This window comes from Antechinus flavipes, chromosome 3 (assembly GCF_016432865.1).
Source record: "Antechinus flavipes isolate AdamAnt ecotype Samford, QLD, Australia chromosome 3, AdamAnt_v2, whole genome shotgun sequence".
NCBI classification, from domain to species: Eukaryota; Metazoa; Chordata; class Mammalia; order Dasyuromorphia; family Dasyuridae; genus Antechinus; species Antechinus flavipes.
This window is the reverse complement of record NC_067400.1, coordinates 175,478,650-175,767,007: the sequence shown is the minus strand read 5'-3', so window position 1 is coordinate 175,767,007 and position 288,358 is coordinate 175,478,650. Positions and strand designations below refer to the sequence as shown.

The 288,358-nt window shown below is 33.9% G+C and overlaps 7 protein-coding genes across 10 annotated transcripts in view; 5 read left to right on the top strand and 2 right to left on the bottom strand.

Annotated features, from left to right (window-relative positions):
- Nucleotides 1–5,770, top strand: part of LOC127557092 (sulfotransferase 1C1-like) — a 12,297-nt gene extending 6,527 nt beyond the window's left edge. The window contains exons 5-8 of the mRNA XM_051990550.1: nucleotides 403–529; nucleotides 2,941–3,035; nucleotides 5,042–5,222; nucleotides 5,594–5,770. Coding sequence (XP_051846510.1) covers nucleotides 403–529; nucleotides 2,941–3,035; nucleotides 5,042–5,222; nucleotides 5,594–5,706 — 516 coding nt within the window. The 3' untranslated portion in view covers nucleotides 5,707–5,770. The remainder of the gene's footprint in view (nucleotides 1–402; nucleotides 530–2,940; nucleotides 3,036–5,041; nucleotides 5,223–5,593) is intronic.
- A 22,265-nt stretch (nucleotides 5,771–28,035) lies between these two features.
- LOC127553520 (sulfotransferase 1C2-like) lies at nucleotides 28,036–59,561 on the top strand. Of its 3 annotated transcripts, none has more exons than XM_051984291.1 (8): nucleotides 28,036–28,172; nucleotides 31,784–31,971; nucleotides 38,676–38,801; nucleotides 43,483–43,580; nucleotides 48,690–48,816; nucleotides 57,882–57,976; nucleotides 58,328–58,508; nucleotides 58,772–59,561. In XM_051984291.1, the coding sequence occupies exons 2-8, from the start codon at nucleotides 31,791–31,793 to the stop codon at nucleotides 58,882–58,884; spliced, it is 921 nt and encodes a 306-aa protein (XP_051840251.1). In that variant the 5' UTR covers nucleotides 28,036–28,172; nucleotides 31,784–31,790; the 3' UTR covers nucleotides 58,885–59,561. The 3 variants fall into 3 exon arrangements, with proteins under 3 accessions (XP_051840251.1, XP_051840252.1, XP_051840253.1); XM_051984292.1 differs by lacking the exon at nucleotides 28,036–28,172 and adding an exon at nucleotides 31,029–31,137; XM_051984293.1 differs by lacking the exon at nucleotides 28,036–28,172 and adding an exon at nucleotides 31,204–31,311.
- On the bottom strand, nucleotides 44,998–45,244 carry LOC127553521 (DNA-directed RNA polymerases I, II, and III subunit RPABC4). Its single transcript, XM_051984294.1, has one exon. The coding sequence runs from the start codon at nucleotides 45,196–45,198 to the stop codon at nucleotides 45,022–45,024; it is 177 nt and encodes a 58-aa protein (XP_051840254.1). The 5' UTR covers nucleotides 45,199–45,244; the 3' UTR covers nucleotides 44,998–45,021.
- Nucleotides 59,562–85,193: 25,632 nt separating the features above from the next.
- Nucleotides 85,194–123,838, top strand: LOC127553519 (sulfotransferase 1C4-like). 2 transcript variants are annotated; one of them, XM_051984290.1, is made up of 9 exons: nucleotides 85,194–85,294; nucleotides 85,792–85,853; nucleotides 88,010–88,189; nucleotides 105,140–105,262; nucleotides 108,977–109,074; nucleotides 114,270–114,396; nucleotides 118,585–118,679; nucleotides 120,890–121,064; nucleotides 123,450–123,838. In XM_051984290.1, coding segments are annotated over exons 1-9 (975 nt in total). In that variant the 5' UTR covers nucleotides 85,194–85,292; the 3' UTR covers nucleotides 123,563–123,838. The 2 variants fall into 2 exon arrangements, with proteins under 2 accessions (XP_051840250.1, XP_051840249.1); XM_051984289.1 differs by having other exon boundaries at nucleotides 85,717–85,853.
- Nucleotides 123,839–140,171: 16,333 nt separating this feature from the next.
- On the top strand, nucleotides 140,172–162,322 carry SULT1C4 (sulfotransferase family 1C member 4). Its single transcript, XM_051984287.1, has 7 exons — nucleotides 140,172–140,458; nucleotides 149,150–149,275; nucleotides 155,850–155,947; nucleotides 156,718–156,844; nucleotides 157,031–157,125; nucleotides 159,970–160,150; nucleotides 161,040–162,322. The coding sequence occupies exons 1-7, from the start codon at nucleotides 140,290–140,292 to the stop codon at nucleotides 161,150–161,152; spliced, it is 909 nt and encodes a 302-aa protein (XP_051840247.1). The 5' UTR covers nucleotides 140,172–140,289; the 3' UTR covers nucleotides 161,153–162,322.
- Nucleotides 143,680–145,609, bottom strand: LOC127553517 (monocarboxylate transporter 7-like). Its single transcript, XM_051984286.1, is given in 3 exon segments — nucleotides 143,680–144,581; nucleotides 144,584–145,081; nucleotides 145,084–145,609. Coding segments are annotated over 3 exon segments (1,548 nt in total). The 5' UTR covers nucleotides 145,604–145,609; the 3' UTR covers nucleotides 143,680–144,051.
- Nucleotides 162,323–186,015: 23,693 nt separating the features above from the next.
- On the top strand, nucleotides 186,016–245,918 carry GCC2 (GRIP and coiled-coil domain containing 2). The gene is made up of 23 exons (XM_051984285.1): nucleotides 186,016–186,176; nucleotides 186,687–186,743; nucleotides 187,801–187,885; nucleotides 188,828–188,895; nucleotides 190,258–190,362; nucleotides 191,991–194,450; nucleotides 195,255–195,324; nucleotides 201,165–201,265; nucleotides 201,358–201,456; nucleotides 206,691–206,810; nucleotides 210,977–211,141; nucleotides 212,700–212,804; nucleotides 213,485–213,647; nucleotides 214,599–214,699; nucleotides 214,785–214,862; nucleotides 216,619–216,756; nucleotides 221,298–221,419; nucleotides 228,052–228,228; nucleotides 235,421–235,638; nucleotides 237,006–237,200; nucleotides 240,570–240,709; nucleotides 242,373–242,574; nucleotides 244,199–245,918. The coding sequence occupies exons 1-23, from the start codon at nucleotides 186,171–186,173 to the stop codon at nucleotides 244,267–244,269; spliced, it is 5,046 nt and encodes a 1,681-aa protein (XP_051840245.1). The 5' UTR covers nucleotides 186,016–186,170; the 3' UTR covers nucleotides 244,270–245,918.
- The last annotated feature ends 42,440 nt before the right edge of the window (nucleotides 245,919–288,358 follow it).

The following is a 288,358-nucleotide window of genomic DNA, read 5'->3' as shown; positions in this document are numbered from 1 at the left end:
AAAACAACCAAAAAATGGCAAAAAGTTAAAGTAGGCAAATAAACTAGACATATATATATATATGTTTTTGTTTTTTTTTTTTTTTTTCCTCTTCAGGTGAATTCATGATGGAGAACTGAAGCTGGATTTCTAAGTTCTAAGTACTTTATCCCTACTCTGTCTCATATTAGATAAATATTTCTACCTGGACGAAAAGAAGAGATTTACCTCAAATCACAGACTATATAGTCTGCCCTGACAGGCTCTCTACTCCTAGTGCCCTCAGTAATATTGGATAAAATGGGATAGTCAAAAGAGATAAAGCAGCTTTTTTGAAATTCCTCATACTGAACATAAACATTCCTTTTCACTCTTTTTTTTTTTCCTCAATGACATTGACACTTACATTGACATCCATTGCAGATCATCTATGTGGCAAGAAATGCAAAAGATACTGTGGTGTCTTACCACCACTTCTCAAAAATAGTTCCTCTCCTACCAAAATCAAATACCTTAGAGGAGTTCATTGAGAAATTCATGGATGGAAAAGGTGAGTGTAGACATAGTTCTGTGGTCACTTGATTCACTCTTCACCTGATGGCAACACTGAAGAAGAGAGGAGGTTTTCTATTTTCACTTGCCCATTTTTTTTGGTAATAAAATAAAATTCCTTAAAAATATAATTCTCCAAATGATTTAGAACAGTAAAAATTATTTATGCCATATTTTCCATAGCAAACTTCAGGTTAAGAACAAGGATGGAACGATGAAAGTAAACAAAACACTAAAGCATGTCATTGTATAATGAAAAAGAAAAAAATTTGAATTTTTGAAAAAAAATGAAAAAAAGTTGAAAAAAGAAAAATTTACCTCTTCTAGATTTATTCAATCTATCCTTAATTGTTCATGTCCAAATTGCTGAGAAACTACTCTATTTCTTTTTTTTTTTAGGCTCATTAGCATATAATTGTACACAAAAGGTTTCTATTATTCTTTTTATTTCTTCTGGGTTTTTTGTTTTGTTTTTAAACAAAATGAGTTTGGGGGTTTTATTTGTTTCTGGGTTTATTTATTTTTATTTCATTCAGCCGTTTTCTAGATTGGGTTTCCTATTCTCTCCTATTTTAATCAAATTGGCCAATAGTTTATCAATTTTTATAGTTTTTCCAAAGAAGGAGCTTACAGAATTATTTATGATTTATAAAAGCTTTTTTTTTTTAATTTTGAGTTTGTCTCTTTCCCTTCAGGATTTTATTATGTCCTCTTCAATGCTACTCTTAAGGTTTTTGATGGTTTTCTAGCTTTAAATGCATATTTAGTTCATTAATCCTTTCTCTATTTTCTTAATATATTTTAGTATGTTGTTTCATTATTATCATTCTATTTCATGTTTCATGTAATTATTCCATTATTTCTTTCTTGCCCACTAATTATTTATCCTTCTACTACTGTTTCTAAATTAGTGTGTCTATTTTTTATGGTCCCTAGACTAATGCTATTTTTATTATGGCATGGTCTAGAAAGGATATAGTTACAATTTTTACTTTTTTATATTTATTTGCAATATCTTGATACTGTAATGCATAATACTGTAATGTAATGTATACAAATATATACATTTATATTTGTATATGCATAGATGGAGAGAGAGAGAGAGAGAGAGAGAGAGAGAGAGAGAATTCAACAGTGCCACTTAGAAGATGCTCTAAGTTTGGGGGATTTTTTGCTCTGGGTGCTCCAATAATTTGTTCAGTTTTATATTTCCTTTCTTTTTATCTTTTTGTTAAACTTATCCAAAATATAGAAGTATGAAATCATCTGTAATTATTGTATTAAAGTCTGTTTTCTTATACTTTAGTTAATACTTATTCTCTGACTTTAAATGCTTAAGCATCAAAAGCACATATATTTAACATGAATTTTGGTTTGTTATCCATGGCTCTTTCCAGCACAATTTCATGTATTTGTTTGCCTCTTTTTTATGATTTCAATGAGTCTTTGTCACTTCTCTGATACCATGATTGCAACTCCTGTTTTTTTTAACTCTCTAGAAATAGAGGAAATTTTTCCTAGAACCTTTTTTTTTCCTGAATGAATGAAGTGGGAATGTATTGATGGATATTGGTACTGGATGGAACTAATGAAGAATCACTATAGAATAGATTGTTTTGATATACATAGTACCTAAAAGGATAGATTTCCTGTACCTCTTTTTTTTATTGTATTATGTATGTGTGTGTATATGTGCATGTGAATATGTATTCAAACTGTAATAATGATTTCAATATTATAGAGAATTCTCAGTGAGGAAATGTTAACAATCTAGATCAGGGGTCCTCAAACTTTTTAAAGCCAGTTCACTGTCCCTCAGACTGTTGGAGGGCCGGACTATAGTAAAAACAAAAACTTTGTTTTGTGGGCTTTTAAATAAAGAAACTTCATAGCCCTGGGTGAGGGAGATAAACGTCCTCAGCTGCCGCATCTGGCCTGCCGGCCGTAGTTTGAGGACCCCTGATTCTAGATCAATAACTTTGCTGTAACAATTTTATTTAGAGAGCTGCCTAAGGCAACTATGCATACACACACACACACACACACACACACACACACACACACACTCACACACACACACACACACTAGGATTAAACCATGTCTTTCTAAAAGAACTATCTCTATGCCATGTGATATCACTCCTCTAATTAAGCATAAATGAGCATATGCGTGAACAAACAAAAATCTGTATATGTATATATCCATACACTTTTGTATGGAACCTTATTTTTGCTATAAAAATGATCTCTATTGTGATCCATTGTCTACTTGAATTTGATAATCCAGTCTTCCTGTCTTCCTTTTATAAAGAAATTGGAAGTAAACAACAGTAACTAAGTTCCCCTTAGTCAAATGTAGAATTTGAATAATGGATGGTAATTTCTCTGCATCCTTCCATTCCCCTTTAGTGCTCTGGGATTCCTGGTATGATCATGTGAAAGGAAGGTGGAATCAAAAGGACAAACACTCCGTTCTTTACCTGTTCTATGAAGACATGAAAGAGGTGAGTAACAGAGTAAATGTTCATTCATCCAGCAATACTTGCTGCCAAATCACAGAATCATAGAATCAAAGAGAAAAAAAAGAGATCTCATAGGGCAGAGTCCAAAGATGCCATTACAATTGCCCCGACAAGTGTTCATCAAAATTTTTCTTGAAAATCTCTAATAAGGCAGAACACATGAATGTTTAACACAGCCCATTTCACCTTTCAACAGTTCCAATTGTTAGGAAAGTTTTGTTTACATCAAGCTTGTATCACTCTGTTCATAATTTCCACAAATTGGTCTTGGTTCTGAAGTCATATACTTTAAGTTTAATCCATCTTCCAAGTGATAGTCTACCCATCACATGATTTCATCCCTTCCTAAGTGGAAGTTAAATGTTTTTGACTGATTTTTATATGATGTTTTCTTGCTATAAAAGAAAGCTTCTTCCCTCAGGTTCTTATTAAGACTCTACAAGATATTACAATTCCTCAGCATATGCCTATGGGTTGAATATTTTCTTTCCATAATTTTTATCTCATTCTCTTCTCCATTGCTTTATCTCAAAGCAACTTTAAAAATGTATTGACCAACTTTTTCAACATCAAATCTTCTATTACATGATAAAATTTACCTTGGTCTAATACTCAGGTATTAAATCACTGTTAATGACTTCCAGCTATCTCTTGTTCTACTCTTTATATCATTTTCCCTTATGATCCTTGGTTCCTTAATGGCTCAGCTTACTGTATGATCTTCCAAGAAACTTTTCCTGAATAGTTGTTTCTGTGCTCTCATTTTTCTTCAAATTACAAATGGTTAAATGAATGAATAACTAGTAACTAAATATTACTATGTATCAGAAACTGTACAAAGTACTGTGGATACAAAAAAAAAATCAAAATTACCTTATTCTAAAGAACCTCACTCTAAGGTAAAAGATTTGAAGATTGGAGAGATAATTCCATTAAAAAAAACTATTATATGCAATACATAAAAACTGCTATAGAGCAAGTGGAAAGAGCCAGAAATACTGTGTACAGTAGAAGAAAAAATATTGCTCAAGGTTTCTGATTTTGCCTACAAGGCTACTAATGCCTTTCCTCTGGGATTAGTGTTTATTATAGCTAGATAGAGAGACAGACAGACAGATATGTACAGGAATCTGTATATGTGTGTTCATGTGGGGACATATATATATGTATGTATGTATATCAACCTATGTACATACATATGTATATTTATGTGTGTTAAGTGTATTACATTATATATGTTTTGTATATGTATATACATATGTGTATCATGGTTTTCCCTTTCCTTGTGTCTTTACCAAGGCAATAAACATTTAATTTCATGTACTTACTATTTGTTAGGAACTCTGCTAAGAGTAATACAAAATAGTAACACAAATAGAAGAAGCCAAACAAAAACAAAAACAAAACAAAACAAAAAAAAAAAAAAAACTCTGTCCCTTCCCTCAAGGAATTTATATTCCAATAAAACAAAACAAAATATAAAAGGAAAAGGGGAAAAGAAGGGAACATGTTATAAGAATTCTGGAAAGTCAGAAGTAAAAGTAAGAGAGGAAAGAAACTGTGGCTTTCCAAGTAATTCCTTAAGCTTCTGTTTTTTATTCTTTTCAATCAAAATAAGGGGCATCAGGGAGAAAGTGTATATACTATGTGAGATCCAGAGATAAGGATGAACTGTCAGATTAGGGGGGGCTTCTATGGCCTCAAAGAGAACTAGGAGTGGAGCCTAATGAAGATCACTAGGCTCATAATAAGAATTCAATAATTGCTTATTGGTTTAAATTTGATACCAGTATCCCTTGTGGATGTTACTGAGCCTCAATTTGCCTCAACTTACTTATTGTGAAAATAAAACAGTTGGATGAGATGACCCCAGTGACCTTTCTGGCCCCAGGTCTATGATCTTATAACTTTATTTATAGATAAAATGGGACAATTTGTCTATAAAACTCCCTAGCTGATATTTATTTTACTGGCTGCTCCCCAAATAGAACCCAAGACAGGAAATCCAGAAGATTTTAAAATTTCTGGAAAAGGACTTATCAGAGGAAATTTTCAACAAGATCATCTATCACACCTCTTTTGATATCATGCAGCAAAATCCCATGGCAAATTATGGCACCATTCCTAAAGAGATGATGGACCAGTCCATTTCCCCATTCATGAGAAAAGGTGAGTAGGTTCAAAATCTGAGGGACTTGTTTAAGAATTCTGTTAACCTGCATATTGTGAAGAGGTAGAATTACATTGCAGAAGGAACAATGGAATTAAATCAGAAGATCAGCTATACCCCTAATCAACCAAGTGACTGTAAGTGGGTCTCAGTTTATTACCTTTTTAAATGGGGATTTTACCTAACTTGCCTAAATCATAGTCTTAAAATGTAATGAGATGAATGAAAACCTATACGTGAACTAAAAAAAAACTATAAAATTTTTATACTGTTATTGAAATGCCTATATTCAGCTCTATGATCTTCCTCTGTAATTCTAGAAAAGTGAACTTTAGGCTCTGAGCCCTAATCCTGTTTTGATCTCTTTCAGGAATGTCAGGAGACTGGAAGAATCATTTTACTATTGCTCAGAATGAGAAATTCGATGAGGAACACAAGAAGAAGATGGCAGGAACCACTTTGACTTTTCACACTGAGATCTGAATTGCAATAGGATAAAATCTTACCTAAAATCTTCCTTGCACTTTTTCCCCCCATTAAATTTCATGACCACATATTCATCAAGCCATAAAAATCTTTTCCTCCCCTATTTCTATCTATATTTTAATCTTTCAGCAATCATTTAATAAATGTGTATTAAATACATACAATATGTCAAATAACTATTTGAGGCAGTGAGAATAAAAAACAAAAATGAAACAATTCCTGAGTCAAGGAGTTGACAATCCAATTGGTGAAGATAACTATATATTTATATGTTTACACACTTAAATATATATATATATATATACATATACATATATATGATTTACACATGTATATATGTATATGTAAATATACACACACACATCCTCAATCAATTGATTGGCACTGAGGTTAAAAGAGAAAAATAGATCAATGTGAGACTCAAGGAGTTTACAATCAAGTAAACTTGGAGGACATAATTATGTGTGTGTTTATATGGAAACACCCATATTATACATGCATGTTATATATATATATCCAAACATATACATATACACATATAATAAGATAATCAAGAGTCATTTATTGAGCATCTATGTTCCAAGCCTTGCACTAAATGCTAAATGTTAATGATAAAAATAAAGGGGAGAAAGCAGTCCATTCTCTGGAAGAGCTGAAGATTTCCCAAGGAAGACAGCACAAAACTGTGTGCAAACAAAATGTACTTAGGAAAAACTTGGAAGTAATTAGCAACAGGAAAGCACTAAACCTGAGGAGGTTTGGAAAAGGCTTCTTATAAGATCAGGACTTTTTCTGAAACTTGAAGGGAAAGATGAAAATCAAAAAGCAGAGATAAAGAGGAAGAGAGTAATGAAGAATCTCTAACATGAGAATATATAGAGTCAAGAGAGAGTTTTGTGTCTGAGAAAGAGTGGTGTTACTGCATCTCAGAGAAACAAAGGGAAAGGAGATGTAAGAAAATTACAAAGGCAGGAAAGGGTCAGGTTGTGAAGGCAGAATTGAGATTTGAGTCTGGAAATAACAGGGAGCCATTGTACATAGAGAGAATACTTGATTACAGTTAATAGAATTAAGCAAGTCTTCTGTGGAAAATGAGACTAGCTCTGAATCTTGAAGCAAACTAAACATATTAAGAGACTGGGGTGAGATTAGGGTGTGTCAGTCATGGAGGAAAACAAGTACAAAAATAGGGTCACGTATGAGAAATAGTGAAAAGAAAATTTCTGAAGACCATACTGGGCTATAAACCAAGAAGTTTAATGAGACTATAAAGGTAGTTTAGATCAAGGTTGTAAAAGGTTTGAAATAGAAAGACAAGGAATTTATATTTGATCCTAAGGGCTCTAACGACTTGTGTATTTTTATTGAGTAGAAAAGTGTACTCTAAGAAAACGACTTTGGCAGAGAAGTCAGTGACAGAATAGAGATGGAAGAGACTTGATAGTGTAAGGAAACCATTGTGGAGAAGTCCAGAACCAGGTTGTTGAGTAGAAAGATGACAGATGCAAGAATTGTGGGAGAGGTGAAAAAGACAAGATGACTGACACTAAGTTTTAAATGCTGAATAACTAGAATAATCCTAGACATAATCAACTGGTAGAAAAAAAGCTGAAAATTTATCTGCCTTCTAACAAGGTCACATTCTTTTATGGTACTATAAACTATATTAAAGAACAATCTGCTTACTCTTCAATTCTATCTATATCCAGCCCTTCAAAAATTTGAAAGCCACAAAAGAAACATTTTAAAAAATAGAATCCAAAGAAAAAAAGAATAGCAAAAAAGACTGAAAGAGCAAGAAAAGTAATACATACATATATATATATATATATGAATAATACACTGGAATTTGAATGAGAAATAGGGCTCCTTCTGTCCATAACAGTAATGGATTAAGAAGAAAGATCAGATATTCTAAGATAAAAGCATTTGTGACTCCAAAAGATAATTTGAAAAGTGGGCATGGGTATTCTAGATCAGTGAATAGGACCCCTAATCAGGAGTTTTCATGGAATCTCACAGCCAAAGGATACAATTAAGAAATGAAATAAATGATTGATGGATGTTAGAAGATAAAGAAAATATTCTGTATCTAGGTAGCAAAAGTAGGAAAGGTTAAGAAAAAGATTAATTTTAAATATTAGGAATATTACCCAGAGAGGGCAAAAAAATCTTAAGATTGGCAGAAAATTCATGAGAACATTTAATCTAGTTACTCAAGAAGAAATGGACCATCACATTTTTGAACAAAACTATACTTAGTTTTTGAAAACTAGAATCATTATCAAGAAAACTTCTCTAAAAAGAAAATTTGGCTTAGGTAACCCCAGTATCCCTTTCTACACAATTATGTCCTTTCTGTTCTGGCCCATTCCCATCATCATGGGTAACAATAATGTCAAGATGTTTCTCTCTTCTCCTCTTTTAAAAATTGCTCTTGGGAAGACATACTAAGTCCATTTGCCCAAAAGGCATAAACAAATGACAGGTTAATAATCACTGCGTAATACTTTAAAAGGAATGGAAGAAGAATCCCCAACATAAGAAGAAATATTTGTGTGATAAGAGGAGACTTTTTCAAATTCCTCAAATTATATTCCATAGACAATCTCCACTAATTTATTAGTATTTCTCTACTCATAGGTGTATATTTAATATTTAGTCTATATTTTTGAAGACTATTGATTTAATATATCAACCATATAACACTGAAGAATAATAACGATCCAAATATGTTAAGCTGTAGTGAATAAAAGGCTAATCACTCAACAATAATATTTTTTATCATCTTCCATCTAAACATATAAACCAAATATTTCTTGCTATTTACAGCTTCTTATAGTTATGTATAATCTGTACAAAGATAAACTGTGCTTCCATTTCTGAATTCTGTATTCCTGCTATATCAACATGAGTAAGAGTAATATAATAATACTTTCATACTAAACAATTAGATCATGCCTTTTCAGTTTTTAATATTAAAAATATTAAAAGAATAAATGACTGGATTATATAAAAGTTAAATAATTTGACTTATAAAAAATATCATGAAATAAAGCATAACAGTGGATAGAGAGAGGTTTTTAGAGCTAGAAATGCAAGCAGTGGCATTTTGGCTATGTGATTCTGGATACAACACTTAACATCTGAGCAATCCAACCATTTCTCCAAGATGATATGATAAATTGCAGAGTAGAAGTGAATCTTCTTTGGTAGAGGGAATGTCTTCATTAATCTTTCCTTAATGAAATCATGTTTTGTCAAAAAATAATGACAATTTATATCATCAATCAGTACACCCTCAGAATTTCACACTATTTATGATAGGAATATTCCTATTTCCACTTTTATTTTCATTTTATTTTCATATTCTTTCACTGCAACTGAAGTCAGCTCTTTTTGTCCTGACATATCTTGCCATTGGACTCACATGACCTTGGAAGAGAGAGTGAGGCTGGTGACTTTGCACAGCCTTGTTTCATTTAAAGCCAATTCACTTGAAAGTCAAAACATCACCCTCCTGACGTCATTAATTCTCTAACAACTAAGGACAAACAACAAGAGAAGAAATTCTTTATCAAAAACAAATGGCACTTAAAAATACAATCCACTTAGTTCTCATTGGGCCCAGCATTGAAATGTAATCTCTGGGAACATGATGTGTTCATTTTTATACAACCAGAAAAACCTCATTTACACAAGGGAAAAACTTTGAACTAAGAAGTCTTAGCCTCATGCTTTCCTTTAAAAAATCAATCTGATTGTGACATGCACATCTTCCATAATAATAATTTTTTAATTTAAATGAAAAATGACAATGGTTAAATAATTGTAGAAATCCATCAATTTGCCAAGAATATAAAAAATATTTGGAAAGCTTGGCTTTATGTTAAAGGTTTGAGATATAAAGAAAGCAAAAATAGTCCTTGTTCAAAAAAAAGTCACAGTTTAATATACAACTTTAATTTCTCTGTAGCACAAGCATTACATTTCCATGTTGGCATTGCTGTTAGAATTGCCCAGGGTGAAAGAGCAGGATTGGATTACAGATCTTACCAACAGTGAGGGCAGCATTCTATATATGACACCACTCTCACTAAATAGTTAAAATTTTCTGTCTTATAGTATTATTTACTTTTTATGTATTGAAGCTCTACCTTCTTAACTAAATTTTAAATTCATGGCAAAAAGATCTGGGATCTTTAATTTTGTTATGTCCCACTTAGTGCTTGCCATGGCATCTTATAACATTCAATAATGTTCATTACTGAATCAAATTCCTTTGGAGGGACAAGGAACACATTTTTAATTTTATCTGTCAACTATAATAGGCTTATTTCCTCCTTGTATCAAAGTCCTAGATACCTGAGTCAAATATCTGATCATTTAGCCAGTTTCTTCCACTCATTTCTCCATACTCTGACATAACTTGCTTCTCACATAGTACTTTGAAAGCAAAGGAAATTTGTATAAAAGTTTGAAAGGAGACTCAACAAACTATATATCTGAATACAATTGTTGCTGGAAACCTGAGGAATGGGTCTCCAGCCTCAACAATAGAACACAACAACATTCTTTAATAAACCTCCACACAGAAAACAGGGACACTGATGCATTGTTGGTGGAATTGTGAATACATCCAGCCATTCTGGAGAGCAATTTGGAATTATGCCCCAAAAGTTATCAAACTGTGCATACCCTTTGATCCAGCAGTGTTTCTACTGGGCTTATATCCCAAAGAGATCATAAAGAAGGGAAAGGGACCTGTATATTCCAAAATGTTTGTGGCAGCCCTGTTTGTAGAGGCCAGAAACTAGAAACTGAGTAGATGCCCATTAATTGGAGAATGGCTAAATAAATTGTGGTATATGAATATTATGGAATATTATTGTTCTGTAAGAAATGATCAGCAGAATGATTTCAGAAAGGCCTAGAGAGACTTATATGAACTGATGCTGAGTGAAATGAGCAGGACCAGGAGATCCTTATATACTTCAACAACAATACTATATGATGATCAATTCCGATGGACCTGGTCATCTTCAGCAATGAGATGAACCAAATCAGCTCCAATGGAGCAGTAATGAACTGAACCAGCTATGCCCAGCAAAAGAACTCTGGGAGATGACTATGAACCATTACATAGAATTCCCAATCCCTCTATTTTTGTCTGCCTACATTTTTGATTTTCTTCACAGGCTAATAGTACACTATTTCAAAGTCCTATTCTTTTTGTACAACAAAATAACTGTTTGGACATTTATTTTATTTATACTTTAATTTATTTACTTTATTTATTTTATTTATTTTATACTTCATACTTTATTTTATTTATACTTTATTATTTATACTTTATTTTATTTATACTTTAACGTATTTAACAAGTATTGGTCAACCTGCCATCTGGGGCAGGGGATGGAGGGAAGGAGGGGAAAATTTGGAACAAAAGGTTTGGCAATTGTCAGTGCTGTAAAATTACCCATGCATATAACTTGTAAGTAAAAAGCTATAATTAAAATAAAGAAATATATAATAAAAAAATAAAAAATAAACCTCCACACATTTTTTCCCAAATCTAATTTTGTTCCATTGCCCTTACAATCAACTACTGACTAAATGATATCATCATAATATGCCTGGGGCTGGAATTGAAAGTGGGGAGTTCACTTAGTAGTTATTCCCTTATATAACTGAAAACATCTTCTCAATACCATTTCTATGTTCATAAGTCATGCTGTGTCCATTCTCGCTCAATGTCCTTACTGGTTAATTTCATCAGTTGATAGACTTTTCATTTCTGTGTAGATTATTCCCAGATCAATATATCCAATCAGTAGTTCTCTTTACTCAACACTTTCTGTTATTTTTATTTATATGTGCAGGTCATCTCATCAAGGGAAGAAGAGTTTCATTTTTGTCTTTTACCAAACAGATTAAAAATAAGAAATATTTTATGTCTACTTAAATGATTGAATTACTCATTCCCCCAAAGAAATGAATGACTAACATAACAGCAGTAACTGCCTTCTCCAATTTCCTCAAGGAATTAGTTATTAATTATAAAAAAAGAGGTTACTTCAAACTTGGGAAATTGTGAGGACTGTTCAAAGAGATATTGAATGGTTTTAGGCTCACTCCAGCAGTGAGCCAAAACTAGTAACTGACTTTTTTTTCCCCATTGGATGATGCAAAATATAAATCCTAAATCAGGAAATTCATTGTTTTACTATTATGAATGTTATTGCATTCTGGATCCCTGCAAATGTCTTCACTTCAGAAATGTCTTGAGGAGAGAGATATCCAAAGCCATGAGAAAATTCTCTTACTTCGGACATTTCTCTCCCACAGAGAATAATGCTTAGAAGATACTGAAAAAATTAAGAAATGTCTGTGGGAAGCCTCTGCCTATAATGCAAAATAAAAGCATTAATATATTTTTTCAGTTACAGACATTAATATAGGATATTTCTACAAAGGAGATATAGGATATTACACACACACACACACACACACACACACACACACACACACGCACACACACACTGCTCTAGGAGGAGAAATAAATACTGATGTTATTCCTTGAGCTCCAAATTCCCTTGCACTTCTTTTGGTCTACAATTCACTGGGACCCTCTAGTGGTACTGTGGGAGATATATAAAGACTGCTTTGAAGTCCCAGCTCTGTCCCTCACCATATGTGTGAAACTTGAAGCAAATCACTTTATCTTTGTGGGCTCTCATTTTTCTCTTCTGTCAAATAAGGAAATTTTTCCGGATGACCTTTAGAGTCCCTTCCTATAATGGGGTTATAATTTAGTCTTGCCAATTTGCAAAGCATTTAATAGTGAACTTTTTATATATAATAAATAAAAATTTTTAAATGTGAAAATGAATATAACTTTGAATGTATGAAGGCATTGCAGGGAGGATTTCTTTTAGGTTCACAATAGTTATCAGACTTAAATAGCTTGCTTTCTTTATGTTTGAACCAGTAAAAATAGCAGCACAGCTATCAGTCACTGAAGTTGTGAATCAGCTATTAAAGTCCTAATGCATTGTACAGGTTTTACTATGCCTACAAACTCTTACTACTCAGATAATTGTCCCCTGATGTCTGCAATGAGCACATTTGGTCACATTTTTGTGCCAGAGCAAACAAATTTGCCAGGATGGCCAAATCAGCTCTAATTATCCTTTGGGATGGAGAGAGAAGGTGCTTCTATACTGTATAAGCAAAATGATTTTGGGATGAACACAAGTCCTCTCCCTACTCACAGCCCCTTTTAATATTCAAATTCATACTTTTGCTGAGGGAGGGGGGAGAAAGCAATATTTTTTGTTGGTCTGGCTCATCTTAATGGAAATTCTAATTACTCCCATCTTTGGGTGTTGGACAATGTTATGACTGTACCAGGAAAAAGAATAAATCAGATCTATACATTCTGTTTCTTCAAATATTTGTCAAGTGCCTACATGTTTTCCCAGTCCTGACTCTGATTTGTCAAGGTGACCATTTCAGCTTTGTATCAACTTTCTTAGCTTCTAAATCAGCATTGAAGTTACTTCCCTGGCTCTTAATGAAAAGTAAAAACAGTTCTAATTGTCATAAAGTGTCACTAAAAAAATTAAATTGTCACTATTGTGTGGTATTTCCATTTTTCTTCCTGGAATCCAATGATACACTGAATTTGGGACCTTTGGTAACCAATGCAGAATTAAATATTTTCTGAAAGTAATTAAGAGTAAGGCTTATTATTTCATCTCTTACACTTGAGAATAATTGTGGGTATTATCTCAAAGAACAGGAGTTCTTAAACTTTTTTTGTGCCAGGCACTTCTCGAGCAAATTGGTGACGCCTGTGGAACCCTTATCTGAATAATGTTTTAAATATAAATATAACACATAAATTAAGAATGAAATCAAATGAATTGCAATGCATTTGTCAGATAAGCTAACTATCTATAATTTTAGAGAGTTACTGAGAACATGAAGAGATTCAGTGACTTGTTCGTGGTTTAGTTAGTGTGTATTATAGGCAAAAGTTGTTCCCAAGCCTTTTCAATTCCAAAACCAACTCTTCATCTACTACAAAGTCACCTTTTCACACTAAGTACTATATCTTAAGTTCTTCTGATCCCCAACTAGGGTATAATGATCCAAAACAAGGAAAAGGCCCATAAGACCATAAATGGTATGATTATAATTTAAAGAGAATTGAAATGAATAAGAGACTATCCACTCTAATCTCTTCATTTTACAAATGAGGAAAGTGAGATTAAGAAAGATGAAGTGATTTACCCAAGATGAAAAAAAAAAGTAGCCAAGCAATAACTCAAACCTAGGTGTAATAAATACTTTTTCCATGTCACTACTTTTCATATGTCATGAATTCCTTTTTATAAGAGATGTTAATCAATTGCTCTGTGGTTCTAACACTCCTCCTTGCCACCTTTTTCAATTTGTGTTCTCTTTGCCTATTAGAATATAAGCACTTTGAGAAAAAAGACTATTTAGCTGCTTATACTTGCATTTCCAGGATATAGCACATATACGCTGGCACATAACAAAAACTTTTATTTTTTATCTATTCTTTTATTTTTATCAGATTCTTTAATGAAATTCATTCATTTTGCAGGTGGAAGAACCAAGGCCCTGAATGATTAAATAACATGTTAAAGATCATACTTAGCTAATAAGTAGTAGAGATAAGTACTGTACCCAAGTTCTTTAACTTGAAATCAAATGGGATTCAAATTGTCTTTCTACGACGCCACATTCTCCAGTCCCTGCCACTAACAGATTAGAAATCACTTACTACAAGTAAGTGTAAGTTCTTAAATGTCCTAATTAGTTTTCATTGTAATCCTATGTTTTATTTTATGAATTTAACAACACTTCTAAGAAGGGAACCATAGGTTTCTCCCATTGTCAAAGGTATTCTTGATACCTTTAAGAATCCCTGATGATAGCCCCTAGCCTATAAATACATGCATTATCTACTGTGTACTTTAATTTCCTCAATTGCTAAATGAATCTTTTAATATCCATTAGTAGATTTCTACCCCAAGGAAGCCATCAATAAGAAAAAAGTCCCTATATATCCCTAAATATTCACAACAGCATGTTTGTATTTGCTAAGAATTAGAAACAAATAGATGCATATCAATTAAACAATGACTAAAGAAATTGTTGGGATGAATGTAATAGAATATTACATGCAGTAAAAAATTATATTAATGATGAATACAAAATCAAAGAAAGATCTCTGTTAAATGATGCACAATGAAGTGACCGAGTTTAGAAAGCAATAATAACTACAAAGATATAAATGGAAAGAAAATCAAAAGTAAAAGTAGCAAAATTAAGATCAAAAAGCACTACATGAAAAATGAGAATATATAACTAATCTACATCCTGATGGAAGTGGAAGACAAACATGTTATACATTGCAAACCTTTTTGATCTTTTTCATCAGATCTGCTGGCTTAATTTTCTATAAAAAATACTGCTTGTCATATAAATAAACTTTCTGGAAATTGAAGAGGAAGGGATACTTTAGATAACTATAGTAAAATAGTGAAAAGAAAATATTAATAAAAAGCTATAAAAATAAAAACAACATCACAGAGAGATTAAAGCAATTTATCAGCAGGATGATAAAAATGAATGCAGGGGTGGTTCAATATCAGGAAAACTATCAGCATAACTAAACATATCAATAACCAAACTAACAGAAATCATGTGATTACCTCAATAGATGCAGAAAAAGCATGTGACAAAACACAACATCCAATCCTAATTAAAAAAAAAAATCTAAAGAGTTTAGGAATAAATGGTATTTTCCTTAAAAATAAAAACAAATAAAAAACAAGCTAACAGGAAGTTAATTAAATTTCCTGTAGTTCTACAATTCTAAATCATCCAAAACAAATCTCTACATTGTTCTTTTTTTTTAATTATAGCTTTTTATTTTGAAAACATATACATGGCTAATTTTTGACATTCACCCCCACAAAATCTTGTGTTCTAATTTTTCCCTCCCTTCCTCTACCGCCTCCCCCAGGCAGCAAGTGATCCAATATATGTTAGACATAAGCACTTCCTCTATACATATTTCCACAAATATCATGCTACACAAGAAACATCAGATCAAAAAGGAGGGAAAAAGGAGAAAGAAAACAAAATGCAAGCAAACAACAACAAAAAGAGTGAAAATACTATTCAATTCCCACTATCCTCTCTCTGATTGCAGATGGCTTTCTTCATCTCAGGACCATCGGAATTGATCTGAATCATCTCATTGTTGACAAGAGTCACGTCAAACAGAATTGATCATCATATAATCTTGCTATTACTGTGTATAATGACCTCCTGGTTCTGCTCATTTCACTTAGCATTAGTTCATGTAAGTCTCTCCAGACCTCTCTGAAATTCTCCTGCTGGTCATTTCTTATACAGCAATAATATCCCATTAGATTCATATACCATAACTTGTTCAGCCATTCTCCAATTGATGGGCATCCACACTCAGTTTCCAGTTTCTAGCCACTACAAAGGAGGCTGCCACAAACATTTTGGCACATACAGATCCCTTTCCCTCCTTTATGATCTCTTTAGGATACAAGCCCATAAGAAACACTGCTGGATCAACAGTTTGATAGCCTTTTGGGCATAGTTCCAAATTGCTCTCCTGAATGGTTGAAGTGGTGACAACTTCACCAACAATGTATTAGTGTTCCAGTTTTCCCACATCCTCTCCAACATTCCGCATTATCTTTTAGCCAATCTGAAAGGTATGTCATTACATAAACATATACATGGATATACCTCAGAGTTGTCTTAATTTGCATTTTTCTGATCAATAATGATTTAGAGCACCTTTTCATATGATTAGAAACAGTTTTATTTTCTTCATCTGAAAACTGCCTTTTCAAATCCTTTGACAATTTCTTAATTGGAGAATGGCTTGAATTCTTATAAATTTGAGTCAATTCTCTACATATTTTAGAAATGAGACCTTTATCAGAACCCATTAATGTAAAAAAAATTTTCCCCAGTTTATTGCTTCCCTTCTAATCTTGTCTGCATTAGTTTTGTTTTCTAATTTATTCTAAAACTTTATTGGAAGCAATTCTCTATAGTCTTAGTGCTTTGATTAGCAATTTTCAGTTATGACAGGAAGAACAGGAACTACATAAGATCCCATCTCCACTAGACTGTACTCACAAGGCTGCTGATCCCAGATATTTTCTATGTAATAAAAAATTCAAATCCCTATGTCCAGGGGTATAACATGGGGAATGATGGGTGTTAATTGAACCAAGAGCAAAAATAACATACAAAAGAAAGGGGAAGTGGCCTTGGAGGCAAAGCCTGTGCTACCCTTCCAAGTCACTAAAAACAATAGGCTTTAAGAAATTTAACCATGCTCTCTCAAATTAAACAGATTTAATCAGTCCACCATAAGAATTCTTAGGAAAAATGAAGAAATTACCATGTAAAGGGCCTCTTTTCCATTCTAACACCATCACAAATCCATTATTAGACCTACATGTAAGAATGATATTTGACTCGAAGATAACCATGGGATCAGAAACCTAAAAAATGAACTTGAAAAGAGTGTCCACAAGAAAAATTATAAAGGAATAATATCCAATGGGGCTGGAAAGATAATTTGAGGTCATAGTTTCAAAGGTTGTAAAAGCTAAAAAACAAAGAACAGAAAAAAATTTACATTTTGGCCTACAGACAATAAATTATTAGACCTAGTTTAGTACAGGATTCACTTGGTTAGATCTGGAATTATAAAAATAACTTCGCAATACTAAGGAGGATGGATTGTTATAAAGACCTTAGAAAGGAAGAATACATATTATGTTTTTACCGTAATCTAGCAGTAAGGTAATCAAGAACTAAACTATGAGAGTGCATAAAAGAGATGGGATAGAAGTCAGAGGGTGTTCCCATTTTTATTGTGCTTATTAAAGAGAAATGGATGCCTCCAATGTACCAAAATCCCCTCATCCACTCTCCTGTAATATGCTACTGAAGTTAGAGCTTCAGTCATAATTTGTTCATTGCTTCCTCTTATGATGACAGCTATAGAAGACAATAATATCAGAACCATTTCGGGGTGTAAAAGGTACAAAGTGGACAGAAAGCAGGACTTTAAAAAAAAAAGGTAGAAATGCATCTGAAACTTGCCTCAGACACATTGATTATGTTACCTTTCAGCAACTCAGTTAATCTCCTTTAGCATCCATTTCCTCCTCTATAAAATGTAGAGAATAATAGGTAACCAAATGTTATTACAACTGATAGCCTGCTATTTTGTGTATCATTACACAAAAAGGCACCTAAAAGCCATTCTGAAAGGGCCCAGATCTAGGAGAAGACAGATTTAAGAAATCATCAGAAAAACTCCATAGTTTTCATTCTAGGTCATAGGCACAAACAAATCACTAAGGAAAAAAGCAACTGTGAGACTGGCCATGACTTTATGTATTTAAGTAGGAAAGCCAGTACCCCAAAGATTATTTATCAAACTGACCCTTTTATGATATGCCTGCATTCTGGATGGCTGTTCCTAAGAAAAAGGTGATTCCACAACATTATGTTCCAGATGGCTATAGCAGACATGCAGGTAGAAGGGGAAAGGAAAGTGTGTGGTTGATTGGAGATAAATCATAAGCAATTATACTTTTTCTAGTAAAAATACATTCCACCTTTGGGAAGCTTTTAAAAGAAATAATAAAGTAGCTTTTTCTCAAAAATGAACATGTTTTAAGATGGCTATGGATTTGAACATAGAGTTAAATTATTCCTAGTACCATAGACCAGAAGACATCCTAGGAACAGATTGGGACATACTGGGACCTTAGGGACAAATCCTTCAGAACTAATCTAGAATGATTTCACCACCTCCCACCCTCATAATGGTTGTAGTCTCAAGGAAATCTTAACAGTTGATCAAGGGAAAAGCCACATTTGTAATTTACTTTGTACACAGAAGTTAAGAATAAGGTTATGTGTGAAACCAGATAATTAAGAAAAAACTTTACATGAACAGTGTCCCTTAGCTGTTTTTCTTATTTTTCCATTCCTTATAATTTCTTTAGAGTAAAATTATCTTTCTTTTGTCATTTACTAATTTTATTCAGGTTTTGCCAGTCTATATTTAAATAGCAGACTAAGCCAGAACTTTCCTAAATCAAAAATTCTCCTAACTTATTTGTAAAGTAATTTAACTTTTGTCTATGTCCTGTATGTGTATATTGAGATGAGAGGTATAGTTATAGAAAACTGAAGAAATGTGTTAGAAACTGTGGCCAAATCCTTATCATGTAGCAGGCCTTGTATGATGCACATGAGATTAAAACTTTTTTTAAAAAAATAGTTTTCCTAATTAGGATATAAGCTCACATAGACTAGCCCAAAGACTTTAATCAAGTGGCTCAACACTACCATTGGATAGCTAATGCCTATCAGATGCAAATGTGGATATATTAGTATTATAGGAAGGCTTGTATCTATTACCAATTATAATTAAAGCTAAATTTAAATGGCAGCATTAAATTCCTAACATCTAAATTCACATGAATTTTCGAGCATCTTTAAACTACAGAAAGACAGGATCTAAAAAAACTGATTCATCTCAAAGGTCATAGATCCAGAGTTCCTGAGATCTCTCACAACATCCTCCTACCTCTTCTCTCCTATTTCCTTCCCTCTATGGCCCAAGGTAAGACTGAAGAAACATAATCAATAGCTAAGCCACTGTCAGATACCCTGTAAATTGTCACAGAACTCACAAGTTCTCTGGATCTACAAACTACTTTCTGCCCTATGATTTTATACTTACATTAGAGAGCAAGGACTTATTTGCTGATCTATATCATATGCATCACTAGAGCAGATTCTGACATTACTGGAAAATCATGTTCAGATAAAAGAAATAATTTATATAAAGTGTTTTGTAAATCTTAATGTACTATATAAAGGTTACCTACTATTTTATTTTCGGAATGGAGGGCAGAGATAGCAAAAAGAAAAAAAAAAAGAAAAAAATTTTTATGTTCACTAAATTCAGAACATTTGATTTCAAATTTCCATGAGACAGTACTACAAAAGTTGCATAACTGAGGGAAGCAGTGAAAATTTGAATGACACTGCTTTATTTTCCAGGTCTGAAGTTAATTATAAAAATGCCTTCTCCAAGAACAATGAAGACACATCTCTGTTATTTTGTTGCCACCATCCTTCTGGAAAGATAATACAAAAGTAAGATCAACCAGTAGTCCAAATCTGCCTCACTCTATACCACTTTTTGTTCTTGAGTAAAACAGACAATTCTTTTTGAAAATAAACTTTTCAGGGATTTCAATGTTAGGCATCTGTGCTTTCATGATACAAAGGGCTACATTTAATTTTCATTTTTCTGGTTAATGAGAGGAGAGTTCTCCAGTCAAAATCTCATTTGCAAATTGCTAAACCAGTGAAATCATTGGGCCAGTCCATATCTCTTGAGTTTTGTGGATAGAACCTTTCTGAACATATTTTAAAAAATACTCCAAAATTAAGACATGATAAGTTCCCCACCTTATTTTGATTTTGAATTTTTTTAACTAATAAACATTTTTTTCTCTTCATCTGATTTTCAACCTCCATGAGAAAACAAAAACAAATGTTCTTTGACAAATAGGTATGATTAAGTAAAGCACATCCACACACTGGCAAGTATGTAGCATATTTAGTCCATCATGTATATGTAAAGAGTTGGATGGCATTTTTCATCATCAGTCCACTGGAAACATGGTAGATCATTTATACTGATCACTTTTCTTAAGTATTTTCAGTTTATTCATATTTATAATGTTCTTATATCTTAATTATCCTCCTTACAACAGCTTTTTTCATTCTGATTCAGTTTAAGGAAGGCTTTCCAAGTTATTTGAAAACTTTATTTCATCATTTCATAATGATGGAAATTAGTATCTTATTACTTCATATGTGTGGTTCCATTCAATCATTTTCCAGTTAATGGAACACCATTAGTTTCTAATTTTAAGACACTACAAAAAAGAACTGCTTTAAATATTTGTATAAACAAGGTTTTGCAAAGGTGAATGTTAAAAATTATCTTTGCATATATTTGGAAAAATAAAGTATTTAAAAATAATAAATAAATATTTGTGTATTTGTTGTTTTATTCCTTCCCTGAATATTTTGTATAATCACATGTACACTTATACAAGATGATGTAATAAAGAAAGAATTATAGTGAGTTTTTCTGAGAAAAAATTTTTACATTAAAGGGTTCTGATAAAGGCCTCATTTCTAAAAATATATAGAGAATTGACTCAAATTTTAAGACTATAAGCCATTCTCCAATTGATAAATGGTCAAAGGATATGAACAGACAATTTTCAGAAGAAGAAACTAAAGCCATTTTCTAGTCATATAAAAAAAATGCTCTAAATCACTGTTGATTAGAGAAATGCAAATAAAGACATCTGAGGTATTACTTCACACCTCTCAGATTGGCTAGGATGACAGGAAAAGATAATGATAAATGTTGGAGATGTGGGAAAACTAATTCGTTCTTGATAGAATTGTGAACTGAGTCAACCATTCTGAAGATCAATTTGGAACTATGCGCAAAGGGCTATCAAACTATGCATACTCTTTGATCCAACATTTTCTTCAGTGGGTCTATATCCCAAAGATATCATAAAAAGGGAAAAGGATCCACATGTGTAAAAATATTTGTAGCAGCTCTTTTTGTAGTGTGAGGAACTGGAAACTGAAGGGATGCCTATCAGTTGGGGAATGACTGAACAAGTTGTGGTATATGAATGTACTGGAATATTATTATTCTATAAGAAATTATTCTTAAGATAATTTCAGAAAGGCCTAGAGAGACTTACATGAATTGATGCTAAGTGAAATGAGTAAAATCAAAACAACACTATACACAATAACAAGATTTTGTGATGATCAACAGTGTTGGACTTGGTTCTTTTCAACAGTGAGGTAATTCAGGCTAAGTCCAACAGACTTGCAATGGAGAGAGCCATCTGCATCCAGAGAGAGGACTATGAGAACTAAAACAAAATAATATTTTCACCTTTTTGTTGTTGGTTTTTGCTTGCTTGTTTTTTTCTTACCATTTTCACCTGATTTTTCTGTGCATCATGATAAATGTGAAAATATGTTTAGAATACCTGCACATCTTTAACTTAGATTACTTACTGTCCAAGGGAAGGGGAAAGAGGGAGAAAATTTTGGAACACAGATTTTGCAAGGGTCAATATTGAAAACTGTCTTTGCATGTATTCTGAAAAATAAAAAGCTATTATTAAATTAAAAAAAAAAAAGAATTACAGTGAGGTTTTTTTTTTTTTTTACCCACCCAATTACAGTGAGGGTTTTTTTTTTTTTAACCTACCCAAACTCTACCAAGCAGTTCTAGAAAATAAATCAGAATGAATGCTAAGCCTAAGGGGAAAAAAGTGAGTTATTTTCCCAGCCTACCTCAGTATACAGAAACAAACAGAGAAGTCTTTCTGTACTAGAAAGAAGTATAGTCAGAAATTCATTGGTGTTCAGCCTCCTACCTCAAGAAGAGGCTGTGCACCAATGCAAAAAAAAAAAAAAAAAAAAAAAATGGTCACAAATGCAGCATAAAAGAAATTGACCTTGTGCATAATGTAGAAAATGATACTAATCTGAATTTGAGTTGCCCTGTTGTGGAGCACAGATCCAGGCTTGATACAAGAAGGCACCTGTGTCTAGAGGTGGCATTCCAGGCTGAAAAGCAATTACATGGGATATATATAACCCTGGGATATAAAACCACCAAGGAGTAAGTTATGGATAATTAATAGCCATGTGGCTCTGAACCCAGATACAGAACAGCTCCTCAGTTTCAGTTTCTATCTCATGTTGAATTCTGTAGAGGAATAACCAAGGCAAAGATCCTAAACCAAAAGCTCCTACAGCACTTTTACTATGAAGTAGCAGATATTTCCAGTTATAATATACGGATATAATAACGGCTGAGTCAAGCAACAATTTCCTGTTTCTCAGACCAAACCTAGGTAATTAATTTGCAAATCTCAAATCATAGAACCGGAAGCAACAATCAAGTCTTGCTCTGAATAAGAGCACAATGGGAGTACTGAAAGCTTCTGGAACCCCATTCTGCGTTATCCCTGTGACTCTAATGTAGAGCTAAACTATATTCACTGAGAAACCAGCAGCAAAATTGGTTCACATACTCCCTTTGAAAGTGTGCAGAGTCTGATCCTAATGTAAACCTGAAGTCAGAATGTAGGCAGAAAAAATGGGTGCCCCCCCCCAAAAAAATCCAAGCATAACAAATTATTCTGGTTGCTTAACATGGGAAGGTAGAAAAAAGGGGAATTACCTCACTGGAAAAACAAATAACCTAGGAAATGGATCCAGGAGAGATGTCAGAATCATTGGACTATTTGAAAGCCATAATCAAAAGAAAGAAAGACATGGATAGTATCTTTCAAAAAATTATCAAAGAAAACTACTCTATTATATCTGAAGCAGAGGGAGGAATAGGCATTGAAAGAATCTATTAAATACTGCAGGAAATAGATTCCAAAATAAAAACTCCAAGGAATATTATAGACAAATTTCAGAACTAGCAGGTCAAGGAAAAAATATGGCAAGTGACCAGAAAAAAAAAATTCAAATGTTGAGGTGCCATAATCAGAATTATACAGGACTAGAATTGTGCCACTAATCAAAGGATTGTATTTTCACTGTTTTGTTTGTATTTTTTTTTTGTTTAATTTTTCGTGATTTTTTTCCTTTTAGTCTGGTTTTTCTTACATAATGTGACTGATATGGAAATATGTTTAGAAGAATAGCATATTTTAACATGTTTAACATATATCTGATTTCTTGTTGTTTGGGGGAGAGGAAAAGGGAAGGAGAGAGAAAAATTTGGAACAGAGGGTTTTTCAGGAATAAATGTTGAAAGCTATCTTTACATGGGTTTGGACAAATAAAATATTACTGACATTTTTTAAGAGAAAATAAAAAACTATCACATGAACCTAAAAAAACTCAACAACTCTTTTAATGTGAGGCTATTGCAGAAAAAATTAACAATATCATCTCCCAAGATCTGTTTAATATCATCTGTAATAAAATAAGTTTATTTTTATTATGAAAAATTATATATTTAATGAAAAATTTCACTATTTATATTACTATTGTGATATCCCAATAGTTTAATGAAGCATTCTCTCTATTATTATATTTTTTAAAAAGAATTGCATCACTAATATTGTACCTAGAGGGAATATATATAAACAGAGGGTATAAGTACAAGGTGAGTTATGGGAATGGCATAAAAAAATTTAATTAAGGGATGATAAAGAGGTGTGAAAGAAAGAGGGAAATTGAATGGGATAAATAATTTCACATAAAGAGGTATGAAAGACCCTTTACAGTGAAGAAGACAGGCGAGTAGCCAGTGGACTATACTTGAACCTTATTTTCATCATATTGGTTCAAAGACATATAATTGGGGGAAAATAAAATACTATTATAAAAAGAAAGTGAAATATTCTATTTCTGAACAAAAGTAATATTTTATGACCATAAAAGGGACCATTCCCAGGAAAACTTCTGGAAAAAAAATTGTCTTCTTTTGCTGCCAACCTCTCTGTTTTATTCCATTATCCTTTTTCATAACACTCTCATATTTTCAAGGATATCAGTGCCATCATAATGCTCTTCTCATCCTCTTTTTTAAAAATTGTCCTTGGGGAAAAAATTAGAAATTGATTTTTGCTAAAAGCATTAACAATGAGCAAAATCTTAAAGTGTTATCTCTCCGTGTGTAACATCTTAAAAGGAATGAAAAAAGGTCTGTTGCAGAATTTTAAACAAGAGTTGAAAGGAGGGAAAGATGTTATATGAGTAAAACGTACCCTTTTAAAGCTCCTGAACTTAAGCTTCGTAACCTGTTTTGCAAACCTATATGGGATCTTATAACTGAATGTGGAGGTCATGAAATTATGATTTATTATCAGTAAATGTTTTATTTGCATACCTATATACCGGGGTCTCATAAAAATTTCTCAGACAAAAAGGGGTCACAAGTGGGAAAAGTTTAAGAAACCTGCCTTAAGCAATACCTGTATTTCACCAACTATTGTAAAAATCAATTAGGTTCACTAGTACAGCCTATTCATAAATACATATCTATTATTTTGTCTTACATTCCTTTTAAAGAGGTTACTATTGATCTACTAACAGGATCCATGTGGCAGTCATGGTGAACACTAAAGGCCCAACATATGTTAAGTTATCTTATGTAAAAAGCTAATGACTCAGCAAAGATATATTTATCATGTTACACCTACATATTCATACCAAATACCTTTTGCTCTACAAATACCTTTATCTGATCATTTATGACTTATACAAACAAGTCCTTAGATTCCCTTTCTGGGTTCAATACATCACACATATATCTCCTTAAGCAATAGGAATACAGATAATGCTTTTGTAGTTAATAATTGGACTATGGCTTTCCAGTCTTTTATATTTAAAAAATCTTAAAAGATCACAATGCATTATTTTATGGAGATGAAAATATGTTACCTACCATAAGAGAGGGAATATCGTATAATTGATAGAGTGGATCTTGGAGCCAAAAAGCCCTGGGACACATCTTGGCAATGGGATTTTGAGTACTTAAGAAAAGAAGGAAAAGAGGGAGGGAGGGAGAGAGGAAAGAAGGAAGTGAAGGAGGGAGAGAAGGAGGGAGGGAGGGAGGGAGCAATGAAGGAAGGAAGGAAGGGAAGAAGGAAGCGAGGAAGAGAGGGAGGAAGTTAAAAGCAAAAGTTGACTTGAAAAAACAGTTCAGGAAGAAAAAAATTTTAAATCACTGGATTGACTGTCTTGACCAGAAATAGGATCTAGACATTATATTTCAAGAAATCTTAAAGGAAAACTGATCAGATCTCTTAGAATTAAAAAGCAAAGCAAAAATAGAAAGAATCTACTGGTCACCTCCTAAAAGAAAACCTAAAATGAAAACTTCTAGGAATATTATAATCAAAATCCAGAACTTCTAAATCAAAGAGAAAAATATTGCTAGGATTCAGAAATAAAGTATTCAAATACTAAGATACCACTGTCAGAATCACACACATGATTTAGCAGTCACTATTATAAAGAAACAGAGTTTTGGAATATTATCCCAGAAGAAAAGAGTATAAGTTTATAGCCAAGAAAACCATAACTAGAATTGCATAATCCTTATTTTTAATGAATGAAAGGACTTCTAAGCATTTCTTATTCTCCTGACTTGTCAGGAAGAAAACACACAACAGAAGTACAGAAAAATATTTCAATCCACAATAAGAGGAAAAGGGAAGAAGAAAGAATTGGAAGGGAGCCGGATTAAGGGAGAGTTTAGTCCTAAGCAAACAAAATATGGTATTTTTGAGATAGCAAAAAAGGAGAATCTGAAAGGAAGATTGATAAATTCTGAAATGGATAAAGAAGTTGTAATAAAGAAAAATTATATTATACTATTGTTCTATAAAAATTATATAGCAGATGATTTTAGACAAGTCTCAGAAGATTTGTAGGAACTGATGCAAAGTAAATTGAACAAAAAATAGAACAATTTATATGAGAATTTACAATATGGTAAAGGTTAACAACTTTGAAAGAATCAGAAATTCTGATCAGCATAATAATCAACCATAATTCCAGAAGGCTAATGATGAAACCTGTTTTGGTGAAACCTGTTACCCATCTCCTGTTAGAGAGATCATGTACTCAGAATGTAGAGTACAAAATGAAATGTTTTTTGAACACAACCAGTGCAGAAATTTGTTTTACTTAACTATACCTGTTTATAAGATTTTTTTTCTTTCATTCTCATTAAGGGTGAAGGGAGATTGGAAAGAAGAGATAAGGCAGATTTTTTGCTTCTTGAAAAGATTTTGTATTTAATTAGATTGATACATATGTATATACAAACATGTATATACACATACATATATGTGTGTGAATATATTCATATATTTTCAAAGATGTATCTTATGAGGGAATAATTCCTTGGATTCTCAATTATTTTAAATAAAAAGGAAGCCTACAGTTTATGTTTGTTTTTAAATGTAGTGTCTCCAGTCTATATTGCCCCCAAGATTAATAATGAATTTCATGAGGTAAATGGAGCATGCTTCTTATATTACATTGAAGGTTTCTTCTATCTCTGACACTCTATGATTCTGCATAAATACAGAAATGCTGTGGGTTAAGTTATGATGAAAAAGGAGATAGATTAAAAATCATTATTAAATATGGATGATTTTTTAAATGAATAATGACCTAGACTCTATTTACAGATAGGGACACTCAATGTACATAATTTAGAAGTATGCAAGTGAAACAGTAATACAGATACCATTCTCCATGTCTACCACTATAATCTTCCTACATTCAAAGTCTGAAATGTTGTTGTCAATGCAAAGCTGGTTATTGTTGGCCAGTTCTGGCACTGAACATAATGTGTTAAGACTTTTAACATTATGGACCTTTTATAGTTGAGATTTCATTTGTCCCTTTCCTCATTTTCACAATCTCTGTGATAAGTAAGAAAATCTAATAGCTTCCTAAGTCTTGAATCTAGGGAGCTCTGTATTTATAGTATTCCACATAGAGCAAATATTACTGAGGGTTATTGACTTATTTTGTTTGGAATATGATTGGTCTCACATTTCAGCTTTAGAACTCTCATTCCCCACAAAAAATGAAAATCATTCTTCCTGATCACCAGAAGATATAAAATTGCTATTTGCCTCAAAAGCTCAGAAATTTCTTTCTCTATATCTCTGTCTGTCTGTGTGTACCTGTCTCCATCTTCATTAACTCTCTTTCTCTGTCTCTCTTTTTGTCTGTATGTGTCTCCCCTTTCACACACACACACACACACACACACACACACACACACACTCACACACAAAAGATTAGCCTCACAAACCCTAACCAATAGTAATTTCATTCCTGATGTAGCTCTTAGGTGTAGGCAGAACTATCAAGTATAAACACACTAATCAAAGTTCTAATAGGACAGATAAGGAGAACTGCCCTTAGTGTGGGAAATAATGTTAAAACACATTAAAAGACCATTGATCGTTATTTTTCCCAGAATGTCTGGAGATATAGGTGAACTCTGACCACAATTTCTCATTGGAGTATTCATATCATAATCACCTATATGGAGTTTAGTGTCCTAAATTGGTTGGTTTGGGCTGAAAACAGATATCATAAGTAACAATGATTGGACAGGCAAAATATCTTTGAGGGAAGATACTTAAATAAGCCCAACTAGTCAACTAAAACATACCCGGATCACATCTTGCTCACCTCCCTGTTTCACAAGGTGTCTTGAAATACTTGTAAGTAACCATGCAAAGCCTTCTTTTCAACTTTTATTTTGATTAGCTCTCAAAATTCAATTAATAATGATATTAAGGACATGTGGAATAAATGTGATTGCATAGTGCTGCTAAGGGAAAATTAGAGTTACAATTGATGATCAAAGTAAATATTTAAGCTATAAATTGTATTTAGATATTTAAAGAGGGTAAAATTTAGGGTTAGGATTAGAGTTAGGGTTAGAGTTGGGAGGCAGGAGGAAGGATTTAGGGTTAGAGTTAGAGTCGGGAGGCATTGAGGATAGGGAGGCGGGATTTGGGAGGGGGGATTTAGGGTTAGGGTGTGGGTTCGGGTTAGGTAGGGTTAGAGTCGGGAGTCGGGAGGCGCATTTAGAGTTAGGGTTAGATTTAGGGTTAGAGTCGGGAGCCGCGAATTTAGGGTTAGATTCGGTAGGCATTTAGGTTTAGGGTTAGGATTAGAGTTCGGGGGAGGGGAGGGGCAGTGCCGCGAATTTAGGGTTAGGGTTAGAGTTAGGGTTAGGGTTAGGTTTGGGTGAAGAAAATTAATATAAGGTACTTTTTGTGAGGAAAGGCATTAGAGAAGCTGGAGGGGATCCAGAAAGGCCTCGTGTAGAAGGATTTAATTTGAGTTTTGCAGAAAAGCAGGGATTATAAAACCTGAAGTAAAAGAGAAAGTACATTCAAGAGATGGGAATCAACTTGTACAATGAATGATACATAGATGAGTGATGACTTTTCTTATATGAGAAATAACAAACACAGTTTGGCTAGACACGTATAATTAGACTGGAAAAAATAAATTGGAACCAAGTTGTAAAGGTCTTGTGGTGATTTAGAGGTAATTAGATGGTGCAGTGGATAGAGTATCATCCCTGAAGTCAGGAGAACTTGAATTCAGATCTTGCAGCTGTGTGACCCTGGCCAAATCATTTGACCCCAATTATCTCACAAAAAATAGAAGTAGTTGGGAGGTTATTAAGTAGAAAACCTGTATTTTGAAGTATATATAGAACAAATGAAAAAGGACTAAGATGTCTACAAGTCACATAGCACCAAGTATAAAATAATGACTTTGATGATGGATTTTGAATTAGAGACCTAGGTATGAACACTGACTTTGCAACTTTATTCTTTGTGTGATCTCAGGAAGTCTCTTAAACTCTCTGGGCTTCAATTTAGTCATCTGTAAAAGGATAAGGCTGAACTAGGTTATTTCCAAAGGATATTATTTCCATAGCAAGCAATCCATTGGGAACATAATCTATATCTCTGAATGTTTCCTGTTTTTAAAGGACCAAAGCTCGTTCAATAACAAACCTCCATCTACATACTTTATAAAGGAGCACATTGACTCCCAAACATGTTAAGAAATTTATGTCACAGAACACAAATAGCCAGGATTCTACACCAGGTCCCCTCACTGCAAAGCCATTGCTCTTTAAAAAGCTTTTCATTTATCCAAATCTTCTTGTACAAAATTTTAATGTGGAATTGTTTTACATAATTGCACATGTATAATCTATATCTTATTGTTTAAAGTCTCAAGGAGAGGGAGAAAAAAGAGGGAAGGAAAGAATTTGGAATTCAAAAATTTAAATTAAAACATAAAAAGTAACATATACTTATGCTACATGTATACATGTCATAAGAATAAATGTAACTAGAACTCCTCCCCCAAAAATAAAAAGTCATTCACAATTTGGCTGCAATCTTTCTTTCCTGTTTGAGTTCACATCAATCTATCCCATGAACTCTGTGTTCCCCAAACATGTCATTCCATTTCCTGCCCTGAGCAGGTCACTCCCCTGTTCTAAGACCTTAGTTTCTCATTTGGTAAAATTTGTTGTTGGTGGTATTTAATCATTTTCAGTCATGTCTGGCTCTTCATGTCCCCATTTGGGATTTTCTTGGCAAAGATATTGGAATAGTTTGCCATTTCCTTCTCCAGACCATTTTACAGATGGGGAAACTAAGGCATTACCCAGGGTGACACAGCTTGTGTCTAGGGTCAGATTTGACTTCAGGAAAAGGAGTCTTCCTGATTCCAAGCCTAGCACTTTATCTACTCTTTCACCTTCCTGCCCATTTCTTATAATAGATATCATAATATTTTCATGTTGTTCACAAGAAAAGCACTTTATACATTTTTTAAAAATGTTACATAAGTATGAGCTGTTCATTACAAAGAATCTTCCTTATCTCTCACTCTTAGCTTTCCTAGCTTCCTTCAAGGCACAACTGAAAGTACTCAAAGTCTTTTTTGTTAGTGTTTCCCACCCACAACTGGCATTAATTACTTTTCACATATTTTCACATATTAATTTATCTGCAAACATAATAATTTTCCCCATTCTAATGTAAACTTCAGGAGGACAGGAACTGTTTCTCTCTTTGTCTTTGCTTCACCAACATAAACAAGACATCTGGCACCAAACAGGTGCTTAATAAACATTTTTTTTTTAAAAATAACAGCATGAATGAAAGAGTTAACAAAAACCCAACATCCACTTGGAGATGAAAGTTTAAACTGATTTGGCATCTTCTCAAAATCAGAGCTGAGGCAGAGGCTGGACAAGAAAAACAAGCCAAAAAAAAAAGGTGAAGAAAGAAAAAACAAAGGAACAGAACAATGTTATCTCTAAATCTTTTCCCTGCCTGGAGATACCAACTTTGCAAAACACAGAAAACTTCATTCCCTTCACTAGTAATCACTCATTCCACTATAGGGAAAAAGTCCAATACCACAGCCATTCAATGTCTTTGTTGCTTAGGGCCCATCCTTGTGTTAGAAATCTGACTGGAGAATGACCTGGGTAATAACTAAAGGCATCTTGAACTCAGATGTACTTTGGTCTCCCGGAATTGCTGTACCAGGAAATACCTCAGAACCTCTCCTTGGAATGTTTTCATTAAAATATAACTACTGCACAGTGACCTAAATTCTGTTTTCCCTTAGCATTAAAAGGTAAGACATACAAATTAAAACAAGCTATATGTATTTTGTATTAACTTGTACTATAATGCAATAGGAGCTAAGAAAATAATTACCAAATATGGGGTCAAATGTTTTGGGGCATTAGCCTGACCTACAATGGCAAAACTAGGACTTTGACATTTTCCAAAAGGCCTGGAGTCCATGGTAAGAGCTTTCTTTTTTCTCTGTCATTTTCCAAACTCATCTTCCATTCACATCCCTAAAATATACGTGCACATACCCTCATATCTGCTAAGGTCTTTAAGTTCTTCTCTCTTCCCTTGCAAGTGATTTTGCTTCCCCACTAGAACCTGTCCACCCACCCCCTGCCATACCGGCTAGAGATTTCTGAGGTTCTCTTGCTTCCCACAACTCCATCTCAGTTCTTTCTCTCTCTGTACTGATTCCCAATAGCAGCAATAGCCTTTCTTCTAGGGTCTTCCACGGTCTTACCAAACTTAACCATTCTCTATGCAGAGTGGAGGCTTGGGGATTATAGTTTAACAATAATAATAACAACTGGCATTTATATAGGGATTGTGAATCCCTGAACTTTGATCTTAAATAATTACAATCAACAAATACATTGTTATTCTCCTTTTATAGTTATAGTGTTTCCTCTACTTTATTATGATAGAAATCCTATGAAAGAGAGTATGACCCAGGAAGCAAAAAGACCACTGCTTTCAGAGGGAAAGAAACGTGCATCACTGGGGGAAGTAGAAAGGATCTTCCTGCCAAGTACAACAGTGAATAACTGGGATCAAATACAGAAATTCAGATTCAAGGATGATGATCTTCTCATCTGTACCTATCCTAAGTCAGGTGAATATGTTTGGAAATATTAAAGTTTCTTTTCATAACAACTGCTGATGCTTTATGTAATAATTATGTCTATATTGTAATTATTTATAATTAACAATTAAATTTATATAGTATTAAAATAAGATGTTACATTAATAATATAATAAAATTTAATTATTTTATTTAATAATTATTTATATGTTTTAAGATTTATAAAATGCTTTGTAAGTATTCATCATTTTATTTTATCCTTACAACTTTGTAAATAATATAGTTACCTGTGTAGGCCATTGGGGTTTCAATCTACTTCCTCCCCCTTTCTGTTTAGCCTTTAGAGTACAATGGACCTGATCCTGGATTATAGGGAATGCCTGTAACATGTTTAATGGCAAACGTGGCAAGGAAGGTGGCCATCTGCTTAGAGGTATAAGCTGGACTGTTGTTGGTTTTTATGGTATTAGGAACTCTGTAGGAGGAGAAGCAACTATACAAGTGTTTAATGACTGAAGGAATGTTCTCATGGGAGGCCACTGTGGCCCAAAGGAATTTAGCAAAGGTGTCAATACAAACGTGGATGGTCATACAGCCCACATGTGTCACATCCATTTGCCACAAGTCACTGGGGAATAAACCGCGGGACTAACTCCTTTACTAGGTGGAGGAGGGAGAAACAGAACACACTGAACACAGCTTCACTATCTGTTGGCCTTGTTCCCAGGTGAGGCCACAAAGATGAAGTAGAGAATTAGTGAGTGGAGACAATCATGGGCATGTTCAGGGGATGTGGAGACCATGAGAAGGGAGCATTGTAAAGGCCAGTACGCCACCTCATTGCCTCCAAATATGCCTCCTGCACAGCATTGGTGAGAGTATACATACAGGATGTAAATGGAATGTTTCCTAGTCTGTAAAATCAGCTGCAAGTCAGTAAGAAGGTCAGCAACTGAAGAATTCTGAGATTGTAAAGATAGCATCCTCAACACCTCTGAGCACTCAAACAACATATAAGCCCTCTGATATGATGTTTTTTTTTTTTTTTTAACAGATCTGGAGGATAATAGCTACAAGCTTATTTTTCTGGATAGTATCATAAGAGGTCTCTAATATGAGAATCTCTTTTGAGCACTCATGATAAATTGAGGCCTTCCGGTTCTTAGTGGCGTCAATAAAGACGTTTGCACCTTGCACAGGCTCATCAACAATTGTCTTACAAGGGGACTGTACCATGATATGGGACAGCAAGGGAAGGAGCAAGCGTGTAAATGGGGACTTAGAGCACAATATGCCCATGGCCAATACGTTTGCATCATGACTTCTCTAGCTCCCAGTTCAAAGGGTAAATACAGTAAGGCTCTTTTCCCTGTTAGATGAAAAGTTCTTTTTACTGCCTCAAGGCAAGTTCTCCTAAGTTTGGTAATATCTTCTGTGATCTTGTTATGTATACATATTTCAAAAATTTACTATCTTGATGTAATATCGCAAAAGGACTTTTTTGATCTACTAAAGAGTCCTCTACAGGACACATGGAGTCCCACCTCGCTATTTCAGATTTAGAAGTGAGAACAATGATCTTATAAATTGTGTCCCTTGCAGAGGAGGTCCATTTATGAGGGAGTTTAAATCAGACTCTCCTTTTAAGATGTCATATAAAGGCTGCATCAAAGAAATAGGAATAGGGGCACGAGCCCTTATCCATTGAATTTCTCCAACCAGTTTCTGAAGTAGGTTCAGAGTATTCCCCTTGTCTAATTGTAAGTTAGGTGTCTGATCAGTAACTGCAGAAGTCCCCATGTGGCGCCCCAAGTAAGTGATGGGAGAGTTACATTGGCTCTTCTCTGGGGCAGTCCATGTTGAGTGAGAATGCTTATGGTCTCTTTAAGCAGGGCAGAGAGAACTTTCCCACTGCTGGTTGATAACAATATATCATCCATATAATGCAGTATCATGGCATGAAGCCACACCTTCCTAATTGGTTCTAGCACTTGTGCTATGTACACGTGACACAAGGTAGGGCTACAGCACATCCCTTGGGGGAACTTTCCATTAGTAGCACAGATCAGGTACTGCATTGCTTATAGAGGAAATGGTGAAAAACAATTTTTTTCTTATCCTCTGGGGCCAGAGAGATGGAGAAGAAATAATCTTGTATGTCTATTACTATAAATGGCCAGCCAGTGGGAACTAGATTAGGAGATGACATGCCAGTCTATAGGGCTCCCTTAGGTTCAATAACAGCATTAACGGCCCTAAGGCCCACTAGCATTCTGAATCGTCCAAATCTTTATAATATATATAGGGCTATTCCATGGGCTAGATGTTGGTTCTATATGTCCAGCCTTCAACTGCTGTTGCACAATTTCACATAAGGTTTGGGCTTTGTCCACTGAGAAAAGCCATTGGGGTACCCAAACCGGGGTGTTAGATTTCCATGTTAATGTGTGGGTGTGATATGAAAGATGGTGCCCAAACACCCGATGACCCCAATCAAAAATCCTGTGAAAGTGGCATATAAACTGAGGCCCCACAAGCCTTCACTATGTCCCTGCCCCTAGATTGTACCTGAGGTCTATGACCATCAGGGTCGGGAATATCCCTCGTTTGTCTGCAAACTGCCAGGACAGGTCTTCTGCTGCAACCCCTTTAGATATAATAGCTACAAGCAATTGAAAGGCACTGGAGCCAACATTCTCACATCTCTTTATCATCTCTTCCAGGCCCCTCCCCAATTAGAGTAAGCATGGCCTTCTGGCAGTTAGTATTAGAATTCTTCATTGCAATTTCTGTATAAAGAGGCTGGAAGCTTCTCCTCTGCCCACTGACCTCTCAACAGCCTCCTGTAGGTGGGCCACAAAATCAGGAAAAGGTTCATCTGGGACCTGTTTACTTTTAATCACTGAGGGCTTCTGCTTTCCAGAAGCCCGAATTTTGCTAAAGGCTCATTGGGCACACTGGGACACAGCTGCATATACTGCTGCATCATATTGCATTTGACCCTCATTTCTTTCATACCTTCCAGCTTTCTATATTATTTGTCCTAAACTTGACTGGGAATCTCCAAAGTCTCCACAAGGTGGCACAGAGGGAGGAGGCCGGAGACATATTTCCTCAGGGAGGGCTGGGAATGGGGGAGACAGAGGTGACCTTTCCTCTGTTTGCTTTCTCCTTCCTCGTCTTATCACTGTCTTTTTTCTCAAGGTCATATGTTTACTTCCTCATTACTCATCTTATCCTTGCCTCTTCCTGTTCCATCATATCTTCCTCACTATCTCTTCCTTTTTCATTACATCCACCTCTTCATCTTCCTTTTTACTTCCTGATTCTTTCCCACAGCTAACTTCTACCAGCTCCATTTTATGAGAACGGCTAGTTCCAGTGAGAGCCAATTTACAACCTTTATTTGTTTTATGATTCTCCCTGTATACTTCATTATATAATTTTAATGGATTGCAGCTTGCACCTCTTAAAGTGCTTCTGATGACTTGATAAATGAGTTGATGCTGTTCTGGGATGGCTCCCAGCTTTTCTTATCATAGGAAGCCATCTGATTACCTACTATCTCCCACTTTTTAAAATCAATTTCCAATCCTGTTTGCTTTACTATTCTATAAACTTCTTTCCCTAGCACCTCCTGGTCTGGGACCTTCACTATAGTTTGTCTCATACCGAACATTCCACTCACTAGAATAGAGTTCTGTCTCTCTTCCCACTCTGTAGACCTGCTACAAGGTGAGGTCCTAGCCATATAGTATCTATTTGGATACCACTTCTAGCATCCCTTAAGACTACTCTATCTGCCCACCCAGTCAGCAGCACGGCTAGGCCAACTTACTAATCTTTGGGCACCAACATTGATCACACAGAGACAGACCCACCAGGAGGTGCAACTATTCTGACTTTATTCAGTCATCCTCTCAGTGGGGGGTAGCAGAAAACAGGAGCACAAGAAAGCAGAGGCACAAGAAAGAGAGTGAGCTCTGCTCAGGGCTGCCTATTTATGCTGCCTTTCCTTGGTGATTGCCCAAGCCCAGCCCCCTCAAAACTGCATAGATGGAGCCCTCAGAAGGGAGGCTTCTGGAGTTAGTGCTGCTTCCCAGGAGGAGATCTAGCAAGAGGACATGCCCCTTGCCATCTCAAGAAACCTATAACAGTTCCTTTAACTCCTGCCTGTCTCAGAGGCAAAGCCCTTTTTTACCTCCTGGGCCCACCCTACCAACTAACATGGCATACAGGCTCTGTGGCACATCTCAAAGAGAGAGCAGTGCTTCATTGCCCCTAACACCACTAAAAAAGAACACAGGCTTTCTATAATTTAATATCCTCAAGAGTTATTGTGCCCAGAAAAGTTCTTCACTCTGATGGGGTCCTTTAAATTTTAACTAGAGATGATGTCAGAGAACAAATATGTAAAGGCAATCCCTAAGCTATTATTCTTAGACTTTCTAATTTGTTGGGTCCTTTCAGAGTTGTGACTGAAGAATTCTGATACTTGGGGTAAAAAAAAAAGAAATCCAAAGAGAGGTCCATCAAGAGCACAGAGCAGGAAAGGATGATGCCTGAATAAACCAACTTAAAGTCAAGCTAAAGGGTCAGCGGCCCTATATTGTGGTCTGTATTGTGCTCTCCACTGCATATCCAGTGGCACTAAATTCACTCCCTCTCCAACCTTGGCACAATCACTCTAAAAAGAGAGTTGGTGAAGGAATTCTTCTTCTGTCTCCTTTGAATGTTAGATGTAGTGCAGATATGCAGAAGACATGAAAACTTAGTTACAACTGACACTAAGAGAGAGACCAGATAAATTACTGATAATAAAGTGATATGAAGAGACTTGAGGTTAGCAGCACCTGAGAATATATCTCTTGATTGTGCCCCAAATCTTCAGACTCTCATTTCTCTCTTAATGTACTTCAGACATTCCAGCTTGAGGCACTCTAGTTACCAGGCCAGTGTATTTACAAGAAGTCTAACCTACAAGGTGATGAGGCTATAGTTCTGAAGTAGAATCTAGAATGAGTTAACTCATAATATAGACATGAATGACTATGGAGCTTTCTGAAGCTTTGCCTCTAAAATGCTTAGCTGTGAGATTTAGGTATAAATTATAATATGTTTTAATGTGCTTTAGAACAGAGGAAGATAAAAACTAGTCTTAGTTGTATTCAGAGTGGAATTAAGGCCAGGGAGAAGGAAACTCTCTTATGTTAGAAAAATGATTGGGGAAACAAAAGGGGAATGCCACTAGTTGTTTTCACCTCTGATGATAGCTAAATAATCTATGATAACCCCATTCATTAAGAAGGTAAAGTTTAGCATCCAAGATATATTTCTCCTGCCCTGTTCTAGTTCTGACTACCCCAAGACATCAGAGGATGACTTTAGTGGAGGTGTTAATTTAAAATAAATCTGCTGGACCTGGAATTAGGAGTTCTCAAATGTAGAAGGAGGCACAGAAGTTAACCTGGGTAACAAAGCTAAAAGCTCTGGCCTTTTTGGAGAGGGGAGATTTTTATTACATCTCCTGAAAGTAGATATGGCTATAATATCCTATTAACAACTCAGTGGGATGATAGAGGGCATCTCCTTAGTGGGTCATGTGGAATACCCTGTCTATTGTTCATTTACACCACAAGGACTGTCAAATATGTTTGATTTAACTGACTCAAACCATCATAGAGATATACTTTTGTACTGTGCTTTATAAAAAGAGGACAAGAAATGAGGCCCTAGTCTGTCTAGAAGATTATGTTGAATTTGGGGATATACTCTCCTAGATAAACCTATATGCAATGAGTTCACAGAAAGAGAAAGAAATGAAGAGCAGAGCTAACTGGGACCCTGATAAGGAGATGGTCTCAATCAAAAGGAAGTGGTTATTTCATCTGTAAAATGAAGACAATAATAGCACCCACCTCAGAGAGTTATGAATATCAAACAAGATATTGTATGTAAAGCTCTTCACAAATCTTTATATAAATGCCAACTATTATTATTATATTATTGTGCCCACACATTCCAGAGATATAATCAAAGTCTCAAAGATCTCATATTCTAGCTTTGTTAGTTATTTCTGATCACTCCTCATTCACCAAAAGTCTCAGTGTCTGATCAGATAAATAAGAATACTAAGATTTACTCTTCCAACCTCATGGAATTGTTGTAAGAAAGCATTATCAAATCCAAAAGTGCTATATAAATATGAGTTGTCACAGCAGTCCTGTATGGTATAACTAGTTTTTTCCCTTCAGTAGAAAGGGATCTAGAGAATTCTGGGTTCAAATCCCTGCTCTTACTACCTATAGACCTTGGTTAAATGGTTTCAATTCTCATGACTCCATGGTCTTCATTTATAAAATGAGAAGTTTGAATTCAATATCTAAGGTCCCTTCCAAATCCAACTATATGGTCTACAGTGGTTTTCTATGTTTCAGGAAGTTCATAGTTCATAAGCCACTCTGTAACTAAAAAAAATTACACCTACTTTCCTACCCCAAGCTGAGAGTTTCCAGGAGATTTTTCACTTCTACCTCTAAAAGTGGTGGATCTATCACATCATTTCTAGTAGAATTTCAGTCATTTCCTTGCCAAAAAAAAGGAAGAATATCCATCTACCATGGATAATAAAGTTATGAACTGAGGATAATATAGCTAGTAGTATAGCAGGGCCAGAAGTTAATATGATGCTTCCATGTGCTCTCTGTTTCTAATTCTTTCTACCTGGGAATCAGGAACAACATGGATTCAGGAAATTGTGGACATGATTGAACAGAAAGGAGATGTGGAAAAGTGTCGACGATCAGTCATTCATCATCGGCATCCTTTCATTGAGTGGGCACGTTCACCTCAACCTACTGGTAGGCACTTTTCTCTCTCTCTTTTTATTTACTTGGTTATTTACTTGGTAACTCCCTCGTGGAGTAGGTAGGTTGCTAAGTAGATGAAATTCTTGTCCTAGAGACAGCAACATCTGAGCTCACATCCAGCTCAATGAAACTATGAGCTGTGCCATGCAGGATTACCCAAGATGGACAATTCATAGTAGAGAGCTCTAAAAAAACAATAACAACAAAGGAATTACTGAAGAAGGAAATGGCAAACCATTCCAGTATATTTGCCAAGAAAACACTATGGAAAAAATAGTCCATGGGATCATGAAGAATTAACATGATTGAAAGACTGAACAGCAAATCTCTCCCACTACAATGTAATCTCCTTGAGATCTATTTTTGCCTTACTTTTTAATCCCTGAACTTGGCTCAGTGCTTGGCATTTAATAATGACTCAATAAAACTTTTGATGATCAATTGCTTAACTGTTCTCCAGTCTCCCTTGGACTGTCCTCCCTTGTCTTTTATAGACAGCCTGGGTACCTGCCAAATCAGATTTTTGTCTACTTACTTTGTAATCAGTACTTATGTCTTCATCCTTCTTGTCTAACAACATAATTTCTAGCTTCTTTTTCTGATCCCCAGAATGCATATATGCCTGCCTTTGAATCCAAAGTCTGAGCTAGTAAATGACTTCAGACATCATTAGGTTTAACTCTCAACTGAATAGGTTAATCCTGGCAAAGGCTCATCCACCTTCACTTGAAAACTTCCAGTGACAGTAATTTACTCTCCATTGATGGCAACCAATTCCAGATGGCATAGCTCTAATTACTTAGGAAAGGTTTCCCTTTTTATCAATCAACAAATATTAATTAAGCATTTACCATGTGCTAGACACAATATTCTAAGAGCTGTGTACACAAAGAAACAAAAACCTCTTTCCCTCAAAAGCACATATAGTATTCCTTCCACATCACAATTTTCCCTATTGTGATTTCAATGTATCTCAGGTCAGCATAAGAAATTAAATGAGAATTTTTAGTAAGTTTTGCAGAAGCCACAGAAAACATATGAAGGCTAGCAGAAGACATAGAAAAGATTCAGAAACTTAGAAATGCATAAAATAAATATGGTATTGTATAATATTAACATATCTTTTAATGTCAAATCATTCAGTTTTCTTCTCTAGTAATGAAGGGAGAGCCAAAAACTTTACAGATTTTTTCCAGATTGCAGGAGCACTCCATTCTCAACCCCCTTGATTTAGAAGGGATAATTATACATATATGTCCCTGTGCGTGTTTGTGGGCAACTAGATAGCACAGTGGATACATTGCTGGAAGACCTATCTTCCAGAATTCAAACAGAGCCTCAGATACTTGCTAGCTGTGTGACCCTGGGCAAGTCACTCAACTCTGTTTCAACTTCTTCATCTATAAAATGAGCTGGGGAAGGAAATTGCAAACCACTTCAGTATCTTTGCCAAGAAAACCCCAAATGGGATCATGAAAAGTTGGACATGACTGAAATGAACAACTTATGTGCACATATATGTATATATACATGTATGTATGTTTATATGTATATGAAAATTTGGAGTTCAATAAGATCAATCTTTTAATTTTCTTGACTTTCTTGTTTTTAACTCATTGTTTCATCTTGACCTTCAATTCACATATGTACCTGGACTCCATTCTAATTGTTGGTCTACCTGTCTATCTTATTGAAATCTATCAGTCCAAATTTCTTGCCCTAACTTCATGTTTAATCAGGGTCACCACTGACAGCTGGAAGAAATCAGAAAAAACAAAGTAGCTGATATTTGGCAAGGTAGAATAGGAAATTCACAAACATGTAAGCAGAAGAAACAATGCTGCACGCAAGCCAGGGAACACTGTCTTGGAATGCTGGAATAATAGCAGCAGATGTCCCTAATTAAGGGCGCTATGGTCAAAGATGGATTAGTTCTTGTAAAACTCAAACCTAATATACTCCCAGAGGCAAAGAACCAAAAACAATGCTAGATTCTATAATAAACAGAACCTCAAACCATCAGTATCAGTCCATACCTCTGATGCTATCTAGAAATATTTTTACTGCATAAAGGCCTGATTCTTGGTTTTTATTAATCTCTTTCATTTTTTACATCAAAATCACATCTGAATATATCTTTTCCTCTTCCCTATCCAAAGGTCCCTCCCTCATAATAAAAACTTTATTATGTAAATAATATATAAAAATAGAAATAAATAATATATAAATATACAAATATAAATATTATATAAAAGAAAAAAATTTATTATATAAATAAAAGAAAGGGGAGAGGGAAGGGAAAAGGTTCAGCAAAATCAATCAATATTTTTATTATATCTAATAGTACATGCGATTTTCCACATTCATAGTCCCTCAACCCCTGTAAAGAAGAGAGGAATTTATTTTTCAACTCTTCTCCATGACCAAGCTTAGTCACTATAATTATACAGCATTTAGCTTCTTTTTTGTTGTTGTTTTTTTCCATTTGCATTATTGTAGTCATCATGTGTATTGTTTTTTTACTGTTTTTGCTTAAATCTTTCTGCATTCTTTGTGTATTTCTCTGAAGTCTTCATATTTATCATTTCATACAGCACAATAATATTCCACTACATTCTTTTGCCAGAATTGACTTAAGACATTCTTAATCAATGGGAATCTAGTTTGTATACAATTCTTCACTACCATCAGAAATTTGACAGTGAATATTTTGGTGTATATGGGACCTTTTCTACAGAGATATATATTTCAAATTAAAGGATGTTTCCCTAAACTTCTCTAAATTTATAAGAGTAAGTTAAGGAGAATGAATGGGTATCAATACTGGAGCCAGCAACTACCCCAGAAAAACCTAGAAGTAGATAGGGTAGAAGGCTGATTTGCCAAATGATATTTCAGTTTTCTGTTCATACTAATAGCATTAAATAATGCCCACTAGAGTAAAATAGCCTAATATTTTACACAGTAATTTTTTAAACTTTATTATGATTTTTTTACTCTGATAATACTCCAGCATTCTTCTATCTTCACCTGCTCTACTGCATTTTCTGCGGGACCAAGGATCAAACTTTTGTTTCTTCTAGCAGTCTACCTTTGATTTTTCTCCCTCTACACTATAACAAAAGGTCTCTGGTAGGAAGAAAACACAAGGAGAAAGATATATTTCAGCAGGAAGAGAACATAAGAGGAAAGATATGATTGAGCAGAAGTCCTAAGTCCTCAAAAGATTGGCGGGGTGAGGGAAGCAACTAAGAGATGCTGAGAAGCCTCAGCATCAGGAAGACAACAGAGGGCCAAGCCAGTGGATGCTTCAGGGAAGTCAGTAGGTACCTCCAAAGAAGAATCAGGAATGCTGACCCCTCCTTTCTCTGGCCTGTTTTTATCTATTCTTGCCTGACTACATCAACTGTCCAGTTATTATTGTTACTTACAAAGGGTTGTGGAAAAAAGTTCTATATTTTTTTAACTACCATTTAAAGTTAATTGTGATTTTAGAAATAAATATACTATGTCATTGTCCACATTAGGCACTAAACAAATACTTGTTTATTGATTGATTAATTGATTCTCTGCTCTTTCTTCTACAGCTGAGAATTAAATGAGTTAAAACACACAAAAAAGGCAAGGACAGTGGGCAAGGACAAAGTGAAAGACAAAAACATATTAGTGGGGAAGTTAGCCTCAGACTCTTTACACTTCCTAGCTGTGTGGCTCTGGGCAAAGTCACTCAACCCAAATTGCTTCTCAAAAAACAAACAAACAAACAAACAAGAATAAGAGTTCAACATAACCAGAAAAACAAAAGCTCAAAACTATATTAGCAAAACTGAAAAGATGAAAAGTTTTTAAAAAGTTAAAAAAGGTATGAAAAATTTTCTTATTCCTAGTATCAGAAATAGTGACTTCCTTCTTTGATTTTCTCAAAGACCTTTGTTTTTACAGCACTTGTATTTTCCTGGTATTATGATTATTTCTTTATAAATTATATCTCTTATTAGGCATAAATTCCTCAAGGGCTGGGCTCGTTTGATTCTTTTTGTATCCTCTACAACACTTATCATAGTGTCCTAAACAAAGGAAATATTCTATAAATATTATTGAAAGAATGAACAGAAACAGTGGAAATAAAAGCAGAATACAAAATAAATAAAGAAGAGAGACTTTTTTTTTTCCTTAGGGGGGAAGGGGAAAACAAAATTGTAATTTTATTTCTATATGTGTCAATGTATATACTTTGACTCTGTTACTTACAGTCTTAGATTTCTCCCATTTACTGAGAAATCATATAAATTGCCAGGGTCACATATTTGGTAAAGCTCAAAAAAGAACACTGCTCTGATGTCTCTTTTTATGATTATGACATCCTGATTTCCAGTAAGACGCTCATTACAACTATTGTCCTGATGCAATAGAATCTTATTTGGAAGCTGAGAAATATCCCTAAGACTATAATTTTTATTCTTCTAAAGAAAAAGGAGATTATACCCATTAGTTCTACTTTCCAATCCAAGGTAATTCTTCCATAGAGAAGGTCCCCCAAAAATATATGGGGAAAGTAGAGATTTTGGACAATGGGAGATGCTTAATAGAACTTTCTCTAAAGAGGTTTGATGGTTAAACTATATACTTAGTTTATCCCCATGCACCTTTTCTTATTCTAAATTATTTTCAGGTGTGGACCAAGCCAATGCAATGCCCTCTCCTCGAATACTAAAGACACACCTTCCTACCCAATTGTTGCCTCCATCTTTCTGGGAAAGCACTTGTAAGGTAAGCAGAAACTTATGCAGGGTAATCTGAAAGAGTAGTCATATTCACTTAGGTAATGAAAATTATTGAATAAATGCAATAAAGAACACTATTCCAGCTTCAATTCTTCACTACCTCCCTCATCTTAAATATACTGCTGTTTTGAAAGGTTTTGAAAGTTTTGAATTGCTAGTGTCCATGAGTTATACCTCCAACAATATATCCAAGAGGATAAGACTCACTGGAATAAAAACAGATCACCATAATTTATAAATTCAGAACTTACTGAGCAGTCCCATTCCCCTCATAGTAAGTAGACCACATATTAGCATCTTAGCTCACAGAAGAAAGCTTGCCATATAGGCAGTCATATAACCTAAAGCATCAGCCTCCTTCATAAGCAGAGTATTTACTCATTAGCTCTATTTTCTCCCTATCATTCAAATCCCTTCTCTGACAAGTCATTTAAACTTCTTGTTCCTCCTTTTCCTTATCTACAAAATGAAACCATTAGACTAAATAGCTTCTGAAGGTCTCTTCCAACTCTAGCTCCATGACCCCTTGCTTTAAAATAGCTTCAAAAGCTTTAGAATTTCAATATGTTCAAGAAACTCAACAATAAGTGGCTTCCCTTAAAAAAAAAAAAAAAAAAAAAAAAACTGAGAGCTTCAGTGTACTATAGGCTCAATATAAAGTATTCAATATGACAAGGTATTTAAAAACCTAATGGTAACCTTGTTATTGTTCAGTCATTTCAGTCATGTTTAATTCTTTATGATCCCATTTAGGGGTTTTCATGACAAGACACTAGAATGGTTTTGCCATTATCTTCTCAAACTCATTTTACATATGGAGAAACTTAGGAGAGCCACACAGCTTGTAAAGTCTGAGATAAAATTTGAACTCATATAGATGAGTCTTCCTGATTCCAGGCCCAATACTCTATACTGTACCACCCAGTTGCCCCTCACATACTCTAAAACAGTGAATTTTTCTGGAAAAGATCTTAATTAAACGTTCAAAGTTCAAGTTATTAAACACATATGCTTTCTATTTCAATCAAGAGAATCTGTTGACAACAGACCCAAATATGATTTACCCCTTCTCATCTCAAAATAATTTTCTCATTAATGATTTTCCCCTGCTTAGTTACCAAATTATGCTCTCCTGCTTCAAAATTCTTCTTTAAAATTCATTTTCTCCATTATTCCTTCCTGAAATAACCTTAGTTTTAGTTTCTTCCATATTCCCCTTGGCGTATTCTGTTGGAATCCTTACTAACTGCTAACTAATTAGAGTTGATCTAATCTTATAAGAAGATGTTTTGGCCAGAACCTGAAACAAGGTACTAAGTAGAACTAATTAAGGTGTGTTCACACCTTTACTCATTGGAGTCCACAAGTATGCTAGCTTCACAAAGTACACTTTCTAACTTCAAGGGAGTCCACACCTCCATTAAAGCTCATCGGGCATCAAAGACCACCAATCTTTTTGTTCTTTTCTTGTACATGATTCTATATCCGCATTCTCTACATCTGATTGGATCCCTGGATTTTATTTCATTTTCTGTGTGACATTCTCCACAGATATATATCATTGGCTGCTGTTTTGGCGGCTGCACATCCTTCTGGGTATCCATCGTCAATCCCTCACGTGCCGCAGCAAACTTTATCGCAGCCTCTAGGAAAACTTGTCAAATGTATGTTGCTGCTGCTCTTGCTCCAATAAGAAAAGCATTTCCAAAAGTTATGCTATTACATTATATGGATGATATATTGGGATGTGCACCTGAGGGATGAGCATTCAACAAATGCTAGAAGCATGTCTACAAAAAACCATAGAAACACTAAGATACTACAAACTTCATATCGCTACAGAAAAAATTCAAAGGCATGCTCCTTTTCAATATTTAGGACATGAAATATATCCTAAGGCACTTACACTACAAAAACTGTCTTTAAGAACAGAGAGGTTGAACACCTTAAATGATTTCCAAAAATTAATAGGAAATATCCAATGGATGCGTCCAGTATTAAGTTTAACTACCAATCAATTGCAACCCCTATATGATATTTTAAGGGGAGACACTGCTTTAAATTCACCACGCCGGCTTACAAAAGAAGCTCAAGAGACCTTGAGAGAAGTTGAACTGGCTTTATCCAATGTTGTTGAGAGAGTAACTCAAAAACCCTTGGAAATATCAGTTTTTGCTACGAAAGAAGCACCCACAGCAGTCCTTCATCAAGGAGACAGTGTGATAGAGTGGGTGAACCTCCCAGCACAACCAGAACAAAGCCTTACGCCTTACCCAGTGCTTGTGGCTAGAATTCTATTAAAGGCCATTAAGCGAGCAGTACAATTATCTGGGACAAGACCTGACAAGATATACACCTTCTATACAAATGCACAAATTAATGTATGCTGTGAAACCATCCCAGAATGGCAAATTTTATTGGCCATGGCTCCAAATTTTGCACATGGATCTCCATTAAAGATAACCAGACTACTGCATAATTGGCAATGGATTTTTGAGGAGAAGGTTTCTAAGGTTCCTCTTGAAGGACCAACTATTTTTACAGACGCAGCCAAACAAAATATTTGTGCTGTATACTCTCATGATTTAACCGTAAAAAGAGTAGTCAGAACTCCTTTTCAGTCCACTCAGCAGAACGAATTATATGCGATCATGCTAGCTCTCACTTATTACCCAGGCAATATAAATATAATATCTGATTCAGCCTATTCAGTAGGTGTGGTACAAAGAATTGCCACAGCCCAAATAAAATTTGCAGCTTCTAATATATATCAGCTCTTTAAGGAACTTCAAGAGCAAGTGAGAAAGCATCCAGGAAAGATTTATATCCTGCATGTCCACTCACATAGTGGACTTCCAGGTCCTATTTTTGATGGAAATTCAAAAGCAGATAGCCTTTTAACTATGTTGGCCAGTACGCCTTTATTTCAGGAGGCCCAGGAATCCCATTCTAAATACCATCAGGCTGCTCGAGCTTTGCACTTACAGTTTGGGATCACAAAAGAAGAAGCTAGGAGCATAGTGAAAAGCTGTACAGCTTGCCTTCCCTTCCACGCTCCTACACTGCCTCCAGGAAAGAACCCTCGTGGTTTGAGACCCAATGAAATCTGGCAAATGGATGTGACCCATTATAAATCTTTTGGTCGTCTGTCTTTTATCCACGTTGTGGTAGACACCTTTTCAGGATTCACTTTTGCCATACCAGCAGCAAAAGAGACAGCCCGAGTGGTCACTGAATTCCTCATTCAAGCATTCGCAATTATGGGTGTGCCACAAGAAATAAAAACAGATAATGGACCGGCATATACCTCCAAACATTTTGAACACTTTTGTGCACAGTATAAGATTTTACACACTACTGGCATACCCTTTAATCCTTAAGGTCAAGCAATAGTAGAAAGAAGAAACAGGGACATTAAGACACTCCTCCAAAAACAAAAGAAAGGGGGAGCCACGGGTAATCCTAGAGAACTTCTAAATTTAGTTCTCTATACCATTAATTTTTTAATCTTTGATAAAGATGCACTGGCTCCAGCAGACAGGTTTTATAACCCACCAGAAGAGCAGTGTCCAGTGCGAGCAGCTCCACTATCTTTAGATAATCGCCAGGTGATGTGGAGAGATCCAGAAAGTGGTGAATGGAAGGGACCAGATAGGCTAACTGCTTGGGGGAGAGGATTTGCTTGCATCTCTACATGTAGAGAAGGAATCAGATGGGTGCCGATGAGCTGCATTCGCCTTGTCCATCGCAGAAAGATGGAGCAGACCCTTGAAACAAAGGAGAAGACCCAAGAAATATCGGGTGGCTCTGTTGCTGACTGTGCTCACCATTGAAAGAGCATAGCTGATAAGGAGACTGTTAAAAAAACTTTTAAAATCTTCAGGAATCATTGGATTTCCTAACACAAGATGAAACTGTTTTAGTTCTTGAAAAACCAGCGAGAATCATTGGATTCCTTAAGATGAAAAATTGTTGATGAGACCTTTTGCAGTACTTCAGAGCTTACAAGAATTATTAGATTCCTGACACATGAACTAATGGACAATGGAATCCTATTGGACTGTTTCTAGGACTTATGGACATGTGTAAATTTTCAGGATGATTCATGTTATTTGTTACATTACTACTAGCCTGTGTTATATTGCTATGTGCTCATGTAAATTATGTATAATGCCTCCCATATTGATGGATTTATGTATACCATGTATATCTGTTACAAAGTTCTGGCCCATATTGATGGATTTATGTGTACCCCCTCAGAAACCCCCTATGTTTTAAAACAAAAGAAAGGGGGAGATGTTGGAATCCTTACTAACTGCTAACTAATTAGAGTTGATCTAATCTTACAAGAAGATGTTTTGGCCAGAACCTGAAACAAGGTACTAAGTAGAACTAATTAAGACAAGGCTTGTGTTCACACCTTTACTCATTGGAGTCCACAAGTATGCTAGCTTCACAAAATACACTTTCTAACTTCAAAGGAGTCCACACCTCCCTTAAAGGTATTCTATGTCCACAGTACCTTAGAAAATATTGAAATTGGGATCAGAAGGCGTAAGTTCAACTCCTGACTCTGACATTTAACTCCATGTATGACTTTGTTCTTCTTCTTCTTCTTTTTTTTTTTATTCTTTAAATAACTTTTTATTGACAGAACCCATGCCAGGGTAATTTTTTACAACATTATCCCTTGCACTCACTTCTGTTCTGATTTTTCCCCTCCCTCCCTTCACCCCCTCCCTCAGATGGCAAGCAGTCCTTTCATGTATGACTTTGGACAAGTCACTTGGATACCTCACTTAGCTTCAATTTCCTCATTTCTAAAATTAGAGAGTTGCATTATATAATGTCTGTGGTCCCTTCCAGTTCTTAATCTGTGGTCATATTACCCAAGCTATAATTGGTTATATTTATATGTCTGTCATTTGTATTTAAAAACAATGTCCTGTCTTATATTCTCCCACTAGGAACTGTGACTGTTATTTCCCTTATGACTATCATGGTGTCTACAACAATGGCACATAATTGTTGCTGATGAATATCACAACCTGTATAAAATTAACTCTTTTCTATGTATTGTACTTATTTTCCCAAGATCATTTATGTAGCTCGGAATCCCAAAGACTGCATGGTATCCTATTACCATTTCCAAAGGATGAGCCAAACACTCCCAGAACCAGGAACTTGGGAAGACTATTTTGAAAATTTCATGAATGGGAAAGGTAAGCAAATGCTTTAACGTCTATTTTTATTCCTAAACTGACTTGGGATTCATTTATATGATCACAATATTTTCAATCATTCTATGCTACTGTTAATCACCTTTTATCTCTGAGACAGAATCACACAGCTGGAAGACGCTGTCTCACCACTCTAGCTGCTGGCAGAATGAAAAAACATGCCATAACTAGCAGTGTCAGCCCATTTTTCTGGGTCTGAAGAACAGTTTACCCTTAGTCTTTCAAGTCCCCTTTCCAACTCTGTGCAAGGCATAGAATGTGGAGTCCTAAAGTTGGAAAGGACTTCATGAGCCTTTGTCCAACCTCTACCTAAAGATGAAAATCCTGGATTTGTGATATTTATACTACAGACAACATCAACGAACATTTATTAAACACATTTAATATGCTAAGTGCTAGGCATATGGAAAGAGACAATTGCTGCACTCAAAGAACTCGCAATCTGAAAGGGGAGACAATTGCTTTTAAACAAGCAAATATATACAAATAAGCCATATGCAGTATAAAACATACAATTAACAGAGGGGAGGCACTAGGATTAAGAGGGGTTGGAAATGATTTCCTATAGAATATGGGGATTTAGTTGGGATTTAAAGGATGCAAGATAAGCCAGGAAGTAGAAATGAAGAGGGAGAGCATTCTAGGCAAGGGTGACAACCAGAGTAAATCCCCAGAGGTAAGAAAATGGAGCATCTTGTTCATGGGACAGCAAAGAGAACAGTATAATTAGACTGAAGAATACATGATGGGAAGTAAGTTGTAAGAAAACTAGAAAGGTAAAAGGGGATTAAATTATAAAAAACTTTGAACATCAAACAGAGGATTTTGTATTTCATTTTTTTGGAGCTATTGAGGCGATTGGGGTGAAATGACTTGCTCAGGGCCACATAGATGGTAAGTGTTAAGTATCTGAGATCAGATTCAAACTCAGGTCCTCTTGACTCTAAACCAGTGCTCTAGCCACTGTATCATCTACCTGCCCCTTATATTTGATTCTTGAAGTAACAGAGAGTTATTGGAGTTTATTGACTAAAGGGGCAACTTTTATACAATCAGGAAGCTAGTCAGTCAACAAGCATCTAACTAACATGGTGCTAAGTGCTGAGAATACAAAGAAAGACAAAAAAAGGCTCAGCTTTTAAGTAGCTCACAGAACATCAAAAGCCAAAAAAAAAAAAAAAATGCACAAACAAGATACATACAGGATAAATTTTGAGTAGTCTCAGAGGGAGGGCACTAAGATTAAGGAGACTAGGAAAGATTTCTTGTAGATGAGACTTTGCTGAAATTTGCAGGAAGCTAGAGAAGCCAGGAGGTGCAGATAATGAGGAAGGAAATTTCAGACAGGATAGTGAGTAAAAATTTTCAACCTATAACACAAAGCAATAAATAAAAAAATAATAATAAATAAACATATATATCAAATATAAAACTGACTCTATAACTTTCACTCATTCCTCCTAATTCTCCCCACAGGGATAAGAATTCTATTCCTCTTCATGTGATAACCCTTCAAATATTCATCTCCTCCTCCCCTGAGACTACTCTTCTAACAAAATATTCCTAGTTCCTTCAATCAATATTTAAATAACATAATTTTGAAGCCCTTTGCTATCCTGGTTGACGTCTTCTGTACGTGATCTTTTACCCAAAATCTTTCTTCTTTCCTTGATCTTGCTCCTAAGCATTTCTTCCCAGCCTTAACTACACCCATAAATAAATAAATCCTGCTGAAATTAATCTCTGAAAGCAATAGAACAAAAATGTTGAAGGGTTTTTACAGGAACCAAAAGACAAGCTTATCAGCTCATCATTCTCTTATTTTAAAAAAATCAGTAAAATGTTTGCTTTTTGGAAATTCTTAACTCTCACATTCTCCACAGTCTTTCAAAGGTCATGGTTGCAGTTAAGTAACTGCAGGGAATGGTTCATTCAGTACTCAAGGATGATGTTCATTTTGTCCCTGTGACTATAATTCATCCACAGCAGTTATTCTTCCCTTTACAGTTATCGATGGTATCAACAACTCTTGAACCGTTCCTTTTAATTCATTTTCCTTGACAAAGAAAGGGCAAAATGATGCTATAAATCATTCTGCTATATTTGTCTTGCATCATCATCACCATCATCCATACACAAGCAGTGGTCTTATTCCTTCTTTAACCATCCTTTTTTGCCCAATAGAGCTTTAAAAACTATTCTTTGTGTTGTAGCACTACTGACACTGCTCTTTCAATACTTGTCTTTGCACCTATTTCTATACATGCCTTTTTAAAAATTTAAGTGGTTAGTGAGTCCCCTTTGCATCCACATTGTGTTCTCTCTCTGTGTGTCTCTCTGTCTCTATCTCTCTGTGTGTCTCTGTCTCTCTATCTGTGTATGTGTTTCTCTGATTCTCTGTTTTTCTCTCGGTCTCTCTGGGTTCCTCCCTCCCTCTCCTTCTCTCTTTCCCTCTCTCTTTCTTTCCCCCTTTTCTCTCCTTCCTTTCCCTATCCCTCTTTCTCCCTCTTACTCTCCCTCTCCTTTCTTCCCTCTCTCCTCCTCCTCCTCCTTTTCCTCCTCTTTTTTCTTCTTCTTCTTCTTCTTCTTCTTCTTCTTCTTCTTCTTCTTCTTCTTCTTCTTCTCTCATACACACCTTAGTCTTAAACACTTAGTCCAATATTTTATCTCCTATCCTATACTACTACTCTACCTCTCTAGTGAGTCACAATGGTCAGCTACAAGCTTCAAAAATATTTAGTCAACGTATGTATGTATATATCAATATCTCTTCAGCAGCGTAACACCATGGACTTAGGTGAAAACACTGTATAAATGTGTTTATTTCTCTAAAAAACATTTTGATCTAATTGAGCAGCCAAACAACAAAAACAAACCCATGTTTAAAGGAATTGTGTGTGTGTGGTGTGTGTGTGTGTGTGTGTGTGTGTGTGTGTGTGTGTGTGAAAATTACTTTTCCCAAACCAAAAAGCAGATTCTGAGTTATCAGTCCTCAATCATACCTTTGACAATAAGCAGACAGGAAACTAGGAAGTTGAAAAGTTATTCAATGTGCCATCTTTTATACACATAGATGCTTTTACTAGATAGCACAGTGAATAGAGTGCTGGAAATGGAGTCAGGAAGTCCTGAATTCCCAGACCTATCTCACATATTTGCTAGTTTTATGATCCCAGGCAGGTCACTTAACTTCTCCTAGTCTCAATATCCAAATCTGCAAAATGAAGATTATAATGCTGCTTACCTCACAGGATTGTTATGAAGATCAATTGAGGTAATATATATAAATTGCTAGCAATTTTTATTATCATTATCAATAGGGCATGTGCTTTGGGGTTTCATTCTTTTATTTCTACAATGGTGATGAATTGAACCAAATTATTATAGCAGATCACCCTTTCACCGCACATTGTTCTCTTCAGACAACTCTTTTTTCTCCATATCAGAAGTGTTCCTCGTTGTATCTTCAATTTAATTCTTAATTCAATTCAAATTAATTCTTAAGAGTTTTTGCTTATTCCTCAGTAGATTGTCCATCAGAACCTTAGCTATCCTTTCTCTGAACACTTTGAAATCTTCTCACTCAAAAATCAAATTTTTGTGTCAGGTTGTACCTTTTTTCTCTTATACAGATTATAAGCCAGGTCACTGTCCCATAATGCTTTCATAAATTTCATCTAAATATTATCCTCCTCCTTTTTGGTAGGAATCAAATTCAGAAGAAGATTTCTCTTTGTTGATTCCTACACCTTTTTAAAGATAAATTTATGATTAAGATAATAAATCATTAGCTAATCTGCTTTCAAATTCAACAGATCAAAGTCTTCCATTTTCACAGTGTCATACTTCTGAACCTGGCAAATGATCAGGTTGAATTCTTTATATATCAACTCTTTTTCTCCAGATACTCTATAGTATCTCCTGATCCACTTCTAATTCTGCTTCCACTGATCTTCACCAAAATGCTTTCCACTCCCCTTCTCCACTTTTGTTCCTGACTTATTTACATAATTATATTTTCTTACAATGTAATTCTACTGTCTTCCCCTCTTCATACCAATTCTTGTTAATAATGTGTGCCATTGCATAACTATCTATTCTAGTCAACTCTTAGTGATTTTTGTGTTCCAAGTCTGTCTGCATGCTGTAAACCGAGCATACTGCTTCACAATCAGTCCATTCACTATAGCTATGTTGACAACTATTCATCTATGTGTATGTCTACAATATTTGGCCTAAAACTAAAAGCAATGTGAAGCATTTTATAGAGCACTGTGCTTTAAGCCAGGAAGATCTAAGCTAAAATACTGCCTGCTCAAGCCCCTCCTCAGATTGGAGAGAAATAGACAGACAGAGACAGAGAAATAATAGGGTTGAAGTAGCATAGAAATAGTAATACTTCATATCCACTTGGTCCTTTTTAGTCCTTTACTATCTTTAAAACAATGTTGTCAGCCAGTCAATAAGCCTTTCTTAAGCACCTGCTATGTTCCAGGGACCACATCAAGCACTGGGGATAGTAAGAAAGGCAAAAGATAGTCCCTGCTCTGAAAAAGCTCCCAGACAACATGCAAGCAACTAGAATGCAAGTGTCGATTCTCCATTTATAGAAAAGGCAATAAACTGAGCACTAGAGAAACTGGATGACTTGCTCAAGGTTGCAAATCAGCCCATTCAGGCTCTTCAGACTCCAAGTTCTCCCTATTATAACACAGCTGCTTCTTAATAGTAAACTAAAACATGAAAACTTGGAAAATGGAGTAAGAATTGAGCAAAGCCTTGGAAATAATTCATGAAATAAACTTAGAGTGTTCAAGTAGTCACATTTAGCATAAAATTATTGATTCAATGCAGCACTGGGATATAACAAGACCTTGTAAAATGAAATTTCCAAATGAAAATTTAAGATGACATTAGGTTAAATTTTTTTCCAGATAGTATGAGCCTTCATAATGGTAAAGAATCTAGTTTGAGGTTGAAATTGTAGACCTTTGGGAAATTTAGAACTATATTAGAAAATGCCATAGAGGAAAAAAATCTTATTATAATACTATGATTTACCAAAGGCCTGACTTTCCAAAGTTTATAATTCACATTCTGGGTCATGTAAAGTACAAGATTGAGAAGAAATGTGTTATTGAATTTAAAGCACTTGGTTTCTCACATTCAAATTAAACAAATCTATCAAATATAAGTTTTTACATTTCAGTAATTGCTGTGTTATCTAAAATGACTTAGCTTTTAAATTAAATTTAGGAAAGAGTAACTATCTTAGATAATCCAATAACTTCCATTATTTCATGACTGCTTTGAAAAGTACTTTCTCTATATACAATATTTACTCTTCTGAAACAGAAGTAATTTCTTATGTTTTAATTTCTGTATTTTTTGCCATTGATCATAGTTGTTCTGGAAAAAGAACTCTATTCTTGTCAAAAAAGATTAAACAGAACCCAATTGCAGTTAGAAATAGTATCTGTAACAAGTCCATCTTTTATCTAAGGATCTTACTAAATAGAGCAATAGTTAATTGGATGGCTAGATAGATGGACGGATGGATGGATTTTTATTTTATTTGTAAAAGGTATGTTTGCTTATTTGCATGTACATTGAGATATGGCAAGACCATTTGTTTCACTTCCCAAAGTCTGTTGCCAAAGCTTGACAATCATTGGGCTAGATAAAAGTGAAAAGAGCCCAGGACATGGAGTCAGAATTCTAGGTTTAAATACTGACTCAGGCATTAATTCTCTGACCCTGAGCAAGTCACTTAGATTCTGTGTGTATCAATTATTTCATTTGTAAAAAGTGGGGATTCAATTGTTATCTCTATGATGATAATTTTCAAATCTACATAACCCTCATCTCTCTTCTGGTTTCTAGTCTCACATCTCTGTGATGTGACATACATATGGATTGATCCTTTGAGGAAAACAGCATGTACACATCTAAATAAATACAAAATATAGAGAATAAACCCAAAATAATGGGGAGAGGGGGTATCAGGAATATAGGAGTTGACATTTAAATGGAGTTTTAAAGGAAATGGGGGGATTCTTGTTCTCTTCTTGTGGAAGGTAAGAAGGGAGTATATTCTAGCTTTGGAGTACAAAGTCATACTAATAAAAGATGGTATGCTGTATATGAAGAACAGCAAATAGGTCACTTTGATGGGAAGGTATAGTATGTGAAGAGATGTAAGAAGCCTGGAGAGACAGACCAAAGCCAGATCATGAAGAGATTAAAAAGCTTAACAGCAGATTTTATATTTGAGCCAAAGAATGTTTAGAAGCAGATTTTATATTTGAGCCAAAGAATGCATAATCAGAAAAATGTCTTAAGAAGGTCACATCCTATGCAGAGAATAAAAAACTCCAGTGGCTCTGTAATCACCTCTTGGGCCAAATGCAAATTCTGTTTAGCATTAAAAATCTTTCATAACCTACTCACACATACACACACCTTCCCTGTGTTATATATCATACTCCACTACATAATCTTCGATCTGGTTATACTTGACTTCATTACTGTTCTACAAACAAGACACTCCATCTCTTGAGTCTAGACATTTTTGATGATTATCCCCCATGCTGAGAAGGCCCAACATCCTTATCTTTACTGCTGACATTCTTGGCTTCCTTCAAGTCTCATTTAAAATCTTACTTTCTACAGGAAGCCTTTCCCAATCCCTCATTTTAAATATACACACACACATATGTATGTATGTATGTATGTATGTATGTATATATATATATGTACATATATATATTAATTCTAATTATATATATATAATTCCACTACCCTTCCCTCTGTTCATTGTTTCCTATTTATCCCTCATTTAGTTCAGTTGTGCATATTATTGGCTTGCTGCCTCCCTTGTTAGATGAGGAACTCCTCAAGAACACAAAGTGCTTTTTGCCTTTTTTCATATTAAGCTCAGCCCAATATCTGGAACATAATGATGATTATTATCTTCATTCTTGAAGAGGGCCAAAATTACATCATTATGTTAGAGTCATTGTATGTGTCCAACTTTATCTAATCAGACCAATGTGAGTTCAGAATGTTCTACCACAAGTCAAGCATAAATAGTCCAAGTGAACATTTGGTTTTTTTTATTTGTTTGTTTTTTGTTTTTTTAATAACTTTTTATTGATAGAATGCATGCCAGGGTAATTTTTTACAGCATTATCCCTTGCACTCACTTCTGTTCCGATTTTTCCCCTCCCTCCCTCCACCCTCTCCCCCAGATGGCAAGCAGTCCTTTACATATTGAATAGGTTACAGTATATCCTGGATATAATATATGTGTGCAGAACCAAACAGTTTTCTTGTTTCAGAGGGAGAATTGAATTCAGAAGGTATAAATAACCCGGGAAGAAAAACAAAAATGCAAGCAGTTTATATTCATTTCCAGTGTTCTTTCTCTGGGTGTAGCTGCTTCTGTCCATCTTTGATCAATTGAAACTGAATTAGCTCTCTTTATCGAAGAGATCCCCTTCCATCAGAATACATCCTCAAACAGTATCATTGTTGAGGTATATAATGATCTCCTGGTTCTGCTCATTTCACTCAGCATCAGTTCATGTAAGTCTCACCAGTCCTCTCTGTATTCATCCCGCTGGTCATTCCTTACAGAACAATAATATTCCATAACATTCATATACCACAGTTTACCCAGCCATTCTCCAATTGATGGGCATCCATTCATTTTCCAGCTTCTAGCCACTACAAACAGGGCTGCCACAAACATTTTGGCACCATGTGAACATTTGAAGTGGATTCTCTAACTGCAGATATCTCACATTTCTTTTGAGCCACTTGATTTTTGCTTTGCTCATAAAACACAGCTCTCCAATGAGGCCATACCATGCTGGGCAGTCCTGAGCCAGGGCCTCCAATATCACAGAATTAACCAACTCAAGAGAAATTTTTTCTGACCACCACATGAGCCCGAGTTCTCCATTAAAACAGTCTTGTTGGCAAGTGTACATTTCATATTCCTCCAAGATAGCAAAAAAGGTCTCTAATCTGTTTACAATAAGTCTTTTGATAGTCATTTTGCCTTGGAGCCACAGCTTTTGGTGAATATGAATATTTAGTTTGTAGAGGACAAGTCTATAATTGGTCCAGCATTCTGAGCCATACTTTGCCTTCTTCATTCTACATTCTGTCAGTGATGTATGAAGTCTCTTCTTATAATTACATAGTCTTAGATCTTGGTTAGATATCAAAGATGTCAAGATCATCCACTGTATCAGTCATCTGGACTCTGTTCTACCATTGGACAGTGATGACTCTGGAAGAGAGATCGAGGCTAATGCGTTCATGAAACTCTGCCTAACAAATCCAAATTACATATAAATCAAAAGATATCACCATATCATTTTACCATTTCTACCTATATCAAAAGCACTATGTAAATACTAGCCATTATTAGAAAGTCTCCAGTGAAGAATACTAAGAACTAATACTTTGGGAATATCTCAAAAGATTAAAAGACTGGTCACCTTTATTAAGACAAATATATTAAAGGATAAATCTTACATTTAACTTCAAAAAAATTTACTATGTAATTGCAAGATCAATTAATCAGTATAGTACCCATTAGTGTTAGGCAAGTGATAAAACAGTAGATGTAGACACTGGGAGCTATCATCATGACCCCACACATAGGGGGCCCAAGCCATAGGGTCATTTTCTCATTGGAAATAGCTCATCCATGAAGTTTTATTGCATTTAGATAAGTGGAAGACAAATGGTCATGAGATGCACAAGTCTTCAATAATAAGTCACCATGGCTGTTGCGGTTTCCAGCTCCATTCCTTCCAAGGACTCTCTGCCATCTCTAGTAGTCTCAGCTTACTCTAGCATTAAAGTCACCCAAAATTATTATAAGCTTGTTCTCTTTTGACTTATAGATGATAAAGATCTACAGATTCCCCCAATGACATCATATCAGAGCACAAAATAAGTAAATATTGCTCATTTATAGGTTCATGTACATCCTGACTTAGGTTGTTGTGTTTCCTTTCTGCCTATTTCAGTGAGCTGTGGTTCCTGGTATGACCATGTTAAAGGATGGTGGAAGGCAAAAGACAAACGCCAAATTCTCTTCCTTTTTTATGAGGACATAAAAGAGGTGAGTGAGGAACTGAAAGGTATAGTTTCTTATTGAGAATTCTTATCTACAGGTTTTGAGAAGAAGAGCCTAATAATGTCTATACCCCTAACTAAGGAATCATAAAGGAATGAGTAAGTGTATTTATCAGAAATACATCAAGGTCACTCCTCAGGTCTAATCCTTTTGATCTAGTCTTCTCTTCTTCAGCTAATATTTATTAAGCACCTATTATGTGCATTGCAGTGTGCTATGATATGAAAGATAAATCAATAAATAAAAGCAAAACATACTCCCTTTACTCATAAACATTTTCAAATTATGGTTTTATTTTCCTCTTAGTCTCTCTAACCTTGTGTTGTCCCACAACAGAATCCAAGGCGTGAAATTCAGAAGGTGATGAAGTTCATGGGAAAGAACCTGGATGAAACAATACTGGATAAAATTGTGCAGGAAACATCATTTGAAAAAATGAAAGAAAATCCGATGACAAACCGTTCTACAGTGCCTAAAACTATTATGGACCAGTCCATTTCCCCCTTCATGAGAAAGGGTAAATATTTGACTTAATTTATCCCCTCTTAGCTCATCTCTTTAATTTACACTTTTTTTTCCTACAAAAGAATTTAGAGTTTTAGTGGTGATGAAGTCATATATTCCATCTACCTAGTATTTGTTTGTGATGACTTGGGATTGGTTCTAAAGAAAAAGTTATTCCTCCAAGGCATCCTACTAGTTTATATAGTAACTACTAAGTAGTTACTGTTATAGAGTTATGTAGTAACAACTAAGACTTTGGCTTTTCCTTTTTTATAGGAATTGTTGGAGATTGGAAAAACCACTTCACTGTGGCTCAGAATGAGAAATTTAACAATGACTACAAGAAGAAAATGGAAGAAACCTCTCTAACTTTCCGCATGGAAATATGACAACAGTGTGGATAATGATGATAATGACAATGATGATGTTGATAATAATGAAGATAGTGATGATGATAATAATAGTAACATTTATATAGCACTTTCAGGTTTGCAAAGTGCTTTGCAAATTTTTTCTCATCTTATCCTCACAAATACATTCTTAACAGCTACCAAACAATAGAACTTAAGATGCTCTACCCTATTGTCTCTGCTCTTGTGAATGAACTTTACTCTGCAATTATTATAATGATCATATAACACTTATTAAAAAGAACAATAATTAATAGTACCTCTTGTCTCTGCCCTTGTGAATGAACTTATTAGAATATGCAAAATCCTGAGACCTGGAAATCAGAAATTTTCTTCTCATTGTTGACTTAATATATTTTGTCAAGTAAACTAGCTTTTTAACCTACAAAATAATAATAGCATGAATATAATTAGATATATATTAGTACAGCTACTAAATAAGATTATATATGAAATGAAAAAAATTCCCATGTGCTATACTGGTCCAATTTTAATCACATCTGAAAACTCCAGAGACTAAAATGTTCCTGAACAATTTATTAATGTAACAGAGAGAATATTAGATTTTTACTCAAGATCAAAATTTTAATCCTAGCTCTAGTATCATTCAGCTACTTCTTTAGTTTCCTCATTTGTAAAATAAAGGGATAAGATTAGATGGTTTCTGTAGTCTCTTTTATTTTTTTTAAATAATTTTTTATTGATAGAACGCATGCCAGGGTAATTTTTTACAGCATTATCCCTTGCATTCATTTCTGTTCCGATTTTTCCCCTCCCTCCCTCCACCCCTTCCCCCAGATGGCAAGAGTCCTTTACATGTTGAATGGGTTGCAGTATATCCTAGATACAATATATGTGTGCAGAACCAAACAGTTTTCTTGTTGCACAGGGAGAATTGAATTCAGAAGGTATAAATAACCCGGGAGGAAAAACATAAATGCAAGCAGTTTATATTCATTTCCAGTGTTCTTTCTCTGGGTGTAGCTGCTTCTGTCCACCTTTGATCAATTAAGGCTCTCTTTATCAAAGAGGTCCACTTCCATCAGAATACATCCTCAAACAGTATCATTGTTGAGGTATATAATGATCTCCTGGTTCTGCTCATTTCACTCAGCATCAGTTCATGTAAGTCTCGCCAGTCCTCTCTGTATTCATCTTGCTGGTCGTTCCTTACAGAACAATAATATTCCATAACGTTCATATACCACAATTTACTCAACCATTCTCCAATTGATGGATATCCTTTCATTTTCCAGCTTCTAGCCACTACAAACAGGGCTGCCACAAACATTTTGGCACATACAGGTCCCTTTCCTTTCTTTAGTATCTCTTTGGGGTATAAGCCCAGTAGAAACACTGCTGGATCAAAGCTTGATAACTTTTTGAGCATAGTTCCAAATTGCTCTCCAGAATGGCTGGATATGTTCACAATTCCACCAACAATGTATCAGTGTCCCTGTTTTCCCACATCCCCTCCAACATTCCACATTATCTTTCCCTGTCATTCTAGCCAATCTGACAGGTGTGTAGTGGTATCTCAGAGTTGTCTTAATTTGCATTTCTCTGATTAATAATGATTTGGAGCATATTTTCATATGTCTATAAATAGTTTCAATTTCTTCATCTGAGAATTGTCTGTTCATATCCTTTGACCATTTATCAATTGGAGAATGGTTTGATTTCTTATAGATTAGGGTCAGTTCTCTATATATTTTGGAAATGAGGCCTTTATCAGAACCTTTGATTGTAAAAATGTTTTCCCAGTTTATTGTTTCCCTTCTAATCTTGTTTGCATTTGTTTTGTTTGTACAAAAACTTTTCAGTTTGATATAATCAAAATTTTCTATGTTGTGGTCAATAGTGATCTCTAGTTCTTCTTTGGTCATAAATTCCTCCCTCTTCCACAGGTCTGACAGGTAAACTATCCTATGCTCTTCCAATTTATTTATCATCTCATTCTTTATGCCTAGATCATGAACCCATTTTGACCTTATCTTGGTGTACGGTGTTAAGTGTGGGTCAATGCCTAGTTTCTGCCATACTGATTTCCAATTTTCCCAGCAATTTTTGTCAAATAATGCATTCTTATCCCAGAAACTGGTGTCTTTGGGTTTGTCAAACACTATATTATTAAAGTTATTGGCTGTTTTGTCCTTTAAACCTAACTTATTCCATTGATCAACTAGTCTATTTCTTAGCCAATACCAGATGGTTTTAGTAACTGCTGCTTTATAATATAATTTTAGATCTGGTACAGCTAGACCACCTTCATTTGATTTTTTTTTCATTAATTCCCTTGAAATTCTTGACCTTTTGTTTTTCCATATGAATTTTGTTGTTATTTTTTCTAATTCATCAAAGTAGTTTTTTGGGAGTCTGATTGGTATAGCGCTAAATAAGTAGATTAATTTAGGTAGTATTGTCATCTTTATTATATTTGCTCACCCAATCCAAGAGCATTTAATATTTTTCCAGTTGGTTAGATCAGACTTAATTTGTGTGGAAAGTGTTTTGTAGTTTTGCTCATAAAGTTTCTGATTTTCCCTTGGCAGATAGATTCCTAAATATTTTATACAATCAGTAGTTACTTTAAATGGAATTTCTTTTTGTATCTCTAACTGTTGGGTTTTGTTAATAATATATAAGAATGCTGATGACTTATGTGGGTTTATTTTATATCCTGCAATTTTGCTGAAGGTGTAGATTATTTCTAATAACTTTTTGGTAGAGTCTCTGGGGTTTTCTAAGTATACCATCATATCATCAGCAAAGAGTGATAATTTGGTTTCCTCATTGCCTATTCTTATTCCTTTAATCTCTTTCTCAACTCTTATTGCCAAAGCTAGCATTTCTAATACAATATTAAATAGTAACGGTGATAGTGGGCAACCTTGTTTTACTCCTGATCTTATTGGGAATGGTTGCAGTTTGTCCCCGTTACATATAATGCTTACTGCTGGTTTTAAATAGATGCTACTGATTATTTTAAGGAAAAGTCCATTTATTCCTATACTCTCAAGAGTTTTTAATAGGAATGGATGCTGGATTTTATCAAATGCTTTTTCTGCATCTATTGAGATGATCATATGATTTTTGTTAATTTGATTATTAATATGGCCAATTATATTGATAGTTTTCCTAATATTGAACCAGCCCTGCATTCCTGGTATAAATCCTACTTGATCATGATGTATTATCCTGGGGATGATTTTCTGTAGTCTTTTTGCTAATATCTTATTTAAGATTTTAGCATCAATATTCATTAGGGAGATTGGTCTATAATTGTAGTCTCTTTTAGATTAAAAATCCCTTGATCTTAAAGTCTTGATATAATCCTATCAATTCAAATAACACAAATATTTTGTTAATTAGGATTAAAGAATTGAGGCAGGAGTGAGGCCTAATACTAACCATATTAGTCATGACTCAAGGCAGTCAGGTCTGTAATGATGTCCAAATGACGGAGGACACAACACAAAGCAAAGTTTATCCAACCCATCCAGGAGTGCCCGAAGAGACTGGACCAAATTTGGACAAAATTCCAAATCAAAAAGAATAAATTTAATTAGATTACTATAAAATAGATTCCATTATGTTTCTATCATTAAAATTCTCAACTTGCTCCAGAACTTCACAATTCAGTACTGTAAGATTACATGACAGTAAACATTTTATAAATACATATAAGCCGTTTGTGTTCAGATTTATACTTTCACCTCCATGAAAGCCCATTTATCTGAACTTTGTAATCAGATCCACTACCTACACTCCAAAATGTTTTATCTTGTTTGCTTTGTATCCTCAGCATCTATCCCAATGCCTTGCATATGATAGATACTTAAAAAATGTTTGTTGAATTAAATTTTGGGGAATAAATCTAATTTCTTTATTTCCTTCAAAGAGTCCAATGTCACATAAATTCTCAATTTCTTTTGTATTTCTTGGAGAATTTTTCCTTATATTTGTAATTCTATAGTTTGCCACTTATGTATTTTGATTAATTATAAGTAAGATTTTACCATTCTTCTTAAAGTATTTGTGCACTCTGGAAATTTTTCTTTAATTATGTCCTAAAAGCAAATAAACTTTTTTTTCTTTTTCATTAGTTTCTGGAATTCTAGCATATCTAATATTATTCATCGTGTTTCAAAAATCAGAAACTCATTTTGTATGACCATTATTTTTTCAGTCTTGTTTTACATCATGACTGCTTTTCCTATTTTACTTTTATCTTCCTTTTTAAAATTTCACTTATTCCCACTGGTGTTTTTTTCCTTAGATATCATCTTACCATTTCTTTATTTGTTCCTTCATCTATCTCTTGTGTTTTTAATTGAATACCTTCAAATTTTCTTAATATTTTGATGATACAAAATAGTTCTCCTTTAGTATTTCTTTTATGACATTCATTAAGTTTCTACTTGTGTTCTTGAAGGAATTTTGTCAATAGGAATTATTAGGATATATCTATTGTCTTGCCATTTTCAATTGACTACACATTTTTCCCTCCTTATACTATATTCTAATAGGTGCAGACCCAGACTTCTAGATAGTACACCAGATGGGATGATCCAGTTGCTGTTTGAGTTGGGCAAATGAGTAACCTCTTTAACCCCCCCCTTAGCTGTGGGGAGTGAAGAAATCCTCTATTTTATCATTAGCTCCAATGAAATAGCAAACAGGGAACTCTGGGGCTAGTTGAGTTTAGAGGCAGCCTCCACCCAACCATAGGAACTTTTACTACTTTTAGACTGTGTAGAGAGTTGGGATTTGACTTTTGGAATGTTGAGAGAACTTCTGTGGATAAGGAATGCCAGGCCCAGCTGTGCTACTAAGAATCTTCCTTCAGGGACAAGGAACCAGAAAATGCCTGGTGTGTGAAGAATGGGACAGAGATAGGAGCCAACATCAAAGATTAATGTCAATAAGAATAATATGTAGAAATATAAGACCATTAGTAATTGGGTAGTTCAAAAGAAAAATTAGGGTAGAACTGAGTATGATGTGATCCTAAAAAAAAAAAGCAAAAATATACAGGAAAAGGTAATTATGTTATACAAATGAGATGCAAAAGCAAGGACCAACACAGAGGAATTAAGGGGGTGAAAGGCTAGTAGTTCTGAAATGCTACTTATACCACGAATGGATTAAAGAGGGCAATATATATCAAGAAGGTATAGCACCCTCCAAAATCTATAAAGAAAAAAGGGAGGGGGGGAATAGTAAAGGTAGAGTATAGACGGATGTATCAATTAATGGGAGTGAAATAAGGTATGTAGTTTAATGAGAAAGGAATAAAAAGAGAGGGTAGAGATGGGGGGGGAGAAGATAAGGAAAAGATCTTTGGAGGGGAAATTGAGTAATAGCAAGGCAAGTTAAGGGGTAGAAGTAGAAAAATTAGCAGGTATAAGGAGACAAGGTATAGGAGACAAGAGATAATGCATATATGTATGTATATGTGTGTATGTGAGTACATATATAATTATGTATATCTACATGTGTGTATTTATATGTTTATATGCATAGATGTATATGTATATAATATGTAAATATAAATATATCCATGCTTAACTGTAGCTTGCTTGGGGAAGGAGAAGAAAAGAATAAAGTACAAAGTGCACAAAAGAGAACAGAAGAAAAGGTACAAGGAAGCAAAAACAAGATGGACAGTTCTGAATATGATGGGTTATATATATATATATATATATATATATGCTTTCTTGAAATGGAAATCTATTGTTACATATTTTGAATCCTCTCATGTTCTGCTGTGCACATGATGATTTTTGTTCTATTTTTCTATTTTCTATGTAAACCTTAAATTTAAAAAATTAATAAGTAAATCAATAAATGCATCCCTTTCCTTCACTTCTTGAGAGGTTATGATATTGTGTGCAATATCACAATAAGATAATAAAAACCCTTATAATATTGGAAACTTCTAAACAATAACCAGCATCTATTCATTCATGCTTGTTTTGAGAATACTCTGTTTTTACTCTGTGGTAGATATGGACATTACGAAAATGTAGGACTTAGGCCAACAGAAAATCCAGTTTTCTTCTGGTACCTAACTTTGAGACACAATGACTCCATGTACCATAAGAGGTCCACTCAGATCCCCTATACCAACCATATAAGAACACACCAGAGTATAAACATACACACATCAAAAAACAGAGGATTCTTAAAAAAAATTGCATCCTGGAACCTTTTGGCAATTTGATATGACCTCTGGTCTCTTTTCAGAGTGATGTTTTTAAATGCATAAAATAAAAGACATAGGATTATAAAGGTACCCAAAAATGTTTTTGAACATGTCCATAGGCTCTAGCCTAAGAATCCCTAAGCATAAAAATTACCAACTCCATTTTCCAAAACAGCAGATTTTAGCCATCAACAACTTTACAATCAAACTGAGTAGAAGGCTATAATAATCTGTATTTTCATCAGGTAATCTTCCTAATCCTCTTCCAAAATTTTCCATTCTCCACCTATCATGGTTCTAAAAATTCCAGCAATAGTTAGACTCCAGAGATTTCTTTGGACTCTGTTCTCTGTTCTCATTTATAGGTGCCTGAGATGAACCTCCTTGGGAATTCAAGTCGTGATGACCTTAGAACCGGGATTGCAGGTCGGATGATATGCAATGAGCCAACCTCCCAAGAAAGTTTGGAAAAACCAGCAAGCCTGAGACTTGAGCCAGAGGAGGGGTTTGGACTTTGAACTCTCTAAGAACCAAACTAAGCTATGACTAATAACCTTCCTTCTCCAACAATCAAATGGTGCAAGGTGGGGAAAGAATTATGCCTCCCAAATGAGAGAGGAGTAAGTTTATATATTTGTTATTATACTTTTTAAAGTAAGAAAGAAAAGAAAAGAAAAGAAAATATTGGTATAATTTACAGCCATGAAGGAAAGCATGAAGGAATTCAATATCAATTTAAACAAGCCCTAGATTTTTGGATCCTATTTCTAGTATAGAATCAAGTTGAATAGAAGGCATTCCTTCCTATTAGTTCCATAAAGTTTGAAAAAGAGCAGGGCTAATACTGAGTCATATATAGCATAAGCTACAAGATCTAGTACCCTGAAATTAGAGAGAGAAAAATTAGGATTTCTTTTCAAAGAGAAAAAAACAAGGACTTCTCTTTTTGAAACCAAAATATGGGAAGGAGAGGAAAGAATAGAAATAAAAATAATAAATTCAATAATGTGTAAAGCACCTAAATATTATGCCTAAAGTTTTATTTTCTTTAAAATTATAGCATTTTCTTATTTGTTATCAAAATTTAAATGTTTTAATAAAAAATTGCATTTTTATTTAAAGAAATAGATAAATCATACTTATGGCAAAACTTCCAAAAAATATTATTTTTGTTTAAATGGATTGCCTTACTATGGAAAAGTATCCACCTGTCTGTCACTATAATCTTCTGAGAAGGAGTTGAGATCCATGGAAGGTGTTTTGTAACTTTTTAAAAAGAAAAATAGAAAATATCCTCTCTAATGAATGTTAAAAAAAAAAAATGATGTTGGCAACAGTTTTTACTCTCTTGGCATTACTATCATGTCAGCTGGCTTCTCACATTGGAAGTTTCCAGCTGTCTTCCATTCAGGAGATAGTGGAGGCTCATAGAAACTGCTTGTTACTGCTGTCTACCATGAAGATTAAATTGAATAGAACTAGTGTCACATGATTCAACTTTTGAACCTATTTGTGCAATCTGTCAGATTCCAATTGGAGAATGGCTTGAATTCTTACAAATTTAAGTCAATTCTCTATATGTTTTAGAAATGAGGCATTTATCAGAACCCTTGAATATAAAAATATTTTCCCAATTTGTCGCTTCCCTTCTAATCTTGTCTGCATTAGTTTCATTTGTACAAAAACTTTTTAACTTGATATAATAATAATTATTTATTTGGTGTTCAGTAATGAACTCCAGTTCTTCTTTGGTCACAAATCCCTTCCTTCTCCACAGATCTGAGAGGTAAACTATCCTATGTTCTTCCAATTTTTTTAAAATATCACTCTTTATGTCTAAATCAGGAACCCATTTCAATCTTATCTTGGTATGTGGTATTAGGTGTAGGTCAATATTTAGTTCCTGCCATACTAGTTTCCAATTTTCCCAACAATTTTTGTCAAATATGGAGTTTTTATCACAAAAGCTGGGGTCTTCAGGTTTTTCAAACACTAGATTACTATAGTCATTAACTATTTTGTCCAGTGAATTTAACCTATTCCACTTATCAACTATTCTATTTTTTAGCCAATATCAAAAGGTTTTTATGACTGCTGCTTCCTAATGTAGTTTTAGGTCTGGCACAGATAGACTACCTTCACTGGTATTTTTTGTTTCATTAATTCTCTTGAAATTCTTGACCATTTGTTCTTCCAGATGCACTTTGTTATTATTTTTTTTTAGATCTATAAAATATCTTCTTGGGAGTTTGATTGGCATGGCATTAAATAAGTAGATTAATTTAAGTAGTATTGTAATTTTTATTATATTTGCTTGGCCTAACCATGAGCACTTGATAATTAGATCGTACTTTGTTTGTGTGGAAAGTGTTTTGTAATTGTGTTCATACATTTTCTGACTTTCCTTTGGTAGATAGATTCCCAAATATTTTATATTATCAACAGTTATTTTAAATGGAATTTCTCTATCTGTTGCTGGACATTGTTGGTAATATATAAAAATGCTAATGATTTCTGTGGATTTTTTCTGTATCCTGCAACTTTGCTAAAGTTGTGAATTATTTCTAGTGTTTTTTAGTTGATTTTCTAGGGTTCACTAAGAATGCCACCATATCATCTGCAAAGAGTGATAATTTAGTTTCCTCATTTACCTACTCTAATTTCTTTAATCTCTTTTTCTTCTCTTATTGCCAAAGCTAACATTTCTAGAACAATATAGAATAGTAATGCTGATAGTGGGCAACTTTGCTTCACTCCAGATGTTACTGGGAAAGGTTTTAGTTTTTCCCCATTGCATATGATGCTTACTGACAGTTTTAAATATATGCTCCTGACTATTTTAAGGAAAAATCCATTTATTCCTATGCTCTCAACTGTTTTTATTAGGAATGGATTTTGGATTTTATCGAATGCTTTTTCTGCATCTATTGAGATGATCATATGATTTTTATTAATTTGATTATTGATATAGTCAATTATGCTAATAGTCTTCCTAATATTGAACCAGCCTTCCTGGTATTCCTATAGTGATTACTGAACTGAAATGAAGATTGCTCCCAGAGACCCCAAGAAAACCTCAACAGAGAACATTACATTTTGGCAAGAACATTACACTATATATGAAGAAATGGGGCCTTTATTTTTTTTTTAAATTAAAGCTTTTTATTTTCAAAACATATGCATGGGTAATTTTTCCAATACTGACCTTTACAAAACCTTTTGTTCCAAATTTTCTTCTCCTCTTCCCCACCTCCTCCCCTAGCTGGCAGGTAATCCAATACATGTTAAATATGTTAAAATACGTATTAAATCCAATAAATCCAATCCAATACAGTTATCTTGCTGCACAAGAAAAATCAGATCAAGAAGGAAGAAAAAGAAAAACTGAGAAAGAAAAAAAATTGCAAGCATATAACAACAGAGAGAGTGAGAATTCTATGTTGTGTTCCACATTCTGTTCCCACAATTCTCTCTCTGGGTGTAGATGGCTCTCTTCATTATTGAACAAGTAGAACTAGTTTGAATCCTCTCATTGTTGAAGAGAGCCATGTCCATCAGAACTGATTGTCACATAATCTTGTTGCCATATATAGTGACCTTCTGGTTCTGCTCATTTCACTTAACATCAGTTCATGTAAGTCTCTCCAGGCCTCTCTGAAATCATCCTGCTGATTGTTTCTTATAGAATAATAATATTCCATAACATTCATATACCACAATTTATTCAGCCATTCTCCAATTGATGGTCATCTGCTCAGTTTCCAGTTTCTTGCCACTACAAAAAGGGCTGCCACAAACATTTTTGCACATGTAGGTCCCTTCCCCTTCTTTAAGATCTCTTTGGGATATAATCCCAGTAGGAACACTGCTGGATCAAAGAGTATGCACAGTTTGATAACTTTTTGAGCATAGTTCCAAACTGCACTCCAGAAAAGCTGGATCCATTCACAGGTCTACCAACAATGTATCAATGTCCCAGTTTTCCCACATTCATCATTATTTTTTCCTGTCATCTTAGCCAATCTGATAGGTGTATAGTGGTATCTCAGAGTTGTCTTAATTTGCATTTCTCTTATCAATAGTGATTTGGAGTACCTTTTAATGTGACTACAAATAGTTTCAATTTCTTCATCTGAAAATCGTCTGTTCATATCCTTTGATCATTTATCAGTTGGAGAATGAATGGCTTGTTCTCATAAATTTGAGTTAATTCTCTATATGCTTTGGAAATGAGGCCTTTATCAGAACCTTTGGATGTAAAAATGTTTTCCCCGTTTATCGCTTCCTTTCTAATCTTATCTGCATTAGTTTTGTTTGTATAAAAACTTTTTAACTTAATATAATCAAAATTTTCTATTTTATGATGAATAATGCTCTCTAATTCTTCTTTGGTCACAAATTCCTTCCTCCTCCACAATTCTGAGATGTTCTTCTAATTTGTTTATAATATCATTCTTTATGTCTAGAGATGAACCCATTTCAACCTGATCTTGGACCTAACACACAGTGTTAGGTGTGGGTCTATGCCTACTTTCTGCCATACTAGTTTCCAATTTTCCCATCAGTTCTCGTCAATGAATTCTTATCCCCAAATCTGGGGTCTTTGGGTTTGTCAAGTAGATTGTTTTAGTCATTGACTATTTTGTTTTGTGAACCTAACCTATTCTACTAATTAACTTCTCTATTTCTTTCCCAGTACCAAATGGTTTTGATAACCACTGCTTTATAATATAGTTTTAGATCTGGTACATCTAGACCACCTTCATTTGATTTTCTCTTCATTAATTCCTTTGAAATTCTTGACATTTTGTTTTTCCCGATGGATTTTGTTGTTTTTTCTAAGTCAGTAAAATAGTTTCTTGGGAGTTTGATTGGTATAGCACTAAATAAAAAATTGATTTAGGTAGTATTGCCATTGTTATTATATTTGCTCGACCTATCCAAGAGCACTTGATATTTTTCCAGTTGCTTAGATCTATTTGTGTGAAAAGTGTTTTGTAGTTTTGTTTATATAGTTCCTGACTTTCCCTTGGCAGATAGACTCCCAAATATTTTGTACTATCAACAGTTATTTTAAATGGAATTTCTCTTTGTATTTCTTGCTATTGGATTTTATTAATTATGTATAAGAATGCTGATGATTTTTGTGGATTTATTCTGTATTCTGCAACTTTGCTAAAGTTGTGGATTATTTCTAACACCTTTTTAGTTGACTCTCTGGGGTTCTCTAAGGATACCATAATATCATCTGCAAAGAGTGATAAATCAAGTTCCTCATTACCTCCTCTAATTCCTTTAATCTCTTTTTCTTCTCTTATTGCCAAAGCAAGCATTTCTAATACAATATTGAATATTAATGGTGATAGTGGGCAACCTTGTTTCACTCCTGATCTTATTAGGAATGGTTCCAGTTTATCCTCATTACATATAATGCTTGCTGATGGTTTTAAATAGTCCGCTTATTTGTATACTCCCTAGTGTTTTTAATAGGAATGGGTGTTGGATTTCATCAAATGCTTTTTCTGCATCTATTGAGATAATCATATGGTTTTCGTTAATTTGGTTATTGATATAGTCAATAATGCTAATAGTTTTCCTAATATTGAACCAGCCTTGCATTCCTGGTAAAATCCTGCTTGGTCATGATGTATTATCTGGGGATGATTTTTTTGTAATCTCTTAGCTGATATTTTATTTAACATTTTTGCATCAATATTCATTAGGGAGATTGGTGTATAATTTTCTTTCTCTGTTTTTGTCCTACCTAGTTTAGGTGTTAGTACCATGTCTGTGTCATAAAAGGAATTTGGTAGGAGTCCTTCATTCTCTATTTTTTTCAAATAGTTTATATAGTATTGGAGGATTCCTTAAATATTTGGTAGAATTTACATGTAAATCCATCTGGTCATGAAGATTTTTTCTTAGGGAGTTGATTAATAGCTTGTTCTATTTCTTTTTTCTAAAATGGGACTATTAAAGTAATTTATTTCCTCTTCTGTTAATCTGGGTAATCTATATTTTTGTAGGTATTCCTCCATTTCACTTAGGTTGTCAAATTTATTGGCATAAAGTTGGTTAAAGTAACTCCTAATTATTGCTGTAATTTCCTCTTCATTGGTAGATAGTTCTCCCTTTTCATTTTTGAGGCTAACAATTTGATTTTTCTTTTCCCTTTTTCTAATCAAATTAACTAAAGGTTTATTTATCTTGTTGGGTTTTTCATAAAACCAACTTTTAGTTTTATTTATTAATTCAGTAGTTTCTTTACATTCAATTTTATTAATCTCCCCTTTTATTTTCAGAATTTCAAATTTGGTATTTGATTGGGGTTTTTTAATTTGTTCTTTTTCTAGTTTTTTTTTTTTTTGAGTTGCAAGCCTAACTCATTGATCTCTTTCTCTATTTCATGCAAGTAAACATCTAGAGATATAAAGTTTCCCCTTATTATTGTTTTATCTGTATCCCACAAATTTTGGGATTATTATTGTCTCATTTTTGTTTCATTATTGTCATTCTCTTGGATGAAATTATTGTGTCTATGATTTGCTGTTTCACTCATTCATTCTTTAGGATGAGATTATTTAGTTTCCAATTATTTTTGGTCTATTTCCCCCTGGCCTTTCATTGGATGTAATTTTTATTACATCATGATTTGAAAAAAATGCATTTACTATTTCTGCTTTCCTGCATTTGATTTTGAGGTCTTTATGTCCTAATATATGGTAAATTTTTTTATGGGTCCCATGAACTGCCAAGAAGAAAGTGTACTCTTTTCTGTCTTCATTCAATTTTCTCCAAAGATCTATTATATTTAGGTTTTCTAGTATTCTATTTACCTCTTCTCTTTAACTTCTTTCTTATTTATTTTTTGGTTTGATTTATCTAATTCTGAGAGAGCAAGGTTGAGATCTCCCGCTATTATAGTTTTGCTGTCTATTTCTTCTTATAACTCTCTTAACTTCTCCTTTAGAAATTTAGAACTATACCACTTGGTGCATATATGTTTAATATTGTTTCATTATCTACAGTACCCTTTAGCAAGATATAGTGCCCTTCCTTATCTCTTTTAATTAGATCAATTTTTGCTTTTGCTTGATCTGAAATTAGGATGGCTAACCCTGCTTTTTTTTTTTTTTAACTTCCTTGAAGTATAATAGATTCTGCTCTAGCCTTTTACCTTTATTCTGTATATATCACTCTGCTTTAAATGTGTTTCTTATAAATAACATAGTGTAGGGTTCTGGCTTTTAATCCAGTCTACTATCTGCTTCCACTTCATGGGAGAGTTCACTCCATTCACATTTATAGTTAAAACTACTAATTCTGTATGTCCTGCCATCTTACTAGCCCCAAATTAATCTTTTCTCTTTCCTTTTCCCCTTTCCCTGCTCCCCAGTATTTTACTTATGAGCACTACTTGCCTCAAGCAATCCCCCCCTTTTCTTTAGAGACCCTCCCCTTTTCTTATACCTTTCCCCTACTATTTCTGTTTTCCCTTCTATTTAGCCAACCCCTTCCCTTTTCCCCTTTCTCTTTTCTATAGGGTGAGAGAAGTTTCTTGGTGAAACTAAATATATCTGATATTTCTCTTTGAGCCGAATCTGATGAGAGTAAGATTCACAATGTTCATCACCCTTCCTTTTTCCCCTCAATTATAATAGATTTTCTTTGCCTCTTCCTGAGCTATAATTTTCCTCATTTTATCTCTATTTCCCCCCTTTTTTTTTCTATTACAATCCACCTCTAGTTTTTTTTTTATATTACAACAATAAAATCAGATTATACATGTACTCTCTATTTATACTCATAACAGAAATACAGTTCTCAAGAGATTTTTTGTCTGCTTCTTTTTACTTTTTTATGCTTCTCTGTAGTCCTATATTTGGAGGTTGAATTTTTTTGTTTAGCTCTGGTCTTCTCATCAAAAATAAATGGCATTCACTGGTTTCATTGAATGTACATCTTTTTCCCTGAAGAAAATGCTCAGTTTAGCAGGATAATTTATTCTTGACTGTGCTCCAAATTCCTTCACCTTTCAGAATATCAGATTCCAGGCCCTTCAATTCTTTAAGGTAGAAGCTGTTGGGTCCTGAGTAATCCTTATTGTGGCTCCTTGGTATTTGAATTGTTTCTTTGTAATTGCTTGTAATATTTTTTCCTTGGTCTGATAGGTCTGAAATTTAGCCATGATATTCCTTCAGGTTTTACTTTTAGGGTCTCTTTCAGGAGGTGTTGGTGAATTCTTTCAATGTTCATTTTACCTTATGATTCTATGATATCTAGGCAGTTCTCTTTGATGATTTTCTGAAAAATAGTGTCTAGGCTCTTATTTTCATCATGTATTTCAGGGAGTCAAATAATCCTTACATTGTCTCTCCTAGATATATTTTCCACATCAGCTGTTTTCCAAATTAGGTATTTACATTTTTTTCTTTTTTTTTTGGTTTTACTTGACTGATTCTTGTTGTCTCATTGAATCATTCATTTCCATTTGTTCAGTTCTGAATTTTAGTGAATTATTTTCTTCATTTACTTTTTTTACTTCTTTTTGTATTTGTCCCATTGAATTTTTAAATGAGTTGTTTTGTTCTTTGGAATTTTTTTTCCATTTCACAAATTCTGTTTTTTAAGGAGGTATTTTCTTTTTCTGTTTCACAAATTCTATTTTTAAGAAGTTATTTTCTTTTTCTATTTCACAAATTCTGTTTTTCTGGGAGTTCCTTTCTTTTTCCATTTTGTCAAATCTATCTTTTAATGAGTTATATGCCTTTTCCAAACCCTCTTACAAAATTTTCATTTCCTTTCCCCATTTTTCTTATTACTCTCTAATATCCTTTTGGTTTTTTCTTTCTTTTTTTCTTTGCTAGTTTGTCTTTGATTCTTCTCTGACAAAATGAGCAAAAAATTGAAAAGGACCTTAACCATTGATAGCTTCTATATGGATAGAGAGCAGACTCTAAACCCTGAGGAGACTAAAAACAGACTGTCTCCAGGTGAATCCCCAAAGGAGGAGATCATCTGTTCCTCAGAACAGATGAATCTCATAGAAGAAATTAAAAAGGCTCTCACAAGAGAGCTAGAAGAAAAATGGGAAAAGGAGAGGGAGGCTTGGCAAGAGAGTCTGGAAAAGTCATCCCACTCATTTAAAGACAGAGTGGATAAAGAAATCAAATCCTTGAAAAATAGGATTAGTGAACTAGAAACAGAAAATCGCTCTCTAAAAAATAAAATTGGCAAAAAAAAAAAAATCCATAGAACAAAACAACTCAATTGGACAATTAGAAAAAGATATTTAAAAAGTGAGTGAAGAAAATACTTCATAGAAAATCAGAATCGAACAAATGGAATTGAATGACTCGAGGAGACAACAAGAATCAGTCAAGCAAAACCAAAAAAATCAAACAATGGAAAAAATGTAAAATACCTTCTTGGGAAAACAACAGACCTGGAAAATAGATCTAGGAGAGACAATCTGAGAATTATTGGACTCCCAGAAAAATATGATGAAAAAAAGAGCCTGGACACTATTTTCCAGGAAATTATCAAAGAGAACTGCCCAGAAATCATAGAAACAGAGGGTAAAATAGGCATTGAAAGAATTCATCGATCACCTACTGAAAGGGATGCTAAAAATCAAAACACCAAGAAATATAGTGGCCAAATGCCAGAACCCTCAGACAAAGGAAAACATACTGCATGTGGCTAGAAAAATCCAATTCAAATATAGAGGAGCCACAATAAGGATTAACCAGGATCTAGCAGCATCCACATTAAAAGATTAAAGGGCCTGGAATATGATATTACGAAAGGCTAAGGAACTTGGTATGCAACCAAAAATAACTTACCCAGCCAGAATGAGCATCTTTTTCCAGGGAAGAAGATAGTCATTCAACAAAATAAGCGAATTTCACCTATTTTTGATGAAAAAAACAGAACTTAACAAAAAGTTTGATCTACAAATATAGAACTCAAAAGAAACCTAAAAAGGTAAAAAGAAATCTTGGGAACTATATTCCTACTATAAAGATGTACAAAGAATACATGTATACCTTGTTCTAGAAACTAGAGGTGGAAAGGACATTGTACCAGAAAAAGGGTAAAGTGGGGGTACTACATCTCACGAAGAGGCAAAGGAAACCTATTATATCTGAGAGAAAGAATGGAGGGGGAATGAATATAGTGGGTATCTTACTGCTTTCAGAATTGGCTTTAAGAGAAAAATTTTAGACATATTCAATTTATGGTGAAACCTCTCCCACCTCATTGAAAAGTGAAAAGGGAAAAGTGAAAAGGGAAGGAATAAGCTAAGTGGAAGGGAATACGGAAACTGTGAGGGAAAGTAGTAAGATAGGGGGAGGAACTCTAAGGCGGGGGGAGGTATACTAAAAAGGGAGGGCTGTGAGAAGCAAGTGGTGCTCACAAGTTTAATACTGGGAAGGGAGGTAAGGGGGAAAGAAGGGAGAAAAGCATAAGCAGGTGTTAACAAGATGGCAAGTGATACAGAATTGGTCATTTTAACCATAAATGTGAACGGGGTAAACTCCCCCATAAAGAGGAAGCGATTAGCAGAATGGATTAAAAGCCAGAATCCTACAATATGTTGTTTACAGGAAACACACCTGAAGCAGAGAAATACATGCAGAGTAAAGGTAAAAGGTTGAAGCAAAATCTATTATGCTTCAGGTGAAGTCAAAAAAGCAGGGGTAGCCATCCTGATCTCAGATCAAGCTAAAACAAAAATTGATCTAATTAAAAGAGATAAAGAAAGGCACTATATCTTGCTAAAGGGTAGCATAGATAATGAAGCAATATCAATATTAAACATATATGCACCAAGTAGTATAGCATCTAAGTTCTTAAAAGAAAAATTAAGAGAGCTGCAAGAAGAAATAGACAGCAAAACTATAATAGTGGGAGATCTCAATCTTGTACTCTCAGAATTAGACAAATCAAACCACAAAATAAATAAGAAAGAAGTCAAAGAGGTAAATAGAATACTGGAAAAGTTGGATATGATAGATCTCTGGAGAAAACTAAATGGAGAAAGAAAGGAGTACACTTTCTTTTCAGCAGTTCATGGAACCTATACAAAAATTGACCATATATTAGGACATAAAAACCTCAAACTCAAATGCAATAAGGCAGAAATAGTAAATGCATCCTTTTCAGACCACGATGCAATGAAAATTACATTCAACAAAAATCCAGGGGAAAGTAGAGGAAAAAATAATTGGAAACTAAATAATCTCACACTAAAGAATGATTGGGTGAAACAGCAAATCATAGACATAATTAATAACTTCACCCAAGAAAACGACAATAATGAGACATCATACCAAAATGTGTGGGACACAGCCAAAGTGATAATAAGGGAAATTTCATATTTCTAGAGGCCTACTTGCATAAAATAGAGAAAAGAAAGGTCAATAAATTGGGCTTGCAATTAAAAATGCTAGAAAAGGAACAAATTAAAACCCCCCAGTCAAACACTAAACCTGAAATTCTAAAAATAAAAGGAGAGATCAATAAAATTGAAAGTTAAAAAAAAAAACTATTGAATTAATTAATAAAACTAAGAGTTGGTTCTATGAAAAAACCAACAAAATAGACAAACCCTTAGTAAATCTGATTAAAAAAAGGAAAGAGGAAAATCAAATTGTTAGTCTTAAAAATGAAAAGGGAGAACTCACCACTAACAAAGAGGAAATTAGAGCAATAATTAGGAGTTACTTTGCCCAACTTTATGCCAATAAATTCGACAACTTAAATGAAATGGAAGAATACCTTCAAAAATATAGCTTGCCCAAATTAACAGAGGAAGAAGAAAATATCCTAAACAGTCCCATCTTAGAAAAAGAAATAGGACAAACTATCAATCAACTTCCTAAGAAAAAATCCCCAGGACCAGATGGATTTACATGTGAATTCTACCAAACATTTAAAGAACAATTAACTCCAATGCTAAATAAACTATTTGAAAAAATAGGGATTGAAGGAGTCCTACCAAACTCCTTTTATGACACAGATATGGTACTGATACCTAAACCAGGTAGGCTGAAAACAGAGAAAGAAAATTATAGACCAATCTCCCTAATGAATATTGATGCTAAAATCTTAAATAAAATATTAGCAAAAAGATTACAGAAAATCATCCCCAGGATAATACACTATGACCAAGTAGGATTTATACCAGGAATGCAGGGCTGGTTCAATATTAGGAAAACTATTAGCATAATCGACTATATCAATAACCATACTAACAAAAACCATATGATCATCTCAATAGATGGAGAAAAAGCATTTGATAAAATCCAACATCCATTCCTAATAAAAACACTTGAGAGCATAGGAATAAATGGACTTTTCCTTAAAATAGTCAGGAGCATATATTTAAAACTATCAGTAAACATCATATGCAATGGGGAAAAACTAAAACCTTTCCCAGTAAGATCTGGAGTGAAGAAAGGTTGCCCTCTATCACCATTATTATTCAATATTGTATTAGAAACACTAGCCTCGGCAATAAGAGTCGAGAAAGAGATTAAAGGAATTAGAATAGGCAATGAGGAAACCAAACTATCCCTCTTTGCAGATGATATGATGGTATACTTAGGGAACCTCAGAGATTCTACTAAAAAGCTATTAGAAATAATTCATAACTTTAGCAAAGTTGCAGGATACAAAATAAATCCCCATAAATCTTCAGTATTTTTATATATTACCAACAAAATCCAACAGCAAGAGATACAAAGAGAAATTCCATTCAAAATAACTGTCAACAGCATAAAATATTTGGGAATCTATCTACCAAAGGAAAGTCAGGAATTATATGAGCAAAATTACAAAAAACTTTCCACACAAATAAAGTCAAACTTAAATAATTGGAAAAATATTAAGGATTCTTGAATAGGCCGAGCGAATATAGTAAAGATCACAATATTCCCTAAACTAATCTATTTATTTAGTGCTATACCAATCAGACTTCCAGGAAAATATTTTAATGATCTAGAAAAAAATAACAAAAAAATTCATATGGAAGAATAAAAGGTCTAGAATCTCGAGGGAATTAATGAAAAAAAAAAAAAAATCAAATGAAGGTGGCCTAGCTGTACCTGATCTAAAACTATATTATAAAGCAGCAGTCACCAAAACTATTTGGTATTGGCTAAGAAATAGATTAATTGATCAGTGGAATAGGTTAAGTTCACAAGACAGAATAGTCAACTATAGCAATCTAGTGTTTGACAAACCCAAAGATCCTAACTTTTGGGATAAGGATTCATTATTTGACAAAAACTGCTGGGATAACTGGAAATTAGTATGGCAGAAATTAGGCATGGACCCACACTTAACACTGTATACCAAGATAAGAACAAAATGGGTCCATGATTTAAACATAAAGAACGAAATTATAAATAAATTAGAGGAACATAAAATAGTATAACTCTTAGACTTGTGGAGGCGGAAGAAATTTGTGACCAAAGATGAACTAGAGACCATTACTGATCACAAAATAAAAATTTTGATTACATCAAATTAAAAAGCCTTTGTACAAACAAAACTAATGCAAACAAGATTAGAAGGGAAGCAACAAACTGGGAAAACATCTTCACAGTTAAAGGTTCTGATAAAGGCCTCATTTCCAAAATATATAGAGAATTGATTCAAATTTATAAGAAATCAAGCCATTCTCCAATTGATAAACGGTCAAACGATACGAACAGAAAATTTTCAGAGGATGAAATTGAAACTATTTCCACTCATATGAAAGAGTGTTCCAAATCACTATTGATCAGAGAAATGCAAATTAAGACTACTCTGAGATACCACTACACACTTGTCAGATTGGCTAAGATGACAGGAAAAAATAATGATGAATGTTGGAGGGGATGCGGGAAAACTGGGACACTGATGTATTGTTGGTGGAGCTATGAACAAATCCAACCATTCTGGAGAGCAATCTGGAATTATGCCCCAAAGCTATCACACTGTGCATACCCTTTGATCCAGCAGTGCTACTACTGGGCTCATACCCCAAAGAGATACTAAAGAAGAGAAAGGGACCTGTATGTGCCAAAATGTTTGTGGCAGCCCTGTTTGTAGTGGCTAGAAACTGGAAATTGAATGGATGTCCACCAATTGGAGAATGGTTGAGTAAATTGTGGTATATAAATGTTATGGAATATTATTGTTCTGTAAGAAATAACCAGCAGGATGAATACAGAGAGGTTTGGAGAGACTTACATGAACTGATGCTGAGTGAAATGAGAAGAACCAGGAGATCATTATATGCCTCAACAACGATACTGTTTGAGGATGTATTCTGATGAAAGTGGATTTCTCTGACAAAGAGAAGATCTAACTCAGTTTCAAGTGATAAATGATGGACAGAAGCAGCTACACCCAAAGAAAGAACACTGGGAAATGAATGTAAACTGCATTTTTGTTTTTCTTCCCGGGTTATTTCTACCTTTTGAATCCAATTCTCCCTGTGCAACAAGAGAATTGTTCGGTTCTGCATACATATATTGTATCTAGGATATATTGCAACATATTTAACATATATAGGACTGCCTGCCATCTAGGGGAGGGGATGGAGGGAAGGAGGGAAAAATTGGAACAGAAGTAAGTGCAAGGGATAATGTTGTAAAAAAATTACCCTGGCATGGGTTCTGTCAATAAAAAGTTATTATAATAAAAAAAATTCATTTATTTAAAACTAAATGCATAATAAGAAAAAAGAAAATAGAAAAAGAAAGACAGAAAGGAAAAAACAAGAACAAAACACTTCCATGTGCACAGCAGATCAGGGAAAATTCAAAATATGCAACAATAAATTTCCATTTAAAAATATATATGTAAAGTAGAAGAGATTAGACACTGTGCTAAGCACTTTCTAAATATTATATCATTTAATACTTACAATAGCTCTGGGAGGTAAGTGGTATTATTATTACCATTTTACAGTTGAGGAAAGTGCAAGGTCACATAACCAGTATCTGAGGTCAGATTTGAACTCAGATCTTCTTAATTCTAAGTCCAGTGTTGTTACCACTGCATCTCATACTCTAATATTCATATTGTCTAATATTCTGATCTACATGATAATAATAATAACTTTTTAGGATTTGCAAATTGCTTTACATAAATTACCTAATTCTATTCTTGTAACTACTGCGGGAAGAAGTTACAACTATTATCCTCATTTTACAGATGAGGACACCGAGTCTCAGAAATGTTGACTTGCCCAAAGTCACACAGCTACAACTGTCTGGCTTTTTTGTTTTTAATTCCACAATTCTCTGCATCATTTTGTGCTACTTCTTTGCTACTCAGAGATAAGTGACTATACTTTGTCTCTGTATTAACCTAGGTCACTTTCTTGCACAGAACTTCTAGAAAGAATTAACTTCTATCTAACCTGATATTAACTGAAAGAAATAGCAATATGGTATTACTATGAATGACTTAAACTATACTCAACAATACAGTGATCCAAAACAATTCCAAAGATTAAAAAAAAAAAAAAACTGCCTACTTCCAGATAAATAGTTGATGGAACCTGAATGCAGATCAAACATACTGTCTTTCACTTTATTTTTTTTCATGTTTTTTTTTTTCTTTTGGCCTGTTTCTTCTTTTAAAAAATTACTAATATACAAACATGTTTTATATGATTGTATATATATAACTGATATCAAATTACTTACTGTCTTGCGGAGGGGGTAGATGATTATAAGAAGGAGAAAATTTGGAACACACAATGTTTTTTAAATTGAATGTTAAAATATTTCCTTACCTGTGGAATTAGATACTTACTTCTTACCAATATTTTCTGTATTTGTGTAGACACCTCTGAAAATATATTTTTATTGTGGTCTCCTTTACCACCTGTCAATTTCTGGGCCTCACAACTGATGTTCACTTTCCTTCATTATAAGTAATGCATTTAGTACTTTCTCTCCCTTCATTACTTTGCAATTTAAAGTTTTCTTTATTAAATTCATAATATTCCAAACACATACTTTATTATGTATAGTATTTTCCCCAATTACATGTCAAGATAATTTTTAGCATTCATTTTTATAAGAGTTTGAGTTACAAATTTTTCTCCCTTCTCTTTCCTCTCCCCTCTTCCTAAAATGGTAGACTATTTTATGTAGACTATATATGTGGAATATATATCTATATTAGTCATAGTTGTGAAAGAATAGATCAAAAGGAAAAAAAAAACATTGAAAAAGAATATAGTGAGTGAAAAAAGTATGCTTTGATCTGCAGAGTCCATCAGTTCTTTAGTTGTATGATTTTTGTACTTGTCTTGGACCACTGTGTTGTTTAGAAGAGCTAAGTCACTCAATAGTTAATTATCATACAAAGTTGCTGATGCTGTGGATAATATTCTGGTTCTTCTCATTTCACTTGGCATGAGTTTATACAAGTCTTTCCAAGTTTTTTCTGAAATTTACATGCTAATCATTTCTTATTGCACAATAATATTCCATTATTTTCATATTTCACAACTTGCACAGTCATTTCCCATTTAATAACCATCCCCTCAATTTCCAATAATGTGCCAACATTAAAAGGGCTGCTATAAATATTTTTTGCACATCCAGGTCCTTTTGCCTTTTTCATGATCTCTTTGGGGTATAAACCTAGAAGTGATATTAGTCTACAGTTTGGTTGCCCTTTGGACAGAGTTCCAAATTGCTCTCCAGAATGGTTGGATCAGTTCACATTTTCACCAACAATGTGTTAGTGTCCCAGTTTTCCATACCCTCTCCAACATTTATGATTTTTCTTTTTTTATCATATTAGATAATCTGATAAGTGTAAGGTGGTACCTCAGAATTGTTTTCATTTGTATTTCTCTAATCAAAAGTGATTGAGAGTACTTCTTCACTTGTCCATGGCGATGGCTTTGAGTTCTTCATATGAAAACTGCTATTTGTATCCTTTGACCATTTATCAATCAAGGAATAGCCTGTGTTATTAACATTCAGTTCTCCATATATTTGAGAAATAAGGCTTTTATCAGAGATATTTGCTATAAAGATTGTTTCCCAACTTTCTGCTTTCCTTCTAACCTTTATGCAAAAGCTTTTTTTTTTTTAATTGTAGTTTTTTGTTGACAGAACATATGCATGGGTAATTTTTTACAACATTGTCCCTTGCACTCACTTCTGCTCCAACTTTTCCCTTCCCTCCTTCCACCCCCTCCCCGAGATAGCAGGCAATCTCATACATGTTAAACATGTTAAAGTATATCCTAAATACAATATATGTGTGCAGATCCGTACAGTTCTCTTGTTGCACAAGAATTGGATTCAAAAGGTAAAAATAACCTGGGAAGAAAAACAAAAGTGCAAGTAGTCCACATTTATTTCCCAGTATTCCTTCTCTGGATGTAGCTGATTCTGTCCATCACTGATCAATTAGAACTCAATTAGATCTTCTCTTTGTTGAAGATATCCACTTCCATCAGAATACATCCTCATATAGTGTTGTTGTTGAAGTATATAAGGATCTCCTGGTCCTTCTCATTTCACTTAGCATCAGTTCATGTAAGTCTCTCTTACGTGATCCTGCTGGTCATTTCTTATAGAACAATAATATTCCATAACATTCATATGCCACAATTTACCCAACCATTCTCTTATTGATGGGCATCCATTCATTTTCCAGTTTCTAGCCACTACAAACAGGGCTGCCACAAACATTTTTGAACATACAGGTCCCTTTCCCTTCTTTAATATCTCTTTGGGATATAAAGCCCAGTAATAACACCGCTGGATCAAAGGGTATGCACAGTTTGATAATTTTTGGAGCATAATTCCACATTGTTCTCCAGAATAATTGGATTCGTTCACAACTCCACCAACAATGCATCAGTGTCCCAGTTTTCCTGCATCCCCTTCAACAGTCATCATTATCTTTTCCTGTCATCTTAGCCAAACTGACAGGTATCTCAGAGTTGTCTTAATTTATGCAAAAGCTTTTTAATTTAATATAATCAAAAAGGTGAAATGAGCACCACCCTGAAGTCAGGAAGACCTGAGTTCAAATCTGACCTCAGACACTTAACACTTCCTAGCTATGGGACCCTGGGCAAGTCTCTTAACCCCAATTGCCTCAGCAAAAAATATAATTAAAATGATCTATTTTACATTTCATAATGCTCTTTACCTCTTGTTTGGTCATGAACCTGTAACTCACTTAATTTCTCCTTTTAAATTTTGGATGCTATATCACTTGGTGCATATATATTTAGTGTTGATATTAATTCTTTGTCTATGATACTTTTTAGCAGGATGATTTTCCCTTTTATCTCTTTTATTAAGATCTATTTTTGTTTTTGCTTAGTCTAAAATCAGGCTTGCCATTCTACTTCAGTCTTTTACCTTTATTCTGTGTTGTAGCTGTCCTTCAAGTGTGTTTCTTGGAAACAACATATAGTAGAATTATGGCTTTTGATCCACTCTGCTTTCTCTTCCATTTTATGGGAGAGTTAATCCCATTCCCATTCACAATTATGATTACTGTGTATTTCCCTCTTATTTTCTTCCTATTTGTTCTCTCTCTCCTTTCATCCTTACTCTCCTCATCATTGTTTTGCTTCTGTCTACCAACTCCTTGATATGCCCTTCCTTCTGTCAGTTCCCCCATCTTTTATTTAAACTCTTCCCCTCCTATTTCCCTGTCTGGTAAAATAGATTTCTATATTCAACTAAATGTATATATTATCCTCTCTTTGAACCAATACTGATGAAAGTAAGGTTTAAGTAATGTTTGTCACCCCCCTTACCATCTTAATAAACCCATTGTAATAGGTCTTTTGTACTTATTCATATGAAATAATTTATACCATTCTACCTATCCCCTCCTTCTGCATCCAGCATAGTCCTCTTTCTCATCCTTTAATTATTTTATTATGTCATTTCTTCAAATTCACTTTAGCCCCATACCCTCTAAGTATATTCCTTCTAACTATACTATCAATGTTAAAAATTTTGAGAATTACAAGTATCATCTTCTCATGTAGGATTATAAACAATTCAGCTCCATTGACTCTCTAATGTTTTCTTTCCCCTCTTCTCCTTTTTAGGCTTTTTAGGCTTCTCTTTGGTCTTGATATTGGAGATCAAATTTGTTCTGGTCTTTTTATGAAATCCTTCTATTTCATTGAATGACTAATTTTCCCTTGATGTATTGTCGTTAATTTTCCAGGTAAGTGATTCTTGGTTATGGTCCTAGCTCCTCTGCCTTCTGAAATATCATGTTCCATGATCTCAAATCCTTTAATGCTGAAGCACGAAGCTGGCTACTTGATGGCAGCTTGTTACCTGAAACTACACTGAGGCACAGTGGTTCTCACAGCTGGACTCTGCCCATTATTCTAGCTATATGAAGATTCTGATGTTCGTGCTTGCCTGCTCCATTACACTAGGGCTCAAGATTTCCCAATGATTTCCCCATCTCCAATCACCTTAATCAATTAGATTTAATTGCTGTTTGATGGATCACCTACTGTTTTGAAGAGAATATAAACTGTGAGTCTAGGCCACCCTAATTGTCTTTGGTCTGAGAAACACAGCCAAATGGACATCCTTTTATTAATAACTCAAAAGAGATAAGGCAGAAAATATAGGCTTGATTCAGACAGTAAGGGATTTAATGCTAAGTTGAGGAGTATATACTTTATTAAATGGCCTACAAGAAGATATCATTTATCATTAATTTTATTTGGTAAAGGAACAATGTAAAATAATCTGGGAACAGTATATGTACATGTAGAATGATTTCTGTATTTGTTACCATTATTAAATATGTCAACTCAAACAAACAAAAAAGAAGTATAAATAACTAAGGGTTTACATTCCACCTTTTCTATTGGCTGTTTTTAATGAGATCTTTGCCAAATGTACCACTCACTTTCTGGTTCTGACCTGTAGCTTTACAATTGTAGATGTAAATATAGATGGTGTGGAATGTTGAGCTAAATGACTTCCTGATCTAAAGTTCTACAGCTTTATGACTTGCTTTGTCATTGTACTACTGGGTATGGTGAAATCTCCACTCAGATTGTTTACTTTTGCTGGTTAGCTTGCCCTTCAGGGGGACCTAAGGTGAAAGGGGAGATAAATATGAAGAGAATCAGACTGGATATCCCTCTGAAATGTAAATTCTGTGTAGTCCTGGATAAGTGCAATTTAAATAGTTTAATCAGACTTTGTGTGTGTGTATGTGTGTGTGTGCTTGGGGAGAGCAAATAGATCTAGGAGATCAGATGCTATCTGAAGGGGGACAAAGGAAACAAAAAGACTTGAAGATTCTCTTTTCTTCTGCTTTCTTCATTAAGGAAAAGAGAACATTTCTGGATAACTTATTTTGAAGGAAAATTGTGTAACCAAATTGATTGGGGATAGTTCTAGAAACAAAAAACATAAATCAGTGTAGTGTATGGAGGAGAAAAGGAAATGAGAAACAAAGATGAGTTCCTGACATGTTTATTAAAGAGCAATTATTAAGATATAGTTATATATTCTTCCTTCCTTATTTTACTCCTTTCTCTCCCAATGCCAACTTATTTCCCCATTAAGTTTAGAGCTAAGATTCTGGGGAAATGCAGGAGTAATGGAGAAGGAACCACTAAAGAAATACTATTTTGTTCCAAGGAAAGGAGGAAGGCCTGCATCTTTTACAAAAGTGTTTCTAATTGAAGAAACGAAATCAAAAGGTGAGTTGATAGAAATAAGAAAGTAGGGGGGAACATAAGTTGGTCTAATCCTGAAGCTTGAGAGTGAAAATCAAGTAGAAACTGGCTTTAAATGGCAATGCAAATAAAAAGGAACGAGAAGGAAGAATGTGGTATAAATCTATCTACCAAGCCGGATATAATTATGGTTGTTGCTATCGTCATTCAGTTGGTTTTTAGTCACATCCAACTCTAGATGACTTCAGTTGGGTTTTTCTTGGCACACATGCTAGAGTGTCAGAAATAGGATTTGAAAATCTCCATAAGAAACTAAGGTGATTTGCCATTTCCTTCTCCAGCTCATTATACAGATAAGGAAACTGAGGCAAACAAGATTTAAGTCCAGGGTCACATAGCTAGTATCTGAGACCAGTTTTTAACTCAGGAATCAGTCTTCCTAACTCTAGGGCCAGCACTCTATGCATCTATGGAGCCACCTACAATATATGAAGATAAAGAGCAGTAGAAATACTCAAGAAAAATCACAGGAAATCATTTCCAAGAAATAGTTGACATTAAGGTTCATTCCATTCCCAAGCTATTCCATTCCATTCTCTGCTAAATAGAAGTAACAACCAATATCATTACAGCAACAATAGTCTCCAAATGATTTTTTTTAATTATGATGATATCCTTACTACACCTTTGCTTTAGCTTAAGAAAATAAAAGTAATTTTCTACCTATTGTTTCCCTGACACTCACAAAAATCTATCAGCTACAAATTTCTGAAAACTTTACATTCTGAGAGGGCAATTAGGTGGCTCAGTGGATAGATTACCAAACTTGGAGTAAAGAAGCCTCATCTTCTGAGTTCAAATTCCACTTCAGATACTTACTGACTGTGTGATTTTGAGCAAGTCACTTTACCCTCTTTGCCTCAATTTCCTCATCTTTAAATGAGCTGGAGAAGGAAATGGCAAATCACTCCAGTGTCTTTTCCAAGAAAATACCAAATGAAGTCACAATCAGACACAACTGAAATGACTACAACTTTATGGAAACCTTCAAGTCCCATTCTGACTTACTGGTTGCACTTCATCACTTAGTGTGTTAGACAATTCTCTAATAGTATGAGTGACAGGGAAGGTGCCACACTGCATTGGTATACATAGTTTTCTCACCAAAGAGTTCCTTGTAGTAGTGAAATCACAAGTCTATCCCCTCTATGAAGACTTTACTCATTATACCCATAATTCCTTGAGCAATTTAAAAGGGAGGAAATACTTCCACAATCCACTTCACTGAGTTAAGGAAAACATTTGCTGTTGCCAAATGTCACGTCTTATTTTTTTTTTCCTGGTTTAATACTCTTTATGTAGGAGAGATACAGACAGAGACAAACAAACAGAAACAGAGAGAGACAAGTGAGAGAGAGACAGAGACAGAGAGATAGAGAGACAGAGAGAGAGATTGTCCTATCTGAAATGTTCTCTAGATCTTACCAGAGGACAGATAAGATGAGAATTATTAGAATTACTTCAGAGACTGAAATCCTTATTAATAAAAAAAAAAACACATTATTTTAGGTTTAGGCTAGAAGCAAACTTACAGACTATTTAATCCAATTAATTTTACAGAGGAGAGAAAACAAATTCAGAAATGTTAAATTAATTGCTCAGGGTCACATAGTAAGTGTCTGAGATAAGATTTGAACCCAATTCTTGACTTGTACACTTCTTTCTTAAATCATATAATGAAAAAATCATAAAAAATCACCTTTGTCAGAGTATTTTCCTCAGTCTCTGTAAGGATCATAAACTTATTAAGAAAGCAGAGAATTATTCATCATATTTGCTTGATTTTAGAGGAAGCTAACACCTTTGGTCTTGGTCATTTAAGAAGCAAGTTTTCCAATAGGTATTAGTCTGGTACTGACACTTGGCAAGTGAAGAACAATGCCAGGGTTTAAAATTTTTAGCCTTGAGTACATCTAGAAAACAAATGATCCTGCTTGTTTGTTTTTTGGCTTTCTTTCATCTTCATTCTCCTTCCAACTTCCCAATGACAAAACTACTTAGGTGGCAAAACAAGCAAAGATTTGCATGGTTCCATATTCTGAGAATTCATATAAATCTAGGTGAATCCTGAATTCATTTTGTACATTTTTCTTTCCTAATTCTCTGCCTTACTGTCCCAGGAGAAGGAAAAAAAACAAAACAAAAAAAAATGGAGTTAGACTGGAATCTGATTCATCGAGAGGAAGTTTCCCAAGTGAGAGGAGTTGTTCTGCTGAAGAGCACCTGTGACTATTGGAATAAAATCTGGGACTTCCAAGCCAAACCTGATGATCTATTAATTTCTTCCTATCCTAAAGCAGGTATGTCTCTGAGATTGGGAAAGTAAGAAATAGGAGACAGAAAATTTGTCAGTTTTTCTCAGGCTCATATTCTTTAGCCTGAAGGAGAAAAAAAAAGGAACTATTCTAAAATAAAACAGGACTTGAGAAGACCTAAGCTAGTGACACAACTTTGAAAGGAAGAGAAATCATAATTATTTACTTATATCAATTATTCATTCTTGATTAATTATAACTCTCTTTGTAGTGGTTGTTCCCGAGTTTCTAGGACTTCCCTTCTCAATGTCCCCAAACCAACTCCACCTTCTTGTGTGTCAGAATATGACTTCAGTTATTTTACCAGGAAAATTAGGCTATCCTTGTGAAATCCACTATCCCCTCTCTTCCACAGCTCAATATTCCTCTAAATTTTGCCCATTTTCTTTGTGATAATGTCTAAGAAGTGGCCTTTTCTTCTTGCTTAGATCAACTTGTGCCCTTGATCCCATTTTCTCTGATCTTTTTTTTGGAATCATGACTCATTCATTTCTTTTCTTCAATATTCCCTTATTTACAAGCTTCTTTCCTGCAGCCTAGCAACATACTTAGGTCTCCTACATCCTTAAAACTTCACTATCTCCTTCAAATACTATGCTTTATCTCTTTCCCCTTTTATTGCCCCCTCTAGGAAAAAATCATCTATACTTGCTGACTGTTTCCTTGTCATTTGTTTAAGTCCATTCAATTTGTTAATTGTTGTTTTACCACAATACTCTATTCTTCAGGGATATCAATTAACCCCTAAAATACCAAATCCAATGGTCATTTTTCAATCCATAATTTTCCTGATTTCTATGCAGCTTTTCATACTGTTGACCACCATACCCCCAATACTCTCTTTCCTTTGTTTCTATGACCTTGCTCGCTCTCCTCTGATTTCTCTCTTTGCTTTGATTACTGTTTCTTTTTTAAAAGCTTTTAAATTTATTTTAAATGTAAGTGCAAAACAAGAAGAAAAAATTACACATACACAGCAGATGAGGAGATTCAATATAAAGCAATAAAGGTTCATGTCAAGAAAACCTATACAAAAATACTACACATTGTTGGGGTTTTTAAGTTTAAAAAAACTTTGTTATTATTTTTTAATTCAGTGAGACTTTTAAAAATAATTTAATTGTGATGGCATTATATAAATAGATTGGTTAGGTAAAAGTGTCAAATTGGTTATATTGGCTTTACTACTCATAAAACAATAAATATTACTTCCAATATTTAGATCTAACTTATTTGTATAAAAAGTGTTTTATATTTATATTCACACAGTTACTGTGTCTGTTTTGGCAAGTATACTCAGATATTTTATTCTATTTTAAATGGTCTAAAACAATATTGAATAATGCTGATGCATACTACAGCTTTCCTATTTTTCTTTTTTGATTATCTATTTTAGCTTTAACTTTGTCCAAAATCCATGATTACTATCCCTTCTTTTATATATAATGAATTTTATTCTTGACCTTTATTTTATATTTATGTGTATATCTCATTTTTATAGAATTCCAAAATGAAATGAAAGCCACATATTGTTGAATTCAAATTTTTAATTTACTAGTTTACTCAGTTTCTTTTGCTAAAATCTTAGAAGCTCCCTAATTAGCCTTGCTTATTGAATTTAATTGAAAAAATAACACAAATTACCAATAACTTCATAAGAAGTTTATTTAGTGGCCTTGTTAATTAGAGAATATAAATTTTTAAAATTTCAAAATAGTAACTGACTTGTATCTAATGTCTTCTCATTTTCAAAGTGTGTTCTATTTGTTACCTCATTTGAACCAAAACAATTCTTTTTTTTAATAGTGAAATTGAGGTTTTTATTTTATTTTTTAAATAATAGGTTTGTATTTTCAAAATATATACAAAAATAGTTCTCAACATTCACCTTACAAAACATTATTTTCTAATTTTTTCTCCTTCTCTTGCCCCTAACGTTAGGTTAGGTTTAACATAACCTAATATATGTTAAACATGTGCAATTCTTCTATCCATATTTCTACATTTATCATGTTGCACTAGAAAAATCAGACCAAAAAGAAAAAAAAAGATAAGAAAACAAAAAGTAAGCAAATAAAAAACAAAAAAGGTGAAAATACTATGTTATGATCCACATTCAATCCCCACAGTCTTGTCTCTGGGTGCAAATGGCTCTCTCTATCGCAAGTTTATTGGAACTGGTTTGAATCACCTCATTGTTGAAAAAAGCCATGTCCACCAGAATTGATCATTGTATAATCTTGTTGTTGCTATGTACAATATTTTCTTGGTTCTACTCACTTCCTTTAGCATCAGTTCATGTAAGTCTCTTCAGCTTTTCTGAAATCATTCTGCAGGTCATTTCTTATAGAAAAATAATATTCCAGTACACTGCTTAAATTCATGAAGATTAGAAGCACTACAACTTACCAGCCGAAGTCAATCCGGAAGCTCGCCAGGAAAAGTTTGTCCTGAGGGGCCAGGAACAGACTAGCACAGACAGCGAGAGGCTAGCGTCCTGAGCAGACCAGGGGCAGGGGTGATCTCTGTGGCTAGAGAAATTATAGAGACGACTCTGCTATAGGCTAACTGCTCTGCCTTGATTACAAAGCAGTAAACTGGCAGAGAAATTAAAGCCTAAAACAGAGGGTCCTCTAAAAAATGCCAGAACCTAACGAGATCTGGCTGTAACCCCTCAAACCCGGAAGTGACCTCAGGCAGACTGTAAGGCAGCCCTGCAGCCACATCCCGCAGTTTGGGGCTTTTGCTAGGGTAGTTACTACCTGGACAGCCTCTAATCCGCAGAGTGGGGGACTCAACATGGGGCAATAGAACCTCCCCAGCTGACTGCTTTGGGTCCGGTCCCAGCAAATCCATTCACTGCTCAGCTGCTAATACCCCCAGTCCCAGGGCGGAATTTGGCTTGGGAAGTGAAACTCTCACTGCTCAGCGTCTAGCCTCAGGGCAGTCGTTATCCTACACAGCTGGGTTTTTTGCAGGGCACTTTCCTAGCCCGGCCCTGCAGGCCTGAGTTACTCCCGGGTGGGGAACTCTTTCCCAGAGCACTCCAATACCTCCCTGCTTTTTGTAGCCAGCTGGCAGGACAGCTACCCGTCCATATATCTTTCACTGCTCTGCAGAGGAAGCTGGTAACCTCCTGGCCCTGAAGGCAGACCTTACAGTCTTTAACAAAATGAGTAAAAAAATCAAAAGAACGATTGATAGTTTCTATATAGAAAAATAACAGCTTTTCAACCCCGAAGAGACTAATAGCAGACAGTCTCCAGACAACTGTTGGTCTCCAATACAAAAGGCTCTCCTAGAAGAGACTATTAAAAACCTTAAAAGAGAGCTAGAAGAGAAATGGGGAAAGGAAAGAGAAGCGATGCAAGAGAGCAACAACTTCCTAAAATGTTTGGAATTGGAATTGGAAAAGATAAAGAACTCCCAAGAAGTGCAGGGAAACAGAATTTGCGAATTGGAAAAAGAAAATAACTCACTAAAAAAAAAAAAAAAAATTAGTGAAATGGAAAAAAATTCCATAAGCAAAACAACTCAATTGGACATATACAAAAAGAAGTAAAAAAAGCTAATGAAGAAAATAATTCATTAAAAATCAGAAATGAACAAATAGAAATGACTGATTCATTGAGACATCAAGAATCAGTCCAGCAAAACCAAAAAAATGAAAGATTGGAAAAAAATGTCAAATATTTACTTGGAAAAACAACAGACCTGGAAAATAGATCTAGGAGAGATAACCTGAGGATCATCGGACTACCAGAAAATTATGATGAAAAAAAGAGCCTAGATACTATTTTACAGGAAATCATCAAAGAGAACTGCCCAGAAGTAATAGAACTGGAAGGGAAAATAGGCATTGAAAGAATTCATTGAACACCTTCTGAAAAAGACCCTAAAATAAAGACTCGGAGGAATATTGTGGCCAAACTTCAGAATTTTCAGACTAAAGAAAAAATTTTACAAGCAGCCAGGAAAAAACAGTTCAAATACCGAGATGCCACAATAAGGGTCACCCAAGATCTGGCTGCCTCATCATTAAAGGATTGAAGGGCCTGGAATCAGATATTCTGAAAGGCAAAAGAACTTGGAATGCAGCCAAGAATGAACTACCCAGCTAAGCTGAGTATTTTTTTCCACGGAAGAAGATGGACATTTAATGAAATAGAGGAATTCCATCTGTTTCTAAGGAAAAAACCCGACTTAAACAAAAAATTTGATCTCCAGCAACAGGAATCAAGAGAAGTAGAAAAAGGAGAAACTAGACAACATAGTAAAGTAAGAGAATATAGTTCAACCCAACTCCTCCTACAACTACTTCAACAAAGATGAGAAATTGAAGGACACACTGCAAGACTCAAGTGTTTCATTCAAGTCCTCTATCTTCAGAGTCAATGTTCTTTTCACTTGCCATTGTGCTTCCCATGGTCAGGCACACTGTAACATGCCCTTGACTCCTGTGCCTCCAAATCCTGTATTTGGAGTGACCAAATAAATGTCTCCTCCCCAACCCACTCACAGAAAAAAAAAAAAAAAGAGATGGAGCACAGGACCTGGAGTCAAGAAGAACTGAATTCAAATCTAGCCTCACATCCTGCCTAGCCCTGGACAAGTCATTTTACCTCCGACTATCTGACAAAATGGATCCACTGGATCCACTAAGGAAGATCTCTGCCAAGAAAAGGCCAAATGGGGACAACAAGGGCTGGACATGGCTGTCACAACTGAGCAACAACCAGAGAGAAGTTTTCCTGATGCCAGGCCCAGCCTTCTAGCCACTGTGCCACCCAAAATGCCCTTATTAATATGCCTATTAGCAACCTTTGTGTTATATATGTTTATTTTAATATGTGCCTGTTAACACTTTTGTGTTATATATTATGTGTTAATTTTAATGTGTGCCTATTAACAATTTTGTATAATCTTAATTTCTAACATATGCCTATTAAAAATTTTTGTTTTATTAAAAAAATTAAAAAAAAAAAAAAAAAAAAGAAAGGACCAGCAGGATGATTTCAGAAAGGCCTGGAGAGACTTCCATGAAATGATGCTGAGTGAAATGAGCAGGGCCAGGAGATCATTATATACTTCAATAACAATACTATATGATGATCAATTCTGATGGACGTGGCCATCTCCAGCAATGAGATGAACCAAATCAGTTCCAATAAAGCAGTAATGAACTGAACCAGCTATACCCAGTGAAAGAACTCTGGGAGATGACTATGAACCATTACATAGAATTCCCAATCCCTCTATTTTTGTCTGCCTGCATTTTTGATTTCCTTCACAGGCTAATAGTACACTATTTCAAAGTCCGATTCTTTTTGTACAGCAAAATAACTGTTAGGACATATATACATATATTGTATTTAATTTATACTTTAACATATAGCCATATCTCCTTCAACATTTGTCAGTATCTTTTCCTCCCATCTTAGCCAATCTGAGTGGTGTTTAGTGGTACCTTAAGAGTTGTCTTAATTTGCATTTCTCTGATCACTAATAATTTAGAGCATTTTTTTCATAAGACTAAAAATGATTTTAATTTCATCTGAAAATTGTGTTTATATGTTTTGCCTATTTATCAATTGAACAATAGCTTGTATTTTTATAAATTTCAATCACTTCTCTATATATTTTGGAAATGAGAAATTTATCAGAACCATTGGATGTAAAAAATTTTCCCAGTTTTCTATTTCCTTTCTAATCTTGTCTTCATTGGCTTTGTTTGTACAAAAGCTTTTTAACTTAATATAATTTTATAATGTACTCTAGTTCTTCTTTGGTGACAAATTCCTTCCTTTTCCTTCGATCTGAGAGGCAGACTATCCTTTGTTGTTCTAATTTGCTTATACTATCACTTGTTATGTCTATATCATGAACCCATTTCAACCTTATCTTGGTATAGGGTGTTAGATATTGATCAATGCCTAGTTTCTGCCATACCATTTTCTAATTTTCCCAGAAATTTTTGTCAAATTATGAGTTCTTATCCCAGAAGCTAGGGTGTTTGGGTTCATTAAACACTAGATTATTATAATCGTTGACTATTGTGTCTTGTGAATCTAACCTATTCCACTGATCAAACACTCCATTTCTTAGCCAATACCAAATAGTTTTGATGATCACTGCTTTATAAGATAATTTTATGTCCACTTTAGCTAGGCCACCTTCATTTTCATTTTTTCATTAATTCCCTAGAAATTCTTGACCTTTTGTCTTCCAGATGAGCTTTTTTGTTATTTTTTCAAGCTCGGTAAAGTATTTCTTGGCAGTTTGATTGGTATAGCACTGAATAAGTAGATTAATTTAGGTAGAATTGTTATTTTTATTATGTTAGCTCAGTCTACCCATGAGTATTTGATATTCTTCCAATTGTTTAGATCCAACTTTATTTGTGTGGAAAGTGTTATGTAATTGTGTTCATATAGATCTTGACTTTGTCTTGGCAGATAGACTCCCAAATATTTTATATTATCTAGAGTTATTTTAAATGGAATTTCTCTGTTGTTAGATTTTGTTGGTGACATATAAAAATGCTGATGATTTATGTGAATTTATTTTGTATCCTGAAACTTTGCTAAAGTTAATTGTTTCTAGTAATTTTTAGTTGATTCTAAATATACTATCATATCATCTGCAAAGAGTGATTTTTGTTTTCTCATTATCAACTCTAATTCCTTTTTTTAATTTTATTAAAGGTTTTTATTTATAAAACATGTGCATGGACAATTTTTCAACATTGACCCTTGCAAAACCTTCTGTTCCAAATATTCCCCTCCTTCCCCCACACCCACCTCTAGATAGCAGGTAGTCAAATACATATTAAATATGTTAAAATATATGTTAAATCCAATATATGTATACATATTTATACAGTTATCTTGCTGCACAAAAAAAATCAGATCACAAAAGAAAAAAAAAAAAAAACCTAAGAAAACAAAATGGAATCAAACAACAACAGAAAGAATGAAAATGTTATTTGTAGTCCATACTCATTTCTCACATTCCTCTTTCTGAGTCTAGATAGCTCTCTTCATCACTGAACAATTGGAACTGGTTTGAATCATCTCATTGTTGAAGAAAGCCATATCCATTAAAGTTGATCATCATATAGTCTTGTTGTTGCCATGTATAATGATCTCCTGGTTCTGCTCATTTCACTTAGCATCAGTTCATGTAAATCTCTCCAGGCCTGTCTAAAATCATCCTTTTGGTCGTTTCTTACAGAATAATAATATTCCATAACATTCAAATACCACAATTATTCAGCCATTCTCCAATTAATGGGCATCCATTCAGTATCCAGTTTCTTGCCACTAAAAATAGGGCTGCCACAAACATTTTTGCACATGTGGGTCCCTTTCTCTCCTTTAAGATCTTTTTGGGATATAAGCCCAGTAGAAACACTGTTGGGTCAAAGGATATGCACAGTTTGATAACTTTTTGAGCATAGTTTCAAATTGCTCTCCAGAATGGTTGGATCCATTCACTGTTCCACCAACAATGCATCAGTGTCCCAGTTTTCCCTGCATCCTTTCCAACATTTGTCATTATCTTTTCCTGTCATCTTAGCCAATCTGAGAGGTGTGTAGTACTATCTCAAAGTAGTCTTAATTTGCATTTCTCTGATCAATGGTTATTTGGAGCATCTTTTCATATGATTAGAAATAGTTTCAATTTCTTCATCTGAAAATTGTCTGTTCATATTCTTTGACCATTTATCAACTGAAGAATGCCTTGATTTCTTATAAATTTGAGTCAATTCTCTATATTTTTTAAAATGAGGCCTTTATCAAAACCTTTGAATATAAAAACATTTTATTATTTCCCTTCTAATCTTGTCTGTATTAGTTTTATTTGTCCAAAGACTTTTTAACTTAATATAATCAAAATTACTTATTTTGTGATCAGTATTGATATCTAGTTCTTTGGTCACGAATTCTTCACATTTGGTCACAAATCTTCTTCTTTGGTCACAAATTCCTTCCTCTTCCACAGGTTTGAGAGGTAAACTATCCTATATTCTTCTAATTTGTTTATAATATCATTCTTTGTGTCTAGACCATGAACCCATTTCAACCTTATCTTGGTATAGGGGGTTAGGTATGGATCAATGCCTAGTTTCTTCCATACTAGTTTCCAACTTTCCCAGGAATTTTTGTCAAATAGTGAATTCTTATCCCAAATATATATTATTTTTTTAAATGAACAAAGAGAAAAGAAAATGTACTTTTCTCCCTTAAAAAAAAAAAAGTGTATCCACCATACACTGTGAGTGATGGAATACTATGTACACCAGACATGTCAAATGTGTTGTGCATGGGCAACATAGCTGCCTCAATATTTTCGACTAGAGACTCAAACCAGATAAAAGTGGAATTGGAGGGGTAGCTAAATGGTATGGTGTGAATAGACCACCAGCCCTAGAATCAGAAGGAAAAACTAAGTTTAAATCTGGCTTCAGATATTTAACTAGCTAACTAGCTATATGATCTTTGGCAAGTCAATTCCAATAGCCTCACAAAAAAATTCAATTGGGAAAGAGTCAACAAAACAAATAAAAAATAATAAATCAATATGTGGCTACAGGGATTCTTATTGGTTTAGTCAAGTTGTTTCTGAGTTTGACACCATTGGTATACTGTCAAGGCTTAATTCATTACATTTTTTAGAACTGCTTTTCCTTCTCCCTTTCTTTTCTGTTCTTTCACAGGTTACTTCTGTGTACTCTACCCCCAGCAAGAAGTAGTAAACATCTCTATAATTCCTTTAAAACCACAGATTAAGTCCTGGTAAGGGCATCATGGAATTAAGGGGTTTAGGAAGTTTTGGGTTTCTTGCAGGTGTCAAAGGAACCTAATACCAGGTAGTTCCACTGGCAAAGGACCAATAAATGGGCTAAGTTTTTTGCTTGGGTCCTTTTCTCATAGAATATAGGATCTTTAATAATGCCAGAGAAATTCTTCCACATTCATTTGGAAAATGACTAAGAAGGAGAAATGAAAAATTAAGTGCTTCTTGGCATTCCCTTTCCAAAGATTAAGTAGAGCAAATACATTTTTTTCAGTTCTAGAATTTTTCATAGTGCTTTTCTCATATTAATTTTGTAAGGAAGGTAGTGCAAATATTGTTATTTCCATTTTAATGAAGAAAAAGAAAATACAAAGAAAAGTAATTGGCCCAAGGTCATACGTATAGTAAGCAGCAAAATAAAGATTTGAATACAGAGGTCCTGATTCAGAGTTAAGGATTCTTTCCATAATACCAAACTGCAAATGGGATAATATGTCTAAGAGCTGTGCAGATGTAAATTTCCACTTGAGATAAAGTTATTACTAAAAATTTTCCTTGAAATTCACAACATTCTACAACTAAGGATAACCTAAACCAGTGAGCTATGTTAATTTAAGTTCTACATATTATAGAACATTGGCAGAGTCATACCAGCTTGACATATTGGACTTCCAGAAATTAAAATAATAAATAAATAAATAAATAAATAAATAAATAAATAAATAAAAACAGACACTGTTTCAAAAGTCTCCCTTATACACATCTTTTTCAAGAAATAAAAAAAAAATTAGAATGGACATAAATGTACTATTTTTTTCTCTCTTTAGTATTTTGACTGATGATTTCATCAGCTCCCATAGTATTAATGATTGCTTTATGCTGATGATTCTCAGTTCTACTCATATTGTGCAAAACTCTCCTAACCTTTGTACTTACATGTTCAACTGCCTATTAAATATTTCAAACTGTATTTTTATAGGTATCTTAAACTCAGTATGTCAAAAACTGAATTCATTATCTTTCTTCCCAAATCTCCCCCCTTTCAAAGTTCCCTATTTCTGTCTAGAACAACAAACTTCCAGTTATCATTTATTATAGATTTTACTCAAGATGGTATAGTCCAAGATGGTGCCTAAAAATTGTGAGTTAAAGGTTCAAATCTCAGCTCAGCTACCTGTGTGACCTTGGGAAAGTTGCTTTACCTTAAGAAATCTCACTTTCTTTTAGTCTTTCAAATGGGGAATTCGCTCTCTAAGATCCCTTTTAGCTCTAAATTTATGATCCTATGACTTCCTTGTGGGGAAAAAAAAATCTGAGCAGTGTCGTCAAGGTATTTGCCTTAACCTGAGTATCTAAGTTGCAAGTAAAATTATTTGGCACCATAAAACATTGAAAACATTCTCTAAATGTCATTTGCAAATAAATTTGGAGATTAAGATCCAAGAAAGAAAGAAGATGTTTGCTTTGTAAAACAGTTTTGGCAATGAAAAGAGCTTTTCACAGATACTCAGAAAAACAGGATTTTCTTCAGAGTTCTTCCTTCAGTGTTAGATTACATCTCTGAAGTGTGATAAAATGCAATGATAATTCAAGGTTCTACATTTTGGACACCCACCACTGGACAACTTGAGAGATGACCCATAAGAAAAATAAGGTGATTTCACCATTTTCTACTAAAAATTCCCAAAGACTCAAATCCATATAATCATCTTATAAATTTCCTTAGCTTACTTCACTAAATACTAATACAAATTCAGGTAACTGCCCCTTTCCCCCATTTCTGAACCAGTGTCACTAACCCCTTCTGTGACTTCTTTTTCCTTTCCCATCCATCTTAAATATCCATTTTAACCAAATATTACCCATTTGAATATTCAATGAGAAAGGAAGGAATCCCAAAAAATGAGATTTGTCCCATGCTTATCAAAATATTCATTTAAGTATAATTCTCTTGCAGGGGAAGAAAGGAATAGCAAAGAGTGATCTTTGAAGGTGGTCTAAGCTTTGTGTTACCAGTCTTCTATAACTTTATGTAGTAATGTAATTTTTTTCCTGGAACTAATGAAAAAGTTCCTGTCAATCCATGAGCAAATTTTTTAAACTGAGGTAAAGTAATGTATTATGTAGGATAAAATAATAACAAACATTCTTTCTAATAATGTCTTGAGGGACACAGGAGAACAAAGAATCATCCTGAGTTGGAATCTGGTCTCATATCTACTAACTACATGACCCAAGGCAAATCTTGTTTACCTCAGTTCCTTATCTGTAAAATGAGCTGCAAAAGAAAATAGCAAATCACTCCAATATCCTTGCCAATGTCAGACATGACAAACAATTGAACAAAAAAATTACATAAATAGCTAAATGTAAAATTCTGTACTTGGAGAAGGGAAAAAAAAAAAAAAACCTTTATATAAACAGGAAGGAGAAGTTATGTCTTGACAAAAGTTCCTCTGGAAAAAAAAAAGATCTGAGAGTTTTAAAGCACAGCAAGTTCTATATATCAGTAGTATAGCTTGATAATCATAACATCCTCAGCTGCAGTACTAAAAAGTCCAGAAGAAAGGAGTGAAATATTTTATTTCCCCTTACCCTTCCCATTTGAGCCAACTCATTTTAGGACTCATTCTTTACCCTGTGTTTTTTTCCTCTTTTATTTATTCATCTGTGACATATCCATAATCAGCTTATTTCTCATCAGCTTATTCTTTGCTTTGAAGTCCAATTGTGACATTCAGTTTTTAACCAGAATGGTCATCTTTTTTTTTCTTCTTATAATGATTACATACAGAGTAATTAGTTAACCATTTTTTGGTCATCATTTCTTATTCTGATTTCTTAGCTTTAGTCAGATCATTCTTTCAGGAATTGGCAAATAATGGCTTAAGAGCCAAATCTAGCCTGCTGCCTTTTATTGTTAGCCCATAAGCAAAGATTAAAATGTAAGAAAACAAAAACCAAAAACATCCTCAGCTAACAAACTATACAAAAATAAAAAACAGACCAGATCTGGTCTTTGGGTCATATTCAGTTTGTCAATTCTCAACAACTGGACTAAGTAAAGCTAAACATACATACATACACAAGGTGTTTCATCATTTGGTATTTTTGCTTATTTCCTATCCTCCTCCAATTTGTCAATTCATTCATTTTCTTTCTTATTAGATTCTGAAGAAATTCTAGAGTTTTTTCAAGTTATTCTCTTAGCATCATTTGCCTATATTTTGTTTCTCTTAATTCCATAATATTTTCCATTGTGTTGACACTCTGCTTTTGTTTGTTCATTTTTCCTTCCCTCCCCCCCCAAAAAAAAATTAATCTTTTTGAGTAGTTTTGCTTCTTGGTGTTGTTAGTGATATTTTAGAGGAATATAATGAGGTAGCAGCATGGAATTAGTGAATAGAGAGACTACTTTGAAGTAAGGAAAACCTGGGTTCAGATCTTGCTTCTTACATCATAGTGATGTGGTTTGAATGCTCTCAATTCCTGATCATCAAGAGATTAGTGGCAATAAGAGAGCTATTACAATCAGCTCGCAGGTTTAAAAGTGAAATTCACTCATTCCTGAATTATTAGTTGCAAAATGAAAGTTTATTGTTGGATAGAAATCAGTTTGCTAAGGGGCTGACTTCTATACTTGCAAAAATCTTTTGGGAAATGAAGTTTTGGCACTGAGAATGCTTTCTCAGAAGGCAGAAGGGTGCTAGCAAAGTGCATGGACCATCTGCAAAGACTTTAGTTGAGAGAAGCTATTATATTGGGTATCTGGATGGGGAGTGGGAGGTGGGGGCAGGATAGTCTGAGCTGATCAGATCAGAATTCCTCAATTGAATGAGAATTTAGAATTTCTATGGGACTTGATTTGCCCCTGAATAGTATTGTTTCTCTTATCCTGAAAGGTTTAGGCTCTGTCTTAACTCCTTGGAGCCTCGGAGATCCTGATCTCTGATATCAGAAAAGGAGACAGAATCTCAATGATAATCTTAAAGGAAACAGTTCCCCTCCCCCTTCAATACTAGTTGTGTGACCATGCATGACTCACTTAATATTCATTTAGCTTTATCATATTTCAAGTGTGTGGTTCAAAAATGGTGAGGGGTCACCATTTAATTAAAAAAAAAAAAAAAAAGCTGGAGAGATCTCTAGAAGCGAAGCAAAGTTTATTATACATTCTCGAGAGAAGGACATACCACCACCAATCCAGCAGACAATCCAAGAGAGGAAGCACCGTCGGGGCAGGGTCAACACTTTTAATCCCTAACGGAAATACCCCCTCCCACCACTGACCATCATCCTTATAAGCTGAGGATCTTACATTTTAAACGGGGGAATTACCCAAGAAATTGAACTTGACCAATAAGTACATAGTTGCCCATATTTGACCGAAATAGTGAAACACTAATGTCATAGGAAGATAGCAGGAAGGGGACTTAAGTATACCCTTGACTCAATGCTTAAAGTCCTTCAGGCCTACTCAAACTCTGAAGTAGATGAAGCCTTACTTTCACAACTGTCTTGAAAGATCTCACCTCATCTAGTTCACAAGCAACTCTTGAAGACTATAAATTACAGAAAAGTTCCTATCTGTTTTGGTACTAGGTGTCACAGAGAATGGAATGCCAGAATGGAATCAGGAAGACTTATCCTCATGAATTCTAATTCAATCTCAGACACTTAACTAGCTGTGGGACCTTGGGAAAATTACTTAATCTAGCTTGCTTTGGTTCCCTATTTTTAACATGAGCTGGAGAAGGAAATGGCAAACCACTCTATTATCACTGCCAAAAAAACCAAACAGCAATAACCAAAAAAAGGATCACAAAGAGTTGGACATGACTGATATGACTGAAAAACAATACCTATCTGAATTAGCAAAGGGAATATTCATCTTGGAAGTTCCCTATACCAACGAAATTATTACTGTAGACAAAAGAAAAATAAGGAGCTATGTTCTCTTTTAGCTTTTAAGTCCTCCATTTTCTTTGATGGCCCTAAATTTGATTTCTCATAGAAAGGATACATTCAGCTTAGAGTGACTGATTGCTATGAGGAGATTTATGGTATATGGATGGTGTATTTATAGCTTCACAAAAAGAATGTTTCAAGAAAAGAACTAGGGATGATACAACTGTGGCTATGGGGCTATTAATGGGGCACAGATCACAATTAACTTGCTAGACTGCACTTCACATTCCAAAGGCAAAATACATCCCCTCTGCTAGAGGCCTCATAAGGTCATGAGGTGAATGAACCAAAAATATGGAATGGAATGGGATGTCCGTAAGAGATATATTAAAGAAAAAAATTATACCACAAACACAGTAATGTAAATGAAAGCATCACTAAAAGGCTCAATCAATAAAAAAGAGCTCTGGCCACTTCTGACAGCTTGCATTGGGCTTGATATACAGGACTTGAACTAGTCTGAATAGCAAAGAACTCCACTTTCTGATCCCGGGAGCCTGGATGGGGGTGAAGGGAATCATCATTAAGATTTTAAGCAAGTAGGGGCAGCCAGATGGAGCAGTGGATAAAGCACCAGTCCTGAAATCGAGAGGACCTGAGTTCAAATTTGACCTCAGACACTTAACACTTCCTAGCTATGTGACCCCAGGCAAGTCAATCCCAATTGCCTCAGGGGAAGAAAAAGACTTTAAGCCAGGAAGAACTTCCCATAAGCAGCAGACTTTTAAGGGGGTAGAAAGGACAATGAATATTTGTTAGTTCCTTCAAATGAATTGTGTGTGAAATCTTCATGAAACAGAAGTACCAAGGGTTCTTACATGGTATCGGGAGGAGCTCCCTACAATTCCACAAATTTCTAATACACTATACCTCCTAACTTATAGGTGCTGTGATCTAATGTGCTTTTACTATTGATACCATTACATGTTTAATTAGGATTACTTTGTGATTCTGACAATTCTGCTAACTTCTAATTGTTCTTATTATTATTGTTGAATCATTTCTTCATTGTGTCCCACTCTTTGTGACCCCATAGTGGAAAAGATAGTGGAGTGGTTTGCCATTTCCTTCTCCAACTCATTTTACAGATAAGGAAATTGAGGCAAACAAGATGAAGTGACTTGTCCAAATTTGAATTCAGGAAGCTGTGTCTTCCTGACTTTAGACCTAGTGTTCAATGCCACCTCACTGTCCCCACATTTTTGGTTATATATATGAATAAATAATACAATAAGTACAATAAGAATTGGTAAGCAGGCCGATTTCAGAAAAACCTGGAAAGCCTTGTATGAACTGACACAAAGTGAAATAAGCAGAACCAGTAAAACATTGTATACAATATCAATAACATTGTGTGGTGACAAATTATGAATGACTTAGCTTTTCTCAAAAACACAGTGATCTAAGACAAGTACAAAGAACTCATGATGGAAAATACTATCCACATCCAAATAAAGAACTGATGGACACTAAATGCAGATTGAAGCATACTTTTTTCATTTTATTTTTGTGGGTGAAGGGTTGTTCCTTTTGGACTGTTTCTTCTTTCACAAATATGACTAATATGGAAATGTTTTATTTAATTGTACATATGCAACTTATGTCAAATTGCCTACCATTTTAAGGAAGAGGCACAGAAAAGGAGGAAAGGAGAAAAATTTGGAACTCAAAATCTTGTAAAAATAAATGCTAAAAATTGTCTTGACATGTTTGGGGTGGGGTAAATAAAATACTATTTTTTAAAAAGACTTGTCACTTTCCTTTTAAGCTATTTATTCTTTTTTCAGTATATCTTTTGAGGTTTTATTTCATTTTTAAAATCTTGTTTAATTTCTTTTAAATATTCATGTAATCCTTGTAAAAAAAATTATTGTTTTCCTCTAATTTACAATTGTTATGAAGTTACTCTCTGCTTCTGCAGTGGATTTTTTTTTTTTTTTAGTATCTTTGGACCTTTTAAATTCCTTTTGTTTGTGTGTATATTCTTAGGCTTATTCATCTCTCCAGATGTAATTCCTAATTTAAAAGTTCATTACAATGCCAGTCTCTCTACCTCCTGCCATGTATTTACTAGATACCTAGATCATCAGGGTTCCTGCACTGACCTCTTGGATTTTTGAAGTTCCAACAGATGTTCAAGTTTCTATACTATGTCTTACCACTCACAGTCACTTTTGATTTCTGCACTGTAGCTTTACAATCACTGTGGAGTTTTCTCGGAGGAAACTGCTACTCTTACTGCCTCTGAATATTAAACATATTTCTGAATACTTTTGCATAAGTACAAGGGTAATGAGCTCCCTTTCCTATTTTCTATAGGTTCTAATTGACTTTTTGCATAATTCTGGAGTTCTGAGGTAGAAGAATTCACTGTAGTTACTCATTGGATTTGAACACTATGCAATTTAAGACTATTTTTAGTTGTTACTTTTTTTTTTTTTTTTTTTGCTGGAGTAGGGGTATGGGTATTGGGCAAGCTTACTGCCTTTGTCAGGCAGCCAGCTTGACCAGAAGTATCCAATTACTGAATTTTATCTCTATTCCTAGTCCCTCTTCTGAACACCACTCTGAATTCACCAACTGCTTAATGATATTATGATGTCACAAAATGTCACAAAACAACCCAATACAATACATTCAAAACAGAACTCATCCCAAAAATTCAATCTTCTTCCAAATATTCTCAAGATCATCTCCATTTTCTGGCATCTTGGGTTCATTTCAACTTTGGTATCATCCTTGATCCCTTCCTATCATTCACCCTACAAATCCTATAGTGTCTACTTCCTTATCTATCAAACAACCACAATCTTGAGTTCAGTCTGTCATCATCTCTCACTTGAGTTACTGCAATAACCTCATAATCGATTTCCCTGACTCAAGTCTTTCTCTGATCCAATTCAATCACATCACTGTCAAATGACTTTCCTTAAAACATAGGCCTGTCTTAATTATGATAATTCTATTTTTTCAATAAGTTCTAATAGTTCTCTCTTATCTCCATCATCAAATATGTCTCTTTGACATTTTCTGTCATCACCATTGCCTACAAACACAAATAGATTTCATTTTTTCCATGCTTCTAAATATTATAAAAAAGCAGTTCCTGAATCTTAATGCATTATTTATTTGATTTGTTTTGTTTTGTTTGTTCTGTTTTTCTTCCAGGAACAACATGGCTACAAGAGATTGTAGATATGATACAGAACAATGGAGATGTTGAAAAAACAAGAAGAGCTCCAATTAACATAAGAAATCCTTTCCTTGAAAGGGTAAACCTATCTTATGTTGGTAAGTCAAATACAAACAATTTAAGAATACAATCTACAAGTTACCCATAAACTCATTAACTATTATTACTTCACTTTAATCACATTCTACTAATATTCTCACAACTTAAATCCTATCATCTCAGAATTACACCACTTCCAAAATTTGGGAATTTAATATTCCACTGTCCATCCTAACTTCTTAAAAATCCTAATATCTAATTCTAATATCTTGCCTTCACTATGATCCGTAAATCATAGTGGGTCCATGACTCATCTCACTTCTCCCATCTTACTCTGGCTTTATTTGCCTCCACATCTAGCCTTAACGCCATGATTTTCCTCTTATATAATTCACTGGCTACTACACTAGAATCATGGATTCTAGTTCATGATTCAAGTTCCAAGAAACTTTAGACCAACCATCTGTTCCTAAGTCCAATCTTCTAGTTTTACAAATAAAGCCCAAATGGTTAAATACCGAAGGGCACATAGACTGCAAGTACTAAAGCCAAGATTTGAAACAGATTATCTGACTTCAAATGCTGTCCTAAATATTGTACCATGTCCTTGCACCCCCAAAATTTCTATGTTCCCAATCCCTAGGTACTCATACTTCAATCATCCCTACCCTCTGATTCTTTTGGTCTTACTCCAGATCTTCTGGAGAAATTCACAAAATGGAACTCATTTTACCCACTTCAAACATTTACTACATAAACTCAACAAGGCCTTTTCTGTAGTTCTATGATCTCCTCTAAAATATGTTTATGGACTCTTTATCTCATTTCTATCAGCAATTACAACAAATCTTTTCTTCTCTTCTCTTACTACTACCCCAACTATCAGCCCCACATTTACATTAAATGTAGCATTCCACTGAGAAGACAGATTTTGGGGGAAGTCCCAAACCTATGCTTCCCTACCCATTCTTCATAACTATTCTAATGCAGTGGTATCAAAATCAAATAGCTGTGCAGGTCACTAATCAATGTGAAAAGTACCCAGTTCTGCTTAATGATATTATGATGTCACAAAATGCCACAAAACAACCCAATACAACACATTCGATATGTTCTAAAATGCAATATTATAACTGTTTTGTTGTATATTTATTTTGTTGCAACAGTGGTAATGCTGCGGGAGCAGGGTGCTTGGTACCTCTGCTCTGCATGATCACTCGTTTTCTCTTCTCTCCTTCTGGTCATAGAAGAACTATCCCATTCTCCAAGTAAAACATCCCTCTAATTGTGTTCTTGATTCTATCTATTCTATCAGCTCTTTTTTTTTCTCCAGGTTCTCACTTCTGTTCTCCCTGTTCTTTCTCTCTGAAGAATCTTTAATTCTTGGCATCTTCTTCCAATGAGGACCTAGTAGCTTTAGTTTTGGGGGAAAAAATACCTTATGTTGACCTTTCTACTATATCCAACTATATTCCAGATTTCTCCTCCCCTTCCCTGATAAATTTTTTATAATAAATTTTCTTTTTAATTGTGAGTCTAACCTACATTAACAAATACAAACTTAAATATGCAAAGAAAAAAGGAAAGTTCATATAAGAAGCTGTGAATTTATTGTTTTTTCTTTAAAAAATACATATGTATTGGAGCAAAGCAGTAATAAAACTTTTATGTCCCCTTCTGCACTTTTTTGTTTTATTCTATTCATTTTAAATGCTTCATTCTTTTTGTATGTATGTATGTATGTATGTGTATATATTATATATATATATATATATATAGGTCAGTAATCTACTACCATGAATCTCCTCTGATGAATGTGTTTTCTATAATCAATGCCCTCATAAGCTTAAAACACATTCTTTATTCTTCTGCAATTAGGCTTCCACTTCCACTACTCTACAGAAACTTCCCTCTTTGAGGTAAAAAATAAACTTCTAAAAGCCAGATCCAGTGGTCTTTTTAAAATATCTTTTTTTTTTTTTTTGTAATTGCTACAGATTTTGATCCTGTTAGCAATATCTTCCCCCTAAATAGAGCAGCAAAGTGGCACAGAGTATAGAGTCAGATTCATCCTCCTGAGTTCAGAACTCAGACACTACCTATTTAGTAACCCTGGACAGGTCACTTAATTCTGTTTGCCCAGATTCCTCATTTATTAAATGAGTTATAAAAGGAAATGACAAACCATTCCAGTATTTCTTCCTAGAAAATGGATCACAATGAGTCAGACATGACTAAACAACAACAACAAAATTTAGGAGCTAGCATTTCTTCTACTTCTACAAGAGCTTTTCTGCTTTCTCCACTGGCTTAACATAATCCCTTAACATAACTGTTTCCCCAAGAGTCTATCTTGAATTTTCTTTACTACTATCTTTTCTCTCTCTTGGCATGTCATTCATAGCTTCAACTACCATGACTATATATGATTCTCAAATCTAGATCCTCAAATCTGAGCTGTCTTCTGAGCTCCAGAGCCCACACTTCCAGCACTGTATAAGACAACATGAATTAAATATCCCACCAGCACCTCAAATTCAACATATTCAAGACCTATCTTATTGGCTAAATGGACTCCTACTTCTCAATTCATTACTTCTATCTGCATCACAGTTTACTTGGTATTCAATGTTCTAACTTTGGGATATCTTCTCTATCACTTTCAAGTCCTTTAAAATCTCAGATTTCTTCTAAAAGAAACTTTCCCCTATTTCTCTTAAAGCTGGTGCCTTCATTTTTATTATCTCTAGTTTATTCGTTATATATCTTGTTAATACACATTTGTTTGCATGTTGCATGTTTGAATCTCTCCTCATTAGATTGATCTCCTTGAGAAGAGGAATTAGGGGATTTGTTTATTTGTTTTATTTTTTATACCTTAGCTTAGTACAATGCCCAGCATACTGTAGGCACTTAAGTTGGTTTGCTGACTTAACTTGTTGACTATCATTTTTTTATCATCATTACTATTAATTAACTTAAAATAATTCAATATTATTATCAATTACCAAATCCTGTAATTTCCATCTCTGTAAGATCCTTCATATCTATCTCCTTTCTAATTGCCACAGTTCTACAGTTTATTGTTGTTTGTTACTCATTTGTATCCAACTCTTCAGGACTTTAGGATTATATTGGCCATTGAGGTTTCTTGGCAAAAATACTTGCTATTTCCTTCTCCAGTGAATTAAGGAAGACAGAGGTTAAATGGCTTGCCCAGGATCACACACCTATTAAGTTGTCTGAGGCCAAATTTGAACTCAAGTCTTCCTGACTCCAGGCCCAGTGCTCTATCCACTGAACTAACCTACAATAGACTTTCATTATTGCCTACCTGAGTTATTGCTATAATCTTCTTACAGGTTTTTCCCCCTTTTACTCTCTACCACAAAAATTGATCAATAAACAATTACTATTCTGAGAAGACAGAAAAAGGGGTCAATAACACAGGAAAGGTTAAAAATCTCTATTTTAGAGAGTTATCTAGAGCAGTGAGAGGTTGTCACAAGCAAAAAAAAAAAAGATGATTACACATGAAACTGCAAAACAGCTATGTACAACTTGCTATTCCTTCCAAATCCATAAGAAAATTATTGTGTAAACTTTTTCCCTTCCCCCTCCCATATTATCATATCTTGAAAGTAAAGGAGTCTAAAGAATAGAACTGACTTTCTGTTTGCTTGTCTAAAACATATAAACAACTTTCTTTAGGTTTTCTATAAATAACCATCAACAGCAAAGTAATGAGGAAATGAAAATAAACTATCTTTCAGGGCCAGACAGGGCTAATGAAATGCCTTCACCAAGAATCCTAAAAACCCATCTTCCTGTGCAACTACTGCCTCCATCCTTTTGGGAAGAAAACTGTAAGGTAAGTGTCAACATGATGGGAAGAAAGAAGTGGAAACCAGAGAAGCATTGCAGATGGGACTATATGTTATCCATCAGAAAACCTGATCAAATTACATGTTTACTCTACCACAGAGTAGGTAAGGCCAGAGGGCTGCTACATCAGGGGATTTAGGACATTGCCCCAGTATGGATTAATTTAAAGAGTATAAAATTGATATTTCAGACTTGATGGAATTTGCTAATAGTCCCAACTGAAAGATAGATGTGGGAGGGGTACAGAGGTAGATTAGAGTCAGTTGAAACAAGTTCATTGTGACCTCCTTCCCAGCCCCAATAAAAAAAAAAAAAAATGCAAGATAGGAGAAGGCATCCTCCTATCTTGATAGTCCATGACTATCAATCCCTCATCTAAATATAATTCTCTCCCTTCTACTATTATTTCACACACAGTACACACATAACCTCATTACCTGTGACCACTTAACCACTTAAAACCTTTCTTGTTTTCAGGGAATCTCACATTTTTTACACCTTGTCTGGGACTAAGCCTACTCTACCATAAGATCCAAGAAGATGAGATAAATGCGCTAATCACTCTTGCCATGAAGAAAAAAGTGGTAGTAGAGGGGGAAAGCATATGGAGGAAAAGGTTTCAGAGCCTCATGTCTATACTGGCTATCAAACTTAGCTAATTAGCACCTAGTTAACAATAGAAGCTCAAATAGCAAGCCATCATCCTATATCAATTGTTCCTTTTGGGAAAAATCTGTGTACATTACTTGAGCTTCATCTCTTCCCACTCTCACTTCAGATTTGCAATTTGACTTCCAATCTCACCACTTAGCTGAAATTGCTTTCTCCAAGGCTACCAACAATCTTTTAATTGCTGAATCCAACAGCATTTCAGCAACTTGTCATTTTAGATATTCTTTCCTCTCTTTGCTTTTGTAACTCAGATTTCTCCTAGGTCATCTGTTAGTCACCTGACCATTGCTTTTCAATCTCCTTTATTCAATCATCAACTTTGTCCTGCTTCCTAATCATAAGTGTATCCCCTAAAAGTCTGTTCAGGGCCATCTTCTACTCTCTCTCTACCCTCTCTCTCTTGATAGTCTCAAACAGTTCCCATTGCTTCAATTGTAATATCTCTGCAAATAACTATGTGAACCTGGGCAAATCACTTAACCCCAGTGGCCTCAGGGGGAAAAAGGAGATAAGCCTAGAAATATAGGATGATACCAGATCCAAAAAATTTGAGCTCTTCAATCCACTTTACTGCATCCCAATGGCTCTGTATCCTACCACCTTCAGATAAAGGTACCTTTCTTGCTGCTACCAGTGGTAGAAATTGCCTAAGAAACTAGATTTCTTTAATCAAAGAATTAGAGTAAGGTGGGAGTATGCAATGTTGAATAAGCCATAATTTCAAAAATGTTTTATCAACTCAAACTCATTGTTCTTCCCAGTCATTTAAATATCAAGGTAATATTTAGGGAACAACATTTTTGTTCACTTTCTTCTAAATGATAATACAACAAACAGCATTTATAAAACAAATAAGCTAACATGTAAAGTGCTTCATAAACCTAATAGTGCTATTAGTACTTTACAAAGCACTTTATGGTCCAAAATATATATAGATTATAAATATCCTTAAATTTCATTACCAAGTTCCCCAGGTTTATCTAGAATCTAAAATCAAAGAATCACAGAATTTTTAGAACTAGGAAGAATCTTAGAAAGCATTCTAGTTTGATGTCTTTATTTTAACTTAGTTTAATACTATCCATCTCACAAGTGAGAAAAGAGTGCTATTATCCCACTTCCCCCATTCTCTCAGACATAAAAGGCATTCAATTGATTGTAATTAACTGAGAGACTATAACCAATAGATCATATATTTAGGTGAGGAGGATAGCTTAAAGCTTGTTGGAAATCTAAGTCCAGAAGGGTGAAGAAATTTGCCCCAGCTTATCCCCCAGCAAGGCATGGGGCCAATTCAAACCTATATTTCTTCCATTGTAGTGATACTCTGACACTATGGTTCTGCTCTAGAACTTTGCCTTTTGGTATTCCTTATATCCTAGTGACCATTACTTTAAATTTGTCTCTGACTTTTAGATACAGTACACTAGTCTGACTCTGGCCTTTTTCCAAATCATACAAAATAGCTAAATCAAGTCAAAAGCACATATTATGGGACAAGCATAATGGTATACATCCTAGAGACACAAAGAAAGGCAAAACTAGCATCTCAAAGATGTGAAAGACTACAAGAAAAGCAATGTACAGAAAATATATAAACAGGAGTCTCTTAAGGCAGGCACTAGAATAGGATTAGGAGAGACTTCTTGTACAAGGTATTTTACTAAAACCTGAAGAAACCCAAAAAAGCCAGAAGATGAAAAAAGGGGGGTGAGAAATTTCCATGTGTGAGGGACACAGAGAAGAGGACATATATAAGGGATGCTGTGAAGGTAAAATCAGTAGAATTTGGCAAATTATTAGATATGAGGAATCAAGGACTATACCTAGCTTGCAAATCAAATGACTTGGAGGTTGGTGATACCTTTTACAATAAAAAGGAAAATACGAAGAAGGAAGGATTTGAGGGGAAAAAATGAGTTCAGTTTTGTATAAGTTGAATTTAAGGTATCTACAGCATATTCAATCTGATATGGCCAATAAGGGGTTGTAGATGAGGAAAGAGTGTCATCTGCATACAGAAGAACATAGAAAAACCATAAGAGTCAATGAGATCACTAACTAGGAAAGAGGGTTAAATAGGGTCCAGAACAGGCCATAATAATATGAACACCCATATTCACCATAATAAGTGGCATAAAAAGAACACACCATAATAAGTGAGGATGATTTGGAGGAAGAGTCAACAAAGAAGTCTGAGTAGACAGAAAGAAATCTAGAAGCAGTGTCTCAAAAACCTATAAAGGAGAAAATATCAAAAAGGAGAGGGTGATTGACATTGTCAAAGAATATACAGAGGCAAGAATGATGAGGACTGAAAAAAAAGCCATTAGATTTAACAAATGAAAGATCATTTGTAACTCTGGAGAGAGCAGTATAGGTTGATTCTTGAGGTCAGAAAACAGACCACAAAGACTTAAGAAGAAATTGAAAAGAAAATGAATTATCTATTATAGTTAGCCTTCTCAGAGAATTTAGCCATAAAAAGGAAAAGAGATCTAAAATAATAGTAGTGATGGATGGATCAAGTGAAGATATTTTGAGGATAAAGAAAACATGGAGTTTCTTGGTAAATAATAGGGAAGCAAATTAGTAAAAGTGAGGATAATAGAGGGAGCAAACTGCTGGAGAAAATGAGATTGCTTGTGTATATTGAGGAGTTAATGTTGGCAAAGAGAAAGACCACATTGTCATGTGTAACAGATAAAAGAGGAGATAACTGAAAAAGGCAACCAAAAAATAAGAGTTAAGAAAGAAAGGATAAGGAGGTGTTCTCAGTTAATATCCTTAATTTTTCAGTTAAATATGAAGGAACATTCTCAGCTAAGAAAGGAGGGAAAGAAGGAGGTGTAGTAGGTTTGAAAAAAAGCAACCCACTATATAGTATATAGCCCATCAGTCAGCAAGTATTTATTGTGCAAAACGTGTCAGGCACTGTGCTAAGTGCCAGGAAAATGATAGAAAGGCAAAACACAGTCTCTGCCTCAAAAAGTTCATCCAGGATGCAAACAACTATGTATATAGAAGCTAAATGCAGGACAAATGAAAAGTAATCTCAGAGGGAAGGAGCTATCAGGATATAGTAAAAGCAAGGAAAGGTGTAGTTTGATATGAATCTTGAAGGAAGCCAAGTAAGAGTTGGAGGTGAAAAGGAAGAGTATTCTAGGCATGGAAATAACCATGCAAATCCACCATCCAGAGATAGAGTTGTATGTGAAGAACAGCAAATAGGCCACTGTAGTTGAATTATAAAGGGTAAAGAGGAGAATAAAGTATAAGACGACTGGAAAAATAAGAAGGCAACCATTGTCACCTTGGATCAACCTACAATATTCAGGGCTCCACTTTTCCACGTAAGCCAATGCTTGCCATCATTTTAGAGTATCTTGTTTCCCACCCCAAGCAAAGCTAAATAGAATATAACATGCATGTGGTTCAACTTAACCATTTATGTAATACTAAATTGATTGCTGGTATTAACTAGATGGCATTTGACAGAAAAAATATGATGCAACTTTTGCTGTCCCAGATAGAGTGGCTTTATTTTTTCACAAAATATTAAACTAAATTCTAATCTGAAACAGAGTTGTAAGCTTCTCTTGGACATGGAATACTGTTCACTTTTGTCATTGCAATCATACCCATAATCAAATTGGCATTAACCATATTCAGGTATAAATGACAAAGGTTATCTCAACTCTACAATAGGAATTGTACAATCTATAATAATAATCTACAATAGGAAAGACTCTGCTTTCATTTGCAGAAATTTACACTGACAAAAGCTATCAGTTTTAGCTTAAGATTTTCTCAAACATTTGTTATATTTACAAGTAATTTTGGAATTGGAATATGTGAAAAGCATGCTACTACAGCAAATTTACTAATGTCTATGTTAGGAAAAAGTTAACTAATTATGAATAAATGTAAAGTGAAAGTATATGTCAATGAACCCAATTTGAAAGCAAACAAAAGGTTTTCAGTTATGATTACATACTGGGTATCGAAACAATGATTGTATATCAACACAGAATTTACTCTTCCAATGCAGATCAACACCTTCTCTGTAGCTGGCAATCTTAAAATTACTTTCATTACTGAGAATTTGAGTGATCTTATTAAGGTTTCATAGCCAATAAGTGTGACAGATAGGACTTGAATCCAAGTGTTCCTGACTTCAAAAACAGCTCTATGTAGTCATGTCTGCCCATTCCCTCTCATAATGATTGTTAAATTTTCAGTGTGGCCATTTACACCTCAAAAATCAGCAAAGGGTTGGGGTTTGATTGATTGTTTTGTATATTTTCTAGGCTAAAGAAAATTATAGAAAAAATATTAATAAATTAAACTCAAAAGTGTGTCAAGCATACTTTAAACATTTACCAGCACATTCCTAGATGTCTACCACATTATCTCTCTGACTACATGATAGGTATGCTAAATACAGTACTTTGTGTTGATCCTTTTCTCTTACATTTTCTTTTTCCTCTTTCTTCCTACATACACCAGATCATCTATGTGGCAAGAAATGCCAAGGATAACATGGTCTCCTTTTTCCATTTCCAAAGAATGAATAAAGGACTTCCAGACCCAGGAAGCTGGCAAGAGTATTTTCAAACATTCTTGGAAGGCAAGGGTGAGTGAAGTACAAGAACACTTCTGTTGTAAAGGAAGCACCACAATGAGGCAAACAAGCATACCTGGGCTCTGAAACTTTCTAGCAGATGGGTAACGAATCTTGTAACAATGGGAGTACCAAGGGACTGGGAATTAAGGCTGTTTGCATGTAGAATACAATTGGAGGGCCACTTTCTCTACAAGAAATTGTTTCAACCAGAGACATCTTTTAGCATGAACCAATGTGAACTGCAACAAGGAGCATTTGATTTAAAATCAGAAACTTCCTAATCTGTATTAATTTTTTAATATGTAAGCATGCTTTCAAAACTATACCCAAGGGGGCAGTTAAGAGGTACAGTGGATGGAGTACCAGCCCTGAAGTCAGGAGGACCCGAGTTCAAGTCCAAACTCAGGCACTTAATACTTTATGGCTGTGTGACCATGGGCAAGTCACTTAACTCCAATTACCTCAGGGGGGAAAAAAAAAAGGAAAGAAAGAAAAGAAAACCACCCAATTCATAACTTTCTTGCATATGTGTTAATAAGTTTTCCCAGAGCAATGACCATTGACAAATTACTGTTTTGGCCACGTCAATTCTTGCTTCCCTATGAATTGCCAATGATTTGAATTGTTTTATAACTTTTTCGAGTGTGTAATTTTAACATTTTTAAAATAATACACCCTTTAGAAGTAAATATAATGTATTTATCAAAAAGGGCCAGTAGGTGGCGCAGTGGGATAGAGCAAGAATCCTGGGGTCAGGAGGACCTCAAAAATGGCCTCAAATATTTACAAGCTTCATGATACCCTTTGCCACATACACTTTCAAAAAAAGAATATAATCATGAAGAGTCAGACATGACCAATCAATAAAATGACAAGAATAAAGAGAAGCCCTTAGTTCAAATCCAACCTCAGATGTTGGACTGTGTGATCCTGTATAAGTCACTTAACCTCTCTGCCTCAGTTTCTTGATCTGTAAAATAGGGATAATAACAGCACCTACTTCCTGGAGTACTGTGAGAATAAGATTTTTAAAAATATTTACAAATCTTAAAGTCTTATATAGATGCTACTAGCTATTATTATTACAAATTTAAAACCTTCTACCATGTTCTCTCCCTCTGGTTTCTCATTCAATCCTAGAACAATTCGGGGCCTCAAATGGGATTCCTAATCATTCAAAAGTTGAGCCCAACAACAAGAGATTAAAGAATGTCTGTTGTCCTGTATGTGATATGCACTTGGACAAACAATCCACATCGCTCATCCATCAGCATATAATTCACACTAATAATGGCTAATATTTATGTAGTGATTTAAGGTTTGAAATGTGCCTTACAAATATATGTGCATATATAAATACACATAATGATTTTCTATGCAGTTTTTTTTTTTTAACTGACCTCATATTCTCTCTGAAACTAAGGTACATTTTGTGATCCATCCATTCTTCTGGCAAAGTTGTGTACAACTGATCACAAATCATAGATTACCATAATCTCCAATAATTTAAAGTTTAAAATAATCAAAGGCAGGAAGGAAAGAGGAGAGAGAGAAACACACATGATACATATGAGCAAGCTGCAACACATTATAAAGAATATGTGCAGAGAAGCTATGTAAACATCACAAGAAAAAAGTCTGACCAGAAAAAAGCAAAGAGATGCAAAGAAAAATGGTTAATGAACAGTTAACTAATGAACAGGCCATATACTCCATTGATATCTAGGCAGTGTCAAAAAACATAAAAGGAAACCCCCTTTACTGGGTATATTAAGTAAGTCCTCCATATTTAAAAGACAGTGACAAGAGAGTCACAGAATGGAGGGGTTAATTGCCATGTACATTATTAAAAGGATTATTTACATCAATGAGATCATAGATCCACTGATGAATTGGAGAAGAAAAACTTCCTGGGGTTTTCCTAAGCTACAAACAAACTGTCCTGACTTCCTTGAGAAAGATGAGGAAGCTGGCAACCAAGCAGCAAATATTGGAAACCATACAATAAGAATATTCCAGGGCAATTAGATGGTGCAGTGGATAGAGCACCAACCCTGAAGTCAGGAGGAACTGAGGTAAAATCTGGCCTCAGACACTTAACACTTCCTAGTTATATGACCCTGGGCAAATCACTTAACCTAACTATCTCAGCAAAGAAAAAAAATATTCCTTATTGAACATAAAATATTAAAAAATATGTCATATATGACCAACTTATATATAGGTGACATGTAATCACTTACAATTTGTGATTTAAGAGATATGGCCAATGTTCCCATATTCGAAAATATCACACACCCCTGGGATGTCTCAGGATTTCTCAGTCATTGGAGTTAGTCAGCCAACAAGTTTTTATTTACAACATGTTATGACCGTATCTTAAACCAAAACCCTTCTGACTCTCATTGACTAGCCAACAATAGGTCTCAAACCAAGCCCCAAGTGGTCACTGTTTAGGTCCTGATAAACTCTGAGGGAATATAAATAGTAGTCATTTCTATTTTGGCCAGAAAATCTGAGAGTCTTTCCAACTGACATATATTGAAGACCTTAGCTTAAAAAAATCAAGGTCTCCCTCTGCATCCAGGACCATCTCCAGGCATCCAGATCTTTATCTGGCCACTGGACCCAGATGGTTCTGGAGGGGAAAGCGGGGTAGGTGACTTTGCTCCCTTACTTAAATTCAACTCATTTTGCCTGTCATGGTCTTCTTTGAGAATAAAGGACAAGCACCAACAACTATATGCCAGGCACTCTAATAAGTGCTGTGGATACAAAGAAAGGCAAAAACTCAATCTTGGAGGTAATCTCAGAAGAAAGGCACTAATGGTGAACTCAATAATACAAACAGATACACAGCCTGAAATGCAAATTCCTCTGGGACAGATAACATGAATATGTCATCAAAATCTTAGTGTGAATGGTATAATAATATCGCTGACTAATGTGACAGAATTAAAAAATGACTCTCCAAACTATGTGCAAAGGGCTATCAAACTCTGCACACCCTTTGATCCAGCATTGTCTACTGCGCCTGTATCCCAAAGAGATCAGAAAAGAGTACAAAAGTGTTTGTAGCAGCTCTTTTTGTAGGTGAAAAAACTGGTAACTGAGTGGATGGAAGAAAAGATTATGGTATATGAATGCAATGGAATATTATTGTTGTATAAGAAATGACGAGCAGGCTGATTTCAGAAAAGCCTAGAAAGACTTATATGAACTGATGCTGAGTGAAGTGAGAAGAACCAAGAGAACATTGTCCAAAGTAATAAGATTTATGTAATGATTAGTTATCATCAACTTAGCCTTTTTAACAATGTGATGATTCAAGGCAATTCCAATAGACTTCCAGAAAGAGAACTATGGAGGCTGAAAGTGGATCAAAGCATAATATTTTCACCTTTATTATTGTTGTTGTTTGCTGTTTTCTTTTCTTTCTCATGGGTTTTTCTTCTTTTGATCTGATTTTTCTTACACAATATGGCGAATGTGGAAATCAGTTTAAAAGAATTGCAGATATTTAATCTGTCAGATTACTTACTGTCTTGGGGAGGATGGGAGAGGGAGAAAAATTTGAAACATAAAGCTTTACAAAATTGAATGTTAAAAACTATCTTTACATGTATTTAAAAAAATAAAATATTATTAAAATATTTTAAATGACCCTTTAAGATACAAAACAAACATTTTAATAGAAGCAAGTGTGGAGAGATGCTATATGTATCAAGTCTCTGGATCATGAGAAAAGTGAGGTATTCTGCAAGAAGAGATAAGATAAAAAACCAAACATTTCTTGCTTGATAGTTAGCTGGATTCAGCCCTTCCCTCACATAGGTATTCCAAAAGTGAAGTCCAGTCAGTTAGCATCAGGCAAGCTAGGTTTAACCACTAAGTTTGTTAGCTGGACATTAAACACCAGGAGCAGAATTTGGGATCTATATGTCAGAATAAAAAGGAAGTAAAAAGCAATAAGATGGTCAGCATCAAGACCAATGTTGAAACCAGAAAGTCTGAGGAAGTGGGGTCCACAAATTCAGGGGCAAAGGCCCAGGTCAGTTCCTACTTGATGCAGAAACAGACTATAAACTAAAAGTGTGCTTATGATAAGCACAAGTCTCTTATCCCTCAAAGTAAGCAGCAGGAGACATTCTGTCCTTAACTATTTGTAACCAAGATAACCATGTTCTCCTCTTTCAGGTCTATGGGGATCCTGGTATGACCATGTGAAAGGATGGTGGGAAGCAAAGGACATTTACCCCATTCTCTACCTCTTCTATGAAGACATTAAGAAAGTACATAATTTTGATTGTGATTATTTGCCTATTTTACCTATTTCAGTTTTATAAAAGTAATGAAATCTAAAGACTAACAACATGTCACAGTGCTGGTCTTGGAGTCAAGAAAATCTAAGTTCAAATTCTGCCTCTGATTTAGTAACTCTGTGACTGAGGGCAAGTCAAATAACCTTTCTAAACCTTAGTAAACTCTTTGGGTTGCATACACATTCTACATTCTTAAAAATTATTGAGATTCCAAAGAATTTTTTATGTGAGTAGTATATATTGATATTTACTATATTAGGAACTGTAATTGATATATTTAAAAAAATTTTTTTTAAATAACAAAAGCAGGAACACCTAAGTGATAAAGTGGATAGAGCACCAACCCTACAGTCAGTAGGACATGAATTTAAATCTTACTTTACACACCTGATACTTACTAGCTTTGTGAGCCTGGGCAAATAACTTTAACCTCAATTGCCTTGAAAAAAAAATAGCATAACCATTACACATTAACTTAAGGAATAAAGTTTAACTTTAAAATTTTCATTTTCCAAACCAAAACATAATAGTGAAAAGAATAGCATTTTGAACATAGTTTTGCAAATCTAGGGAATATCTGGCTAATAGAAAACAGCGAGAATCTTGTATATGCTTTCTACATTTAATCCATTGTAATATGTTGTTTTGATTGACATCTATAAAGAAAATCTGGCCTCACATAGACATGTATTAAGAAAAGGAAAGACTCCTTCATGGACAAATAATATCTTAGAATTAATCTTAAAGAGCTACTAAATGATGCAGTTGATAAGAGTGCTGGTCCTAGAGTCCAGACATCCTTCCTGAGTTCAAAACTGTCCTAGATGCTTTCTAGCTACATCTAGGGCAAATCACTTCATCCTGTTTGTCTCAGTTTCCTCATATGTCAAATGAACCAACCTAAAATACCAGTAACAAAGAAGCCTTGAAATTTATGCAAGTCACTGCCTCAGATTACCAATTTAAAAAATAACTAACCCAGGAATTATAGGAAGGAATGGGTTAGCTATCTTAGGGTAATGATAAATAGGTAATATTGAAATAGGGTCTGAGATTAATAAATAATAATGATGATGAAATAACTGGCATTTTATTATGCTTTAAGATTTGCAAAATACTTTACAGATAATAAGACTGATAATAGATAATTGCTATTACATTTTACAAATGAGGCAACTGAGGCAGATAGAGGTAAAGTGACTTATCCAGTGTTGCACAGCTACTCCTGTTTTTCAGGAAGGACTTAAATTTAGAAGGTGCAATGGAGAACATACCAAGTCTTGAATCAGGAAGACTTGAATTCAAGTCTTACTTTAAACACATACAAAACTGTTTGACTCTGGGCAAGTCATTGTACCAGTATCCTCATCTATAAGGTGAGCAACATAACAGCACCTACCTACAAGGGTTGTTATGAGAATCAAATGAGATGATTGTAAAGTACCTAGTATAGTGTTTAGCTCATGGTAAAAGTCATATAAATGTTCATATTATCTTGCTATTGTTATTATTATTCCAGATGCAATATTCTATCTACTATGCCACCTTTTTGGCATCTCTGAATTAGACAGAAAAAAACCTCTACTTTTATAAAGAATTGCTTCCTTCTCTCCACGTTGGAAAAAATCCATCATTGTGCCTTTTAAGCTACATGAAAGCAATATTAACCCTTCTCTTATCACCAAATAAGTTGCATGAAACAGGATTTTAAGTTTAAACAAAATCACAAAGTTTACAAATTTAGCACTGACCAAGAATCAGAATCTTGCTTCTGACAGAATTGTATTGCTCAAGACTTTGGACAGAACTTCTTATTAAAATCTCAATTACCCTCAAAACTGACAGCTTCTTGTACAATATGATGAATATAGAAATGTGTTTAGAAGATCTAGATTGGATTGCTTGCTGTAGGGGACAGAGAGGGGGAAAAAGAGAAAAATTTGGAACACAAGATTTTGTGAAGGTGAATGTTCAAAACTATCCTTGCATGTATTTAGAAAAATTAAAAAAAAAAAACTACTTTAAAAAACTGGTCTTCAGAACATGTTAAGTATAACCAACAGGTTTATAAAGAGATGCATCACAACTCCCATGATTAGTGCTCTACTGTCATACCAACTATGACATTCAATTTTAATATAAAGTGAAGAAGTTCACTTTTCTTTCCATTTTCTCTGCAGGATCCCAGGTGTGAAATTAAGAAGGTGATGGAATTCTTGGGGAAGAACCTGGATGAAAAAGTTTTAGATAAAATTATCCATTATACTTCATTTAATGTAATGAAGAAGAATCCCATGGCAAACTACACATCTGACCCCCAAATGAATCATTCTGTGTCCCCATTCATGAGGAAAGGTAATGTCTATGTTCTTTCACTAAGTTAAAATGAATTTATCCAATTAAATTCGTGGCTCAAGTCAACACCCAGGAAGCACCCAAACTGCATTATCACCCATAGTTTTGAACCTCAATATCACGTGAATGTGTCATACTAGAATCAGCCATATGTCATATGTAAAATTTATCTTTGGAGAGAAGTAAATTTATGGGGTCATTCCAAGGGATGTTGGAAGCAAGATTGGAACAGAACATGGCAAGAAGGAAATGTAGCTAGAGGAGGAGTTATCATCTGAATCTAAGTTGCTGTCCTTTTAGGGAACCTAGAAATGATTTGAGATGCCTCTGTTTCCCAAGTTCTCCATCTAATTTGATTGTGACCCTTTGCCAGTCTATGAGAAAAGCTGAAACAATTCTCTAATCAAGATAATACTTATTAAGAGGGGCATTCAACCTGATAATAAAAGATGGGAGTACTTTAATAAAAGATGATACCACTTCTGGCCAAAAGACCCCAAATTGATAATACAACTCATTTTTATAAGCATAGAACAAAGAACAGAACAGAAATCATATTATCAGCCACCATCACAGGGATGAGGGATCATTATTGATTACATCAAAGAAAGTGGGCATAATTCACATGTGAGATGGGAACAAATTCTAAGGAATGCTTTTGTGAATTTAAGTATCCCAGCTGCATCCTGAAGTTACTTATAGGGACCCAGATATACAAACTCACTGGCATCTGAGGAACAGATAAGAGCAATGAATTGCTAAAGATGAGAAGTCAGTCCAGCTTCTCAAGGATAACACACAAACCTTGCAGAAAATGCTGAAATAATGGTTTATGAGAGAATTGACAATAAGAGTTTTTCTTTAACAATGATTATGGGAAAGTTTAGACCTTTAGTATCTTCAAAAAAAAAAAAGGTGATTGAACTTTTGCCCGCATAAACTACTCTCAGATAGAAGAGGTTTTAAGTTTGTTATATGGAATACAGAATATGGTCACAGAAAAAAAATCACAGAGTAAAATCAAATATAAAATATAGGATCAGGAAATAATTCTCTCACATATAAATATAGCTTAATATCATATTCAGGAACAAAGGAAAAAAGGAAATACACTTGAAATATATTCAGACAACTTCCAAAGGCTATTTGCCCATAATTTTTCCCAGGTCTCAATTACCTCCAACCTATCTGTAAGCATGCCCCAAACCCAGAAGTTACCTGATTCACATCATTCAGAGATCTAGACTTAGAAACTCTCATTTAATATCCTCAATGTTTAATTTAGAAAATGTCCTAAGTGTCCCCCATTAGCTTTCTCCTGGACTGGCAAAGGGTCACAATCAAATCAGATGGAGAACTTGGGAAACAGAGGCATCTCAATTCACTTCTAGGTTACCTAAAAGGACAGCAACTTAGATTCAGATGATAACTCCTCTCTAGCTACATTTCCTTCTTGCCATGTTCTGTTCCAATCTTGCTTCCAACATCCCCTGCCTCACCACTGACCCCATAAATTTACTTCTCTCCAAAGGTATAGATAACCTCCTCATTAAAACCTTATCATAGGAAATGGCTGCAGAACAAAGGCTCTTTTGCCTCTTCTCCTTGCTTCATCTTTTCTCTGTTTTTATGATATTTTTATATTTTTACTTATTAATATCTTATATATTTTCTGGTATTTTTATATTTTCCCCAACATGACACTCCAATTACCTTACAATCAAGCCATTCAGCTCCTTTCATGTCTCAATATTGAGGAGGCAGCATTGCACAGAAAAAAGCACCTTCACTAAGTCTGAAGTCAGAGGATTTGCATTCAAATCCTATCCTAGATAGTATCTGTGAAAATGGGGAAGTAATTTATCCTCCCCAGGCCTCCGTTTCCCCATAAACAAAATGAAAAATTTGGATTGAATGAGCTTTGAGGTGCCTTCTGGTGTTGGAAACTTGAACAATTCACATTATTTGGGCAAGACCCAACTTCAAAAGTTCCTCCTTCCCAATGAAACAATATGACAAAACTACAAACACAGAAAGCAAAATGTTTACCTTAATTGTCCTGCTAGTTAACAACCTCTAGTTAAGATTTCAATTAGGTAGAATAATTAATGCCTTTTCTTTATCATTTTAACATTTGATCCTAAGGCTCAGAGAGATTAAGCAACCTATTCAATATTACATGTCTAGTGTCAGAGATAGTATTTGAACCTTTATCTTCCTAATGTCAAGGTAGCATTCTATACAACACTCGCTAGAGTGTTCCCTCTTCTGTGTGACAGCCTTTCAATGATTTGATTGGAGGTAAAAGAGAAAGGAATCATGTGAATCTTGAGTCATCTGTTTTTATTTAAAATGCCTACTAATATTTTTGTTGCTATATTTTAGGTATGATTGGAGACTGGAAAAATTATTTCACTGTTGCTCAGAACGAGAGATTTAACGAAGAGTATAGGGAAAGGATGGCTGATACTACACTCTCTTTCTCCATGGAATACTAAGAAGAAAAATCTGGGATTGAGACAAAATGATGCGTTTTGTACTCACAGAGTTTTAAAGTTGAAGAAGCTATCATTATATTCTCATACAACAAACAATATTCTCATAAAAGTGGCTAAAAATAAATAAAAATTTTAGGCACATTTCTGAACCCTTTTTAGAATAGTGGCTCCATCACCTCACAAACTATATATTCTTTTTTCATTCTCTCCTCCATAGATATTTAACATAAGTGCATTTCCATGATACTATTCATGATAAAGATTGAATCTAGCATATTTCTGGCATGTGTGTTGATATATGTTCAATTTTATTTATCTTGTGCCCTCTTTGATTATGCTACCAAATCCATAAATAACCATGTTACAGCTATAGACTCTTCAATTTTAAGCCACAAAATGAAAAATATAGAAAAAGTTTAGCAAACATGATGATTTTTGCTAAGTCATCCTATTCCTTGGTTCCTTATAGCAAAAAAAAAAAAAAAAAATTTGCATAGACAAATTCAGTCTAATCCTTAAAGATACTTATTTCATGTAATTTCTCATTACAATTAATTCAGGTAAAACTTAGAATCATAGAATTTCAGAATTAGAAGGAACTTCAGCCATATATCTCAGAATTAATATATTCATTCCCCCAAATGAATTGTTTCCATTATACAATCCACCTGTCACAGGGTTATTCAGTCTTAAAAGTAGGGTAAAGCTATAGTGTATAACTCATTAACATCAATTATTAGGAAGTTATTTTTCCTGATATCAAGTCTAAATTTCCCTCCACTTCTCTCAACTATTGTTCCTAGTTCTGAAACTTTTTGAGGCTAAAAACAATCTATTCCCTCTTCTGTGTGACAGCCTTTCAATGATGTGGTTGAAGGTAAAAGGGAAAAGAATCATATACCCTTAAGTAAAAGGGAAAAGAATCATATACCCTTAAGTTCTCCCTCCCCTCTAGGTAAGACATCATCTTCAACTTCAATGGATCTTCATATCACAGATGAAGGGTATTAGCCAAGCTGGCTGATTCCTTTAAATATTCTCCAAATTATAAAGTTTATAAAATGTCATGCCCAGAACTGTACATAATAGTTCAGAAGTTTCCTGGCTAGGATAGATTATTCCACTTTCTTGGAAACTCTGCCTCTTTTAATGAAGCCCACAAATGAATTAGCTTCAGGGGCTGCTATATGCTATCATATTGACCTAAGAAGTCGACTAAAAACTCTATGTAATTTTTCCATCTATAAATGTTTCTGATGTAGCCAGGAGTAGAATTTATCAATTTATATTGTCCATGCCTAAAATATGACATGAATATGACAGCTGAAATATGACAGTCAAAAACCCAATGCAGAATAGTGAGTTTCTAATTTAAATATATGGTAATTTTTCTTTTATTTCCCTTCTAATCCAACCCTGTTAGAATTATATGAAAGTTTCTTTCTCACTGAAAGTATCAGCATTTTCATCCTTATATGAATAGAATCCTGATTTTTTTTTTGTTTACATATAAGGCATATGGGTCTGGATAGATGTCAATACACTATATTGAAACAGTCACCTTTCCAATTAATTTATCTGAGGGAAGCTAAACCATAGCCATGGTAACCTCTTGACAAATGCATAATGTAAATTACCTAATAGGAAAGAATCATTCTCCAGTGAAGAATGAAATGATTATTCTCTTCACATATTTAGTATGAAATTGACAACACATCCACAACATCTCTTCCATCTTCTATTCTGCTTTCCCATTATAATCACCCTAGTTCAACCCCTCATCTCTTCCCACCTAAACTATTATAATGTTCATAAAGAATCATAGAATATTATACCTAAAAAGAATATTGAATCAAAATCTAGCCACTTTACAGGTAAATAAACTAAAACTCAAAAAAAATTATTGACCTATGGTCATATAGCTAATATAGGGAAGTAACAAAACTCAAACTCAAGTTTTCAGAGACTCATGAGTCAAAGCCTTATGACTTCCTTCCCTGAATGCCTATTTCCAATCTATTCTTACTTTTATCCAAATCTTCTTAAACTGTGAGTTATAGCTCCTTATAGGGATCACATAAATGTGGGAATCACAAAAAATTTGGCAATAGTAAAAGATGCAACCATTCTGCCAAGATTTAATTTTTTTTAAGCTTTTTATTTTTCAAAACATATGTGTGGACAATTCTTCAACATTAGCCCTTGCAAAACCCTGTGTTCCAATTTTCTCCCACTTCCCCCACGTCTTCCTCCAGATAGCAAGTAGTCCAATATATGCTAAATATAGTAGAAATATATGTTAAATCCAATATATGCATACATATTTATATGATTATTGTGCCACACAAGAAAAAAGCAAAATGAAATGCAAGAAAACAAAAAGTGAAAATGTTATGTTGTGCACCACCCTCAGTTTCCACAATCCTCTCTCTGAGTGTAGATGGCTCTCTTCATCACGGAAGAATTGGAACTGGTTTGAATCACAAGATTTAATTCTTAATGTAAAAAATAAGCACATTATAAGAGACAAACATTTTACCAAGAACTCTACAATTCCCCTGATGAAGCCAGGAAAGAATTTTTATTCACAATCTTACAGGATCAATGTCCAGAATCTTAGAATCACCAGAGTCTGCTCTTTTATACTCTGTGCCCCAAATGCAAGTCCCTTCCCTGATTTCCCATTGACATGGTATTACAGAGGTTACAGCCTATCCAGAGCACCTAATTCCCCCATAGTTGAGTCTCTACCCCTAATTACATTTCTTTTTGGCATTCACCTTATTTGGACATAATTCAGTTTTCCCTCCCACCTACCCCCATCCCCATCCCAAATTCTCCATTGGCTAGGTAGGATAGAGATAGTCTATCCAGAGCACCTAATTCCCCTATATGAGTCTGAGTTCCCACCTCTGATTACATCTCATAGCCTGTTTCTTATTCTAATTTATGGTTTCCCTCAATAAATTTTCTTTCCTTTGTTCCATGTCAGCCTTAATCCTTAGGTTCCATTTCTTAGGTTTCAGTTTCATTTCTCTGATTTAAATTTCATTTCTCTGCATTTCTTGAAGTTTCATAAACCTTCATCTAATTCTCACAACACCCACCACATTGGGATGCAAATTGCTTTCATCTTTAATAAATGGTAAAATTATATGTATACCAAAGAATTGTTTGGAAAGAAGTTCTGGGGCAGCTAGGTGGTGCAGTGGATAGAGCACCAGCTGGGAAGTCAGGAGGACCTGAGTTTAAATCTAGCCTTAGACACTTAACACTTCCTAGTTGTCACTTAACCCCAATTGCCTCAGAAAAAAAAAAAGCCAAAAAAAAGTTCTTTATGATTTACTGTTATGAGCCAGAATTCTGTATTTGAAACAAGGATTCTTACAAGGCACTAACTCAGTGGAATTGATAAGACTATGGTTATCTAGTTTAGCATGATGATTAATAGTTCTCTAGTTCAGTACATATATTTAGTACTTAATATAGTTCCACAAGAATCACATCTATGATAATGTAATTAAAATAGAACATATAAAGCTGGGACAAACTCAGCCAGAGTCAGAGCCAGAGAGACTCAGAGAGCTCAGAGCCAGAGCCAGAGAAAACAAGAGGATTGGAGACAGGAGCTCAAGCTCTCCGAGCCAAAGAGAGAGACATTCACTTCATCTCACACCACGATGGTGGCTGGCCTCCTGCACTTCCCCCACTGAGAGCAAGGCAGGTCTAAAAGGCTCTCCAGAAAGCTGCCCAGCCCCAGGCAAGGAGACAATAAAGAATTTGGACTTTATCCCTGGCTATTCTCGTGATGATTACTGAACCGAAACAAGGCTGGTCCAAAGACCTCCAGAAAACCAACAAGAACATTACAATTTATTATCAGTAAATGTTTGATTTGTATACCTATTTTATATATCTATATATAGAGATTGATTTAAAATTTCTTGGGATAAAAGGGATCATAAATGGAAAAAGTTTAAGAAGCCCTGCTTTCTATTGATGGGAATCCTAAACCAGTTTATGATTTTAAACCAGCTTATTCTCAAGAATTATTAATAAATTCAACCTGTTCCTATTATTAATCATATCAATCAGGTCAGTTTTCCCAGACTGTCCTGTTTGCACAGAATTATGTGAACCTGAGTCCACTGTTAACCCATTCATGCTATCTTCAAATCACTGAGACTGTCTTGATTAACATATCTTTGGACAACCAAACTCCTTCTGGTTCCTCCCCTTATTCCTTAGATCCTGTTCCCCCATTTCTCTTGCTCTCCCCTGAGACTTGAAAAGTCATGTCCCACGCAAAAACAAGTTGATCAATCAGTTTGAGTCCATAAGTTATTCCACATAAATAAATGGTAAATCTCTATTGTCTGTGATGTTTGTTTCAAGAAGTTCACCACTATGCTCTCTCAAATCTGTGTCCTATTTCTATTACTTCTGGTGTCTTTATTTTCATTTCAATATCACTACTAAGTAATAAACATCCATATGGTATTACATCCTGTACATAGAAATAGTATAGTGACTGTTTATTGTCTACCAAATAGAGTATTACCTCCTATCTCTGGCTTCCTTCAAATCACCTCTAAAATCTCAGCTTTCACTAGAAATCTTCATCAACCCCTTTTTAATTCTAGTGTCATCCCTCTATTAATTATTTCCTATTTATTCAGTAGATAATTCACTTTGTCTATATTTGCTTTCATGCTGCCTCCCTCATTAAATTTAAACTGCTTGTGCATAGAAACATTCCCAGTAAATCAATCAATAAACTTTTATTAAGGTTATTGATTGTAGGCACTATAGCCAAGTCCTATGGATAGAAAAAGAGGCAAAAGTATTTAAGTTTCTACTCCCAAGGAGGGAAGTTGCAGAAGAGTTCTAGTAAAAGATGAAATTTTAGATGGGACTTGAAGGAAGTCAGTGAAGTCAGAAAATAGGGTTGAGTAATGAGAGAATTCCAAGAATGGGGGACCAGCCTACATTCTTGTCCCTTACCTTCCTTTCTCCATGCTTTTTCTCACATTAACCCCTACATCTCAGAATATTCTTTCCCCACATACCATCATACATTCGTGTAGATCCATCCCTTCAAGACCCACCCAACTGAGATAGCACCTGCCACAAAGCCTTTGCCGAACTCTTCTCAGTTCATCCCCCTCTTTCTACTTGTGCCCAAAAAGAAATATCTATTTCTTCAAATTCCTCATAGCATTTTCCCTTCATATTCATCTCATTGTCCTTTACATCACTTATTTATGTACCCATGTAGCTCCTTGAAAATCAGATCTGGATATGACCCTGAACTTCTTTAGAACTTCCTTCCTTTTTTCCTTCCCTATTCTCTTCCTTCCTTTCTTACTCCTTCCTTCTTTCTCCTTAAATTCGAAGACTAAATTTCTTTCTTAAGGATCAAGGTTTAAACATAAATCATTTTGGCTTTCTCATTTATTGGCCAACAAAAGGTCCCAGGTCAAGTTAATTTGATCTTTGTTTTGGCCCTGATGACCCCAGAGTGAATGTAAGTAACAAAACAATTAAAAGATTGATATTACAAAAAAAAAAAAAAAAACCCACACACAAAAAATCCAAGTATGACTTGAAAGAAGTTATATGAGAAGATACTCTTTTTGCAGGGGTATAGTACTTTTTTGATGTTTTGACCACTTTTGCTGATTTTTTTTCTATTCCAAAGAAACAACTGATGGATTCTAAATGCAGGTTGAAACATACTATTTTTACTTTATTTTTTTCACATTTCTTGTTCTTTTGGTCTGTTTCTTCTTTCACAGCACAACTAATATGGAAATATGTTTTACAGGTTTATACATACACAACTTATGTAAAATTGTTTACCTAAAATGGTAAAGAAGAGGAAAAATCTGGAAGGAGAAAGAAAATTTGAAACTAATATTTTTTAAATGAATCTTTCAAGTTGTCTTTGCATGTAATTGAAAAAATACTATTGAAAAATACAAATAAATAAAAATTTAAAACCTTCAGAAGCATCACACAATGATAGAATTCAATAGTTGAAAGAAACCTCAGTGGTCATCTAGTCCAACCTATATGCTAAAGGAATCTTGCCCCCCAAAGAGGTCTATAGGCTTCACCATACTGCCAAAAAAAAGATTAAGAGTCCCTACTTTAAGCTATTTCTTCTTTTCAGGCTATTTCTTCTACCTTTTAATATACAGATTCTCCAAAACACCAATGAAAGTGAAGCTACTGCTTCTCAGGGTAGTCCATTCCATTTTTGGACAGTTCTAATTGTTAAGAAATCAAGTCTGAATTAGGTTCCTTAGGACTTCTATTTTTTGCTCCTGGTTTTATCCTGTGAGTACATAAAGAATATGTTCTTTCTGCATATAATAGCCTTCCAAATGCTTAAAGACTTATCCCACCTGAGTGTTTTCTACAGACTAACATTCCTGATTTCTTCAACTAATGTTCTTTTATCATGGATTCGAGGTCTTTATCAACCTGGTTGTCTTGCTCTGTACATTTACCAGTTTATTCAGTCTTTCTCAATCCACTTGATGAGGTTAGTGGCACTCAGAGAGTTGTTAAAATCCCCTTATGATCAGCATAAAGGTTCTTCATGAAAGAATTCATGAAACCCTAAATTATTAATTGGCAAAAATGAAACTTTATTGTTGGATAGAAACCAGTTTGCTAAGAAACTGACTTCTATAGTGACAAAATCCTATTGGGGGAATGGAATCTGGCATTGAGAAGAAAATGCCTTCTCAGGAGATAAGGGTCCTTTGGACCTTCTGCAAGGAGTGAGTTTAGAAACTGCCCATTAAAAGGAGTCTTGAGGCTTCAGGAAGCCCAAGTTCTCAACCTAGATGCATATTAGTAGCCCAGATCTCCTATTGGAATTAACAACACTTCAAAGAATTGCTTTTTGACCATGATTTCTAATTGAATCAAAGGTTCTGTCATCCTCAAAAGATAATTTATCTGGGGGGAGACTACAAAAAGGATCACAGATCAAAAGGGAACACAGTTTCAGAGTGATAATCTTAAAGTCCTTCTTTCACACTGTAACCGGTACTGAATAAAATGCTCCAGAAGATGTAGGAGATAGAAAACAGTGAAACTATTACCTACTTTTTAATACTTTTTGTACCTTTAATGTGGCCCAAGATCACATTAGCATTTTTAGAGTCAATTGAACCCATGATATTGCTGAACAAGCCTGAATAATTAAACTGAATTATTTCAGTGCTAGCACCATGCTTGATGCATGGTAGCAGCTTAATTAATGTTTGTTGACTTAGGGAAAAGTCTTCTCTCTCTTCTTTGCTAAGTGCAGACCCAGACCTAAACAAAATTTGAACTTGCCAATTTATCTTTGGCAATCTTTTTGCACTTTTTTCCACTTTTTAATACTTAATCTTCAGGCTATTGGGAACATCAGATATTATTGCCATCTTAAGTCCCCAATTCAGGCCTGTTCTATCCTGGCAAATATTCTACACTTAAAATTATCTACCTCCCTTCTTTCATGTTGTATCTAAATCTGGAGCAAAGGAGCAAGGTAAATGGGCAAGGGCATTACAAATAGTTCATCTTTGTAGATATAGAAATGTAGAGCTATAGATGGGGAGGTAAGAGGTAAGACTGATAGCCACTTGCTCTAAAATGTGATGAAAGCCCACCATTTTGACCCAAACTAGTTAAGGCTGAACATAGTGGGAACAGATAAAAGCAAAATCCAAAGTCAGAAATAGGAAGAGTCATGGCAGAAAGAGAAGTCAGTAAGTGCTGGTGAGATCAGGACAAAGACGTTGTACAATGCCAGATTTAGAGATAAGCATGTCTACACAGGCTTTCATTCTATTAGGGATACACAAGCTCATTCCCCTTAGTCCTCCCAGTGGTCTTGTGGGTCAGAGATAAATAGAAATGAGACATGGCCAGAGTCCAGATCATGCTTTACCCTGTGCCTTTAGGATCTCAATTACTCTACTTCTCTTCTAGTGTTTGTCCTGGAGAGAGGGTGAGAAATCAAGATCCACAAATCAAAATTTCCATTCCCTCAAGTTAATCTCGCTAACAAAAACAATCTCATTGAACAAGTTCATATTGGAATATTTGTTCATATTTGAATATTTATGACTTTTTAGTCCCATTAGTGGTACTTGCATTTTTTTTTTACAAGGATACTTATTAAACCAAAGGAATCTCCTAGTGGAAGAATTTCAAGCAAGCTAAGAAAATTAAGTGAAAAATTTCTGTCACTAAGAGGAAAGATTTTTTTGGACTGAGAGAAAACCATAGGTAATTTCTATTCCTGGAAGTCTATCCCTACAACCAATTTCTCAAGGCCAGAGTTTCTTAATCTGGGACCCATTAATTTAGAGGAAGAGAGACAGAGAGATAGAGAACTATATTTCAATATGATTGTTTTCCTTTATAATCTTATATAATTTTATTGTATGCAATTAAAAGCACCATACTGAAAAGGGGTCTCACCATAATAGACTTCACCATACTGCCAACAAAAAAGAAGCTATTGCTTCTTTTCAAAAATGCCTCCTTTCTTCCACTTTTTAATATACAGATTCTCCAAAAGTTCCAAATTTCTTCACAGTGTATCTCAGGCAATTCTTGGGGTTCCATTGATTTGTTGGCAGAAGTTAAATGGCATTTTAAGCCATTTACTGCCACCAAGTCTCTCCCAAATCATAAATTTTTTATGTCATTATTGACTATTGCTCTTTGAATTTAATTAATTCCCCATTACATTCTCTGTGGATACAAGTCATGACTTAGAGAAAGCATGAGACAAGGTTGGGAATTGAAGAGTTTCCTATTCCCTCCTGTTTCAACTGGTTGCTATGAAACCAACAACAAGAGACATCTAAAGAAGTAAACATCCCACTATGTACAACACTTCCAATTTAATCCAAAGAGTTATTTGTCAGAAAGGAAATCAGAAGAAAAGAAAAAGAAAGAAAAAGGGAGATAGAAAGAAGAAAGGAAGGAACTGACATCTTTGTGTGAGTATTTAAACATTTAAAAATAACATACTACACAGTACAATAATAAAAATACACTGTGTGATGACAAAATTCTGCTGGCATACATATAGCAAGAAGAATTGTATAAGAAGCAAAAAATATAAATTAAAATATTATTAATTCTCTTGCCACTTAGCAAAGTGTGTAACTTAGTAATAGTATGCGTTTAGTACTATCATTTTAGCAGCATTATCAATATGGCCTTCCAGTTATAAAGCTTCTTTCTTCTTTGGAGTGCAAGGTGTTAACATAGCCTGGGATATAGCAATGCAATGTCTGCCCATATGGTTTCTATAAAGATTCAATATTTTACTTTTGTTTAATGAAGCTCCATGTGGTTTGAGACAGGGATATATTATTATTTGTATCTCATCATGGGCACCCTCCCAGCAATTACCAGCAGCCAGAGAGTTCTTGCTAATAGTCTATAATTTTGAACTTTGGGGACTCAGAGGAAGAATATATTCCATGGAGGATCTTAGTTTTGGCCCTTTCCCCTGTCTGATATAACTCAATTTCCTCAGCATGGCAAAATGTCAATTCTATTGGAAGAAATCAAATAACTAACAAAGGGCAATTTTAATGATTCCCCATAAAGATTATAAAATCCTTATCTCTGCTTCCTTGCATTAGTGTAATACCCTCCTAATTACTATCCCTACTTCCAATTTTTCTCTTCTCAAACCCATTTTCCATGTAACTGTAAAATTAATATTCATAAAGCATGAATTTGGTCATCTCATTCCATACTTGAAAATTTCTGTGGCAATCTATTGCCAAGATAAAATACAAATTTAAATGCTTTATTCTGGCATTTAAAGCCTTTGTATCTTCCTTTCCATAAAAGTTCCTCTTGTGAAAAGTTCAACTTAGTGAAAGATGAAATTACTGAGTAAATAAAGATTCAAGTTTCCAAACATTTCAATTTATTAAACAATGTATAATAATAATAAATTAGGACCAGGCCTTAGGGCTGGACCCCTAACACAATGGGAGACAGACTTTTATATATTAAAAACAATTAATCAAATAAGGCCAATTAATTAAAGGGAAACAATTAACCAGAATACATTAAGTAACATGATTTTTAATTGGATAAAAGATTAGAGACTTTCTAAGTGGGTAAAGGGAAAGCAAACAGATGCAATTCCATGAATTCAGAAAGAGGTGTCCCACTCCTCTCCAAGTATCTGTAGATACTTGGAAACATGGAAAGTGTCACGAAACATGGAAAGAATAACTGATCAATACAAGGCCAGTTTTCAAATAAGACACTTGTGTTGTTTAAAATTTACAATTGTAAGAAAACTCCTCACATCAATCTTTAGATTTGGGTTTGATTAAGATTCTGGTCAATATAAATAAAAGCCCTTACTTAAGATCTCTAAACTTAAGGTAGAGGTAGTCCAATTTCTCATCTATTCAAGGCTGGATTCAAATAGTACAATAAAAATTTCTCCTAATTTCTACAATGAAATAAAGTTTTTTTTTCCACAAGACAGATATTATACTAAACTCATAATTAAATAGAAACTAAACTTTCTTCAGAATTGAGTTACAAGATAGAGTCAGTGTGATTCACTCAATTCCCCAATTTTTCCAATTCCCTCACATTACTCTTTTTCAGCATTTAGCACATTACTTAGTGCAGTATAAGCACTTTATACTTTAATTTAATAACTTTATTCATATGCTCTCTGATCCAAAAAAAAAGTTCTGCAAAATATTCCCCATGCAACAATACTGTCTTAATTTGAATGAGACACTGTCCTATAAGAATAGTTTTCCCAGTGCAAAAACTCAGAATGAGCTAAGATTGACAAGGAAAACTAAAAGCCAAAAAAAGTGTTGTTTTAAATTCTATTGGAGAGAAAAGGAAGACCCAAGAAGGAACAGAACTGCTTCTTGGGTTAATTTAATAAGGATGATGGATAATAGACAAAAGAAAACTTTGGCTTTGGTTTTCTCTGCCAAGAATGATTTGGATTTTGGAGTAGAAAGAATAGAACAAATGTAGCTAAAAGAAACTAGAAATTAAAGATAAGTAGGAAGATAATTCTAAAGTTTCTACATACCCTTGATGATTTCAAAGATTAGGACCAGACTGACTATATTCCAGTGAGCTTTATTAAGAAAAGATGACCTTATTAAACTAGAACAGATGGTCATGCCAAACTAATTTAATTTCCTTTTACTCACAAGGTAAGCTGGATTGATGGATCAAGGGCTCTGGATATATTTTACCTAGATTTCAGCAAATTATGATACTTCTCATTCTGTCCTGGTTATAAAACAAAGTAAAAAGGTATGATCTATTTGAACAAATCCACCCAAGAATCTATAACTCAACTTTAGCTTATAGATGTCTAATAAGAATTTAAATGACACAGATTTGGGCCAAATCATAGAAAGCAAATTTATCAGGTTGACAGAGGACCTAACACTAGGAAAGAGAGTTAATATACTGTGTGTTCAATCTGAGAAACTGAGAGATCTCAATAGTCTTTTAGGCGCCAATCAAATAAAATGAAATCTTCTAGTTATCCTTGAAGTGACAAAAAAAAAAATAAATAAACAAATTTAACATATACAAGAAGGAAGAGACATGGTTCTGTCACAGTACCTGTGGGGGAAAAAATCTAGTGGGTTGTGTAGATAACAAATCCATCCAGCCAAAAAAGCTGGTGTTAAAAGGCCTTCAATAACTCTGCATCAAGAGAATAAGTCCAAAAGAAGGAAGGTAACAGCCCTTTTGTATTCTGCTCTCACCAAAATGACAAATACAAATTTGAAAACATTTAATGGTAGTATCCAGGATAGTAAAGGGTCTCAAAATTATTCCATGAAAGGAACAGCTGAAGAAAATGCTGATATTTGGAAGAATGAGAGTTTTATCCAAGTACCTGAATGCCTGACAGAGGGAAGATTTGTATCATATGGCTCTACAAGTCACAATTAGGAGCAATGGGTAAAAGGTACAAAAACTGACTTTGCCACCATATAAACAAAAGCTTCCTAACAAATAGAATCTTCCAAAAGTAGAATTACTATTAGTAGTTAGTTCATTTTTCTTCATTTGAATTCTTCAAGTAAATGCTAAGCAGCCATTTATTAGATTATTAAAGAGGGGATTGAAGAGGGATTCCAAATCCTGGTTGGAATACAGTGACCTTGAAGTCCCTTTCAACTCTGAGATTTTGTGATTCTATGAAAGGAATATAGAGTAAACCTCAGAAAGGATTCATGACCATCAATGGATTGTAGCAGAAGTTAGAACTCAAAAAGTACTGACATGCTGCGCCTCCTGTCACAGAGTTGGGGAATCTACTGATTGCCAGATTCAATTAGAAAATGTTACTAAATGAGTCCCACAATTATTGTTGGAACTAGCTTAATTATTGTTAGGGAGGAAAGTGGTCTTACTAGTGGTGGTCTGTCTTTACCACTGTGGAAACAAGGAAGACTCTCTTGGTACACTTGGGTGGAATATTCCAAGGCCAGATTTACTAAAAAAAAAAAAAAATCAAGTCAAACCCTTATCATTAGTACTTCCATTAATGAAAATCAACTGCAAGCAGTAGATGAAGCATCCACAATGTCCTTCTAGAATGTACAATTGTTTTATATTCTATCTAAATGTTATCTTGTCCATTATCCAAGTTTTCAAAGACTTTCTTATTGATTCTCTAAATCTTGACCAATAGCTTGTGCAATCACCATACCAGCTGTTTAGTTAAATTTCTATCAGTTACTGCCTTTGCAGTTTCTACCCTCCATTATTATTTCTAACTGCAGCTTTCTCTACTACTTTTCATCTCCATGGTTTTTGACAGCTTTCCTCTCCTGACTTATTGTCTGTCAAATCTCTGGTCAATTGTCCTTTTGCATGAAAACAGTAGGTGCTTATATTGTAAGTTAATCAGTTGTGAAGAACATAACTAGTGAAACACAATGATCCAGGACAAATCTGAAAGACTTATGAAGAAAAATGCTATCCAGTCCCAAAGAATGTACTGATCGTGTTTGAATGCAGATTGAAGCATACTTTTTTAAAAAATTTATTTTTCTTGAGGGTTTTTTGGTCTATGTTTTCTTTCACAACATAAATATCATGGAACATTTTTGCATGATTATACATGTAGAGACTATTAGAACGTCTTGCATTCATAGTGAGGACGGTTGAGGCAAGAGAAAGGAAGAGAATTTGGAATTCAAAGTTTTAAAAATGAATGTTTAAAATTGTTTTAAAATAACTAGGAAAAAATACTAAATTAAAAAGAAGTTGGTGCTTAAACTTCTTGCCAATCAGGATGTATCTTTCCTTCTGATAAAAATAATATTCAAAGTGTTTCCAATATAGCCATTGTCATCCACCTTATTCAGTTGTTAACATAGATATGAGCTCATACTTATTTTCTGGCAATTTGGCTCTGGGTGTATTTATATCTCCCCTGGGTCTAAATCTTGACCAATAGCTTGTGCAACCACCATACCAGCTGTTTAGTTAAATTTCTATCAGTTACTGCCTTTGCAGTTTCTACCCTCCATTATTATTTCTAACTGCAGCTTTCTCTACTACTTTTCATCTCCATGGTTTTTGACAGCTTTCCTCTCCTGACTTATTGTCTGTCAAAACTCTGGTCAATTGTCCTTTTGCATGAAAACAGTAGGTGCTTATATTGTAAGTTAATCAGTTGTGAAGAACATAACTAGTGAAACACAATGATCCAGGACAAATCTGAAAGACTTATGAAGAAAAATGCTATCCAGTCCCAAAGAATGTACTGATCGTGTTTGAATGCAGATTGAAGCATACTTTTTTAAAAAATTTATTTTTCTTGAGGGTTTTTTGGTCTATGTTTTCTTTCATAACATAAATATCATGGAACATTTTTGCATGATTATACATGTAGAGACTATTAGAACGTCTTGCATTCATAGTGAGGACGGTTGAGGCAAGAGAAAGGAAGAGAATTTGGAATTCAAAGTTTTTAAAATGAATGTTTAAAATTGTTTTAAAATATAACTAGGAAAAAATACTAAATTAAAAAGAAGTTGGTGCTTAAACTTCTTGCCAATCAGGATGTATCGTTCCTTCTGATAAAAATAATATTCAAAGTGTTTCCAATATAGCCATTGTCATCCACCTTATTCAGTTGTTAACATAGATATGAGCTCATACTTATTTTCTGGCAATTTGGCTCTGGGTGTATTTATATCTCCCCTGGGTTTTTTTTTTTTTTCTTAATAACTCTCCCATCTCCATTTCTCCTCTCTCTCTCTTCCCTCCCTCTCCTCCACATAGGGAATCATACTCTTACTTCCTGCAGGTGCTCTACCCAAAGAAACATATATTTTGATTGCTGAAACCTCACAAGAAACTTTAGAGCTTTCGGACTAGACTTCTTTTAAGAACCATGCCTTAATCTCAGATCACTCTGACTGTCATTGATTGACCAACATTAGGCCCCAAACTGAATGTTATACAGCCACTGTTTGGGCTTGGATGGCTCATAGAAAGTATAAATAGCAATTGTCCCTGTTTTGTCCAGAAACTCTGAGGGTCTTCTCCAGGGTTTTTTTTTTTTTCTAATAAGATAAAAGAGGTGAATCTTTGTTTCTATTCATACCTCATCTTAATCACTGGAGTGGGCACTGCTTCAGACACACTGAGACCCGAGAAAAACTTAGCTTAAAAAGATCAAGATCTCCCTTTGCATCCAAGGGGTCACCTTCAGTGATCCTGATCTATATATATCTTGTCACCAGACTCAGATGGTTCTAAAGGAGAGAATGAAGCTGGTGACTTTGCACAGCCCAGCCTTACTTAAATCCAATTCACTTACAAGTCATGATATCACCTTGTAGATGTTATGGTCCTCTTTCAGAACAAAGGACAAACAACAACTCTCCATGTGTACTTTCTTCCAATTTGCATTTGAAAATTGGACCCTCAAGGTACAACTATGTCAGGTTCAATGTACTCTTTGGATCTGTTACCTTAAAACTATAATTTAGAAGTCCCCACTCCAGTTAACTAAAAAAAATTATATATAAATATAAATATATGTAAATATATAGATATAGATATACTATATAGCTATATAAGTTCCCTGACTTAATTTATCTGGGACAAATTTGACAAAAGTTGTGGTGTTCTTCTTCTTTTTCTATAATATAATCGTTACATATAGTTATATATATATATATATATATATATATTTTAGCTAACTAGGGTTTGCAAATAGAATACATAACCTAAGTATACAATCTTATAGGGGAAACAAAGGCACATAAGGGGGGGGAGGGGTGTGAGGAGGCTGGGTGGACAGATAAACCATAATTCCAGGAAAGGATCATAACTTAATCCTGAGAGGATAGGAGTCAAGATAAGAAGGTCAAGGGCAAGAGACAGTGAGGTGAGGGATAGTACTCAAGAGCGAGGGAATTATCCTAGCAAGGATGGAGATAATGCACCTGGAGTTTATGACACAATGGTATGTAAAGGTGACGGGAGCTCCAAGGCTTTTCCTGGGTTCTTTTTTTAAAACTTAATTTCCAGTCCTAATGGTAAGGATGGGGGTGAGGGGGAGGAATGGCTATGATTTTTTTTTTTTTTATTCAGGGTTCAACAGCATAACATAGGCGGTACTAACAAAAGAATCCTCCTTCCCCCAATCATAAATCTGAGACACAAATATATTCACAGCACTACTGGAAGAGCAGACTATAAGTAGCATACACTAGTAAGGAGACACACATTTGGGAAACACCTAGCCAAGTTGAGTGATGCCTCTGAAGTTGCATGGAATCTTTTCTGTTTTCACATTGTTCCCCGTGGGTGCAGTGTCTCTGCTGGGCAAATAGTTCCACAGGGTTCCTTAACTATTTTACTGCACTATATGTCTCCATATCAATGGTGGGCGAGAAAGAAAGAAAGAAAAATCCTCTTCTTTCCCTCCTCCTAGTAGGTAAGGAATAATTCCCTTTTGAGAGCTGGATTCTTTATAGTTAATTCTCTTCTCAACTTCCAGAGCTCATATTTATTTCTCAGAGCTGTTCTCATGCGTCATTTAACTGATTCCCTTCTCCTCCCATCCAGAATATGTGCCTTTCTTTTCAAAGGGAGACTGGAAATCAAGCCAGAAATCTCTTTATTTTGTACTTTTTTAAAAACCAGGGTCCTTTCTAAAGTTTTTGCTCATAACTTCATCACTGCTTCAAAATTTATGAAAAAGTTTTTCTCTCTGCCAGGAGCTTTCCTTTTCTCAGCAAGCCAGTAATTCCGAAAGTAATTTCCTGTTGTTGTTTTTTTTTTTACTTTTAGAGCCAAAAGGGATTAGCTGACAGAATCATTTAATTCAACCCCTCCTCTGTCTTAAGAAACCATTCAAAACACCAGTGAGTTTATAAACTCAAATAATTTGCAAGAACTTTATTAGTAATCTAGGCATCAAAAATAGGGTTAAAAAACAAAACAGATCAAGTGAACATCCCAGATGATTCAGGAGTCATGTGCTGATTGGGTAAAACATAAGCTGATTGGGTAAAAGTTCTTTTTTAGTCTTTCTTCCTTCCTATTCTGGACTAAAAGATAAATTCAAAAGGTGACTTAACTCCAGCTGTGATTCTTTTGCAGATAAATTGGTATTCTCTGTGTAACAAACAGCATTTTGAATCCTGACCCCAATGACCTTAAAAGAAATGAAGTCATTGAACCTAAAAAGAAATGAACGAATCGATGTTGACTACATAAAGGGAATTCTTCAACCTACACCTACTTGTGCTATCTGGGATAAAATCTGGAACTTTCAAGCCAAGTCAGATGATCTACTTATTTCTACCTATCCCAAAGCAGGTATGGAGGAGAAAGGCTGGGGGGAACTTGGAGGGAGGGGCTTTGCATAGTGTGGATCCTTAATAAACATTTCTTTAATTGAATGATAGAAATAGAATGCTTGAATAGATAAAAATTTGCACTGGATTTGTGAGGAAGGGAATTTATGGGCATGATTAAAATGAATATATTTCTAGGGAAAATGAGAGATTAACAAGAGATGTTGCATAAACATGGACTACAGTTTCAAAGATTTGATCCATTTCTCAGACTGAAGTGGAATAGAGATGTCATTAAAATAGATTAAAGAATATTTGTATGAGAGAGCTGACAAAAAGATAGAGACAGTTTGCTCAAGTATGTGCTCCAAGGATCATGACATGTTTTATTTTTCAAATTTGTTAGTTTTCAAATTTGCAAAGATCTCTGTAGAAGAGAGCTCTAACAAAATATATAAATGAGGTTTTTTCTTTATCAGTATGTGTATATATATATATACACACAATGTGTGTATATATACACATGAACTATCCTTTCAAAATATCAGGAAAAATCAATAAGAATTGTGGACTGAAAGGATCCTGATTTCTTTCCTTTTATCCTATTTCACAAAAGAAACAAATGACTTTATGCTGTCTTTATGATTCTCTTTTGGAGAGAGAGGGGTGCAAGAGAGAGAGACAGAGACAGAGACAGAGACAGAGAGGAAAGAGAGGAAAGAGAAAAGAGAGGGAGAGGGGAGAGAAAGAAGAAAGAAAAGGAAGGAGAGAGAATAAACGTCAATCTTTGTCATTGTAATAAATGTTTGCTCTAATTAATTTCTTACTTTTATCAACTAATATAAAGTTTATGACTTTTTCCCTAATACCATTTGACCATTCAAAATTTCTAATGATTCAGATGATTTGGGACTGCCTTAAACTTTATGAAAAACACTAAAGTGTGTAAAATTTGCAAGTAGAGTTAAAGAATAAAATTTTTCTAATAATAATAATAAATAATTTATATAGCTTTTTAAAATTTACAAAACTCTTTATACACCTCTCAATTGATCCTCCTAACAATCTGGTGATATAGGTGTCATTATTATCCCCATTTTACAAATGAGGAAAAGAGGTAACTCAGCACAGCCAACAAGTATCTGGGACAAGTTTCAAACATGGGTCTTCCTGACTCCAAGTCCTACATTTTATATCTGCTTAATTACCTAAAGTTTTTTTTTAATTACACTCAAAAAATTTCACTATACTAAATATAATTTTTGAAATTCAAAAAAGCAAAGAATTTCAGAGTTGGAAGAGGTTTGAGAGGCTATCCAATCTAATTCATCTATAAATAAAACTTTCTCAATGCAATAATCAATCATGAAATATTTATTAAGTACATATACATAGTACCCTAGCACATGATGTGGGTTCTGAGGATATGAAATTAAAGTGATCTTTGAATATGGGAGCTTGCATTATATATGAAAAGAAAACAAAAGTATATAAAGTAAATAAAAGGTAACAGGGGAAGCAAGTTGAGGCACATCCACAAAGGCTTCATATAGGTTGTGACAGTTAAGCCAAAAGTTTGAAGGAAATCAGCGTTCTTAAAAGGCAGAAGAGAAGGAACAAAATTCTAAATACACAAGATAGCTAATGCAACAGAGAAAACAAATGGAGTATAATGTGAGAGAAACAATTAAAAAGTCTGTTTGGCTAGATCATAAAGTTTTGGAAGGGGAATAATGTTGGAATCTTTACAAACTGCTAACTCATTAGAGTTGATAGATTGTTGATCTGATCTTACAAGAAGATGTTTTGGGCCAGAACCTGAAATAAGGTACTAAGTAGAGCTAATTAGTACAATGCTTGTGTTCACACCTTTACTCAGCAGAGTTCACAAGTATGCCAGATTCACAAAGTAAACTTTGTAACTTTGTGAATTTACACCTCCTTTAAAGCTCTGAGGGCCAGAGAGCACTATGGGAGAAAACCCTCTACTCCCTCCCCACTCCCACAAAATTTTACAGATTGTCCAGTATATCTATTGCTGATAAAATGCTGTACAAAACAGAGCAAGTGATGAGGAATGCCACTTTATATGCAGATGTGTGTGTGTGTGTGTGTGTGTGTGTGTGTGTGTGTGTGTGTGCGTGCCTATAACCAAGTTAGGCTTGTCTTGTTTGTTCCCCTGAGTTGTCTTAAAGTAACAGTAGGGATAAATAAAAGATGGGGTCAGCAAGCAAGGGCCACCACTGATCAAATGAGATTCTATATAAATCAAAGCAAAGAGCATAGCCTACCCTGTTCCCTTCACACTTCCCTTCATAAGTAACTTTGAAATAGGAATACTGTACATGTAGTGTAAGCTGGAAAAACAACAACAGACAACAACCCAGTCTTAAGATGTAAACAGTATCTTGCAACTCAATGATAGTCCTAAGTGTATTAATATTTCAAAAATTCAGTAATTTTTTTTAAAAATCAGAAATGCCTTAAATATTTAGTATAATATAATTCTGATTAAAGAAAATCCTCAAGTATTTTTAGGAGATGAATGATAAAAAACAAAACAAAACAAAACAAAAAACCTAAACTAAAAAACTAAACCACATCCAGTAAGGTGGTTTGCTGTTCTTGCTCAAGTGGGGTTTTATCTATTTTAAAATAGCACAGTTTGTGTAAAATCATTCCAAAGCAAAATTGAGAAATCATTATAGCCTGGGTTTTCAAGACAGTAATTTTACAAAATAGAAGTTTTTTGAGGCATTGAAAGGATAGCTGAAAGGAGGTAAAAATGCAATTTTACTAGTTTTCATATTTAATTTCTCATAATAACTATCAGCTTTTAACCATCCTAGAATAATTTAAAAATAAATATTAGTTTAAATTTAAGATACTATAATCACAGATATAGGAATAACTCAAAACAATAGGAAATCTATTTGGGAATGCTATTCTGGAAAAGTATTTTGTATTAAAATACTTATGGTAAAAACTGGCCATAAAAATAAGTGGTAATCTTCACATTTATCCAATTCAAGTTGTTATTGTTAGTTATTTCACAATCCCTTAGTTTATTGATAAACTATTTGGTCTAAAATCCTACATTAAATTAATCTATTTAGAAAAATAAGAGCCCATGGTTTGCCAAATGAAAACACCAAAGTCATTATTAAAGTTTTTTTAAATTCATATTTGCCTATGTATTCATTTTTCTAAAAAGATAAAAGGAGTTTTAGTGATGCTTAAGAATTTTTGCATGGTCTACTCATTGTCACATGGGCTACGTTTATTTCATAAGATTCCAGTTTACCGGCATGGGAACTAGAGCTGTGGAAACATGTGGCCGATGCTTAGCACCTCTTTAAAAACAGGAATATGAAAGTCTAACACATCCTCATATAGCTAATAACTTACAATGGAATGGAATGGAAGCCTTTTTGTTTGTTTTTTTAGCTAACTTAAAAATAAACTGAAAAAGAAACCTTTTCAAAAAGATGTAGATAGTCCTGTTCACATATACATTCCTGTTAAGATGTATTTCTGAAAGTGGGGAAGAAAAGGTGGTCAGTCACCTTTTCCTCAATATCCTATCAACCCAGTTTTTGATATTTGAAGAACTTATCATACTACATTATTTTTCTTATTTCCTTTGTTTTCATGTTTCCCAAGGTCCATTTCAAGAAAGTCTTCAGGTGTATCTTGTAAAGACTTTGAGGTCTGACTGTTAGACTTCACTTCATCTTGAGGATGTTGACATAATCCAACTTTGCATGGTCTCACAAATGCTAGAAAAATAGCTGCTAGTAGCATGCCAGCTATGCAGGAGTAGAAAGCTGAAGCATAATTCTTGGTGGTATCCACTAGAATACCTGAAAGGGGTGGTCCAGAAAGTCCTGATATACTCTGAGCGCAGACATAGACTCCAGCTGCAGAAGCCATCTTCTCAATTCCCACTACATCATCTTCAGCTAGTAGAGGAATATGAGTGCCTGCTACTGTTCCAAGCATGAACCCAAAAAATGCACTACATATTATAAGACCCCAAAATGCAGAAGCAAAAGGAAAGGCACATAAAGATATAGTCAACAAAATAACACAGATAAGCTCAATATAGATCTTATGAATGGGCTTTCTATCAAGGACAAAACCATTCTTCCAAAAATTTCTGCCACTGCCATTGCAGATAATGTAAAAGCTGAACGATCCTGGTCAATACCCAGACTGATGCTCAGAGGAATGATATACAAAGAGGGAGCAAAGAATCCAAGTGTAGCAAATACACCAAAAAGTGTATAACAAATGAAACTCTTTTCTTTCAAAATGGAAAAGTCCAATAATGAAGCCTTTTCACTTGAATTTGTATCACTGGACTTTACCAAGATTTCTATGTCAGTCTTTGGCTCAGGTTCTGCACTGGCATGAGTAGGCACATTTTTAGGTGAAGTAGTTAATTCTGCTCCTGAGTCAATGGAGTCTATTGAGGTGTGTGTTTTCTCATTTTCAAGCATATATTGTACTTCTTTCTGATTTTCAACTGAAGGTTCTTTTGGTGTTCCAGGTAGTCTGATTATAATAGGTCGAAGCAAGGATCCACAGATGATAATATTTAACTGTAGCACACCAATGAAAAAGAGACTGTATCTCCAGCCACCTTTTCTTTTAAAGCTGTGATAGCTGGTGCACTAGCAAACACTGCAAAACATTCTCCTGTGGAAGCAACTGCAGTCACAAGGAACCGCCTTTTTTCAAAGTATAGTGACACAATGGTGATAGTAGGGAGAAAGCTAAGGCGGAATCCCAAACCAGATATTATTCCAATAGTTATGTACATATGAACAACATTTTGTGCAAAGGATGCCACCATCATGCCCACACTGACAAGCAGTCCTCCTGCCATCACCACTGGACGATGGCCAAAACAATTAGTCAATATCGTGGACAGAGGAGCTGTAAATGTTAGCACAAATACGCATATAGATATTATCCATGAGATTCTGCCGTTGGTTTTCTTAAAACTGTTCATTATGTCATTAAAGAAGATACCAAATGATTTGGTGACACCATATGTAAGTGCTTCTACCAAGAAAAATGAAAAAGCCACTACCCAGCCCCATCCTCCATCAGGCACTTCAGAATAAACATTTTCACTGAAACACTTTTTTCTCTGCGTCATTCTTGATCTTGGGCCCAGATAGCTAGATTCTTAGAGGCCTGTCTCTCTGCTTGGTTCCAAGAGCTCCCTCCGAATGTCTCCAAGTCCAAAGGTTTTTCCTTCAGCCTCTGCCTCTGCTTTCTTCAGCCTCCAGCTAGCACAAAGATGGAATGAATCTCTTGTCTCCTTCACTTGGGGCTCGGCTAGCTTTCTGGCGAGTCTTTCAGACCAGCTTGGTCTCAGTGGGGGAAGTGCAGGAGCCCAGCCACCACAGAGAGCCTTCTCAATCTCTTGCTCAACTCTCCACTCATAGCTTCTTCCTCTCAAAACTCTTCTTCCGCCACCAGCCAGCCAAGTGGAAAATATTCTGGAATAAATCTCTCTTCATTGGCCTTATATCTGACTCTTCTGAGAGAATGGGATTATGGGTTTTCTCCCATAGTGCTCTCTGGCCCTAAGAGCTTTAAGGGAGGTGTGAATTCACAAAGTTACAAAGTTTACTTTGTGAATCTGGCATACTTGTGAACTCCGATGAGTAAAGGTGTAAACACAAGCATTGTACTAATTAGTTCTACTTAGTACCTTGTTTCAGGTTCTGGCCCAAAACATCTTCTTGTAAGAACAGATCAACTCTAATTAGTTAGCAGTTTGTAAAGATTCCAACATCTCCCCCTTTCTTTTGTTTTAGAACATACGGTGGTCATGACCTCCCTGACTTCTCAAGGAGGTGAGAACCCTCCCTCCTTTATGGGAGATGAGTGGTTTGTGGATTCCTTGAACCAGAAGGTGGAGGTATAGCGTCGGCCATGGCTAGTGAATGACAGTAATGGGGAGCAAGTTGCTGGCTTTGTGAAGGAGTTCGCCAATATAGCCTTCCTCACTATCAAGGGAGGGGAGGGAGTAAAGGGTTTTCTTCCATAGTGCTCTCTGGCCCTAAGAGCTTTAAGGGAGGTGTGAATTCACAAAGTTACAAAGTTTACTTTGTGAATCTGGCATACTTGTGAACTCTGCTGAGTAAAGGTGTGAACACAAGCATTGTACTAATTAGCTCTACTTAGTACCTTATTTCAGGTTCTGGCCCAAAACATCTTCTTGTAAGATCAGATCAACAATCTATCAACTCTAATGAGTTAGCAGTTTGTAAAGATTCCAACAGAAAAATATACAATAAATTAGAAAAGGTAAGTTAGAGCTAGATTGCAAAAAGCTTTACATTCTAAATAAAGGAAGATGTATTTGATGCTAGCAGTAGTTGGTAAGCACCAGAGTTTATTGGACAGATAAATAACATGGTCAGACCTTTGTTTTTGAAATATTACTTTAGCAGCTGAGAGTGGAGAATATAGTGAAGACAATTGAAACTATTGCAATCATCCAGATGAAAGATTAATAGGGCCTGAATAAAGAATGTCGGCATGTCTTTGAAAAAGGATACATGGGATTGAAGGGATGGGATATAATCGACAAGACTAAACAACTGATTTACTGAGAAAATTTGGAGAGTTGGGATAGTTTCCAAAGTTGCAAACCTAGGTAAACTGGTAGTACATTGATCTCTTCCGTAGAAATAGAGAAGTTGTGAAAGGAGGTGGGTTTGGGGGAAAGATCATAAGTTTTCTTTGGAACATGTAGTATTTGAATTGCCTACAGGACATCTAGGTCAATATTTTTAATATGCAGTTGATAAAGTAGACTTGAAATTCAGAAGACTAGTACTATTATATGGAAGTCATCTGAATAGAAGTGACAACTAAACCTATGGAAGCTGATGATGTCACTAAGAAAGCATGTAGAGAGGGACCACTACCAAGTTATAAGGAACACTCACAGTTTAGGGTAAAATATGGATGAAGAGCTACCAAAGGAGACTCACTTTAGAAGAAAGTTATGAAGATGAGCCACCAAAGAGTAGTCAGATAAATAGGAGAGAAACTGAGGAAGAGGGGACCACAAAAACTCAGCAAGAATAAAGTAACCAGGAATGAATAACAAAAAAAAAAAAAAATGCTATTGAAAGATCAAGAAACTGGAACACTGAGAAAAGACTATCACATATGGCCATTAAGAGATCAGTGTTATCTTCAGAGAGAACAGTTTCAATAGACTGTTAAGGTAGAAACCTGATTGCAAGGAGTTAAGTGACAACAAAAAAAGGCAAAGTGGCAGCAATGAAACGTAAACAGCTTTTTCTTGGAGTTTGGCTTTGGATGGGAAGAGAAATATATGACCATAGCTTGAAGAGATGATAGGGTCAAGTGAGGGTCTTTTTAAGTATGAAAGAGAAACTTGATTATATTTAAAAGCAGCCAGGAATGAGCCAATAAAGAAGCAGAATAAAGAAGTTGGTATAAGGATTGACCTTGGCAAAAAGAATTGTCCCCTTTTCATCTGAATTTGAAGTAAAGGAGTAGGTAATGGAAGATATTACAAAGTTTTGAAATACTGAGTATAAATTTAGAGGGAGCTCTAACGGCCTCTGTTTTCTCAGAAAAGTATGAGATGCAGTGATAGGGGAATAGGGTAGTGAAGGAGAGTTGAGAAGTTTTAGAATAGTCAGTACATTATTATTTCAGGATTCCAGTAGCCTTGCTTCAGTGAGGGTCCATTTGAGATTACATATCAAACAAATGACCATCCAGTCTCTATTTGAAGTCCTCTACTGAGAGGGAATTCATAGTCTTCCAAACAGATGATTCTTCTTTTGAATAACTCTTAAGTGGTGAGAATGAGCCAATAGATTAGGAGAAATTATATTCAGGTTCATATTCTAAGATATACATCATAGATTTAAATGGGTTTTAGCCCTCATCTGGTCCTACATCTCATTTTACAAATGCTGAAGCTACAGCCCAAAGAGACCAAGTAATTGACTAAAATCACAGAATCTTATAAATGGAGACTTCAAAAATTACCTGATCCATATGTATCTGAATGAGAATATACTCTAAATTTCTATAAAAAGGATTCATCCAGCCCCTTTGTACTCTACTTCTTCAAGAATGAAAAATAATCATTAAAAACAGAAATTGAATACTAGATCTGCTCTTGCCAAAGATCAAGCATCAATTGACACTTTGATCACTGCAGTTTCTTTCTTCCTTCCTAATAGCACACCTCCTTTGATATTTTTCAAACATAACTTACATTTCTTCAATCTGACTGAATGATCAAAAAGATAATAAAATAGCTGAATAAAAATTCCAGCCCAGGTCGTTTGATTCCAAATCTAAATCTAAAGTCTTCTTTCTATAAGTTGCATCAAAGAAGAGAAAGCTATTTTCCTGTATGGTTGCTTTAGACTTCAACCTGAGGTCAGTGGTGAGATAAGTGTTCCATTTCTAGAGAGAAGCAAAATGATGACTCAGATCTTCATTCCTTTATAGAATGCCATTATGCAATGCTTTTTTGTCTGTGTTAATAATAATGAAGTTTTTACAAAGCAATATGAAATTTTGTTCTATATTTCTTTATAAACTTTATTAGTAACCATCTATGAATTCAAATTTTTAAAAAATATATCAAGAACCTTCTCAAACTTCTATTTTTTTTTTACTTCTATGAAATAAGGAACAACTTGGACCCAGGAGATAGTAGATATGATACAAAATGATGGCAATATAGAGAAATGTAAAAGAGCTCCTACTCATCTCCGGTTTCCTTTTATTGAATGGAGAATTCCATCAATAGACTGTGGTAAGTGACAGCATGGTTAGCCACACTTGACCATAAACAATGTCTGATATAACATTCTCTGACAAAAAATAAAGCCAGAGAAATTCTTTTTCTATTTATTTGTTTTTTTTTTTTTATTTCTGTTCATAATTTATCCTTTACTTTTCTGGCTTCACTTTTCCCTCAATTTTTTTAGCAGCTGCCTAAGACCTAAAATGACAATATTTTATCCTGTCTTTTCATAGTTTCCCAATATCAGTTCAATGACTATCAGTCAAGGCAATAGCAGGACTAGTAGTGACCAGAGGAAGACAAGGAAGAAGAGGAATTCCCTACCATACCTATCCCCCAAACATCATTTATTCCTACATCATTGCCAATAGGTTCTTCAGTTCTAGCACTAGTTTAGTAAGTCTCAACCTATTTGTTCATACATTCATATAACCCAGACTCTCTTTATTCCCTGTATAGTATGAGTTCTTGATCAGTTCACAGAATTAAAGGGTCCATGGATAGGGTTGAAGGAGTGAACTTGCATGGGGAAAAAAAAAAAAAAACTTACATCTTTATTTTCATTAACTTTTAACTGAAAGTTAACATTTCCTTCAATTATTAAAAAAAATATTATTCGGAGAAGGAGTCTTATAGGTTTCACCAGACTGGTAATGGTCAATGGCACACAAAAAAAATTAAGAATCTGTCCTCTTCCCCATAATCTCTCTCCCATCCCATTAGAGAACAAACTATGTATAATTACCTAAATCACTATTTCTCTCTGAAATTTAAATGGTTCTTACTTCAGTCCTTTTTGTATAAAGACCCTCTAGCAAAAATCCTTTTAAAAGACTCCAGAATAAAGTGTATTTGCCTCAGACTCAGGAATGAAGAAGAGAAAGTATGCTAATTTGGGGGAATCTAGGTTAAAAAGCAGTCAAGATTTGGAGAGATTTGTTCTGAGAGGGAAAAAAAAGGGCTTGATTAGGGAGTAGACATGACATAAAGAGGAAAAGAAAAAAAAGACTTTGGGAAAAATACCAGCCTAACTAAAAATTGTCCTCAGGATTAAGGATTAACAAACCCCTATTCTTGTATTTTAACTCTGCTTCCAAGCCACAGGATTCTCCATTTTTGGCTCAGGATTGAAAAAATCCTCATTCTTATTGCCACTAGGTTGATGAGAGAAAAAGCGAAGAAATCCTAATATACCAGCTCTCCCCCCACAAAAAAATTGGTTTGATGGTGTTTTGGTACATGTGTTTTAGTTACACTATGAACTTTTATGAATTAGCTTGACAATTTAAATTTCACATATAACACAAGATCTGTGGTTAAAAAAAAAAAATCATTCTTTAAAATTGTGCAAACCCTTTGATCCAGCAGTGCTCCTACTGGGTCTGTATCCTAAAGAGATCATAAAAAAGGGAAAAGGGCTCACATATTTGTAACAGCCCATTTTGTGGCAAGAGATTGGAGATTGAGTGGCTGCCCATCAATTCAAGAATGGCTGAATAAGTTATGTCATATGAATGTAATGGAATATTATTATTCTATAAGAAATGATGAGCAGAATAATATGAAGTGATGCTAAATGATGTAGACAGAACCAAGAGAACATTGTATACAGTAGAAACAAGATTATGTTATGATCAACTGTGATGGACTTGGCTTTTTTTTTAACAATGTGGTGATTTCAAGGTAATTCCAATAAATTTGTGTTAGAAAGTGTCATCCACTTCCATAGAGAGAAATATGGAGACTGGATGTGGATCAAAGCATAGTATTTTCACTTTTTTGTTGTTGTCTTTTTCTTTTTCATGTTTTTTCACATTTGACCTGATTTTTCTTGCACAGCATGACAAATATGGAAATATGTTTAGAAGAATTGCACGTGTTTAATCTTTATCAGATTGTTTGCTGTCTTGTGGGGGAGGGGAGAGGGAGAAGAGGGAAGAAAATTTGGAACACAAGGTTTTGCAAAGGTAAATAAAAGATGAAACTATCTTTGCATGTACTTGGAAAAATAAAGTACTATTTTTTAAAATTGCTTTCCTCTATTACAAGCACCACTTGTAATGCAATTGACTTGGAAAACCACAAAATCACATCTATATGATATAATTTTATTTTCTTAAGCATATCTCTATTTTATTTTAAGATGATTTGGCCAGACTAAAGAGTTTCACTGATAAGGAAACTAAGATTCAGGGATATTAAATAATTTACCCAAAGTAACAATAATAGTATGGGAACTGGCCTTCCAACCCTTGTTTTTTTGTGCCATACTATCTTCAAGATTCAGAACACAAAATATATACTTGGTTGATAATTAAGCTCTTTCCTGACCTTTGACTTTTGAAATTTAATACTCAAACCTTTCACTTTTGTAACATGGAAACAAAATTGTACTTGCTTGGGGTAGGAAGAATTGCCTTTTTTTTTTTTTTTTTAGTTTGGTTCATGAATTTCTTAAAAAATTATTTAGTATTCTATTTTTCTCCAATTATATGTAAAAATAATTTTACATTCATTTTTTAAAACTTTGAGTTCCAAATTTTTTCCCTACTCCCTACTCCCATTAAGACAAGCAATTCTATATAGATTATACATGTGTAGTCTTGCATAATAGTCATGTTATAAAAGAAAACAAAGACCAAAAAGAAAATCCCCAAGAAAAATTAAGTTTAAAAAGTACGTTTCAATCTATCTTCAGACACCATTAGTTCTTTCTCCAGGGATGGATAGCATTTTTCATTAAGTCCTTCAGAGTTGTCTTGGATCATTGTATTGCTGAAAATAGCTAAGTCATTCACAGCTGATCATCTTACAATATTACTGTTGCTTTGTAGACAGTACATTTCACTTAGCATCAGCTCACGTAAATGTTTCCAGGTTTTTTCCTGAGAGCAGAGCATCTTACTCAACATTTCTTAGAGCACAAAAGTATTTCATCATAATCACATACCACAATTTGTTCAGCCATTCCCCAATTAATGGCCATCTCTCCAATTTCCAATTCTTTGCAACTAGAAGAGTACTATATTTTTGTACATATAGGTTCTTTTCCTTTTTGTTTTTTATCTTTATTCAAATACAGACCTAGCAGTGGTATTGCTAGGTTAAAAGGTATACAGGATTTTATAGCCCTTGGGATAAAGTTGCTCTATAGAATGATTGAATGAGGTCACAACTCCCATCAATGGTGCATTAATGTCTCATTTGTCCCATATACCCTGCACCATTTATCATCTTCCTTTTCTGGCCTATTAGCCAATTTAATAGGTAGGAGGTAATCCCTCAGAATTGTTTACTTGCATTTCTACACTCAATAGTAACTTAGAGCATTGTTTTCATATGACTATAAGTGGCTTTGATTACTTCATCTGAAAACTGCTCATATCTTTTGATCATTTGTCACTTGGAGAATGATTCTTATTTTTACAAATTTGACTCAATTCTCTATATATTTGAGAAATTAAGTCTTTATCAGAGAAACTTGCAAAATTTTTTTCACTTCTGCTAAATGTATTTTTCTCCATCCTATACCCCACCCCATTTATTCTATTCTTTCAATTCATCCTGTCCCTACTCAAAAGTGTTTTGCTTCTGACTGCTCCCTCCCCAAATCTGCCCTTCCCTCATCACTCTTTTCTTCTTCCCCTTCTACTTTTCTGCAGAATAAGATAGAGTATGTATGCTATTTCCTCTTTAAGCCAATTCTGATGAGAATAAGATTCACTCACTCACCCCCCCCCATATGCCCTCCTTCTTCCCCTCCATTGCTTCTTTTATGTGAGATAATTTACCCCATTCTACCTTTTCTTCTTCCTTTCTCCCTGTACATTCCTCTCTCATCCCTTAATTTTATTTTTTAGAAATTATCCCTTCATATTCAACTCTATATTTTCCCTTGATAATTTCTTGAAAGATGATATCTAGGCTCTTTTCTGATCATAGCTTTCAAATAATCCAATAAATTTTAAATTATCTACCTGGATCTATTTTCCAAATCTATTGTTTTTCCAATGAAATATTTCACATCATTCTTTTGCTTTTGTTTTGTTTCTTGATTCCTCATAAAGTCATTAGCTTCAATTCGCTCCTAATTTTTAAGGTATTTTTTCAGTGATCTTTTATATCTCCTTTTACATTTGGCCAATTCTACTTTTTAAAGTTTTTTTGTTTTTGTTTTTGTTTTTTACTTCAGTGAATTTCTGTGCCTCTCTTTCCAACTGGCCAATTCTGCTCTTGAAGGTGTTCTCCTCATTGGCTTTTTGTACCTCCTTTACCATTTGGCTTAGTCTGTTTTTTAAGGTGTTATTTCCTTCAGTATTTTTTTGTATTTCCTTTACCAATGTTGATTCATTTCTCATGATTTCCTTAGCATCACTCAATTCTCTTCCCAATTTTTCCTCCACTTCTCTTATTTGATTTTCAAAATCTTTTTTAAGCTCTTACTTGGCCTGAAAACAATTCATATTTTTCTTGGAGGCTTTAGATGTAGGAGCTTTGATTATGTTATCTTTTTCTGAGTGCAAATTTTGATCTTATCACATAACTTTCTATGGTCAGAATTTTTTCTGTTGTTTGCTTATTTTTTCAACCTATTACTTGACATTTAACTCTTTGTTAAAGTAGAACTCATCTTTCAGGCTGGTGCAAGGTACATTGTCCCAAGGTTCACGAGGTTTGTGCAGCTGTTTTCAGAGATGAGGAGCTGTAAGCTTTCAATTTTTCCAAGGTGGTATAATCTAAGGAAAGGCATGTTTACTATTCTCCTGCCTGTGCTCTGGTCTCCTAGCAACTAGAAGCAGTCTTTTCCACCCTGGATGTGTGAGGAAGGTTCCTGCTCCACTGTAGCTATAAATGTTGGTGTGCTAGTGCTCCTCCTCACCCCAGGACTGCCACCTACGTCTGCAATCTGGATCATGGACAAAGTCTTGCCTTGGTGCTAGCAAAAAGACCCCTGTAATGTCTTTCTAATTGTTCACCCTCCTTATCATCATATGTGGGCTGAGAGCTTCAGAAGCAACTGTTGTCTCTGTTGTCATTGATTCAGTCACTCTAAAAGACTGTTCCTGGTTTGCTGGGGTGCAATTTGTACTGAGACAAAGCCTGCATTGGGCTGTGCTCTACACTTACCCTACTGCAACAGATCTTTCCTGCCAACTTTCTAAGTTGTCTTAGGCTAGAAAATGGTTTTGTTGCATCATTTTGTAGGTTCTGCTACTTTAGAATTTGTTTAGTCATTATTTAAAGCTATTTGGAAGTCTTTGGATAAATCCCTGCCTTTACTCAGCCATCTTCATAAGTATTTCTTAATGTGAACTCTGATGATGTCTTTCTGGAGAAGACAGAATGTGTTAGTTTTTAATGTAAAGCATAGTTCTTTTTAAGCTAGGGAACTGTAATGCTCATCCAAACTAATTCTCTATTATACAAACTAGTCCAGTCAGTTATTTACTATAAAGATATTTTGGTAAGCGATCAGAATTGAGCTCACCAACACAGTTCCAGCCACCAGGATACCAGACCAACTGCAAAGTCCTCTTTTTAAGAAGTTTTTTCTTCAGTGAATTTTTGTGCCTCTTTTCCTTTTTAAGGCATTCTTTTTCTCATTTCTACAGACTCACTTAAACTGCCATTATTCTTTGCTACTTTGTGAATAATACTTCTAATGAAAATTATTATGTTTTAAAACGAGTATATAGTCTAAATAAGATCATTTGTTATGCTAAAGTTTACAAAACACTTTACATGTATTATCTCATTTGATTCTAAAACAGACCTTCAGTTAGACGCTATTATTAACCCCATTTTACAGAAGAGAAAACTGAAATTAAAAAAGTGGCTTGCTCAGGATCATATAGCTAAGGAGCTAATACAGGATTCACACTCAGATATTCCTGACTCCCAATCCAGCATCATATCCAATCTAGCTGTTTTCACCTATTGTTCTTGAATAATATATGTCAATATCAAGTGTTTGCTAACTAATTCGTTTTCTGGGTTCTTTTAGCATTCTTTTTGTGACAATTACTTTACAATAGTTAAATTTGTATAGGAGTCAGCTTGCTCTTGTTAATGTATTTTCTTTTCTGCATCATTTTCTTAGCATCAATAGCTCATTTAACTAGAAAAGACTGAAAACGTGATAATTGCATACACTTATTTTTTTCCTATTTTTCTACTGTGATGCTGAATTTCTCTTCTTTTTCCTAACATGATTTTACTGACCACAATCAACTAATTTGGAAGTAACTTTCACATCAGTAACAAGCTATTTCCAATATTTTAACATATAGTCCATTTCAATTTTTGTGATGTTAGCTTTTCAAGTCCATCATTTTCTCTTTTTATAAAGAAAATATTCCTGAAAATGAGGGGACTTCTAGGTCATACACAAACGAGGTTTCAGTTCTATTGGGAGGGGATGAGGATAATGGTAGCATGGTATTATTTAGCCACAGAGATCCAGAGACAATACAATGCTCTAGTGGCTGCCCTGAATTATTCTCAAAGTTGTAGCAATGCAAGAAGAAAGATCCTAGAGTCACAATATAAGAATGATTATAAATGGACAAAAACTGTTTTGCAGGCTTGGATCAAGCTAATGCAATGCCATCACCACGCACACTGAAAACTCACCTTCCCATTCAACTATTGCCACCATCGTTCTTGGAGAAGGGCTGTAAGGTAAAATACAAACCTTGAAACCTCTTAAAAACAAGCTTCAGGCTAGTCTTCTAGAAATGAACTTCTAGTCTCAAAAGCACTAATCTACTACTAACTGAGTCCAGTAGCTCGTTTTTTATGGGAGTAGAGGATAGATGGATTTCGTTGGTAAGAGGAATTTCCAAATAGGAAACTCCTTCTATTAACACAGATGCGCACTATCTCCAACTTTTGATCTTAAGGAGTTGCTTAGATCAATGAAAGTTACAGTGACTTTCTTGGAATCACACAATCAATATGTGCTCTAGGTAGGACTTAAACTTAAGTCTTTCTGACTCTGAGGTTCATTCTCTATCAACTATACCATGCTGTCTCTAAGACCAGTAACTAATTCTGACTTTGGAATCCTTCCTATCATTCACAAAAATAGCAAGCAATTCCCAAGAAAGCAACCACTAAATGTGATCGTGGGACAGTATTAACATCATAGTTATCAAACCTAAAAAAATATCAAAAAAGATGTCTAGACACACACACACACACACACACACACACACACACACACACACACACCACACACATTACAGACACCTATCTATATATTTATATTAACACAGCACCTAATCAATAGGCACTAACTAGAAGTCAATTTGTCCAAAGTCTTCATTTCACAGATGAAGAAATTAATACCTATGGGATTAGTTGACAAATGAATCAATGATAGTTGGGATAGTAAAAAATTTTTCCATACACTTTCTCTTTTTTTCTTTTCCTTTTATCTATGACTTCAGATAATCTATGTTGCAAGAAATGCCAAGGACAACTTGGTATCATATTATCATTTCCAAAAGATGAATGCAGCACTTCCTGATCCAGGAACCTGGGAGGAATATTTTGAAGATTTCCTAGATGGAAAAGGTGACAGAATCCAACTATATTGTTGTTGCCAGCAAAATCTTGAAGACATAGAGAAATATTTGACAACTTCATGAGGAGTTCAACCTCCTTTTGTTTTTAACATCAAAGAATTAGTAGGGTGACCTACATTTTCTCCTAAGTGTAACCTTCATTCAAACAAATTTACATATTTTACCTGTCTTTCAGTGTGCTGGGGTTCCTGGCATGATCATGTGAAAGGATGGTGGGATGCAAAAGACAAATATCCCATCCTCTACCTTTTTTATGAGGACATGAAGAAGGTGAGGGCTAAATCCAATCTGCTAATCAATAGTATTTACTAAGGATAAATTTACTAAGGGTACTAGTTACATATAGCTGTAATTGTCATTTAAAATAATTTATAAGTAAACAGAAGACTATCCTAATAATAATCTACTGATTGCTGCATTTTAAATATGCATTATTAAAGCAATGATAATAAGATTTTTAATGCATAATTACATAGTTGTTGTGTATGAAGGAAATCAATTCTCTTGTCATGATTCTAAGAACCCATTATAGAAGCTCTGGATTTGCATCTTTATAAATTTTCCCCAAAGTAGTGCTTTATTTCTTTTTATCTAGTATTATAACCTATCCCTAAAGTCATGAACATACATTTTTAAGCACTTACTATGCAAAAGGCACTGTGCTAAATACTGAGGATACGAAGATAAGAAAAACTTGCCCTTTCCCAGAGTGATACTATCAGTCTCTTACTCTTTTATTATTTCCTAGTCATAAAGTCAAGTCAGCAAGCATTTATTTATTAAGTGTTTACTATGTACCAAGCATTGTGCTAAGCACCGGAATGCAAAAACAAGAAAAAATATAGTTCTTACCTTCAAAGAGCTTACTTGGAGATAGTGATGATTAAGAAAATTATGCCCAAAGAGCTATTAAACTACCTACCCTTTGACTCAGCAATACCCAATACTTGGTCTATTTTTGAAGATAATTAGGGAACAAGGAAAATAATCTATTTAATCTAAAATGTTTGCAGCAGTTTCTGTGATAGCAAGGAACTGGAAATTGAGTGTATGCCCACTAGTTGGGGAATGGCTGAACAAGTTGCAATATATGATTGTGATGGGATATTATTGTGTTATAAGAAATGATGAGCTCAATGATTTTAGAAAAACATAAAAAGATGAGCAAAATGAGTAAAATCAAGAAAATGTCACAGCAATGTTGTTTTAAGAATGACTTTGAACAAATAAGTTATTTTAACTATTATAAATGCCCAAATTAATAATAAAGAAGATATAAATAAAGACATTATATGCATCCAAAGAAAGAACTGATAAATAGAAGTATGTATAAAATAACTTTTACATACACACATAAATATACACTTATTTGTATCAAATGATAGCTAAATCTGGAAAAAATTTACATGATGATTGTGTTGTGTAGTTGAAAGGAATAGTAAGTTATACATAGTAGATTTGCAGTTTCATGTGTAATTATCTTTTTTATTCCACTATTATAGAAATTCTTGTTTTATTCCATAAATTTAAATTTAATAATGAAAAAAGTGTATAAAAGAGAACTGAAAAAAATCTAATGTACTTTCTACTATATTGCACTGTTACAGTAAATTGAAGGTTCTCTGTCATAAGTACTATGTAATATACTATAATATACTGTGAATACAGCACCAAATGTGTCAAGCTGGAGAGAATTTCCAAGAAAAAAAGGGAAAAAATATCAGAAATGGAAAAAAGTATCCTTGAGAAGAATACCTTTTTATAGCCCCAGTATAGGATTTAACATAGAAAGGGGTAAACATTTTAAAAAGTATTATTTCTTTCTCACATTCTTTTTTTAAATTTTCAGTTCAAATTCTCCTCCTATTGAGAAGGCAAGCAATATGGTTACCAATTATATATATGAAGTAATTTTAAAACATTTTTATCCCCCCCAAAAAATCAAGAAAAATGAAGTGAAAAAAAATTGCATTGCAATCTGTACTCATAGTTCATTAATTATCTCTCTGGAGGAATACAACATTTTTCAATAGGAGTCCTTTGGAATTGTCATGTATCATTGTATTGATAAGAATAGTTAAGTCTCACAATTGATCATCTTTACAATATTGCTGTTATTTTATACACTGTTCTCCTGGGTCAATTCACTTTACTTTGCATCAGTTCATGTAAATCTTTTCAGGTTTTTCTGAAACCATATCTCTGGTCACTTGTATAACACAATAATATTCCATTACAATTATATACCACAACTTGTTCATTCATTCCCTAATTGATAGACATCTACTTAATTTCCAGTTCTTAGCTACCACAAGAAAAAGAACTGTGATAATTTTTTTGTACAAATAGTTTTTTCCTTTTTTTCTCTTTTAGAGATAAAGACCTAGTAATGCTATTTCTAGATGACTTTTTTTTTTTTACAGTTGGATCAGTTCCATTTATATTTAAGAAATGAGACATTTATCAAAGAAAATTGTTATAAAATTTCCCCCAGTTTCCTTCTAATTTCTGATTTTAAAAATATTGGGTTTATTTGTGCAAAACTTTTTTTAATTTCATATAATCAAAATTATCCATTTTACTTCCTGTGGTTCTATTTCTTATCTGGTCATAAATTTTTCCCTTATCCATAAATCTGACAGGTTAATTCTTCCATGTTCCTATAATTTGCTTATGATATTACCCTTTATGTCTAAATCAAATTGTACTTACTTTGTTTTGATATGTGATATGAGCTGTTGATCTGTGCCCTGTTTCTATCAAACTGCTTTTCAATTTTCCCAGTAATTTTTGTCAAATAATGAGTTTTTGTCCCCAGAGCTTGGATCTTTGGATTTATCAAACACTAGCTTAAACAACATACTGTTGGATTCTGGTTTCTAATTTCACTTCCATTTTGGGGGTGACTTTATCTCATTCAGATTCACATTATGATTATTGTGTATTTCCAAGAGCAAACTATGGAACCAGAAAATTTTTATATTTGAAATAATTACTTCCCAATACAAGTAGTCTTATAGTCAGTTTTTGATACTATGATGAATTAATTTCAGTACTTGTGTTTTTAGCCTTGTTCTGAATACATTTTTCTTTTCTTTTTCCACTCTCATATAGCATCCAAAGCGTGAAATTAGAAAAATAATGGAATTCATGGGAAAAAACTTAGATGAAGATGTTCTAGATATAATCATGCATCATACCTCTTTTGACATAATGAAAAAGAATCCGATGGCAAACTATACAACAATTTCTGAGGAAATTATGGACCAATCTGTTTCCCCATTTATGAGAAAAGGTGTCTAGATTTTTTAAAATCATTTTCTTAAGAATATTCTCTTCTTATATTTCAGATCATTTGGAAATTTTCATTTGTTCTCAGAATCAGTTATTTAGATATGAATATAGGTATAGATATAGATCTTTCAAGAATGGAAGTACTTAACACTAAATGCTTATTTTAAAGGATGACTGATGAAATGAAAAAATCATATTTAGAAAAATAATTTGAAGACACCCACTGGCAGTTACAAAAATATCAGAACAAGCAATAATATTATCCTTCAACCTAATAATTCCATTATCTTAAAAATGTTATTTTAAAAGAAAAACAAAATGAACAAAAAAAGGACTATCAGCTGAAAATTTTTCATAACAAAATTATAGTTAAAAATATTTGGGATAGAAATATAAGGATTAATATTATTTATATACCTGGGATTTCACTGATATAGGAACTCATAAATGAAAAGACTTTATCAGTGTAGATCAGTACAATTTAGACACTAAGAGATTAAATGATTTATCTAGGTTCACATAGCAATTATGTTTCAAAGGTGGAAATTGAGCCTAAGTCTTTCTAGCTCCTAGACTAAAGGTTAGAGGTCCTTTATTTCCAATAATAATTAAAAAAAGGCATAATTAAATAAATTGCTGTACATTCATATAAGCAAGAAGGAATGAACATAGAATACTTGTGGGGATATAGAGAAGATGACTACAAAATTATTATAATACTTTATGTATTTAAATTAAGTAATTGAAATGTAAACAACCATTAAGCAATTTCAGCTGCTTGCATATATGTTAAACATTAAGCTCTTAAGAAAACTGGGTGGATGAGGGAGTTGAGGAAGTAAGAAAATACTTTAAAAGGCCACTAAATCTCTCCCTTGTCTGTGATTCAGGGGCTGTGGGAGACTGGAAGAGCCACTTCACTGTGGCCCAGAATGAGAGATTTGATGAAGACTACAAGAAAAAAATGAAGAATACCAGTCTAACTTTCTGCTCTAATCTCTAAGAAGAAATGAGGAGGAATCCAAATTTATGAAAATCTTATTTGCAAATGCTATTGAATTATCCTGTCATTTATAATAGCACCCATCTCACAACATTGTTTTAAGGATAGCTACAAAGTGCTTTGCAAACCTTAAAAGTGCTATATAAGTGCTAACCACTTTCATTATTTTCAATACATTTAGTCATCATCATTCTGTCAAATAAAGGGATTGTATTTTCTTTTCATTAATTCCCTTCTCAAGAATCTAGAAACTCTGTGATTAAAATTATCATAGACTTAATGTCACCTGTTCAAAAATGAACTCATAATCTATCTAAACTTTCTCTCTCCCCCATCCCCATAATGTTCATATTACTGTAAAGAAAAACATCACACAATCTATCAGGCTCCCAACCTAAGAGTCATGCTGGATTCCACTCTATCTTGAAACCCTAACCTTCACATCCAAGCTGTGGTCAAGGCAAATTTTACCCTTGTAACATTCCTCTTTCACTCCTCTGACATCGTCACCCCTCCAGTATAGACCTCATCACCTCACACCTGAACTAATACATTAGTCTGCTGGTAGGCATGCCTGCCACAAGTCTCTCCCCACTCCAGTCCATTCTCCATTTAGTCCCTAAAGTGATTTTCTTGAAATGCAGGATTGATCATATCACTTACACACATACACACACACATACTCACATCCTCCATAGTAAACTCCAGTGGCTTCCTATTTGGCATTCAAAGTCCTTCAAAACCTGGCTCCCTCCTACCTTTTCAGTCTTCTTACACCCTACTCTTTAATACATGTTCTTCAATCTAGTAACAATGGTCTGCCTCAAGAAACTCCAGTTCTCAAGATCTGGGCACTTTCTCTGGATATTGAGGGTGCTCTTCCTACTCCACTCAGACAAGTGACCTCCTTGGTTTCTGAGTCCCAGTTATACTCCTCCCTTCTATAGAAAGACTTCCCTAAACCTTACTAATTCTAATGCTTTACCTTTGAAAATTATTTCTTATTTATCCTGAACATAGTTTACTTTGTGTGTTTGTTTACATGTTCTCTCCCTATTAGATTATAAATTTCTTGAGAAGACAGACTGCTGTTGCCTCTTTTTGAATCTCCAGAGATTAACCCAGCACCTATTACATAATACATATTTAATAAATGTTTATTGAATTGAATTGTGTCTTTTTGTTACAAATTAATCAAACAAATTAAAATGTAGAATTAAGTTTGAAAGTGGAAAATGGAGGAATAAAGCAAAAAACTACCTCTTTCTCCCAAATTCTCCCACAAACAATTTAAAATAATGTCTCAAAGTAAATTTTAGCATGGCAGAAATAATTAATAGAATAAACATCCAATTTGGGAGGAAATTAGGAAAAACCTACCTCCTGGGATAGTGATCAGACTTGATTGAAGTACTATACCTTCAGGCAGATACCACTGAATCAACAAATAAGAGCTGCTATTTCACAGGCAACTTTAGTTCCAGGAATTTTCATCCAATGAATGATATGAGAGTGGGGAGCTAATCTGAGAAGATTGTGGAAGCTCTCCCCTGGCATTGGATGCAGAGCCCAAGTATTAAGGAATGAATATATATATGTGTGGGTTCCAGAGGTACAAGACTCTATACTAACTGTTGTCACTCACAGGAGAGCAGGGTCTCTTGTTTCCATTCTAGAGCAGAGGGACAAACTGACAAATGCACCTACAATAAGTCTAAAAGAAATAAGAGCATTTGGGGAAGCAATACTAGGGGTCCTGGTCACAGTTCAAAGGCAGTGAGGAAAACCTAATGTTGTTATAGACTAAGATGTGAATCAAAGGAGCAATGACCACTCTTTGCCTTGGATTATAGAACACTAGAAGAACCAAGAAGTTGAAAGCCCCCAGATAGAGCTCAGAAAACAACAGCACAAGAGACATTATTTTCCATATCCCAAGAGTAGAATCTGACCCCAACATAAAGTTACCAAGAAATAGGATATAAAAATTTTGTATAATAAAACAAAAAAGATGAGAAAAACTCAAATAGGACAAATAAATTGCTACTATGGTGATAGAAAAGATAGAAAAGATACTTGTTCTTATATCAATCACTGTATTAAATGAGGAAGATACCCAAAAAAATTCATTCTAAGAACAAGGACAAAAAGTACATAAATGAGAATATGCCAGATAAATACAGAGTATATAAAAATAATGTCAAAAGACATAATCCTAATGGAACAACGAGGCTATCAGAATAGTTTAGGAGAGAGGTGTACAGTCACCAGGGTGATAACTGGGAAGGAAGAAAAGAAAACCTCTGGGGGAAAAAGGTTGCTAAATAAGGAATTAAAAGATGTATAACTAAATGAATGATATGTGTGCTAAGCAAGGAGAAGAGTGATGAATGACTGAGCCTGCAAACTTGGGTGACAGAAAAGGGAATTTCAGGAAAGCAAAGGGTGGGGGACAAAGAAAGGATTGTGCTATCGACCACATTGAGATTCAAGTGCAACTGGGCATCCGGGTCAAAATGTCCAACAGATATTATGTGGGAATTGGGGAAGAGAACGCAAGAGAGAAACTGAGGTCAATATCCCCGGGGGGGGGGGGGGGAAGGGGGTTAAGCTTTATCTGTTTACAATTTGACATAAGAGGATGATATTTCTAAATCCTTAGGACATCTTCAATATTATGACAATTAAATATACATAGCCAGAGTTGAATATGAAAAGATAATATCTTTTTTTAAAAATGATGAAAAGAATAACGAGATAGAAATATACTGGAAAAAGGGAAATGGGAAAGTGGAATGGTGCAAATTATTTGCCTTAAGAAAAAGCTTTTCCAGTAGAAGGGAAGAGAGGGATGAGAGGTTGAGTGAGTGAACCTTATTCTCATTAGAATTGGTTCAAATAGGAGAGCCCATAAATACTCAATAGGGGTAGAAAAATCTATCTTAGCCTGAAGGAAAATAGGAGGGGAATGAAATATGGAAATGAGGGGTGATAAAAAGAACAGGTCATTTGAGGGGACTCAGTGGTCAATAGCAAAACACTTGAGGAAAGCCAGGTTGAAAGGAGAAAGAGAATAAATGGAGGAAATACAATTAGCAATAGTAACAAGATTTGGGTTTGGACTGCTTCTTCCCCTTTCCATTTTGGGGACAGCAGCTCCAATCTCATGGTTTGCAATCCTGTAATACTCTGAGCCTCTTGACTCAGATCCCCAATCCAGGAGAGAATCCACCATCCACTCATCTAGAGTGTCCCTACTGTGTGCCATTCATCAAGACTTCCTTCTGGCTAACTAGGTGCCACTCCTTCTCTTGGATCACTAAATCTTGACAATCCCAGGGTCCCCTTCAGCCTAAAGACAGACTAAGGGCACAGGCAGTGCTCTTACTTCTGGATTACATCACTGTTCTAGCTTTTGGCTAATTCTTCAGAAACTTCGTTTCTGTTTCTGAGTGTCTCTGCCTTAGGCCCCTACCTCATAGAGAAAAAAAGAGCTTGAGAGTCTGATCTCAAGGATGGTTAGAGAAAATCCAAGGTGACTGCCCTGCATCAGAACCTCAGCCATCTCTCTGGGAAATCACAGATCCCGGATAAGCCCCCATAAACTGTGTGGGATGGGGATCTGGACCCCCTTACCCAAATTGACTACTCAGAGACATCTCCAGATACAAATAGAATGCATTTATTCAATCCTTGCAAGGAGAGCAGACTGAGCAGTCCAGCATATCAATATATTTGTGGCCCTGGGCCAGAAACAGGGAGTGAGTTATATAGCAAAAGACTTGGGTTCATTGGGTGGACTAAAAAGGAAGTAACTATTGACCAATGGTCAGCAATGCTATCTACTTCTTATGGGACACGTAATTTCCTAAAGCTTAGATCTAAGGTCTGACCTTTTCTGCCCTTCAGCACTCTTCTTAGAGTGGTCATATGACTAGGCCTAGGGTCTGACCCACTCCATCTCATAGACTTTTTAAGAAATCTTTACCTGTTCCCCATTTAGCCCCAAAAAAGAAAAAGAGATGATTGTAGAAATGTACAAACTTGTTGAAAGTTAAAAGTTGAATTCATAATATTATTTCAAGAAAGATAATCAATCATTATATAATATTCATAGTTTCACATACAATCTTTTTTCTTTTCTATTGTTTTATTAAAATTATAATTTAAAAAATTTAAGTGGTATATGAGCTGTGTCTTAAAGAAAGAAAGGAATCTTATGAAGTATAAGTAGGAAATACTTTCTGCAGAAGAGCAATTGAGAAAACAAAGATACAGAAGCAGCAGATAAAATATCTTGTGGGAGGAACAGAGAGAAGACCATTTTGGCAGAATTGAGGAGTAATGCATAATGAATCTGGGATAATAGGTTAGGACTCTAGTGTAAAGAGCTTTAAATGTCAAACAGAGGAATTTTTATTTTATCTTGAAGCAACAGGGAGCCACCACAGTGTATTGAAGTAATATGGGCAGATCTGTTCCTTTAAAAACATCTGGCTTCTTTGTTCAAAGGGTATCATGGATTTGGAGTTGGAAGGGGCTTTAAAGACAAGTGGTTCTAGCCCTCATTAAGGAACTGAGGTTCAGAGACCTGCCTGAGATCAAACTGATAGTAACTAAGATAGGACATAAACCCAGGTCTTCCTGACTCCAAATTCAGTGCTTTCTCTACAAATGGGGAGAAACTTTAGGTAGGAAGTATAATTAAGAAAATCAAAGTGTTGGTTGTATGAATAGAATAGGATCAGATGTGAATGAAACAAATATAGCAAAAAAGTAGCAAATGATTATATATATGGGGCAAAGAAGTGTGAGAATAAAGGAAAATGCTGAGATTATTAATTTAGGAGATTAAGAATGATGGTATCTTCCACAGAAATAGCAAAGTCTGGAAGACAGGAGGTATGGTAGAGAAAGATAATGAGTTCAGTTTTGAATATATTGAATTTGGGATGTCTCTAAGATATTCAGCTTGAAATGTTCAATACAGTTGATAATTGTGGGTCTGAGATCCAGGAGAAAGACCTAGGACTACATATATATAGGGTCAGATGTGAGTGAAACAAGTACAGCAAAAATCTAGCAATTGATTATATGTATGGGGCAAAGAAGAGTGAGAATAAAGGAAAATGCTGAGATTATGAATTTAGGAGATTAAGAATGATGGTATCTTCCACAGAAATGGAAAACAGGGGGTATGGTACAGAAAGATATTAAGTTCAGTTCTGAATGTATTGAATTTGGGATGTCTCTAATATACTCACCTTGAAATGTTCAACACAGTTGGTAATTGTAGTTCTGAAACCCAGGAGAAAGAACTAGGACTAGATATATATATCTAATAAGTCTGTAAGTCATCTACCAAAAAAAAAAAAAAAAAGATTTAATTAAACCACAAGAATCTGAGATTACACCCCAAAAAAGGGTATAGAACTAAAAGAGATAAGATAAGGAGCCCAGGACAGAGAATATTTTGAGAATACCCACAGTTAGAAAGCAGCATGTTACAGATAATGAACTAGCAAATGAGAATCAGAAGGTACATTCAGATGGACAGAAAGGGAACCAGATAAAACAGTGCTGTTGGGGTTGAAGTTCCAGACCAGTGTTTAGAGGTATCTCAAAAGAATTTGTAGGCTCAGACCCATCTCCAAGTCAAGGAGCAAAGTTTATTATAATTGTAATGCCAATTAAAACAGGCTAAGTTCTGAGAGAACTAAGTAAAGAACCAGGATTAAGAAAATAAATTTACATGAAAAATATAGAAAAATAAAGTGCTTCATGTCACTGATTTGCTAATTTTATGACTTAGAGATAGAAGTGAGGAGTGGTCTTAAAGGTGGAGTTGAGAAATATTGAATTCTATGGCTCTGAGGTGAAGTTGCACCCCATTATTGAATTCTGTGACTCATATTGTCTCAGAAACTTTGTTCTTACTGACCAACAGATTATTATTTGACAGCTAGCATTATTTGTGGACTCCTAAGGCCAGTTAGCCTTAGAGTTATTGCTACAACTTCCCTAGGAGCTACATTACATCAGTGCTACACAAATAGAAGGAGAAAGCCCAGTGTCAAATGCAGAAGAGAAATCAAGAAAAAAAGACATTGAATTTGACAATTAAGAGAATATTGATTATTAGAAAAGATCACTTTTGATTGAGTAAGGAGGTAAGAAGGCAAACTGCAAAAAAATGATATTAAAAATCAGCAAAAGTCAGACCAAAAGAGCAATGTTAATTCCATATTATTAAATTTTAACAAGTTCTGAAGTCATGATTTGCCATGATATTGATCAGAATTCTAAAGTTTTTCAAAGTTATCTTTAATTGTTATCATATTGATCAATTTTGTATCAGTTCACATAAATCTTCTCAAGTTTTTCTAAATACTTTATAATAATGTCTTACAGGACAGAAAAATGTCATTACATTCATATATCATAATTCAGCTATTCTCCATTTTGAAATCTGATTTTATTAGTGAATCAATTTAGGTAATCAAGACCAATTGGATATAATGACATAGTATTCATTAAGCCCAGAACCATCATGTTATAAACATTATCTATTTGAAAAAAACAAAACTAAAACTAAAAAGAACTGGCATAAATTGTATTCCAGACCAGCATTTTATAGTACCATAAATAATCTCCTAATTGATATATGACCTAAAAATTAAAGGTAATATCATAAACCTAGTAGAGAAGAGATGATTTATTTTTCACAACTATAGCTAAGGAGACAGTTCTTAATTGAATGTTGGCTAGAGATGATCCTAGAAAACTATGGATACTTTTGGTTGTTTTAAAAAAGTTAACATTCGAAGAGTAATTTTAGATTGTAAACTCTGTGAGAATAAGGTCTGTCTTTTGCTTCTTCTTGTATTCCCAGATTTTAATACAGTGCTTGGCACAACTTAAGGCTTCCTGGCCTTGGAGTACCACAAACAATGCTGACCAATCTGTTGATCAGTAAGCTTTAGGGGAACTATCCCATACCTACCACTCCTCAATTGTAGCTCTGAGCCATAATAATAGCATATCAACCTAATCTTTGTTTCTCTTTTCTATGAAATTATCTTCTTGATTCTGACCCTTGGAAATTAGCCTGCTGTCAAAAAGCACAATAAATCTTTGCCGCTTAACCTGGAGACTGAGTGTGCAAATTCTTTCACCAAACTCATGACATCGACTTGGGGACCCTAATCTTGTTGGGATGTCTTCTACCTCAACAGAGGGGTCTTGGAACCAAAAAGTTTAAGAACTGCTGAACTAAGTTCCCTTTCCATCTCTGACATACCATAATTTTGTGCCCATAGTTTTCAAAGAAAAGAAAAAGCCTAATCTTTTAGAATTACTTAAATTAGGAAAATGGGTAAAAATGGAAATGTGTTGTAAATAAAATCTAAATATATGTAACATGAAAAATAACTTACTTGAAACAATTTTCTGCTTCTGGATAAAGCACATGATCATGAATTAGAATGTTTAATTATCTCCTTGCCTTTTCATGGACTTTCCCCAATGCCTGTAATGTATTTCCTCATCACTGTCATCCACTTGGAACTTTCTTGACAAAAATACTGGAATTATTTGCCATTTCCTTCTTTACAAATGAGGAAATTGAGGTAAACAGGATGAAGTAATTTGCCCAGATTTATGCATCTGGTAAGTATGTGTGACCAGATTTGAACTCAGGGAGAAGAATCCTCTTTACTCCAAGCCCAGCACACTGTTTACCGTACCACTTATTGCCACCCAGTTTCCTCTAGATCTCAGCTCAAATACCACCTCAGCTTGGTTTCCATTTCATTTCAGGTTTCACTTCTCTCTTCCTGGATTTAACTTCTAAATCCTGAAGCTCACACAGCCCTGGATTTCATATCAGAAATAGCTCTACCTAGTGATATGCTTGAGCTAACTTATACCACTCATACTGCATCAAGTATTTGCATCCTTACCTCCTTTCCAGTTTCTTTTTATGTATTATCTTTACCCATTAAATGTAAGGTCCTTGAGGAACTATCTGTCTTTCTGCTTGCATTTATATTCCCAGCACTTAGCACAATGTCTTGGACATACTAAGCTCTTAATACTTATTGACTTGATGTTTCACACATGGTCTTCTTTGATTCCCTTTAACTGCTAGTGTCCTCTCTCCAAAAAATTCCCTTGTATTTAGTATGTATATATATATATGTGCATATACACACACATATATGAGAATTCAGTCATCCATTACATAAATATCAAATAGTATACAAATGAAATGGTAATATTGTTCATGTATATATGAAGTAGCAGAAGCATACCATGATATAGCTAAACTGTTTAGTTTTTGAAGGTTTTTTTTTTATAATCTTAATGGTTGATGCAGTTTCAAGAATTTATTGGTTAGAATATATGTAATTTCTGGCCACAATCCATGTCGTAGATTTACACAGAATCCTGAACTAGTTGTCTATATCTTGGGGAAGTCAAGATGATAAGAAAAGGTAGAAAGATATTCTTATATAGTCAGAAAAGTGAGAGAAACTGAAGCCATTAGAAAAGACAATAAGGCCTTTGCTATTACAATAATCTCTGTATGGCTTATAGTATTGCCACCTGTTGGTCATATTTATGTGTGTATATATATTTATATCTATAAATTTTTATATTTATATTTATATCTATTACATATATATAGATAAGTTATATATGTGCATTTATGTATATATGTTATTCTGATTAATGGATTCCTCAATTCATTAATTACATAATTTCAAAGTATGCCACCAATACTGCAGTCATCTATTTATCGGACTTATTATACTGTTGAAGGGAAATCACCCTAATAAGATTAGTCAGTGTCCTGGATTTGGAGAAATAATTCACACCCTCATTCTCCAAGTTAAAGGACAAAGATTTATTATGCTGCTTTACAACAGGCTAATTTCCAAGGGAATTTTAGCAAAGAGTCAGCATCAAGGAGATAATTTTATAGGAAAGAGAAACAAAATTGTGGAGTGGTAGGGGTGAGGTAGCTCCCCTACAGCTTATTGACCAACATATTGGCCAGCATTGTTTGTGGTACTCCCAAGGCCTTTAAGAAGCCTTAAGATTTCTCAGATCTTGCTACATCCTCATACCTCTTCAATATTACCTTGGGCTCTTCTGGAATGTCAGGTTCTAATAAACTCTTGTTTTCTCTAACCTAGAACCATTCCAACTATCATCTACATCTCTGCCTCCACACACACATACAGACACACCAGAACCTTGGACTCTATCCCTGAAACTGAATTGTGATGGATAAGTTTTCACCTTATCTTGCCCAGAAACAAGACACGGATACACTTTCTAGTCACAGTTTTCAAGCCATATTGACCAATACTACTCCACCCCTTCCAGTTCCTATTTATGTGGTATTTCTTGAGGGCAGAGGCTATCTTGCTGGTATTCCCAGGACTTTTAGAAGTGCCTTATACATAATAATTAATAAGTGTTTTCTCTATCCAGCCAGTCATCTTTCTATTCATTCTGTCTATTTATCTATATATCTGTATGAGTCCACTTTTGTCTGTAGATTACAGAAAGCAGGGGAATGAAGTCAGTTGGGTAGCTCTGGCAGCACCATTAATTATATACCTAACACCACCTACACAATCTGTCACACTAAGAAGCCAAGGTCATTGGTCTCCACCCACCTAGACAATATGCCTTCCTTTGTTATGCCAACAGTAAAAATCCTGTTGCTTTAGTAAGAATATATTCTGAATGATGAAATACTGTTTCCTTAAATACTGAATTATTCCACACTTGGTAGATATTCAAATAAGTTCCAATGTAAATCTCATCAAAGTGAAGCAAAAAAAAACAAAAAATTGATTTTTAATCCTGTTATATAATACACAGTGTATAAATGGGTTACACATCATTAGTAGCTGATTTTGATTTTGATAAACAGTCTTCTCATTTTCAAAGTCATTCTCAAAGAATGGCTTTGTTATGGAGAATAATGGGAATGTGCCTCACAAGCTTTTGAGAAGAGTTAAGCATCCTGAGCTAGAAATCAAAACTGGAGATGTAAAAAATATTTTAGAGAATTTTAGTTTGAGGAAATGAATATATAGACTAGAAAAAACTTAGATTTCTCAAGCAGCTAAAATAGTATAGCTATGAGAGAACCTTTTGGGTAATTGAGTATGGGTCCTGGAGTGAGAATAGGCTATTTTAAGTAAAGTGATAATAGACTTCAAAAAGTCATGTAATTTGACTTTTTTTTTTTTTTTAACTGAAGAAGAAACTTCAATTTATATAGATAGGAAAGCATTTAGTGGAGATTTGAATGCATCTGCCTCTAATAAGTCTTTTTCTGATCTTCCATACTATATCTGAAAGTCTTAGGTACAGCTTGAGTTTATACAAAAACCAAATGTATACAAGCATTGGTTTCACAATTCTGGTGACGTTTACTGTGTTAAACCAGGCTGTATCTGATCTACGATTATGGATTTGTTTCACTCAAACAAGATCTATGATTCTATCAACTCAACATATTTTAGGATGAAGGGAATATAGACAGTACCAAAGTGTTAAGAAGATTACATTATTTTTACTCATTTTAAGGACTTTTTATTTACATTAGGTAGTACAGCAGAGTTGATAACTTTGAAGCCAAAAATAGGTATGTTCCTAGAAGGATTAAGTATTGTTTTCAACACAAATTGACTAATGATCTTTAAAATATCAATTAAATTCTCAGTATTTTAGGCAAGACTGTAAGCTGTAAAAGAAGATCTTGACCTCATTTGATCAAAGTTCTCTGACCTGAGAGACCTCTGCACCCAAAATAAAAATAATTACAGGAACAATTTTATTTTGGATTCTTAATCTAGGAAGTCTTTCAGCAGGGAAAAAAGAAGCAATATCTTTTCCTATTTCCAAAGGAAGCATCAATCATTTTTTTCCTTCATGGACCTTCATGGTAGGCAGAGCTGACGTCAAATCTGGCCTGACACCTCATAATTGTGTGACCCTGGGTAAGGGAGTTAAACTTCTCGTTTTCAGTTTCTTCATCTGTAAAATGGAAATGATAATATTTACTTCCAAGAGATGTTGTAAGGATAAAATGAGGTAATACATGTAAAGTTATTCATAAAATTTAAAGTACTATACAAATGCTATGTTTTCATTTTATGTATGTATATATTTATCAGCATCATCATTATATACACATCACTTTAATCAGTAAAAATTCTAATAATACTTAAATGAACAGATGATTTCATCAAAATGAATAAATAATATAAGTAACAATCAATGATGTCTTCTTATCCTATAAGATTCCCTTCCACATCCTTTCAGAGATCTCCTTTAAGTCTTTTATTATTTCATATTAAATATAAAAACTAATACAACACTCTGGCTGGCTGTTGTTTTTTGGACTCACCCTTGGGCCTACTAGTCCTATTTTCCTCTCGGGGGCAGGTTTGTTTCCATTATAGTACAACTGCCTATAATCTAGATATCATACAATTTTATGACCTTCCATTCCTAAAATAGTCCATGTACCATGCTAGTATGGCTAGTAATAACCTTGAAAATTTAATGTAAATGTAGCTTAAGTGGAAATATATAATGGTCAAGAAATGTTTAAAATGAAAATTAATTCAACAAAGATTTCCTTAGCACAGGAGGAAACCAGAAACTCCAGAGATGAAGCCATAGGAGCTGGTGACTTTTGCCAATCCCCGTCTTTTCTTCCATGGATTACCATGGTTCATGACTCTAGAGTTAGCTTCTCTTAAAGAAGATCATCAGGTTTCTTTCCCCACTCTAGATTTCTAAGGAACAATTTTAATTTTGGATTGTAATCTAAGAAATCCTTCAGCAGGGAAAAGAGAAGTAAAAAGATTACCATGTTACCAACATGAATCAGGTATATGATAATCAGGTACCCAGATTATCAATATGAATAAATTATATCCCCAAACATAGAAGGGGGAAGCAATTTTTATTTTAAAAAAAATACAGAGAATTCCAATCAAAAAGGGTTATATTCAAGCCTCATTGGGACATTTGCAAACTTCTTTGTGAAAGCTGCTGATTAATACTTTTGCATTTCAAATTTGTGAGCTTTTTGTAGTTTCTCTCAGTGTAGATGACTTTTCCCCCCAAGCAGTTGTGTAATGGCAGTTATTGCCACTGAAATTATTTGAATGGCTAATACTCTACTGCATAGGTGACCTAGAAGTGGAACAAACAGATGTCAGATATCTTTTGGATAGCACTATGATTCTGTACCAAAGTTTAAAAAATACATAGAAGATGGCCTATCCTTGGTACAAGCTTACTTTTGTAGTTGTATAATCAAGTATGACTCTTCATGACTCCATTAGGATTTTATTGGCAAAGATATTGGAGTGTTTTGCCATTTCCTTTTCCAGTTCATTTAAGAGACAAGGAACTGAGTCAAACAGGGTTAAGTGACCTGCATCTAGGGTTACACAGCTAAGAAGTGTCTAAGATTGGATTGAAGTCAAGTCTTCCTGACTCCAGGCCCAGGCCACTCTATCTATCCTCTGTGCCACTTAGTTGCCCTCAAGAGGTAACACTCATGGCGTGCAACTCCTTGGGCCTTGGGACAATGTAGCTAGGAGAATAATCCTTGAAAAGCAAGGATTGTCATCTTATTGTACCCATGGTGACTCAGAACAGCAAGCAATTTAAATGATTCCTATAGTTAATAAAAAGTAGTGGAGGATAGCTTTGTCTGAAGCAAGATGTGGGAGTGGGCTCATTTTTCCCATTAAATACTTATTTGCAAGGTAGGCAAGACTAAGTGTTAGACACTAAATTAAGTATTGGTGAATAAAAATTAAAAGTCAAATGGAACTGACATAATAAAAGTAAATCCTAGAGAGAAAGAAGAGAGTAGAAAAATGTGCAAAAAAAGAATGAGTCTGGAAAAAACACTTCAGGTTACAGAAAGAAATCAAATCATTTATCAAACAAAGGAGCATTTTTCTTCATTGTCAAAAGTGAGTGAAAACAGATAAAGCTTTCTCAAAAGATCAAACTAATCATGCGATCCCTATTCCCAAAGATCTGCAGAGCCAGAAGATCAGGTTTTGGCCCTAGATTGCAGGAAGTCACATGATCTCTAGGCCTGCAGGTCTCTAAAGGTCATACTAGCCTAATTCAGCTACAGGTGTTGTGCCACAGTTTCCTTTCATTGTCCTGCCTCAGTTTCCCTAAATTGTTCTGCCTCAGTTCCCTGAATTGTTCTGCCTCAATCCCCCTCGTTGCAAACCCCCTGCCTGACCATTAGGACTGAGATAATTAGGTCTGAGAGCCCTGACCATTAGCATTCCATAAGCAGATAAGTTACTAAGAGACATGCTTACATATCTCTTGTTCCAGACTTTCTGTCTCTAGTGACTACACTCTTCATTCCCAAATTATCAGAATTTATGGTCTTACCCCAAACCTACCAAATTGATATCCATTCTTGGAAATTCCTGCACTCACGTGTTCAGACTTCACCCTTTGCTTCCCTGATTACTCGGCCATATAAAAATCATTGGAATCTCACATTCAATGCTGGATTCTTTGAGCGGAAAGTCCAATTCAGTTCTGGAATGAATAATGGATTTTGATCTGCCCCCCAGAAAAATCTCTTTCTCTCAGAAACCCAAATAAAATATTAAAAATTCTCTAATCTCTATTTTGCCTCAGTTTCTCCAGCATTACACAGGAAGTGATATGACCCATAGGAAGCAGACAATATTGGTGACTACTGGTCAATGATGATTACTTCTTTTTAGTCTATCAGATGAAAAGACTTGTGTCTTTTGCTATTTAATCAGTTTTACTATTTCCGGCTTGTCAGGTTGGGCACATGTTGGGAGCTGAGATGCTTCCCACGTGTGCTTGGGCCTCTCCCTGCAGGGACTAAATAAATGCTTTCTCTTTGTACCTGAAGATGTCTCTAATGAATTCATTTGGGGAAGGGGGTCTAGCACCTGTCTCACACAAAAGGAACTAAGCAAAAGGCTTCTAACTGAAATAAAAAATTTACTTATTAAGTTTTAGATTTCTCTAAATTAGATTTCTCAGAGAGATAGGAGAAAGGAAGAACTTAAACCAAGAAAGTTGAATTTTCTAACCAGAGCAACCAGAAGAGAAATTTCATCTATTAGCAAAGGCTTCTAGGCTTGAAATTGATAGAGTAAATAAATCAACTTATTACTTAAATTATCACTTATTACTTAAAGTGATAAAATGCTTAGATACAAGTCTCAATTAAACAATTTAGATTAAATGGAAAATGTCCTTCCATCAGTTGGAGTGACATTAATAAGAAGGGAGTTCAGATTGGTTGAGGAAACTTAGATGAGCTAAGAGTCATAGATAAAACAGAAAATTCAGAATCCAAGTTATTTGAGCAACTGGCAGAGATAGAGACTCCAGTGAGCAATAATGAGGAGAAAGAGTTCCAACTAACACCCTCCCCCCCAAGAAGGCTTTATTTGGGGAATAACAAATCACTTCATCCTGATCTTGATCTCTCCCATCATCCATTGAGTAAAGAACCTTGTGAATAATCTCTGATGTTCAGAGGCCTTCCCATCAGCATCCCTAGAATATCTGGCAGCCATGTTTACATTAGACACCAAGGACAGACTTATAAGTATCCACAAATCTACAAAGATCACTACTCCCCCTCCAAAAAAGAAAGAACATATCGAAATAAACCTTTTGAGCACTCCCAAAAAAAGGAGAAAATAACTTCCAAGGATTAGAATCTGTAAGTTGCCTCTTTGCCACATATGCTTATCTAAGCTTTAATACATTTTCCACTGGACTCTACATATGCTAATGAAAAAATGTCACAGGCATTGGGGAGGATGTGTTATACCAAATTTTCCTTTCTGAAAACTATTTGAACTTGGCTAACTAAAGAATATCAACTGATAATTATGGCAGGAAACATTAATGTAGGCTTAAAGTCTATAATTCTAGAAGGACATTCCTCAGTACCTCAGAGATACCTGTGATCCCTGAAAGGATGTAATAGTCAAGGTCTGAGAACCAACTCCTTAGGTCAAGTGGGAGTTAAGATAGCAGCTCCACAGCATCTAGTGAAGCCATGCCTGCAAAAGATTCATGGAAAAATCATCATTTCAGGACGAGAAGCAAAGTGAGTGTCACTACTGCTCAGCAATTCTCTCTTTCCCCCACTGAGAGGTAACAAATTCAGGGTACAAACTAAGACTTTTTTGTTGTTACATGACCAATGATGGAATTTGTTTTGCTTGATTATGCATATTTATTATAATGAACTTGTTTTTCTTTCTTTTTGAATGTGGAAAAGGGAGCTAATAGAGAAAATAGGTACTTGTTAATTTAAAATGTTAATTTTTAAAAATGAGAATTTATTAAACAATTATTATGATTCATTTAAAAGTTTTCAAATACTTACCCATGGACATAAATCTATTAAGTTTAAGAGATGGATTTAAAACCCAGGTTTCCTGACCCTAATTTAAGTACTCTTTTGATAAAGCCATGCTGAGTTTCATGATGAATGAGAAACAACATGAAACAAGCTTTAAAAGATACTTGTGAACAACTTTAGAGGACTTTAGATGCTAAATTGAGGATTTTTCTTTTTATCCTAAAAGTAATAGTTATTTTAAAATTTTGAGAAGGGAACTGATCTGATCAAATGTGTCTTTCAGAATCAATTTGGCTGCACTGTGAAAGTTTTAACAGAGAGGAAATGGTTTATTACTGAAAGAAAAGTCATTACTGACTCAATTGCCAGCATACAGATAGGCCACTATCTTAATGGATCAATTATCTAGATTAAGGAAAGAATTTTAAAAAGAATAAAAGAACTAAAAATTATAATTAGATATGGCATGCAAATAAAGCAATGAAAACAAGACAAAGTTAAACTAGTTCTTGATGATGAAAAATGGGATGTAGAAGAAAGAAATAATGAAGACATCAGTTATAATAATTTCATGCTGAATTCAACCAATACAAGTAAATTGCCATAATAATGGGACTAAGAGTCTGAAAAGCACCATAATCAGCAAACCCATGATTTGTCAAGAGAAAACATATAATAGCGAAAGGCAACACTGTTTTAGAATATGAACTCATTTGTATAATCTTACAAAAATGAATGATGGGAATATTATTAGTAGTATTTCTTCATAAAATAGAAACAATGTAGAATAAAACTAGTTTAGAGTAAGTTTTGTGAGAGACTGAATTAAAGCAAAGTAATCCAAAGGATACATAAGGATGAAGCTAGAAACCGGACAACAAACAGATGAAATAAGGGAAAGCACTACAAACAAATTCATTTCAGTTTAAGGACAGTAGAGCCATCCTACTTAGATTCTAACATCACAGTTCAGGATATGTTTTTAGAAAAGGTGGAAAGGGCATTAAAAAAAAACACACACACATACAAATATGAGGAAAGCAATAGTATTAGACCAACTATATACTAAGGAGATCTGTGCTCATGATAACAAATTTGTGAATGTGTTGAAGAGAAGTGATTCACAAAGTATCAGAAGGAAGGAAAAATACTAACAATTACTTCGATGTGACCCATTTTCTATATTTGCCCTGTAGTGTGCTAATCAATAAGCTCTAGCATCCATTTAATAATACATCAGTCTAAAGAGTAGACATTTGATATTGACATGGTTTATACATGTAGACAGTAAGGTCAAACTTTTTAGAATGGCTGAACAAGTTGTGGTATATAATTGTGATGGAATACTACTGTACATGAGAAATGATGACCTTAATGATCTTAGAAAAACATGAATAAATTTGCACAAAATAATAAAGAAAATGAGTAAAATTAAGAGAATGCTTTATACAGTATCAATATTGTTTTAAATCACTTATGAATAGATTTGCACAATATAATAAGGAAAATGAGTAAAATTAAGAGAATGCTTTATACAGTATCAATATTGTTTTAAATCACTTTGAGTGACTAAGTCATTTTGACTATAATACCCAAATTAATCACAAAGGAACTATGCAGGAAGACACTATCTGCATCCAGAGAAAGAACTCATAAATAGAAGAGTATAAAGAATGGTTTTGTGTGTGTGTGTGTGTGTGTGTGCATATGTATATATGTGTAGAATGGTAGTTTTCTCAAGGTGGTAGGGAAGAAAGGAAGAAAAAAGAAGTAGGAAGAATATTACATAATAACATTATATATTTAAAAGGAATAGCAAGTTATATGTATTAAACTTGAGGTTTCATGTAAAATCATTTTTCCTATCCTACTATGTTATAGAAACATTTTATTTAAATGCAGAATAAAATTTAAAAATTTTTATATAGAATGGTTATGACCTAAAAGACATTTCAGTGTTCCAGGTCATTTTGAAAAACAGTAGCTTATGCACCATCTACATATTCTTATCATCCTTATCAAGCTTTCAAGAACTAATGCGGTAACTTCCTTGAGAAATTAGTATCACCTTTATATTGGAGTTTGAGATGAGATTATATGATAACTTGTCTCTGCATGAAGTTTGGTAGGACATGAAGATGAGTGAAGATCCAGTTTTAGAAGACCAGAAGTGTAGCCATTGGCAACCAGAGAGAAGGAATAAGTAATAAATTTTTACCTCTGGTTGGCTAACCAACTATTGTATCTCTTTCCAATCATTTCCTATCAACTATATGCCCAAATGGAGATATTTTCAATTTCCTTTACATAGATCTTTCACAGTGTACTGATGAGTTTGGGAGCTTTCTTTTTTTTGTTTTTGTTGATGTTAAGCTTGATTCCTAAGAAGTGTATCTTTTTGTTCTATTTTGTTCAAACTCTTCAAACTGTCATAAAATTTTTGAGAGGCCAACCATTTAACTAATTTCTAATCTATTAAAAGAATACTTATTAGCTTTCATCTCACTAGCTTGTTCATCAAAAGTGAGTTCAATAATTAACATGCAAAATGCCAAATAGAAGAAAATTAATTATGTTTAGATAGCAACAGTCTAAGAAATAAAATTATTCTCTTCACACAATTAGGACTATACAAAGCTGTGTGTGTGTGTGTGTGTGTGTGTGTGTGTGTGTGTGTGTGTGTGTGTGTGTAGAGAGAGAGAATCTTGTTAATTTTTGTTAGAAAATCTTTAATAAAAAACCTTATATATTACATGAGAGAAATTGAGAGGAAAAGGAAATTATCAATAAGCTAAGGAATCTAAAGATCAAAAGATATAAGGGGGGAAATCAGGAAGTGAATATGTGCAAGAATAATCTAATGTTTCAGGAGGAGAGCAATCTTATTCCTTCATTAGTAAGACAATATTATAGGAAGTGGGCTTATACAAAGGAACTTCTCTTTGGTGGGGAGAGTAGAGGATGGAATGTTGGGGGAGAAAGCAGAAAAAGACTTTTGGGATATTGAGAGAGTTAGAATAGATCATTGGCAGAAAGAATAGATTTTGGAAATTGGAAGATGGATACCACTAACTAAAGAGAATGATCTGGTAATATCACAAAACAACTTGAATAAAGAGAGACAAATGTCTTGAAATTCTCCAAGAGGTGGAAGAAAACTGTAGTTACTTCACTATAACAACTTCTCCAACTTTTTAATTCTCACTAGGGGGTTAGGAAGTAAGGAAGTGATTGAGATAGATTTCAGCATGTCTGGGTACTGGTTGAAGATGGAGGGGGAGGAGGTCCGAGTTTCAGAATGAAAATGGTGTGACATCTTCCCAGTACCAACAGAACTCTGTATTTTCTATTCTCTGCTGATTAAAGAAACACAAATACAGACAACTTTAAAATTTATATTCATAAAATGGCAAAATTAGCTATATATATATAAAGTTAAATAATAAAGAGTTTGCAACTAAACAGGCATAGTTAGAATACATGTGGTCACCTAAAATGGCTAGGGTACAAGCCTGACATGTACCATGGGATGTACACTGTTAGAATGTCCCCAAATCCAGCAATATATTCTTAACCTAGTAATGTCATTGCTAGGACTTTATCCAAAACAATAAAAGGAAAAAGACCTAAACAAAAATACCCAGGACTATTGTTTGAATAATAGCAAAAAATTCTCAAAAACAAAAACCTTGATTGCTATATCCAACTATTGGAGAATAATTGAATAAAATATGACATATTAACACAAGCAGAGAGAATTTGTATATAGAAAACCCCCAAGTGAGGAAACAATGAAGATCACCATCATCACTGTAATAGAAGCTTAGAGAGTTGCCTAAAATACTAAGAGATTAAGTAACTTGACTAGGATAATGCAATAAAGGCAAGGCATTAAACCTGGTTCTTCTTAACTTCAAGGCCAACTCTCTAACAACTACACCAATACAATGAAAAGTAGATTCAGAAATGAAAACTTTTTTTTTCCTAGTCTTACATAAGAGCAAGAGCAGCTTGCCTCCATTTTCTTAAAGGTAACAATCTTTTTGACACTGCTAACAATATTGACAGTGGAAAAGGTCTAGAAAAAAATTAGTAAAAGAATTTTCTAGGTAGCCCCAGGAAATAATGATCCCATACTCACATCCATATTCCAACCCTTCCCTCATCTATTGTTGGAACTGCAGATTTGGAAACATACAGTAGCCAGACCTAAATGTAACAGAAGACTGAGCTAGGCTGGCAGAAGGAAAAAAACTGGAAATAGGACTGGCATAGTTCTCTTTGTATCCCATGCTTAGTATAGTTCTATTTTATGATAATTTTTTTTTTATTCTGTCTTCTGGGGACAGATAGTTGGTACAGTAGATAGAGCACCAGCCCTGAAGTCAGGAGGACCTGTGTTCAAATCTGGCTTCAGACACTTAATACTTCCTAGCTGTGTGATCCCAATTGCCTCAGCAAATAAGTAAATAAGTAAATAAATAAATAAATCTGTCTTCCCCTTTAGAAACAAGAAATATTCTAATGTATCCCTCTTTCCTAATATCTTTTTCTGGGAAACTTTTAAAAGGCTAGGATAATCATAACATCTATTTAAACTCATTATTATTTTGTTAGGGTTATTATTTTGAAAATTATTTTCTTCCAAACTATTAACTGATAGGGATCTATAGTATAATTATAAAAGCTCTTTGTAGTGGACATTTCTTTGTTCTAGAATTAACATAATGCAATTTACTGCATTAAACAGAGTATTTTCTTTGGAAGTTGACTTCTAGCTTATTATTATGAGGCCTTCTTATACATGGGGGAAAAAAATGAAAGCCATTTGTAATCATTTTACATGACCATTACAAATTCGACTTTCATGTTCTTATTCATTCTATTATTCAGAAAATCACACAAAGCACATATCATCTCATCTCATCAAATCTCATTTTACAGATGAAAGAAACAAAGGTCTAGATAGGTTGAAGTGATATGTCTAAAGTCAAACAATGTGTTTGTGACTTAGATGGCAATAAAACCCAATTTTTCTTAACCCAAATCCACTGTCCTTTGCATCTCTCCTATCATACTTAAATGATTAGCCATTAGCTTTACCTGCTACGGGGGGCACAATTGATGCCAAGCTTGTAATCATAAAGACCTAAGCTATATGACCCTAGACAAATCGCTTTAATGTCTTTCAGCTTCAGTTTCCTCATCTGCATAAAGGATTTAGTTAAGATTAGGACCAACCTCATAGTATTGCGGCGAGGTTCAAATGAGATAACATATATAAAACTATTTGTGCATCTTAAAGCACTGAACAAATGTGAGCTATTATTTTTGTTATATCTCTCAGTTCAGCTAACTGGCCTTCAAAACTTGTGAAATAACTATAAGATTGATGATCTACCCAGGAAAAAAATAAGTGGTTGAAGAATCCCTGCTATTCAGAATATGACATGTAGGTGGATGGCTAACATATAATATATAACATCCTTGAAGAAGAATCATGTTTGTGTTTGTATCTCCAAGGTCCATCACATTCTTGATACTGATTGCAATAAATGCACTGCAAATAAACAATGAAGTAGGCCCATGATGCACTATGAATGTGGTACTTGTGAATCCTGGACAATGTGTTAGAAACAATGAATTAGTGAAGTAATATAAAAGCTGTGATTTGTAGCATTTATTTTGATTTGCTTGTCCCTCAATGTTAAATGGTAAAGCTTTGGCTGTTCGTAGAGGAGCAAAAGAAGTATGTAAGTAAGGGACAGCTAGGTGGTACAGTGGATAGAGCACTGGGCCTGGATTTGGTCTTGGACACTTACTAGCTATATGATTTTAGGTCACTTAACTTCTATTGCCTCCAGGGGAAACAAAACCAATATGTAAGTAATAATGATGAGACAAGGAGTCAAGTGAAGAAGGATGTCAAGGACTTAAAGGAAAAGAGAAAACATAATAATTTACTTCTAAGACACTGAAAACTGGAACTGAAAAAAAGAACTCAATGTCAGGAATATAGAGGTAAAGGAAGAGATGATTTGGTCCCTTTCCCCACCATTTGATGTAATCACAGAAAATAATGAAGTAATGATATTTTCTTAAATGCAAAGACATAGTAACACTCTGTGATCCCTGTGGAAGTATTAAGATGTTTTCCTTGGCAACTGGAAGGGGAACTGGACCTTGGCCAGGTAAAGATTAGCTTGAAGACCATTAAAGGTTTGAGCTCACCAGCTTTGTAGCTAGTTCAGAAAGAAACCATCAGGCAAATAAGAATTCAGCCCCTGAAGAGGAATCATTCCATCACTTAGAAGACTGGAGAAGAAAAAGAATCCTCTTCCCTCTTAACTATCCACCCAAGTCACTCGTGGTACTTCGTTATGGAGCTAATCATCATGGTTCTCTTTGAGAGTGAAGAACACCACTACCAGTAGATACTTCATTCAATTGAAAGCAGAGGCATACACTAGAAATAGAAAGGCAATTACTTGAGACAGGAAAGAGCTTTAGGAATCAGGATTTCTGACGCAAAGAAGAAAACTCACTCTAGACTTAAGAGAAAACAAACCCTGGCAAATAAGAGATGAACAGTGACCAGGAACAAGCCCTCTGGGGGAAAAGAGGTGGAGGATGAGAGGCAGAGTGATGGAGAGGATATTAAGGTCCTATAGTAGGTATGGATTTCCCTGACATGATGTGTTCCCTCAGTGCGTGCCTCATTAAGGTACTATTAGTTTATATTCAGTCTTGCCACAAATATTGTATTGCATGAGAATGCACCTCAGGTTTCTGAAGGGAAATGTTTTGTACTCATTGTTCTGTGATATCTTAGTATATATCAGTGCTTTGAACTAATTGGATCTTACCTTACTACCAGAGGTAAATTAGTGGGCAATCATGAACTATAATTTGGGAGGTCAGGGCCCAGACTATCCTTTGAACCTGTGAGAAAGTCCCTGAAGTAGGTAGGATTCAACCTACAAACCTGTTTGTGACAAGTCTGGGAGGCTTCTGAGAGGGAGGCAAGATTTTCTCTCCAACTGACTCAACAGCACTTCACTAGACTGTGCAGAAATTCCAAGTTCTCTATGTTGTCTATAAGTCTAGTAGTCCTTACCTATATCCCTGCTCTACAATATACACTAAGTTAGCTACCATTAAGGGAAAAAAAAGTCAGAAATCTGTGTCAGAAACAAAGCATGTTTGGGAAAAGCTCCATCAATAAGAGCCTAAGTTTTTATCCAGTCTGAAGTCTAAGGCTTGTACTTCAAGGATGAGGGACTGAATCCCAAGTCCAGAGTAACCAAGACCTCATTTAATAATTGGCACTACTACAAGGCATAGATTAAATATTATCTGGGATCTGTGTTTATCTCTAGTCTATTCTTTTTCTTCTGCACAAAAGGAGCTATGGAAACTAAACAAAAAAGTGTCTTTCAAAGAATTTCAGAATTCTAATTGAACTGAGTAGTATTGGCAGGAGGAGAGGCTGCCTAGATCTAGAAGCCACAAGTCTACAGCTTCGTAATAAGCTGTATACAAACATATTTATCTACATACAAATATGTATAAACACATATATTTTATGTGTGTGCACATATACACACACACATATATTTAAACATACATAGGTATATAATCATATATACACATGTATATTTCATTTCAACTTCATTGTTTCATTCATAAGTACATGAAATGAAATTATCATTTATTTATATGTACATAGAAAACTGAAACAAATGAAAATTTATACTTATATATATACATTTCATATTTATACATGAAATGAAACAAATTAAATGGAAATGAAATATATATATATATATAGAATATAGCTATATAATTTGTAATATATGTATGATTATATATAATGGTATATGTTCTTTTTACCAAAAATAAGATATTCCTTACAAATAGGTAAGCTCTATTTTTTCCTAAGCGGAAGAACTCTATTATGTGGAGTCTTGGACTCAGTAAGATATAACAAGTTCAAATAAAAGATCAGGTTTTGTCTGTAAGATGGGAGTTTAAGAGTTGTTTTAATTGGGTAAATCCCATTAACATTAACATGTCTTCTAATGAAGCCCACTCAGAGAAAGACTGGATACCTCTACAATAAAATACTATGGCAGCCAGGTTCTGGGACTCACCCAGATTTTGATTCTTTCTGTTGAATAGGAACAGGTAAATAGAGAACAGTAGTACCTACTAGTTTGTGTAACCACCTATCAGAGAAATGTATAGCTGGAAAAGAAGAAATGCATAAAAGAAGCAAGAATAAGGGTTAACCACCTTCACAGCACATCACACAGACCTCTTGTGGTGAATTTATAGGAAGACACAGGTAATTAACAGTCATTTAGGATGGGCAAGCATAGATAGCATTCAGCATCTCACTTCATAATAAGGAGTGGTGGTAGTAGACTTCGAATCCAGCATTCTTTTCTTTTTATCAGAAGTTCTCAAAGTTTCAAAGAGGTAGTCAGGTCTAATTGTACAGGAAAGTTACAAACCTTACAAGGTGTCCAGATTGATGAGTGACTCACCAGTTGTGGGTCCTATATTCAGATATAAATATTGCAGTCAATTCTATTTTTTTTTTTTTCTGATTTTGTTGGCAATTCTGAAAATTAATCTTCGGGGGGTGATGGGAGAGATCTACACCACCATCCATCTTCCATTATCCCTTCCAAGTGCAAAGGTCCATGAACAGAGCAGAAAATTCTTCTTTGCTGTCACTTATTTATGCTTAATGTCACCTAGTGTTTGTTTGTTTGTTTTTTTCATTTTGGAATCCCTTAATAGATTGCACCCGAGTTACCTGAGATTAATCTTTGTGAGTTATTTTAAGACGCATTAATATACGACATTCTCTCCTATTACCTGACTTTAGCGTTGTGTGTGTGTGTGTGTGTGCCTGTGTGTTGAAGTGCCTTTTCGGCAAAGTGATTTGGTTCTAGGTGAGCTTAGCCTTTCCGGTCTGTGTTTATGATTAAGTGACTTTTGAAAAAGTGGTTTAGTGTTGAGGGAGCTCAGCTCCCCCAATATATATGTGTGTTTAAGAATCTTCTTCACAAAAATAGCTTGTGGTTGGCTTAGTATTAGCCCACCTCTCAGACTCCTTTTCCCCATCTTTTCCTTTCCTTTTTGGGTATTCTTTCTTCAGGATTCACTGAGCAAACAGGAGGAACGCAGGAAGAAGCCCATTACAGCTCAGGGCCTCCTCCCGGAGCTGAAAGGCGGAAGAAGGAAGCGCCAGCTCAACCAACAGACAAAGCCGAAGAAGTGGGAGGGCGGGAGGGCGGAGCAAGAAGGGAGGAGAACCAGAGAGGCGGGGCCGCGGTTACCGCGGTAACACTGGGGGAGGGGAGGGGCTGCGGTGAAACGTCACCCTTGACTCGCTGATGGATTCTACGTCATCTGCGGCTCTGTCTCAGCAAGTGCTGGAGACGGAAGTGAAGCCACTGCGGTAGTGGTGGTGGGGGTGGCAGCGGCGGCGGCAGCTACCGGCTAGTCGCGGCCAAGGGGGGTGTACGCTCGTGTGTGTGTGTGTGTGATGCCGGCGTGGACATGGAGGTAAATCTATTTTCCGGGCTGTGGGATGGGGGAAAAATGGTGGTGCCTGCGACGTAAACGTCCCTCTTTTCTCCCCCGCCTTTCCAAAGCGTTCCCAATGTCGAAGGCCTCCTCCGCTGACTCCCGAACCCCTCGGTGGCTGCCTCTGCCCCGCCCCCCATTCCCCCTCTGGCCCCGTGTCCTTCCTGCCCCTCCAGCCCCGTATCAGGAAGTTACCCGGTAGTGACAACCTCTCCCTTTTTAAATATTCCCTCATCCCTGCCCAAAGCATCTCACCCGGTGTCGCACCTTCCCTTTTCCCGCCTACCCGCTATATGCCCAAGCCCTTACCATTGTCTTTAAAGGAGTACAAGGTGTCCCCAAAGTCTTGGTGCAACTTTAAATTATTAAAACTTAAGACTGGTTCTAGGAGATAGTTTTATTTATTTATTTTTTTAACTTTATCCTTCTAGTCCCTTTAAAAGAATTCAATTCTGACAACTCATAGGTTTGAGTTTGTCTTTCTTGCAGGATCCCGGGCAAGATGTGGTGGCCTCACCAGCCACACCTGGGGCTGGCAAATCTAAGGTAAAAACAAATAAATAAATCCTAACTTTTGTAGAGTACTTAGCAAATTCTATGAACAGTTTCACATCTCTACTTCTTAGAATCTGTAGCTTCCTTTACAGCTTAACTGGAATCTTGTTGCTTCTAAGGCCCTCACTACTCAAATAACTTTGCATTTATTTCCCACATTTGTTTTTTTACTTTGTTTTCCCTTCAGTAAATTCCTTGAGAAGCTTGTTTGTTTTTTTTTTTTTTTCCCCACATTTCCACACTATAACTCAGTGTTTGGAATATAATAAATGCTTGTTGGATATCTGAAATTTTAATTGAGAATTGAAAGAGAGCACAAGGGCCAACCCCATTATTTTACAACTTGAAAACAGGAAGAAAATCCTTAGGAACATCTTTACTATCTAGTTTTTAAGATACATTTGACATGTACTTTTTATTTCCTAATTGGCAGAGATTTTATCATTTATGTTGATGTTGTAACTACTGAAAGAACCTGTATTCCCAAACATTAAGCACTCCAGTAAGATAAGTAAAAATCAAAAGACTTGGGATAGTTTTCCTAAGTTGTGGTATGATCCTTAGTTATGACTTATATTTCAGATGTCTGTTTCTTTTTCTGTAAATTAGGGTGTTGGGTCACATGACATCTAAGGTTTGGTTCTCTCTCTCTCTCTATGTATATATATATCTGAGAGATCAGTAATTTCTCCACAAAAGTCTTTATGAAAGCATCAAGTTGTTGATAGTTGTCCTAACTTGTCTCTTCTTTTCCTTGAATTTTCTTGGAGTTCTTGAATTTTCGTGTAATCAGACTTCATAGTTTCTTAAGCTCATGCTTGAGAATGACCTTTAAAAAAAAAGCTTCAAGATTCTTTTTATAATTGTTTAAAAAGTAAACATGGAGCTAAGAATAGTGTTTGCTCAATTAACTTAAAATTTTTAAGAAAAGCAAAAGATTTAAACATCAATGTAGAACTGCTTTTAGCAAAACATTAAAGTATTTTTTTCTTTGTGGTATAACAGAAATATAACCATTTTAACAGAATCTGTATACATTTCATTTCAGTTGGAAACATTACCCAAGGAAGATCTCATTAAGTTTGCCAAGAAGCAGATGATGTTGATGCAAAAAGTTAAATCAAGATGCACAGGTAATTGAATTGATAAAATGTTCATTTTTTAACTAACCAAATCTTCATTTTCTTTTTTTTTTAAAGCGTATAATTGCTAATATTACACTGACTTGGCTCTGGTCCTTGATAATACCATGCAAAACATATAATTCTTCCCAGACTGTCTTATGGAATTTAATGCCATTTACGTTTCCACCCACTCTAGACTTTGATGTTTTCATTATCTCAACACACTAAAGGCAGCTGCCTTTGTCTGATTGAGCTGAAAAAATATTAGAAGGATAGAACAAAGCTTGTTTGCGATGAGTGGATATGAAGATGAAGGATGGAAAAAAAGAAACAATGAAATAATTTTAAAAATTTAGGACTATTTTAGAGACTATCAAAAAAAATTAGAGAATGAGGATCTAATGAGATAATATTAAAACATTTAGTATCTGGCACATAGTTATAACTATATAAATATTATTACTTATCATTATCATTCAGTGACAGCGCCTGAGTGCCGTTTTCAGTTTCTCTTTTCCTCTTAAAAAAGGAAATCTTTCTTTAATGTAAATACTTATATGTGTACCCATTTCCTGAATTTATAATGATTTCAAAATGTCACCATAAAACTTAATTTCTTAATAGAAAAATTGCTAGTTTGGGTTTCAGTAATATGTGGATCAAGTTAAAAAGGAGAATATTTTAGTTGGAAAGAAAGGGTATATGTGGCTATGTTTAGGTTTGTATATTACCTGTTAGATGCTGATCTTAGAGCACCGAGTAGGTTTTAAGTTGTTATTATAAGTGTTGAGAAGGGAGGAAGGATTGAAAGTGTTGCCTTGCCACTTTTAATTTTAACTACTATATGTTTTACAAAATGCTCTAATAGAATCTCTATGCAATTTTTTTTTTGCTAATTTCTGAATTATTTTGTTCAAAATGTAATGGCAAATTTTTAAACATTTTTTTTAGAATTAGAGAAGGAGATTGAAGAATTTAGATCAAAACCTGTTGCTGGGGGAGCTAATGATGTAATTCAGGTAATAGAATATTTCTGAATAGTACTGGTGGGATTGTTTTTATACATATTTACTTTCATGGGAAATAAGTCATGTCTAAGGGGACATAGGTTGGCAGCTTAGTTTATTGGGGGGAAAAAAACCACATAAATCAGGAGTCTTGAGTTCTAGTCCTGGTTCTTCTCTGATACAGGAAAAGTCACTTAGACTTTTAATGCCTCAATTTCTTCATTGTAAAATAAGAAGAGTAGACTCTAAGATCAGTAATTATTCATGTTTTTTGGATCTTGAACCCCTTTGGTAGTGTGGTAAAATCAATGGATCCCTTCTTGGAATAATGTTTGTAAAGGTATAAATATATAGAATTATAAAGGAAAGCAAAAATTAGGAAAATAAATGTGTAATTTTTTTTTTCTATCCAAATTCACAGACTCCTTGAAATCTATCCACAGACTCTACTTTAAGAATCCTTGGGCTCAGTTGGTTTTTAAAATAATTTGTAGCTTTAAAAATTGTTTTCTGTTTGTGTGATTCTTTGACTTTTTCTCACTACTTAACTTTGGGTGTAATCCTGCTTCTCTACTTATTTCTATATAGATTTCTTTTGAGACCTAAATCACTTTTATATACGCTTCAGCTTAAAAGTTTTGTGCTTTTAGCTAACAGGCCCATTTAATTGGTCTTGCTTCTTCATTTGAATGTTGTTTTATGTATTCATATTTTTTTAAGTATCACTCCTACTACCCACTGACTTTCCTTCTCACCTTCTACCCATCCTAAGTAAATAAAATCAAGCAAAGTACATAGCACACGACCAATTCTTAAAACATAGGCTTCATTCTACACCTATAGTCTACCACATCTCTACTGAGAAAAAAGAGTTATTATTTGTGTTTAGTCTTCTAAAATAATGACTCATCGTATCATTTATCAGAGTTCCAAAGTTTTTCAGCATGCTTTCCTTTGCATCATTGTGATCATCTTTTAAATTGTTTTTGGATGTCTTTACATCACCTCACACCTAACAAAACCAAATCCAAATATTCTTTTCTCTTTCCCTCAACCCTTCCTTTTCTCAAACCAGTTCCCTTTTTCTGCTTTCTTAGTTCTCTCAAAGCTATCACCATTCCTCTACTTTGTTAGTTTTTGTGAGATTAAATTAAATTCAGAATAATTCTTTTGAAAAATTGGCTGTTCTTCCACTGTTGGATTATCCTCAGAATTTTAGAATACTATTTTTAAATAGCAGATCATAAAGCGTTTCTAAAATTAAATGTCTGGTCATCCATTTCGCTGATAAAAAGCAGAAAATGTTTTATATTGATGTTCTGTGGCTGCTTTTTGATTAGTACTTTACTAATACATTGTCTTGTTAAAAAATAGGCTCTCACAGAACGCCTGGATGCTATTCTTCTGGAAAAAGCAGAGGTTGAACAACACTGTTTAGCTTTGAAGAAAGAAAATGTTAAAATGAAGCAAGAAGCAGAAGTATGGAAACAATTTTTCTCATGAATGTTTTTTAATATATTCTCAATTAGTATCTTTAGTTTTATTGTTGTATTGTTTAATCATGGTGACAGTATTGAGAAAAACCATTTTGGAGGAAAAATTCTAATATTTTTAACATAACAAAGTAAGTGATAATTACAGCGCTGTTTAACATATAAAGCAGGATCTAGTCCTAGGTTGATGGCATGGAGTTCTAGGTTGATGGATATACATTGGATTCCCCAGTGCGAGTCAAAAATATAGAGATATGTTAAGAAAGGGTTGAGGATTAAGGGAAGGATAGAAGAAAGACCAGTTTAGCTGTCTATTGTACCCTTTAGCTTAGCCCACCATTTTTTACCAATCAAATTTTACCAAATAATTTTACTTTCTATGCTAATCTGAATGATTTCAAGGCCTTGGAGAGAATTCCCTTTCCCCACAAATTTACTGCCATGGTTCACTAGTTGATTAAATATGCAAGTAGCCAAAATAGTTAATACTATTGTAAAGGAGTTTTAACCAAAATTATTATTGTTCAAGAGGGTTAGAACGCTAGGCATTGAGAAGCTAAAAGGGACAGAAAATCAGAGGAAAGGAAAGGAATACCACTGAGGGAAAAAAACAAACAAAAAAGAGAGGCTAAAGTCACTATCAAAAGTTTTCTTCCCAGGTTAGGCACAGACAGGCAATTTTTACTTTCAACTGTAATCAGATAGTAACAATTTGAACAGTGGTAAAAATGACTTATAAGTGTATCTTCTACAAGATTAATAGGAGCATGTAGTATTTTTTTCCCCTTCAGTCAGCTACAAGTATATGAAATGTAGACATCTATAATGTAGTCTAAATACTCAAAGTGAAGATGTAGGTGCACAATGACAATGAGACATTAAGTAATATTTATTACATAAAGACATTACTAAAATATTTTTTACCTAAGTACAGTTAATAAGAGCATAAATTTTTTTGAGCTTGAAGTACCTTCTTCAAATTTGTTCCTTAGTGATAGGTTTTTTTTATGATTGTTTCCTTATATAAGCTTCTTTTTGTTTTTTAACTATTATCAGAGTTGTGATACATCTTAAGATCCTAAATGTCCTTGTTTTTAAAAAGGTACAATGTATCATCCATTTCTGTCATAATTGTGGCTATAAAATTCCTTTTTTCTTTTAAACGAATCTGATTATTTTGTTTTATTTGATTAACAGAAAGTTTATTTTTAAAAATTAAAAATAAATTGTACATTTTTTAAAAGTCAGATTCAGAGACTGCTTTTTGTTCAAGTATTGACTATTTATAGTATTTTTTTCAAATAATGTTCATTAAAAAATGTTAGCTGTGGTCATATTGTTTAAAATAACTTTATCTGGCTTTTTTCATTCAGGCTGACTGAGTTTTTTAAAAAGGTAAAAAGCTTTTTTTTTTTTTTTTTTTTGTTTTTGCTCCTTGTTCCTATTGTGATGGGGCAGGAATTAGGCTAATTTCTTTAGTCTGCCTTAGGTAATTGTTCTCTACCATCTCTATTTGGTTCTTTTTCTATCTGCTTAGACAATAACTAAAAAGATGCAAAAAAGGTTAATTTTATCTTTTCAAATGATTAATGTATACTTTTTTTTTTAAACTAGCATTCTGTAACTAAGATGGAAGACCTGCAGAAGGACTTTGAACACTCAAGTAAAAGTTACTTGAAGGAAATTGAAAGTTGGAAAACTGAATTTACTCAAGCACAATCAAAGTACAATGAAGATAGAGCTGCTTTACAAAAAGAATTGGAGGAAGCAGTGAAAAAACAAGAAGAGCTTTCAGAACAGCTTAAATTTAATAGTGAGTCCCAAGATGATGTCCAAAAACTACAAGAAGAGATTCAAAGAATTAAGCCAGCTTATGAAGAACAAATTTTACATTTGAAAAAACAGTTGGAAACTATTGCTGAGGAAAAGAACCAAGAAATTAATGATCTCCAAAACATTATCAAGGCTAATTCTGAGCATTGCCAAAGTGAAATCAATAGCTTACAGGAGGAGCTTTTGCAATTGAAGACTACACACAAAGAAGAAATGGCAACACTGATGCATCAACTTGAATCTTCTGATAAAGAGCATGAAGAAGAAAGAAACAAATTGATACAACTAATGGAAAATATGGCAGATGAAAAAAACATTCAGGAGAAGTCCAACCATGAATTTGAAAACCTTAAAGAAACATTGAATCCAATTAAAGAAAGTCAGGTATGTGATAAGGAGATCCAAGAAGATACAGCTGTAAAACAAGTAGTTAATGAAAAAGTCAAACACTTAGAGGATTCCTTGAAAGAACTGGAGTCACAGCATAGTATGTTAAAAGATGAAGTTACCTATATGAATAATCTTAAGTTAAAACTAGAGATGGATGCTCAGCATATAAAGGATGAGTTTTTTCATGAACGAGAAGATTTAGAATTTAAAGTTAATGAACTGCTACTTGTTAAAGAAGATCACTGTTGTATAATTGAAAAATTAAAATCTGAGCTAGAAGTTTCAAGAAATCAGTTTAGTAATACTGTGAAACAACATAACATGGAAATACAGAATCTTAAGGAGGAATGCCAAAAAGAAATATCAGAACTAAAACAAAAGTTATTATCAGACTCAGAAAAAGAAAATTTAACCATAATGTTTGAAATGCAGGATCTTAGGGAACAATATGAAAACATACAGCAAGAAAAAGAAGAAGCAATTTCAAATTATGAGAGTTTGCGAGAAACCATGGAAATTTTACAGAGAGAATTGGGTGAGTCAGCTGGAAAAATCAGTCAAGAATTTGAATCCATGAAACAGCAGCAAGCTTCCGATGTTCAAGAATTGCAGCAAAAACTCAGAGCAGCTTTTAATGAAAAAGATAGTCTCATTGAAACTGTGAATCGTCTAAAAGAAGAAAAGGAAGTATTGTTATCTAAGCAAAATGAGACCCAGGAATATGAAAATGTAATCAAGAACCTTGAAGAGAAAAATGAAGAAACATTGATTAGTCTTAATCAAAAAGATATCATGATAGAAGAGCTACAAGCAAAAATATGTTTTTTTAGTGATGAAAAAGATCATTTCTTAAGTAAAATACAAAATGCTCAAGAGGAGTTGGACAGTTTCTATGAAAAATGTAAAAGGAAAGAGGAAGAGACTGTAGAACTTCAGGAAAAAGTAGATCAAATTACTCAATACAATGGTGAACTTGAACAAAAATTGAAAGCATTAACAGAAGCATGGGAAGAGACCTTGAAAGAAAAAAATCATAACGACCAAAATGTGGAAAAACTTGAGGTTCAAATTAAAGTTCTCTCTGAAGAACAAGAAATGTTGTCATCTCAAATAAAGACTCTTCAGGAAGAAAATGAAAGACTCAGTAAGGAAAAGGACCAAATGAGAAAAGATTTGGACACTTTCATATCTGAAAAAAGAGGAGACTTCAGCTTTAAAGAGCAAGCTGTAGAATTGGAAAATAAACTGCAGTTGGTAAATGAAGAAAAAGATAATTTAAATAAATTATTTGTAAAGGAACAATCACAAAACTCAATTGTTAGGATTCAGCTATGTGATTTTCTGAAAGAGATGGAATCCGGAGTTTCAGAAATAAATGAGGAAGAAGATACCATGATTATCCTACAAGCTGTAAGTGAGTCTTTAGGAAAAATGAAAGAGGAAAAACAGAACTTGGTTTTTCAAAATAATGAAAAAGTGCTACAATTGCAGAAAGAAAATGAGCTTATTAAAGAAGAGAATTTGGCTCATTGTGAAGAACTTAGAACTTTACTTGAAGATTATAAAAAAGAAAAAGTTCTTCTAAAAGAAGAATTGGAAGGATGTCTGTCAGAAAAAGCAACGTTACAACTTGACCTCCATGAAATGAATAATGTAAATGAAAAGACTAGGCTTGAAAACCTTAATCTTTTAGCTCAAATAAGAGAACTTTCTGAGAACCTTTCATGTAGCAGAATTGAAGGTCAGGATAAAGGAGAATCTTCTGTAGAAGAACAAGAAAATATAAGACTGTTGCTAGAGCAAAGAGAGGCTGAACTACATGATGTGAAAGCAGAATTGACATCTTTAAAGGTTGCAAATTATTTTATTTCATTAATATTTATATTGTATGCCCATTTAGTTGTGTATTTTAGTGCATGCTCATTCAAAATAACAGCTTTTAATCATAAAATCTTCAGAACAAACGGAATAGTTTAATTCAAAAGAGAATTTGACAGTTTTCAGTATTTCTAAATGGTAAGCTTTCTCAAAATTGTTGAAGATTTTTCATAATGCTCATCCTAATCCAATAACACTAAACATTTTTGTTTAGATTCTAATTATCTTGATTTTGTATATGAAAAGGAATAGTAGGATTAAATGACTTGTTCATTGTTATATAGCAGGTCACTTAAGATCCATAAAATTTTTCCTACAAACTTGTTTCTTGGTAAAGAATAGTTTGAAAACCAAAATAGTACTGTGTGGATATTAATTTAACTGTGAGGTTCTCCCACCAAAAAACTTATTTCGTAAAGATATGGTGAGCAGGAAAAATTATTTCATCTTTTCTCTAATTATGAGGATTCTATGTTACAAATTTCCTCTCTTATTCAAGGATACTTTGCCTTTCTACATTAATTTTTGTATTATTGATTTATATTGACAAAAATTTTGACAGTACTACTGTGAGTAAAATATTGGTTACTGTATTGGCCAAGAAAAAATTACCCCTCCCCAATTTTTTTTAATGTAAATCACTTGTGATTTTAATTTTTCTTTTTTTCAAAACAATGATATTCTCACTAACTCTTCGTTACAAAAAAACCTGGTCTAATTACATCATTTTGCCTCTTTTTTTTTTTTTTTTTTTTTTTGGCCTTGTTTAAAATGTAGGATTCTTTAGAGAACTCATCCTCTGTAAAAAGTGATCAGCATTCAGTAATGGAACTAGAAGATAAAATTGGTAACTACTTTTGTTTAACCTATCTTTTTAATAAGACAACTGTTTTCTTTTAATATCATTTTACTGTTATGACAAGAATTTATGCAACTTTAAGATTTTTATTGCACATGTTTTTTTCTCAGTGCTGTTACCATTCATTTATGCCTTCTTTTTCCAAGTATTTGTCTATAAAAAAAGATATTTAATTTAGTGGGGAAGAAGGGAATTTAAAAGGGCTGGGGTGTTAAGTTTGACTAGCTAAACACGTGAGACATTAGAATTTATTACCAAAGGAAGTTACAAAATCTTTAGTTTTTTAAGAACTAAATTTGTCTGAAAGGGTTTAGATTAAGGAGGAGGTCTAATCCTTGATTTCTGCAAATTTATTATTTTCTGTGTATCATTTTTAATTTGACTGTTTCTTCCTACCGTTTTTTAAAAAGATACCATTTAAGTAATTATATATTTTATCGTGCATGACTTCACTAACAAATCATGTCCCAAGATATTATTTGATTACAATTAATAATTTCCATAAAATAATACAATTACCACAATATTATTGTTTCTTTAGCACTTCCTAGCCATTTGAATTACTGCTAGTCTTTAATTGAAAAACATATACAAATTGAAGTTGATTGTGACAAAAATAAAATCAGCCTTAAAACAGCATTTATCTTTGTAAATTAAAACATAGCATATTTTCATACATTTGTTCAATAAATAGTGGTATTAAAATATACAATATTCAGTCCTTAAGGAGTTAACCTTTTAACAGATGATATGAGATACAGAAATAATATAGAATATACACGTCTAAAATAATTAGAAAGTGTAATGAAAGTTCCAAGAAGAAAAATTTGTTTTCCAGCTAGAAAGGTCATAAAAACTTTGGAGAATGTGGCATTTCAACTAGTTTTAAACAATGACGACAATTTCAGCAAGTAGAAATGGGGAGGTCCAGAAAAATTTTATGCATAGAGAAATGGAATAAGTATTGACATCAAGACAAGGAAGTGTGGTATCCCATTATGACAGTGAATAGTTCAGTTTGACTTGAGTGCCTGTTACATGAACTTGAATATTACTTTGAGAAGTCTGAAGACATTGGTACCACACTATGAAGCTCCTTGTTTGGATATTTTTTTGTAGATAGTAAGGAGACATAAAAGTCGCTTTTATAGTCAGTTTTATAGTCAGACCTTTAATAAAAAGAGCACTTTGACAATTGTTGTGAGGATGTATTGGGTGGAAAACTTTAAATAGGAAGATTGGTTAGGAAGCCACTTCTGTAATCCAAACAGTCATGAAGACTTGGACTATAGTGATGGCACTGAGTAAACACTAGTGAATAGAATTCATAGAGGTATACTAGAGAATTGGTCAATCTTTTTGGATGTTGGAAATGAAGAAATATCAGGCAGTAATAGATGACACCAAACTTTTGAGTACAGGTGACTAAGCAAATGAATGGGCAATACAGAATTTGTTAAAGAATGACATCTTAATCTAATGGCATAGTTGTTTTAAATAGTTTTATTTTTAAAACATAGTTGCATTTTATTAGAAGGGATATTTTTAAATCATTACAATTTGAAAGATGGATCACTTAAGGAAAAAATTGTGAAAGATAATTTGTTAAAAGATCACTGAAATTTGTAACTTTGATTTTAAATTTTCATTTATATAACAGTGATCTTTAACAAGTTTCAAGAAGTCAGTTTGGCAACACTGTGAGATAACAACATTAAAAGTATAGAATACTAAAAAGAAACCTGTGTTAAGAGTTTGAAGGAGTACAAGATAGAGAACTGGGTTTTGAATCTTAGCCCTGTCATTTAGCCACTTGTGTAACCATAGGCAAAATACTCATCATCTCTGAGCCTCACTTGTAAAATGAGGGAATTATATTAGACAAACTCTGAGGTCCTTCCATCTCTAAATTTATGATCCTGTGAAACTTTTAAATTTATTCTTAGTAGGAGTACTTTACATTTATGCAAATAGCTAGCTACACACATTCATGCACCTTACTCTGATGATTGCATTTGTCTTATCTAGTTTCCTGATTGTAGGAAAGGACACCAAAGTCATGTCCCAGTCACCAAATTTGTATGTTCAGATGACATGAAACTCAAAAGGAATAGATTGGTAACAATTCAGCAACAAGCTCTAAAATAGTCATTACTAAAAGAGACTTAGATTTCCATTTAGGAAACTAACCAGTACTTAAATGATCATTGCTTTTCGTTGTTCATTTAACCCATCATTTATGTATCTAAAAGAAAAAGCCCACCTTTACTTTGCCTTTTGCCATCTTAATATGCTCATTTGGTAGTTTTCCTGGTTGCTAACACTAGTGAGCATACTGAGGCATTAGCACTATCTAGTAGTGAAAAAATGTGTAGTGATGTGGATAAATATCTCTTATAAATCAGTCTTTGTAGATAAAAATACTAATTGTATTTTCCTTCATTCAGTTCACTTAAAAAAATTGATTAACTTGTTCTATATCAGGACTTTTAAAACTTTTTTCCACTCACGACCCCTTTTCACCTGAGAAATTTTTATATACACACACACACACACACACACACACACACACACACACACACACAAAATAGGTGTACAAATCAAACATTTACTGATAATAAGTTATAACACTTCATGACTCCTGTATTTAGTTATGAGATACCATATGGAGTCTTAAGCTACAGTTTAAGAAGTCAGGTTCTATATAAGGCTCTGTGTTAACCTACTAGGTTATAAAATAATTTTCAGATACCATATATATCATTGTATTTGTTCAGTCATTTTTAATCATATCCTATTTTTTGTTACTCCACTTTGGGGTTTTCTTGGTAAAGATATCAGATTAATTTGACATTTCTTTCTCTAGCTCATTTTACAAATGAGGAAACTGAGGCCAATAGAGTTAAGTAACTTGCTGAGGGTCACATAGCTACTAAGGATCTGAGGCTTGATTTGAACTTGGGAAGAAGAGTTGTCTAACTCCAAGCCTGGCACTTTATCCCATTTTCTGCTTCACTTCCTCTATCTTTGTAATTATGCAGATTAAATGAGATCTGGGATGAAATCCTTAAAGGATTATAAGGGAAGGAGGATCCAGAAACTTCAATGCAATATTAGATTTTGAATAATACATATTTTATAAGTGGTGATTTGAAATAGTTAACTCTTTCTAACATTGTCTTTTTGAATAGGAAGTTAAAGCCATCTGGAAATCTGGTCAAACATTTAAACAAGATAGTTTTAAAGTATTCCAGGATCATAATTACTGATTTCTATGACTATTTAGAAATAATTTAGCAGAAATTTATTTTTATAGCAATTGTTTCTTAAATGTCATTTTTATAAAATGACCAGGACTAAATAGAAGATAGTTGTTATGTGACAAAATTATATAACACTTAGAAAGAGTAGTATGATAAATTTTGTTTAGCATTTTGTTCTATAAATCAGTTTTCTCAATCAGCTAAGGTAATCATTGGCTTGGATTGTTTTTTTTTCCCAATGCTAATTTTAATCTGTTTTCCTTTTTGTATATCTCCTCTCTGAAGTGCACTGGGGATGATATGTTAAAAAAAAAAATCTTTTCAATAAGAATGTGTTTATTTATAACAGTAACCTATCTAGCTAATTATGAAAAAAAGCAACTTCTTTAATTAAAAACATCTTCCACGGTAGAAAACATTTGGAAATTTTTCATTTGAGAACACAGAAATCCCAACTGAAAATGTTAACTAACATTTTTATTATTATGTCAGTGTGAAGAAAAAAAAATCTGTCCTGCCATTTAAATTTTAGAGATCCCCAATCAAAACCTCAATTCAGTTGACATTTAATTTATAAATGCAAGATTCATGATCAAGAAATGTCTCAAATCAATCTCTCTTCCTTTTCAGTCCTTTTAACATCAAGGTGGCCAGATAGCTAAAGTATACACAGTATGAAAACTACATACCAGATAAGAAATATATTTTATGTTATCAGCCACCATCTTGATGTAACTTTTTAGTGAAGATGAAAAATTTCTTTAACTGGGAATGAAAATTTGAGTTAGGAGGCAGATAACAAAAACTAAATTTGTACTAGTATTGAAATGAGGAAGAAAATTATCAAGAGAGGGAACTCATTTTCTTTTTCCTAAGCTACTTTGTCTCAGTTAATTAAAATTTTATCAAGGGTTAGCATAAGAACTATCTTCCAAACAAAGAGAAATCAAAAGCCAGTTAGTGAAACGGAAATCAGAAACTCAGATCAAAGAGGATAAATATGCAAAAGAAAAAAGGTAGGAAGGATATAGGAGCTTAGACATTATGTCAATATCAAGAATATTGTAGGTAAGTGGAGAAAGAATGGGAAACACCATAGTGTAGGTTAGGAAATGAGAAATTTCTCCTGTAACTATGAGAACGCCTGATGTCTTGTAATGACTGACTCCACTGAGTAGTTTATTCTGTTTGATCTAACCCTTATTCACAAATTATTCCCTATAGTCCTTAGCTGTCTACTTCTTTGTATTATATTGGCTTTCCCATCACCTTTGACAATCTGGAAATGGACCCAAATATAGGATTTGGGGGAAAACCGAAGGACATTAATGCCACAAAACCACTATTTACTCAAATTAACCAGGAACAGTCAAACCTTAAATGATTAAAAAGATTAATAACTAATCCACTTCCACAACCCAACAATAGGTTTATTGCATTCCATCTTGATTTCTAATTACATTTATCCTTAGTATCTTTAACATTGGAAGGATTTTCAAATGTCTTCTAGTCAAGCAGAGACTTCCAACAGTTTTCTAATCTGTAACATTGTGGACAAATAGATTGTCAACTGAACACATAACATATTGGGGAACTCATTACCTAGAAAAGCAACCTTATTGTGGACTGCTTTATTATATATCAATATATCAAACTGAAATTTACCTCTAAAACTCCTCATTGTTCCTAGCCCTTGTCTTTTGGTTAAAAAAAATAGGGGCAACTAGGTGGCACAGTGGATGGAGTATCAGCCTTGAAGTCAGGAGGACCTGAATTCAAATCTGGTCTCAGACATTTAACACTTCCTAGCTGTGACCTTGGGCAAGTTACTTAATCCCAATTGCCTCAGCAAAAAACAAACAGAACAAAAATATTAATCTAGTCCTTTCATTGAAAGTCTTGAGATCCATTGAAAACATGAATGGCAACATGCATAAAAGCCCAGAAGTGGGAGATACAACATTGTGTTGAATGGCTCCTCTGATCCAACCCCTTCACTTTATAGATGAGGAAATTGAAGCCCGGAGAGGTTCAGAGGCTTTGTACAAAGTCATGCAGGAAGTAAGCAGAGCCAGAATTAGAATACAAGATTTTGGACTCCAAATCCAATACACTTTCTACTGAATCACATAACTATTCTGCGCTTCTACCCCCAGAAAATCTCTCTTCTCATCTCCAAATTAAACTTTTATATAGCATATATATTTTCAGCTTTTATATAGCATATTTTCTAATCTCATCACCACCTTCAGTATCTTTTCTAAAATGTTCTGCCTAGAACCAAAATATTTGTTCTTAGTAAATTTCATCTTGCTAAGTGTACTATAATAATAATCTGTTGTTAATTTTTTGGATCCATTTTGTCATGTTGTATGTTACCTATTTCTCCTAGAGTCAGATTATTCACAGATCTGATGAACATTCCCTCTCTGACTTCAAGTATTTTATTAAAACTATTGATCCCAATAGGGCTGTGAACAGATCCTCCAAGAGCATTTTACTGAAGAGTTCCTTATAAGTTCAATTCAGTTCAGTAAGCATGATTCTTTTTATCCTTGTTTTCAGTAAATTTAGAAAAAGAATCCAAAGAAAAAGAAGAGAAGTTAAGTAAGATAAAAGTTGTTGCCTTGAAAGCAAGGAAAGAACTTGACTCCAGCAAAAAAGAGGTAAGATACCTTGTAAATAAACTTACATTTTAAGTAAATCTACATTTTTCTGTGCTGAATAAATTCACAATATTGATATGTGTATAAAATAGGCACAATCTCTAAGGGAAGAACTTGAATTGGTTCGATCTGAAAGGGATCACTTGTCTACTTCCATGAAAGACCTCATTAAAGGAGCAGAAGGCTATAAGGTAAAAATAGTTACTATCTTTATAATTTTTTAAAATTTCACTTAAACCTTCAAAGTGAACTATGCTAGTAGGATAATATTCTAAATTTCAAATTTATGTTTTATGCCATATGCATATTCATATATAAGAAACTGCTAGGTGATAGGAAATCAAAGACAAAAAATTTTCTGTCTTTTAAGACGCTTATTTTCTATTGAGGCTAACAAATTTTACACAGATAAATACAAAATGTTTACAGAATAATTTGAGGGTGGTCATATAAGTAAGACCTGAAAGAATCAGCTTCTAAGCAGAGGCTTAAAGACATCTAGGAATTTTAAGAAGCAGAGATGAGAAAGCATTCCCCTCATGAATGACATTTTATGCAAAAGCCTAAGAGGTGGGAAATAACATGTTGTGTGAGAAACACTTTACCTGATCTAGTTTTGAGTAATGGACTCTAGCAGAAAAAATAAGAGATTTAATTTTAATACAGGATTTAAGCCCTTTTGTCATTTAAAATGGCCAGAGGTTTTTTTTTTTTGGTTTTTTTTTTTTTAATACTTAAATCTGTTGGGGAATATATGCCAAGGTTTCGTTGAATTTATCCCTATTCAACAAAAACTTGTTGAGTACCTATAATTTTTTTTTTATTTTATGAACAAAAATGTTTTTTAAAGAGGTTTATCATTTCCAAGTTTTTATTTTATCTTATTTTTATTGTAGCTTTTTATTTACAAGATATATGGGTGGGTAATTTTTCACATTAACAATTGCAAAACCTTTTATTCCAGTTTTTCCCCTTCTTCCCCCCACCTCCTCCCCCAGATGGCAGGTAGACCAATACATGTAAATATGTTAAAGTATATGTTAAATACAATATGTGGGTATATATACAGTTATTTTGCTACACAAGAAGAATCGAACTTTGAAATCATGTACAATTAACCTGTGAAGGAAATCAAAAATGCAAGCAGATAAAAACAGAGGGATTGGAAATGCTGTGTAGTGGTTCACACTCATTTCCCAGAGTTCTTTCGCTGGCTGTAGCTGTGGATATATTCATTATTGAACAAATGGAACTGATTTGGTTCATCTTACTGTTCATTAGAATTCATTAGAATTAATCATCATATAACATTGTTGTTAAAATGTAAAATGATCTCTTGGTCCTGCTCTTTTCACTCAGCATCAGTTCATATAAGTCACTCCAGACTTTTCTGAAATCATCCTGTTAGTCATTTCTTAAAGAACAATAATATTCCATAACATTCATATACTACAATTTATTCAGCCATTCTCCAATTGATGGGCATCCACTCAGTTTCCAGTTTCTAGCCATTACAAAGAGGGCTGCCACAAACATTTTTGCACATACAAGTCCCTTTCCCTTCTTGGGATAACAGCCCATTGGTAACACTGCTGGATCAAAGGGTATGCACAGTTTGATAACTTTTTGAGCATAGTTCCAAATCACTCTCAAGAATGGCTGGATGTATTCACAATTCCACCAACAATGTATCAGTGTCCCAGTCCTATATCCCCTCCAACATTCATCATTATCTTTTCCTGTCATCCTAGCCAATCTGAGAGGTGTGTAGTAGTATCTCAGAGTTGTCTTAATTTGCATTTTTCTGATTAATAATGACTTGGAGCATCTTTTCATGTGGCTAGAAATAGTTTCAATTTCTTCATCTGAAAGTTGTTCATATACTTTGACCATTAATCAATTGGAGAATGGCTTGATTTCTTATAAATTAGAGTCAGTTCTTTATATATTTTGGAAATAAGGCCTTTGTCAGAACCTTTGACTGTAAAAATGTTTTCCCAGTTTATTGTTTCCCTTCTAATATTATCTGCATTAGTTTTGTTTTCACAAAAGCTTTTCAATTTGATATAATCAAAAGTGTGATCAATAATGATCTCTAGTTCTTATTTAGTCACAAATTCCTTCCTCCTTCACAGGTCTGAGAGGTAAACTACCCTATGTTCTAATTTATTTATAATGTCATCCTTTATGCCTAGATCATGAACCAATTTTGACCTTATCTTGGTGGAGTACCTATAATTTTCAAGACACTTTAATAGGTAGTGCAGATATATGCCCAGGCCATGCTGCCCTGTCTTTTTTTTTTTTTTTTTTTACTTCAGCTGAAGCGTAACATACTTCTCCAATCCTTTATGTTAACTTTATGTACATCTTTTTCTCTTACAAGTGTTAAAAGTTAACCCTGTCTCTTGTAGCATTTATAAACTCAGACAAAGCAAAAGCAAAAATACACCTAATTAAAAGACAATCTAAATTTTAGTAAAAGTACAATAAAGAAATATCAATATTGAACATGCATGTACCAAGTGTATGTCCAAATTCTTGAAGGAAAAGCTAATGACTTAGAAAAAGAAAAAGACAGTAAAACTATGCTAGTGAAGGACCTCAATTTATCCCTCTCAGGCCTAGCTAAATCTAACCAAATAAATCATAACCAAATCAAGAAATAGATTAAAGAGATGATAGAATGATAGCTCTCTGAAAAATATTGAATGGGAATAGAAAGAAGTATATATTTTTATCAGCTACAAATGCCACCTTCACAAAAAATGACCATGTACTTGGACATAAAAACTTCCCAAACAAAACTTTTCTAAGCAGAAATATTAAATATACACTTTTTGAACCACAAGGCAATAAAAATTATTTTTAACAAAGGGCCTTTGAATCATAGACTAAAAATTGATTGAAAATAAATAACCTAATCCTAAAGAATGAATGGTTCAAAAAATAAATCATAGCAACAATAATTTCATTAAAGGTAATTACAACAGTGAGATATCACCATAATCTGGGGGCTATAGCCAAAATGGTGCTTAGAAGAGAAAATTTATATTCCTGAAAATCTTAATCAGTAAAAGAGAAAAAAACAGATAAATGAATTGGTATGCAACTAAAAAAAAAAAATAAAAGAACAAATTGAAAATCTTCAATTAAATACCAAATTAGAAATCCTATAAATCAAAGGAGAAATTGTTAACATTTTAAATTTTAAAAAAATTGAGCCAATAAGTAAAACTATAAGCTGGTTTTTGACAAAATAAAAGAGATAAACCATTAGTTAGTTTTTTTTTTAAAATCAGGTAACAAAGTAACAAAAAAAGCAAAATACAAGTTCAAAAATAAAAAGGGTAAATGAATAACCATTGAAGATGGAATTAAAGAAATTATTAAGAGCTATTTTATCCAGTTATATGACAATAAAATTGACAGTCTAAATGAAGTGGTTGAATGTTTACAAATTTTAAATTGGCACAATTAATCAAAGAGGAAATAGAATATTTAAGTAACACTAACCCCATCTTAGAAAAAGAAATTAATTAAATAAAGTATAAGTGAAGTCCCTAAAGAAAAAAATACAGGGGAGGTAGATTTATAAGTAAATTCTACCAAATAATTCTATTACTATATAAACGGGAGGGGGGGGGAATGAGTCCTGTCAAATTCCTTCTATGATTCAGAAATAGTTTTGATATCTAAATCAGAGAGAGCAAAAACAAAGAACTGTAATTCCTAATAAATATTGATGCAAAAACTTTCCCAAAAAAATTAGCAAAAAGACAACAGTTATACACTACAATAATTCTGTGTTATCATAGTGAACCCTGTATTTGATAAATTCAACAAACCAAGATACTGGGTCAAGAATTCACTATTTAACAAATTCTGCTGGAAAAACGAAAGCAATCTGGCAGGTAGATATAAACCAAACTCTCACATCACATACCATATCAAAATGGGAATATTATTTAGACATAGAGAGTGATATGATAAAAACAAATTAGAGGAACATGAAAAAATTGCCTTTTTTCTATGGATAAGGGAAAATTTATGATTAAACAAAAAAGACAGTTTGAGAAGTATAATGAATCATTTTAATTACATGAAATTAAAAAGGTTTTGTGCAAACAAAACCAATACAACCACAGTTAGAAAGACCACAGGAAACTTGAGGGAAAGAATTTACAGTAGGTTTCTCTAATAAATGTTTCATTTCTCAAATGTGTAGTAAACAACCAAATTTGTAAAAATATGAGCCAATTCCCAATTGATAAATATTCAAAGGATATGAAGAAGAAATATTCAGAATGAGAAATGAGAGCTATCAATAATTAAGTGAAAAATTGTTCCAAATCACTAATAATTCAAGAAATTCACATTAAAACAATTTGAGTTAACCTCACAATTATAAGGTTAACTAATAGGATTGGAAAGGATAATGATAAATGCTGGAGGGGATGTAAAAAAAAAATAGGTACATTAAACATACTGTTGGTGGTCATACCATTCTGAAGAACAATTTGAAACTGTATCAAAAGGGCTATAAAACTATATATCTTTTAATTCAGCAATACCATTAGTAGGTCTGTATCTCAAAGGGAAAGAAAAAAAGGATTCATATGTACAAAAATTTAGCAGCTCTTTTTGTAGGGGCAAAGAACTGAAAATTGAGGTGATTTCTTTATCCCAACTCCTACCTTCAACATGTACAACCAGCCTTTTGAAGATTCAAGTCGATTAGCTCCAAGCAAGCAAAAACAGTAACTTGATAGTCATTGGAATGTTATGTAACTGTATATTATTTTAAATATTGGTGAACAGTGCTCAATGAATAATTTGTAGTTTTTCTTTTAAAAAATGTGCATGTAAAAATGTTTCCTGACTTTTAGGGCATGACTGAACTAAAAATTAAGGCAAAAGAGCAAGAACATAATAATAGTTGCCTGGAAAAATAATTATTCTCATTACTAGATGGATCCAACTAAGAGCTGGTTTTTTTATTGGTTTTAGGTAGATATTTTGATTTACAGGCTCAAAGTTACCAAACCCTAACTTAAATTTAGTGTGGGAATTTATATTGTAAGACCAAGTAGAATTTAGAAGTGATGACTTTAGTCTCTTATGTTTAAAGTAGATTAAAGTATAAAGTACATAACAAGTCTTTTAAAACTTGAAAAACAAACATTTCTTTTCCTTTAATCTGTTTAGCCATCTCATTAATAGCAAAAATTATTTAATTATAGAGCAAAAGTAGTTTTCATTGCCTGTTTTTTAATTAAGTATTCAATAGAATAATATGCCCTGATAAAAATTATTAACATCTAGTGGGTGTTTATAAATATTAAATAGAATAAATATTACCCTAAGGATTTAGCATTCTAGTGTTCTGATGTTTTTCTTATGGTATTGTTTTGTCTTTTTAAAGAATCTTTTCTTAGAATATGATAAACAGGCAGAGCAATTGGACATGGAAAAGGAGCGTGCAAATAATTTTGAGCACCAAATAGAAGATCTTACAAGACAGTTAAAGAATTCAGCTTCTCAGGTAATTAAGAATTTTTACTTGGATATGCTAATTAATGCATGCTTATTGATTTTAACAAAGAAAACGATATCAAAAATATTAATATATGACATTTTTAAAAATTCTGAACTTTTTCCTCAGGAGAACATTTATAAAACAACAATAATTATTAATGGAATTATCAGCTAACTTTTTCAAATGTAATCAACTCTTATTCACAATATAGAGTTCTTTGCCATTGTCTGGGTCTTTTTTTAAAAAATACCATACTTAGAAGTAGTTACTCATGGATTAAAATTGAGCATCTGACTGTTTTTCTTTTGCTTCCAGCAGAAATCAGCTATATAAAGAAAAGCACTATGCTTTCATTTTGATTGACAAGTAACCAAAAGAATCATGGATTTCATGGGTTTTGTGTTCTTAGGTTATATCTTTTCTGTTTCTTACATTTTGAGGATGAGATTATTTCTTTTTAGTAATTTTTTTTCTAGTTGAGAGGAATAAATGTGAAACACAGCAACAGTTAGTAAATATTTTTAAACGAATGTGAACCGCTGCATAAGTGAGAGATAAATTCACTTTAGGAGATTGAATGAGCATCTTTTTCATTTAAAACATATATTATTATAGATACTTGTCTCTTTTCTGTGTTAAATGCTCTTGAGTCATCAACACTTAATCCTGCAGAATATATTCGGTTCTTTAAGAAAACTTTTTTCATCCAATATAAGTCAGATTAACTATTTAGTAGAATATAAAAATTGCTGTTACTAATCAATAAAGTTTTTTTTTTTTTTTAAATTTTCTGCTGTCTGCAGGCACTGTGCCAATAAGTAAATGAGAGTGGTAGGTAGAATACAAAGAGGTGTAAGATACAATCCATATTTCTGAGTTGTTTATAATCTAATTGGGAATAATACTTGGACATATGACTGTGACTTCATCATTACTAAACTAGAATAAAATTATAGGGAATACACTTAAGGCAACTTTTATTTTGACCTATTTTTAAAACTGTTGATGCTAAAAAAAAAAAAAAAAAAAAAAAAAAAAAGGAAAGTGGATTAATGAATAGACATTGACACAGACATTAACATTTTCCTAAGTTTAAAAATGTAGGGGGCAGCTTAGGTAGCATAGTGGATAGAGCATCAGCCCTGGAGTCAAGAAAACCTGAGTTCATTTCCAGCCTCAGACACTTAATACACACTAGTTGTGTGACCTTGGGCAAGTCACTTAATCCCAATTGCCTAAAACAAATAAAAACTCATAAGTTTAACACTGTAACTCTTAATAGGCACAAAAAGGGGAAATCCAAAGACCATAGAAACCACTTCATTCCGCAAATACTTTTCTCTTTTTTCCAAACAAGGAAAGATGCTAGCCAAGGGCAATAGTGCTTTGGAAGAATATAAACTTATTTGTAAATCTCATAGAAGATTATGTTAAAAAAATTCTTGGCAAAATAACCCAATGAGTTAGTTGGGTCAACCCAAAGGCATTTCTGGAAGGATGGCAAACAAACAACAGAAAAAAATTATAAAGATTTTTGTAACAATCTTGTCAGTGACAGTGCAGCTGCCATATATAAATTCTGGCATCACAGTCCTTTATGTTCTACTTGATGAAGTACAACTGGCACTAAGGATGAACCTAGCAGCTATACTAAACCAAACGTGAAGAGAATGGACCATGTTAGAGAGATTAATTCTCAATCTGAAAAAAAGAAGAGAGATACCAAGTACTTGGGAGGAGAGGGGGAGAGAATTACATAACAAAGAAAGCAACCAAGAAAAAAAATTGGCTATTAATTTAAATTTTCTTTTCCATTTCTACAAGATATTTTTGAAAATACAATATTTTACATATGCATCTAAAATATTCTTATTTTAGGTGTGACAAAAGAACAGTTAAACCTTTACAAGTAACAGTCTACATTTTTACAGTCATAAATCTTAATTAAATAAGCAGTGTAGAGAACAAAAGTCCTAATGTGTTTGTTGAGTATAAAAAGCAGTACATTTCCTCTTTAGAAATGCTCTTTCAACAAAATCTCTCCTGTGCCTGTGTCAGAATCATCCAAGATTTATTTAGATGAACAATAGAAAATGTAGTTTGAACCTCCTAGGCATAAAAGAGGAAGACTTAGGCTTACCAAAAGTATTTGCCAATTCTCTTTGAAGATTTTCATGTCTAGCACAGGAACTAAAAGAAGTCTTCCATTTAACAATATTTCTAGGTAATACTATGCTGATTGTATCAAGCCCAAAACCCTGCAGTGCCTCTTATTGTATATGCATTCTCAAGAGTTCACCCTTAATTAAGTGGATGAAAAATAGTGTTCTAACTTTGTTGTCTTGTTGAGTAGACAATGCATAGATAGAACTAATCCACCATTACAAATATCTAAGACAAAGCCATTTATGTATACTTTGATCTGGCACTCAAATTGAGAAAGAGAAAGACTGGGCTGAATTTATTTGGAAAATTATAACTTACTTTTAGCAACCTCAAAACTTCTCCTTGAAAAATAAAAAGACCCAGTTTTTTTATCAGTATTCTTCCAATAATGTTATGTAGCTACAAGTCAGAACAAGTCTTTGAAAAATTAAAGATATTGATGATCAAGAAGGTATCTAAGTACATGGTGGGTATAGTAGGTGGCAACATTTAACTATGTACACAAGAGAAACAGCTTACAGGAAGTCATGAAAGAGATGTCTAACTGAAAATGGATGAGGCCTGTTCAGATCAGACTGTTGGACAGCCTTTTGCCTTCACTGGGATGAGATCCAGAAGTTTCCAGAATATTGATGGCCATGCCCTTAGATGATTTATGATAGGACAGGAACAGGAGTCACTTGGATAAGAATGCAAGGATAGGTTTCATTGATGAAAAGAGGGCCCAAATGCTTAAGATCATATGTACATCAGAATATCAAAGTTTAGGATTCAGAATAAAGACAACTGTGTTCAAAGCCAGCATTAGATGTTGTGTACGATCCTAGACAACTCATTTAATTTGCCAGAACTTCAAGATCTGGCTATCTGTTTAAAAAAGAGGAAAAGGAAATGATATACTACTCAACTCTAAGGGATTGTTGTGAAGAAAGCTCATTACAAACTTTAAAGCACTAAATAAATGTCATTTTTCTAAATTAATAATGTAAATAACCCTTTACTGCTTTTTCAGAGTAATTTAAGTATCTGTTCTCTTCATGACAGTCCTGTAAGGGTAGGATAAATATATATTGCAGATGAGGAAACAGGCTCAGAAGTAAGCAGCTCATGAACAAAGCGATAAATTGCAAGATTCTAATCTTAATTAAAAATTGAATTTTTTCCTTTTTTTTAATTGCTAGAAGACAGAGAACTAAAACAGTTCTTTATAAACTATTATTCTAAGAAGCACTAGACTAGAACAGTATATATAGCTGAGTCTCGATTCAGAAAGACTTGAGTTCAGATGTGATCTAAAACATTTAAGTACTATCTGACCATGAGCAAGCCTATTCTCTGCTTATTTTCTTCACTTGTCATTTTTTTTTTTTTTTTTTTTTTGCTTTTTCATAGGATCATAGAAGGAAAGAAATGTAGAAACGCATCTCATCTCCCCCTTCATTTTGTAGATCTAGAGAGATTAAGTAACTTTCCCCTTGGTCAGGAAAGTAGTGACAGAGGTGGGATTTGTTCCTAGTTCTTCTGACTCCATATCCAGTTCTCTTTTCAGTGTTCCATACTAACTTTTCTTGCATACTTGATCATTTATAGGGTTTAAAGCAGCCTTCACATTCTCTTCATGATATTTTTTTAAAGGTATTTATAAAATGTCAAGTGACATTTTTCTAAATGGACTTTATTATATTTTGTACTTTAAAGTTAGTTATGAAATTTTTACCTTGAAAAAAGTAGAGTTCTTTTACTTTTCAAGCTTCTAATCATTTGACATCTATTCTTTAACTCCCCCTCCGATTTCCAATGTCACTTTGGGGGTGGGGTGGGAAGGGGGAGAGAAACTAGATCTTCCTAGCTTACCCAAGCTAGAGGTATAGCAATTATTCCTGAGGCTATTCTGCAAAGAAGCTTTGATCTATTCCCTTTCCAACTTGGTAGTCTTTCCTTAAGCAAAATCACATTTTAAAGAACACATTTCTTGATTCACAGTTGTAAATAATTTGTCATTTTAGTGTGACAAGCTGACCTCTGATAATGAAGATCTCCTAGCACGTATTGAAACTCTACAATCTAATGCCAAATTGTTAGAAACCCAGATTTTGGAAGTTCAGCGAGCCAAGGTCATAGTGGACAAAGAATTGGAAACTGAAAAACTTCAGAAAGAACAAAAGATGAAGGTAATTGTAATCTAAATTCTATTTATGCATTTATATTTTGTTATTTTCATTTTATATTACTTAGTTGGCAAATTAAAGGAAATCTTTAGACACTATCCTTGGATTTTGGTAAAATATTTGACACTCTTATTATATCCCTTTCAGTTCATCAAATACTTAGCAATTATGATGTGCAATCAATCAGCAGACATTTATTAGGTGCCTATTATATGCCAAGTACTATAGTTACATGGATCATACTCTCAAAAAGCTTACATAATATAAGCTCACAAAGAGCCTATTTTTTTCATTGAGGAAGACAAATATATATGGTTATAATAATATATACTAGAATAGATGTAGAATATCTTGATACCATAGAAGACTTTTAGAAGTTGGGTAAAATAAAGTCCTCCGTAGAAGTAGAAGTTGATGTTTAATCTGAGCTTTGAAGGAAATGAGGAATTATAAAAAATGATTGTGAGGACAAAGTAAATTCCTTGGGGGCAACCTATGCAAAGGCACAGAAATGTGAAATGGAGTAGCGTGAAATATAGCAGTGAGGCTAGTTCATTGGATGATAAAGTTCATGAAGAAGAATAATAAAAGTTTAGAAAACTAATATGCTGTATTCAGACAAAATGAAAAAAGTATGATATGTACAGTTAACTGGATTAATAATTGGTTGAATAATCTTGTTCACATAATAGTGATTTTGGATCGATACTATCCTGGAGGTTTCTAATGGCATGCTATATGGTTTTGTCCTTGAACCTTTTGGTTTTGTATTTTTTATCAGTGATTTTAAATGATGGTACTAATTGGTTACAAAAATGTTACAATGATACAATAGTGTGGTGGGAAGGCTATTTTACATGATGGAATTGGAATCCAACAAATGTTCTGGCAAGCTGGAACAATTGACTAAACCAAATAAAAATTAATTAGTAATAAGTGTAAAGGTCATTCAGTTTTAAAAACTTAGCTACACTTAGCAACTTTCGAAATTGGGGGAGGTTTGGAAAAATAACAATTCATGAGCAAAAAAACAAAACCAAAAGATGTGAATTGCAAAACAAATTTGAGTCAGTAGTATATGTCAACCAAAAAATATTATGTCCTATAAAATTATAACGTTCAAGATAAAAGAATCAGACCTGATAGTTGTCTCTTTATGTATCCAAGAGAGAGTCTATATTCTTTAATGCTCCAGAATGGGAGAACTGGATAGAAGGTAATGGGCTGCAGATTTCAGATTACTTATAAGGAAGAATTTCCAAAATTGGAAGAGGTTTCTTAAACTATTGTGGTCCTCATTATTAGAGTCATTCAAATAGAGGCAAATGACCATTTGTCAGTGATACTGTTGAAGAGAAATATGTATAGGTTAAATTTTGGATTAGATGACCTTTTAGCTTATTCTCCTCTGATTTTAAATTTTCTGATTCTGTGTTGTGAGCTAAATGTTTATGTATGATATTATTTAAATGAAAGAAAGGCTTTCTGAAAAATGATCAATAATTTCATTTGAATAAATTGGTTGCAAATGCTTTTTTAACGGTTTTGTTTTAATTTTTAGGAGCATACTAATACTTTAAAGGAACTTGAAGAGCTTCAGTTACAACTTCAGAAGGAGAAGAAACATCTTCAGAAAACTATGCAAGAGTTAGAGATGGTTAGGAAGGTAAAATAAGCCCATTTAATTGAATTTTGTAAGCCAAATGTTCACAGTATCAAGTTACTCCCAATAGTTTAAGAAGAAATATTTTAAAAGCTCTTTTAAGTTTTTTAATTATATTATATAAAATTAGTAAATTCTAAATAGTACCTTTACAGAAAAGAAAGAATTAATGTACTCTTTGAAATTGCTTAGTCTTCCTATAAGAATTCTGTCCCTTTTATAATTTTACCTATATTGAAATCTTATTTAACTTTACACATTTGTTTTAAAATATATAAATTTTGTTTCTTTTGTGAATTTATTATATTGAAGGGAGAAAAACTTTTATTACCTTTAAATTTTCATATTGTAAACATTTAACATATATTTGAAGAACATAAATAACAATGGAAAACTTAGTAAAAGTTACAGAATTTTATAATAGAAATATTTAGTATAGAATTATTTTGTGTAGGTAAAACAACAAAAGAAGTAATACAAAATTAGAGTAAATGTAAGAAAAGCTTTGTAAAAATGAAAACTAGATGAATAAGAATTACCTTTTGCTTTAGACATTGGTATATAAAATAATTCCTCTTTTATTGAAGGGGTTTTATGTTTTCTTGATAATTTTTTTAAATAATTAAAGTAATTTTGGACTGATTTGAAATTTTGTGTGGATCTTCTATATACAAAATATGCAGGATGCCCAGCAAACTACATTGATGGACATGGAAATAGCTGATTATGAACGTTTAGTGAAAGAACTGAATCAAAAAATTACTGATAAAAACAGCAGAATTGAAGATTTAGAACAAGAAATTAAAATTTATAAACAAAAACAAGAAACCCTACAGGAAGAAATGAGTGAGTAAAATGTAAACTCACTTTTCTCTTTATTTGTAACTTTTAAGTATAACATGCAAGGAATGGCTGAAGGAAACAAGTGGAAAAACATATTATCTGGAGAAGACCTGAGGGTAATTTAATTGCTGTCTTCAAATATTTGAAGCTATCAAGTGGAAGAAGTGTTAAACAATTGATCTTAATTTTGTCCTTGTTATCCACTGGGTGAAAATGAAACAGGTTTTATCTCTTTGTAAGTTAAAACTTTCTAATACTTAGTTACCCCAGAATGCATTGAACCTTGGGATCACCCATCATTAAAACCAGATGGAGGCACTTAACTGCTTGTCAGGATTTTTAGGGAATAGTTTAAATTAATTGCTTTAGTCCCTTTTCAGCTCTGCAGTTCTATAATTTTATCAACTGATTCTTTCAATTTTCACAATGGCAGTTTGTTTAAGGGATGACAGATTATATAATTACATTAATAAGACATGAGTTAATAAAGTCCTTTAATCAAAAGAAGTGGGAAAAGGAAGGAGATGAAAGATGTAGAATTGGAAAATAGTAGCAGTAAATCTTAAATTATATATTTATAATGTAGCATCTGACTTGTAGCAATGAACATGCATAAATTACAAATTTGTGTTTATTAGATATCTTTGAGAAGTGTAAATCATTATAACCATGTAAATATAGCGTCATCAAGTTAATTATCAAAAGGTATTTTCACAGAGCAAATGCAGCAATAAAATGTAAAAGCTCCAAAAAAAAAAAAAAACCATCAAATAAGTTGTAATCTTTGCTTAACTCATTAAATTCTGTGGTCCTTATTAGTTCTTCAAAATATTAAAAATTTATCTTTGAAAATAATTGATTTTATAGTGAAATATCTCTTTAATTTTAAATTATTGTTCATCTTAAAGTAACCCACAAAAAGCTTGACTTCTTAAACTTTTTTTCTTCCACTAGGTTCCCTTCAGTCTTCAATGCAACAAGCTGAAGATAAAAACACTAAAATTAAACAACTACTAGTGAAAACAAAAAAAGAGCTAGCAGATTCAAAACAAACAGTATGTTAATTTCTTGACTTTATTCTTTGTCTACGTAACCCATTTGTTAACTCTTTGCTAATTAACCAACATTCTGATTCTTTAGGAAACCAACCAACTAATACTTCAGTCATCTTTAAAAGGTGAACTAGAAGCAAGCCAGCAGCAAGTTGAAGACTATAAAGTAAGGTTCATTTAAATAATAAATTATTTCATTGGAAAGTAGGGCAACTTTGTACGTGTTCCTAAACAGTCACATTTTATTAAGCAAGATTTTTCAGTCTGAAAGATTGTTTTAAATGTCTTGATAGTATTAGTAAACAGTTGCTTAGCATATGGATTTTAAATAATTAGGTTATAAATATATTGTTTGTAAAGAATTAAGATCTCTACATTAAAGAAAACATTTGAAAAGCTATAGTGATATCAAACTAAATAAACATGTTTCCAAACCAAACTTTATAGTTAAATGATAACATGATCTGGTTTTTGTCGATGGAGGGAATTGTTTGTTCCTTCAAATCTTGAAACTTCATGGATAGTAGTTTAAATTGCATCTAGAATCTTGGTCTCCAGAGAAAAGGTTTCTTAAAGATCCATGTCCAAAGCAATATGGTATAGAAATAAATTTCATCAATAAGCATATGAACAGCTATTAAAAGTATAAGTTTATGTCAGGCAGATGTAAGGGATGACAGATTAAATAGTCATATATCAGTGTTTGCCTGCTATGTGCATATGACATGGAGTAGTGCAGTGGATAGAGCACTAGCCCTGAAGTCAGGAGGAACTGAGTTCAAATCTGGTCTCAGACACTTAACACTTCCTGACTGTGTGACCCTGGGCAAGTCACTTAAACCCAATTGCTTCAGCAAAAAAAAAAAAGTCTATGACGTGTCCTTACTGTCAAGTTTGATTTGTGTCAATTTAGAAATATTGATATATCAACAGTAAACAGGATTGGGTCAGCTTATTCTGGTAAAAAAAATCTGCTAGGCTAGAGGGAGCAACTAAGAATGAGCAAGGCTTTAATTACTTCAGAACTCATATAGGACCGGTATTAGCATTTAGGAAATGTGTGTATAATTATAACACTTATTCATTATGTTGGTGCTTAGTAGAATATCATTTAAAATGCTTAAAGCAAGGGATATATAGTTTTCAGGAGCAGAGCAGGAAACAGAGATTTTCCTGTGAAAAGGAAAATCAATTCCTTTATTACAGTTTAAGCTTGAATATGAAGAAAACTACAACCCTGAAAGGAAGGAGGTAGTAGCAGTAATGAACCACAAGAGGGTGCCATAGAGTCTAGTCTTCTGGTTTTCCTGCTGGAGTCTTGGAAACTAAGACCCTCTCCCCCTCACTTCCCCCCCCCCCCCCCCCAATATTCTGAAATTTAATTTATAAATCATAAGTTTTAAAAAACGAACTGACAGTTTCTTGGTGTTTGAGACAAGCATTAAAATGTAACATCCCACCTAAGCCATTAGTTTCAATCTATATAAGCCGTATTTATTCTTCTGGGAAGTTTATTTCTTCTTGATCTAGGTTCTTTATTAATAACAAATAGAAAATTTTAAAATTACATTTTAGGGGTAGCTAGGTAATACAGTACATAGAGCACCAGCCCTGAAGTCAGGAGGATCTGAGTTCAAATCTGGTCTCAGACATTTAAAACTTCCTAGCTGTGTAACCCTGGGCAAGTCACTTAACTCCAGTTGCCTCAGTAAAATAAGTAAATAAATGAAGGAATGATTGAATGAGTAGAAACAAATAATAAAATTACATTTTATTCACTATTTAAATGAAGTCTTTAAATGTTGTAATAAATATAATTTGTTTTAAAATAAGTTTTCCTAATGCCTTGGTGATTTAATCAGTTAGTTTGACCACTGAGAAATTGATTTCCTACCACTATTTTGAAACAATATTTTTTTCAGATTCAATTAGCTGAAATAACTTCAGAGAAACACAAAATCCAGGAACAACTGAGGTCTTCTATAGAACAACATCAGCGCACTCTGAGTTCTTGCCACCAGAAAATCACAATTCTGCAAGAAGAATGCAAGATAGCTAAGGTAGTTTATACAAAATAGTATTGACTTGCTATACAGTATTCTCTATTGTTCCATATTTATTCAAATGAATTTCCTTTCTTTTTAGTGCAGAACTAAGTTACTTTAAAAAACCTTAGAATACTTTTAAATGGAACCTACAAACACGAGTTTTTGTTCATCAAAACTTTATTTTCTCATAGTTATTATTCTAAATGGTATACTAATCAATATTCTATTAAAAATGCATAAAAAGGGAATCCTTCATATTTTGTCCTTGATGTAACTAATATTAACTCGGTGTACTTCATTCTGTCAACCCCTTAAAAAGTAAAAGCTCATTCTGTCCTAATTGATAGAAATGTCCATTATTGTAATTTTAAAAAGGAGAGTCAGAAGGTATAAAGAACAAGAATAGAGTTTGCCTTGAATTTTAACTGTGATACAAAATTGTTGGGTCCCAAAGAACTGTTCAAAAAAATGGGAAAAGTGAGGAGAAAATAAAATTTGTTTTGTTTGATTATTTCAAATGAAGTATCATTATGTTTGGCAGTTAGTAAATACTAAATAACTGTTTAGTACTTGATTGATAGCTGCTCATTCTTAGATCCTTGCTGATTGCCAAATATTTATCTGAGAAGCAGTTTAAATGCTGAGAGAGTGTCTAAAATATATATCCCACTAACTGGATATACTCCAAACCTCTGTCCTATGTACTCTTCTCTCCCTTTATAGGATTTCCCTTGGTAATATAATCAGCTCTCATGAATTCAATTTATCATCTTCATGCAGATAATTCTTAGACCTCTTCGTCTAGGCCTAACCTCTCTCCTGATCCCCAGTCTCACATCTTTTAATTGTGTGTTGTCTCCTAGGCAATTAGGACATCCAGTTTACTTGGATGTCTCCTAGACATCTTAAACTCAACATATCCAAAACTAAATTTATCATCTTTCCCCAAAACGTCCTTCAAATATTCTCCCCGAATTTCCCTGTTACTGTCAGAAGTAGCACATGCAACTCTATAGAAAATCCTTAATTGTGATTGTTAATTTTGAGAATATATTAATCAAGGGAGTTTCCATACTTGTTCTTTAGTCAAGGGAATTCTCCATCCTGGTTAGGTCGCAAATCTGGACCAAAAAAAAAAATAATAATAATAATAATAGTGTCAATAATTTGAAAGAAATAAATTTCCTTTAGAGTTTTTAATAAGCAGAAAATAAAATCAAGTCATTTTCTGTTACATTTGTTTATTTTTTCATCTCTTTCCTTCTTCTTTTATAATGTCTTCTTCAAGAGCATATACCTTTTAATCTCCTTTTATTGGGGGGGAAAAAGGTAAAGCCAGTTACATTTCATGTCAACAGTTTATTTAGAAGAAGCATTTTCAAAACATAGAAGGTCTAATATAAATTTTGTTTTTATTGGTGAAAACTAGAAAATAAAGGTTTTCCTATCATCTTTGTGCTGTTTTGGAAAAAAATACAAAATGACTTATGGAACTCAGTTATGAACTGATATTTAAATACTAGGTCTATGTAAGGAACTGAAGAATCAGAGTTTGTTTAAATAGAAAGATATTAAAACATCTATGCTATTGTCTTTTTGAGTCTTATTTTTGCTCTTTCCATTTTTAATGGTTTTTACTGGTTTTCTTTTAGAAAGACTATACATTGGTTCTGATTAATATTTGCAAAATAGGAATTGGAGTAGGTCTAAATAAAAGTTAAGGTACTTAAAGTTCATTACTTGTTTGGGTGAAAGTAGGACATGTTAAGGTGTTCCCTTTTAGTTCAAAAACTAATTCTTTTATATTTGGAGATATAAATATATATATATAAAACTATTACTCAAACAGTATCTCAATGAGTGAACTCTCATTAATTTCATAGAAAGGTTATACCTATGGGCTGAAAAGTAATCTTCTGTAAAGTTTCCCTTGGGATCCACTATAGATTGCTCTAAATAATCATATTTATTTTGGTCCTCACTAGCAAGGCAATCCCTTTAAATCCAATATTTTTTTTTTACTATTCTCCTTAACACAGCAATTTTTCAAAAGCTTTCCATCCCTCCTAAAATCTTCTATTGCTCTCCTCCCTTTACCCTCTCAACTGATAATGTAACTCATATTTCACTAAAAATTAGAGGTCATTTGCTGAAAGATCTCTTTCATTCCTTCCTCCTCATCTCCCTTCACTGAGATGTCTTCCTCACTGTGTCCTTCACTATTGTCTCACATGAAGATCCTTTTCCTTACCAAGGCAAATTCCTCTATATCCATTCCATTTTTCCTAGTAGATTGCCTCTGTATTATACCCATTCTCACTTGTCTTCATTCTCTCTCTAATGGTTGCTTTCCTAATAAAAACAAAGCCATATCTCCCTCTTCCTCAAAAAAGCCTTATTTAATCTATCCATCATCAGTAGCTACAATGTTATATATTACCATCTTTTTGTAACTAAATTTCTTGAGAAGACCATTTCTAATCCATTTCTCCCCTTCCTTTCCTCTCATTTTCTAACCACAGTCTGTTTCTAACTTCATGACTTAACTGAATTTTTTTTTCCAGAGTTACTAACAATCTCTTAACTGACAAATTGACACAAATTTATATGTATCCTGAGATCGTTTTCTCATTTTTTTTGATCTATCTGCACCATTAACTTTGTTGATTACCCTCTTTTTTAAATATTCTGTTCTCTCTAGGTTATCATGCCTCTGCTCCTTCTTCTCTCTCCTTCCATCTATTTGTTTAGTCCCTCTCCATATTTTTTGCTAGATCTTCATCTAAATAACATCCACCAACTAATATTCTTCAAACCTCTGTCTCTGCCCTCTTCTCCCTTTATAGAATTTTACTTGGCAATATCAGTTCTCATAGATTCAATTTATGATCTCTATGTGGACGATTCTCAGACCTATTTGTCCAGCCCTAACCTCTCTCCTGATCTCCAAGCTCACATCTTTTAATTGCCTATTGGACATCTTAACTTGGATGTCACCTAGACATCTTAAAATTCAACGTGTCCAAAACTGAATTCATTATCTTTCCCTAAAACTTTCTCCCAAAACTCTCCTTTAATTTCCCTTTTACTGTCAGTCACTTAAACTTTCAACCTAGGATCCTTCTTAACTCTACTCTCCCTGTTCCCTACCAAAAACTATTGCCAAGTCCTATCCATTTTATCTTCATAAAATCTCTCATTACCTTCATATTCTGACATTACTGTCATCCTGATACAGACCCTGATTTTCCTGCCTCAAGTCTACCCATCCATTCCTTTCTTATACTCAACTATCATCTTTCTGAAGCACAGACTTGACTTTTATCATTCAGTAATTCCAATAACTATCTCTTTATTTCCAGAATTAAATACAAAATCTTCTGTTTGGCTTTTACCATCCTTCATTACTAGTCTCTTTGCTACATTTTCAGTTTCTTAAACCTTATTTCCTTCCATGTACTTTGCAATCCAGTGTCATTGGCCTCCATGCGCTCCCTTATACAAAATACTTGACTTCCTAATTTCTAGAAAAAGCCTTTCTCTATCCCTTTTAACACTAGTATATTTCCTCTGAGATTTTCTCCAGTATACACTGTATACATCTCATTTGTACAAATTCCATTACATGTTGTCTTCCTCTTTAGATTGTGAATTCTTTGAGGAAGTTTTTCCTTTTTTTTTTTTTTTTTTAATTTGATTTTGATTTGATTTAAACTTAAGCCACTGTGTTCTGGAAATTAAATTATTGTGATAATTTTTCATCCACTCATTATATGCCTTTCTGTATTCTGTAATAAATTGCTTAATTTCCCAGTATTCACATTTATTTCTTTAGAAAAGAAGTATAGTAATGACACTGAATTGTTTGGACAGGGCATGTTATTTCATTGGTATGGGAAACTCTTGGTGAGGAAACTCCTTCTACCAGTGCAAATCAACATCGGGTCTGTAACTCATAATCTTAGAAAGCTTTCTAACTTTTAATGGTGGTTAAGTTTGATAGCCAGAATGTTATCAATAAGACTTGAACCTAGGACCTTCTCATACCAAAGCTGGCTTTCTACATGCTCTATACTATTCTGCCTCTTGTAGTAGCATTGCAACAATATTTTATAATCTTGATAAAACCCTGAAGATTGAAAAACAATGTTAAACCCATAAGTATTAAATTAAGTTACCAATATATGAAGTATAGAAAATTAGCACTGGAAGGAACCTTAGAAATCACCTTCTTCAACTCCTTTATTTTATAGATTTTATAAAAGCCCAAATAATTTTAGGTGATTATCAGAGTCAGAGGCATCACAAGAAGACACAAACCCATCTTTCAGAGTACATTCTTTTATAAGTTTTTTGAAAACTTTAGAAAAGAAAATTAAAGCCCAACAAATCTTGCATTAGAAGTTAATAAAAATGTATTCAGAAGATGAGTATTTCTTTCTCTGTCCATACTATATCTTATAAGTCTTTTCTGTACATAAATTCCTTTAATATAAAAGGAGCTTGTGTGTTGTATTTGAGACCAAAATGTGTTTTTCTTTTGTATGTTTTAGACAGAGCAAGCTGCCATTGCCTCTGAATTCGAAAGCTACAAAGTCCGAGTTCATAATGTTTTAAAACAACAAAAAAATAAATCTTTGTCCCAGAATGAAACAGAAGGAGCCAAACAGGAAAGGTAATTTTTTTTTCATTTTTGCTATAAAAGTAATTATCAACAAAGATGAACAAAGTAAGAAATAAAGTATAACATAAAGTCCTTTTGATTTAAGAAAATATGACCAAATGAATTAACAATTAAAAACTCCATTTCCTTTTACTTTCTAAGTAAGCAAATCAACTTCTGAACTGAAAGGGATGGACAAGGTTCTTTTGAATGATTTGAAATATTTATTTTTTTATTTTTATTTTTAAGGTTTTACATGTATACATTTTAGATGAATCAAGGGCATCCTCAATGAAGGTATTAATAGGCAACAAGCTGGCTTTCCCAAGTGGTCCTCAACATGGGCCACATTTTTACCATCTCCCAATTAAATGAAAAATGTAGAGAATAAAAGAACCTATTGTGTTCATTGTTTTGTGATAAAGAGAAAAAAAATTGAGTCTAGCAGGACATATTTTCTTGTAGTAAGGTGTCTCCTTTCCATACATTGAGATTACTCAGGGATTGTTGGAAGACAAAAATAAAAATTATCCTCTTCAGTGACCATGTGAGTATTAACATTAAACAAGGTATAAAACAAGGAGATATGTGCTCATCAGAGGTATTCACCACTGTGATGGAGGAAATTCATGGCAAAATCCAGGTTGAGGAGGAATTCCTTGTGGATGGTGAAGTTTTATTGATGTTCTTTGTTATACATGACATGATACTGATAATTCTTCAGAACCTACTGAAATTACAAAGAATTTTTACTTCGTGTTCCATGAAAGCAAATACCTATCCTTTCAATACTGACATTTTACTAACGTTGCTATGTCAAGCAGACATGGAACACCACTACCTCCAGAGATGAGTTTCACACAAAGGGCAATGGAGAGGCATATGGTAGGTATGAGCAAGCAACTTTATAGAACCTTTGAAGAAAGGGAATAGAAGTAAAGAATTTCATCAGATGATTGTATGACAAGAAAAAAGGAAGATATCTAGTGAAGTGACAAGAAGAGTTGAGAGATTGACATCCATTGACATTCCTAGTAGTGTGTTCACAATGTCAGGAGAAAGCAAAAGACTTAAAGCATGTTACATGGACCCCTCCCATTCATCCTTAATCCTAGCCCTATAGTGACTATTTGGAGAACATCAATTGGAGTAAGATAAGCAAGAATAATTTCCATTCTTGGAAGGACCTCCCAAATCAGAGATCACAAGTATATTTGAATGAGAATGCTATAGCTGTCTGAAAGGGTGACAGATTGCCGGGCTCACACATACTTATTACAGCAAAACCTTATACATCAAAACCCTGAAGTTCACATCAGCTTTAATAATGATTGAAAATTCCAATAAGAAACTAGTTTCAATTTTAAAATAATAATTTATTATTTTTATTTTCAGATTACACATTTTTTGAAAACCTGTTCCTCTTTCTAACCTTCTCACCCTTATCCTTATTTGAGTGAACTATATAAAAGAAACAAAACCTGAAAAACCATCTCTCTAAACATGTCTACATACCAAACAAATTTCCACATTAGCCATGTCCAAAAATGTATTTCTCTTTCTTCATTTTAAATTCATCACTTCTGTGTCAAGAGGTGAATGGCGTGATTTGTATTCTTTCAAAATCATGATTTAAAAGTCTTTTATAATTTGTTTCTCTAATGTTATCAGTGTATTTTTTTCCATGTTTTGTTCATTTCATTTTGCATCTGTTCATGAAAGTCTTCCTAAGGTGTTTTTTTTCCTGAAATTGTCTTATTTCATCATTTCCTCTGACACATTCATATGCCACAATTTGCTTACCCATTCCCCTGTAAGAGATCTCTTTTGTTTCCAATTTTTGACTACCTTGAAAAGAATTGTAACAAATATTTTCTTCTTTATTTCTTTGGAGTATTGATCTTTTAGTTATGATAGAGCTGGGTCAAAGGTTTGGTAACTTTCTTGACCCAGATCCAAATTCCTTTCCAAAATGGCTGAACCAGTTTATTAGCTCCACTAACTAATGTATCTGTTTTCCCAAAGCAACCTCAACATTGTAAATTTCCTCTTCATCTATGCCATTCTGGTGCTGGAACCTCACAGTTTTCTGAATTTTTGTTCTTCTAAATTTAATGATTTGGAGCATTTTTTCATAATGATTACTAATAACCTGGATGTCTTCCTCTGAAAACTTCCTGCTTTGCATCCTTTGACCATTTATTTATTGGAGGATGACTATTTTATAAATTTGAACTAGTTCCTTGTACAATTTGAATATGAGACCTTTATCAAAGAAACTTGTTGCAAAAAAAAATATTATTACTTATGTCTCATCTAATTTTGACAGATTTGTTTATGTAAAAGGTTTTATATTTTATATAATCAAAAGTGTCCATTTATTTTATGTGATCCTTTCTAACACTTGTTTTGGTCATGAATTCTTCTCTTTTCCATATATCTGAAAAGTAATTTCTTCCTTGTTCCTAATTTCTTTATGATGCGATCTTTTATATCTAGTTCATGATCATTTGGAGCTTATTTATGTATTTGGGTCTTTGGTGCTGGTCTAAACTTAGCTCCTCTCAGACTAGTGTCCAATTTTCTCAGCAGTTTTTTCATTTCTTTTTCCCCCTGGTAATTCGGATCTTAAGCGTTTCTCAAACATTATGCCACTTTGGGTTTTTTTTTTTTTTTTTTTTTTGGGGGGGGGGGTACTTCTGTATGTAGTGTAGGAGCTATAATTTCTCAAGAATTCTGATTTCCTCTATCCACATACAAAGTTCTCCAGATAAACACAGATAATAGATAGTTGGAAATAAGGTTCACACCAGCAGCATCAATACAGAGTAACCTGCCAGCATAATTAGAGACCAGGCATATGTAAATTGCTATTTGTCTGGAAGCAGCAAAAGTAGAGGCTCCCCTCAGAAAGTTCTGGATAATGGTAGCCAAAAATAACACCAACAAATTACCTACGTACTCAAGTCAAGACAGTTTGGGATAGATATTCTAAGGCTCATAATACCATCCTGAAATGTAAGAGGGAACCTGAAAATCCAGCACTTGGAACCTTAATGATAGGAGGAAAGAGGGGCCAGCCCCAGAACATAGAGGTTACATAAGAACCTAGGGTAAGACCAAGCAGAGCCAACTTCTTTATCCAAAAAACCTTGCAGGGACCACATTTAGGCTTTAACACAAATCCCCAAGTCAGAAACCCAAGCTAGAGAATTGAGCAAATTTAAAAACAAGTATCAAAAATTATTACTGGTCTTGAAAACCCTTAAAAGACGGAGTAAGTAACTGTAACAGCTTTATGCCTCAGAGGCTTAAAGGAAATACTTGATTTCCCACAAGGACTACATGAATGCTTAGAAAAAAATTAAGCAAGAAATTAAAACATGACACACATGTATGTAGTGTAGGAGCTACAGTGTAGGAGTACAAATGTGAAATAAAAGTTTTCTGGAGGAAAGAAGGGTAAGGAGAATAACTTGAGCGAGAAAGTGGTTAACTTTACCTAAGAAATATAATCCTTGAAAATTAGAATAGAATAGAAGCAATGACTCCAAAAGACGGAAAGAACTATTAGAATAAAATTGATTGGAAAAAATAAAACAGAAGAAAATTTAATATGTCTGCTATCAGAAATAGAAAGCAGAAATCCCTGCTATCAGCATAGGGAAAGATAATTTAGGAATCATTGGATTCCCATATTTCAAAAAGTGAACACTTTCTTTCTAGAAATCATAAAATAAAAATGCCCAGATTAGAATTATTAGAATGGGAAGACTAAGATAGAAACTCCAAGAGGAAAAGTCCAGTAGTGATACAGCCACAATCCAAAAGTCTAATAGCAAAGAAAGAATGCCACAACCATCCCAAAAGAAGCAATTCAGGTACAAAGGAAAGATAGTTGGGATCAAAAAAGACCTAGAAGGCAAGAGATAAATTTACAACCAAGAATAACAACTTCACATATGAATCTAACTCTACAGTAGTTTTTTTAAAAGTAACTTTTTCAAGCATTTTTGTTCCAAAGATCAGATCTAAGTAGGAATTTTGAAGTACAAACTACAAACTTAAGAGTCCAGAGAAATCTAGAAAGTTAAATTTATTTAAGCAATTGGAAAAACCTATATAATAAGTAGTGCTAACATGCTATTGGGGGAGAAGAAATAAATAGGTCTTCAAAGAGTGTTTAAAAAGAAAGAAAGAAAAAAAAGGATCCTTAATGCATTGATTCTGTTTTGAAGGTTTGAAGAGGGGAAAAATTAAAGGAATATGCCAACTGAAAATGAGCAACAAGGAGAAAAAAACTAGTTATTTCTCTTCATTGGGATATCTGAGAAGAATATAAAATACAGAGGAAAGAGTGGAAGAATAGGCATCAAATGAACCTTACTCTTGTCTGAAATTTAAAGAGTGTTGAAGTACACACAAAGTTATAGAAAACACATCGAGCTCAACAAAGAAACAAGGTGATATAGGGGGGGAAATGAATAGTTGGAGAAAGGACACTACTGAGGAAAGAATAGTTACAAACAACACAAATCCCCTGATCCCTGAAAGGTAATTTAAAAAGGAAAAAAAAAAATGACTGGGATCTAAAGAAAGGGTATCATAGATTGTCTCTTAAGAGTGTTTGGGGAGTAGTTAAACAAGTGACATAAATATAATGGAATGTTATTGTATTGTAAGAAATCACAAGAGACATTTTTTGAGAACCCTTGGTGAGAAATGACAAAATAAAGTAAAGAGAGCCAAGAAAAGTTTATAAAAGGAAGGCAACCTTGTGAAGAAAAACACCTTGCCAGAGTTTAAGAATTATTATTAATATAATCATATCCCAAAGGGTTTATGGATTATGTCACCCCCCTCCTGAGAGGTGATTGACACATGGTGAAGAAAAAAACATATTTGAACATGGCTTCTGCAGGAATTAATTTTATTTGACTATACTTATTAGTCAAAAGTTTTTTTTTTCTTTCTCAGTTTTTAATTGGAAGAGGTATTAGCAGTTAATGTTTAGATTTTTTTTTTTTAATGTATGTATGTGTTAAATTTTAAAGCAAGGGACATAATGGGATTTTATAGTTTTATAGAATATCTTCTCTTTTATTCCTTTTTTTTGTGTTTAAGTTCACAATATATATATATATATTTTTTTTAAATTAAATATATTGGTAAAAAAATTTTAGGACATCTCCAAATATAGATAATACTCCTAAAATGAAATTTCTTTGAAGGAATACTTACAAACCTTAGGTATGTAAACAGTAAGTGTAGGCCTTACTCAAATTTCACATAATTCCAATTTGGGGAGAAGTAGAGCCCATAGCCAGACCCATAAGAAAATGTATCCTTAGTTTCACTGCCTATCAAGGACAATAGAAGAAACTTTTTTATCCTTTAAGGCACTATAGCAAACCAGGCAGAGAATAAAGGGGAAAAATGGCTGCATGACTATTTAGGTAAATACATGGTATACTGTATTCTTTGTTAAATAGCTTAATGTTGAACTCATAGCATCTGTTTTTATTAAAAATACAAACATTGAAATTTCTCTGAGACTGATGCCTTTCAAATTTTCAGGTTTTGAATGTTTAAAAACTTTTATACATATTGAGAAATGATTGGATCTAGTTTCTGTAGATATTTTAAATTATTTTAAACTGAAATCTGAATTTTGGTTAAGAAATACATTTGCTTATATAATGATTATTTTTTATTGTGTATCTCAGTTACCATATAGAAATAGTATGTGGTTTTAATACTTTCATATCACTTTTTGTGAATTACCCTGAAAAAAAAATTGAAGCAAAAGGAATTCTTTTGATGAATATGTTTTTGTTTTTATAACTAGAGATTCAGCATTCAAAAGAATTTTCCCATCAGGATCTCACTGTTCTAAGCAAGATCAAATATCCTGGAATGTTTATGTATTTATAACTCTGGAACTTCTTATTTAGAAATCTGTTGACAGATAATGCAGGCTGATTATGGCAGTCAATCTGTCACTTATAAAAATTGTGGAATATGACTCTTTAAGAATTTAATTAATTATTAATTATTAACATAATAATTAGGCTCTAAAAATGCCTGGTTTGGGTTTTTTTTTTTAAAATATTCCTGAATTCTGGAGTCACATAATAAACTATAGTTGTGTTGAATTTTATCTTGCTTTCTAATCTATTTTCTTATTTATTGTTTTTCTTATTCTCTTCTGCATTAGCCTTTTCTGAAGGTAGAATTTAATAACGCAGAAACTATTTTTGCTTACTCTTTTACTTTTACCCTATCTCAATGGTTCCATTTTTTCTCCTCTTGGAGGGTAGCCCAGCTTGTCCTCAGCAAACTTTAGAACCATGTCATATTTCACTCATAAACTAATCATGTTACTTCAAATAAATTAGTGCTATTAAATTTTTGAATTCCATTCTGATGTGAAATGTTTACTCAGGGATATTTTGCATGCCCCAAATTGCCTAATATGTGCAAACTAAAAAAGTGTCAATAAAAATGTTATAATTTCACCACTCTGACATCTATCTCTAACCATGTACTATCTTCTGATGATGTAGTTATTAGGAGTTGAATTGTAGTAAGCAAAATATAGTTCAAACCCCAAAGTCACATTTCCTCCTTTTTTTCCCCTCCAGACAACATCTAGAAATGATTATAGACCAACTAAAAATGAAATTGCAAGACACCCAGAATAATTTACAGACCAGTGCATCTGAACTTCAAATATTACAGTCCGAACATGATACTCTGCTGGAAAGGCACAATAAGATGCTGCAGGAGACAGTCGCGAAAGAGGCAGAACTCCGTGAAAAGTATGTTTTTTGGGAGTACTAACATGATCTTTTGACACATATCATACAGTTGTTTTCAGTCGTTGTTTTCAGTCATATCTGACTCTTTGTGACTTCATTTTCAGGTGAGGAAAATAGGGTTAAGTGACTTGCCCAAAGTCACACAGCTAGTAAATATCTGAGGTTAGATTTAAACTCAGGAAGATGAGTCTTGCTGACATCAGGCCCAATGCTTTATTTCACCACCTAACTGCCCAACTAAAGAGCTAAGAAATTATATGAAATAAGAACTGTTACAAGGTAGTGGTAATTTTGCCATTATAATTTAGGAATTGGAAATTATAATTACATTATAAATCAAGCTCATCAGTATATTATTTACATATTTGAAAATTATTCTACCAGGAATATAGGTCTAAAACATGAAGAAACTTTAGAGCTCATCTAATCCAGATTGTTTTATGGATGAAAAAACAGACCAGAAGACTTAGATTCCAAGGATTACATAGGCATGGCAGAGTCAAATTTGAACTTAAGTCCTAGGCCTTTATTTTGAATCATTCACTCAGCAGACATTAATAAGATTCTACTTTTTTACAGAACTAGACTAGGCTTTTCTCAGGAGATCCAAGTTTAGAAAAGGTATAAGCTTTCTTGTCTTAGAACTTGAGCTCTATCTTTAAAATGTTTGATTTCAGTTGACAATTATCTGTATCGAGCTCTGTCTTTAAAGTGTTTGATTTCAGTTTACCATTATCTATATCTTCTGTGGTCTTCCTAAGTCATCTAATCCCATAGTAGATGTTTCAAAATAATAGTGTCATAGTAGAGGTATCATATAGAATTTGAGACTCAGAAAGGCTGTGTAGACCCACACTTAACTTAGGAAGAATCCCCCATTATAATACTTACTTATATAGCTTTTGCTCAATGACCTTCAATGAGGGAAACCTATTATCTTTCATTCTATTTTGGCATAGTTTTAATTGTTAGTAAGTTTTTTACTGACAGCAAGCTTATATTTCCTTCTTGGAAATATCTGTCTTATCCTATTCTCCTTTTCAGGCTAAATGTGGACATATCATAGGATCATAGATTTAGAATTGAACATTCAGCTCCCTCTTCTTTTACAGATGAAAAAAATGAGGCCCCAAGAGATTTAGTGATTTTTCTAGGGTCATATATCTAGTAAGTATTAAAGCTGGGCTGGACCCCAAGGTTTCCTAGAGTATAGCTCTCTGTCCACTGTACCATGCTGCCTTCCAGTAATGAAATGGCATGATCTTGAGGCCCTTCTGCTTTATGAGCATCCTTCATAAATGTGCTCAGAAGTGAATACAGTGATTCAGATGTGATTTGACTGGGATAGAATGGGAGAGACTATCATTTTGATCACCAGTTTGAGATTATTATACTCTAAATGGAGCCAATGATTGAATTATGTTTACTGACTACCATTTTACACTGTTGATTCATAAACTTTTACAATTCAGGTGATATTTTGAAGTCAAATATAATAAGACTTTATAGAAACCCTGTATGTATTTTATTGTTTGCATGTAAAAATATTCTTGAGATTGAGTACAGAATTCATTAGACTGCTCATAGGGTCCATGACAATTAGACTAATTAAACTTCTGTCTTTGACTTCATCCATTTACACAAGATAGACTTTTTCTGTTGCTTTGCTAAACCATATTTATTGCATTTCTCTGTTCTATCAGTATAGTGATCCTGTCCCATCCCTGCTCCCCCATTTCTTCCCCCCTCTAAAAAAAAAAAAGAAAGAAAGAAATATTAAGTCTGGAAAAATATTTTTTTCTTTTTTTCCCCTCAGTATTTTGTTTTCAACATTCATTTTTGTAAAATTTTATGTGTTCCAAATTTTTCTCCCTCCCCAGGACAGCAAGTGATCTGACATAGATTAAATACGTCCTATTCTTTTAAACATATTTCCATGTTTGTCATGTTGTAAAAGAAAAAAAATCAGACCAAAAGGAAAAAAGAAACATGAGAAATAAAAACAAGCAACAAAAGGTGAAAATACTATGTTTTGATCCACTTTCAGTCTCCATAGTTCTCTCTCTGGATGTGGGTAGCATTTTCCATCTCAAGTCTATTAGAATTGCCTTGAATAGAATCAGATTCATCACAGTTGATCATCACATAATTTTGCTGTTAGTCTGTACAGTGTTCTCCTACATGACTTGTACTCATTTCACTCAGCATCAATTCATGTAGTTCTTTCTAGGCTTTTCTGAAATTATCCTGCTCATCATTTCATATAGAACAATAATATCCATTACCTTTATAACTTATTCAGCCATTCTTCAATTGATATGCATCCACTCAATTTCTTGTAAGTGTTTGTGATTTATTAGTACAAAACATTCTCATTAAGAGAATTTAATCAATGCAAAATCATGGCTTGTTATATAACTTAAGCAACTTTATTTTAATTTTGTTATAGCTATAATATGTAAAGGGTTTTATGAGAATAAGTAGAATTGTTTACATAGTTTTGAGATGTTTGAATAAGAAAGTTAACAGTACCTTATATTTTCAAAATGCCTTATGATTTACGAAATATTTTACATACATTTTTTTGAACCTTGCAATGCCCTTGAAGAAATTTCATTCTATTTTTACCAATGGTAATTTACCCAAGATTACATAGAACTAAAATCCTGGGTGCAGGTTTTCTACTGTTTTACTATGATGAAAGTGTAGCATATCACAAAAGCTTACAGAGAAGGATGAACATTAAACAGCTTTTACTAATAAACATTTGGACACAGTTTAATTTGACTCATAATATGGATATTTAGAGAAATTCTATCAGTTTTACATTTCTAAATTAGTTTTTATTAAGCTTATTATTGTAGGGAAAGCTTATTTGATCAATTCTTAATAAATGTTGGAACTATAACAACATCTTATGTTTATATATAATGCTTTAAGGTTTGCAAAAAGCTTTTACAAATGTCATTTCATTTTATCTTTACAACAACCCAGTGATGGAGGTACTATTTTTACATCCCCCTTTCAAAGATGGGGAACTGAAGCAAATAGAGGTTAAGTAATTTACTTAAAATCACACAGCTGAAAGTATTTGAGCCAGGATTTGAACTTAGATTTTCTTGATTACAGATCCAGTACTCTCTGTGCATTATGTGCCAGAGATTTCCCTCAAAGCCCTTCCAAATTCCTTTAAGTAATGACTCTAAACAAATTTTAGAGCACCAGAACCTACAAAAAGATGAATAGAACAATTCAGAAGATCAGCAAGACAGTTCTGTTGCACCAGGGTGGTAGTCCAGAGCAATTCTGCTCTCAGCAAATCAGGAGCAGACCTTGGGGCCTCTGAATCAGTGGTGGCAGCAGTTGGTTTCCAGACCTCTCAGCCCATAGATACCAAAGATGACTTGGAAAGTTGGCAGGAATTTTCCATCTTACTAGGGTGAGAGGACCTTAGGAAACCAGCAAACCAGAAGTGGGGCTTGAAAGCCCCTAAATTGGCAGTGGAGGTGGCAGCTTCCAATGGTCTTACCCCACAAATAATAAGGGAGTCATACTGGTCTCTACTAGCACTCAAGAAGGACTGTGTTGCTTTGGCACACTAGAACTTACTGCCACAGTAAAGTGAGGACCCTCCTCAATATTCACTCCTTAATTCCAGGTCAGAAGAGTGCTTGTGGTCACTCAAACATACTTCTCCTTGGATCATACCACCTTGAAAGAACTGAAAATTTACAGGTACCTAGAGGGATCTCTGAGAATAGCTACACAAAACATCTCAGGGTAGGGACACTGTACCCTCCACAAAGCCCTCCTTTAACAAAAAGTTAAAACTCAAGTAATAGGCTGGGAAAATGCAATGGAAAGATTCTGACCGTAGAAAGATACTATGGTGAGAAGGATATTCAAAATACATACTCAGAAGCAGAAGATAACAAAGTCAAGTGCCTACATCCAAAGTCTCCCAAGAAAAAGATAAAAATTGATCTCAAGTGATGGAAGAGTCCAAAAAGAATTTGAAAATCAAGAGAGGTAGAGGAAAAATTAGGAAGAGAAATGAGATTGATGCAAAAGAAAATACAAAAAACCAGTGAGGAAAAGAATGCTTTTAAAAAGAAAACTGGAAATGGGAAAGGAGATATAAAAGCTCACTATAAAAAATAATTTCTTAAAAATTACATTTGAGCAAATATAGAAGCTAATGACTTTATCATTAGATAATTAGATTAGATTAGATTAGAAAAGGAGAAACAATCAAACAAAAGCAAAAGAATGAAAAAAAAACAAAAACAATGTGAAGTTTCTCAGTTGAATAACAACTGACCTGAAAAATAGATCCAGGTGACAAAATTTTAAAATTATTGGTCTGAAAGTCATGATTTAAAAAAAAAAAAAAAAAAAAAAAAAAAAAGAACCTGTACCTCATCATTTAAGAAAGTATCAAGGGAAACTATCCTGATATTCTAGAACCAGAGGATAAATTAGAAATTGAGTCTACCTATTACATCCTGAAAGAGATCCCAAGATGAAAAGTCCCAAGTAGCCAAATTCTGGAACTCCTAGGTTAAGGAGAAAATATTGCAAGCATCCAGAAAGAAATAATTCAGATATAGGAGCCATAGTCAGGATAATGCAAAATTTAGCAGCTTCTACATTAAAAGATCAGAAGGTTGGAGAGGTGATATTCCAGAAAGCAATGGAGAATTGCCTACTGAGCAAAATTGAACATAAGCCTTCAGAGGAAAAGATGGATATTCAGTGAAATAGAGGACTTTCAAACATTGGTGATGAAAAGACCAGAACTGAATAGAAAATTTGATTTTCAAGTACAAAACTCAGAAGCATAAAGGAGTAATCTGGAAAGGGAAATCTGTTTACATTCCTACATGGGAGGATAATTCTCGTTAACTCATTAAGTTAACTTAGGGGTGAAAGAGGACGACTGTACTAGGAGAAAGAAAAAGGGAGAGATGGAATGGTATGATTTATCTGCCATAAAAGAGGTAAGAAAAAGCTTTCATAGTGGAGGAGAAAAGGGGAAAGAGAAGGGGAATGAGTGAATCTTACTCTCCTCAGAATTGACTCGAAGAGGAAATAAACCTACACATTCAGCATAGGTATAGAAATCTATTGTATCCTGCAAGAAAATAGGAGGGAAAGGGGAAATGAGAAGAGTAAAGGGTGATAGTGGGCATATTGAGGGGGGGGGGAAGTGTCAGAAGCAAAACACTGTTGAGGCGAGACAGGGTGAAAGGGAGAGGGAATAGAATGAACATGGAAAATAATATTAGCAGTACTAATTTGTAAAAAGAATTTTGAATCAGCTTTCTCCAGTAGAGGCCTCATTTCTCAAATGGATAGGGAACTGAGTCAAATTTGTAAAAGAGCCATTCCCCAATTGATAAATGATCAAAAGATAGGAACCATTTCCAGAGAGTTTTAAAATCATGCATATCCCTTGACCTAATAACACTACTACTAAACAAGAAACCCAAAAAAGATTTAAAAAAAAAAAAAAGGAAAAGGAAAAGGATCTATATGTACAAAAATATTTGTAGCATCTCTTAGGGCAAAGAATTGGAAATGGAGGAGATACCCATCAGTTGGGAAATGGCTGAATAAATTGTAGATATGATGGAATTCTGATTATGAAAGTGCAATGTACTGTGAACAAAGTAACAGCAATGTTTTGGCTTGATCGGCTGTGAATGAGTTTGCTATTCTCAGCAGTACTGTAATCCAGCACTATTCTGAAGGACTTAGGATGAAAATGCTGTTATCCATATACAAAGAAAGAATTGATTGTATCTGAATGCAGATTAAGAAATACTTTTTTTAAAACTTTATCTTTCTTGAGAGTTTTTTGGGGGAGGAGAGAGATCTAAGTTTTCTTTTGTAATATGACTTTTATGGAAGTGTTTTGCATAACTTTACATGTGCCTTTTCAGTGGGGGGAAGGGACAGAGAGAGAATCTGAAATTCAAAAGTTTTAATGATATTTAAAAATTTTATATGTAAAAATAAAATGTTTTTCAAAATTCAACATAAAAAAGAATTTAACATGAATAATAAGGGGAAAATATCATTGGTGTTCTTATGTAATTGTTGGTGCAATTATAAAACAATATGAGAAAACTTATCTTCAATATTTTTGAGTTATAATTTGTTGGGAATTTGGTTTTATTTTAAGTGAGATTAGAAAGTGACTGAAATTAATATAGCCATACCCTAGAAAGAAGAAACAAAATAGTATTTAATACTTAACTCACACAAGGAGGTATCTAGCATTTCATACTAAGAGCACAACTACATGAGGCTATAACATATTTCAAAGAAACATAAAATTGAGACTATAGAAAGATTTCCATTAAAAGGCACATTTTTCTGTTCTCTTACCCAGTCCCTAAAGAAGCTAAAAGTAAAGTTAAATGGTTTTAGAAAATAAATTTCTTGATCCAACCATTTTGGAAAGCAATTTGAAACTATGCCAACAGTGTGTCTACTAAGCATCCTAAAGAGATCATAAAAGAAGGGAAAGTACTCACATGTGCAAAAATGTTTGTAGTAGCCCTTTTTGTATGGCAAGGAATTGGAAATTGAGTGGATGCCCATCAGTTGAATAAGTTATGGTATGTGAATGTGATGAAATATTGTTCTATAAGAAATGACGAGCAGGCTGATTTCAAAAAAGCTACATGAACTGATGCTGAGTGGAGTGAAGTGAACAGAACCAAAAGAACACTGTACACAACAACAGGATTATATAATGATGGATTTTGGCACTTTTCAACAAGGAAGTGATTTCAAGGCAATTCCAGTATTCTTGTGATAGAAAGAGCCATCTTATCCAGAGAACTACAGAGACTGAATGTGGATCAAAGCATATTTTCATCTTTCTTTTGTTTGTTTTTTGTGTGTTCTTTTGTTTTTTCTTGTTTTTGTGTTCTTGTGGTTTTTCCCCTTTTGATCTGATTTTTCTTGCACAGCATAATGAATATGGAAATATGTTTAGAAGAATTGTACATGTTTAACCTATATTGGATTGCTTGCTGTCTAGGGAAGAGGAAAGGTGGGGAGGGAAGGAGAAAAATTTGGAACACAAGGTTTTACAAAGGTGAATGCTGAAAATGTGTCTTTGTATGTATCTGGAAAAATAAAAACTATTAAAAATAAATAAATTGCTTTCATCCTTCAGGCTCTGTTCAGTACAGTCAGAGAACATGATAATGAAGTCAGAGCATGCACAGACTGTGAGTCAGCTAACATCCCAGAATGAAACACTTCGCAATAACTTCCGGGATCAAATGAGGCATTTGCAGGAAGAGCACAGGAAGACCATGGAGACACTGCAGCAACAACTTTCCAAAGTGGAAGCTCAGTATTTCCAACTTAAGAGTGACCCTACTACCAGAAGTATGTATGCATTCATGAAAGTAGCAACTTTTTGATTATCTCATTTTTGTTACTTTCAGACTTTTCTTCTATATTCCTGAAAATTCATATGACCACAAGAAATGCTACCCTATCTTCCTATTTATAACCATTTGCAGTAGTTATCTTTCATTAAATCAACTAGAAATTTTAAGAACATACAAATATCTTTAATTTATCCTGAATTATCCATAAATATATCTAAATCTTTAAGTTCATATTTTCAGACAATATAACCTTTTAGAGTAATAAATCCTCATTTATATACTATCTATTGTGCTAAGTAATATTTCCTTTTCTTTCACATTAAATTTCCTCTATCAAGCATAGATTGATGCTTAGTGTCTAGTATTTTGGGGGACAATATAATATTCATTATTACTATTCATTAATTAAACAGATTTAAATATATTTGTGATCAAAAGAATGATAAAACACCTCATTTTCCAAAACATTTTTTTTTACAAGAAAGTTAAAATTTAAGCTATTATAGAAGCAATATCTTTAGGATCGTATTTAAAGCTAATTTCAGATACCCTTATAATCTAGAAAAGGTTGCTATGACTTCAGTTTTACCAAGATGACCAGTTATATTTAGATTCTGCTGCCCAAAAGTTTGACTAGACTCTTAACAATGCCTCTGAATCAAGTAAAAACTATTGTAGCATCTTGGAAGCAGGCAGGTGGCACACTTTGGTTCTAGGTTTGTTCAGCACAGAGATATATTGTTAAATGTTTTCTTTTCCTTCAATACCAAATGTATGGAATTTAGTTATCTTGTTCTTTTTCCATTTCTTCACACGTAGGCTTTTTTCCACTACACTATGCAGTTTTTGGGTGGGAGCAATAGGAGAAGAGAAGAGAAATTAAGACGTATGCATTTCTTTAATAGTGTAATAATATTCCACCTTTGAGTTACCAAAATTTGTGAGAATTAAAAGCTGCCCATTCAAAAATATTTTGTGAAGACTTTTGTGAAGATTTTACCTCATCCATTCTGTTGAGAAAGCAGTAACTTTCAGTCCTTGTAGAAATTAATTGAATGATAAAAAAAATTCCATGTCATTATAAAGTATATTCATTTCTGGTTTTTAAGGGTAAGCTAGAGATTCTTTTTTTTGTACCACTTGACCATGTTAAGTAATTTCCCATCCTTGAAATTTGTCCCAATTATCTCATTTTCATTACTGATCTTTGACTTTTAGGTATGTACAAACTTATTTGTATGTATACATATACACGTATACATACAAACTGTGAATAGAAAAAAAGATCAAAATACTTTTCATGGCTTTCATCTTTTCTATTCATGGATTCAAAGACATACTATTTTATTTTTTCCTAATTAGGTTCAGCTTCTTCACATCAACCATTGAAGAATCTTCGTGAAAGGAGAAACACAGATTTACCCCTCCTTGAAATGCACACTGTAGCCAGGGAAGAGGGAGAGGGAATGGAAACAACTGACACTGAGTCTGTATCTTCTACAAGTATCCATACACCATCTCTGGAACAGCTTCTTAATTCTCCTGAGACAAAATTGGGTATGTAGAATTACTCCTACTGTAATTTTTGAGGGCCCCCTCTTGAGTCATGATGACACTTTTTTGAATGCCATTGTACTCCTTCTTGATTTGCAAATGATAAGCCTTACCTAGAGTGTGGTTTTAGATTTATCTTCTAAATCTGACCCAGCAGAATGCATCAGAATTCTGTGGCACAATTAAAAAGTAAAAAAAAGGAAGCTGGACCTACTGGATAGAGAGCTGACTTTGGAGTTAGTAAGACTTTCATATAAATTCTTCTCTGACACTAGCTGGGTGACTCTTGTCAAGTCACAGTCTCTTAAAGCCCTGGGCAGGATCTTATCTGCCCTCTACTAATGAAATCATAGTTCTGGTTCAAAAAAAATTTTTTTAATAATATTAATTATACCTTGAACCCATTTATTAACTGAAAGTTTTATTTTCATATGATTCCATAATTGCCTACTAGATTCAGGACTAGTGACATTGCTTCCTTTATTTAACAGTAAACTTTTGTCCTTTAAAATTTTAATAAATTTTTCCTTCACATTTGAATCCATGAACAGTGCTTGGCTGTATAACAAACTGCACAAATGAGTATATACTTTCCCTTTCTTCCTAGTCTTATGATCTCAGGGTGAGTGTGTTAATGGCACTGCTGTCACTAAGCAGGAAGTCAAAAAGTCTTAACTACTGGGAGGGTGTGGGGGCAGTAGCTGCTGGCCGTGCAGTTGCCCTGTTGAATTTCCCTTAGTAGATTATAAGTAACATGATACTTTCAGTTCTCAGAAAAAATAGATAAATGGCTGGAACAACAATGACAGTTTTGATAAAAAGTTGTAAAGATGAAAGTTTACCAAACTGCAGAATAGACTTCAGAATTACCTAGACTCTTTTAAGTTTTTTGAAGGCAGAAAATTATATTGATTTTTTTCCCTCTTTTTTTTTTTTAAACTGCAAATCTTTCATTTAAAGATCCTTTGAATAAGTGTATAGTTGATTCTTTAATAATGAAACTACGAACATTTGGTGGATTAAAGCTGCAAATAAGAGAAAGTAATTAATGGGTGAATATTTGAAATAAGAATAATAAAGACTAGGGTTGGGAAGTTTACAAAGTTAGGAACTCCTAAAGCAGTTCTTCAATTTGTGAGTTTAATTAGAAAATTTTATGTTAGAGAGTATCTTAAACATTATAAGGACCACAGATTCCAAAGGAGATTCAGAGAAGCAAAATGACTTAGCAAAGAGAAATACATTAATTCATTTTGAAAATCTTTCTTTAATCAGTAAGGACTTAGCATGAGCACTGCAAGTTTTACATAGAATGTGTCTTTGAATCCATTGTTTCTTTTGGATTCAAAAAAAAAAAAGAAATCAAAGGAAGGTGGGGCATGAGCATTTATTAGAATTAAAACATACCCAAGACTATAGAAAATAACATAGTAGGCAGAAACAACTTGCAACATATAAGCAATGAGGAACTTCTAAAAAAGAAAAGGAACAGAAGATATCCTCCAAAAGATATAGGAAGAAAAATGGGCTGGTCCTGAGGCCCAGCAAATGGACATTCAGAGTGCCTTTATGGTACCCTTATAGTATCAGAGATTGAGGTAGGCCTTCAGCCTGTTGAATGAGCCACCCCCCTCTGTTGAACATATGGGAGGAAATACCTAAAAGTCACTCAGGATGAGTGATCTTTGTAATGGGAGGGAACTTCCAAATTGATATGATCACAGATTACTCATGTGATAGTATGTTCTTGGGTAGACAATACTGTGGAGTTCAAAAGGATTTTAAGCACAAAATCTTCTCCCTTCCCACTATCAACTTATAGTCTAGTTAACATATTTGTCCAATAAAGCCAGTGGATTTTTTTTTATAGGTTCCTTTAACTCTTTACCTTCTCCTGATCCCACTTTAACCTAGTCCTTCCCTTTTCTTTAGCCAGTCATTTCACTTTGTATTGAAAGGCATGTTCCAAAAAAAAATTCATTAAAATTCATTTAAAAAATCCATTTATAAATTTTTGGACTGCTACAAGACTCAAGAATAACTTGTTGTCTAAAATAAGGCTTAAGACTGCTGGTGGAATAATTTTCCCATCCTCCATAGAGCCATGACATTGTGTACTTTATCCTGGAAATTAGTCTAGGACAAGAAATTAAATTTGGTAGATTTATTCTCAAATTATTGTATAATAAGACCATGGGTTAACCTTCCTATTTGTGTACTTAAGAATTCCCTACTTTTTTTTTTTTTATTCCGTACCATCTTTTTTCTCATTTCAAACTCCTTAGAGCTTAGGCTACATGAAAGAAATGTATCCATTCCATATCCTTCTTGATGATCATTAAAATTGGTCCTGGGCACATTTCTGTAGCACAAATAGAACTGAATTTTCAACCTCCCCTCTGCATTTTTTTCTGAAGACAATCTTTTTTATATTTACCATCTGTCCTTTTCCAGAATTCCTTTGTCCTGAATCAGGAACTGGTGGTAGGTAAATAGTTTGAGAAACCTTTTGAGTAGCCCTAGAAAACCCTAATCAAATATAAAATTAGTCTATAGATCCAACTTCAGAATTTTGAGAAAAGGGGCTTGCTATCTGTTCGAGATATAGTAGAGTAGAGGTTGGAAGTCTGGAGCCAGAGTATCAATGTTCAGATCATGGCTTTGCAACAAATATCAGCTCTTTGAACTTGGAAAAATAAAACTCTGGGCTTCAGTTTACTCATTTAAAAAATAAAAATATTGCTATTTAAAATAATCCCAAAAGACTTCTTTAGCACTAAATCCATGATCTAAGTTCTGCCATGAAAAGGCTCTGTGACTTTACTTTTATAGGCCTCTTGTTTTCTTATCCATAATAAGGGTGTTGGACTAGAAAATTTATTTCATTTTCAGTGGCTAACATTGTCTAATTTTATTTCCATGAAGACTTGTGTTTATTTTGCAACTCCTCTTCGGTGTTTGTGCACATCTAGTCTCCACAGATGTTAATTGCCTGAGATTTGTCTGTAGTAGTTACTAAATTGTTGTTAACCAAATCAGCTTGAAAATCTCTCCTTCCTAAGCTTTAGATGCTAACCAAGAGCCCATAAATATTGTTAGGTACAGATGTAATTAAGTCGCTTTTCTGTTCCCTAAATTCCTGTGGTCCTCTGTCACCTTCTCCAAGAGCAAATATAAAATCTATCTGGCATTCAGAGTCCTTTACAACCTGATCCCTCATCTACCTTTCTAAAATTTTTAATCCCTTTTCCTAGCCCATCCTTCCCAATTTCTGTGATCCAGTGACAACTGGCTTCCTTGCTGTCCCTCACATAAGATGTTGATTATTGGTCTTTTCATTTGGAAATTAATCTTCAAAAAATAAAATTTCAGAACCTCCTCTGTGGCATGAAGAACTCAGCAAAGAAGAATTGGTTCAGAAGCTCAATTCCACCACAAAGAGTGCTGACCACTTGAATGGTCTCCTTAGAGAGACCGAAGCAACCAACGCAATTCTTATGGAGCAAATTAAGGTAAATCCAGTCACCAGTGAAACTATGTAAATATTTGTAGACATTTTGTCTACATGATGTTGCCCATTCAGCATATCTTCAACAAAAAGATTATACTATATGTTTTATGGACAGAAGAGTTATAAAGCATGAACTACTTGAACTTCAAGAAACATTCATCAAACAATGATTGGACATCTGCTATGTGCTTACAGTTTAAAAGGGGAACAAAACAAGTGTAGATAACTAAGTATATTATATGATATGTTCATTGGAAGTTTTTGTATAAAATTCTAGTGGGATATCTTTATCCACCCACAAATCAAAAAAGGCTTAAAGATGAGATGACATTGGGGTCCAATGGAGTCCATTTTAAAGAATGAGTAAGAATTCTCACATAGAAGAAGGAAAATGGGGGGAGATTCCTGGCATAGGTAATGTTGTGACCAAGGAATAGAGAGACAGAGGAAACATGGTGACTTCAAAGAATAGTGGACCAGGTTTTTATATATATATATATTTGTAAGGACTGAAAGAGAGCATTTGTAGAAGGCCTTGAATGCCAGGTAAGAACATTTTAACTTTTCCCAGTAGAGAATAGGCATGACAAAATGGATGTCACTTAAGTACAAGTACAAGAAACTGTCTAAAGAAGATTATTTAGTTTTGAACTCATCCCCATTCTGGAGAGTAGTTTGGAACTATGGCCAAAGGGCAACCAAACTCTGCATACTTTTTGATTCAGCAACACCACTAGTGGGTCTGTATCCCAAAAAGATCACAAGAAAAAATATTCATAGCAGTCCTTTTCATGGTGGCAAAAAATTAAAAATCAAGCGGAGTGCCCATCGGTTGGAGAATGACTGAACAATTTGTGGTAAATAAATATAATGGGATTGTTCAATAAGAAATGATAAACAGGAATCTTGGTAAGACTTGAAATGAGCCAGAACCAGGAAAACATTGAAAACATTTAGTAATATTGTGTGATTACCTACTGTGAATGATTGCTCATTTCAGCAACACAATGATCCAAGACAAGTACTAGGGACTCACAAAGAAAAGTGCTAGACAGATAAAGAACTGATAGGCTCAGAACACAGATAGAGGCATATCTTTTTCACTTTTAGCTTATTTCTTTTTTTTCCTTTTAACTGTTTATTCTTTCACAACTGTAACTAATATAGAAATATGTTTTACATGATAGCACATGTATAAACTATAATTGCCTACTGTCTCCAAAAGAGGAGAGGGGAGAAAGGGAAGGAGAAAAATTGCAAACTCAAAATCTTGCAAAAATGAATTGTAAATTTTCCTTGACTTGTACCTGGGAGGAGAAGGGGAGGGCATGGTTAAAAAGGAAAGAAATCATTTTGATTGTGGAACCTCTTGAAAGTCTATATAATTCATATAGCAATTTTACTGCCAAACAGAAAAGGAGGCAGAGCACAGCAGCATAGAACAATACTACTGCACACAGTGGTTCTTGAAACCTTTAGGAACAAGGGTGGATGAGGCATATTCTATGCAAATATGGGATTATTCACTCTTATCCTTGATAATTTTTTCCAGAAAGTTGGGGGAGGCAGGATTTGACTGGTCTATGCTATTACACTAATGATTCTTTTATAAAGGACCAAATTATTGCCTTTATACTTGTTTTCAAATCTCTTTTTCTTTATAGCTTCTCAAAAGTGAAGTAAGGAGATTGGAAAGGAATCAGGAACGGGAGAAGTCAGTAGCTAACCTAGAGTACTTGAAGAATGTCCTGCTACAGTTTATATTTCTAAAAGCAGGGAGTGAAAGAGAGAGGCTTCTTCCTGTCATAGACACAATGTTACAGCTTAGTCCTGAAGAGAAAGGAAAGCTTATTGCAATTGCACAAGGTGGGTGAGTTTAATTGTCCCCAAATGTCAGATTTAAAGTGATTTGTCTATTGTTCATGCCTATGTGTAGACATATATATCAAGTATACATGTAAATTGCCTATCTTCATAAATTTATTCAAAGTTTAAACTCAAGCTAATGATCTTTTTAATTTTTTTAGTCTCTTGTAGGTATGAAAGAAAATTTTTGTTCAATGACACTTTACCTAAGTTATTAGGATACGAAAAATAGTTATAAATTTCAACATAACTTTCAAGTGTATATATTTCATAATGATCTTTCAGCATTAATTTTTGGTGATCCTAACCCTAAATTCTATCAAAAAACATATGGTTTTATTGAAAAATCTACACTTTGGGGGAAGAAAAAAAGCATATACTCAAAGCATATACCCATAAAAATTAGGAAGACAATTCCTAACAGTTTCATGGGCACTCAGAACATGAATGTTACTACTCCCCAGTGCAGACTAGCTGAAGAGTTTTGTTTTCCAGTTAAAGGATAGAGTTATCCTCTCTAAAAATTTGTTCCTAAAGGATGACTAATGCAAATGTAGAAACTTTGAAATATTTTTTAAAATCTCTTTGCAGAAAAATTTGGAACTATGTGGGTATATCTTTTGATCCACTGCAAGGTCTATATCCTAAAGACACTCCAAAAAGGGGAAAGAACTTGTATAAAACTTATAGCAGCTCTTTTTGTGGTGGCTAAAAATTGGAAATCAAGGGGATGCTCATCACAAAAAGAGCTACTATAAGAAATAACAAGCAGAATGATTTCAAAAAAACTTGGAAAGACTTATATGAACTGATGCATAGTGAAGTGAACAAATCAGAATCAGGAGAATATTGTCCACAGTAGCAACAGTATTGTTCAATGAAAAATGCATACTATCCATCTCCAGAGAAAGAAATGAGTTTGAATATAGACTGAAACATACCATTTTTAACTGGTTCTTTTTTTTTTTTCTTATATTTGGGGAGTCTTGCACAAAATTACTAGTATGAAAATAATTTACGTAATTGCACACTTGTGTTCTTTATTTGATTGCTTGCTATCTCAGGAGAGAGGAGGGAAGAGGACGAGAAAGAAGAATAGAATAAATTAAAACTTTTTTTAATCTTAAGATTAGAGATATGAATGTACTAAACACTTCATGCTCTTTTTGGGGGGTGAGGGAGTAATTTTAAAAGAGCAAAACCAACATATATTGATCATGGAGAAACAGAAATATATACTGTGAGAAAAATGCACTTTTGAATAGTAATTCCTATAGTCATGGCTGTTGGCATGTATTAAAGAAAGATCAGTCCTTAATTTCTACAGCTATATATTTTTTGGTTATGCTTTTTAAATTTTCATGTTTAGTTTGACTCCACAACCCTATGCAAATTAACTACTGCTATTCTCCTATAATGAAATAAGTATGGTGTTATACCAAAAAATAATAATCATAATATATAACTAATGGTCTTAGAATGTAGAATATAAATTACAGAAGTCCTTTGGAAATAACCATAGTAAATTTTTGGTTGCTTAGTCTTTATTTCATATGTGCATATCTGCTACTAAAGAATTTAATTTTCTTTCTTTCTCTCTCTCTCTCTCTATGTCCAACCAAAGGTGAAGAAGAAAGTACCTCTCGATCTTCTGGATGGGCATCTTATCTACATAGTTGGTCAGGCCTTCGATAGCATGATGATAAGAAAATGTTTTTTGAGCTTGTAACCAAATAGAGTATTTGTGACAAAAATACCCAGACACATGAAATCCTTTTTGTTTTTTCTGTGAATTTGTATGTGTGTGCACAAACAGGATATATGTAGGTACATCAACAGCATCTTGAAGAGCAGACCAAATACAGAGACTGGAAGCTGCCCTTAAGACCAAGACCATCTTTTTGCTGCCAGTGGGAATGGAAAAGGAAGGGGTACTATCTTCTCATTCTTTAGTGCCTCTAGATCATATTTTTGTTAAGGAATACTGTTGGTCCTAAGCCCAAGTTTTGGTAATAGAACTGGAATTTAGGGTGTTTAATATTAATTATATTTTGCTATGGTATGATTTGCAAGAAGAGTTGTTGCTATAAATTAATTGGCTGTAAAATTGCTAGGAGTTAAATTTAAAGACATGAAGAGAAATGTACAATTAGAATTTACAACTGGAAAAATGATTATCAACTTAAAGGCCTGGATAAAAGTAACTGCAAATGAATTATGAAGCTAGGTTACTGAATTCCATACAAATGTTTTAAAATGTATTCAGAATATAGACATGATTTTCTTTGTCTTTTTGTATGGCTACAACAATAAAAATTCTATTAGATGATAGAACACTGAATCAGAACAAAAGCTTTTTCGCATGTTAACTTTTTTCTTTCTGTTAAGCCGTTTGTAAACCTTCATTTTGTTGAAAGTTTAGCTAAATTATTACAAACTTGTTCTCTGTTTCTCTTTTCTATCAACTTACCCCATTCCTGGTCAGTGAGAATGTGGATGCTCAGAGCCATAGAATTCGGCTTTATATTTCAGTGAAACAACACTAGGGAATTTCCTATATTCATGAAGAATGTGTAACCCCAAAGGCTTTCCTGTAAGAAGGAATGAAAAAAAGCATTGGTTCCTTAGGAGCCACTTATTTTGGAGGCTGTCTAATCCACAATCTCTGTGAGTAATGGAAATGATACAGAGAAGGGTTGCTTTCTTCCTTGTTTTTGGAAGTGTGTACAATTGGCTAATAAAATCAATGTTGTATTATTAAATCTTAAAATTTGAAAACAAGCTGGTTTAGTTTACTATTTAGTGATGTCATCATACAACCAGTTTGATGAAGTTGTTTAAGGCTATTGATTTGTACTTTTAACTTTAAAAATCTCAGCTGGAGAACTGACTTTGCACTTTGTTTACTATAATATTAACTTTCAAACAAGTTTAAAGTGAAAAAATGCTGCTGACTTGTTGAGTTTGTTCTTTTAAGAAATTTCTTTTCCTAAATGAATTTTGTCATATCTTTTAGAAGAACAGACCAAAACTAGTGAATGTGTCTTATTATATCCATTTGTCTTAGAACTGAAGTTAAATTAAACATTTTTTCTTACTTTGAAAACTGTGAATATAAGTATGCCTATATCATATGATATAAAACTTTGATAGTATTTAAAGAAATTTTAATTTCTCACTGACCCTATGATTTGTGAATTGTATACATACTTGTATTGAAATATTGAGTCTATTTCAATGTAATAAAAATACTTTTGCATGATCTAAAATAGTTACTTTAATTACAGGGGGGAATATTCTTTGAGTCTTTAATGAAATAAACACTTGTATGCAGTCATATTACATTTTTATAGTTAAATTTTTTATTAAAATTGTCTCTTGGGGAGATGATTTGAATCAATTCGTGGATTACAGTTACTACTGCCTTTATTCAATAAAAGCAAGAACTTTAGATATATTAGAATTCCAATATTAGAGTACTGAGGAAAAAAAAAACAATGATTGGTTCCTTTGATAGCATTAAATAGGATATCTTTTCTCTAGTTTTAGAGTATATAAGTATATAAACTATGTATATCTCTACTCAGTTCAAAAGTTATCACTGTAAGTGGACTTTGATAAAATTGTGACCAAACTATATAGCCAAAACTACCTCTAAAATAAGACTATGTGAAGTTGTAATTAATGTTACTTTAAAATTCCTTTTAAAAATAGCATATAGGGGCAGCTAGGTGATACAGTGGATAGAGCACCAGCCCTGAAGTCAGGAGAACCTGAGTTCAAATTTGGTCTCATACACTTAACACTTCCTAGCTGTGTGATCCTGAGCAAGTTACTTAACCCCAACTGCCTCAGCAAAAACTTTAATCAGTAAATGAGACATCTGAAAATAGGATGGTTTTAATTTTTAAATGATTGCCTTTCAAAAAGCAATCGAAGCCTTTTTATCCCCTGATTTAAAATTAAATATAAGCAACAAATAAAGTTATATTAAATCTTAGAGGTCTTCATTGCATTTTACAGAATCTTCATTCAAGATTCTGCCGTTTATATAGCTTCCTTACAAATGAATGGCCTCAAAGGAGCTGACCCATATAGGTTCCATTAACTTCATGGGTAGAGTTTCCTGTCTTAATAATAACCTAGATCCAGAGAAAACTGAGGATTTTCAAAAACTCTTTAGACAACTCTCCTCAATAATTTTTAATAGTATAAAGTTACTAAGAACAAAAGTTTGAGAACCACTAAGCTAGATGGCATTATGGATAGAGCACAAAACTTTGAATTAAAGAACCATGGTCAGATCTGCCTCAAACTGTGTGATGTTAGGCAAATAATTTACTCTGTGCCCTAGTTTATTCATCTGTAAAATGGGAATAATAATGATCAAATGAATTAATTAAATGTATAAAGCACTTTGCAAAGTATTATATAAATGTTAGCTATTACATAATTGCATATTTTCTATTAGGTATTATTTACATATTTACATCTACTTTTATTAATTGCAAACTTTCAAGTTTACATATTATATATAATTATAACAATTCCAGGTAGGCTGAATATCTTAGTGAATAGTATTCAACTTGGATTAACTTGGAATTAGGAAAACAATGCCATCTCAGACACACATAGGCACAATTTCTTTACAGTTCTTCACTGTAGAGTAAGGATAATAACATTGGCTCCTATCTAATGGAATTATTGAAAATCCAACTGAGATAATGTACTTTTAGGTTTTACAAACTTAAAAAGAGTATTTAATGAATAGAGAGAGATTAGCTAATTTATTATATAACATAAGATACCTTCTTTAACCTCCACAATGCTGTGTGGTAAATGGTGCAAATAGGAGCTCCATTTTTCAGATTGATTTGCCCAAAGACTTCCCATTATTATTGTATGATAAAATAAAAAAAAAGGTAGAAACTAGGTCAGCATTGGAGAGATATGCCTGTTCTCTCTCTTTTTTTTTTTTTTTTTTTTTTTTTACTATAACCTTTATACTAAAAAAAGGAAAAATCCCCAACACATTTTAGAAACAGGAGAGAATGTATAAGACTTCACAGGAATTTTGTACTTAATGGGGCCTCAGAAATAATTATAATACAGAACACCACTCTGGATCAATTTAATTTATTAAGTACACATTATATTTGAGGCACTGAACGAGATGCTAGGGATATAATGAAGAAAAACATGGCATTCCTCTACCCTCAAGGAATTTATGTGGTTCTGGCTCTTTGTTCCTTGATAGGCAGGAAAAGAAAAGAAATCTTGGTCTAAGGAATGAGTATTGGTAAAGGAAATGAAGCAATCTATATCCCTCAGAAAACAAATGGAGACCAGTTAACATACCTTAAATTAACCAAGCAGCATCTCTGGAGATTTACACTGGACAGCTCCAGCCTCCCCTACTACCTATCCTCCTCCTGTTGGCATGCCTGCCACAGGCCATGGGCTCCCCTATTAATGACATTCTGGTCCATATTCTTATTTACAACTATTGGAGGGTGTTAGGGAAAGGTTAGTTTCTGATAATAAAGGTGTTTCTGATATCCCAAGTTTTAAGTCTCAGAGAAACACTTAATACATTTTAGTTAGATTCCATATTCTTAAAGTACCTTGTGGTTTAAATATGCTTTTGTGTATGGAATCACTATGGTTCCATGGTACATAATTTCCATCCAAATTATCAATACTACCTGTTCTTGAGTTTAGAACTTGCTGTTTTCTACCAAAGGTTGCTAATGAGGCTAGTTGACTTCTTTATGGTTTTGCTTTAGTGTTTTGGTTTTGGTAGTGAAGTGCTAGACCTGGAATCACAAAGATCTGAGTTCAAATCCTATGATTCTGGACAAGTCACTTCATTTCATCCTCTTTCTTCATATGTAAATGAGGATAATATCACCTATCTCCCGAAGGGGTTATGAAGATCAAATAAGATGATAATTGTAAAGCACTAATTCAGTGCTTTAGTAGTAAGGTGCTATATAAGCATTTCCCCTCAAGCTACCTACTCTTTTACCAAGAAAAATAATTATGGATTTTTCTAACCAATGCTTTCAGCTCTTCTGAATAAACTGGAATGGAGTGGGCGAATTCAATTTAATTTAACAAACATGAAGTAGTTGCTGTGTAAAGAGCGCTCTTTAGGTTTTGGGAGAGATATGAACTTAAAATAGGATATTATTCCTGCCATGAATCTTATGGTCTTAAATAGGAATAAAACATATCTATAATACCCTATAATTACATTTAAAAAGGATAAATGGGTGCACAGTATTATGTCAGTTTGAGGACGGAAAGGTTGTTGTCAATGAAGAGATCAGGGAAGGCTTCAAGAAGGAAATTTCACTGAGTTCAGCTTTAAAACATAAACGGGTGATGAAATGTCTCAATGGAACAAGGTTAGATCTTTGAGAACATAACATACTTGTGGTAGGTCAATAAAATGTGGTTTTAGATGGAGAATGCATTTATTTTTAAATGGCTTAGGCTTTTTTCTATCCCCTTCATTAGAAATGAAATTAACATGATCTGATTTTGTTAATGAATATATAGTGGAAATAAAATCTTTACAAAGGCTTTTAGAATTTTTTTTCTCATTACTTTCAACCAGTCATTTACTATTAATATTTTACCAAAAAAGAACAATAGATTCAATTTTTTATATTAGTGATCCTTAAAGGCACTTATGCAGTTAGTCTTATTCTACAGTAATACTCACTGGAAGTAGTATCAGATTCAAAGTTTTGACTAGAAAAGGAGTTATCTGTTATGTCACATGTTGACCGATAAAGATTTGGAGGCTGCTTCTTGATTTGTTTTTTCCCCTCTAGAAATTAGTAATGAGACTTTGATATTCTGATAGATTAATGTTCATATTCAAGGGTTACAAAAACAAAGTTCCACCAAGTTTCCTTCCCTCAAATTTTATATATACTTTATGTTTGTGTATGTGTGTATATTCTCAGTGTATAAACACCTGACCAAGACCACCATGAGAAAACATCAAGCCTAAAGCTTCAATTAATCTAACAAGGAAGTCTAAATAATACTGGAGCCAAAATAGATTAGAGATGCTTTCAGCACTTTAATGTTGAGGAAGGTGTAGCCTACAAAACAGGTGTCACCTACTAAGTTTGGAAAGGAGGTTTTCCAATATTGATTCAAAATGTTTACTCAATCACAATTGACTAAGAAGTCATGCAATAGTGCCTGCCAAATATTTCATTTGGTTGCTTCTCTGACTTTTGTATGTTCCAAGACTCTAAAATTTTCCCAGGATTGAGATTAGAAATAAGTGTATGATTTATATTTTTAAGGATCCATTTTAGCACTTCAAACTGATGAAGATCAAATTAATTCCTTTTCCTCTCCTCTACTTTTAAAAAAAATGCCTACTTTGCTGCTATGACAGAGTGCAAAGATATTAACAAAAAGTGAAGTTTGCAAACTAACATTAGAGAAAATTATTTAAATGTATTATGATTGTAGCTTTAGCAATAATCCTATCTACTTTTGACTTTTTTTCCTTCTTCCCTCTAACTGGATTGCTGAAGAGTTCTTTTTGTCTGTTTAAATTTTTTAAGTTTATGAATCACATAAGGAAAAAAGTGCACTGAATTCCTAATTTTTTTTTGCTACCTCTGCTCAGCCTTGAAAACATATAATTTAAACAAAACAAATTTAAAAATCCTAATGTTCTTAATCTAAACATGTTTTCAGTGTGCCTATGTGGGAGGCAGGGTGTTGTTTGGGGGCTACTTTTATTCAAGTCTTGGATTAGGATAAAGATGACATCTTTTTTGTTATTATGAATTTGCCGTCAAAAACAACAGAGAAATTGGAATTTAATGAAAAAAAAAACTCACTATTAAGAGATGCAAAGAGAATGTGTTAATTGTTGGATAAGAAAATAACTTTTTAAAATATATACATAATTTAAAGAACTTTTTAGGTTCAAACACAAATGTTGATGATATCAGCATTTCCAAATTATGTTCAGTGCTCTAAACTTGTCCAAGGCTATGCCAGTACAAATCAGCAACTGAAAATCAGCTTCAGCATCAATTTTTAATTCATACCAAGGAAACGGAACTTAATTCCACACAGCTAATGTCTTTCAGTTGAGCTTTCTCCACAGGGATTAGTAAGGTGGAACTGCTGTAACAGTATCACAAAGCTAGCCAAAATATTTGTATGCTGTACATACTTATAAAACAAACCAGGAGAGAAAACTTTCTGACCCGAAAAATCTTGTAAGTTAAAGTTAGTACCTTCAAAGAATTACCCATTTTTCTTTTTTTCATAATTAAGTTCATAACAATAAAAACATTTCAATAGAGAACAAAAAAGGATCACATATGAAATTGGACTTCTCTTACAAAATTTAAGTATATATTAAATATAATGCAGTAATAAAATTGCCATTTGTGTTTTATAAACTTCTTTAAAAATACTCTATTGAAACTTCCTTTATTTTTCCTTCTTCCTTTCTCTCTTTCCTTTATTCCTTCCTCCCTTCTTCATTTCTTCCATCCTCTTTCCTTCCCCTTCTTTTTTCTTTGTTGTTTCCTTTTTCTTGATCTTTACTTGTTCTTTTTCTCTCCCAACCTTACTTCCTCCTTCCCTTTCTTTTTCACTCCCTTTTATATTTTTTTCCTTCCTTCCTTTCTTATTATTATAGGAATGAGCAAATGAATATGATGGAATATTATTCTATAAGAAATCATGAACAGGCTTTTTAAAGAAATGCCTGAAAAGACTTACATGAACTGATGCTAAGTGAAGTGAGCAGAACCAAGAGAACATGATGGACCGACTCTTCAACAATGAGGTGATTCAAGGCAATTCCAATAGAATTGTGATGAAAAGAGCCATCTGCATCCAGAGAGAGAACTGGGGAAACTTTGGATAAAAGCATAGTATTTTCATTTTGTTGTTTGCTTGTTTTTTTTTTTCCTTCTGTTTTTACCATTTTAATCTGATTTTTCTTACATAGCATGATGAATATGAAAATATGTTCATAAGAATTACCCATGGTTAACCTATATTGGATTGCTTGCTATCTAAGGGAAAAGGGGAGAGGAGAAGAAGAAAAAATATTTGAACCCAAGGTTTTGCAAAGGTGAATGTTGAAAACTATCTTTGCATGTATTTGGAAAATACTATTTAAAAATTATTAATAGATGGATAAAAAAAGAAAAATGGTGATCAAGTCATATTTGATATTAGGATCCTAAATCATAATCATACCTTATATGCATATATGTCAATGAATATTTTTCATTTGTATTATTTTACTTCATCCCAATAATATCATGAAGTAAATAGTGCAAATATTCATTTTTATAGATGCAAAAGCATCTATATATATTTATGTCTTAACATAAAGCTATTGGGGAATTATTCTAAGACACACAAAAAAGACCTTATCCTCATAGAGCTCTCGTTCTAATAGAAGAGACAACATAAACAACTATGTATATACAAGAAAGAGCACTGACTCTTATAGAGAGCCAGATTTCCATATCAACACAGTAGACATTCTAGAATATTATAACGTAAGACTTTGGAGAGCATATCTACTTCTGGAGTCTTGAGTATGTTATTCCATTTAATTTATAAACATGGTAGCTCTTAATGATATTCCTCATCAAATGGAGAATATTACTGTGTGTTATTAAGAAGGTCCCTCCAAAATATTTGTAGGTTAGAGAAATTGTACAGTTTATATATTTGTTGAGTGATACAAAAATGCATTAGACCTACTACAACTCCTGCTACTAATACTATAATTACTAATAACATAATGCACTTCTTGCTAAAAACTTTGCAATTATTATCTCATTTGATACTCAAAACCACCTTGGGAGATAGGTGCTATTATCCTCATTTTACAATTGAAAAAACTGAACTTGTTCAGGTCACACAGCTAATGTATGAAGGTGGATTTGAAATCAGACCTACCTGACTACAGATCCAAGGCTCCATCTACTGCATCACCCAGTTGCTTCAAAATAATGGTGAACTTTTTGGACATTAAATCACATTTCTTTGGTCATAATTCAGTCCTAAGTTAATAAACAAATTAAAATGAGATTGGAATTAAATATAATGGCCAAAAAAAAGTCAAGAAGAAATCGAAGGGTAGCTAAGCTAAATGACATAGTGGATGGAGTATCAACCCTGGAGTCAGGAGGACCTGAGTTTAAATCTGGCCTCAGACACTTAACACCCGCTAGCTCTGACTCTGGGCAAATCAACCCTAATTGCCTTGCAAAAAAAAGAAGAAATCTAAAAATGGTAGCTGACCTTTATTAATTCAGAAGACATGGCAACTGTTTATGTTCCTTGTTTTTATGAAATTTATTTTTAGTGTAGAAGCCCAACAATTGAGAAGTAGCTAATCAAGCTGATTTAATGAACTACCTAAATTAGCAACTGGTTAATTATAAGCCACTTTTCTCTCCATTCTTTCTATTTCCCATCATCCTTCATGTTAAAGATTTTAGCTTAAAAAGGCCAAAGTCTCCCATTATATCCAGAGTCATCTCCAGTTATCCTTATCTATATCTCGCCAGTGAACCCAGATGGCTCTGGAGGAGAAAGTAAGGCAGGTGACTTTGTTTAGTCCACCCTCACTTAAATCCAACTCACTTGCAATCCATGATATCACCTTCTTGATGTCATTGGTCCTCTTTTAAAACAAAGGATATGCAACAACAATCTTGTCTCCTACCATCCTTTAAGATGTTAGTCATTATCATTACCACCAACCACACATATACAGATACAAGAATAATTTTAATATTAACAAAAGCAAGATATAATCAGGGTAAAATATGTTAAATATTACAAACATAATAAATAACTATAAATTATAACCAAATATAAATGCCTCTGTTTCCACAAAACAACAGGGTAAGGGTGGGGCTGGACTAAATCATATCTGAAATCCTTTCCAGTTCTAACACTGTACTCAATTGTATGATTTCATGACCTTACTAACAATGGTTTTAAGGGATTGCTGCTCTCTTTAACATAAGTAATCAAAAATTCATTATAATTGGAATTTTTAGCATTTCCGGTTGAGTGCTATCTTGAGGTATAGGCAAAGAAATCATTTTTTTCCCCTCTCTTCTAAAAGACCCAATTCTCACTGCCATTGATATGTTGTTATTCTAGCTGATATTACCTAGTAGGGCCTATTTAGAGAGCTGGAATTCTTTAGGCCACTTTTTTAATCTTCATTTTTAGTCCACAACTACACTTTACATTTCATGTTATAGTTGCCACATTTCCCTAATGCAGTCTTGTAATTTAGTCTTGTAATTCTTTAAAAGCAAAAAGAATGACTCCAGATTCAATAGTAGTTTTTATTAAGCTCTCAAAGAAATATGTTGAAAAATTTGATTTGGCTTTCGCAAAAATTTGTACCAATTTGAGATAAAAGGAAAAAAGAAAGGAAATTTTGATTATTCCTTCTTCTAAAAGAAATATAAATACAATGTACAGTGACCTTTGTGGCTACAAAGAATCATAAGCTTATCTGAGTATAACATCACTTTGGGGAACCAACTCACTACTGTAGATCTCTCTTGCTTAAGTCAGGGAAAAACTCAGTTTAGGCACTACTTTCCTTCCCATAATCTATAAATAAGTGAAATCCTTTGCTCAGCACCATTGTACCCTCTGCTCACTTAACCACTGAACAAGCTAGAATTATCAGAGTTTACCCCACCTGAAACCTAATCCTCTCTACAACATCGAGCTTCTTGTCATTGAGGATCTGCTTATCTTTTCTTCTTCCCTATTATATACGTTTCAGATGCCAGATTGTCTCTTTCTAGTGGTATACTTATTCACAGGATTATGTCAAGGAAATGCTAAAATGTTCTGTTTCACGCATATATTTTACATATGGCTTATTTCAATACTTTAAACTTGAAAGCTAAAATATCTGGCACCTTGGATTATCAAGACAAGACAAACATTTTTAATATCTTATTAACTGTTTGACAACTTTGGAACCATACAAGACAAGACAAATATTTTTAACATTTTATTTTTTCTCCAATTACATGTAAAAATATTTTAATGTTGATTTCTAAGTTTTGAATTCCAAACTTTTCCTTTTCTCTTCTTCCCTTCCTCAAAACTGTAAGCAATTTGTGTACCAGATCTAAAATTATATTATAAAGCCACAGTTACTAAAACCATCTGGTATTGGCTAAGAAATAGACTAGTTGATCAATGGAATAGGTTAGGTTCAAAGGACAAAACAGCCAATAACTTTAATATAATGTTTGACAAACCCAAAGACAGCAGTTTCTGGGATAAGGATGCATTATTTGACAAAAATTGCTGGGAAAATTGGAAATCAGTATGGCAGAAACTAGGCATTGACCCACACTTAACACCGTACACCAAGATAAGGTCAAAATGGGTTCATGACCTAGGCATAAAGAATGAGATGATAAATAAATTGGAAGAGCATAGGATAGTTTACCTCGCAGACCGGTGGAAGAGGGAGGAATTTATGACCAAAGAAGAACTAGAGATCACTATTGACCACAACATAGAAAATTTTGATTATATCAAATTGAAAAGTTTTTGTACAAACAAAGCAAATGCAGACAAGATTAGAAGGGAAACAATAAACTGGGAAAACATTTTTACAATCAAAGGTTCTGATAAAGGCGTCATTTCCAAAATATATAGAGAATTGACTCTAATCTATAAGAAATCAAACCATTCTCCAATTGGTAAATGGTCAAAGGATATGAACAGACAATTCTCAGACGAAGAAATTGAAACTATTTATAGACATATGAAAATATGCTCCAAATCATTACTAATCAGAGAAATGCAAATTAAGACAACTCTGAGATACCACTACACACCTGTCAGATTGGCTAGAATGACAGGGAAAGATAATGGGGAATGTTGGAGGGGATGTGGGAAAACAGGGACACTGATACATTGTTGGTGGAATTGTGAACACATCCAGCCATTCTGGAGAGCAATTTGGAACTATGCTCAAAGAGTTATCAAACTGTGCATACCCTTTGATCCAGCAGTGTTTCTACTGGGCTTATACCCCAAAGAGATACTAAAGAAAGGAAAGGGACTTGTATGTGCCAAAATGTTTGTGGCAGCCCTGTTTGTAGTGGCTAGAAGCTGGAAAATGAAAGGATGTCCATCAATTGGAGAAGGGTTGAGTAAATTGTGGTATATGAATGTTATGGAATATTATTGTTCTGTAAGAAATGACCAGCAGGATGAATACAGAGAGGACTGGCGAGACTTACATGAACTGATGCTGAGTGAAATGAGCAGAACCAGGAGATCATTATATACCTCAACAATGATACTGTTTGAGGATGTATTCTGATGGAAGTGGATCTCTTCGATAAAGAGAGACTTAATTGATCAAAGATGGACAGAAGCAGCTACACCCAGAGAAAGAACACTGGGAAATGAATATAAACTGCTTGCATTTTTGTTTTTCTTCCCGGGTTATTTATGCCTTCTGAATTCAATTCTCCCTGTGCAACAAGAAAACTGTTCGGTTTTGCACACATATATTGTATCTAGGATATACTGCAACCCATTCAACATATAAAGGACTGCTTGCCATCTGGGGGAAGGGGTGGAGGGAGGCAGGGGAAAAATCGGAACAGAAGTGAATGCAAGGGATAATGCTGTAAAAAATTACCCTGGCATGCGTTCTATCAATAAAAAGTTATTTTAAAAAAACTGTAAGCAATTTGATATAGATTATACAAGGGCCAGGTCAGGCCCTTCTCTCCTGCCCCTCCTACCCTCATCCCCAGAAACTGCTCTTGCTGGAGGGAGATGGGGACAGGATGGGGATAGCAGGGGCCAGAGGTCATGCTCAAATCACACACACACACTCAAGTCTCTCCAGGACCAGTGAGGGAGCAATTATGTAAAACATATTTCCCTGTTAGTCATTTTATGGAAGAATACTTGAATCATAAAAAGTAAAGTGAAAAAATAATATGCTTCAGTCTGTATTCAAATACCACCAGTTCTTTCTGCAGAAACAGCATTTTTCATCATGAGATCTTTGAAACTGTCATGGATCATCGTATTGCTGAGTCAATACCACAATTTATACAATACTGCTGTTAATTGTGTACAAAGCTCTCCTGGTTTTGCTTACTTCATTCTGTATCAGTTCATATAAATCTAGTTTTTTCTGAAATCATTCTGCTCATTTATTACACAATAATATTCCATTACAATTATATACCACAAATAATTCAGCCATTCCTTAAATGATGAACCTCCTCAATTCTTAATTCCTAGCCACCTTAAAAAGCACTACTATAAATATTTAATAAATAAACATTTATTAAGCACCTATTTTGTTAGGCACTGTGCTAAGTGTCAAGGATACAAGTAAAAAACTCTTGCCCTCAAGGAATTTACAATCTAATAGAGAAAAACAAGACACAAAAAGAAGATGAAATGTGTATACCAGGGTAACCAGCGCAAGAGCAAAATATTCTATGGAGTACAAACCCAGCAGAGTTGCTCATGAAAACTGGTTATCTAGAAAGTTTAGATCTTTGCCTTTGCTGATAGAAAGTGGAGAGTTAGATTAAACAATGAACAATGAACAATTCTATATTGGCTATTGGTGACTCAGATGACAAAAATGTGGGTTTGGTTTCTTCCCATAAGACAGAAGTAAACAGAAGTGAGTTACTTCACAAGACATTCTTCTTTGGCGCAGTAGATTTTGGTTGTGACCATTGTTCTATATAGAGCTGAGAAGAGTGCTCAGAAGTGGGTCATAAAGAGAACTCAGTCTTCACTGTCACCTGCTACATAGAAAATTTCTTTAAAGGGAAAGCTTTGCTATTTAAAAGAGCTGATTGGAGAGAAATCTTCTACCTTTCCCTTTCCCTGAACTGGCATTTACTCTCAGAGGTGGTAACCCTAGAAAAACTAAAGATTTAGATTTAGGGGAGCTATTTTTACCTAAAAAGTATAATAGTGCCACCAAATGAAACAAATCTTGGAAATGTTTTGCTTGACTTGGAAAAAAGTTCTGCAAGTCAAGGCTTAGGGTTGCTGCTTTTGCCAAAAGCAAATATTACTGCATTACAGCTCAGCCAAGGGAGCAAACTTGAAAAAGTTCCATGGATCCCTGGCTCTCTGATTTGCTAAAAAAGAACTTACCTATCAACAGAGGCATCATTTGAGTGTAGCAGCCAGCAGACAAGTTCAACAGAACATAGTAGGCCAGAAGAGATCCATCCATCAGTACCTGTTGTACAAATTATCCCTGAAAGATATCAGAGATATTAAGGCAGAGAGTCCATAATGAATTGTTTCAGGCTTATATGTCTCCTATTCATGAACCTCAATGCTTTAAATTTCTTTAAGTTTCTGCCAACTCTCCCTGGATACTGTGTGAGTACTGTTGGGAAAATATGTCCCAGGTTTATGGATAGAATAGTGTTTTTAACTATTCTTACTCTGTCTTTTGTTTACCTAGTAATTCTGATTAAGCAAAATGGTGCCTTCTTAGCTGATTTCTTAAATGGAGAGCACATTTGCTGAGATACAAGAACTTAGTTGTGAATAGTGGAATTATAGTTACTACATTAGAGTTACCTCTAGAATCATAAGAAAGAGTTATAGCACTGTGACTGATCCTTCTGGGAATTCCCAATCTTATACTGTGAATACAAGATTGGGTATATGTCCCCCCAGAAAGAGAGGTAAGAAGGGGATTAGATACTAGGTTCATGAACTTTATCACATTATTAATCATTAGCCAATTTAAGTACCTGCCCTTTCCCACCTTCTTTTGAAGAAGGGATGTTGGAATCTTTACAAACTGCTAATTCATTAGAGTTGATAGATGATTGATCTGATCTTACAAGAAGATGTTTTGAGCCAGAACCTGAAACAAGGTACTAAGTAGAACTAATTGATACAATGCTTGTGTTCACATCTTTACTCATTGGAGTTCACAAATATGGGAAAGTCACCAAGTAAACTTTGTAACTTTGTGAATTCACACCTCCCTTGAAGCTCTTAGGTCCAGAGAGTACTCTGGGAAGAAACTCATAATTCCTCTCTCTCGTATCCCACAATTCCTCTCTCTAGTATAAAAGAAATAGACAGAGGCTCTCGGACAGATTTCACCGGAATTACGCCAGAAGTCCTCTCTCCGAGGCAAGAGAGATCCATTCCATTTTTCCACTTGGCTGGCTGGTAGCAGAAGAAGAGTTTTGAGAGGAAGAAGCTATGAGTCGAGAGTTGAGCGGGAGATTGAGAAGGCTCTCTGTGGTGGCTGGGCTCCTGCACTTCCCCCACTGAGACCAAGCTGGTCTGAAAGACTCGCCAGAAAGCTAGCCGAGCCCCAAGTGAAGGAGACAAGAGATTCATTCCATCTTTGTCCTGGCTGGAGGCTGAAGAAAGCAGAGGCAGAGGCTGAAGGACAAAATCTTTGGATTTGGAGACATTCGGAGGGAGCTCTTGGAACCAAGCAGAGAGATAGGCCTCAACTAACCAGGCTACTTTGGAAGGAGAGAAATAAACGTTTGTATTTTTACCAGCTGGCTGCATTTGGGGTAATTATTGATCCGAACTGATATTAAGACTGCCTCCAAGAAAAACCTTCCCCAAGAAACCTGCACCTCTCCCCCAGAGAGAACTATTCTACATATTTTAAAAGAAGAAGATCACCACAAAGGGAGAGGGACAAATTTTATCTAAAGGAAAGTAAAGATCTGTCACCTAAAAAGAACACTTTTCCTATCATAGACCACTCTATACATTACAAAGCAACATGAGAAACCTCAGTGGAAGCCAAAGGCTAAAGGTTTTAACCTCAGAAACCTTTCATCTTCTCAATTAAAGAAGTCTTGTAAAATATTTTTAAAATTGCTAAGCTGTGTTAGCTTGGATAAGTCAGCTGGCTTCTTTGGCCATCAATTTTTTCATCTATAAAATGTTATTTTCTTGTTCCACCTTTATAATTCTATGAAATAAATGGAAATGACAGATTAAGGAACTACACTTCCTAAACAATTTGGTGACTTTACTGGGAAGTGAGCCTATATATAGAATATTTAGTCCCATTTTCTTATGCCCTCTAAATGACCTTAGAACCTTCCAGGAGGATGGGTTTCACTAAAAAAAAGATTTGTCTAAAGTGAATTGGCTGACTTGGGGTCTTCAAATGGTAGACTGAGCCAAAGAGCCTTTTCAGTCCTTTTTCCTTTTCTATTTTTTTTTTTTCTGAAGAACTTTTGAAAACAGAAGGCATTTATGGATGCCTTGGAGCAGAAGTACATAGCCTGAAAGGAAAGTTACTGGACAATGTCAGATTCTTAATTCCAGCCTGAGATATGCAATGGTATAATCTCTCAACCTCATGGTAGTAATTGAGAAGGGAACCACTTGAGTAAGTGGTGAGAGACCCAAGAACTGTCTCCCTTAAAACCCCAAGATTTAGTTTCAGAATGCAATTATCAAGCCAGAGAAGGGGAAATTTCCTAGGCAGGACAAATTTTCAGGTTTACCTTATAGGGAACCCTAAATTCAAGAGTTCCAGGATCTGGTCTCCTATCAAAAGGAGGATATTTTTCTGAACAGAATTCATTTTACAGAAAGAAGATTGTTTTATATCTGATTCCTTAGTGTTGAGAGAAACAGCAAGGAGCTAAAATCATGACATAGGTATGAAATAAGGAACCTAGCACTTTCTGTAAATGATTATAATTTATTCAACTGGTATAGTTCCAATAAAGAGCTGTCCATCATACAATCCCAAGTATTTTTTCTCTGAGCTAAAAAAGGGACTCACTGAAATACTTAGAAGCTGCAGGCAGTTCGAACCACAGAACAGCTCTATACACTGGGGAAATTGTATGCATCCCCGTGGAAACAGGAACCCAACAGAATGACAGTTCCAAATTCACTTCCCTTCAAAATGAAAGACAAATCATAATATGCCACTAAATCTGGAGAGCTTTTGAACCCAACAGAATGGCAGTTCCAAATTCACTTCCCTTCAAAATGAAAGACGAATCATAGTATGCCACTAAATCTGGAGAGCACAAATCCCTAAATAGTGAGAGAATAATATCGATTGTTTACAGAATACTATGAATTCTTTATACTTCATTTTCTGAATGATAAAATAAAATGGGCTTTTATTTACTACATATGCATTATATTGAATATTTGTAAGGATTCGGGAAGGAGCTTTTTACCTACAAGTATGAAGTCTAAATATAAATCATATTCTGAAATTCTGGATGGGGGCATAAAAAGTCAGAGAGAGAGGGATGTGAAAAACGAAAGAGGAGATGGGGAGGTAGGAGCATACTGGGAAAAAGGCTGCTCCTAACATTGGACCCCATGCATGTAAGCCCCAAAAATTTAAAAGACTGTGTCAGTAAATGTTAGAAAGTATACTCTATTTATTAACCCATAAAATTGCTTCTAAGACAGATGACCACTTATCTAATTTGTAAAAATTTGGCATTTTTTAAAATTGCAACTAACCTGAGATTCACTGTGGTACAGTGAGCAGAGAGCTCATTTCAAAGCCAAGATCTGAGTTCAATCCTACTTCTGATAATATATTAGCTCTGTGACCCTGGACAAATCATTTAACCTATTTTGCTATAGGCAACCTTCTAAGATTGCTGTATAAATCCAAGAGAAGATGCTGACTTTCATTTGTGGAGATAGCTTTCCTCACTTGGGAACTCCAAATACTAATGAACTTACAGATCCAAGCCCTCTCTTTATAGAATCAAGTTACTAGCTGGGTTCAAGATACTTTGAAACTTGAGCTTTATCACATATTTCTTTTCTTCCCCTTTCTTTTTAGCATCAGTTTAAGATAATTGTAGGATATATAATCTCATAAAATGAAAACATTTTTCACTAAATGTGGTCTCTGAATAATTACCAATTTGTCAATATTATATATAGCGCACTGAGGGTGCTCAACTCTTGGTAGTAAGTACAATCCCAAATGTATGTCAACAGATATAGTGCTAAACAAAGATTTAAAGAAGATACAAAGAATACAAAGAAAGGCAAAAAGTAGTCCCTAATATTATCCACAATCTAATGGGGAAAACAATAAGCAAATAATTGCATACAAAAAAAGATTCAGATGGAATATAGTGGGGATTAAAAAAAAAAAAAAACAGAAAAAAGCTAAGAGCATTAAGGGCAATTGGGAAAGATCTCTTGTAGAACATGGGACTAACTGTGACTTCTGCCCGTAGAGAGAGATAAGGGAGGGAGAGAATTTCAAACATGAGGGACAGTCAAAGCAGTCAGTGGAAATGATGAAATATTGTGTATGAAAAAGACCCAGGAGGCCCATGTCACTGGATTTCAGAGTACTTGTAAGGGAATAAGTATAAGAATGGAAAAGTAAGAGGGAGCTATTTTAGGAAGGTCTTTGAATATTAGAGGATTTTATATTTATTCCTGGAAGTGATAGGAAACTACTGGAGTTCACTGAATAGAGAGGTGATATGGTCAAAACTGCACATAAGGAAGATTAATTTGACAGCTCCATGGAGGATGGACTGGAGTGGAGAAATCCTTGAGGCAGGGAGACCAGCCAGAAGGCTTCATGTGCCAAAGTTGTTCTTATGGTAACCCATAAGCTTATGCTGCTAGCTGGACATTGTCTAATGTTTCATTCATTTGATTCATCCTGACTTTCTTGATGAGATCATACTCCTTGATCATGTGCATATCTCCTGGGGCCCATAAAATATGCCGAAAACTTAATTACATGACTGAGCATTTCTGTGTTTTGAAGACTGGTTTGGAATAGGAGAAATCATACAAACCAGCCTTCAAAACACAGAAATGGACTGCTTAAAGACAAAATCGAAAGAAAACTCATTTGTTCTGTTAAATAGAAGAGGTCCAGAGCTAGTCTGCTAATGTTGTAGGATAAATAGAGGTTTTATTTTTGTAATCTCAGAATGGGTTTCAGAAATGTTTTAAAAGGGAGATACCAAATTACTAAATTACCTTGTATTTCTGGGAATGGAAGAGGCAGTGGCCCTAAAGCAGGCAAGAAGCAAGGAAACATCCTCTCCCTCTCAAAAACATTTCTCACAACCAGTCTATTAACTAGAGTTTCATTTGGATTAGTACATGCCTCTGTTAATGAACAAATTGTCCTGAGAATGTCCTGCATGTCATTTACAACCTGCTATGAATTATTTTAATCAAAATAATCAAATTGCTTTTCTTCTACCATATAGCTGAGATTCATCAGCATTAAGATGATGGGTGGTGGGGAAGAAGGAAAGTAAAAGCAAGAAATAAGAACATTGGAGGAAAGGAAAGGCCTATGTGAGGAACTACATGGAGCAATATGGATGCACTGCCATAGAACAGTATCCTGCTTTGTCATTAGTAATGCTAGGCAATAAAACTTTCCTTAGTTATTGTGAGTCCTTAAAGATTAGTTGTTGCATTTGTCTCCTGGATCCATTTCTGATTCTCCAGACTTCTACCATGCCAAAGTAGTTTTCTATCTTTTGGGCATTTTATCCTATTTGACATATCTTAAGAAATGATCCTTGGATACTTCTGAAATAATATTTTTCCATATCCTCCCTTTCTGGATTCATCTTTTTAGGTTCCATTATGACTTCTTTCATACAAGGAAGTTTCTCTGAATTCTTTATATTTGACTTTTCTTATGACACAATAATACTGCATTACACTTATTTATGACATTTTATTCAGCTACTGCCCATTCAACAGACACCTAATTTCCCCAATAGATGTTACAAAAAGTGTTTTATAAGTATATTTGTAAATACAGGGGCCTTGGTATCCCCTTACCTTAAACATTCTTGGATTATATACCTCATGGGTCCTTCTGTATGCAAATATCATGTTCCTAGGAAACCTGGGATACCTGGGAAAAACCTTAGCTTAAAAAGGCCAAAGTCTCTCATTGCAGCTGAGGTCACCTACAGTGGTCCTAAGCTATGTTTTGCCATTGGACTCAGATGACCCTGATGAGAGTGTGAACTGATGACTTTGCCCAGTTCTGCCTCATTTAAAATCCAACTCACCTACAAACCCCACTTTGATGTCACTGGTCCTCCAGAAATGAAGGACAAACAATAATAACAACAACAGCTATCTCACCCTAGGAGTTCACTCTGCCTCTATACTTTTCAGGAAGCAAGTATGCTCAAACCCATAACCCACTTCCTTAAATTGGCTGATTTGTACCAGAACATCAATTTTGAAAAAAAGTGCCTAAGCCAGTCAACTTTCCATTTCTTGCCTAACTTCATTTTTGAGTCCCTGGACTTTCTTCACCCTTCTCCTTTGAGGGTATTTTCAATTTTCACCTTTCCTCAGCTTCTTTTTCTGTATTGTATTTCCCCATTAAGATGTGAGGTCATTGAGGGCAGGAACTAATTTTTTTTTCTACTTATATTTGTATTTCCCAGTACTTAGCACCTGGCCTACCATATTATAAATGCTTCATAAAGCTTGCTTTCTTGATTTACTTAACTCTTTGGTGCTCCTAATACATTGCTATGAACTTACAGCTACTTGATAAACACTTTTGAAGATGACTTTTTAGTGTTATATTAGCAATATCTGATTTGTTTGTGGGGGAAAAATACCATTAATATTAATAATGCAAGTGATACATCTGGCACCTCAAACTCTGAGCTTACATAGACTGGTTGTGATCTTACAACCTACAAAATTATAAACATTATTATATTATGTCATATTCTCATTTAAAATATTATATTAAAGGCAGCTAGATCACACAGTAGATAGAGCATCAGCCCTGAAGTCAGGAGGACCTGAATTCAAATCAGGCCTAAGACACTTAGAACTTACTAGCTGTGTGATCCTGGCCAAGTCAATTGCCTCTCAAAAACAAAAATAAAATATTATATTATCATATCATATTATCCCTACTCTAACTCTATAGATGTAATTTAAAGTAGTACTGTCAAACTCAAATTTTTAAAAAGGCCAGAAGGATTTACAAGGATCCCTGGAATGCATATTGACTTCATTTTTTAAAAAAAAATTATGTTTTATTAGATTTTTATGCATATTTTGTTAAATGTTTCCAAATTATATTTTAATAGGGTTCAGCAGCACTCAAGAGGCCCACAGACAGCATGTTTGACAGCTATGGTTTAAAGGAGTCCAATTCCTCTATAAACAACAACATTCAATGAATACAAAGTAGCCTTTATTTCATCCCAGAAAAACAACAAAAAACAAACAGACTCACAGAAAATTATTAAACAACATTTATGAAATTGCTACTATGTGCTAAGCTCTTTGCTAAATGCTGATTCTGATTTTAGATGGTTTGTTCTCTGAAAAGGAATAAAGAAAAAAAAGAGCAAAAAAGCAAAAATTACCAAGTGAGCAGTGATAATTGTCTTTGAGAGGTCAGCCCAAAGGCACATACCCTCAACCAATAATTCAGTATAGCAATCCAACCCCGACTGATCCTCACTGAATTAAGAAAGGTCAATCAAGGACATACCCTTCTTAGATTAAATCAGTCTCAAACAAAGACTATTATTATCATCCTTATAAGTGCATTAATTTAACTAGGGAACTTCTCTAATCTCTTATTTTAAATATTACCACTTTCAATTGATAGCCTTTCTGTCAACTTTAATCGTCACCTTTGCTATCTTGATTTTTCACACTAGCAAACACAATTTATGTGTGTTATAATAGAAATTAACACAATTAGTATGTTAGTACACAGGGCATTGTACATGGAGTCAAGATAAGCTAGCTTTGAGTCCTGGCTTTGCTACTTATTAGTATATGATTGAGCAAATCACAACTTCTTTGGACCTGAATTTCTTCAATGATTGATAATAATTAAGAATTAAAATAATGGAAGTAGACTTGATGATCCAGCTTTCCACCTAAAATCTTTTACAAATTGTTGAAGAGGTCCTCTAAAAGTCTCTTTTAGTCTTAATATTCTGTTTTTCTCTGAATTCTGCTTCCACTGTAAAATTCATTTATTTTGAGTCTCTATTACCTCTGAACAAAATGCATAAAAATAGACAACACAAAGAAAAGTGCCATTTAAAAATTATATTTAAAAAGGAAGGGCTTTGAGTACAGGGAAGGGACAGACAGGGTTGAGCAAGAATGGAATAGAAAAAAGGAAGAAAGGAGGAGGCTGTTCATGGAGCAAGCCTCAAAATGTCGATATGAGGTCAGAAAGGAAGTCTTTTAGAGAACAAGAATACAGTTTTTCAACAACATGCAGTGAATATAATGTGAACTGACTTCCTGGATTGCAGACTAATGTTGAATCTTTTGTTGAATTACAGACTAATGTTGAATCTTCTAAGTATAGATGTTCAGGGTCAGACTTCAAAGAAACTCAAAGTTTCATATATCTGAAGCAAAACAAACACGCAAGGTAGATTCATTGGGTTTTACTAAACTTGTAAATTGGTCACTAAAGTTAATTTTAACTTAGTTACTAGTTAGTCATGAGGGCATTCCACAAAGCAGTCACAGACCTTGAGAAAATTACTAAAGCAAAAAATGAGAATTAAGTAGAAAATGAATAGTTTTCATTGTGAGGGATATTGAAAAGGAAAAATCAATGATATTTACAAATGGTACTTAACATGTAATCTAGAGCCAGAATTGCCAAAAAATAAAAAAATGAGGGGAGGAAGGAAAAAAGGATGATTGGTCATATTTCCCTCTAATCTTTTAAAGTTGGAAGCAAATGACATATCTAGAAGATCATATTGTAGGCAGGTATAGTAAGCAACCTTAGAATCGGATAACTGAGTGCCAGCTTTGACAATTATTAACAGGATGTGACCATAAATGTTGGGGCTATAAATTGGAATAATAACACTTATGTGTTTTACCTCATAAGTTTGTTGTGAGACCCCCCAGAAATTGTAAGCAATAAAATTCTTTAATCTAGGATATACTGCAACATATTTAACATATATAGGACTACTTGCCATCTAGGGGAAAGGAGTGGAGGGAGGGAGGGGAAAAATCGGAACAGAAGCGAGTGCAAGGGATAATGTTGTAAAAAAATTACCCTGGCAATAAAATTCTTTAGAAATCTGAGATGGTACACTTGATTAGAAGCCCTATTCAGAATCAAGAAAACCTGTGATTGAGTTCTACCTCTCATACATACAGTATGGGTAAGATGCACTCTCAGGGCCCCAGACAACTCCCTAAAGCTGTATGGTATAGTATGGCTGCTAATCTAGATTGATAGGAAAAAAAAAAAAAAAAAAAAAACTTCACCTCCAGGAATTTTCCTGTACTAGCAAAACTATAAGTCTGGACTAAACATCCATAAATATTAGATAGATATCTGATTAATAGTTGAATGGATAGATGGATAGGGTAAATGGATGGACAGGCAGATGAACAAATAGATGGCTAGATGAATAGATAGATGATTAAATAATCGAATGGAAAAAGTAAAAATAAATGAATTAGTGAATAGATGATTTATAGACAGATGAATAAATAAGTTAATAGATGTATGTTGTCCTTCGTTTTGGAAGAGGACCAAAATGACATCACTGTTAGAATTGAGTTACAGTGTGTCCGACTATGGCAGATTAGACCAATGTGAGCTCAGAATGCTCTGCCACAGGTCAGACAGAATAGTCCATATGAACATTTGGGGTAGCAAAATTTTGCATATTTTGCATTTCCTTTGGGCTAATTCAATTCTGTTTCACACCATGATGGGCTATCCTGTGCCAGTATCTCCCATGTTATACAAGTTAATTGATAATAGGTGATCATTGACAGATGATACATAGTTAGATGAAAGATGGTTGACAGATGAGAGATAATTTCAATTCAAAAGAACATTTATTTAATATCTATTATGTGCAAGATGCTAAGGATATGAATCCAAAAAGAAGTTTACAAGCTACCAAAAATCAGATTATTATGAATAGGGGTCAAATAAAACTCAAGCTGACATTTAATAACATAATTTTTGTATCATAATGACTAATCAATGTGTAGTGAGTCATAAAACAGAAGACTATGGTCCTATCCAGGGTCTAAATGGAACAAGGATTCCCTTTAACTCACAGGTTCATAGATTCTGAGTGAAAAGGAATCTCAGAAGGCCATCAAGCCCAGTCCTCTCAGTTTCTAGGTAAGGAAACCAAGGATGGCTTAAATGACTTGATTCAGGTCACATGAGTTGTATATGTCAGGGATGGTATTTTGAACCCATTTGACTCTGGAGCCAGGACTTCTTCACTACTCCATACTTCTTAAGGAATTATTCCAGATGTTCCTAATTATACAAAAAATATTATACTGATTGCATCATGCCCCAGAACCTTTAGAAACCCCTCAAATGAGATGCTGAATGACTCCAAAGAGTTCATTCTAACTACCCACATGGAAAAAAGAGATGGCTAAAGAATACTTCTTGCTGGCCTATCAGTACCTATATCTCAAAGAGGCAATGAAATTGGAGCTGAGCCTATAGGTTGAAGAAATGGACTAAATGACACTGGAGAAATCATGCAGTGTTTTTAATGGTCCTAACAGCTCTCTGCCCTCAGGGGATCAATGGAAACTTCTGCTGACTCATGAGATGCTTTACCATCAATGGGATGGATTTAAGAAGATCATGGCTAAGAGTCTTATAGAATGCGAAGGTTTTGATCTGTTCTATTGAAGATAGTAACTACATCAGTATAATCACAGAATTATCAAAGTATCAAAGAAGCTGACTCTTAAAAATGGAAAACGTTTAAAAATAAAGACATTGATTCTGCTTATCACTGTTTCTTAGAAAAGTATAACCTATGTAAAAGGGTAATCACTTGTGGAACATTGAATAAGCTGTCAGCTTTGGTTGATGTATAAGCTAGGTTTGCTAAATTGCTCTCTCTCTCTCTCTCTCTCTTTCTTTCTTTCCTTCCCTCCTTCCCTCCCTTCCTGCCTTCTTCCCTCCCTCCTTCTCCTTTTTATTCTTTGTTAAAAAGGAAAACTCCCCTGCTAAGGGGCAAAAGAGAAATATATTTAGAATGGAGGTGATATAAAAGCAAAAGATATCAATAAATTATTTTTGTCACTACTAAAAGAAGGCTTAAAAAATCCAGAAACCACTTCAGCCAACAAAAACTTGATCCCTTGCCAAAAAGAGAGATATGGCAGCCAAGGGCAACATTGGTTTAGAATACAAGATCATTTGCAAAACATTACGGAGAATGATGGTGGAAGATTACAAACAGCATTGCCTTATAAAATAGTAAAAAGCAGAGGAGAGGAAGCAATTCTGTGGAAAGTTTGGCATGAGACCCAATTAAGCCAGAGCATCCTGACAGCTTTTATATGAGAAGGGAGACAACAAAAGCAGATTTTTAAAATAGTATTTTTTCCAATTACTTGTAAAGACAATTTTAAGTACTCATTATATTTAATTTTGAATTTAAAATTTCTCCCTCTTTCCTTCCTCTCTACTCTCCCCAAGACAGCAAGCAATTTAATGTAGATTATATACACATAATCCTGTAAACATATTTCCAGATTAATCATATTGTGAAAGAAACAGAACAAAAGGAAAGAAAACATGAAAAAAGAAAAAAATTAAAATAGTGTCCTTTGACTTGCATTCAGACTGCATCAGTTCTTTCTCTTTTTCAATCATAAATCCTTCGGAATTGTCTTGCGTTGTTGTACTGCTGAGAAGAGCTAAGTGATTCATAGCTGATCATTGTACAATGTTGCTAGTACTGTGTAGAATGGTCTCCTGGTTTAAGCAGATTTTTAAAAAAAATTATTGATATTTTTACATCACCTTCATTTCTCTTTTTAACATCTGATTTATGTTTTTCATTTAACAAAAATTTACTTTCTTTCCCTTCCTCCTTTCTTTTCATTATGAAAAAATGAAAAAAAAATCCCTTAAAGGAAAAATATGCAAGGTCAAGCAAAGTAAATTTATGCATTGAATATATCTAACAAGCATGTTTTTACATAAAATAGATTGGTCAGCATTTCTAAAGCAATTTCTTCTCATCAGTGGTAACAGTGAAATAACCATATTTAGAACATTTTAGTACTCAATATGAGAATATGGAAATGACATTTAAGAAAATTAAGTCCAAAAGAGTGGCCATACCTAATCAAATATATCCAGGAAACTTTTATTTCAAATATCCTGCAGCTAACAAAATTTTCAAAATGGTCACAATCAATTTTCAAGATACTCACAAAGAATATTCCAAAATAATGGGAAAGAACACAGATGGTATTCATTACCAGAAAGTGACTGGAGAATTTCTAAACCACATTCCTACCTACATTCCTACTGTGGCAGGATGCATGATATAAGAGCCCTTCCCTTACTACATTGATAAGGGAATGTATCTTCCCTTATACAGGGATTGTATCAATATACATTGATATCTTCTGTTTTCTATTGATCATGATTAATTGGCTTTTGAACTGGAACTCCACTTGGTATAAGGATGACTTTTTGAATTCTCCCAGGGGAATGACTTTTTCTTCTTGGGCTTAGACACTAAGCATGTTGCTTTCTAGACAAGTCTGTGACTAAGATCTTTATGTATATCTATGTTCTTTTCTTTAGTGAACCTTGTGAAATATCATCTTCTCCCTTTCCTAGGCATCAGATGATAATAATGGAGACAATGGTAATGACAGTGGCTATGGCAGACCAGCTAATCAGTATCTGAGGCCGGATTTGAATTCATATCTTCCTGGCTCCAAACTTAACCTCTATCCACTGAACCACCTAATCCATTGTTGGTAGAGTGGTGAACTGATTCAGCCATTCTGGAGAGCAATTTGGAATTATGCCCAAAGGGCTTTAAAACTGTCTGTATCCTTTGATCTAGAAGTACCATGACTAGAACTGAATCCCAAAGAGATCATTAAAAAGGAAAAAAGATCCACATGTCCAAAAATATTTATAGCAGCTCTTTTTATGGTGGCAAAAAATTGAAAATTAAAGGGATACCCATCAATTGAGAAATGGCTAAACAAGTTGTGGTATATGAATGTAATGCAATACTACTGTTCTTTAAGAAATGATGAGCAGGCAGATTTCAGAAAAACCTGAAAAGGCTTAATGAACTGATGCTGAGTGAAGTAAGCAAAACCAGAAAAATATTGTATAAAATGTAAAAGCAACATTGCGTGATGATCAATTTTGATACACTAAAGCTCTTTTTGGCAGTAAGTGATGCAAGAAAATTCCAAAATTTTGTAAAGGAAAATGCCATCCACATCTAGAGAAAGAATGGAGTCTGGTTGCAGAAGATGTTTACATTTTAAAAAGTCTGTTTTTTTCTACCTTGTGGTTTTCCCCTTTTGTTCTGATTCTTCCATTATAATAAGACTAATTTAGAAATGTGTTTAACATGATTGTACATGTATAACCTACATCAAATTTCTTGCTATCCTGGGAAAGGCAAAGGGAAAGGAGAGAGGGAGAAAAATATGGAAGTCAAACCTTACAAAAATGAATGTTGAAAACAATCTTTACATGTAATAGGAAAAAAATACTATTAAGTATAAAGAGGAAAGAAACTTCTCTCAACTTAGATTCTCCTCTCTGAGACACCTCAGAGTCAATGAACTTCCTCAGTTTCTCCCATCTCTGCCACAGCTCAATCCTCCTTTCTCCAGATTCACAGGGTCTTTCTCTTCTTCTGAGATAGCATTTCTGTTTTATATAAATTGCTTTGACCTAGTCTCTCACTAAACAGCTTTGATGGGTCAGGGAGGTATACAGGCCCTTTTCACACTCAATTCTAATGGGCTGATTCAATTAAAAATTGTTCTCCCTTAGTCAAGACACTAGAAGCAACTGGGTAGTTTCAATCACAGGCTTACATCTGATTTATTAGCCTCTCCACTGATAGTAATTATTCTGTGATTCTGCACTACTCATCTTTACTCTTTCTCTGTGTGGGAATAAAATTGCCTATTCTATGCCTGATTCATGTTTGTCTCTCTACATACTTTTATTTCTTCCTCTCTTAGGGGGAAACAGAGAACTGGAGAGCAATGAATCTAGGGCAAAACAGAGTAAGATAATGACAGGGTTTGATTACAGCCAATCCTAAATCTTGGCCTAATCATGACTGGTGAGCTAGACTGCTCAAAAAAAAAAAAAAAAATGGATTACTTGCTGTATAGGGAAGGGAGTAGAGGGAAAAGAAGGAGAAAAAATTTGGAACACAAGATTTTGCAAAGGCAAATGGTAAAAACTATCTTTACATATATTTTGAAAATAAAAAAAACTATTATTAAAAAAATACACCAAAAAATGTGTGAATAGCCTCTGCATGTAGCAAGAGTGTGTTATATGAAAATACAAGAAAAGGAGAGGCAGGATTTCAGAAATAATTTAATACAGCAGACATCTTCACGTAGGCAGCTAACTGAAAGTGACAGAGAATACAATATACCTCCATCTTCTCCTTTGCTTTCCTTAAGTTTCCCTATTAGGGGAATATATAAAGTTTCTTAAGGAGTAGCAACTCAAGTCATACACTTTAACACATACTTAGCATAAGTATTCTCCATATACTTAGTATAATACTAGGCCCATAGTAATGATAGTTACATAATCACATTAACAATAATTACATACAGAAAAATTTTGACTCATTTTCTCTGTATTTCTGAATCTCTCAAGGAAGGAAAAGAAGCTGCTGGAGATTCTCAAATAATGTTACCATAAGCACCTACTTTGGGGAAAAAGAGAATTATTCTAATCATCTCTCCTATGCACACAGATGTACACACTTATAACACAGGGCAAGGCAAAAGAATAATTTTGATTTAATATTACTTTTTGCAGATATATAATGATTGGCTTAACTCTAAAAAATCAACTAAAACTAATTTAAATAAAAATTTAAATAAAAAAATTCAAAAAGCAAGATTAGAGAATTAAAAAATTTGCCAAAATCATTATATTTCTATGTATTATCTATGAAATTTGGCAAGTAAAGACAGAAAGAGAAATTTCATTTTAAAAAATTACAAAATGAGGGCAGGAAGAGTGGTTAGTACAGGCTTTTCACTTAACCTAGAATACCTTGCAAAAAACCCTACACAATGTACAAAGTATTTGGATACCTACCTACCAAGACACAGAAAGGAACTATATAAATATTTAAATATAAACACTCTCAATAGAAATAAAGAAGGACCTAAATAATTGGAGAAATATGAATTACTCATGAGTGGACTGAGTCAGTATAATAAAAATGACAATGCCACTTAAATCAATTTACTTATTCAGTGCCATTCCAACAAGGCAATAAAAGTATCATCTTAAAAGAACAGGGGGGAAAATTCACTTAGAGAAATAAAAAGTCAAAAATCTCAAGGGAAATTAAAAAAAAAAGGTAGGAAGAAAAAGAACCTACTTCCAAACTATACTATAAAACATTATTCATAAAAATGATTTATAATAGTTAAAAAACAAAAAAGGCAGTATGGTTCAATGGATAGAACACTTATTTGCTGTGGGACCATGAACATTTGCCTCAGTTTCCCTCATAAAAAATGAGCTGGAAACCACTTAGTATCTTTTCCAAGAAAATCCCAAATGGGATCACTGAAAGTTGGACATGATTGAAACAATTGCACAACCACAAAAAAATAAAAGTTGAACAGTGAAACTGATTAAGTATACAAACTAGAGCAGCCAACATAGTAAATTATATTAATAATCCCCAAAATCCTGACTGCTGAGATACATTTAGAATTTGTCAAAAACTACTAAGAAAATTGTTAGTTTTGATTTTTCTTATAAATAGAATTCCTTGGTGAGTTGAATATGATAGGCATAGCTATCACAGAGGACTGAATCAGGTTTAGAAGGAAAGAAATGCTACTATCATGTGTCTGACTTTAAAAAAAGTTTAAAAGTTCAAGGCTTTACATACACTTTACCACTTTGGCTTTTTTATAATCACTTAGTAAAATAAAAGCAGCCTTTGAGTGAGGTGACTCTAAAATATTCTGAATTTCTTTCACCATATCTTTTTTTCAAATTTACTTTTCACTTTAGAAACATGACTCTTGGCTGAAAGAGCTGAAAAGTTACAGAACAGCAATGATCTTCAATAACTTTTCTATTATTCATATAACCTTTAAAAACATTTTCCATTAAAGTGTTTTCATATTCTTGCCCAGAAGCACAATACCTATTATTAATAACATTTCTTTAAAATTACTAATAGCAAGTCCCACTTTTCTGGAAATAGAAAAGGCACAACTGAACCTGCACTTACAACCTCATTAAAAACAGCTATTGTTTTTACATAGGGAAATTTTCATTTCATGGAAAATAAAGCCATATTAAACTTAAGTCAAATTCAGGATAGAAGACTAGGCCAAATACACTAACATAAACAGATATATTAATGATCACAACAGTATCATCTAACCAGATCAACAAATAGACAACTAAGCTGAATATAATACCCTATTATAGAAAACTTCAATAAGACATTGAGAACCAATATATAGATCAATGATTAAGTTGACAGAACTATTCAAAATGTAACATAATGAGCCATTGTGGAGAAAAATATGCCTTAAGAAATACAAATGTCGGGGCAGGTAGGTGGTACAATGGATAGAGCACCAACCCTGAAGTCAGGAAGACCTGAGTTCAAATCTGACATTAGACACTTAATACTTCCTAGCTGTGTGACCCTGGGCAAGTCACTTAATACCAATTACCTCAGGAAAAAAAAAAAGAAAGAAAGAAAGACAAATGTAACCAAGAAGTATCTTAGACCAGAGATGCTAACTAAACTTATAGCCCATTAACCAATGACTGGCAAAATTCCCCAGTGATGTCTAAATCATATACAAGATGGTATATCTCCCAATATATCAATTCTCCCTCTAAAAAACTTTGAAATGATGAATCAAATCAAATTCTAAAGCAGCATAATCTTCAAAAGGCATACAGTGGTAAAAAGAACTCTCAACACCCAGAGATGGTAAGGGAATTGAACAAGTGTTTAGAAAGAGATCCCAGGGAAGCCCTGACCAGGTACCATCTAGCAGTTCCACTGGCCATTACCCTGATCAGGTTGGCATTTTTAGACTGACAGAGAGGAGTGCTATTAGTCACAAGGTTAGCAAGGACCCTTCCTGCATATGGAATAGTTGTGGTGATCATAAGAAAATAGGGGCCAGACCTGAATAATAAAAAAGCACTGACCAGATCACACTACTTTGAAAGCACCAAAAACTCACAGACCTCTAGAACAAGCTGTAAAAGCAAAAGGATAAAAAAGCTTGAAGCTCAGAATAGTAATTCTACCCCACCTGAGAGATAAGCAGAGACCAATTTTAACATACAGTCCAAGAGATGGGTAGGAAATATGAGCAAACAAACAAAAAAGAACCAGACCATTAAAAAGCTGTTATGTTGACAGAGAAGATCAAGACACAAACTCAGAACCTGAAAATAATGTGAACATTTCTATAAGTGAAAACACAAAGAAAACTGGATTTTGGACATAAGCCCTACAAGATAGAAGTCCAACAATAATTCCTAGTAGAGCTAAAAAGAAAAAAAAAGATTTTAAAAGAATAGAAAGGGGCAGGTAGGTGGTGCAGTGGATAGAGCAGCATCCTGAAGTCAGGAGGACTTGAGTTCAAATTTGACCTCAGACACTTAACACTTTTTAGCTGTATGATCCTGGGCAAGTCACTTAACCCCAATTACCCCAGCTTAAAAAAAATAGAAAAATGACATTTAAAATAAAAAAAAAAAGTTGGAAGGAAAAATTGGGAAAAGAAATGAAAGTAAGAAAATTATGAAAAAATAACAATTTGGTAATAAAGGCATAAAAATACTGAAGAATTTAATTCCTTAAAAATTAGAATTGGCTAAATGGAAAAAGAGTACATATAAAATATCAATGAAGAAAATAATTCCTTAAAATTAGAATTAGGCAAGTAAAAGTTAATGACTTCATGAAACATCAAAAAACAACAAAACAAAGTTAACAATAAAAAAAAGAAAATGTGAAATATTTTATAGGAAAAACATTGGAATATCGATTGATAATTTATGAATTATAGTACTACTTGAAAATCATGAGCAGAAAAGGAACATAAAAATCTGAGGTAATTTCAAGAAATTATAAAAGAAAATTGCCCAGATATTTTAGAACCGGGGGCAAAAATAGAAATTGAAAGAATCTACTAATCATCACTTTAAAAAAATACCAAAGTGAAAGTTTCCAGAATATTATAGTGAAATATCCAGGTCAAAGAGAAAATGCTACAAGCCATCAGAAAGAACCAAATACTATGGAGCCATAGTCAAGATCACAACAAAAGATTTAATGGCTCTCATGATAAAGGAGTAGGTTTGGAATATGATATTCCAAAAGGCAAAGGAACAACCAAGAATAACTTATTCAACAAATCTGAGTATAATACTATAGGAAGATGACACATGTAATTCCTAAGAACTTAATCATCATTATGAGTTAAAAAGGACTTTACATAGGCAGAGGGCATGGGTATGAGTCAATTATACTGGAATGGTTCTCTGGGGAAAAAAATGGAAGTGTGAGAAAAGGGAAGAAGGGGGAAAATAGAGAAAGAATGAGCAGAATTATCTCTCATAAAAGAGATGCAAAAGGATGAGTTTTTACATTGGAGGAAAAAATGGCAGAGGGGAACAGGTAACACTAAAACTTCACTCTCATCTTAATTTATTCAAAAAGGGAAGAATATATACACAGATTGGGTTAGTTCTAAAAATCCATTTCACTCAATAAGGAAGGGGACTAATAAGGAAGGGGGCTAAAAAAGAGGGGGGGAGGAAATTGATAAGACAGAGGGCACACAAGGGAGAAGTGATCAAAAGCAAAACAGATTTTAAGGAGGAACAAACAGTGTTTAAAAAGAGAGAGAGAGAAGGACAAACAGAAAAGAATAGGATGGAAATACACCAAAATTATAACCATGAATCTGAATAAGATTAATTCATCCATAAAACGGAAGTAGTTAACAGAATGTATCAGAAATCAGAATCTAATTGTATATTGTTTATAAGAGACATACTTGAAATGGAAAGATAAACACCAAGATAAAAATAAAGGACTAAAAGCAACTCTGGTTTTTCCTTCATCTGAAGTAAAAAAAAAAAAAAAAAAGGCAAGGCTAGCAATCATGATATCAGGCAAAACAAAAGCAAAACTAGATCTAATTAAAAGAAATAATCAAGGAGACCACATTTTGCTCAAAAGTGCTATAAGCAATGAAGTAATATCAATATTAAACATATATGTACCAAATAATATAAAAATCAAAATCTTAAAGGAAAAGCTTATTGATTTACAGAATTAAATAAACAGTAAAACTATACTAGTAAAGGATCTCAAACTTTCCCCACCAGAATTAGATAAATCTAACCATTAAATAAATTAGAAATAATTTTAGAAGATAAGTAGAATTTTTAGAAAAGTTTACTATGATAGAACTATGGAAAAACAATGGGAATAGAAATTAATAACTTTTTCTTAGCTATGCATGGCAACGTCATAAAAACTGATCATCTTTTAGAACATAAAAAATCCCAAACAAATGAAAAAAACAGAAATATTAAATGATCCTTTGAGGACTATAATGCAATAAAAATTCCATTTAATAAAGAGGCTTTGAAGTACAGATTTAAAAAAATTATTGGGTGCAGCCCTATAGTCAGGAAGACCTGAGATCAATTTGGCTTCAGACACTTAACATTTACTAGCTGTGTGACACTGGGCAAGTCACTTAACCCCAACTGCCTCAGCAAATACACACACATACACGCGCGCGCACACACATACACACACACACACACACACACACACACACACATATGAAACTACCAATTGCTTCAGCAAATATATATATATGATCAAGATAATTCCAAAGGACTCATGATGAAAAAATGACCATTTCCAGAAAAAGAACTGATAGAGTCTGAATGCTGATCAAAGCGTACTATTTTTCACTTTCTGTATTTTTTCATGTTTTTAATCTGTGAGTCTATGTATTCTTTCACAATACGATTAATATGGTAATATGTTTTGCACAAATGAATATGCATAACCTATATATCATTATTTTTACTTATCATACAAAAACAAGGATAAAAAGGAAGGAAGCGGGAGGGAGGGAGAAAATTTGGAACTCAAAATAAATAAATGTTTAAAAAATTGTTTTAACATTATTTGGGGAAAAATAAACTATTATTCAAAAAAAATTTAAGTAAAGATAATAACAATAAAATAACATGCCAAAAATTGTGAGATATAGATGAAGCAGTATTTAGAGGGAAATTTTCCTTTCTAAACACTTACATAAAATAGAGAAAGAACAGGTCAATAAATTTGCCATGCAATTAAAAAAGCTTGAAAAAGAGCATAAACATCAAAATAGAAATCCTAAAGGAGAGCTTTAAAGTAAAACAACCATTGGACTAATAAATAAAACTTGAAGCTAGTTTTATGAAAAACAGTATAATAGATAACCACTGGCTAAAATGATTTTTTTAAAAAAGAAGAAAACAAAATAATCAGAATCAAAAATGAAACGGGTGAATGTGCAACCAAAGATGATGAAATTTAGTTATTTTGTTTAATTATATACTATTAAAACTGACAATCTAATTGAAATGGATGAATGCTTATAAAGATATATGTGCATATATATTACCCAGATTAACAGAAAAAAACAGAATATTTAAATAACCTTATTTTAGGAAAAGAACATGAATAAACCATAAGTGAGCTCCCCAATGAGAAAAACAAAACAAAACACAGGACTACATGGATTTACAAAACAAGTTCTACCAAACATTTAAAGAAAAATAAATTTCAATACTATATAAACTCTCTGAAAAAAAAAAAAAAACATAGGGAAGGAATTCTACCAAATTCCCTCATGACACAAATATGGTTGTGATATTTAAACCAAGAAGAGCAAAAAGAAAGAAAACTATAGAATAATTTCCCTAATAAATATTAATATAAAATTTTAAATAAAATATTGGCAAGAGATGTCAGCAATATATCACAAAATTATACAATATGTGCAGATCAGATCTATACCAGGAATGCAGGACTGGTTCACTATTTGGAAAATTTTAATCATTGACCACTATCACTAATAAAACTATCAAAAATCATATAATTATATCATAGCATTAAATTATGACTATGTGATTTATTATATTAATAAATTCAGAAAAAACTTTTGACAAAATACAATACATTCCTATTTTTTTTTAATCTAGGGTACATAGGAATAAATGGAGCTTTTCTTAAAATAACAAGTTTTTGTTAAGCCATTTTTCAGTTTCAGCAACAATCTAAAACCAAGAGTTGTAATGAGGATAAATTTTAAGTCTTCCCAATAAGATTAGGGTAAGCAAGGATGTCATTATCATCATCATTATTCAATATTATACCAGAAATGCTAGCTATGGCAATAAGACAAGAAAAAGAAACCAAAAGAATAGGAACAGGCAACAAAGGAACATAGAAAACTATGACTCTGTAGATAAAATGATGATGATGATATACTTAGAGAACAACCAAGAGAATCAACTAAAAAATAAAACTAGTCAACACAATTAACCTTAGTAGATTTGCTGGATGTAAAATAAACACCCACATAAATTATCAGCATTTCTATATATTACCACTGCCACTACCAACAAAAACCCAACCAAAGAGATAAACAGAAAAATTCCATTTAAAATAACTTCAAACAGTATAAAATACTCTACGAGTCTACCTCCTAAGATAGTCACAAAAATATATATGAAAACAAAATAATGAACAAATATATGAACATACGATACAAAATACTTTTCACAAAATAAAGTCAGATCTTAACAATTGGTGAAAGATTGTTCATATGTAGTCCAAGAAAATATAATAAAAATGATATTACCTACCTTATTCAGTACTGCCAAAGAACTATTTTATAAAACTAGCAGGGGGAAAATCCATTTGGAAAAACAAAAGGTTAAGAATATCAAGGAAGTCAATTTTTTGAAAGTGAAGGCAGTCTAGTAGTATGAGATCTCTAACTGAGCTACAAAGTAGTAATCATCAATAAATCAGTAGTGGCTAAGAAATAAATTGGTTAATCACTGAAAGAGATTAAGTACACAACATATAGAAGTAACCAAACTAACCTAATGTCTGTTAACCCAAAGGCCCAAATTAAGGGGTCAAGAAGTCACCATTTGACAAAAATTGCTGGGAAAACTGGAAAGCAGTCTGGCAAAAAGTAGACATAGACATAGGCATCTTACACCATACACTAAGATAAGATATGTGATTTAGACATGAAAGATGATATCATAAACAAATTTAGGAAGCACAGAAAAATTTCCTATTAAATCTATGGATAAGGAAAAGTTTATGACCAAACAAGAAATAGAGAGGATCATGGGAAGTATAACAGATTATTTTGATTGCATGAAATTTAAAAGTTTTTGCACAAAACCAATGCAACCAATTAGAAGGAAAACAGGAAAATGGGGTGAGGAGAACTTACATAAAGTTTCTTTGATGAAGGTCTCATTTCTCAAATAAATATGGAACTAATTTTTCAAATATATAGACTATATAAGGAAATTTATACAAATAAGAGCCAATTCCCCAAATCAAAAGATATGAATCGTTTTCAAAAGAAAAAATCAAAGTTATTAAGTCGTATTAAAATGTTCTAAATCACTAACAGAGAAATGTAAATTCAAACAATTCTGAATTACCATTCACAGCTATAAGATTGGTTACATGTAAGGAAAGGAGAATGTTAAATGCCAACAGAGAGGTAGAAAAATCAGTACTAGTCTTGGTGGAGCAACACTGGAGTTGTGAATTAATCCAGTTATTCTGGTGAACAATTTGGAACTATAAGCAAAGAACTGTAAAACTGCTCATAACTTTGACCTAACAATATCACTAGCAGGTATGTACCTCAAAGAGAACAAAGAAAAAGGATCTATATGTACAAAAATAGTTATGACTGCTCTTTTTTTGTGGTGGCAAAGAATTGTCAATCATGGTAATGATCTCAAATTGAGAAATGGCTAAACAAGTTATGTTTTATAATTGTGATGAAATACTATTGTACTATAAGAAATGATAAGCATGATGATTTTAGAAAAACTTGGGAAGACATATGAACTGGTGCAAAGTGAAGTGGAACCAGGAGAACACAGTACACAGTAATAACAATATTGTAACAATAATCAACTTGAAAGATACAGCTATGAGCTCAATACAATGATCCAGGATATTTTTAACAGACCATGATGAAAATACCATTCATTTCCAAAAAAAAAAAAAAATTGATATATTCTGAGTACATATTGAAGCATATTCTTTTTTATTTTTCTTGCTTTTTTGCAACAAGGCTTATATGGAAATATGTTTTACACAACCACATGTAGAACTGATATCATATTGCTTGCCTTCTCAAGGGGTGGGAGAGGGGCATGAAGGAAAGAGGGAATTTAGAACTGAAAATTTTATAATGCAATTTGGAAATGTTTAACAAAATAAAAATACAACACAACATAGATAATGTTAATATGTTAACACTGTCTAAATCAATATGGGTTAACCCAGGGATCTCTTTCTACTTGATTTTGAAACCATTGGCTTAAATAATTAACTCCCTTATAATGGACAGTTTAAGATAAGCTAGTAGAATCAATTGGTCCCTTAATGAGAAAATTAATTCTTTATTCAGAAAACTTATGAAGAATTTTATAGCTTGTTCTTTTTTTTTTTAATAGTCCAGAAAGGAAAATTCAAAATAAGTACCAAAAAGAATTTTTGCTGGAAGTTAACCAAAAAAAAAAAAAAAAAAAAAAACTTTCTTTAGACTTTTTTTAGACAGTTCACTTGGAGCAAGTGGATGGCGTTGTAGATAAAGCACTACTTCTGGAGTCAAAAGGACCTATATTCACTTACTAACTGTATGACCCTGGCCAAGTCAATTAACCCCAATAATCTTTAAAACCAAAAAAGTTCACTAAGTTTCATTACTCTAAAATGGTGACTCCCAGATCTATTTTTTTCCTAGGTCTTTGTGTTCACCAAAAATCTATTTCCATTTTTCCTAGTGACTACTGAATGTTTCCATTTGGCTAATTCACTCTTTCCTCAAATTCATCTGTTCCAAAATTCATTTTACATAGCTCTCATTTTTCCTATTCTTCTACTCTAACTTGCTCTGCAATGCTTCAATTGTAGAATCTGTGGTAATGGGGTACCAAATCTACATGTCCAGCTTATTCCTGACCTCATTCCTAAATATCTATAAGCTATTATTAGAGGACACATCCTCTAGAATGACCTTTCTTTTCTCAAAAACTCACTTCATCAACTCTTCTTCTTCTAACTCCTTGTGGGTTTTCTTTTTAATTTGCCTATTTTTGTCCATGTCATTTAGCTCTATCCACTAAGCCACCTAGCAAGTGGAAAAGAACCTTAGAGGTCAACTAATTCAGCCCCTTATTTTTTTTAGAAAAGGAAATTGGGGCCTAGAGAGATTAAGTGATTTCTCCAAAGATACACCGGTAGTAAGAAATAGAATTGGGATGCAAACCTAGTCCTCTATCTCCAAATAAGGAAAGCAGGGCCTATCTCCAAATTCATTCTTTTCCCTTTATACATCCTCTTATCTAGTACCTAGCTACCACAGATTTTCTGCCTCTGTTTACATAGTTACTCCTTATGACTCTGGATGAGAAAGTGAAGCAGTGACTTTGCACAGACCACTCTCACTTAAATCTAATTTGCTTACATGTCATGACATCACCTCCCTGATGGCATGGTCCTCTTCCAGAATGAAAGACAAACAACATATTGCCTTAGAACCTTGAGAGATATTTTCCATCTCTTTTCATGATATTATGTTGAAGCATATATCCTTCCATTTGTACTGTATATCCACAGTATAGTATGGCCACTTAATGAGGTTATAACTTAAAAGCATGGATACAATTTAAAAGATGACAATCCTTTTAAAACAAAAAAAAGTGATCTTTCATTACAGATTGTCTATAATTTAGTATTGTGTTATAATAGCAAGTGAATCTATGATGATTGATCCAAAAAGCCCCAATTTATAACCTTACGACAAATACAGGGAATAATATTAGGATTTTAATATTTTCTTCATTCATTAACTGAATATTTTCCCAGCTTTATTTGAGAGTTGTGGGGTTCCTCTCAATACCTATAACTTTCCATTTGGTCTAAAACAACAGTAATTTTATCTTTGTTGGCAGTAAACCAATGTCACAGTAAAATGACATTTGTATTAGTTTCACAGAAGTACACAATGGGAAGGTAGAAGAAATTTCAGAGATGATTTAGTCCAATACCCCCATTTTATAGATGAGGAAATTGAGTCCCAAGGATTAAATAACTGCCCAAGTTCATATAGAAGAGGCCGGGATTCCAGAGCAGTTTACTCTTCTTTCTACTGGACCTATGTCAGAATTTATTCAGTTTAGGAGAATTGTTCAACAAGCAAGTTTTAAATCCAAGAACCTTTCATTGTTTAGTATGTGTCAAACTATGTGCTAAATGCTGGGATTACAAATGTGAACAAAAAGAAAATCCCTACCCTCATGAATTTACATTCTAATGAGAGAGGGAAAAATATCACAAAAAGAAGCTGAAAATAAGTGGAGAGGGAGAGCTAAGATTGTTTATGGTGGAGTGGGGTTGGGGTCAAGAAAATCTGGAAAGCCAAGAGTGGAACCTGCAGAGGAAATGACCTGGACATTCTGGGAGGGACCAGCCATTCAGAGTGAAGGGTGGGGAAAGGGATATGTGGGAGGTGACCAAGAATGCTTCCATTGTGCAAAATCTAAGACTGAAGTAAATGTTTGGGAAGAGGAAGCTTCTGTGCCATGGTGGAGAAAGTCTGCAGAGTCAAGAGCAGAACTGCTTGTGTTATTTATCATGTAGCATAATAATTATGTTAGTAGTAGAGGCTGTCCCGAAATGATGAATAGATTGTACTCCAAAAGTTTTAATTCAATTCAGCATGCATTTATTAAGTGCACAAAAAAGCAATTTTTGACTTCAAGGAGATACAGCATGAATAAAGATAAATATACTATTGAGTAGGGAGTAAAAAAGGCAAAGAATAGATCAAAATATCTTAAGATTCTCTGAAGGGAATCACTAGAAGGATCAATGAAGGCTTCATGGAGGAGGTAGCAACTAAAGCTAGCTAGAATACTGTAATTTTGAAAGAACAATTTCAATATAGTCTGGAGACAAATACCGGATTTTAATGATTTGAGAAATGAGTGGGTGGGGTGAAAAACACACGCAGCAAAAAAAAAAAAAAAAAAATTATATATGACAATTCTTTCTAGGAATTTGGCATTGAAAGAGAAAAATAATATTGGCTTGTGGGGATTTCAGGGTCAAGTGAAGATTTTTTTAAGGTTAAGTAAGACATTTATGACAATATTTGTAGGCAGGGAGAAAACAGCTAAAAGATAAGGAGAAGCTGAAAATGAGACAGGACAAATCAAATCAATGGGACACAATCAGAGAAAAGACCAATTAAGGTTAGCTAACTTAAATTTTTTTAATGGGCTCATTTGGCATGATTTCTGACCTCACTGAGCAGCATTCAGCAGTTTGAGAGTACAAGAGAAAAAGGCAGAGAAAAAATGATCTAGTACTAAGAAATGGCACAAGGATGTGAACAGAGGAAGTAGTAAATGGAAGACAGGGTCTAAAAGTCAAGTCTAAAGGGAAAAAGGTAAAGCCAGAGCAGAAATGATGGGAATAGAAAATAGAGGACAGATGGATTGGAAGTCATATTAAAACACTACTAGAACATAATAGATGCTTAATAAATATTTGGCTAATTGAATGATGAACTGAATGGTGAAGAACCAGTTTGGAAGAATGAGGCAAAAACAGAGATAGAAGGACAGATAGGTGAATTTCAAAGTTTAAAATCATGGAAATGGTATACTTTAGAATGATGTTGAAGTATAATGTGTGAAGTGATACATCCAACATGAAACACATTTTGGGGCAGAATCAATGGGGAAATTTGCTTGGCTTGACTATACATATTTGTTACAAGGATTTTCTTCTTCTTTTTTCCCCAAAAGAGGAAAAAATAGGAGGAAAATAAGTACTTCTTAACTGCAAGTAAAATAAAAGTTTAAAAACTGAAGTATGAAATCAATTTCTCTCTCTCTCTCTCTCTCTCTCTCTCTCTCTCTCTCTCTCTCTCTCACACACACACACACACACACACACACACACACACACACACCCAGGGTAAAGGTAGAAAGATGGAAGTTGAGGAGTTTGCTGAGTTGGGAGACCAGTGTTTGAAGTTGTGTTTAAAGAGAAATTAACACAAATACAGAAGTTTGCATGGATGAAGGCAGAAGTAGGAGGGAAAAAATCCTTTGACTGGGTTTTGAATATTTACAAAAGGAGAGAAATGAACTGGAGATCAACAGTTAGAGAATAACAAGGCTCAACTTCTGCTGAGGGAATCACCATTCTTCCAATCATTTGGGTTAAAAAACTAAGCATCATTGTAACTTCTTCCTTCTCTCTCCTTTCCACCCTCTATAACCCATCAGTTGCCAAGTCTTGTCAATTATATCTTCATCACTTCTCTAGAATCTCCCCTTTCCATTAACAACAAAATCACGCTAATTCAGGCTCTCATCTTTTCTAAAGTACAACAATAGACCCTAATTGATCTTCGTCTACTCAGAATATACTTTCTCCAATCTGTTCTTTCTTCAGCTGTCAAACTTCTCCCAGAGAGGGACCGGAAAAGATTTAAAGGGAATCAGCTCCCCTGGGTAGTAACAACAACAATTTCATCATTTATATTGTTTCTGTCTTCCTTCCTGAAATGCTGCACACCACTTTGATTCATGCAATTGGCTGGAAACATTCTGTTCAAAAACTTCCACAAGTTGAAAGTGGAAACATTTGGTATTTTAGTAGATCTATGATTTCATTAATGTGAATACTCCCTCCCCTTGTGCAGATCCTAACCTCTCCATGACTTCTCAAACTGTGGAATTCTTGTACATGTTTTCTAATAAATGCTCCATACAAAAACTACATACTGGAGGCTTTCCTCTTAGTTCTTTTGGAATCTGGGTACTGATGTAACACTCAGACTGTTGTCTTTCATTCTTGCTACATGACTTAACCCACCATCTCCTTTTCCAGCTTTACATGGTACTCTATAATATTTTTAGTCATTCATCATATACAAATTGTCTCTGATGTGCTACAGTCCACCAGAACTTATTATTTTCCCTCTAAAACTCCACTCCTCTAATTTCTGTCAAGGGCAGCTGGGTGATTCACCAAATAGAGTGACAGACTTGAAGTTAGGAAAACCCACCTTCCTGAGTTCAAATCTGGCTTCAGATACTTATTAGCTCCGTAATCCTGGGTTAACTGTTTGCCTCAGTTCCTCATCTATAAAATAAGCTGGAACAGGAAGTAGCAAACCATTCCAGTAACTCTGCCAAGAAAATCCCAAATGGGGACACAAGGACATCCAGTTATAAGGATATTGCCATTCTTCTAGTCTCCTAGACTGTTTTAGTATTAGCTTTGATTTTTTACTCTCCTCTTGCCTACAAACCCAAGCAGTTGCCAAAATTGGCCAATTTTACTTCCAAAATAGATTTCTTATTCAACTTCTCCTCTCTATTCACATAAACACCTCTTAACCAGTTCAGGTTGCCATTACTTCTTGCTTAGATTATGATAATAGTCTTATAATTGTGGTTACAGTTTCTAGTTTTGTCCCCTTCTAATCTATCCTTTATGCAGCTCCCAAAATGATTTTCTTTCTATTTATTTTATACATTTTGATTTTATTTTTTCAATTAGTAACCATTTATTTTCTGTTTCTTCTATTTCCCAACATTCCTCCCTACTCCACCCCAACAAAACGAAACCCTGTTAATAAATATACATAATCAAGCAAAACCAGGTCTCATTCTGTACCCTGAGTCCATCACTTCCTTATTATGAGGTAGACAACATGCTTCATCGTGCATTGGTCCTCTGGACTCTGGTTGTTCCTCACCTTTAAAAGCATTAAAATATCTTTCACAGTTATTTTTCTTTACAATGTTGTTGTTACTATGTAAACTGTTCACTGTTTTTGCTGACTTTACTCGGGCTTAAATTTCATATGCATATTCCCAAATCAAAGTGACTTTCCTTAAGCAAAGATTTGTCTGTTTCACTCCTTTGTTAAATAAATTCCAGAGGCCTCTAATGCCTTGAAATTAAAATGTAAACTCCTTTGTCTTTTAAAATCTTCACAATTATTTTCTCTCAACCTTTTCTTTTAGATTAATTGTTTCTGTTCTCATTCTCTATAGTCCAGCCAAATTGGTTTCCTTTATGTGCCACATACAGTATTCCAGCTCCCATCTCTATCTCTGGGGGACTTGCTATCTCTCATTCCTAAATGTGCTTCCTCCTCATCTCTGCTTCCTAGGATCCCTTGCTTCCTTCAAGACATAGCTCAAATACTACCAAACATCATTGTCTGGAATCTGCCAAGCTAGCCTTTCTTGATATCCCAATTATTGAGGTCCTTCCCTCCTTATCTTTCATTTATCTCTACATGTATTTTTCTATATGTAGATTTTTTCCCAGTTAGATTGTAAGCTCCTTGAAGGAAGACATTATTTCACTTTTGTCTTTGCATCCCTAGTGCCTGATACAATACTTAGCACATTGTAGGTACTTAATTCTTGCTGATAGATTGAGACAATGGAAGTTTTCCTACTGTACTTTGACTTGCCCTTGTTTATATTGTCCCCAGAACCTATTTACTATTAATAAATTACTTCACAAATTACACATGTTTGATATATATTGAATCATTTGCTCTCCAGGGAAGGAACTGGGGGGAAAGAGGGAAAAATTAGAACACAAAGTTTTGTAAGGGTGAATGTTGAAAATTATTCATGCATATATTTTGAAAATAAAAAAGCTTTAATTAAAAAAAAAATACTTCACTTTTCTAGACCTCTTTCCTCAGCTCTAAATGCTACAAATACTGGGGTTAGAAAGCTGACAATTTGTAACAAATCAAAAGTTCAAGATGTTTGAAAGAACTGCAATATACTAAAAGCAACTGAACTTCATTTCTTCCTACTATTCGATTCAGAATGCAGATCATTGTCTATCCACAGCACTTGTCCATGATATAAGTATTTTTAATGGACCTTTTATTGTTATATAATCTAGTTTTCTCCTTGCATCTTAGCCTTTTTCCCCATCAGAAAGCTCCCTAAGCAGAAGAAAGATGAGGATCTTTCTGCTCATGATCATGAGGAGCTATTCCCCTTATCTCAGCACACCATGTTCTCTCCTTTTATCTAATTTTCAACTTTTTCCTTCTAGACTAGATGCTTAACCCTTTCTCAGTGGAGGGAACTCCAACACTCTGATCTACCTAGACTTTTGGATTAGTTTGCTTCTTCCAAACAGTGGAGCTCAACCCTCTGTAACCTTTCAGCTGTGGAGCAGACATAGTTATTCACACCATTTTGATAAGCACAGTGCCATCAGCTATGATCTCTACAAGATGGAGAGCCAATGGA

Coding starts and splice junctions, on each gene's coding strand:
- LOC127553520 (XM_051984291.1), top strand. CDS start 31,791: ATGAAAGAGAGTATGACCCAGGAAGCAAAAAGACCACTGCTTTCAGAG. Junction 57,977..58,327: donor TTTATGAGGACATAAAAGAG/GTGAGTGAGGAA, acceptor GTCCCACAACAG/AATCCAAGGCGTGAAATTCA. Junction 58,509..58,771: donor TTCCCCCTTCATGAGAAAGG/GTAAATATTTGA, acceptor CCTTTTTTATAG/GAATTGTTGGAGATTGGAAA.
- LOC127553521 (XM_051984294.1), bottom strand. CDS start 45,198: ATGGATACCCAGAAGGATGTGCAGCCGCCAAAACAGCAGCCAATGATA.
- LOC127553519 (XM_051984289.1), top strand. CDS start 85,751: ATGGAGAAGGAACCACTAAAGAAATACTATTTTGTTCCAAGGAAAGGA. Junction 85,854..88,009: donor TGAAGAAACGAAATCAAAAG/GTGAGTTGATAG, acceptor TTACTGTCCCAG/GAGAAGGAAAAAAAACAAAA. Junction 121,065..123,449: donor GTCCCCATTCATGAGGAAAG/GTAATGTCTATG, acceptor GCTATATTTTAG/GTATGATTGGAGACTGGAAA.
- SULT1C4 (XM_051984287.1), top strand. CDS start 140,290: ATGACCTTAAAAGAAATGAAGTCATTGAACCTAAAAAGAAATGAACGA. Junction 140,459..149,149: donor TTCTACCTATCCCAAAGCAG/GTATGGAGGAGA, acceptor CTATGAAATAAG/GAACAACTTGGACCCAGGAG. Junction 156,845..157,030: donor AGATTTCCTAGATGGAAAAG/GTGACAGAATCC, acceptor CCTGTCTTTCAG/TGTGCTGGGGTTCCTGGCAT.
- GCC2 (XM_051984285.1), top strand. Junction 211,142..212,699: donor AGAAAGAACAAAAGATGAAG/GTAATTGTAATC, acceptor TTTAATTTTTAG/GAGCATACTAATACTTTAAA. Junction 242,575..244,198: donor GCTTATTGCAATTGCACAAG/GTGGGTGAGTTT, acceptor GTCCAACCAAAG/GTGAAGAAGAAAGTACCTCT.